Here is a 252,036-nt window from a genome sequence, read left to right as displayed (position 1 = left end):
TGACTGGTGGTTTGAAATCCCATGTCCACTTTTCTCTGAATCAACACACCCACCTTTCAAAGGGAGGGAAAGGTCCCCCTGCAGGTCAGGCAGTGAGTATTGATGTCTCTTTGCATCTGTGCCCTTATCTGTGCAAAGACAACAGATTCCCTCATTTACATGGGGCTGCACCCTCAAAGCAAATTAGGGAATGCCAGCTTGCGATCTCACTGGTGCAAATTTAACACTTGTGCTATCTCTATTAGGGACGGGCCAGTGCAGGCATCTGCTATCATTTCTGTAATACCAAAGTGTTCCAGGGGCACACAAACCAGGCACACACACATTGTACCCCAGGGGCACTTTTTATAATAGAGCCCCAGGTGTCTTGCTTGCACTACTCACTGTGCGAATCTTGCACGTCTTGTGGCCTGACTTCACCGTCCTCACAAGTGGCAGAAAAAATACTGTGCTAATGTTGATAGCACTAATTTCATGACAGAACTGTGGCATGTTCATTGAGGCACATATTTATGAGGGCTTTGCCTCATGCTTCTACCACGCAAAGTGGTACATGCACGACGCAAAGACCCAAGTCATATTTAAGAAGCCACGCAAAGCTACCTTAATTGGCTTTGAATAGCTTCACAAACACAGAGTAATGCAACGCAGCGCAAATCACGGTGTGACCTTACTCTGCGTTAGGGAGGTGTTCCATGTTCATTGCAGTGGGTGTTCCTAGGCACCTTCCATGGGCTTTAACGCTTTCCCAGATGTACAAGGACTTGTAAACCTGGGAATGCATCAAAATCTTACACCTCCCGAGGTGAGGTGTAACAAGGAGAGCTATCTCTTTCTCTCCTCATTTTTCATCTGTCTCTGTGTGCTGCTCACATAGAAAGAGGAAAACTCACCATGGATTGTTTTTGTGCAGGAAGGTGCACCTTCCTGCACAAAAACAATCTTGCCGATAACACAGGCACCTTTGCATTACGGTGCAAGGGTGCCTGCATTGGCACTAGAGTGCCAAACCTGCACCAGCGCAGGGGGAAAGGACAAGAATGCACCGTATTGGATAAATATGGTGCATTCCAACCCTTTCACTGTGGTGCAGCGCAGCAAGGTTACTTGCTGTGCTGCCCTGCACCACCAATCCCATAAATATGCCCCTTAGTTCTTTAAGAAGCATCTGTAATTGCACGTTTCTTTTGTTTCAGAACTCGATTTTTATTTGCTCAGTGATTATCCACCAGTAAGTTTCCAGTGATAAAAGTATCTTCATGAGGGTTTAAATACCTCTGGCAACAACAGCAATCATGGGCCTTTTGAGAACTTCCTTTGTGTATTTAGCCACCACAAACACAGTGGATAGCTTGAGCATGCTTGCAACACATTCCTCAAAATGACAATAGGCAGTGGTAGCCATGCACAATTTCATTGCACAAAGGTCAACTGCCAACAACAGTCATGTGACCCAGGAACAGGCAGCAGGCATTTAATTGTTTGGAGAAGAAAATGACAACTTTCTAAAAGTAGAGTTTTCTGAATAGTGACTTAAAATTTGACTTTAGCATCAAAGAGGTTTTAAATTACAATTCCTTGTGTACCAAACATGAACTTCCTATTTGCTCCCAATCAAAAGGTATTATGTTATGTTATGTTATGTTATAACAATTTATATAGCGCAGCAGCTGCCCCAACAAAGGGGCGTCCCGGCGCTCCTGACAAGGACTAAGCCCTCAAGACACCTTCCAACACAGATTAGACTTTGGGGAAGAGATGGGTCCTAAGGGCCTTCCTGAAAGGCAGATAATCCCTTAGACCACGAATAAATGCTGGGAGAGAATTCCACTACTAATATTACTAATATTACTAATTTATATTACTAATATTACTAATATTACTTATTAAACGTAAAAAGGTAACCCAATATTATCCTATGGGAGAGGTAGGACTTGCAATAATAAAAAAACAAATTTGAGAGTTTTTCACCAGGATATGTAAAACTTAAGAGTACATGCCCCACGTTTTAATATAACGTACCCTCCCTATGGGTTGTTTAGGGCCTACCATAGGGGTGTGTAGCGTTAAGGAAGGATCACGTGACACACCAGGTCGGTTTAGCTTAGGCTTTATTGAAGAAAGTCTCTTCTTTTGGGAAGCCACAGTCAGTTAACAAGGGATAATTCCTTCTTATCCCGTCCTGTTGTATTCCTAGGGTTCGGATCTCGTCTTCTTCCCTTCTGCTTCTGGTCTCGTCCTGGTACCTCAGGAGGCTCAGGAAGAGAAGAGAGAGTATAGGAGACCTGAGGGCCGGTTTTCAAGTTGTCAAATATGGGGAGGGGGAGTGAGGGACCACTGGTGCTCTGAAAACATTCTCGTGACGTGAGGGTCGGTGCTGGGAAACGGGTATGTTTAGAGGATAGCGGGGCGATTCTATCCGCTAGCGCTCGACTTCCTACCTACCCACCCTGAAACACGTTCCCGTACCTGTTTAAGCCACGCTTCTCCAGGAGTGTGGCTGGGCGCTGTGCTGGAACACTGGCCTCCTGGCTCTCCGAATCCGGTTTCTCCCTTCAGGGTCGGGGTTCGTAGAGGTCATCTCCCTCTCGGCATCTCCCTGCAGCTCTCCACCGACTCCTCGCGCGCCCCCTCACAGCGTCTTCCGGGTCCTTCTTCTACCTCGTCAGGAATGACGTTTTAGTCCTGGGCGAAGTCCTCGGGAGAACTGTTCCAGTCAAAGGAACAGGGACCAAAATACACAGAGTCCGTTTCCTGTGGGGCATTCCCTTCCGCATTCCACCAATCTGTCGGTAAAGAGAGGACAGGGCGGGTTTCAGGAGGCACAGTCCACCAGTCCCTAGAGTGCTCCTGCCCCTCCAGAGTCAAGATGGAATCGTGACAGGGTGACATATATTTTAACAAGGAAGGCTTAATCCTGACAAAAGGTTTACTTTGCCAGAACAAAATGCCATCTTAAAACTGCGCACAGGCTGTAATGATAGGCCTGGAGGGTTTTACAAAACGCCACTTAAGTGGGTGGCACAATCAGTGCTGCAGTCACACTAGTACTATTTAATTTACAGACCCTGGTCACCAGTAGTGCCACTTTACTAGGGGCTTGCAAGTAAATTAAATGTGTAAATTGGGTGTAACCCAATTTCAATATGTTTAAAGGAGAGAGCACAAGCACTTTAGCATTGGTTAGCAGTGGTAAAATGTGCAGACTCTTAAAGTCAACGAAAACAAATTCAGTAAAATAGGAGAAGGGAAGGCAAAACGTTTGAGCGAAGACTGTCAGGTTCAACCCCTTTGTCATTTTCTTGTCACCATAACCTCTCAGCCCTACTAAATTGAGCAGCAACCTTCCGAAAAGACAAAACCTGCAATCTTATTAAGGAAGCTCACATCTTCTGGCAAATTAAAAACTTATAGAGAGGAAGTTCAACGTGTTGGTGGAATAAAAGTCCCTCTCAGTAATGCTTCTTATAGTTCTTAAGGTCTAAGACCTAAAAAGAGATGGATGACTGTACCATATCATTAATCAGTGTACTGCAAAAGTCTTGCAATGTAACAACAAAAAAGCGCCGCTATGAGTGTATCCTAAAAGTATTTTAAAGACACACAGCCAAGGATACTGAGCATTGCAGAGTAGATCCGACAGACAGACAGTAGGGTGGGTGCATTTAATCGTTCCCTGATTCCTTAATTGAATGTTCTTGCAGGAAACATTGCACTATCTCAAATACTATAATGGCTTTTGACTGAGCTTTTCAGCCTTTTGGTCATGCACCAAATGAGAGCAATGTAGGAATATGTATAATATACAAGATACATCTCTTAATGTTCACCCTTGAAATGCAGGCAGATACTGTTTTATTTTAGTACAGAGATTTATAACAGAACCATCTCCTCTATCAACATTAGATGCTATATTCAAAAAAGGAAAACAGGCCAGCCAAGACTTTTCACCCCTTAGCCAGTGCTTTTTAAAGGCGATTGGTCCATTGTCAATTATGGGCAACGGGTAAGCTTGTTGCTGGTCTTGTATTCTACAATGTCACTCTCCACTGGACCGCAGCGACCTGCATATGAACTCCGATTAAGGAACAACCTGGGTCACTGGGACAATTTTATTGTTGGGCTAACTTCATACCGCTACGCCGGAATACCTGAGAGCTGAATTTCGCTCCCCCAAGAGAGGCTTATACCAACTAGAACACGAGAACCAGGCATTGCCTACAAGACCAGCAATACACTTGTGCCTACCAGTTACTGCTGAGGGCTCACAACAGTGCCCACAACAGCCTGCTTCCTGGAGACACCTGGGGTAGGTGGAGGAGAGGCATTGCGCTACATAGTGCCATCATGTTTCCCGCTGCATGAGAGTACGATGCAGCTGAGGGCTCACTACAGTGCTCACAGGAAACTTCTTCCTGGAGACAGCTGGAGGTGGTGGTGGAGGAGTCGCATAGCGCTACGCACCACTGTTGCATTTCCTGCTGCGCAGGATTAAGCTGTTGTTGAGGGCTCACTATAGTGTCCAAATGACCTGCTTCCTGGAGACAGGTGGAGGAGGAGCATAGAGATAGCGCCATCTTGTTTCCAACTGCGAGGGACGCGCCAAGGCTGTGCCTGGGCGAAGCCCGGGTCAAGGGGAGGCCATCTGCGTCCATCAGCGGCCAGAGGGGGCTGGGCTAGGCCATCCCTCTTTCTCCATACTAACAAGAAAGGGAAAACAGAAAGCAGCAGGGACTGTTAACGCACTTGGGAGCCTAAGGAGATGATAATTGAATGTTTTCTAAAGCGGGCTGTCAGGGTTCTTTGAAAAACAATTAAGCTCACTGAATGGCACCTATTAGTTGATTGCACTATTATTTCCTTCCCATCTTCACATCTGGCTGGTGCCCATGGTCTTGATTTTCCCACGTTTGTACCACTTTTGACTGAAGCCCTTCTAGTGCTATTTGGCAAAATGGCCCTGCTCAAAGTATAAAAAAGGTGTATGCATCTAGCCAGTCATTTGGACAAATGCACAAACACCAATGACTTAATATCATCAGATGTTTTGTTTGGGCAAGTCTACAAACTGAGCTTGGCCATTAAAGGTTTTCTAAATCCTTTTGTTGAGCGGAATGGGAGGATGAACAACACCTGGAGAAAGCATTAAATAAAGGCTCTTACGAACCTCCATGAACAAAGTACGTACTATGGATCACATCTTTAAACCTATATGCTCCACCAGAATAACTGTATCTAAATGTAATGCTCACTGTTACCTGTACTAGGCTGCTGTACTATGTAAGATCTGCCAATGTCATGTATCCTTGTGCCAACATACACACAGAAATACAAAAGCGTTGTTACAGGTAACCCAGCCGTTGCTCTTACTTCTCTTCTTTTCTCTTCTCTTCCCTATCCTTTTTCCTTTATTTTGCCTGTCCTTTCTTTTTCTTTCTGTCATTGATGTGATTGGTATCACGGTAGCCATTAAAGGCGCATTACCCTCTATCGTTGTATGCACCTGTAAAACTCAACCCAAGATACATTATGGTTACCCTGATATATGCTTCAGTATACCTTGTGAAAATCAATAAAGTATTTTGAAATGGAAAATTAAAAGATTTGTCTACTCCCTCGATCAATGAGCTATTGCCTGCCATGGGATCCAACTTGCAGGCTGCCTCACACTATCAAATTCAGTTAATACTGTTCCCGATCCTAGCCGTCCTCTCTACAAAGTCTGCACAAGCATCAGCAACCAACGCTGTTGGGGGGCAACACTGTGCCTTTCACTTAAGGTTTTTTTGTTTTTTTTTTTTAAACCGTTTATTACAAAGTTCAAAGAATATACAAAGATGGGCCTACAACCTTCAGGCCGGCCGCTAGCAAACAAGAGGAGCATATGATACACACAGTAGAACGCATGCTGCGGCAAAGGGAAACGTACAGGAGTTAGCAGCGTTGCTGGCCACACCATCCGGACCCCACATGACGGTTTCTTTTTAACATAAATAACAACAAACAAAATCAAACCACAAGGCAACCCACGCTCGAAAACAGCAGCATGTGCTCCCCTAGAAGGGGGACCCTACCAATCCATAGGAGTATCAAGGGGGGGGGGGGAAGGTCAGGACAGGGACTGGGTGGACTCAGTGCCCGGTACCGGAGAGCTAAACCGGCTAAGGGGACGGGGAAGGCGATGGGTCGGGCAATAACGGCGGGGCACAGATTCCCCCGCGGTAGGCGTTCCAGGGGCCCCATACTTTCACCCATGTCCCAGGCTTACCTCTCGCTACATACACCACCTTTTCCCGAAACATGCACCAGTCCATATTTTCCTTCCAGGCCGAAACAGTCGGGGACCTCTGGGAACCCCACAGTTGAGCAATATCGCGCTTGGCCACCATATATCCCAGAGTCACCCACCACGTCTGTGGCGCCGAATAGTCGGTTGGTTCCCACACGTTCAACAGGCATCTCCTCGCTTCGGGTAGCAGCGACACACGCGTAACCACCCGCAGGACCTCATGCACACCACGCCAGAATCGCTCCACCTCTGGGCATTCCCACAAAATATGAAGAAAGATCCCCAAAGAACCACACCCACTTTTACACAACCCGTCTACAGCATAGCCCATACGCAATAGCCTTGGCCCCGTTATGTAGACCCTATGGAGTATCTTGAGCTGGACGAAGCGAAGGCGGGCCGGTATGGCCACCTCTTTCGGGGAGGCCACCGCAGAGACCCAGTCCTCGTCGTCCAGCTCCAATCCATCGGCAACCCAAGCCTCGCGAAGATCAATCAGCAATCCCGAGCGGTCATTAATCAGTTTTTTATAGATTAACGAGATCGTGCTTTCCGGTACATGTCCATCCAGCACTCTATCCTCCAGAGGGGAGTACTCCGGGATGGAGGCGACGTCCGGGAAGGCGGAGCATAGTGCATGACGGATCTGCATATACCGAAAGTACTCCCTGTCTTGCAACTGGAATTCCGTCTGCAGCATCTCGAACGTTTTGAATCCCCCCCTCGTCCAGAGATCCCCCACCCTGCTGATGCCTATCATGTCCCACTTCTCGAAGCCCTTCGAGGTCCACAGGGAGCCCAACTGCTCAGATGCGTACAGTGGTGACGCCCGGGTCAAACGATCCTTCCAACCCATCGCTACATTAGCCGCGTGCCACACTCGTACCATGACACGCGTGGGGCCCGTCAGAGGTGCGTCGAGCGAGCTGGAGTAGAGCGCTCGATTATAGTCACCACCCGGCAGTAGCATCTTATCCATTTCAAAGGCCGGGTTTAGGGCGGGCCCGTATAGGCCGTGATTAATCGCAGCCAGCTGGGAGGCCCAATAATACCGTTTAATATCCGGGAGGGCAATCCCCCCGTCATACCACGGGAGCGTCAGCTTCGCCAGGGCGATACGCGGTCTCCCGTCCCAGAACAGGCGGCGTTGCAAACTCTCCACCTCGCGGAAGTAGCGCGCCGGGACGAGGTCCATTGTATTCTGCAGAGAGTACAGGAAACGCGGCAGCGACATCATCTTAAACAATGCCGCCCGGCCGAGCGGCGAGAGCGGCAAACGCCGCCAACGCGCGACATCCTCCTTCAGGCGCTGGAGGGGGGGAAGCAGGTTTCGATCATACCGGGCCTCCGCGTCCAGGGTGATGAAGATACCCAGGTACCTAAATCCCTGCGGGGCGATCTGGATAGGACAGCCCCGTGGAAGGATAGGAGCCTCCCCAGAGAGAACATACACGCACGATTTAGCCCAGTTGATGACAAGGCCGGAGTTACGACCAAATGAATGCAATACATCAACCAGTACTATCAGTGATTTACGTGGGGAAGCCAGGTACAGGAGAATATCGTCAGCGTATAGAGATACGCGGTCCTCATACTCGGGGGTCCAGCGGAGACCACGAATAGAAGGTTCCCACCGCAGCCACTCCGCCAGGGGCTCCAAGGCAAGCGCAAAAAGGAGCGGCGATAACGGGCAGCCCTGCCGCGTGCCCCTGCCCAACTCAAACGGAGCCGACACTCTACCGTTCACAACCACCTGCGCCAGTGGGCCAGAGTACAACAATTTAACCCAGCTGATAAACCCTGGGCCAAACCCAAATTTCGCGAGCGTCGCCCAAATATATGGCCATTCAAGTGTGTCAAACGCCATAGTGGCGTCCAAGGATGCCAAGATGGCCGGCTCCCGTATGAACGGGACACGTGCGAGCACCCCATGCAAACGCCGCAGGTTAAGCGCTGTGTTACGATGGGGAATAAAGCCGGACTGGTCCTGGTGGACCAAGTCACACACCACGCCGACCAGCCGATTGGCCAACACCTTGGCGAGAATTTTGGGCTCCGCATTCAATAACGAAATGGGTCGATAGGATGTGACCCGGTCCCGTGGCCTCCCCTCCTTGTGGATAACCACGATGGTAGCCAGATGCTGGTCTAGCGGGAGGGAACCCACCGAGTGGGCCGCAAGGAACATAGCACGGAGATGCGGCGCCAGCGTATCCGGTCGCAGTTTATACAACTCGATGGGAAGACCATTAGGACCCATGGCCTTGCCGGAAGCGACCGAGCGTATGGCGAGGGCAATTTCTTCGGAGGTTGGAGCGGCGTCCAACAACACTCTGTCCTCCTCCGAAAGGGAAGGCAGCGCGATATCTCTGAGCAGGGCATGGGAATCCTCTTCAGAGCGGGAAGACACTGGGGAATACACCCCACGGAAATAGTCCGCGAAGCAGGAGACAATTTCCTCCGGTTCAGTGACACACACACCATTCGTTTTCTCAATCAACGGGACAACTCGACTCGCTCTCTCTTTTTTATCCAGCCACGCAATCAATTTACCAGCCTTATCACCCACATCATACAGTCTCCCCTGTTGCTCTCTACTGAGGCCCCTGGCCGCCTCCGTGACGAGGGCCTTATAGGCCGCTTGCTTGAGTTGGAGAACGTGTAATTTGTCATCCGTCACCCCACATTCTAGATCACCCTCCAACTCGGTTATCTCAGCTTCAACACGGGTCACCTCCTCCCGCTCGCGCCTCCGGGAGTGGGAAATAAGGGACAGGGCCTCACCTCGGAGTACTGTCTTGAACGCCTCCCACAGTGAGACCGTCGATGACACAGACCCCACATTCTCGTCAAAATAGCGCTTAAGGGATTTAATCAGCTCTGCGCGAATGGTGGGGTCACGCAGGTACCAGGGATTGATCGGGACCACCCTACCCTCTCCCCTCGGCAAAATATCAAAGTGCAACAAGAGCGGGGAGTGGTCCGAAATACCCCGTGCCAAATGGCGCACCTCTCCCACCCTCCCCACATAAGCCGCTGGGACCAGGACATAATCTAGCCGTGAGAGACTACCATGAGCCCCTGAATGGAAGGTGTACTGTAGCTGCGTGGGATGTTTTAAACGCCAACAATCCACCAGCCCCAGGGTATCCAAGAGGCCAGATAACCACGCTTGGGCCCGGGGGAGATCCCTAGGGGGGTGACGATCCACAGTTCCGGAAACTACAGCATTAAAATCCCCCCCCCACCACTAGAATCCCCTCCGGAAGGCCAAGGAGGAGGCGCCCCAGGTCCGCAAAGGTGGTCGTCTGCAGCCCCGGCGGGACATATACTGACACAAAAACGACCACTCTGCCCTCTATTCTGCCCACCAAAACCGTGTAACGTCCCCTATCGTCATGGCGCACCTCATCAATCTACAACGGGAGCGAGTTTTTAACCATAATGCCCACACCCCTTGAACCAGACGTGAAGCCCGAATGGGCCACAAGGCGGTAGCCCCGTCGATTCATAGCGCAAAAGGAGTTGCCAATGAGGTGCGTCTCCTGCAGAAAAACTATATCGGGCGAAATTCGCTTCAAGAACTGCAGGACCACACCTCGTTTTATCCTGTCCCCCAGTCCATTAACATTCCAGGACAACAAACTCAGTCCCCTACCCCCCATCATAAACAGAAGTCATCACTCGTCCCCCAGAGAGCACTGTAGAGATAACACAATTATACGTTTGCCTTGTGGTGTAAACGAACAACACCCCACCCCAACCCACCCACTCCAACAAAACTCACCCCTCCCTGCACCCCTGCATGAGCCCGGACAGCCCCCCCAACTTGCAGTGTGCCTGTCGCCCCTATAGAATGAAACTAGCTAGACCCCCTAGAGGAGGAAAGAGTACCCCTTCTAGACCCCACACAACCTCCATGGGAGGGGAATGTACAAAGACAGACGCTTGATCGAAAGTAGCATCGTATTCGTCCAGAGTGAGGCCCAATATTGACCCCTCAGTCCCGATCCAGTGGGCCGTCTCCTCCAGCCGCCCCCCCCCCCCCCGCCATCTCGATCACGATCCCCAGACAGAGTGTCCAGCCAGTCCCCGGCCGCTTCGGGACGATCAAAAAAGTGTGTGCGACCATCCACCTCCACTCGCAGCTTGGCCGGGAAGAGCATGGCGTACTTTAAGTTCAGGTCCCGAAGTCGGCGTTTGACGCCCAGGAAGCTCAGTCTTTGCTTCTGGACCGCTTGGGTGAAATCAGGGTAAAAGTTCACCTCCATATTTCCCAGCTTAACCGGCCCATGTAGTCTGGAAGCTTGCAGGATCGCGTCTCTGTCCCGAAAGTTAAAAATCCGGGCAATGAGAGGTCGCGGAGGGGCTCCGACCTTCGGCCTTCCCCCGGGAACTCTGTGGGCCCTCTCCACGGCAAAAAATTTACTCAGTCCCCGAGGCTGGAGATGGGTAGCGATCAGGTCCTCCACAAATAGATCCGCCGCCGCTTCCTCCCGTCCCTCGGGTACTCCGATGATGCGGATGTTATTCCTCCGGGCCCGACTCTCGGAATCCTCAAGGCGCCGATCCATAAGTGCGCTCGCCTGACTAAGCCGGCGTACCTCCAGTTGTAGTGCCGCCACCTCAGTCGTGAGGCCCGATGCGGTTTGGGCCAAAGAATCAACTCGATCGTTGGTCTTGGAAAGATCGGCCCTCACCAGGCCAACATCTACAAGGACCGCGTCGATCTTCTGTGCCAGGGTGTCGAACCGCTGGCCCACCGAGGCCTTCATCTCGGAAATGGCGCCCATGACGTCGTGGAGAGTCAGATCCGTGGGCAAGTCCGGGGCATCAGAAGGGCCCTCAGGGGACTTGTGCGGTCCGACGGGAGATCCCCTCTGGAGGGTATAGCGGTCCATGCTGTTGGCCTGATGGACGGTGCCACGCCGGGTCGACTTGGTCTTTGACCGATCCCCATCTTGTTTCGTGGCCATCGCCGCTGGTCCCACAATCGCACCAGCAACGCCGTAGAGGGCAGGCAATCAGGGCCACGAGCTCCGGGGGGGCCAACCCAGATCGGCGGGGTGGGTCACAGCCGGCAGGCAGGCAGGGTCCCCCAGCGAGGCCGCACCAACACAAAAGGCTCCGCGATCTCACTTGCAGAGACGGTGCGAAAGCGAAAGTGCGGGGTACGCGACTCGCCAGGCCCGGCCCGCCGTTGTTGTTCACTTTGCCACTGGGTCAACCCCCAACGCAAATCCGGGGTTCGGCGAGAAGAAGGCCGCAAACTTCAATCGGTGCTCACTCCGGCACCCGAGGTCCGATTCGAGAACGGAAAACGGGTACCACCTCAGCTCAGGCTCACCAACACAGTCCCCTCAACCGAGGCAGGATGAATTCAGGATAGATGTAGGAGGTTGCGGAGGTCCTCGGGAGCCTCGCACCTACGCGGCCATCTTGGTTGCGCGCTAGGCTCCTCCTCCTCACTTAAGGTTTTTGAGTGGGATTGTGTGGTTGCTAATTTTTGGCAACTCGTTAGCAGAGGTCTTCAATCTGTGGGGCACGCCCCCAGGAGGGCTGTGGAGTCATGGGAAGGGGGGCGTGCATTCCCCAGCCTTAATGTCGGCACACACAGACATCCCGGCGCATGTGTCCTCTGTGACCTTGAGCAGTGCCCTTGAATCTTGGCGTGTCTACACGCGTATGGGACACGGAACCAGTTCTAAAATTCTTTTAATTGACCTTTTTATCTCTTCATGCAAAATTATTTTCCTTCAGATGTCTTTGCTTTCTACAGCTGCCTGTGACAGTGGGAAATATTTGTACACTGCCCACGCCTTGAGCACCAGTTTCACCGCCCTTCAGGCGGAAGTGTAGATGTCGACACAAGCGAGGGGATGCATTTAATGGTGTAGTGCCTACTTGCTTGTTTATGAACGGGGGCGTTCACCCCTGGCCCTCACGCGCACATGCATAAATTACTCACAGGTGACACCTTCACGTCTGTAACATAGGCATTTTTAGGTCTCGACCTAAGCGAGACTATTGTAAGGGGGTTTGAAAAGTGCTCCCAAAAAGCGGATTGCATGGCCAGCACGCGCACAATCACGCGCATCGTGCCGCCATGCAATCCGCCTTTTGGGAGCACTTCAAAGGGTCCGCTCCCCCGCCCCCAAGCACGCGAGCGCCACGCTCCGCCGGGCTTGTTTTATTTTCAGAGTCCCATGTGCGCTTTTACTTTCATTTTGTAAGCCCCAAGACTGCTACAGACAGGGACAGTAGGTATGGGGGTCTCCCACGCAGAGCCCTCCTTCAATCATCCAGCTGACAGCTCTGGTACACACCACTCATGGGCACTTCTTGTTTTTTTAAAAAAAATTCAGCACGCCAGTTGTGTTTTTACTTTTATTTTATAAGCGCTGAGACTGCCTCAGACATGGGCAGTGGGCTGAGGGTCTCCCATGCATGGCCCTCCTTCGATCATCTGGCTGACAACTATTGGCCACACATGCCGCAGGTCGGAGAGGATGTCCCAGGTAGTGCAGAAGCACTTTCTCGTTTGTCAGCAGGCTCAGGTGACCGGACAGAACGGGACTCAAGTGAGCCAACCCTCACACTTTGTGTACTGTCAACCGATGACCATATCAGTACATGGTTTCCCCTCTCACCCTCGTACTCAGACGGAGAACGTGCACAACAGGACCCGCCACCCTCACCAGGGGTCTGCCCAGCAGGCACACTCTAATGTCCTCCGCACCCCCGCCCCCAAGCGCGCGAGCGCCACGCTCCGCCGGGCTTGTTTTATTTTCAGAGTTCCATGTGAGCTTTTAATTTCATTTTGTAAGCCCCGAGACTGCTACAGACAGGGACAGTAGGTATGGGGGTCTCCCACGCAGATCCCTCCTTCAATCATCCAGCTGACAGCTCTGGTACACACCACTCATGGGCACGTCTTGTTTTTTTAAAAAATTTTCAGCACGCCAGTTGTGTTTTTACTTTTATTTTATAAGCGCAGAGACTGCCTCAGACATGGGCAGTGGGCAGAGGGTCTCCCATGCATGGCCCTCCTTCGATCATCTGGCTGAAAACTATTGGCCACACATGCCGCAGGTCGGAGAGGATGTCCCAGGTAGTGCAGAAGCACTTTCTCGTTTGTCGGCAGCCTCAGGTGACCGGACAGAACGGGACTCAAGTGAGCCAACCCTCACACTTTGTGTACTGTCAACCGATGACCATATCAGGACATGGTTTCCCCTCTCACCCTCGTACTCAGACGGAGTACGTGCACAACAGGACCCGCCACCCTCACCAGGGGTCTGCCCAGCAGGCACACTCTAATGTCCTCCGCACCCCCGCCCCCAAGCGCGCGAGCGCCACGCTCCGCCGAGCTTGTTTTATTTTCAGAGTTCCATGTGAGCTTTTAATTTCATTTTGTAAGCCCCGAGACTGCTACAGACAGGGACAGTAGGTATGGGGGTCTCCCACGCAGAGCCCTCCTTCAATCATCCAGCTGACAGCTCTGGTACACACCACTCATGGGCACGTCTTGTTTTTTTTTTTAATTTTCAGCACGACAGTTGTGTTTTTACTTTTATTTTATAAGCGCTGAGAATGCCTCAGACATGGGCAGTGGGCTGAGGGTCTCCCATGCATGGCCCTCCTTCGATCATCTGGCTGACAACTATTGGCCACACATGCCGCAGGTCGGAGAGGATGTCCCAGGCAGTGCAGAAGCACTTTCTCGTTTGTCAGCAGCCTCAGGTGACCGGACAGACCGGGACTCAAGTGAGCCAACCCTCACACTTTGTGTACTGTCAACCGATGACCATATCAGGACATGGTTTCCCCTCTCACCCTCGTACTCAGACGGAGTACGTGCACAACAGGACCCGCAACCCTCACCAGGGGTCTGCCCAGCAGGCACACTCTAATGTCCTCCGCTCCCCCGCCCCCAAGCGCGCGCACGCCACGCTCCGCCGGGCTTGTTTTATTTTCAGAGTTCCATGTGCGCTTTTAATTTCATTTTGTAAGCCCCGAGACTGCTACAGACAGGGACAGTAGGTATGGGGGTCTCCCACGCAGAGCCCTCCTTCAATCATCCAGCTGACAGCTCTGGTACACACCACTCATGGGCACGTCTTGTTTTTTTAAAAAAAAATTCAGCACGCCAGTTGTGTTTTTACTTTTATTTTATAAGCGCTGACACTGCCTCAGACATGGGCAGTGGGCTGAGGGTCTCCCATGCATGGCCCTCCTTCGATCATCTGGCTGACAACTATTGGCCACACATGCCGCAGGTGACCGGACAGAACGGGACTCAGCCACACCACCGGACTCCACTGGACGGACCACAGCTGCGTCCACTTCAGCTTCAGAAGGACCACGATCCACCACCACCAGCAACAGGTTGCACGCAGAAGCTGGAACAAGATCACAGCCGACCAGCTCGCGACCTCCCTGAGCATGAGCCCTCCCACCAGCGCAACAAATCCAAGCCAGGCGGCCACCAACCTCGCGAAGTGGATCAGCAACTGCGCAGACGACCTCGCCCCTCTGAAGACCCCGCCTAGCAGACCCGGCAGCAAGAAAGCCCCATGGTTCACCAACGAACTCAAGAGCTCCAAGAAGAACTGCCGAGCTCTCGAGAGAACATGGCGCAGAGACCCAACACCGGACAACATGACTGCCCTCAAGCTCACCACCCGAAAACACCACCAACTCATCCACGCCACCAAGAAAACCGCATTCAAGGAACGACTGGAAAACAACGCACACAACAGCAAGGAACTCTTCAACATCGTTAAAGAGCTCTCCAACCCCAACGCCGGAAACAACGACATCACCCCTTCACAAGACCTCTGCAACTCCCTCGCCTCCTACTTCCACAACAAGATCGCGGACATACACAACAGCTTCAGCACTCAACCGACGCATGCCACGACCGAACCACCGCCCCCCACCACCACCCTCCGCGCCTGGACCCTGATCAGCACCGAAGACACCGTCCGCACGATGAACTCCATCCACTCCGGATCTCCTACCGACCCCTGCCCTCACCACGTCTTCAACAAGGCCGACGCTGTCATCGCACCCCACCTGCGGGACATCATCAACACCTCCTTCGACACCGCTACCTTCCCGGAGAGCTGGAAGCACGCCGAACTCAGCGCTCTACTAAAGAAGCCATCAGCCGACCCCACCGACCTCAAGAACTACCGCCCCATCTCGCTGCTCCCGTTTCCTGCAAAAGTCATCGAGAAGACCGTCAACAAGCAGCTGGCCGCCTTCCTCGAGACGAACGGTTCCCTCGACCTCTCGCAGTCTGGCTTCCGGGCCAACCACAGCACCGAGACCGCCCTGATCGCAGCCACCGATGACATCCAAGCACTGCTTGACAACGGAGAAACAGCAGCCCTCATCCTCCTAGACCTCTCCGCGGCCTTCGACACTGTCTGCCACCGTACACTAGTGCAGCGTCTCAGCAACGTCGGAATCCAGGAGAAGGCACTGGAGTGGATCATCTCCTTCCTCGCCGGAAGGACACAGAGAGTCCGCCTCCCCCCGTTCAGATCTGAAGCCACCGAAGTCATCTGCGGCGTTCCTCAAGGCTCCTCGCTCAGTCCAACCCTCTTCAACGTCTACATGAGCCCCCTCGCAGACATCGCACGCCAGCACAACCTCAACATCATCTCCTACGCCGACGACACCCAGCTGATTCTCTCCCTCACCAACGACCCCGCCACCGCCAGAGCCAACCTTCACGAAGGGATGAAAGAAGTAGCCGAATGGATGAAGAACAGCCGTCTGAAACTGAACTCGGACAAGACGGAAGTCCTCATCCTGAGATCCTCACCCTCCGCCTGGGACGACTCCTGGTGGCCCCCCGCCCTAGGCAGCGCACCCAAACCAACAGACCACGCACGCAACCTGGGCTTCATCCTGGACTCCTCCCTCTCCATGACCAGACAAGTCAACGCCGTCTCCTCGTCGTGCTTCAACATCCTGCGCATGCTACGTAAGATCTTCCGGTGGATCCCCACCGAGACCAGGAAGACGGTCACCCAGGCCCTCGTCACCAGCCGTCTGGACTACGGCAACTCCCTCTACGCCGGAACCACCGCCAAACTCCATAAGAGACTCCAGCGAATCCAGAACGCCTCAGCACGACTCATCCTGGACATCCCCCGTCGCAGCCACATCTCCGGACACCTGAGAGACCTGCACTGGCTCCCGGTCAACAAGAGAATCACCTTCCGACTCCTCACCCACGCACACAAAGCCCTACACAACCAAGGCCCAGGATACCTCAACAGTCGCCTCAACTTCTACGCTCCCAAACGCCAGCTTCGATCAACCGGCCACGCCCTCGCCGCCGTCCCCCGCATCCGAAGAGCCACCACAGGGGAACGGTCCTTCTCCTACCTCGCCGCCAAGACATGGAACTCCCTCCCGACCCACCTCCGCCTGACCCAGAACCACCTCGCCTTCAGGAAGCAACTCAAGACCTGGCTGTTCGAGCAGTAGCTGACCCCCCTCCCCCAGCGCCTTGAGACCCTCTGGGTGAGTAGTGCGCTATATAAATGCTTTGATTGATTGATTGATTGATTGATTGACAGAACGGGACTCAAGTGAGCCAAACCTCACACTTTGTGTACTGTCAACCGATGACCATATCAGGACATGGTTTCCCCTCTCACCCTCGTACTCAGACGGAGTACGTGCACAACAGGACCCGCCACCCTCACCAGGGGTCTGCCCAGCAGGCACACTCTAATGTCCTCAGGTCTGCGGCTGCCAGTCTTCCCATGGGCCAGGACAATCACTCACCAGGGTGCGCGCAGGCCAGTGATTCAGCTGTCCAGGGATCCGGTCACAGTGTTCAAAGAACCAACACCTCCAAACCTGCCGCACTCGAGGTCCTTGTTAAGCACAAAGCTTCAAGCACTTTGATTTTTGTGAGACAGCGAGGCAGTGGGAGGCTCAGAGGCAAGAGTTTGTTTGGCACAAGCGGATTCGGGCAAAAACAAAGGCGGGTAAATACTTTCTCTTATTCTCCTTTATATTGTAATCAATCAATCACTCTCTCACTCTATAATCAATCAATCAATCTCTCACTCTATCTGTTTCTCCCTCTCTTTTTTTCAGACTATTTACTCTTTTACATCAGCTTACGCAGATATACTTATTTTATTCATTCTGACTACGTGCATCACCCTCTTGCAAGCGATGCAATTAACAAATCATGACGCTCACACTGAAACCATCGCACGATGAAGTGTGCATCTTCGAGTGTCCTGAGTTGTTCACGTGGGAAGGATGAGACCAGCAGTGCAAACTGTAGGCGTTAAACACAGGTGACTAATGCTTAAGTGTGCCTCCAATCATTGGAAAGAAGTGTGCTGGTTAATATTGAGATTGTGCTAAAAAAAGGAACACAATCGCACAATACACAGATCTAAGCTGCTAAACATGTTTAACATTCTCACTGCTGCCAGCGAACGCGGCATAAATGATCTACCACTTTGAGGGACTTGAAAAAGACATTAAGGACCATATTATCAAGGAACGGCGATAACATTATCGCCACTTTAGCAGCAGGAAACTGCCGCTAAAGCGGCGATGATGGGCTTGATAATATGACCTTGTGAATTCCCATAGAAGCCCAGGTTCTGGTGTGAACCTGGGCTTCTATTGGAATTCTCATGGGCATATCATCAAGCCCATTAGCGCCACTTTAGCGGCAGTTTCCTGCCGCTAAAGCAGTGATAATGTTAACGCTGATCTTGATAATATGGCCCTTAGTTCTTTCAAAAAAACTGAAAATAATCTAAATAAATGTGTCAGCTGCTGTCCCAAAACAACAGGCAACAGGTCAGGAAAGTGAAAGAGGGAGGCAGTGAGTTGCAGGGTCCTCTTAACACACCCCTAAGTCTTTTTTGAGCAATAAGCACGGGTGCAGCAATTGCTTAAAAAATAAATAAATAGAAGAAAAACACTTGCAATGCAATAGCTCTCGCATTACTGTAAGTGTGAGCTATTGCCGTTGCACTATTATTAGCAAAGCCAATAGGTCAAACTTTCAGTAATGCGAGACCTATTGCATTGCAAATGCTTGTTGCTTTTGTGGACTTACAGTGCCACGTTTGACCTGAGGCTTTTTTTCACACTGAAGGTACCTTGGGAGTCGAAACAGCAAGGAAGTGTTGTCAGACTCCGGTATCCTCTGGGCCAGGCAATGTCAAATGTGGACAGATTTCGCAAGTGGTGTGGTCTGGGCAAGCTTGATGTCATGTATATTTTTATATATTAATATCGTGGACTAAACTGCACCACATCTTGGTTTTGGAATACAAGAGCTGTGAAACCAGGCAGCCCCAGGCTGGTTACCCTATCAGCCGGGGGTTCACCCAGAGGTCGAAGAGGTCAGGATCAGAAGGGCACTGTTTGCCCATTCTTTTCTAATTTATGAAAAACCATGCCCCTGGTTTTTGTAAAAAGACAACACTCTCAGGACGGTAAATTTCAATAGTTTAAATACTTCAGCTGAAGGGTCATTCAGTGAGGCTCCTGTGCTGTGAAACCAAGGGGCATATTTATAAGTATTTAACGCTGCTGTAGCGTCATTTGTTTGACGCTACGGCAACTTTTTTTTTTTAATCGCCATATTTAGAAGTTGCCGCAAAACCACGTTATCGTCAGTTTTACTGATTTAGCGGCAATTTCCCACAGCACCATTTGGTTTGCGTGACTTACCGAAAATGAGATGCAAGGCAGGCGTTCCCGCGTAAAAACTCCCGCGAAAGACAGAACACAATATTTACAAGGATTTCCTTGTACGTCGCTAAAAAAGAAAAACTGCAGCTAAGTCACATTAGCGGCAGTTTCTTACCACTAGGATATACTTGGTCATAAAAATGACGCTAACACACTTGTATAATAGGGCCTCATTTATGAGGATTTAGCGCAGGGCAGCGCCGCAAGGAATCTTGCAGTCTGTCAAAAGAAAAGGGCAGGAATGCACTGTATCTTATAGATACGGTGCATTCCTGCTCTTTTCCCCAGTGCTTGCGCACAATGGGCTGCCATGCGCCAATGCAGGCACCCTTGCAATATTGTGCAAGGGTGCCTGTATTGCGGGGAAAGTTTCTCCTCGTTGCACCTCCCTAACGCCACCCCTGGCACGTGCGGATAGTTTGAGCATCTTGTATAGCCTAGTGGGGTGGAGGTGTGCTAACAATGTGTCGTCATCAATTAGGCCATGTGTAGGTTGTGTGGACACATGCCATGGTTGCGAATGCAACATGCTTAATGTCTTTCACGTAGCTAATGTTCCTCATGTATATAATCATTGTTGGACATATCCAAAGTGCACAAACATGTAATTGATGGAACAACCACTGCCACCAGGGATTACTCAGATCGGTTGCACACATGATACATTGGGACAGTTAAACTATCAACATGCGGGGCAGTTCCATAATACAAGCACTATTTACACTCCAGGTTGCACAAGCGTGAGTGTGCACAATGTGCAAGGACAGGGGGAAGCAGGGCCACAACAACCACCACCACGGCAGTGCAATAGAAGGGAGCGGATCTACCACCAGAGGATCACTCTCATTCACCTCTGGCAAGAGGAGGTCATATCCCTTTTCATAATTAAGAAGGGGTCCATTGTCTGCCTCCTGAACCAGATAGCGCCTGGCCTGCAGCCCACATACCAGCACTGCACCAACATCTCTCCACAGACCAAACTACTCGCTGTCCTCCACATGCTGGCGTTAGGAACTTTTCAACATACCACCGCCAGAGTGGCAGGAGTATCACAGGCATCCCTTTCCATCTTCCTCCCCACTGTCCTGGATGCCAACATAAGCAAAAAGAACTGTTGATGGACAGAATGCAGAACAATGTCATACATTCACCCCAGTACAGAGATCTGGGCCTAAATCCATCGTTATTTTTGCTCACCATGCCATTCCAGTTTGAACCCAGACATATGCAAATCAGTCTTGACCCTGTGCCCTATGGGAACAGTCCAGCCCGAACTGCCAGACCAGGTCCCCCTTGGACTGGAAACAAACATCCTAGGACCGGTTTCAGGGTTTCACCCCTCTTCAGCCAGGATAGCTTGATTCCAGTGGCATGGAGAGCACAGGACTCACGTCTGAGCATACCCGTCCCACTCGGGGTGACAAATGCAAAAAGAACTGTTGATGGACAGGATGCAGAACAATGTCATACATTCACCCCAGTACAGAGATCTGGGCCTAAATCCATCGTTTTTTTGCTCACCATGCCATTCCAGTTTGGACCCAGCCATATGCAAATCATTCTTGACCCTGTGCCCTATGGGAACAGTCCAGCCCGAACTGCCAGACCAGGTCCTCCTTGGACTGGAAACAAGCATCCTAGGACCGGTTTCGGGGTTTCACCCCTATTCAGCCAGGATAGCTTGATTCCAGTGGCATGGAGAGCACGGGACTCACGTCTGAGCATACCTGTCCCACTCGGGGTGACAAATGCAAAAAGAACTGTTGATGGACAGAATGCAGAACAATGTCATACATTCACCCCAGTACAGAGATCTGGGCCTAAATCCATCGTTTTTTTGCTCACCATGCCATTCCAGTTTGGACCCAGCCATATGCTAATCAGTCTTGACCCTGTACACTATGGGAACAGTCCAGCCCGAACTGCCAGATTAGGTCCTCCTTGAACTGGAAACAAGCATCCTAGGACCGGTTTCGGGGTTTCATCCCTCTTCAGCCAGGATAGCTTGATTCCAGTGGCACGGGACTCACGTCTTAACATACCCGTCCCACTCGGGGTGACAATTGGTTTTGCTTTGTTCACCCTAAGTTGGCTGGGTATGCCCAGACGTGGGTCCCTCGCTCACTTTGCCACTGGATTCAAGCTAGCCTGGCTGATGACGGCTGCTTAGCCAGAAACCGGTCCCAGGATGCTTTTTTCCGGTCCAGGTAAGACATGGCTTGGCAGTTCGGGCTGGACTGTTCCCATAAGGCACAGGGTCAGACTGATTTGCATATGGCCATGTCAGAACTAGGGTGGCGGAGTGAGCTAAATAATGATGATGGATTAAACCCAGATCAGTTGACTGGGGGGTGAGTGCTTGCAATGTTCAACACTCCGTCCATCATCCCCTTTGGTTTTGCTGGATGCCAACATAAGCCTGGCAGCTAACGACGACGTCCCCAGAGGCATATTAGAAGTGTGATAGAGGAAACCTGCACTGCTATTTCCAGTGCAGACACACAATGAATACATACCAAATACTGTCAAACCTATGGCCAACACTGGCTCCAGGGTGTCTTTTGTTGTAGTGTACGTAGGATACTTGTTCAATGGGTCTATGCAACCTCACAACACATCTACTAACGTCTGTATAGTGTCCCTACAGTGGACACTGTGCACCACCATGTGTTGTAAAACATCTCACAGGGTCACATACATTCACTTTCATGTCCATGCCTCACACATTGAAACAGCAAATTCCCAATCAGAATGGTTAGGGGTCCGGCTCCTAACTCGGCTTCCTTATGGTGACACAGACCCTGTTCCGGAATTCCTCCGTTCTTATTGGTGGTGGGACCTCTGTGACGCCGGATGGGGGCAGACCGTCCTCCCAGTGGTATCCCCAGTTAAAGGAGCCGTGTTCCTCTTCAGTTTCTGCGGGAGGTAATAAAGGGTCGGAAGTTCGCCAGTCACCCTGCTGAGAGGAAACAAGAGGGAGAGATGGAGGTATGGCCGACCACCATTCACTAGTGGACTCGGGTAGCGGGTCCGCTCTGTCACACACATACACAACATATGCCACATGCCATAGCCATAGACTGGTGCCAGGCATGCAACAGCTAAAAATAATCATACAAATACAGGTCAAAAATCATTTAGCATTAATTTATTAACCGCATTACACGTTAGCGTGAAGTTTTCATAGCTGAACTTGTTAAGTACATGATTTGTCAATGGAAATTCAACTCTTACCTGTTTGCAGCACAAAAATTCAAACTAACTGCACCGTACTGCCACCTCTAGTCTGTAAAGCTGCCTGTCGATTGCCCGCCAGTTCCTGCTTAGTTTTGCGCTTGGCATCATGCCAGCGCTTCTTGGAATCCGTCACTGTCCTCTTGACTTCTGGAATGGAGTTCACCTTGTTGACTGAATCTGCGTTTTCTCTTCTTCTCCTGGTACTCTGGCTAGACATCCTGGCTGTTGAGGGAGTGGGGGGGGGGGGGGGGGGGAGGTTGTTGTCCTGTGCTGAACTTGGCGATGGTTGCTCCATTCTGCATTCGGGTAATTAAAAAAATATGTATGTATTCCTAGCCGGCGTCTTGGTATGCTTTTACGTTGCTAGATGCTTAAAAGAGACGCTGGGATAACTAGTGTGAACTTTTTTACTGCTATTTGGCTGAATGTCACTTTTTTCACGCAAGCGCATTTTTTTTTTATCGCCTTGACGCTAGAATTAGTGTAATTTTTTGCGGCTACAAGCTGATCCTAACGCCACGTAGCGACATCTTGTAAATACGCCACAAACGTAGTGTTAGGATTTAGCGTTTAGCAGTGGTAAAAAAATTGCCACTTAACGTGAAAGCTGCTTAGTGGCAATTCTTGTAAATATGCCCCCAAACAGCTAAACAAGCCATAATGCCAGGGTGCCTGCTTGCCTGAAAGAAATGCAAATGTGCGCAAAGAGCAATTCGGCAAATGTAAAAGGGAATATGCAAATGTAAAGGATGCTTGGGAGCCGGCACTGGCTTTAATTGATCGAATCACTCAAAGCTTTGTGATGATAAAGATTTATTCTTTTTGAGTGGTAGTGTAAAGAGTTAACAACTGACTTGTGAAGTGCGGGCTTTTAATTGTAATTGTATTTGCATAGCACTTAATACTCCTGAAGAGATGTTGAAGGGACAGTTAGGTAAAGAAATTGCATTACATACAGTCTGGGTATTACTAAAGTCTATATTTTGGAAGCACCATTTTATCATGAAACTTTTTCCGCATTTTGTACCAGTCTAACTTCACTGTGTGTAAATCAAGTAATAAAAAATTACATATATTCACAGTGCATTCTGTCACAGGCTGTGACCTCATAGCTCTAAAAATACACGTCACTATTCTCCACTGCACCAACGAAGATTTAATTCTGTGGCTCTCTGGTTACACACAGACCTCTGAGGCGCATTAAATAATAAAGGTTTCATTATGTACTATTGTGCATTTCCCACTGAGTAATAACTTTTAAAACGTAATTTTCCTAAAAGCTTCCCGTTATTTTATATGTAGCTACCTGATAGTGAAATATATCAAAAAGGCTTACAGATTTCACTGTTTAATATTATTTCCCCACTGTAAAAATAATTCACAGTGATAATTGGGGACAATTATGGTTGTCGATGATGAGAAGTACCAGGTTCTAGAAATGTTTGTCAGGAGGGGGTCCTCACGCCTACAAACCTCTGACACTGCGGTCTCAGCATCAAAAAGTTTGAAGACCTCTGCATTACAGTGAGACACATTCTCTGTAGGAAACAGTGTGGCTTATTGATGACAAGTCAAATTGAAATTTTACTTTTGAGATATTTTTAATAGACCTAGATCTCTCCTCCTCTCCCTTGTCTGTGAATTCAGCTATTTCTTGGATGAAACGATTCCAAACTCTAGAAGGGATAGACTGATTCCCAGCGGATTCTTCTTTCATTGAACTGACTGTTACTCACGTATTCAATAGCGCCCTAGAGAACACTTTGTATTGTGAAAATTCCAAATCTCTGCGTATGGGTATTTAGAATATTGTTGGAGTTAAATGAAAATTAAGTTCAACAGAGCGTATTATGTAAATCAGTTTAACATGCTTTTAATCCTAGAGACTTGGGACACCAACTAATTATTCTTTGATGGTTACGTATGTTTTCCTAATTTCAAATTACTTTCTGTTCCTGGTAGAGCCATGGGAGGCTTTTTACATGGTGTAAGCAGTCCTTGAAAACCCAAATTTCCCCTATTCCCATAGAGCACCATAGTATCCTTTCATTTCTGATCCACTGGTCCAACAGATTTGCTTCTTATTTAATTAATTACTTTTTATACCATTGATTTTAGTAGTCAAGACAAATGTAATTTTAGATCTTTGTTCACTTTAATCAATCATTTGAGTGAGTTGTCAACATCTTATCTTAATGTTAAAATATTGGATATTTAATCTTTTTGTGATAAATATTTCATTTTTGGGGGCAAGGGTGGTGCCCCTTTCTGTCTTACGCCCGAAGTCAAGTGCTCCTAAATTGTGTCATGAAAAAATAATTGGGTTAATTTACTGACCATAATTTTAATGATGACAATTTTTGCCCTAATTATTTTGGTTGTGGGTGTTCCGCAGCTATTGATTATATATGTTTGTCCTATTATATGTATACAAGTTTTTCTTCCAGTACTGTTGTAGCTACCGATTTTGGGGTTCACAGCTCCCTGCTATTGTCTGTTACCATTTTGCATTCTCCACGGTTAGACAATGACATATTAATCAAACAAGAATGGTCTCATACTTGTGTGGAATTGAACTGATCCCCCTGCTTTTTTATCTATGGTGGTAAAGAATCACTTAGATTTGTTTGATATAGGTCTTTCAGAGGAACATGCACTTGTTGAAATTGTTACTTGTTTCAACAATATTAATACTGTGGTCAATAATGCCCTCATGAAAGCGGTTTGTAGCCTTAATGCCAACTCACCTAAAGGGTTAGATGCAGCCTGTCTAATTGACGACTTCGTGAGGCGCTGTCCTTTAAGTCAAGAAACAAGGAATTAGTTATCTTATGTAGATCTAATTACAAGTTTGAAATTATGCACATAAATGTTTAATCTATACGCTCCACTTGGGAAAACCCTCTTTGTGGCTTGTCATTGTAAAAATACACCGGCATTTTGGCAAAAAGTTAATTCTATTAAGGCGAGCAACTGAGCCAATTCTAGCCTGAAGACACATATCTCCAAAGAACAATTGGCATCACACTACCGTAGTGCTTATTGTCATCAGGAGGTAACACCAATAAATCCTTAGTAAATTTTAGGCCTAATCGTGTAACTTCTGGGCTTGTCTTTGGCTATTGTGAGGTTGCCCTTGCAATAACAAAAAATCCCTCTAGAAAGGTTCCTGCTCCAGATGGGGGGCCAATGGATTTATACAAAGGAAACATGGATCTCTGGTGGCTATTATTAACTAATGTTCTTAATAGTGTATGTAACACAGGGATACTTGCATCTTCAGCCACATTGGTTATAAACCCCATATTCAAAAAAAGGAACTGGGCGGAGCCTCGTTGTTACAGGCTGATTTATTTAATTAACACAGTGGTGAAAGTGGTGGGCAGAATTATTTATACCAAGATCCAGGGCTGGGCAGGCGAAAATCAAATTCTATGCGAGGTACAGTATGGCTTCAAGGAGGGCATGGGTACTTTAGAACAGTGGCTAAATATTTTGACCTCATCATTAGTAAATATAAAATCACTGAAGGTGGTGCTTTATTTAGCATTTATGGACCTCACAAGTGCATTAAACTGTGTTAATAGATCGAAATTATGGAGTTGCTTATTGCAGATGGGTGTGGATATTTTTAGCACTGATTTTCTAGCAGCAATTCACTCTAATTTATCAGTCAATGTCAGATATGGGAATACCGGCATTTATACAGACTCTTTTAATTTAGAAAGGGGTGTACGTCAGGGTTGCATCCTGGCCCCCATCTTATTTGTTTAATACACCAATAATCTTAATTCTGCCTTGATTTTAGTTAGACAGGATGTACCCATGATCGGTGTTAATCCTATATCCACGCTTTTATATGTAAAATTCAGCAATTCCCATATCGGAGGGTCGAATTTGACTCTAGGAATAACTGGTCCTTGCGTCTATCAATTAGGCACCGGAAATTCTGCCAGTCACTTGCATCAGTTTCTAACCTTGCCTCTAATGTTGGCTGTAAACCAATAGCTCTGCTACTGCAGGTGTTTAAAACTCAGAGCCTCATTTACAAGCCCATTGCGCCGCCGGTGCGTCACTTTTTTTGACGCAGCAGTGGTAAAATGGGCTTGTCCATATTTACAAGGCCACATAAAGTCACCCTGTGTGACTATTCATGAGCTTGTAAATATGGGCCTTTTTCTCACATTAGTCTGAGTGAAAAAGGCGTTCCATGGGTGTTGCTGTGGGTGTTCCCCTGCAACAACCATGGAACCAGACACAGTCCCAGATTTACAATGTTTTATAAAGCTAGGAATGTGTCCGAATCCTACTCCTCCCAGGGTAGGCATAGGAGTGGTGCAACGAGGAGAAGTACTTTTATTTCTCCTTGTTTTTTCCTCTTTCTATGCGTGCTTATAGAGAGGACGATGCCATCAATGACTGGTGTCCCTTCCTGCACAAAAACAATGACCCCGTAATGCAAGCACCCTTGAAAAATGACACAAGGGGGCCTGCACTGGTGCATGGCAGCCAATTCTGTGTGTTGTATTGTTGTTAATACGACTCATCCATGTGTTTTGAAAATGACGCAGCACTGCGTAGCGAAATGGCTTGCGTGCTGTGCCATTTTCTTAAAATTGAATGCCATGCAGATTGCTATGCATGGTGCAGGGGGTTGAGATATGAGAATCATAAGAATTTGCAGAAGAGTAGAATAGATTTTGTCACCGTCTTATGCCCCTTCTCCTGCACAGTCCTCATTTTCTTTTGCCATGAGGACTGGGTAAAGTTGTATTGAGGACATTATTATACTCTCTCTGCTGCTCTTTAGAGTGTCTGTTTGGAGCAACCCTAACACTGCCCTTAACCGCTCAATTGTGATATAGAACACATCCTTTGTGAGATTATCGCTGGATTTCCAGCGATAATCTCACATTTGGCAGTTAGCGCTTGGAATTTTATCGCTTTTGAGATAAGCGTTGCTAATAGCACGCTATCTCAGCGATAAAATTCCACGTTACCCGGCGATAATTATCCTAGCGCTAAGTGCGCTTAGCGATAATTATCGCTGGTCCTTGATGATATGCCCCGAAATGAGTAACCTGGGAAGGTTGGTCTTATTTCAAGATCCCCACTCTAAGAAAGATTCTGATAAGGCTTGAATTAAGAGGCCGTTCCTTGAAAAGATACCTCTCTCTAGAGAAATTACTGAATTTAGAAAAGTGTCAACTGAGACAATATGTTATTCTAAAAACTGGTGAAAGGATCGAACTGTACCTGCTGAATGTAACTCATATATGAGAAAGTGCGTTACACTCGAGGTTCAGATTTGGCACAGTTCGTCTACTTATTTCATATTGTTTCAATATTCCAGTGATTCTACTAGCAGGTGCCCCGGTTACAAGTTTTCTGATTTAACATTGCTGCTCTTTCTTTTTTTTTGTAAATTTTATTATGCCTACACAAATTCCTTTATATTGCCTTTGCTCAAAAAATATAATTTTAGAAGGTATAGACCTGCTTTTTGTAGATGTTAAAAGTGCAATATGTCTGTTTTGCAGTAGGGTCTTTCTTAAAATCTGCTGTGTGATGTTAAAATTCAATGTTATTTTAACCGTATTTGCATCTGTACCTGTGTCTAACTCTTAGGACTATGTTTGTTTAAATCGAATAAAGTTTGAGTTGAATTGAACCAGCATAATGTTGTTTTATAATTTTTATGACTTCTTTCTCTTCACAGTAACAGGTGTCCACAACTCAGCCTTTTATCCAACATTACGTTGCAGGGATGACCTAAGGGATGAACATGAAGTGTATATTGAATTTTGGGAAAATACCAGTGTAAAAGCCAATTGAATGTTTCCTAAATAATATATTCAAAACAGTCCTGCACCTTTGTTTAGAAATTATCAGAAGCCTGTAATGAGTCCAAAGTATTCTTTGTGTGGAAGAAAAACAATACTCTGAGAGGCCACTGTGGCCTAATACATGTTGAATGGCAAAATCAAGTAGCCAGACGGAAATATTTGCATTTGCAGTGCAATGGACCAGCGCGTTGCTGTCTGAGCCACTTGAGCATACAATACTAAATTTACTTCCATAAAAAAAAAAATTCTAATTAATATACATTGTCTACAATACAGCACGTTTGGGACAGAACAGGTGATACTACATGAAACTCTATAGCAGGTGCCGAGTCCTTCTCATGGAAGAATGCAAGGAGATACAGTGGAGCATGGTCTAAAGAAGTCCTCAAATCAGTAGTTCTCTCTTGTCTATGCCAATCTTAGAACAAGGATACGCTTCCTTAAGCAATCAAGCTAAATGTGCAATGTACAACACTGGAATACAAGCTGGTAGTGCATTTAAAATGCATGTTAACGATCAATAATGCAATAACTAGGGTATTACACTTATGATTTCACATTTGAAACACTGGAACCTGTGGGTAAATAAGAACAATCCCCTAAAGCAGACAAGAACGCTAAGGTGAGCAAAGTCCATTCATATAGTACCTGACCAGACATTGAATCGCACTCCATTCTTTTTGTAGAATAGGGGAAAAAGAAAGCAAAGGAAATTTGCTAATACCACATCACCTACACCTGCAGCTGACTACCTTCCAAATATTGCTAGATACGATTACATTCTTTACGGCAGTCAGTATTTTTTAAATCCCAATATCATAATTTTGTTTCTGTGTACTTGGTGTGTCAGGGCCAGAGCTGGGCTGGCCGTAGCGCGCACCGTTGGTTTCCACAGTGGGCCGCCAGGGTGGGGGCAGGTTTTGTTACCGGGGGCCGGTTTTGCATCACAGCTGTAATATCACGCCCCCTGTAACAAAAGCAGCTGCAGTGTTTTCCACATGCAAACCCCCCACCGCTCCACCCCCCACATGCGGCCCAACTTAATTGCCAGGACCGGTTTGCGTTCCCAGTCTGGCCCTGGTCAGAGCCACCTAGCGCAAATGTAAAATGACATGTTGGGTGTCCCAAAAGAAATTAATGGATAGAAATGTTTAAATCAATCTGACCTTCTGGTACGTACAGTAGGCAAGTTCCATTAATGTTACTAAGAAGAGAGTAACCCCTTAGTAGCAAAGGGGACGGAGTTCGAAATACAAACAAAATTATATTTCCCCTTTGTCAAAAAAACCCGCACACACCTTATACCAGTCCTCTGATTAGCCTAACTTTTCAATACATTCTGTGCATTCCAAATGACACATAAAATACTGTTTTTAGAAATATATTTATTAAATCATTATTTATTTTTCACATGATAATAAAAACATAAAATAACTCCATCATCCTCATATAAAATTCATCATAATCACAATTTTTCAAAGATACATGAGAATTTTGTATGAAAAGCTATATCAATTAAACATAAATAACAAAGTAAAAAACTGTTGACGCTGTGTTTTGGTGGAATTGTTGCTTCACACCTTCTTCAGGACAGCTTATTTTATACAGCTCTCAACATTAAATGTTTATTAAACACAAGATTCAATGGTTATCAATTATCATCAATCTTATTGCCCCCTTCTTCCAGTGGGTTCTTCCTGGTTGACTCTGTCATCTTTATGTGGGGGTACTTGATTTCTTCCACACAGTGCACTGCAACAACTAGTGATTGGCCAATAAGAACAAACAGTTTGTTCTGATATATTGTGAAACAACAGATGATATAATATGGGGAACTAATGAGCAGAGCCATGTTTGCTGTACTAAATGACATTGATAAATTAGTGTAAGCCAAAGTTTGGTTGTTGGCTTCGGCTATAGAGATATAGACTATTTCTGAACAAATTAGGAAATATATTTATCATTGTGACTGGAAGAGTCTGGGGAATGTAACAATAATGTTACTTTATTTTACTTTTAGAGAAAGGACTTCTATACAAAAAGTTAAAGATGCAATCCATGTCTTCAAGTTACCTTTTTGCACCATTCTCTTTCTATTATGTGAATTCAGATCTTATTTTGTTTGGGAAATCAATGACTAAGCTACGCAAATGACCCCTTCCCACGCCGCATTCATGATTTTAATTATTTTCCAATATTTGTAACATTCTGGGATACCCCATTGGTTTCACCCACATGTTCTCTACAAGCAACTAAAGATGGAAAAACTAGAAAATGCTGCCCTCCACTTAAAACCCCCAAATAATAAGGGTGAAAACAATGTTTTTTCTGTCTAGAGTGAACATTCAGTTGATGCCATTTAAGAAACATGCTTTTGAACAACACTTTTAACCCCCCTTTTCTATAAATGTGCAGTTTCTAAACATGTTGTTAAACCAAGCTGTATTATTTAAAATTATTATTTTGATAATTTGCCTGACTCTTACTTGTGGTGTTATTTATGTGTGTCAGTGTGTTTGTTCACTATTGTAAGGTTTGAATTTTTGTTTAGTATTACCTTCGATTTTAATAAGCATTTAATTAAAAAATATTAATTATCCTATACTTTAAAGTGAATAAAACCTGTTTCATTTATATATAGCAATACAGTGAATCCATTCCATTTATTGGGAACGACATGTATGCAAGTTTGCAATAAAGACTGTTGCCCAGGAGGATGAATCACTGAGATGGGTGGTCAAGAAAGTAATCGTGTCTACTACAGGGCACACATCGGGGGGTTAAATGGTAACTGACGTGGTGGAAGTAGGGGCACTGGTAGTATTAGGGTGGTAGATGCTGCAGCACCTTTTCAATTCTGTTACACACCCTAAAAAATAACAAGCATTGGAAATGCAATCCGTTTTGCTGTTGGTTGAGTTAGGGCTATTGGCATTGTGTATGGCAACATCTTTTATCTATGTTTTATAGAGTGTATGTATGTGGTGTGTAGTGAAATTATGTCGGTTGTACTGGATTAGTTCGTTGTGTGGCGTGGAATTGTGTGGTGTGGAGTAGATTTGTGTAGCGGAATTATGTGGCATGGTATGCTGTGGAATTATGTGGCTAGTAATTATGTGGTATTGAGTGTGCTGGAATTATGCTAAGTGGGATTGTGCGTTATGGGATTTGATTATGTGGAACGGTATTTTGTTTCGTGGAGTGGTATGTAGTAGAGTATGTGGTGTGCTGTTGAAGTTTGTGGTACGATGTTGAATAGTGTGGATTGAATGTCTGTGGTTTGTTGCATAATTGTCTTGTTGAGCTGTGTTATGTGGTTTGGTGTTGAATTATGTGGTTTGAATTGGAAATATGTGGAGTTGAATTGTGTGGCTTTGAATTGTGTGGAAAGCTTTGCATTTTTGGTGACGAAAAAGAACAGATAGGTAGGAGCTAATCTCCAGATCTGTATGTTGGGGCGTTAAAAAAAAAACCTGAAAGAGAGTTAGAGCTATTGGCATTGTAAATGTAAATGTCTCTTACCTATATGTTATGGATTGCAGTGGATGTATGAGGTGTGAAGTGGAATTATGTGTTTGTTGTGGAATTGTGTCATACAAATAACACGTTAGTACGATCTTCCACTTGCAGTAGCAAAAGCCCTTTGAGAAAATCCTGCAAGCGTTTTGTTGCTATTGGCCTCTAGTGCAGTGAAGTTGCTATCGAAAAGTCAGTTGAGACCGGCTGTGGCAGGCACAGCATTACGTTACCATTCTGCTAAGGAGACTGGTGCCCGAGACATTAATGTCAGTTCCACCATGTACAAAGCAGCCTTCACTGAAGACATCACGAAGAAGATCTGAGAGGCTACCATTTGGGCATCATTGCATATTTCTAGCAAGCACTATAGAGTGGCTATTGACACGAGGACTGAAGCGATCCTTGAAAAGCCATCCACAGCATGTTTTCTGTTAATTCCTTCTCAACTCACAAAGGCAGAGATTTTATGCTGCTCTAAGATAGGATTTGATGAGGGGCAACCTATGCACACCATATGGTGTAAAGCTACTTAGCCGTGGATGTTGAGCCCACTCTTTTGATATTATAACCACTTGACCACGGAGGAATAATGTGCAGTCCTAGACAGACTCTTCATGCTGACAGATAATCGTAAACTATAGGAATGTGCCATTCATTTACAATCGTTTCAAATAGCCTAAATATTCAACAAGTCAAACTACATATTCCAGTGGGTTTTGAACACACAGCAACGAGCGATAAACCTGGGTTGGATCAGAGTACAGTCTTATCTCCTCTACTTTTTTCTACTGACCCTCATAAAGGTATACCAGCCTCTGGCAATGGGATGAAAGAGAAGAGGAAAGGTGTAAGAAAGAAAGTGAATTGCACGTAAGCTGATCGGCAAGTATTCCAGTGCAGCACAAAGGGCTTTTGTTATACTACTCTGGCACAGCTGGCCCTCAGGTCGAGTTTGCGCTATATAACACTGCAAAAAAAAAAAATTGAATGAAAAAAAAGTAGTGTTGTGGTAGAGGTGGGGGTGGCACAGGGAGATTAAGTGGTGGCAAAGGTGCAAAGAACAAAACAAAAGCAGTGCTGTGGGGGTGTGGGTGAGCAACAATGGGCTCAGGATGAAGTGCCAACAAAGGCTGCATACACCGGCCCTACTGCTCAAGTGCATGCTGAGACTGCCGCTGCGCCTGTCGCAGGTCATCCCCTGACCCTCGGGATGAGCAAAAACCTGCACTTGCTGAAATGTGTCAGTGAAATCCAAAAGCATTTGTTATTTCAAACTGTTAAAACATAGTTGTGCTTAAACGTTCTGAGCCTGATGTTTTAGGGCTCCTAGCTGCATTGAATACTATATTACCGCTTTTTAGAAATATTGTGTGTATCAGCCGTGTACCAAATAACAACAAACATTGGCATATTATGAGCGAGGCGTACCTTAAAGGACTGACCACGTGAGGAAGAGGAAAGAGGGTGGAACAGGACAGGAGGGAGCAGTAGTCGGATGTGGCGTGACGGCATGAGCGGTCAACCTTGAAGCTGGGGAACCAGGTTCAAGTCTCGGTGTCGGCTTAAGCATCTGTGATTGTGCGCAAATCATTTAATCTTCCTGTGCCTGAAAAATGAATGTGACTGTCTGTAATGTAACTGGTGGTTATGTACAGCGCTCTGATCCCTTCGGGTCAAGTTTGCACTATATATCACTGCAAAGAAATAATATTTTAAAAAGCAGTGTTGTGGAAGGGGAGTGGGCGGCTGGGTGGGGGCAGCACAAGAAAATTAAGTGGCAGCAAAGGTGCAAAAAAACGAACAAAAAAGCAGTGATGGGTGAGGCGAGGTGGGTGAGGTGTCAGCACGAAATTAAGTGGCAGCCGTGCTTAATAAACACTGGCAAATGAAGCGTCAGACGCAAGCTTTTCATGAAGCCCGTGCAAGAATTAAACAGAACACTGAGCAGTGGTCAGATGTGGCGTAAAGGCAAGAGCAGCCGACCTTCAAGCTGCGGAGCTTCGAGTCTTTTGCGCTATATAACACTGCATAAAAATAACATTTTAAAGAGCAGTGTTGTTGGGAGGGGTGAGGGGTCAGCATGGGGAGATTAAATGGCAGTGGGAGATTAAGTGGCATTTGACGATTAAGTGGCAGAACCTTAATAAGCACAAAAACAAACAGCACAACAAATGAAGTGCAGCCACAAATGTTTCATGAAGCCCGTGCACAAAGTCAACAGAACACTTAACAGAAGCAGAGGCCGGCCAATAAAAAAAAAAAAAAGAGCGCTCTCGAAGTTTCCAAAATAACCTGAAGAGTAACAGCACATGTAACAGGGGCATTCCTCATGGGACGATACAAAAGTCCAAAAAGCAGGAACAGCTAAGTATATTCACGAAAAAAAGACAGCATTTACAAAAGACAGGTAGGGCTGAAGCAATAGTGCAATTGCACTAATCAGCCCCGCCCCCGGCCCTCGCGCTGTAATAGCAGGAGGCTGAGACACATTAATAAAATTTTACTTTTTACCATTTTATTAATGTGTGTGTCTGCTGCGCTTGCAGCAGGCAGGGCGGCCCTCCTCCGCCATAGCTGAGGCGTCACCACTGTGCAGTAAGCAGCAAGGATGGTTGCTTGGACAAATGTAGAAAGACTGAAAGGAAAGACTAACCTTTTATAAATTCCACTGCAAAGCCTTGCTGGACTAAAGACAAAACAAATAGAAGGATGTTTATAGCTTTGAAAGTAAGGGATCAGTGTTGCGAGCATGACTTTGTGTTCAACATAAAGGGATTTTGTGGAGGGCGGTCTGGCTGCGAAGAGGGAATCCACCACATCAGGCGGCAAATCGAATGCAGTCAATTGCCATCTCAAATCTCCATGCATGTAAGTGTAGATTACTTACATTTGGATGGAGGATCCTGCCCTGTTGCAGAGACACAAGGTCTAGCAAAATGGCAGCATATTTGGAAGATAAATGCTCATGCACAGGAGATCTGGGTACCATACTCTCTAGGCCCAATCAGGGGCCACTAGGATGACTTGGACCAAGTCTTCCTTTATCTATTTCAGAACTCTGGGCAAGCGAGGTAGAGGCAGGAAGGCATAAGACGGTCCCTTGTTCCATTGCACCCGATATGAATTACCTAATCAGGTGATACAAATGCCACAAGTGAACTCCCAGACGTCTGCTCAGTTTATCTACTCCGACACTCATGGTGAAAGTTACTCAGAAAGACACCTTTGGGCTCCAACCAGGAGATGCTAAGCCACCTGGCCCAGGAGATGAAGGCAAGCTACCACCACCAATAAGCATTTGGTGAATACTCTTGAGGTTATTGTGACCCCGGAAGGGATAACTTAGAACTGGTAGTGTTGCCCATTTACCACAAAATACACGCAGTGGTGAATCACCGGATAGATGGGGATGTGGAAGCAGGCATCTTTAAGGATGAGAGTCGCCATGCGGTCTCTTGTACAGAGCAGCGAAATTAGGTCCTGAGGGCGGTCATTTTGAAGTGCTGTTACAGGATGTGCCAGTTCAATGGTCTGAGATCTAGCATAGGCCACACTGTTAGTCCTTTTTAGAAATGAGGTGGGGACTTATTGGCACAGTTGGTGAGTGTGAACTTTCTCCTGCAATAGCCTCAGGTGTTTTTGACTCAGTAGGTGGTGATAAAGTAGTATGTTTGGTGCTATGGGAACTCTAGGTAGTACCACTGTCATACCACTGAGAGGACCTACTTGTTCGAGATTCTTTACTCCCATTATGGCAGGAAAACAAATATTTCCCCGTAGGCGGATTGGGGAGAATGGTGGGCAAGACAATGTTTGGAGATAAAGGTGCAAATGCTAAAGCTGCCTCTCTCCTCGACTCTGCAGCTTCCACAGCAGCCACTTCAGGCATAGGCTCTGGATTTCTGACCTTCCATAATAGGTTGGTGTTTTTGGCTGCCTTGGCACTTCCTCTTGCCTGCTGCTTGTGAAAGGCAGGCATAGGTGTTTGTGTCTGCAGAACACCCATGGCCTAAACAGTATTTGCTACCTTGTTGATCTTTTCAAGCGTACTGTCCATTTGAGGGCCAAACGGATGCTCCCTGTTGAATAGTAGGTTAAAGAGGTGCTGTTGTACCTCAGGCTTGAACCCAGATTGCCTAAGCGATGCATAACAGCGAACTATGAAGGAGGCAGAATCAATGGAACTCTGAGCGTGTTATAAGTTTGCATTAGAGGCTAGCGCCCCCTCTTCCACAAGTTCTTGCCCGCTTTTGCAATACATCTCTGATAGGTGCTTGACCAACTCTCTGGGAATTGTGGGAGACTAGTGGACTTGCTCATATACTTCTTGGAGATCGAACTTTAGTTCCACCAATATTTTCTCTTCAAAGATTAGCTTCCTCCACTTCCCTGGTGTTGGATGTTGTGCATGGTGTCCACCAGTGGGGCTGGGAAGGAAAGACTTTTTCCTGTTGAGAGGTGTATGAATATTCAGCTCTCCCTAACATCAGGAACCTGTAGGAGCTCTATGGCAATTGTGGGTTCACTCGACTCCAATTCTGGCATAAAGATTTTGAACCTAGCCTTGGGGATTAGCTTTGAAGAGCATTGGAGCCGATTTGGACTCCATGTGGCTTGTCAGAGACTTAGGGACGAGCTGGCGTCAATGGGCGCCAATCATTGGAGCCCTTTTCCAAAGGTTTTCTTGGAGCTGAGGGAGGACTTCTAGGGTCGAGAGGTCTCGCAGTCAGGAGCCAAACCTGAAGGCCAGCACCTCTCCTGGCTATTCTCGGGGCCCGATGGTCAACTCTCTCTGGAATGGCATTAAATATCAATGTGACAATTCTTTTGAGGTCACTCCCCAGGGGGGTTGATCCTCGAGTTAGTGTGGAGGAATAGTGGCTTTTGTTCTGGGGCATGTGCTGTGCTGCAATGGGGGGTCCTCTTCATCTACCTCTGATATGTCAGAGAACAGGACCTCTGGTTTTGCTCTCCCTGCACCCACAGGATACCCACAGGGGCGTCCTCCCTCGTACTCTGCACTGAAAATCACTGGTAAGGCAGATGGGTCTCACAACTGTATCTTATCTTATGGATGCCCTACACCATTCTTGGTGATACCGGATTCCTGGAGAGGATGCCCCTTCGGAGTGGTTTGGAGCCAAAGCAATGATGTTGTCAACACTGTTCCTTTGTTGCAGGGTTAAAATCCAAGACGAAATGCACTGAAAGCAGCAAAATAGTAGTAAACGATCTTGGAGGGTGAGCTTGAGCTGAAACGTTCAAACCGGATAGAGGAGGGGTGGAGGTGTGGGGGGGTCGGTCAAGCTGAGGTGGAATCTTTGTCCTGGCACATTGTGGTCTAAAGGAGGAGTCACGAGATGTTACAAGACAGACTACTTTTTTGATTAAAAGTAACTTGGAAATGTCTGTGCCTAACACTAGCTGACAGGAGAACGCAAAGCATATGTATCTACAGCAACCCATGCTACAGTTATCGGAAGGTACATTTTACTTCTGATAAGTGGATGGGAGAGTATTTAGAGGGGCTGGAAAAAAAAGCTGGTTGGTGGGGGTGGTAAAAGCAGCGCAAGAGGGAGAGAAGCACGAGATAGAGAGAGCAATAGGCAGTCTGGGGGAAGAAACACAATAAGGAGAAAGGAACATGAAGCGCGTTGGGTGGGGGAAGAAGCACACAAGCGAGAGAGCTTAAAGAAACGTGCTGTCATGGAGTGCTGAACCAAAAGGAAGAAAGTTCCCTGAAAGTGAGCAGTGAAAGGATAAAAGTCAACCAACTCAAAAGAATGGTAAAGAGACTATTTTCCAGGGAGAGATGAACACAAGAAGAAGGTAAGACAATGAATAAGATGACAAAGCCAATTAATGGTAACCAATGCGCGACAGTGAGACGCCCATTGTTCATTCTTGGCAAAACCCACAATAGGTCTTCTGCAACCAGGCAACTTGGTCTGTCTGGTAGACGACCTGAAAACATGGTAACTTCAAAATCAAAGGATCCCGTACACAGGCCTTATGAAGACTAACAATCAGTATGAAAACTGCATTTGCTCAGAACATCTGGCTGTGGTCTGTGTAAATAAGCATGTTATGCAAAACTCTAAGAGGCGGCTACTAAAAATAAAATAACAGCCAGAGATTGAAGAAATGCTACTGGGTTGCTGGCTGCTTTTTCTTTTGCATGTGACGTCTGGGCACATGGCATGCCATTCATCTGTTTAGGAAATCTGGTGTGGAGATCAGCCAGGGTCAATAATTCAAATGAAAACAGAGGCCAGGCAAGGAATTCAGGGGTCCTTGGCATATTTCTTTACAATACCAGCTGCAATTTGTTTGTACAATAGGGATTTAATAGACTGACATTTTCCACAGCAGCCTGGCTGAAGACTGAAATTGATAACAGCAGACAAGCGTTAGACATGCATGAGGTAATAGCCAGGATATACAAAGAGGTCTATGTTGTTGTCAAAGCATATATACGTACTGTTATGGTTAAATAGCAGTGCATTTAAAGTAGTGATTCCTCACAATGCGCTTGTATTTAAGAACCATGCTCATACATCACAGTGTTAGATCATGCAAGGAGGCCTTAAGGCCTATCTACACCACCACAGTCCCGATGGAGCTGGCAGTTTTATGCGGCTGCTGAAATGCTCATACGAACAGCCAGAGAAGAGTCAGCTGAATAAACTATGTCTCAGCACCACCGATATTTGAACTCTGCACACCCCCCATGTCAAACTCTGCATATGTTGCCACTAAATGGACTGTTTTTAGTCACTGTATTGCATTTTTGCTTTTTAAACATGCTGCTTTAATCAGATTTTATCTTTTTAACTTGCACTTTTGTCGTTTTTGTAAAAGATTTTAAATAATCATACAATAAAGGTCATTGAACAACATTGATTCCTCACAAGAATCACAATAACACAATTCAAAGCACAAATATACATTACTGAACACAATAAAATGGTTAACATTAAAATCCAATAAATGAGACAATGGCAAGAACTCACAATAGGGGAATTACAAAATATTTAAGCCATTCTCAATAAAAACTATTACGATTCATGAAACGACAACAGATATTCACAGAAGGTGAATTTAACATCAGTGATAGCGCTTCCTCACTAAGGTTCTACTTGATATTTTAAATAGATTTGACTAATACATTTTATTTGAGAGTACATCAGACTGGGACAAATAACACAGAACATGGATCATGTCCTGCATCTACATAATTATCAGCCAGGGTGAAAATGAAACAATTTAACTGCAATCTTTTCATCAGTGAATAGTGTTGCATATAATTCTAAAAGGTTTTTATCTGCAAGAATTTCTTTAATCAAAGTTTCAATGTGTTATTATTTTTGCGAGATAGCACTTCTTCACAGTAAAGGACCATCTGCTTTAAACAATGGGAATACATTTTACTAATCATGTAAAACGTATTCATATCAAGAGAACATTCTCCCTATAAAATTTTTCAATAAATTCTAGGACTATTAAATAATCAATATAAAAAACTAATAATCTGACAATAGTCCTGATAAATTATCCCCATTAACCTTGAATAAGACTTACCATTTCAACAGAACTAGAGTACCTAATATTAAAGTAATGCTTCCAAAATTGAGATTCAATAAGGGAAAATTTATTAAGAGGTGTTGTAGACCTAGTCTTGATTGCATTTAATGCCACAGGATGTATTTTTGAGACACTGAACTTTAGATGTGACTCCATATCTCTCACCTTTAGTATTAAAAATTGGAATAAACCAAAACCTATATACTTTGTTCTAGAAAGCTGGTCTATCATGAAATGCCCATGAGAGATAATTTGTGACATTAACTCCCAGGTATATGCAATATTTTATCACCTCCAAACCTTTTTCCTTTATAATACCAGGTCTGAGGAGATTTAAGACCTTGTGCATCCATCATCAAGATTTTGTTTTTCCTTTCATTAACAAAAAGGTTGTGAGTTACAGCAAACAAAGCCAGAATATCAATTTGTCTTGGCAAACCTATCGAGTTGAGGGACATTAGAACCCAGGACATCTGCATGCATCAGTGTTAATATTTCTTTCTATTCCCAATTTTGTCGTATGAGTAATTAGTTTTTTAATAAAGCCTGGAAAATCAGATAAATATAAGTAGGCTAATAATATACAGCCTTACTTTGAACCATTGTTAACTCTAAGTTGATCAGAGTACTCATTTCCTACCTCCAAAAGGGCTTTTAGGCAGTTTTCAGAATGAAGATTCATCAACTGACGCAGCAGTTCAATGGGGATACCTAGTTTAATCAGCTCGGGACATAAACTGGTTCTGTCTATAAAACAGAAGGCACTGCTAAAATGTAAATATGCCACATAGACCATCAATTTCTGGTATTTAATTCATTTCTCATTTGCCATGGTCTAGCACACAATATTATCTATGGTGGAGCAAGCCAGATTGTTCAAATGACAGAAGCTGCGGTGCATTGACCCAGGGCGCTAATCGATTTAATAGACACTTAAAGATCTTCCCAGTAACGTCTAAAATAGACATCAGACAATAGCTTTTGGGTAGGAAAACCATTTTTATGATGAGGGATGATGTTATTAACCTTCCCAGAACTGAGGAATGAAACAAGCTCCGCAACAAAAGTCAAATAACAGTTCAAGAATATCAGCCCATAAAGAAAGATTTACTTTAATAATACTAGCAAAAATACCATTAGGTCCGCTAGGTCTTGAGTTATTAAATTCAAGGATTGTGTCTATAATCTTGTCCTATGTAATCTCAGTTGGAATTGAAATAGGGAGGGCAGAAACTAAATTTCAGGAGGACTTTGAAGATTAGATAACAACAATGCAAAATTAGACATGGGAGAAAAATAAACAAGGCATTATTTGATCCGATAGAAGAACAACAAACGGCTATTTTAATAAATACATAACTCTACCCCCCTTTGGATGACCTGTTTTAGACTAAATCGTTGGACAGCAGAAAACTATGTTTTTATCTAAATTGAAATCCTTAACTAACCGGATTCCTAGTAAACAAATAATTAATGCATCATTAAAGTTAATACAAAATCTTTTTGAAGCCAAAAGATCCTGCAGCCCAGCCAAATTCCACCTGCATAACTTTCATGAAATACTAGAAAGAACAAGTATTTGTAAGCACATTTAGAAGCCAGGACCAAATCTTATCCTCCATTACTAATTCATCACTATAATTTTCCTTCATATCTCTGATGAATTACTGTGTATTCTGCAGCCAAGGACTTTAAATTCCAAAGTAATGAGTACTGTATTGACAGCCCATGAGCATTAGGTGTAGTTAAGGACTTTATGGCCGACTCATTTCCAGGAGGTGGGGAAACAACTATAGCCATTTTATAAAAACACAAACTGTGTTTCAATGCCAAGGAGGAGATTGCGTCAGAGTGAAAATGCACAATGGACTCATGAAATCCCTGCCCCACTTTAACACAAGAACTGAGCTCAACTAGATTAATATCCTCTGTCGAAATAAGCCTAAAATGATAAACATTAAAGAATATATTTAAAAAAAAGCTTGACGATTCAGGAATAAATACTCATTTGGTGTAGGAAAAAGCTCAGTACATGTTTTACAGAGAATATGAATAGATGGTTTCTATATTGTAAGAATTGATCATTTTGTTCTTCCTCATCAGCGGGTCAATTCTAGAGAGGTAAATATTAGCATTTGGATTTAAGTGAGAATTTTCCTCACTTGATAAAATGGTAATTTTTGGGAGTGGGATACTTTACACAGCCATTCCTACTCATGTTATCTGAAGGGGATTTGTGAGCTACAATGAACGTTTGATTACAGCTCTTCAAGTTAGGCGAGATAGATTTGGGCGAATTAATCAACCTAATCTTTCCTGGGACTGACTTATTTATTCTATGTAATTTAGCACATTTGCTCTTATTCTGTTTTTTTAACTAAATACTACAGAGAAAGTGTTTTTGTTTTCCCAGATTCCTTTCGGTTATATTTTTCCTATATCACTCGGAGTTGGAGGGTCTATTTTCTCACTCCCAATGCAGAAATAGTAACTTCAACAGTGAGTGTTATATTTAAAAGGTGCTCTTGATCAGAGAATCTATTATCCAAGACCTCAGTTATCGATGAATCCATAATTTCAGTTAGAACGCTTGATCTTCAAGACCGTAGATCCTCTTTTGGTTGCTTGTTGGACATAAGGCATTCCATTGATCTAGTGTGTGAAATATCTTTATGTTTACTTTGTGCTTGTACCCGAGTTAATGAGCTCAGGACTAATGAGCTCAGTCTTAATGTAAGAGTTGACAAAGAAATGTTTTGAAGCATTAGTTACTTATTTGTAAGCTTTAATAATAATTATATCACAGAGTAAATTGAAGACATCATACTAGATATAGGTGGGTCAATTATTTGAAGTTGTGGCACATTGTCTCCAGACCAGTGCTTAAGTTGAGCTGGTGGTTTCAGGTGCTCGGCACCTGCACTTATGACAGCAGCCACATGGTGGTGCAGTTTGTGTAATTTGAAGATGAGCTGAAAACTAGTTGTTTGATAATTCAATACACATTAAAAACAATTAATACCTGCCACCCAAGCCATTTTTAAGACTTTGGGGGCCTTGAACAGTCTGAATTGTCACACTTGTAGCAGTGCGATGGTTAGTAGTTGTGTAAGTACTGTCATTGGCAGAGCAGGCAGGGGCAATGTGTGGTGCAAACTGCGGTGGCCTCCTGATGTGGGCCCTGGCGCTTATTTATTTTTATTTTTTTACAAACTAAGCACTGTGTCAGACTGTGTAAATGAGTCCCTAAATTCTAAAATTGAGTTATACTTCATTAACAGTTGGTCTGAAGTAAGAAAATCCTCTAGTGATAATACCATGTTCTCTTGTTTTGCCTCAAACAATGAAATAAAGCTGAAGTCATTGATATAATTAAAAAACGAGAACAACCACTACTTTAATGATTTTATTTGAAGTTATACATTCATCAAAAAGATCATACAATAATTCCGCTTATCCCACGATTTTTTTAAAAGACTTTAGTTCGCTAACTGTCACATTTTTTCCCACTAAGTCTGATGAAATATAATCTATTTTTCTTTGCATTTTCATCCTCAAGCAATGAGAAATAGTCTGGGGTAGTTCTCTTTTTAGGAGTTGAGATGAGCATGGGAACAGAAACCTTACATGTTACTTGAGTGGTGTCCTGGACTTCCACATAGAGGAATTTGATAAATAATTGCACAATGACGGAACTTTGTATACGCGGCCATTCCCTGTTCCTTAAAGAGCTCTAACTGAGCACCAGTTCAACAATCTTTACTTTGGCCTCTAAATATGCTTAAATAAGTTTAACAATTTTCAATAACACCTACTAAGTACAATCACACCTATGCAGTGGGATATTAGTGGTTAATTGAGTTACCCGAACTATTCGCTTGCCCTCCTATAATATGTTGTGTTGGACTACAAGAAAGCAACTCACCTCCTTCACCAAGAAGTATAAGTGCCAGTTCAGTTGGCTCTAACAGACTGGACCATCACAGCATTGCAAGAATCCTGCAAGGACCATTAGGTACACTGGGGCGCCTTTACATAGGACGCAGTACCTTTTTTTGTTCCCTCAGACTTGACAAAACCTCCCACTCAGTGGTTCCCTTGTTGTGCTTACCTCCGGGCCAGTTCCCCTTTAGAGGCTTCAGCCAAAACCTAGAGCGTAGGTGGGACAGTGGAAGTGCAAGCTGGAAAACAGCTAATTAAGTCCCTGCCGCCCGCAGGGCACAAGGGCACCTAGCAGTTTCGGCGGTTCACACTCCAAAACATGCTTGTAGGAAAGTCCCCCTTTTGTATGGTCAGCCCCCATACTTTTTGCCCCAATGCTGATGGTTATGACTCTGAAAGTGTATTGGAGCCTACTGTCCAGGCCCCAGTGCCAGTGCTCTTCCCCCTAAAACTGATATGTGAATTGCTAACCCCAATTGGCAAATTACTTTTACTCCCTTAGAAGTCTGCGGTAACTGGTACAAGTGGTACCCAGAGCATGGGAGTTAAAGGGGTCATCAGTGCTGATGCACTTTTTGTGCCACCCTGAGTTACCCAAGTAAACAAATGGCAGCAATGCTGCCAATGCAGACTGCAGCAGTGCAAAATGCTCAAACTCCACTTTGCCCTCACCATGTGTGGCAAGGTCAAAGCACTATCTTTATTATATCCCAGTCACCCGTAGGATAGGCCTCCTGAGCCCAGGAGTCAGTATATTAAAGGTGAGGACATGCAAGTGTAAGCTTACATGTCCCTATAGTAGCCTTTTCCATTAGAGACCACTATAAATGATCAGTGGTCCATAGGTTAAGATGGTCTGGCATCTGGGAACCCCAGAGGAAGCCAGCTCAATTAGGGTACCACTGAAAAAGATGCATTATTTGGTATCAAAAAATGGGTCGAATCACCCCTGACATGATTCTCATACTAGGGTTGATGTGACATGCACGCAAGTGGCTACCTTAGAGGTTTCCCACATAGTTGCCCCAGCCTTTCCTGTGCTTTCGCTGGCAGCCTGCATGCAGCTGCTACAGCCAAGCTAGGGATCTGAACCCCTGCTAGGAGGTACGAACACTCCCGGAGTCAGAAACAAAAGCCTGGATGGGAAGGAGGTGACACTTCCTTCCCTGCCAGGATAGCTAGTGAAGTGGCACATAAGGGCGGTGAGGTTCAAAGCATTCACTGCCTCTGAAATGCATCCATGGTGCCTCCGAAAGGAGCAAACCGCTACCCCCAGGAATATCTGCTCCCAGGCAGGCAAGAAAATTATGTAGTCAACACCCCCAGAAGGCTAGCCACAGCCTTAGGATGGGCTACCTGGTCTATACAGCGGAGGAAAACACCTGTGATTTTTAAAAGTAGCAGATTTGTGGTTCTGGGTACAAAAGGTGACCCCCCCCCACCCTTGGATGTGGTAACCTCAAAGGCAAATTGGCCTCTGGGTTAGTAGCCCATAAGCCACCTGCACCACACCCCTAAATCTAGGATTTAAGGGGCACATCTGACACTAGAAACTCAGTCCTTATCTGACTTGCAACAAAAGACAAATAAGAGACCCGTGTCTGCGGCAACAGGATCTGCACAAAGCAAAGGTGTGATACTCTGTACCTGTGGAAACCTTCCTGGAACTGCACAACTGCGACTTGTCCCTGACCAAAGATCAGTTCCGCAGAAAGAGGGGCTCCTTTGGAGGGAAAAGCAACTCCAGACTCCCTTTGACTAATAGTACTAGTACCCTGCAATTCGCAGGCAAAACAACATACCAGAAACAAAGAATCGCTGGCCATCTGGCCTCTGAGGGATCAGACAAAAGTAAATGGTCCAGTGCATCATGGAAAAAGTAGTCCAGACCTCCAGCAACTTTCAGGTGGCTACTGCTTCCCCCTGGATGGTGAAGTACCTTTTAGCTGACCTTACCGTTGCCAAGGCTTGTTGGTTGCCAGTCCAGCAACCACCGCCTTTACAAGACTCTGCAACTCGAGGGAACTCCGCAACACCTTAATCCGATGTCAGCAGTGGCTTTGTTGTAGACGTTTTGCACCAGTTTCCTCATCAGCACAGTGTAAGCGGTAAAACCAGCTCTACGCAGCTCCCGCTTCAGCACCCAGGACATCCACGACAACTCTGCACCCGGGCTTCTAGAGCCAGGTAAAATGTAACTGACTGTCGTGGCTTGGTCCTGGGACCCGCATCACCTTTACCCTTCTTGAGTTTCACACGACTCGCCTGAAAGTGATTGATTTTCACAAGTGCTTTATACCTTTGAACGCAATGCTAAAGTTCTGCAGTATTGAATTGCTGGGATTTATTTTTCCTTCTAAATTCCATAACTCCGGTTATATGTATGTGAATGTATCTAAACTAATATAAAAATCTGCTTTAATTTTATAAATTGGAATCAGATTTCTATCAAGTCGTGTCATTACCTATCGTCCAGCTTGGTGCTCTACATGTTTCTCTAGTAAAAACCTTACTGCTCTTTACCACTCTAGCAGGACTGAGCTAAGGATTTATTATGATTCCAAGAACCATTTAGGGGTATTGTTAGAGTATTACATAGTGCAGCCTAACCAGCCACACCACATAATACTTCACTTTCCTACAGCGCTACCTCTCACCTAAAGCAGCGGTAGTCTAACCAATTGAGCAGCTGCAGCGGAGGTAGTTCGGATGGTGATCAGAGCCCATGCCAATGGACGCAACCTCAACTACTCCTGCACCTTCTCACTTCAACTGGCAAATGGGTCAACGAAGACCTCTGCTCTCCACTTCAATTTAGCATCTCCAACAGTGCAGAGCACCAGTGTTTCAAGCCAATCTCCGCTCCTGGAGGATCAGCAACCCGCACGGTCCATGTTCATGCCCATGAAAAAGGACTCTCAGCAGTGTATGCTTGTGCTATCAAAGTACAGACAGAACTGCACATGCTAAAAGAGAGTTTGAGCTGTGTGCGCGTGCAGTGAACATTCTTAGTTTTGTTTGTGTGGCTGTCGGGATAGTAAATACTACGCACTAAAGTGATGAAAGAGGTACCGTGTGTACTGATTGATGGAGAGGACTACCAGAGAAGGGTGTACTGGTTAGCATGAAAGCCAGAATTGCGTCTGTGTTGGGCAGAAACGTCACAGCAGTATGTGCTAGTCGTGTGTACTAATGGACAAGCTCGAGCAACCTGCTAATTGTAGAGATGCTTGCAGTTGTGTATCTGCTAAAAGGCATGGTAATAAAAGTGAAGTCTGAGCTGATGCGCAGGAACGACAGAGCAATATGTGAGCGTAATGGAGCATGGACTATTGCACACCTAATTAAAGCCTATATTTGAGTCAGTGCTGCAGGAGGGGGCCTCTTCACCTTGGATTTACAGTGCACTTCTACCACTGGCTGCTCTGTGGAAGTGGTTACTGAGCAGATGCTGAACAAGCTGCTATTCCCTGTGACAAACTGACTGACATGGTACTTGCCTCCGATAACGGCTTATCTGGTAGAGACATGATCTAGCTGCAGATTCCTTACCTTGGAACTTCGAGGCGTCAGGCTCGATCCGGAAGATTTTTCTTAGCAGTACCCCTGCGCGCAGGTAGGTGGCGTTGGTCGATACCCCGTAACGTCGTTGTGTTCGTCGTCATTATAACTCCGACGTACTGACATCAGTACTTTTTATGACTTCCCATGCCAGAAGAGCAAAGCCATGAAGTGACCGACCATGTGTGTTAAAAAAACAGAGACTAGGGCCCTGAAGGGGAACAGCCCTAACACTAAAAAGACAATTCTGCGGTGCAGGGAGGATGGGTGGGTCGGAAAGGAATCTGTGGCTAGATCATGTCTCTACCAGATAAGGCGTTACTGAAGTTAAGTAACTAGTCCATCTGATAGAGACATCTGGCCGCATATTCCTTACCTTTGCACAAATACACAAGCAAAACCTTCCCACGAGTAGAGCAAGGTGATCCTCTGTCAGCAGATTGTACACTGGAGGCATAGATTAAGGGGTAGTCTTGAAGGGGGGAAAGTAGCCCCATCAGACTATTTGCAACACCAACCTGTCTGAGGTGAAGTGGAAGCTTGAACCACCAAGTTTTGTGGGATGGAATGGGCTGTGAGGGAAACTGGGTCGCCAGGTTCGGGGAGGTGGCACTGAGAAATCATCCTATTCACAGGAGCCCCTGTGCTGGGCTTGGACCAGGTGCAGAGAAGGACATCCGTTAAGGTCTCATTGAAAGGCAGCAAGGGTTCCGAGCTGGAGACACCAGGCTGCCGGACCTCTGTCAAGACGTTAGTTTCGACTGGCACAGTAGGAAGCTGCAGGTCCAGGACCTCCGCAGCCCTACGCACCACCATAGCAAATTATGCTCACTCCTCCGTAGCGAGATTAGGTGGAGACAGCATTCCAGAATCTGGGGAGGTGTCCACTGGCATCACCCAGTTCCTCATACCAGTCCATGTCTTGTTGTTGCGGGATTTCTAAGGGATGCTGCTCTCCCTCCCAATCCTCCTCATCCATTTCTAACCCTTCAGAATAGTGCAGGGTAAATGGCTTGGCGCCGTACGGCTCCATCTGCGCTGGCCTCGGAGGACGCCGACCGGCTCCGTGTCGTCGGGAATGAGGATTGGGGAGGTGTCGCCAGAGGGCGCCGGCGAGAACCTGAACGGTGGACCTGGCACCGGGAAAGGTCATTGTGAAGGTCCGACCGGCGCTGGTCCGGACCCGGGAACGGGTCCAGTTGGAGGCCGTGGCTGGAGCCAAAGGCGCCGAACCCACGCGTAGTCCTCCATCATTTGAGCCTGCAGGGCCAGAAGGTGCACAGGCAGGATCAGGTCCTTCAAACATGGCGCACAAGGCATCATAAAAATCCTTAAGCTGGGCTTGGGTCGCTCCTGGACCCGGGAAGGCAGGGAAACGTGGAGCTGAGCCAGGCACCGCTCTGCAGAGCAGGGCTTCAAACGTAGAGGGTCCTTTGCCTCGTACAGAGATGGGCGGGGCAAAGTCGAATCACACTTGGACTTCTTGTGTTTTTTGTGGTGCCTCCTACCTGACTTTGATTGACCAGAGCGGTGCTCGGACCTTCCTCTCGACCAGTATCAACGAGGCGACCTCCATGGTGCCAGACGCTGGGCTGCAATCAGCTTTAGGGAATGCTCTCTCAAACCCTTCGGCGCCATGGCCCGGCAATCGGTACACGACTTTCTGTTGGGGTTGCACTCCAGACACCAGAGACAAACTAAGTGGGGGTCCGTGACCGACATGGCGCGATGACAGGTGCAGCATGGTTTGAACCAGAGGCATTCTTACTAAAGATCTTACACACCAAAAGGAGTCGACAAAAAGTCTAAAGTCTGTCAAAAAATGACAGGGTGTAGCTCTCTTGGACGGATCTGCGCTGGCTGGCGCGGAAAGAAAAGAACTGACGTCAGCACGCCAGAGTAGTGGTTATATTGACGACGCGGAAGTCACAATGACGACAAACATGACGCAGACGACATCACACAGTCGACCGATGCCACCTACTGGTGTGCAAGGGTATTGCTAAGAAAAATCGTATGGATCCATCCAGACGCCTGGAAGTTCAAAGGTAAGGAATCTGCGGCTAGATGTCGTTATCAGAACATGCTTTAAGTGCCATTGCACAGAAGGAAAAGTAAAGCAACAGCTAACATTGGATGACGGTAAATAGGTGAATGTCAAATAGCACTTATGGTGTGTGCTGATGCTTTGTTTAGCAGACACCCAAATCGTGTAGTTAGGAATAATTTGATAAATATAGAAAGAGTGCAAGCTTGGCAGGGATTCTAAGAAGTCAAGCTGGCATGAGGTGGACAGGAGCGAGGTTATACCAGTTCATGCAAACGAAACAAAAATCAGCTGGCACATTTTTTTGTATTAACTGATCAGAGATGGATCTGTAAATAAAAAATATTGAAGTAGCGCGAAAGCACTTTTTTTTAAAAGCAAAGGGGCCGGCAGCCGTTGGGTACTCCACTCTAGAAATCATAAATAACAAGCATTGGCATAGCCAATAGGTCTCACCTTTGGGACCTTATAAGTGTTTAGTTATCCTGCACAATATCGTTGGTGCAACATCAACTGTTGCATGGCTAAACACTTATAAAGTTCCAAAGGCGAGACCTATTGCCTATGCCAATGCTCGTTATTGACTGGGAAGAGGAAGATAGATGAAAAGGTAATGATTATTAGGATATCTGGGCAACGTTGTCGTCCCTTAAAGGCATGATTACGGCAATCAACAGTTTAAATGGCAACTTTTTTTATCCTGCCTTGTGTGAATGTAAGCTTTATCTGCAGTGATAAGAATTTTAAATCCATTTGAACAAGAGGCATTTTTTGTTCAAATATTTGACATATGCAGCAAATGGGGGAATGCGTGATTGGTGTGTCAAGATCAATGTTTATGTGGAAAACGCTGCGGGTGCCTGATGGTAAATTCAGCAGCGCAACATATGCCCCTAAGCTTGCATCCTTTTACCCTCTGGATGTTTTTGATGACTTCCAGCAGAACTCTCTCCCTAGCAAGTGTCGGGGGAGGTGGGTTACAGAAAGGGAAGTAGTACTCCTCCCCCAGAGTCATGAGACTTGTTCAAGTCACATGCTGTAAACGTTTTGGCTTGTTATCTTGTGGCTTCAGCCTTCTCAGCACTGGGGGAGTCTCCTATCTGCAGCAGGCTTATTACACACTGCCCCTTCGACTGAACGGCCTTGAGAAACAGATGATTCGCTTTGCGAGAGGAGAGAGGCCAGGGGAGTTACACTTCAATAACAAGCAATTGTTCTCAAGCTGAAACCAACTTGCCTTAAAGGCCAGAGCGAGACAAGATGAACCAAGAACTGCCTTTATGTCCGTTTCGATGTATGTCAAGTTCTGCCCTGAGAAGCGTAAAGAGTGGTAACATCAACCATGACTTACTGCCTGTGACGCTGATGATGACCTCTGTAATGGCGCGTGTTAGAGACAGCCAGCAGCAGGAAGCAAGGCTGATAACCACATCCCTTGGAAGGCATCGAACACGGGAAGGGAGGTGAGTCCTCAGCAAACACAAGAGGAATAGCAGGAAGACAGCAGGGAGGGTGAGGTCGGAGGATGAGCAAACACGGGCACGGGGGAATCAGAATGGGCCCGAGCCATGGGTGGATAAGCAAACACAGCCGAAGGTGGGAGGGGAGCCCGAAAGAGCACGTAGGAGGGGGAGATGCGAAAGACATCAGATGCCCTCACTAGGCACAGCAACAATTACATGCACGCTTTTGACTGAGGTGTCGATTACAGCTATTAGACCACCCTCTTCTGCCCCTGCCTACTCGTCGCCGCACCCCCATTTGAGGCGAGAATTAAAAATGAGCAGCCCTTCGTGATTAAACTGCTGGAATGTTTGATTACATTTTGTTGGCTGACATTACAAATGACACGGATGCTTCAGCGAGACTTGCTGCCGGGCGGAAAATGAGCCCATCCATCATGGCGAGCTGCCAACCACCCCTTTTAGTCAATAGCTGCCAGCGTAGGGTACTTCTGTCAAAACGTTTAGCAAACAGAAAGAGGAAAGAATGACAAGCACGCGTGTGCTGCGCGCGCGTCACAGCGAGACATTTGTTTTGCATGATCGTGCACGCATCTGTGCACGATAATTGTAAACAGATGTGGCCCATGCGGATAACCGCAAGCAATAGGCCGCGGACGGAGCAAAGGGGGGACATGCACCCGCCATTGCCCAATTGCATGCTGTCTTTCTTAGAAAGACACACGCAAAGCCCAATAGCCTGTGATAAAAAAAAAAAAAACGTGCACGAGCCTGTGGTGCGCTTGGTGAGCTTTCTGAAGCCCCTTACTAAAAGTCTCGCAAGCAGCGCATGCGCGCTGCTTAAGGCTCCAACTAAAAACAAGATATAAAAAGGATCCCAGGGGCAATGGAGAAGCAAGAGAGGGGAACATGCAAGGGGAATGAAACTCAACAGGAAGCCGGCTGGTGGTAGGAGATGGAAAGATGCACAGGAGGCCGAGACCAACATGGAGTACATGGAAAAAAGGCAATGAATGGCTCAGGGGAGAGACAAACACAAGTAGTACAAGGCAAGCCATCAAAAAAGAAACTAGCACACACGAATGGGTATAAAGCCAACTAATGCTAACCAATTGACGAGGCTGATAAGGGTTTCTCCCTAGTAGCCACAACGGGCCATCACTGAGAAGGAGGGGTGCAAGATCTGTTAAATTGTTACATTTCAGCTTCACAGAGGACAAATTCAGTTCAAAGGCTTCAGCTGCTTTTTGAACTACACAGTTGAAAATGAAAAAATGTCTGCCTGAAGCAGAACCAGAGAGATGCGGCATGTCTATTCTGATATATGTGCAAGCCACCTACATTTTACAACCCTAGATGTAAGCTGCCATTATTATTATTATTATAATGAGAGAAGGAGGTAATCGGCATGAAATAATCATACTCTATCTGGCCATAATCCTTATTAGGAATCGCAAGGCTATCAGGGCAAAACAACAACTCCATCCAGGCGCATTACTGGCCCGTATTGAGGTACTCTGACAGAAGATCATCCATGAAGTTCAATTTAACTTTCTATCTTGCTGCATGATCACTTTCCTCCAACAGGACATCTTTGAGAGCTTCAACAGCTCTGTGGTCAGCATCATTATGGGAGGCAAGTGTTGGAACCACCGGGTCAGCAAGCGACCAGGAATGTGCTCTCTCTTGGGAGGTGTTCTAGAAAATACAAGAGCCATACAGAACAGATCCAGCATAGCCAGCCAGTAAGCTTCGACCTGTGTATGGTCAGTCAACAGATTCGGAAACTCCGCTCTTTGTCAATGCCGGATCTTGTTCAATGATTAGGAAGAGTTTGGATTTGAAGAATGGACCAAGACTCCAAAAAGGGCTTGGATCTGAAACATTTGCACACTAAAGTGTGACTCATTGGAAGGCCATTCATTGACAGGTGACTTACCTGTGGCAGAAGGAGAGAGCTTGGGTGTCTTCCTACATGCCTTAACCAGAAACAAGCTTGGCATCCCACTTCCTGATAGCCTTCGGGTGCCAGGAGGCACAAGAATCGCAGGCACAGATGTGGTGGTTCAATCCCAGACACCACTAGCAGATGTCCCTTTCGAACTCACATGACATCTTCCTGCATCTGCAACAAGAATTAAACCCTGAAACTATTGCACACATGTGCCCTAGTTGCTTCTGAAGTTCTGAGCTATCCTAAAAAGTTCTGGGCCCTAGTTGATGAAGCAGATAAAAAAGAAACTGAAAGTAGCATGGCCACTGCTGCTGAAAAAAACCTCTGGCGTTGCGCTGAAGGCACAGTAGTTTTTCTGGCCCAGCCTGAAGCTTGGAGGGAAAATGAAGGTGAAGAATCTGCAGGAAGATGCACCCTTCACAATTTCTTTTCCATTAATAAATGTTATTGTCAAACACCTAGTTTTTCATTACTGTATTATTAAATATATTTTCAATTTTTAAAGGGAAAAACAAATTGATTTTCTCAAACAGGGCCATCAGATAGTCCATAGTGTATTTTTATAGTTAAACAATGCATCTTTAAAAAACATTAAGAATATATGTTGTGAATATTCTGGGATTCAGAACTACCTAAAACCGCCATGACGGTCAATAAAGATACCTCAACTGAAGATTACATTTATCACATGTTCCACCTCAGAAAATACTATTAGTATAGTTCAGAAAAAAAATAAACCTAACTGGAGGACACGAATCTAGGGACATCATATGTTCGGAGATACAGAATAACTTCCTATGTAAGGCTGCAAGGAGAGAGCTCATAACTGTGAAAACTATGGGCACCGGCTCTGACACTTTGCTTTAAGAAAAGCCAAACAAGGAATCTAATGAATAAAAAAATAAGCAGCATCACAGAAAACATTTATTTTATGTAAAACGGTGCATTTTTCAAGTAATACAAGTGATACATTCCAGTTTGCTCTCATTCGCCTCTCTCATTCATCAACTTTGAAATCTTGCCTGTAACCGTTTTGCCAAGAAAGGCAAACAGCCCAGATTAACAACAAAACACTGCAAGGACAATTCCATCTCACCTTTCACTTTATTCCAAAAAACAAAAGAACAACGTTCAGAATTACAAATTGTAAACTGAAAGACAATCCACCACTGTTCCTTATCCCTTGTTCAAAATATTACAAAAATTCACTTAATCACACAACCATCCTGGGTAGAGGTAAAGGAAACACAATTCAAAAATAATTTCACGTGGCTGAATCACGGGCAGCTTCTGGGCTAGACATCAGTGCAGCAACAAGTGTAAAAATGCAACCGCAAGCCACTTAAAAACAGACTTTCTTTGGGTCTTAGAAATGTCTTCTGGCACCTCTTCTTAGAAGATCAAATTAAATGTGTTTGCCATTTTGTTCCTCCTTCTTAGTTTCATTTTCCAGATCTGAAATAAATGAATAAGCAAACAGATAAATTCCTCTTTAATTCCAAACAGCCAGCTAAAAAGCCCTATATATGCAGAAAGGAAGACACATCTCTTCCTTCCTGGAGAGCTGTAGCTCACCCAAAATATTTTTACTAAATGACTTTCATTGGTTGCATTCCATTATGAGGTTGCACAGCATTTTAAACATGGTTTTAGGAATTCTGTTTGCAAAACATACATGAATATTAATCGGAAGAATGGCGTACACTCTTTTATCTGGTAGAATAAAGAGTCTTCTACCACTGATCAAGTGGTAATTTACATGATCGCAAACCAATATATTTAATCAGTAATGGTTTCATGTATATTTCCAAAACATGGATGTCACGATATCTGGGTAGGCAAATGTAGAGTAATGGGTGGCTGGAGCTTTAGAAGCCAGAAAATTCCCTTTTTAGCACCGTCAAGGAATAGCGGACACTACTTCCATATTTGTCCTCAACCATCAGTCCAATGTTAAACAGAGCACATGACCTTCCTAAAATTCCAAACAAGATTCAATAAGAAAGTTTCAAACTCTCAAACACAGTGGGGTAAAGCGTTTTGATAAGAAAAAATCTGTAGTGTGTTGATTGATTAAAATTATGGGTTATTCTAGTCCCTGTGACGAAATTGATTCTAAGTTCCAATGACAAAACTGGAGTATTTTTCATAAGAGCAGAGGTGGGAATGGTTGTTTTAGAATAGACTGTTTTGGTGGCGTAAGCGAGAGATGCATACTCTGCACGAACGTGCCAATCCTTTACATACCTGGTCTATTGGAAGCGATATCCACCAAGCATCTTTTATCGCAAAGATTGGCGACTGAACACAAACATGCTCTTTACTGAGCGGACAACACTATTCATTGATGACACATGCATGGACTAAAGTGTAAATACGGATGGTTTGTCTATTCACACTGTCAAAGGATGATTTAGACTATATTAAAATACAGACAATGCCTTATGGATAGCAAGAAAAAAGTAAATAGCCTTTTAGAGGAAGAATACTTCCGGTGTAAGGTAATATTATAATGCTGGTGTCTTTTGCATAAGCTATATTGTATCCATTAATTACAATGCAGAAAAAGTTACATTCCTGTAGCTACAGTTCGTAAGCATTGCCATCTTCCAAAAATTCACATGCTTAGGTTATTTCCTGCTGTCCGGCTTTGAACCCATTTGTAGTAAATGTTAAATAGTAGTGGCATTAAACATTTAACACTGCACTATTTGCAGTATAACAATCTTCACTGTATTGCCCAATCCAGAGCCAAAGGGGTGGAGAGGTCCTGAGCTGCAGTTCAATGTGCGATGTGAATAGGTAAACCTCTTTAAGGGGGGACACAAGATTGACAACAGCAGCAGGCAGGGAAAAGTTTCAATTAAAATGTTTATTCTGCTCTAAACAAAGAGCATTCTTAGTAATAATCTCATTCTGGCAATGGGACACTGGCTTTGACCGCAATCATGTTGACAGTAATATTTGGAGCGCTAGGCTTTCATCGGCCTAACACGCCTCCTTTCATAAAATGTGTTGGGCGGCAAATTTTAATTCAACTAAAATATTTGGAATTTACTTTCTATTATCCACTTCACACGATATTTTACAAGTTCATGAGTATGCCCCATTAGTAGGTTATCTGCCTGACAAATTAATACCAATAGATGGTTTATTCCACACAACAACTGAGTAGATGGACTGAGATACTGAACCGAGGAACTGCTAAGTAATGAGTATCGCACGCTCTTCCCAAGTCAGTGCTGCAGTGACAGTGCAACTATTCAAGATTTAAGGGCTGTGTGGGTGGAGTTTCCTGTAATCACTATTTCTTATTTACTGTACATACTTCTCAGTCTTGTATCTTGAAGCACTGATATCAACAGAAGATAAAACGAAATTATACTGTTTTGGCCAACATCTGGTCTAGGATATTTAGGGCGCCTGGGAAAGCACTCATAAAGGGACCACTAATGCAGACTTTACAGTTCAGGATCAGTCAAGCATCCCGTTGGATGGGCACACTGCTGTATAGTGCTCTTGTTGGGTTTATACCATTTAAAAAAAAAAAATATTTGATCTGTTTTAGTCTGTTGATATCATTGCTTGATCTCACCGGTAGAAACTGTTACCTTTGTGAAAAAGCAAATAAAACTCCTCGAAGAAGCCTGCTTGCCTGTTGATCTTTCCTGCAAAAATCCAAATTCATGAGACTAAAACCTCAAGCAGTAACTAAGGAGAGGCTCACACTAACTGTATTGTATAAAGCAGGGGCATTCTCCCAAGAAAATCAAAAATGTACTTAAGTGGTTCTATAATAAAACACAAAAAGCACTATTAGATCCTAAACTGCAAAGGCAAGCAAATTAATACTGACTGGTACAGAGTGGCAATTGGCTTAGTTGTCTTACAGCAGAATTATTGTCCATATGATCAGACAGTAAGAGTGCTTAACTCCATACACCTAGCAACTCTGGGGTGTGTTAAAGCACAGATTGGCTTCTCATAGGAAGGGGGGTTATGGTACGAAAATATGTTACACAATATAAGTGGAATAACACACACAAAGTGATCTGGTACTGCTTTGTCAACAGGCTCAAGTGTTTGATAAGAATATATGTACATTCATTTTCTCTGTGATGGAAACCATCAAACTAGTTATACGAGTAGTTCTACCCTGTAATGCAGATTTGCAGTATAATAATATAACAGTATGCAGAGTGTTACAACACACCAAAAATGAAGAGATCTGAAAGTTATGTAGTTAGCTGGCAAAAGTAGAGTTGTGTTTTCTCAATTTCCTTAATGTTCAATCAATCATTCAGCGGTTGGTAAAGCGCATTACTCACCCGTTAGGGTCTCAAGGCGCTAAGAGGGTGGGGGGTTACTGCAGCAATGTTGTAGCATCAAGAAAAGCGTGGTAGAGCATTGATAACTGGGGTGGAATAAGCCACCACCTTTCAACCCTATGTTTAAATAGCTTTATTTAACCCGAGAGATCAAACATGGAATGTCACATGTTTGCTGTAATGTAGTGCTAGATAGACAATGCTACAATGGATGCACACTACTCAGTGATAATTTCTTCACAGGTTTATTTTTCCCCAATATCATATTCTAGAGTTACTGACGGATTTGCAGATATATTCTGTCTACGAACATAGGCGCTTACAAACCATGCATATGATGAGCATAGGTGAAGCATATCAGAGAATTGAATATGCTACTTACCAGTATGCATCTGTTCTTGGCATGTAGGGCTGCTGACATTCATATCTGTGCATAGATCGCCGCCTAGTGTTGGGTCCGGATGTTTGCACGTTGTTGTCCTGGAAGAGTCTTCGAAGTATCCTTGGATAGGTGACTCCTCCCCTGGACTACAGTGCGCATGGGCATCCTCTCCATCCTCAGATTGTTTTTCGCCATTGTGGCAGTGATGGAGTAGATACAGAAAGTGATGACCATGCTTACAGTAATTCTGAGAGCTGCAGCTGCTACAGGCGCCGGGGAGGAGGGAGGGCGATATGAATGTCAGCAGCCCTACATGCCAAGAACAGATGCATACTGGCAAGTAGCATATTCAGTTCGAGGCATGTGGGCTGCTGAATTCATATCTGTGCATAGAATATATAGCAGTGCCCTCTATTAGCGGCGGCTACCAGTGCCAGCTGCAGCGGTCTGAAAAATGGTTTTGAGAACAGCCTGTCCTACAGCTGCCTGCTGTTTTGATTGCACATCTACACAATAGTGTTTGGTAAATGTGTGTGTAGTGGACCAGGTGGCTGCTCTACATATATCATGCAGGGGAATATTTCCTAGAAAAGCCATGGAGGCCCCTAACTTACGTGTTGAGTGGGCTCGTGGGGGAATAATTAATGTGCGTTTTGCCTTTTGATAACAAATTTGGATACACTTAACTATCCATCTGGCTGTCCCTGCTTTGGAGATGGCGTTACCTTTGTGGTGTGGGGCAAAGGCAACGAACAGTTGTTTTGTCTTCCTAAAGGGTTTAGTCCTGTCGATGTAATACATGAGGGCCCTTTTGAAATCTAGTGTGTGGAGTGCCCTTTCCGCGACAGTTTGTGGGTTTTGGAAGAAAACGGGCAGTTCAATGGTTTGATTCATGTGGAACTGCGATATTACCTTGGGCATGAATTTGGGGTTGGTACGTAGTACGACCCTGTTGGCGTGAACCTGTATAAATGGCTCTTGAACTGTTAGTGCCTGGAGTTCACTAACTCTTCTTAAAGAAGTGATCGCTACCAGGAAAGCTACTTTCCAGGTGAGGAATTGAATCTCGCATGAGTGGAGAGGTTCAAAGGGTGGACCCATCAGGCGTGTGAGGACCAGGTTGAGGTTCCACATTGGAGCCGTTGGGTGGCTTGGTGGAATGACTCGTTTGAGTCCTTCCAAGAATGCTTTGATGGCAGGCACTCTGAATAGTGAGAGGTGCTGCCTGGTTTGCAGATAGGCTGATATTGCGGTCAAATGGACACGTATAGAGGTGTACGCCAGATTGCATCGGTATAGGTGTAAGAGGTAACAAATGATGTTTTGGATGGATGCGTCCAGCGGGTTAATGTCATTATTACCGCAATAAATGACGAACCTTTTCCATTTGGCTGCATAGCAAGCTCTTGTAGTGGGTCTCCTGGCCTCCTTGATGATGTCCATACAGTCAGGTGGCAGGTTGAGGTAGCCAAACTCTAGGACTTCAGGAGCCAGATTGCCAGGTTCAGCTGTTGCGGATCTGGGTGCTGAATCTCTCCATGGTTCTGCGTCAAATGCGCGGGTTTGATCCGCAGCCTTTGATGCGGCACCACGGAAAGTTCGAGGAAGGTGGTGTACCATGGCTGGCGTGCCCACGTAGGAGCAACTAGGACGAGTGTCAGGGAGTGTTGTCTGAGTTTGCGAGCCACCAGCGGTATCAACGGCGCTGGGGGAAAAGCGTACGCAAATCTGCCGGACCAGTTCATCCATATCGCATTGCCCTGCGACTGCGGATGTGGGAACCTGGCGGCAAAGCTTTGGCATTTTGCGTTTTCGCTTGTGGCGAACAGGTCTATCTCTGGATGACCCCACTGCTGGAAGTACGGCTGGAGTACTGATGGGTGTAACTCCCACTCGTGCATCTGGTGGCTGTGTCTGCTGAGCAGATCCGCCATCTGGTTGTCCTTGCCGGGGAGGTGTTCCGCCATGAGGAACATGTTCCTCTGAATGGCCCACTTCCACATGCTCTGAGCCAGATGAGACAACTGTGGAGAGTGCGTTCCTCCCTGTTTCTGTATGTAGTACATTGCGGTCATGTTGTCCGTCCGGATCAACACGACCTTGTTGCACAGATGTACTTTGAATGCTTTCATAGCTAGGAAGATTGCCATCAGTTCCAGAAGGTTGATGTGCATCTTCTTCTGTTGTGTTGTCCATAGTCCCTGCACTGTGTAGTGGAGTACATGAGCTCCCCATCCCTGGAGAGACGCGTCCGCTGTCAGTATTATCTGTGGAACAGGCTCTTGGAACGGTCGGCCCTTGCAAAGGTTTTGTGGATTCCACCAATGCAGAGAGTTGTATGCCCGACCGCTCACCAACACTAGGTCTTTCAACTGTCCTTGAGCCTGATTCCACTGACGTGCTAAGCACTCCTGAAGCGGGCGCATATTAAATCTCGCGTGCGGGACTATGAAAATGCAGGAGGCCATCATGCCTATCAACTGCATGAACACTCGCGCAGGAAGGGAGTGTTGGGGTTTGAACTTGGAAATCAGCATTTGCATGCTGTTGATCCTCACTAAATTTGGCTGAGCTGTGGCCGCCAGAGTGTCTATAGTCGCACCCAGGTACTGTTGTACGTGTGCGGGCTGGAGATGGGATTTTGGGTAATTTAGTGAGAATCCCAGACTGTGAAGGAGGTGAATGGTGCGGGACATGTGGTTGGCACATTGCTGGGCTGACTTCGCTTGACGAGCCAGTCGTCCAGGTAGGGGTAGACGTGTATGTGCTGCCTCCGTAGATGTGCCGCCACAGTAGCTAGGCACTTTGTGAAAACCCTGGGTGCTGTCGTCACGCCGAAGGGCAGGACTTTGAATTGATAGTGCTGTCCCTGAACAGTGAACCTGAGGTATTTTTTGTGTGAGGGGTGAATGGGTATGTGGAAATACGCAGCCTTGAGGTCCAGTGTGGCCAGGAAGTCAACCTGCTTGAGAAGCGGAAGGACTTGCTGGAGAGTGAGCATGTGAAAGTGCTCGGAAAGAATGTACCGGTTCAGGGGTCTTAGGTCTAGTATAGGTCTGAGTGACCCGTCCTTTTTCGGTATTAAAAAGTAGAGGGAGTACACTCCCGTACCCTGCTCGTGGACGGGTACGACCTCTATAGCGCCTTTTAGAAGCATACTTTGCACCTCTTGCTGTAAGAGCGTTAAGTGCTCTGAGGACATAGGACGGTTTCTTGGAGGTATTGTGGGTGGAGTGGAGGTTAGCTCTAGACAGTAACCGTATTTGACAATATCTTTGACCCACCTGTCCGTGGTGATGGAGTTCCACGTGGACAGGAACCTTTGTAGCCTTCCCCCGACAGGTGTTATGTGGTCGGGAGGAAGGGAGAGGGCGTCACTGCTTGTTCTTGGGGGAGGACCTGGTGTTGCCGTAGCCGCGTCCTCTGCCCTTTGTACTGGAGCCACGATATCCACCCCGGGTGTTTTTATCGTAGGTGGTTTGGGTATTGCCTTTGTTGTATGTCTGCTGTGACCCCTGTCCTCTACCTGCTCCTCTGTTTCCGGGGCGACGAAAAGAGCTGCTCCGAAAGGACTGAGTCTGGAGAGCCCCCATGGACTTTGCAGTGTCCGTGTCCTTTTTTATTTTCTCAAGGGCGGTGTCAACCTCCGGCCCGAATAAATAGTCGGGGTTGACAGGTTGGTTGAGTATATTATTTTGCACCTCAGGTTTGAATCCGGAGATTCGCAACCAGGCATGTCGTCGCAGCATGACGCTTGTGTTTATGGCCCTGGCAGCTGTGTCTGCAGCATCTAGTGCACACTTGATGGAAGCATTTGTGAGTAGCTGTCCCTCTCTGATAAGAATTTCTGCACCTTCTTTGAACGGGTCAGGGAGATGTTGGAGTAGTTGCTCCAATGTGTCATAGTGCGCTCTATCGTAGCGAGCGAGGAGCGCTTGAGTGTTGGCTATGCGCCATATGTTGGCAGCCTGGGCGGCAACTCGCTTGCCAGAGGTCTCTAACACCTTGGACTCTTTGTCCGGGGGAGGAGCGTCACCTGTCGTTTGCGAGTGTGCCCTCTTGCGAGCATTCGCTACGACAATGGAGTCTAGTGGTAATTGGCCTCTGATGTAAGTAGGGTCCCCAGGCGCCGATCTGTATTTCTTATCGATCCTGGGGTTTAACACCCGTGCCCTGGTGGGTTCTTTGAAGATGTCCTTGGTTGGTTTGAGGACTCCTTTCAACATGGGCAGAGTTTTTACATGCCTTTCTGAGGATGCGAAGGTGTCTATAAGAAAGTCGTCCTCGACGGTGTCAGAGTGAAGCTGCACTCCATGATTATTCGCAGCACGTTCAATAAGAGCGTTGAACGCTGCAGTGTCCTCTGTGGGAGATGTTTTCGCCCCATAGAGTTGTGGGTCCTGTGCGTCAAGAGGTGCACCCGGGTCTACAGGGTCGCCCCAAGTGTGATCAGGGTCCTGTTGGTCATCAGGGTCTATGTCTCCGTGGTAGGGGACTTGGTCACCCATGTAGTCCTCCAACGCATCCGTGTAGGAGTGTGTGGGAGAGAATGATTGTGGATCCTGGTAGGGCGAGTTGAAAGATTCGCAAAGGACAGGTTCCGAGTCCACAGGCAGCTTTCTTTTTAGTGGGATCCGGAAAGGGTCCAAAAGGTGGCTCCGAAGTTATCCTCCTTTCGTGGATAACCATCCTGCCGGTGTTGGCGTCGATGAAATGTGACGGAGACGTCTCAGCAGGTGTAATTGTGGTGTGGGTGACCCGTGTCCTGAGTTGGAACATTTTCGGGGCCGTGGATGGAGGCAGGCCAAAAGTAATGTTGGCTGGCGCCGAAGAGGCTGCTGGAGCTTTTATTGGGCCGGAGCCCGACGTCTGGAGGACTGTTTTGGTTTTGCTGCTTTGTGCTGCAACGGGTCGCACTTGGAGCGCCCTTGAGGCTTAAGCGCCGACCAAGTGTGTAGAGGCGGCCGTGGACTTTTTCGGCGCCGGTGGGTCATCGAGTCGAGGGGCGGGAATGGCCGTCGACGTCTTCGATGCATGAGTCTTTGGTGTTGCCGTGGAAGCGATATGAGACGCAGCAGGCAGTGTGACCTTTGGTGTCGGAGTCGATGGCGTCGGCGCCGGGAGCCGAGCAGGTTTGTTGGCACCGAAGGCCTTTTTCCGTATGTCGACTCCGACGTCGGCCGCTTCAAGTTCGGCACCGAAGTCTCGCTTGGTGCGGTCGGTGCCGACGCGTTTCGCTGGCGTCGAAGGCGTGGAAGGCCTCGATCCGACCAGCGCCACTTTTGGTTTCGGTTTCAATTGAACCGGTGCAGCTTTCGGTTTCGGTTTGGTAGAAGGGAAACCAGCCGGTTTAGGTAATAATGGCTGCCGCTGAATGTCCGAGGCCGGGCCCGAGGGCGGGGCCGAAGAACTGCGGGATAGGTCTCGGGTAAGGCCCGAAGGCGATCCCTCGACCGGAGCCATAGACTGTGGCACTGGGCTTTCTTCGGTCTGAACGGGTAGGCCTTGCTCGTCATTGGAGCTACTCTCTTCGGCCCCTAAGGCCTCATCGTAGTCTCCTACCTCGGTGTCGTCTTCATCTCTGCGAAAGAGTGATTCGTCGACGTCGTCCGATCCGGAGTCGTGTTCGGAAACGGGACTGGAGGGTAGGGTCTCCAATTCTTCGACATCTTCGGTCTCGTTGAAGATGTCTGCCAGGGCCGGTGCCGCGTGCTGCGCTTCGAGTCTCGCCGCTCGTCGATTCCGTAGAGTCTTCTTGGAACGGAACCGGGCACAGGCCATGCATGTAGATTCGTCGTGATCCGGCGAAAGGCATTTGTTGCACACCGGATGGACGTCGATGTGGGGATATTTCGCATTGCATACCGGACACCTCTTGAATGGTGTCCTCGATTCCATCGTCGATGTCGTCGACGGGCAGGTAAGATGCGAAAAAAGTCGGCACTGAAAGTTAGTAAACTAACAAAGGTAGTATCGAAACCGATCGAGAAAACAGTACCGACGCGAACTAAAGGCCTTTTGGCCTCGACAAAGTGTTTCCTAACTTGAGCTAAGATAGCACATCCAAACCCAATGGCGGAAAAAAACAATCTGAGGATGGAGAGGATGCCCATGCGCACTGTAGTCCAGGGGAGGAGTCACCTATCCAAGGATACTTCGAAGACTCTTCCAGGACAACAACGTGCAAACATCCGGACCCAACACTAGGCGGCGATCTATGCACAGATATGAATTCAGCAGCCCACATGCCTCGAACACTTCAATAGTGAACCTGGGTATGAGGTTGGTGCATGGTTAATACTGAATGGGGTGTGTCTCAAAAGAGATTACCTAAAGGCTGATGATGAGCCGGTTTATAGCAGGGCTCAAGATCATTGCAATGGGTACTGGAAGGAAACAAGTGGAAGACTTAAAGAAAAAAAAAGAAAATACAAGGCGATAGTACCACGAGTGAAGAGAAAACAAGTGTTTAGTAATTCATGAAAAAGGCAAAGCAATTTATTTTTTCAAGTCAGAGGCATCTAAATGTCAAGTTCTCCTGAATACGTTTATCCATGGAAAATGTGAGCAATCTATTTTTGCATCTGACCCACCAATCAGCTTCAACATTTTAACAGCATGTTATGATGTGATGTGTTCCACCCGAGTCAAGAAACTTGCCCCAACACACTCCATATGAAGAGTAAACAAGGATGGAGTGCGATTGATTTCAGTCACTAAATCCCCACAGATAGGGCTTCACTATGATTTTGACGATACACAACAACTTCAGAGTACGTGAATGCATGTGAATGGGACTGATGCTAGTCCTAATATGGAACTGTACTTGATTGTGTCTCAGACACTTCAGAATTAAAACTAATTACACTAGTCTGACCAACACATTTAATGGAAATTCATTTACTGCAGCTTTTCATTAGCTTTTTCTTGAGCTATTTTTCTTGTGGTAGTGCTGGATAATGGTGTGGTGAAGGCTGCCATGTGCAAAGACAAGAGGTTCACAACTTAAAGAACTTGTTTGAGAGTAGTGAAAACCCTGCGGCCTGAGGAGATCTTTCTAGTGGGCGAAGAAGCCTTAGGAAAAAGTGCCATTGTTCTAAATTCATAAAACATGAACGTTTCAGGATTCCTTGGATCATGAAAGAAACACTTAATAAGGAAGACTACCGAAAGTTAGGCATATGAAATAAAACAAAATTTGCACATTAGTGTAAATTGATGTTACACCTTCACAAGGTTGTACGGACTTGGCGTATGCACCACTGCAATCAAAAAGCTTTCAGTTTTCAGCACGTTAACAGCATTTTTTGGGGGGGGGGGGGGTAGAATTGATGAGGGTGTAGATAACAAACATTGACAGAACTGTTGAAAACTCACACAGCACCAAGGCACTCCTGTGCGCTAAATTAAGCGTCGATACATAGTTAATCTTAGTATGGCTGAGGGGACTAGGCGACTGGAAATGGAACAGAGGAAACATGATGATGGCGGAAAAGGACATGGAAGGGATGAGGAGGGCATAATGGAGGGTCACTGCGGTGAGTGGTGACACGAAGTTGTGAAACATGCTCTTACTTTCCTGAAGAGCTTCTCACTCTATAGCAAACCCTGTTTACCGGAGGGTTCTATACTTTGCCAACCTACTGCTCTGTTCAGCTGCGATCCTGCCAAAAAGGAAAGGACGAGAGAAAAGCATCACATGACAGTGAGAAGCACAACAGGGCAAGTTCAGAAAAGGAAACAGGAAAGTCTCACCAGAACACTTAAGCAGAGGACAGAGCTCTCGATACATGCTTTTAAGCAACACACTGTTCATGCACGAGAAAAAAACGAATATGGATACGAGGAAGAACAAGGTTAGCGTGTAATCTGAGTGAGCGACAGAGAAGGTGGTCACAAAGCCTTACTCCTTCAAATTGTTTCTTTGGTCATGTACCCTGCTATCAGAGGTTTGCAGATCTCATATTGCAAGTAATAGTAACAAGTCCTGGTAATGCCAATAACTCTGGTTTATAAATGAAAGTGTCTATTAAGTCACTGATGGGCTTAGGTACTCAATAAGTCAATACACAATAACTCTGTCACTCATCTTTGCACTGGTAGACCTAGTCATCCACCTATTGATAATTCCTGCATTCATGCACTTACACAAGACAATAAAACATGCAAAATCAACATGTACAAGATACATGAAAATAATAAAAGTAGAGAAAAGAAAGCACGCTGCTGCCTAAACATGGGGGCATGTGGCTACTATGAAATGAAACGGAGCAGCGAGTAGCCTCTCTCAATGGTACTGCACATAGTGTATCATTGTTTTAAAGTTACAACATGGCCACCATGTTACAAACTCAAGTGTTGGCTTGGTAAAACAATGATACACTGAGAACAGTACCCAGTTCCATGATGGTTGCCAGAATAAGAGGCATTGGCGGAGCAGTAGCCAGCGTACTGAAGTTGAGAGGAATGGCAAGAAAGCGGCCTGTTATCACTAATCGGGGGAGCTGCAGTATGTTCTAAAAAAATAAAATGAATAGATAAGAGGGCAAGAAATTAAAGGGGATGTGTACAAAATACCATTGAAAATTAAAGGACTGGCCAACCAGCTGACAATGAACCACATCCATTTTCAGGCCGATGAACATGTGATCAGACAAATGTCACCACTCACAGGACAAGAAAGCCTGTGGCTAAAGTGGACTGACCCATTTTCCCATGTTGCCATGGATGGAAGTAGAATGTAAATGACTCATACAGACCAAAGGCAGTAGAGGGCTGACCAAAAATCCATCCATCCATCCTCGTCTCACACACCCGCCAACCCATCCATACATACAAAGCTTAAAGTGACGTTATAGTTGGGAATTGTAATAATATCTTTACATTAGAAAACGTTGGAAATTCACTGATAAAACACAAACTTTAAAGGGACGTTATAGTCAGGTGAAAATGTCAGTTAAAACATAACGTTTGCAACTAACAAAACCATTGAAATTCACCGAACGGTACAAGCAGTGCATGGCAAAGGGCGTCCGTTGGGGGGGAGGGGGTGGGGTGTTAGGGAAGGGAGAGGGAGTCACTGTTTTGCAGTGGAGGCCCTGCCCGCAGAGCCACTTCTGACCATCCCACATCCATATTACCCATAGGCTCCTATTTGTAAGGCATTAAGCTGCGAGACCATGAAAGGACAGTTGATGCGGTTGATACAGGGGTCTCCGATCCTACGAAAGGCAGATTTGAGACAGGGGGACTGTTGGGGGCCCATGATTTTAGTAATGGCACAGTGCCCTTTTTGTTTTCTTCGTGCACCTGGTCATCCTAATAGCTAAACAGATGCTCCCCATCACAAGGGTAGTTTAAGAAGTGCTGTTGCACCTCCGCTCTAAACCCCGACACCCGTAAGGCAGGCAGGCCTGCAAAGGAAGAGGATTGTTTTAACTAGATTGCTGGGAGCAAGCTCATATGACTTCTTTACTCGGGGAGTGATCACCCTGGCCTTCACCGCCTCCTTAATGTTGATGGTGGAGGACCTTCAGCATGGGGAGGTAATGCAGTGCACGCTCTGTCTTAGGCAGAATCTGGACTAGGAAGTAGTCCTTGTCCTGCACGGTGTGTAGTTTGACTTGACGGTTTAGAGCATCTATCGAGGACAATGGCAACTCAAAGTAGTTGTGTACCAAAGTTAAGCAGTCACCAACCATCGGATCCAAAGACCTAACGTCACAGACAGCGAGACACTTTGTTGCGGCAGCATTGTTTTGTTCAGGTCAAAGGATGAATTGCTGAAACAAAGAAGGAGAAGCAGAGTGTTAACATGCCAGTTTTTGAGCAACATTCCTGAATGCCCGAGCTTGATGGTGGATGAAAACAATCTGACATGGCGGTGGCCTGGGGTCCTGGCAGGGGACCATGTGGAGACTAGAGTTGCTGAGGAATCAGCTTTTGAAAAGTCTATATCACTTACTGCAGCATAGACATGAAGTGAAGGCAACCAGTACCTGCATTATTAGGGAATCACTATAGTGGCACATTGGTCAAAGCTTCTTCAGCGAACTCCAGGTACGATTATCTGGGCTGATAAGCATCATAGTCTTGTAGAAATTACCCCTCCTCGTTAACCCCTTCTTTGTGTTAAGGCACATAGCGCCGTCCTAGCTGGCAAAGACTAAAGGCAATGCCAGAGACCTGCTTTAGTTTGCAGACGTCAACTTCCAGCTTAGAGTCCAGGACATTATCTTCATGGGTGCATGAGAAGAGGGTAGTGCTGGAACAGGCAAATCAGTGTTGTGGTTGTCATCTATGTAGCTGTTAATAATGAGAGTGCTCCTGGAAACGTTGTTGAGGGTGATTTAGTTGGCGTTTCTGATACGGATGTGGCCATCAATGGTGTTTTTGAAAAAGGAGGCTCTTACCATCAAAGTGATTTCCTTGGATGTTGACAAAGTGACGCTCCAACAATGCTACACTTTTGAAGCGGTCATCAATGTTAATATCCTCATCAACAATGATTAAGTAGGACGTCTGTCAGGACATAAGAACAGCTGGATTCTCACACCATTTTATGTGCAGGCTATTTCTCGCCCTTTTTTAAAGCTCTGAGGAGCTGGTCTTTCCCATGTAGGAGGTGGAGCAGGCACTTAGGAGGTAAACTCCAGCTGAGGAAGCTTCACATGATTCCTGTTTTTAGTACTGCATTCAAGTAAGTGCTTGAAGGAGCACTTTTCAGAAATTCTCCACAGAGGGAGTATCTCATTTGGAAGAGGAAGCTTTATTTTTCTCCAGATGATAGAGCTAACTTTGGGAATAAAAGTCTTATAGATATCACAGCGCGATGCTTTATGACATGGATAAATGTGATAAATGCACAGATTGTGCAGGTCATCGTATAGATATTTTGTCCACAAACAGTTCACAAATTGGGGAGATCTTTTTCCTTTTCTGTCATAATGGCAGTTGATGACTGACAATGTTGCCCAGGGCCAGAGAGTGGAAAAAAATCTACAAGCCCCTAAAAACAAGTCAGTTTGTGGAAGCTGACTTTAGGGCTGGATAAGGTTCAGGAAAGATCCTCGAACCTCTTATCTGCGTCAGGTCATGGTCCCTTATGGCATCCCCTTGCGTGGAGTGATACACTCTGTATCACTATACGCTGATGATATGTTATTCTATTTCCGAGATCTGGATGCCAATAAACACACGATAGCCGCTGCCTTTTCTTGTTTTGGGGAAATATCTGGCTTATGTCTTAACGCCTCTAAATCAGTCGCCTTCTCCTTCTAGAATACTTATACTTCTCCCTATTTACAATTTGGTCAGATGCAATTCAGAGTCTAACCTGTTGCCTTTAAATATTTGGGAATTAACGTATATCGATCAAACGTCGATACCATAGATGGTAATGTAGTGTGCACCATTAATTCGCTACGTTCCTAGATCACCTTCTGGAATACGTTGCCATTGACGGTGGCGGGCCGCATGGCGTTGTCTAAAATGGTTATGTTGCCCCAACTCCTTTATTATTTTGTGAACCTCCTGGTTGTCCTACCGGCCTGGATTTTTAAAACACTTGACACTCTGTTGTCGTCCTTGATTTGGGGGGCGGGCAGACACAGATTAGCGTTGGCTAAGTTGCAACTACCTAGTGCTGCAAGGGGTATGGGGGCACCTAATTTTAAAACGTATTGTATAGTTGGACAATTACAGTGGATGGCATATTGGTTAGCGGGTAAGAATTTAATTGAAATTGGGCACTCCCCTGATGTTTTAAAACGAGGAACCCTTCAATCATGGTTATGCCCGGGTGCACAGAAGCTGCGTGACCCTCCTTATCTGCTGTATGTTGCACTACATTATTGGAAACAAGCTCATATATTAGCAAAACTGCCATTTCCGTATGCCCCGAACATCCCACTCTGTGGATTGCCAACCAGGCGTAAGATAATATCAATGAATCGAATAAGAGGGTGGATACAGGAGGGAGTGGGGACAGTTGGTGATTTCTTCTTGAAGGGCCACCTGATGCACCACGAAGAGTTTGTATGTACTTATTCGGTGCCTGGAACCTTGTTTCTCACTCATGCTGCAATTGTACACTTTATTCTGAACTATTGGTTTATAGACCAGCGAGAGCCTACAACTTTTCAATTGTTAAAATCGCTTCACTTTATGGGGCACGGCCGACACTTGGTGCGCTGGCTCTATCGAGGCTTGAGGGAACATTTACATATTCCATTATCACATCTCAGGCAGAAATGGGACATGATATTAGGACGGGAGTTAGACGACAGAGAATGGGCCCAAATGTTATAACACCCTCGGCTAGTCTCTCGTAATTGCCGTTTAAAAACGATTCAATTATTCATATTGCATAAAGCATACCTTGCCCCGACAACGATACGAAAGATGTTCCCAAATGAGTCCTCGGTATGTCCAAGGTGTAAGGCGCGAGAGGCTGATTTTATTCATATGCTATGGTATTGTCCGGTAGTGAGGGGGTTTTGGTCAGAGGTTGTCCAGAGTCTGGTAGTACTGACAGAGCGCACACCATGGGACACAGTTGAGGCCTGTCTCCTGGGGCTCTTCCCCCTCCCCAGGAAGGCGAAATTGTTGCGTCGATTTGCAGGCTTAGCTTTGATGCTAGCCAAACGTCTGATTACGCAGCGCTGGAAGTCTAATTCAGCGCCCCGTGCAGGCAATTGGCGTGAGGAGGTTGTCAGGTGGGCGGTTGCCGAGAGGGAGACTTTACAACGAGAAGAGTATAGGGGGCTGCGAAAACAGCCAATTTCTTTAGATTGGGCGCACCTAGTAGAGCTATTCAAGGCTGACGTTGGGGATGAGTTGGAGGACTCACAGATCACAGTGCAGGAACATGGTGCAGTTGTCTGATTGCTATTGGTATATTGCCTATACTCACTCTCCCCTCGTGCCTTCCTTTCCTTTCCTTCCCTGTCTCTCCTACTCCGCCCCTTTCATCCTTCTCTGCTCTTCCCCTTCTGAGGCCCTTTCCTCCCCTCCACCCCTGTGCTCCCTTCCCCGGTGGTATCAGACCTGACAATCACCAGGTACAAAATCATCTGCTGGGTCTATTGTCTTTGTAGCGGCACATAGGTTATTTGTTTAGTTTGGGTATTGTTGGGGGTGGGATCTCTTGGGTGGGGTTTAAAGGAATACTGCGACTTGTCGATTTTATTTGTGTCTTTATTCAGTATACAAGAATACAGACTGTACCTTGATGTTGATAATGATGGTGTACTAAATGTAGAGTGGATCAACTCAGTACATGCTTTGACCCAGGATACATGCATGTCTAATGCTATCTTGTCATTAAAAATGTAAACAAAATGATTGCTCTGGATTGTGTATACGCATATATCATCTGCAGTACTCAACAAAAATATTTTTTTTAAAAAGAAAAAAAGTTCAGAAAAGATGAAAGGGTGGGGCGGGAGGGGTCATGATGTATACAAAATAGAGGTGAGAGAAGAGCTCTCTTCTGGAAATTCCTGATGTGCAGTAGAAATCTGAGCTGTGGTGGCCTCTTGGGGAGTGAACACAGCACTTCCACAGCATGTCCTGAAATTTGGGTTGTTTCAAATGAGGTGGAAGTGCGACAAACCAAATATCGATGTTGAGCATATGGTCATTTCAACACTATTTACAGTAACAAGTAATTCCCAGCTTTACAACAGGGAACGATTCAAGTTTGTCAATCTATGGAAGATTCAATGTTGAAGTAACTCAATTTGTCACAAGTACACTAAGCAAGTTTAGTAACTCTACTGTCTAGCTTCCAAGTATTATAGTTTTCAACTTTATTCGTTTTATACATGAGTTATAAGAAAAGACTGATTTAATTTTATAATTTCAAAATCTAATTTAGCCTTTTTTATTAATGCCTTTAGACATCTTTTTCCACTGACACTCGTATTGGCCCCCGTAATTTAACAGGGCTAGAATTTTAGATATGATTTAACTTTGAAAGTAGTTTAATATTGTAACTCCTTTGGCAACACATTCACAGGAGGAGAGGCAGAGGAGCCCCTGCATCGCACGACTCAGATGTGGATATTCAAAATGCCCACGTAACTATCTCTGTCTGGGATATTCCCATTCTCCTGTGTAATTCTATTAAAGGACACCAATTCATGCTCTCCACTGACCCCCCAATTGGATATGGGAGACAGCAATGTATAAGCAACAGTACTGGCAGATATCTGTAAAACAAATATTTGGTTCAGATACCTAATGCATTATTCATTCTTCTGTATACATCCAATTAATTTACTCCCATTCATATGTATATCCAGTGAATCTGAACAATAAAATTAATGGACTTGCAAAGGTCTTCCGCGCAAAGTCTACATTTCTGCCAGAATGCTGCAGTGCGTTCAATCAAAACTCTGTGAGTATTGGCATATTTTCATGCAGAAAGGGAAGTTGAGCACAGTCTTACCTCTTGACTGCCTTCTGAGCTAGCATCCGATTGCCTGCCAGGAATGTGATTGTGCCTAGGATGGCAAGGTACTTCAGTGTCTGAAACATGTCTAGCTGCGTCCAGTAGACGTACATAAGTCCCAACATGGCTGCAAAAATAGATGAAGTAAATGGATGTTAATCAAACAGATCCTAAACATGAGTACTATTTCCATACATTCTCTTGGGTCGAAACAGGTCTCAAACCCCATGGAGATCTGCTTATTTACCCATACCCTCAAGGGCAGCATAGTCAGGCACAGTTTAGGTCTTACATTTTAGCAAGGGTTTAATGAGATTAAAACAGTGTCTAAAAAATCTGAGGGTTGGCTTACTTGTGAATCTATCATTTGCATGCAGTTGAAGTAATATGCAAACACATTCAGCTTTGTTTATAATTGAGGCACTATTCCTTCATCTGATAAAAACCATAAAAATTGAAAGGTACTACAAACTGCATGGTAGAGAAACAAAGTTTTTTTTTTTCACAAGGAGAGTACTTTACAGAAGGGAAAAACACAACCTCGGAGGACGTGAACCACAAACTTAGTGAGTCAAGATGGACATCTACGCACAAGATATTGCTTAATGAATCCGGACCAATTATGGTACCTGTACTGGAGCCACAACACAAGAAGAGCCACAGCACAAAAAAGTAATGATGAACAAATGTGTGAAATGATCTCCAGGCAACAGTCTGTCAAATATCCGTCTAGGAAGTTCCTTTTAAGGGCAGCACTGGCTGCCTTCCCTTGGTAGAATACGCCTGGTGAAGGTCAATTCACTTTTATTATACACAGGTTAATGATACTAATAACGGCCCATCGAGAAGTAGTATGTTTTGAAATCAAACCAGTGTAGATTGCTTCATGACTAACAAAAAACTATTTCGCTTACTTGTCTTAAAAAACTAAAAAGTTTAAAATAAATAAACAACTTAAGGGCTCTCTTAACATCCAAGCTGTGCACACACCTTCCAGCCCAATTGACTTGGGGAGAAAGTAGGCGACAAAACACCCTTGTTCATATGAAAGTGTTAAAGGCAGAAACAAGACTGTGCGTAGAGACACTAGTTCTATGGCACCCTCTATGATAATCTGTACAAAAAAGCTTTATTTTTGCTCAACCTCCTTGCTTCAAAGAAAAGCACCTACTATCACAAATGCTGAAGGTGTGATCTCTACATGGGCTGAAAGGGAGGTCCCGAATAGTTTGGGCAACAGAATATTTAACTCCCAGGACAAGGAAGGTTAACTAGGGTACAGATTTTTCGTGGACCTTTCAATAAAAGGATGTCATCGTTGGTCCAGGAGGGTTATAATCATGAAAAGATAACATCAGTTTGATAGAATATAAACTTTCTCTTAGTTGTACATCTGTAAAATCTGGGAGGAATTCAGCCGTCCCGAATCTACCTTGAATATCCAACCTTTAAGAAACTCCTTAAGAAAAGAATCGTGAAAACAGATGTTTAGAAGGGACATTTTTGGTAGGTCATGATAGAGGCCAAGCGTAATTCACTAGATAAAAAAATCAATGACACATTTTTCCAAATTTGTAATGTATTACCAATGCTTCATGACAAGTCCGCAGATTCACCTGCTCCTCTAAACACCAGATGCAAAATCTCTAACACTGGAAAGTAAAAGAAATTCCTGTGTGTAGGAAAGTAGCCCTTTTTGACATGGTCAACCCCATTCTTTGCCAGGTAACTGATGTGATTTCAACTGGAAGTGCACCGGGTTTCTGCTAACCAGGTCCCTAGTGCCAGATCTCTTCCCCAAAACTGTACAATTGTTTCCCCAATTGGCAAAACATTTAGTACCTTCGAGTCCCTAGTAAATAGTACCTCTGGTACATAGGGCCCTTACTTAAGGGGGTCCCTAAGTTAGCAGCACAAATTGTACCACCCTAAGGCACCCTTCACCAAGCATGTGCAAGGCTGACATTGCAGGCCGCATGTCTTGGTGCAGACAAAAGTGAAAACAACATGATATTTGTAAGTCACCCTCACAGCAAACCTAACAGCCTTAAGGCAGGGTGCTGCATATTTCATGTGAGGGCATACCTGCATGCGCAGATATGCCCCTGGGCTGGTCAGTCCCATTACTGCCAGTGCAAGTGGACAGGGAAATATGTAAGGGCACCAAGGGGTGTAACCACGATGGACTCTAGCTATGGAAGGCTGGGGAACCTTGTTGGCAAAAGTGCTTCACTCCAACTCGGGCCGGAGGCGACGGTTGCAGTGGTGGCTTTGGGTGTTGGGTTTTGGCAGTTCCGGGGAGCCTCAGACTCTTCTTTTCTAGAAATTATTTATAACAGGTCCACTCTTCACAGGAGGTCTTGAATCTTTTTCGTAGGCAGGCTGTCCTCCCAAGTTTCTGGAGTCACAGCTGCAGGACGAGTCAACTTTGGCGCCGTTTTTGACAAGGGATACAGACATGCCAGCAGGGTCGGTACCAGGTGAGCTGCTTCTTCTCTAGTCTCAGCTTTTGCAGCTCTTCAGTGTCCTTTCTTTTCTTAAGTAATCAAGATCTGCTTCTCTAGTGCCAGGGGCTTCCTTAAATACTTCAAATTTGTGGATTGCTTTGGTCTAAGAAGCAGCAGCAGAAAATGCCTTTGATGTTTTGGAACTTTTTCAACCTCATTTCTTTTATTGTTAAGAATGATTATACATTCTACTCCAGGTACTGCAGAAAAACACCTAGATTACCTATTGTTATTAAGTAGGGAGCAGGGCAGAGGAATCCAATCTTGCATTCATATACTCATCCGACTCTGTATCCTTTGATATGCTGAAACAAGACAAATTACTTCCTACATGTGGGGTTCTGGGAAGGGGACGCAACACAAAAAAGTCCTTGTTTTAGGGAAGCCCCCTTTCTTCAGTCTGCAGATGGGTCTTGGTCCTATCCTCCTCCTCCATGTGAGTTCCGTGCTCTCCATGCCACTGGAATCAAGCTATCCTGGCTGAAGAGGGGTGAAACCCCGAAACCGGTCCTAGGATGCTTGTTTCCAGTCCAGCGAGGACCTGGCATGTCAGTTCGGGCTGGACTGTACCCATGAGGCACAGGGTCAAGACTGATTTGCACATGGCTGGGTTCAAACTGGAACGGCATGGTGAGCAAAAAAACGATGGATTTAGGCCCAGATCTCTGTACTGGGGTGAATGTATGATATTGTTCTGCATTCTGTCCATCAACTGTTTTTGCATTTGTCCTTTTTAAAATGGCAGTAGAAGTTGAGACTAACATATTTTATTGCCTCTTTGCGAATGTCACATTCCACCTGAGAATCGAGTGGTGGAATGTTAAGCAATATTAAAGATTGTGATTGCAGAGCTTAATAATGCTTTATTTTCCTCTGCTCCAGTTTTAATGAAAAGGGAATGAATAGGATGTCTGATAAGTTTCTCAAGTAGGAGCTATATCCATAAACCCTAGCTTTTTTCCTCTTCAGCTGGTTACTTCTCCAGCTGAGGATATTTTCAAAGTTTGTGAAGACGACAGAGAATTCTGAATTTGTATAGAAAGGTCCGTTACCCTCCCTCAGCCTAACAATTTTTCCATTTGAGGTGTGCGTAGAAGTGTCATACCATCTATGTAATATCACATCAAGGACATTCATCTTGATTTCTGCTGAATTGAGCCTGTCTTTCTCAATGGTGTTCATTCACTAGCCTTTTTCCGTTGCCGCTATTTGGAAAGGCCACATCTACTTGACCTCTTCTACCTGTGACTTGACTTGTTATCCTTTTGAACTGGCATCCATACAGGTGATCTTGATACAGGGAATTGAAGCTCAGGACTGCACTGAGGTGGTAGCACCACTGCTGGCGTGCTTGGGTCAGTGTCTTATTTTAACTCAGGAAATGTAAGGAGCCCCTTATTACAGGGTCCAAAAGGACCTGGAGATGAAAAAAGCTGGTTTGCTCAGTGTCTGAGTGTGATGGGGAAAGATTAGTGAACTCAAAAACCCAGACACTAAGGAAGCTCTCAATGATGAATAGTGCCTGGATATCAAAAAAGTTAATTGAGATACCCTTGATGTGGAGGAAGAGACTGCAATGCCAAGATTCAGAAACCACTCTAGTATTGCCATCTGAGTCTTTTGAGAACTAGTCAGGTTAATTGCAGATGTATACGATTTGTTCTTCTCACTTCGATAGAAGAGATGGACCAAGAAGGTATTTTCCTACCACCCCCATTTTTTGCCCCGAATGGGATATAGTCTCTGCCCCTCTTTTTCAAATATAAGGCATGTACAAACAGATTTTACACATACTAATAGAGCGACAATCTGGAAAGCAGTTGACTGAAACATGTTAATTCTTTAATGACTTCATCCACACAAAGGGCACCTCTCAACAACAATTGGAGATCAAAGACAATATTGTAAGACTAATAAAGTTCAACTCCCTACCCAAGCACACAGGAATCCAGTCTCAAAATAACTGTGTCTACCAGGGATCTGAAGCAGTCTGCAGTAAAGCGGCCATGTATGACAGCTCCAGGGTTAAAAGGTGGCCCTAGGTTAAAAGATAGTTAGTGTATTGTGCATAAGTGATGATGGTTCTTCTGAATATTAGGGGATTAGGCAATGCTTAGTCCTGTGGTGAGTGCATTGTCCAAGTAACAATTGGCATCTGCCATGCGAAGAGAGGACGAAGCAGCATTGCATATCACCTACCAGCATGTCCTACGTGAAAAAGAATGGTGCTTGGGGCAAAGCTGAAACTGGAAATGTTGGCGCCGATCTTTATCCACTGGAAAAAAAGAAGAAATAAGTCAATAAAAAAAACAGAAGTCTCAAAGACCATTCTATCACTGACTAATGCTTTGCACAACTCCTCTCTGTAATTACCTTAGACCACTGCTGGCCTCTAGTCTACATAACAAATGACTTAATCATTGTACTATCCTTTCTTGACAATGTAAAAATCTGGACCAGACAAGCACAGGACACAGAGATACACTAATAAGGAGTATGTTACTTGCCCTGTAAGCATCTATTCGTAGTGTGTAGTGCTGCAGAGTCACATGCTATGCATACTCCTGCCATCTGGTGTTGGGCCTGGACTATGCAAGTTGTTTTTGATGAGATTTTATGATTGGCATCAACTCTTCTGCCCCCTCAAGGTATTGTGCATGTTCAATGGTTCCTTTGTAAGATGGTGTTTTTCCTCCCTTGCCAAATATGGAGTGAGAATATAGTCTGCTAAATTAGCTTTTGCTATTTAACATGCTGTATTTGTATGTATTTTTGCCACCATCTAATACCTGCCGGGGAGGCAGGACGGCGTATTTGAATCTGCAGTGCTACAAACTACGAATATTTGCTTACAGGGTCAGTAACATACTCTATTCATAGAATGTGTTCGCTGCAGATACACATGTTGAGCATAGACTGCAAAGCAGTACCGCTCGCGGTTTGGCTTTTGGCATGAGATAGTGCGTTTGTTTGAAATAATGTGCAAAGGACTGTTTGTCCAACCAAGAACTTGTTGTCTAGCTTGAACATCCACACAATACTGTTTAGTAAAAGTGTGTGGATTTACAAAGGTCATTGATGGGGCTATTCCCTAGAAAAGCAATGGTTGCTCCTTTGTTTTTTCAAACGTGTTGAATGAGCCCTTGGCATGGTTGGTACTGTTAGTTTTGCTTTGGCATAACATTCCATCTTGCTATTTCTCAAACAGGAATAGCATTTCCTTTCCGTGGATTTGAGAAACAAACAATTGTTGTTTTTTTCTGAAGGCGTTAGTGCATTTCAAATATTACCGAAGTGCTAGTTTAACATGAAGTGCATGTGAAGCACGTTCTGCAACAGTTTCAGGTTTTGGAAAGAAAACTGGTAACTCTAAAGTTTGATTTAAATGGAAAGATATCATCTTTGGTAGGAACTTTCAGTTTGCGCGTCAACGAACTTTATCAGGGAACACTTGGAAGTATGGTTCTTCAATAGCGAGCACATACATTTCGCTATCCCTTCGTAGAGATGTTATAGCTACAAATAAATCCACTTTCAATGTTAAAAAATTAATTCAACAGTTATTTAGAGGCTCAATTTGTGGCCCCACGAGCCTTGGTAGTAGAATGTGCCAAGATGCTCCTTGGAGTGGACGTAGCGCTTTATAAATAAAATCATTCATTCAATGTTTATGTTTCACGCTGGTATAGGATGTGTACGAGGTGGAATGTGTAGTGAGGCACAATAGTGCACAAAATGTTTCCTTTTTGCTGCATAGCAAGCTCTTGTGGTTTGTATTCTGGCCTCCTTTAGAAAATCCATACATTCTGGAGGTAGGCTCAGGTATCCCAACACTGGGACCTCAGAAGCCAGATTGCAAGATTGAGCTGTTGAACATTTGGATGTCTTACCTTGTCCCTGCTATGAGTGAGATTTGGGTAGTTGCGTAGTTTCTCATGAGGTACTAAGGAGAGCTCCAATAGGGTCGTGTACCATGGTTGCAGAGCCCATGTGGGAGCTAGGAGTATTAAGGTTAACGACATCTGTCTGAGTTTCCTGACCACGTGTGGAATGAGTGGGAAAGGCAGAAAAGCTTAAGCACATATCACTGACCAGTTCATCTATAGTGCATTCCCCTTGGATTGCGGGTGTGGGTGTCTAGATGGGAAGCTTTGGCAGTTTGAGTTTTCACCAGTGGCAAATAGATCGATTGTGAGAGTTCCCCACCGGTGGAAGTATCGTATTAACAGAGTGTATTTCCCACTCGTGGACTTGTTGGTGTGTCCTGCTCTGAAGGTCTGTAATGGAGTTGTCCTGTCTTGATATATTGTGCCAGGAGGGGTATTTGGTCACGGTTTACCCATTTCCAAATAGTCTGTGCCAGCTGTTAAAGTTAGATGGAATGGGTCCCTACTTGTTTCTCTATGCAATACATTGAAGTCATATTGTCTGTTCGGAGAAGGGCATTTTTCCCTGTTATGTTTGGTAGGAACGGTTTGAGAGCCATATAGATGGATAAGAGTTCCAACATGTTGTTGTGCAATGTCTTTTGTGGTGTGCATGCACATGCAAATTCACCCAATGCATTTCGGTCTATGACCTTCGTCAGGGGTATCTATGATGTAAAAAATATGTCAACCAAACATTTCATAATGTTCATAAGGAGTATATTACCTTGAGACGAAATGGGAATTAAACAAGTTTGCAAGACCAGTTTTGGACAGTAGAGTATGTTTTGAAGCAGAGGCAACTTTGAGGTTTACTTTGGTTGTGTTCGTGGTTACTATATTATGCTTCACACTGGTGTTACTCTGTATTTGAGGTTAATAGGGGCCATATTTTATTGGAGTCTGATCCAAAGAAAAGTTTGATAATTACAGCACAGGAGAGGAGGGTTAGACACGCACGTTTAGAAGGGGGATATGTTTTCAAATCAATGTTAATTTCTTGTGTTTAATTTGTGAGACTATGTTTATTTAAAGTCCTCGAGGTCTCAGGGTAATATACTCATTATGAACATTATGAAATGTTTGGTTGACATTTTTTACATCATAGATACCCCTGACGAAGGTCATAGACCGAAATGCATTGGGTGAATTTGCATGTGACGAAGGAATCGAGTGTTTCAACATGCTTGGGAATAGGCCTGGATGGGCAATTCTTGAGTGAAAAAAACGCATGAATTTAATGGAACAGGGCACCTTTGACGTGATGGATAAACTTTGAAAAATTATTTGGAATAAAGTGGATGAATTTTTGAACAAAGAAATGGTTTAGGTGAAATATTTTATCACATATGTACATAAAGCTGTGCAACTCTTCGCTGATTCGCAAACCACGCGCCACAACTTACTAGTGGCTGTAAAAGAGCCAGTTGGTACTGGAGATTGAGAACCCTTCGAGGATTGGGCTAAGCTGTCCCAGAGACTGAATCGAGTATCGTTCCTAGGTATTGTTGAACCTGGAGTGGTTGGAGATTGTGGCACTGATTGTGAAGCCCAATTGGTCTAGTAGGTTGATTGTGATTTGCATGATCAGCCAACTGTCTAGATATTGAATGACGTATGTTTTTTCTTATTAATTTTGCAGCTACAACTTCTAAACACTTTAACACCCTTGGTGCTGTTGTTACCCCAAATAATATAACTTTGAATTGATATTGACATCCACTTACCACAAACCTAAGGTATTTGCAATGAGCAGGGTGGATTAGAATATGGAAGTATGAGTCATTCAGGTCTAATGCAGTCATGAAGTCACACTTTTGTAGTAGGAGTATTACATCTAGCAATGTGTTTATATTGAAGTGTTCAGATAGTATGTATTGATTGAGGGGGCGTAAGTCCAGAATGGGCCTTAGTTAGACGTCTTTCTTTGGTATGATCAAATAAAGGGAGTAGGCTCCTTTGTTGTGATGTTTGCGTGGGACTAAATCTATGGCCCCCTTTTGCAGTAGTGCCTTTACTTCTTCCTTCAGCAGATGTAGTTTCTGTGGATGTAAGATGTGACGTTTTGGTGAGAAATTTGGTGGCTGTTGAATCAGTTCTAGACAATATCCCTGGTTGATTATTTGTAATACCCATTGGTATGATGTGATATCTGGCTACAACTGATGGAATTTCCGGTTGTGTTTCCTCTATACTGTAGGCTGTGTGGAGGTCAAATACTGAAGAGCTGTGACACAGTCTGTCCGAGCCCAATGCTGGGAAAACACTTTCTAACAAAGGAACCATTGAACATGTGCAATACTTTAAGGGGGAGTTGAGGCGACTCACAACGCTGATCCTAAAACTTCCTTGAGATAAACAACTTGCAAAGACTGGGCCCAGTACTAGATGGCAGGAGTGTGCATAGCAGGTGTATCTACAAACAACACATGCTACGAATCTAAAGATTGTGGTGTGACTCAAAGATGCGTGGGAGAAGTTTCCGGTCACCTCAATTCCTGGCTTATTTTGGGAGCAGTGCAGTTATTTACATATACATTAAACAATATTAAGGGTAGGGTTTAATAGGATTTACAACCTACAAAAATAATACAAATTTCACATTGTACTACATTCGTTGTGGGGAGGTCTTCTAAGTGTATGACAACCATAAGTTTTAGATCACAAAACATGTATTTGTCAGCAGTCATCTTATCGTGACTGGAAGGAGAGAAAGTTACCGGTGACCAGCGCACAGGATCAAACTGACAGCAATAAAAGTTAACAAGCATTTGCAATGCAATAGGTCTCGCATAATAAAAGTGTGAGCAGTTGGCATTGCTAATAATAATGCAACACTAGCTATTGTCATTGTAAATGATGCCATTTATTTATGTGTTTGTTTTTATAAAATAGATAAAAAAAGGCATGGTCATGAACAATGACAATAGCTGAAACTTTTGCAAATGCGAGACCTATTGCATTGCAAATGCTTGTTTCAGTACTGCAGGCTTTTTTAAAGTTTTAGTCACTACTCAAAATGAAATCCATTTTATCAGCGTTGCCAGTGCTCCTTTATGTTTAATGCCCTAAATGAAACACAATGTTCTAAGCAGATTGCTAAACAGCATCTCCAGCCCAGATCACAATGTCTCACTTCATGCTGGACAGTGGGCACCCTGTTTTTATGCAGCGCCAAGACGGGGTGAACTAATGCACAGACTGAGGTCTGTCAGCCTCCGAGGCTCAAAGCATTTCTTGCAGCAGTCTGCTGTGTCAAGGTATTGCCATGTGTATAGCACACACACTGCAACAGCAAGTGGTTTAAAAGTTATGGGTGACTTCCCAAACATTCCCGAGGTGTTCATCGTGTTTGGTGACAGCGTATTTATGCTGACAGCCAAAAAAACTGTTTGTGGTTGTGTGTGGGTGGTTGGTTGTGTGTGTGTGTGTGGTTGTGTGGGGGGGGGGTGGTTGTGTATGTGTGGTTGTGTGTGTGTGTGTGGTTGTGTGTGAATGTTTGTGGTTTTGTGTGTGTTTGTGGTTGTGTGTGTGGTTGTGTGTGAGTGGTTGTGGTTGTTTGTGGGTTTGTGTGTGGTTGTGTGTTGTGGTTGTGTGTTGTGGTTGTGTGTGTAGTTGTGGTTGTGTGTGTGTGGTTGTGTGTGTGGTTGTGGTTGGGGGGATTGGGGAGGGCAGAGGTAGGGAAGGAGAAGGTTAGCGAGGCCGGATGAGCTGTGAAGCATCCAGACTGTCCTGAAGGAAATAAGGTGCGAGGTCGGGTGAGGCCAGAAAGAGTTGAGAAGGGAGGATGGAGGGGGAGGGGGAGGGTGTGGGGGGGGGGGGAGTAGATGAATATGTGGCGGTGGGGACGGTAAACGTGCTAGAAGCGAGCAGGGAGAGAATAAAAGAGGTTTGGAGAAGAGAAGGGTTTACGCAGGTAGAAGGGTAGAAGGACGCTGCAAGGCAAGAAAAGAACATTGGAAGATGAGAAAGAGGGGTGAGGGAGAATAGAAGGAGATGAGGATGGATAAGCAGAGGGAGAGAAAATAAGGACAATGGGGCGAGAGTGGAGAAGATAACGAGATACAGATGAGACGATGGCGGTGGAGATGAAAACAATGAGATATGGATGAGACGGAGGCAGGAGAAGTGAAGGACGTGGAGGGCGGGAGAAGGGTGGGGGAGCGAGCATAGGAAAAGGGAAAGAAAAGGCTTCCAAGGGAATAGTGGAGAGGAGAAGAGGAAGGCCGTGAGGCACAGAGGGAAGAGGTGAAAGAATGAAATGTGGAAGAGTAATAAGGGAAGAAAAGAAAGTGAGGGAGGGGGCCCAAGGGTGGGATATTGTAAGAAATGGGTGGCAAAGAGAAGTGATGGGAAGGAAGAAAGTGGAGGAGAGAACATTAAAAGAGAGTGCTGCTCTAGAGGGGACACGAGGAAAGGGAGTACAGGGCATGAAAAGGGTGTGTGCACACTTAAGAGTGTGCACCTGAAGATGCGTAAAGGTGGTGAGAGGGAGCAAAGGGAGGGCTGGGGAAGTAATGATGTGGAAGAAGTGAGACGTAGGCTGAGATGGGGGGTAGAGGAGTAGGTGCAATGGCATGGGGGGAGTGACGTAGGAGAGAAGGAGCGTGAGAGAGAGGTTAAGAGAAGGACGTGTGGTGGTGTGCATCAGGAGGTACTGGGACAAAGGCAGTCAGAGAACGAGGGAAATGAGACAGACCACGTGCAGAAAGAGACAGCAAAGTGGGGAGGATGGTTATAGGATTAGAGGCGGCGCAGGTAGAAATGTGTGGAAAGTGGTGAGACGCGGAAGGACTGCATGGAGCATGCGGGAAGGAGGGGAGGAACAAGGGAGGGGAAGGAAGCACACTAGGTGGAAAGGGGGCAGGAGATATAACGAAAAAGGAAGAACAAAAACGGAGGCACGCGTGCTTGTTGCACGTTCTAGCAAGCTGGCTAAAAAAATGCTACCGCCGGCCACAGCTTGACCGCGCACATGCACTGCAAGCTGTAGCCGGCGGTAGCATTTTTCGCCAGAGCAGCACCGGGTCAGGCGAGACCTAAAAAGGGAACCTCCTTGCAATCATCAGATATATATATATATATATATATTTTCAGCAAATGTGGTCCGAACTGTGGCGCGCTCTTGCTGCTGGTGCGATATGTAGGGGTAAAGACCACACACCCCTTAGAAATTGTTTAGCAATGGAGAAAAAATATCGCACTCCCAGAAGTTAAGTAAAAGCAGTTCATTTATTAAAGACATCAGCTTCATTTCCGTTGTGTAACAGAGCCCCATGATGCATTTCGACTTCCGTCTTTTTCAAATGGTAATTGCTCACAGCTGTTGCACATATTGTGCTTTAATGTCTTTGAACAGGGCATTCTGGTAATTATAGTTTTTTGCTAAGTGCGTTTCAGAAAATGCCCATTTAGTGTCATTTAAACATGATAAGTTGCTTACTTCTAGGCCCGTTCTCCCCTCTCTTGTCCTGGGCCGCATCGGTGCTTTCCAACCAAAAGAAATGGCATCATCTGTGTGATGAGGCTGTCCTTTCAAAACAAAGACTCGCTAGGCAGAATTCAGGAGTCACAGACGCTCCGGTCCAAAAGTCTCCAGTGCTAAGTGCATTCCGCTGGAGATTTGTATCTCCTCGTCCACTTTGTAAGTATTCAGGCACCGGGCGCTGCCATCTGTCAAGTTTATTTTCAGCAAATGTGGTCCGAACTGTGGCGCGCTCTTGCTGCTGGTGCGATATGTAGGGGTAAAGACCACACACCCCTTAGAAATTGTTTAGCAATGGAGAAAAAATATCGCACTCCCAGAAGTTAAGTAAAAGCAGTTCATTTATTAAAGACATCAGCTTCATTTCCGTTGTGTAACAGAGCCCCATGATGCATTTCGACTTCCGTCTTTTTCAAATGGTAATTGCTCACAGCTGTTGCACATATTGTGCTTTAATGTCTTTGAACAGGGCATTCTGGTAATTATAGTTTTTTGCTAAGTGCGTTTCAGAAAATGCCCATTTAGTGTCATTTAAACATGATAAGTTGCTTACTTCTAGGCCCGTTCTCCCCTCTCTTGTCCTGGGCCGCATCGGTGCTTTCCAACCAAAAGAAATGGCATCATCTGTGTGATGAGGCTGTCCTTTCAAAACAAAGACTCGCTAGGCAGAATTCAGGAGTCACAGACGCTCCGGTCCAAAAGTCTCCAGTGCTAAGTGCATTCCGCTGGAGATTTGTATCTCCTCGTCCACTTTGTAAGTATTCAGGCACCGGGCGCTGCCATCTGTCAAGTTTATTTTCAGCAAATGTGGTCCGAACTGTGGCGCGCTCTTGCTGCTGGTGCGATATGTAGGGGTAAAGACCACACACCCCTTAGAAATTGTTTAGCAATGGAGAAAAAATATCGCACTCCCAGAAGTTAAGTAAAAGCAGTTCATTTATTAAAGACATCAGCTTCATTTCCGTTGTGTAACAGAGCCCCATGATGCATTTCGACTTCCGTCTTTTTCAAATGGTAATTGCTCACAGCTGTTGCACATATTGTGCTTTAATGTCTTTGAACAGGGCATTCTGGTAATTATAGTTTTTTGCTAAGTGCGTTTCAGAAAATGCCCATTTAGTGTCATTTAAACATGATAAGTTGCTTACTTCTAGGCCCGTTCTCCCCTCTCTTGTCCTGGGCCGCATCGGTGCTTTCCAACCAAAAGAAATGGCATCATCTGTGTGATGAGGCTGTCCTTTCAAAACAAAGACTCGCTAGGCAGAATTCAGGAGTCACAGACGCTCCGGTCCAAAAGTCTCCAGTGCTAAGTGCATTCCGCTGGAGATTTGTATCTCCTCGTCCACTTTGTAAGTATTCAGGCACCGGGCGCTGCCATCTGTCAAGTTTATTTTCAGCAAATGTGGTCCGAACTGTGGCGCGCTCTTGCTGCTGGTGCGATATGTAGGGGTAAAGACCACACACCCCTTAGAAATTGTTTAGCAATGGAGAAAAAATATCGCACTCCCAGAAGTTAAGTAAAAGCAGTTCATTTATTAAAGACATCAGCTTCATTTCCGTTGTGTAACAGAGCCCCATGATGCATTTCGACTTCCGTCTTTTTCAAATGGTAATTGCTCACAGCTGTTGCACATATTGTGCTTTAATGTCTTTGAACAGGGCATTCTGGTAATTATAGTTTTTTGCTAAGTGCGTTTCAGAAAATGCCCATTTAGTGTCATTTAAACATGATAAGTTGCTTACTTCTAGGCCCGTTCTCCCCTCTCTTGTCCTGGGCCGCATCGGTGCTTTCCAACCAAAAGAAATGGCATCATCTGTGTGATGAGGCTGTCCTTTCAAAACAAAGACTCGCTAGGCAGAATTCAGGAGTCACAGACGCTCCGGTCCAAAAGTCTCCAGTGCTAAGTGCATTCCGCTGGAGATTTGTATCTCCTCGTCCACTTTGTAAGTATTCAGGCACCGGGCGCTGCCATCTGTCAAGTTTATTTTCAGCAAATGTGGTCCGAACTGTGGCGCGCTCTTGCTGCTGGTGCGATATGTAGGGGTAAAGACCACACACCCCTTAGAAATTGTTTAGCAATGGAGAAAAAATATCGCACTCCCAGAAGTTAAGTAAAAGCAGTTCATTTATTAAAGACATCAGCTTCATTTCCGTTGTGTAACAGAGCCCCATGATGCATTTCGACTTCCGTCTTTTTCAAATGGTAATTGCTCACAGCTGTTGCACATATTGTGCTTTAATGTCTTTGAACAGGGCATTCTGGTAATTATAGTTTTTTGCTAAGTGCGTTTCAGAAAATGCCCATTTAGTGTCATTTAAACATGATAAGTTGCTTACTTCTAGGCCCGTTCTCCCCTCTCTTGTCCTGGGCCGCATCGGTGCTTTCCAACCAAAAGAAATGGCATCATCTGTGTGATGAGGCTGTCCTTTCAAAACAAAGACTCGCTAGGCAGAATTCAGGAGTCACAGACGCTCCGGTCCAAAAGTCTCCAGTGCTAAGTGCATTCCGCTGGAGATTTGTATCTCCTCGTCCACTTTGTAAGTATTCAGGCACCGGGCGCTGCCATCTGTCAAGTTTATTTTCAGCAAATGTGGTCCGAACTGTGGCGCGCTCTTGCTGCTGGTGCGATATGTAGGGGTAAAGACCACACACCCCTTAGAAATTGTTTAGCAATGGAGAAAAAATATCGCACTCCCAGAAGTTAAGTAAAAGCAGTTCATTTATTAAAGACATCAGCTTCATTTCCGTTGTGTAACAGAGCCCCATGATGCATTTCGACTTCCGTCTTTTTCAAATGGTAATTGCTCACAGCTGTTGCACATATTGTGCTTTAATGTCTTTGAACAGGGCATTCTGGTAATTATAGTTTTTTGCTTTTACTTAACTTCTGGGAGTGCGATATTTTTTCTCCATTGCTAAACAATATATATATATATATATATATATATATATATATATATATATATATATATATAAATATCAGTGGCCCGGTGACAAACTTTTATTTATTAAATAAATACTATGTAATGGGCGTAATAACTATGCTGTGCTTCAGTTTCTTTGTCTGCCACAACTAAACGTATTTATACGCTATGTGAGCTAAAGCATTAATTGTCATCTCACAAAGCAGTAATAGCCTCAATTACTTGACTGTGTGAGAAGGAGCCTCTTTTGACAGGGTTAGTCCCCACTTTTTGCCTGGAAATTGGTGTGATTTCAGTTATAGTGCACAGGGACCCTGCCAACTAGGTCCCGTGCTAGTGCTCCTTCCCTAAAACTATTCCACATTTGGCCCTTCAGGCCCCCTGTAAGTCCCTAGAAAATGGTACCTAGTGCATTGGCCTGGTGCAGACAAGACTACAAACTCGACATGGCACACTGCCTGTGTGCCATGCCAACTAACACGGCCTATGGTATAGGTAAGTTACCCCCTCTAGCTGGCCTTAGAGCCCTAAGGCAGGGTGCACTATACCACAGGTGTGGGCATATCTGCATGAGCAGATATGCACCTACAATATTTAAATTCATTCTTAGATAATGTAAATGCCAGGGAAGCATAGAGCATACATGGGCTGACCCCAGGAGTGTTTGGTACCAAATTACTCCTCTCAATAAACCCACCATAATGCCAGTGTGGGATTTACTGACAAATTTACTCAGACGGCACCTTAGGCGGCCCCCCTGCAACCTAGCAACACTGATGTGGTCACAGACTGGCTTTAGGCAGCCTGCCACCATCAGACATGTTTCTGAACCCTGGGTGGAGAGTCCCTGCTCTTTCCGACCAGAGGCAAAGCATATCTTTGGCGGAGGTGTTACACTTCCTTCCCCAGGATGGGCACAGTGCTTTTGAAGCAGCACCGGTTTTCACCCCCCTCACTTTGGGCGGGAAAACAAACAGGAAAACCTAGGAAGAATAGGAGGTGAGCCTACTTCTACCAACTCCATCCCAAAGGTAGGGGATGCGAGGTGAAGCACATCTTTCAGTCCCCGCCATCTTAAAGATGGGGAGACCCCTCCAATCATGGCTAGGACTATGCTCCCCTCCCAAAGGAGGGTGGCATAACTGTGGGTGTAGACACTCCAGGTAGGTGCCCATTTTTCCTACCCGTCTCTCCCCTTAAACCTAAATTTAGTATTTAGTTGGCCCCCTCAGACCTGGAAACTAATTCCTGCCGACATAAGGAGAGTTATGAAGAAGATGCTATGCAGAGAAGCCTGAAGACGGCAACAGACGCCAACTGATCTGATCCCAGCCCTAACGGCCTGTCTCCCGTTTCAAAGACCCTGCAAAGAAGACAACACCTGTCCTGCAGCCAGCGACCTCAACAACTCAGTGCAGCCCCCGGTTAGGCGTCTGTAGCCTGTTAGTCCAACCGAGTTTCTCCATTGAAAAGCATTGGGCACCCAATGCTGTATTTGCACTCGGCCACCCCTGTGCCACTGGTGGTGTATGTTTGGTGCTGCCTTGTGGCCTTCCCCCGGAGCTTGACCACTGCAACCGATTTACTTACCTGCAAGCAGCGTGGCTTCAAGCCCCCCTGTCTCAATTGAAATGCACTGGGCCTATCTCTGAATTTTGGGCCCTGCACCTGGCCATCCCTGTGCCACTGTTAGTGCAGCCTTGCTTACCTGAACCTTGCCCTCTGCTAACCTTAACCCCGAAAAGGCTGGAAACTGTGAATTGGGTACTTCCTCATGAAACTGCCTTATTGTTTTCCTCCATAGGTCAACATTGAACTTTTTAAAAATTGCACTAAGTGTCGACTTTTGAAAGACTAAAGTACTTTTCCTGAGGAACATACTTATCTTTTTGCGAAGGACTTGGTCTTCAAATAAAACTCAAACAAACCTCATTTTTATAAAATGGTTGTGGATCTCCTTTTTGAGTTGTGTGTCATTTATTGGTCATTGTGTGCACAACAAATGTCTTACACTCCTCTGTGTTAGGCCTAAGGCTGCTTGCCCACACTACCACAAATTGAGCACTTTGGGTTTGCAATGAGCCCTGTCCACTTCTGGGGGAATCTCTGGACTCTGTGCATGGTTTAACCACTTAGTGGTATACCATATACAGAGTCAGCTTCCTACAGACTGTCACATTGTACCGCTGAAATACAGAATCAGTGGTGCATTAGGAGCAATTTTACACCAAAAATGCCACGGGCAGAATGTGAAGCATTGCTTTAAATGGGACAATTACCATTATAAACCCACCACCAGTCCATTGGGATAGAGCTCAAGTTTACCTTCAAGATCGGTACTGATGTGAAACAGCATAAAAACAGGGACCATTACAAATGAATATTTCCGAATAAGTAAATACTCACCAGGATGAAGAGCAACAGCAAAGGAGACAGCACTAGTGCAGTGAAAGTGTTGGACACCACAGTGGGAGGTCTCTTCTCTGGCTCTCGGAACAGGTGCTGAAGATTGATAAAACAGACAGAAGTTATTCTAGTCCACAATTTCAGTGTTAGAATGACTCTAGTAAAATAAAGATGTAACTCACTGGATTACCAAACTAATAAATTCAAGCCTTTGCATTTTGTTTAAAAAAAAATCCAACCCTATCTGTAAATCTCAGGTAACCGTGATGATTTCTGGGCGGGCGGAGATTTTTAGCAGACCTACACAGGTAACCTCTTAATCCTACAACGTACAAAAATATCAATAATCAATAAATAATAAAGTCTATGTTTAGTTTGTTCTTTTACCGTGAACACTCTTAAGCACACGTGATCAACACAAGTGATAGGGAAAAACATTGATAGATTGATTGGCAGATAAGTTCTGCCACAAAACCCATCATGAATTCTCAGATTCTGGTTCAAACCATTCTGATAAAGGTAAAAAGGCAAGAACATGACAAAAAAGCCATATGAGATATTGTAAAAAAGATACAAATATTTAAAGAAATCGATTTTTCAGCGAGTGAAGACATCAAACTCTGTTCTGGGGCCAAAATCCAGGAACTAGCGCCTTTTATAGACTGGAAAGTTCCTGGGTGGGAGATCTTGCAAATACCATTGACTGAAATATTTCTTCTGAAATCAGCAGTAGTTGCCTTATTTTGTGTGGGACTGGGCTAGGCAACACCAAACACAACAACACTACCTGTTTGACTACGGACTGGACAAGGATAATTAACATTCCCCGAAAAAAAAAATCCACTTAACCTGAGATATGGTACATACACAAAATCACAGAAATTCGCCATTTATTTTATAACAACGCACACAAGTCACATCATAACTCTTTTCCATTCACGCCACAGGGCCTGACCTTATTCCTTACCCGCTCTAAGAAAGGTCTGGACCCATGTGCAGTGAGGTTGGCCGCAGCCAAATCTGCTGTGGGCAACCAACATCCGTCAGCCAGGCCCTGTGCCCAACAACCCATTACTACGCTGGGGTTCTGATGTGTTTTTTCACAAAATGGTAGCTTCGGGGTCACGATTTTACGTCTACAAACCGGTTACATGTTTTTTTCACCTTTCACGGGGCCCCATCTTCCCTCAACCATCACCCCTCCATTGATGAGGAAGATTGTTTCCACAGTGTGAAAACTGTGATTTTCACAAAAAGTTTGATTTTCAAGATGGCAGTAAAAAAAAAAAATGCCCTTCATCAGCCAATCACATATGAAAGAATTCAAACAAAAATGATAGGACTTGTGATACATGCAAAAGTGTTAAACCTTTCAGGCCCACCCTGTATGAAACAAGTTAAAGGATTTACACAAAACCAACAAAATACCGCATACTGACTAAAGTTCTACTTCCATGCCAAGTTTGGTGTAAATTCGTTCAGAGGTTTTGGTTGTGTGCACAAGCAAAGTCTCCTATGGAGCTAAAATGGGAAAACACTTTGTTTTATTCCTTATCCCCTAACTTTTCCTCTGCATGTATCTATATAAATACTAGCACAGCGCAGCTCAAATGTCTATGCCAAGCAACTGCCAAATCTGGAACAGATCTGTTCATGGGGTCAAAAGGTTTAAGCAAATAAAAAAATTACCTGTCCAATGGAAATATGTCCTGAACCATAACCATATAATGGGGACTTTGACTCTGCAATGTGTTGACACAGTTAATACATCAGATAGGCTAGAATTGCTTCCAGATGTCCCAAATAGGCATCAAAGCCTCAAGCAATGAAATCAATAGGTAGAGCTGAAAAAATCACGCCTTTACCTTTGATGGTAGCCTGCTCAAATCAATATTCAACGAGAAGTAATAATGTAGGGATTACATGAGAAAACTATCACAAAGCTACCAAGAGAGCCAAAAGGTACTACACTTCACCAAAAGCATCAACAAGGCACCAAACCAAACAAGGGAGACTTCCAAAATCTATCACGAAATAAGCAAGCATGACGGACTCAAAAACACCTTTGAAGTATAACCAGTAGCGCTGCAATGATTTGTGTTTCTTCGATTAAAAAATGGCAACACCATAAATTCAATGAACATTCAATCTCTCCACCTCTGAGTACACAACACAGTTCTGTCAAAACCTGCCAAGCACACAACCCATAAAACATGCCAGAATTGGAAGGTTTCCTCAAGAAACCAAATAATAACTCAATAGTCCTGTCTAACTACTGTCCTCACTTCAAAATACACTTCCTCAGGGTCCCACAAGAGGTCCTGAATCTACCTTGGCTGATATTAGAGTGGAACTCATAACAACAAGAAATCTTCGTCAGCACTTCTATTTCTATATTTGTTGCAGCCTACCACACAGTTCATAACATCTCAATAGAAAGGCTCCAGAAATGTGCTGGAATCTGTCGATCCACACTAGAATTGAACCATTCCGTCCCCTTAAGCGGTCATCAACGAGTATGTATCAGGTTACTAGAATTGTTGTTTCCCAAAATATTCTGTGGAGTACTTTAAGGGCCATCCTTATCCTATCTTTCTTCAGCAAATGTGTGTGTCCGCTATGGCCTAAATTCTATAGGGGTAACAGGTGACCCACACATTGGGATACAATGATACCAAATTCACTTGCTAATGAAAAATAAGTTTATATGTAGAACTGTGTTAAATGTTTTGATTTCATCAATGTTTTAGTAATCCTACTAAAAGTTCAAAGACTGACAAGGGGAATGATTCAAGCATGTGAATTTATGTAAGATACAATGCTGAAGAAGCCTTCCTTCCCAATACCTTCCTGCAAGCTCCACACGGGTCATCATATAACCCTCCAGGAAAGTTTCAAATCATGTGAAATCATTTTTAACACAACAATCAGAAATGAATGGAGTACTCTCCATGTGCCTTGCATATGCAAAAATAAACAGTATTTACAAAAGCTTTACAATTTCTCAATGAATATGTTTTCATGTGTCCTCCTAAAAGCTAGTTAATCAAGGTATTTATCTCACTCCTCCTATCTGCTGAATATTGCCAAACGATTTCAACTTCCTTTAAATAAGGTGATTGAAGGTCCAACTTAGACAGAATAAAAGCAACCAGAAGATGGCCTGCGACACTGATAGTTTTTAATCGATGTCACAGAAGAGTCTTAGCAGAGGTTTCTCAAATTCTATACAAAGTAATAAAATACATTTAAGAACCCATAAGATGGATACAATTTAAAATACATCATGTAAATCAAATAGCTTAACTTTGCAAAACTCTTGGTTTTAATCATTACTGCAATGATATCAGAAGACCTTATTGATCATGGAAGAGTAGATGAGGCAGAATAGACGAGCCAAAAAGAATTAACTTGAATACTAAGCAAAAGGTCAGTGGAAGGAAAATGACAGGATTTGAGTTTATGGAACATTAAGGATGATTCAAAAACAAAAAATAGGCGAGAGTAGTTGCTTTCCAACAAAATGCACAGTATGTCAACCAGAAGCACTAAGGCTAGCCCTGAGCAAGGTAGGTCTTTAACACCTAGTTCAAGAGACATGCTTCCCATATGGAAATGGTGAGGTAAGAATCACAGATGCATTCCTCTAGGGAAAACGTATGTCAGATCCCACTGAGTAAATTTCAAGAACCTCAAAAGCCTCAAACAAGCTCCAGAATTAGCCAATTTCCTATAGGTCACAAAGGCAGAAATGTCTACTTTACATTTATTTCTATCTCACACCACATGAGGTGTTCAGAAGCGTGTTCAGAAGCATATAAAAGGTGTACTTTACTTATACAATGACCCAATTAGTGTAACAGAAAAGGATAGGCAGCAACACGACCTCACAACCAAGCAGTCATGCTCCAACAAATAAGAGTAGTGTGTCGACTGACCAGGGATTTAGTGTTGCTAGAACATTATGCATGTTATCAGCTAAGAAATGAGTATGGCTGATTATCAAAACTGAACATTTCCTGCCCCCACACATACAGCTTAAATAAATACCAGAATCCCTTAGTACCATTGCTGCAAATGAGTCTGATTAGAGCATGGGAACTAGGGGCAAAGATTCTAATTGGAATTACCTGGATATCCGGTTTGGGAGCAAAAAGGGTTTTGGATTGCACAGTTGCTGGCGCATCTTCCTCTGGGAATTTGATTACAACATCAGCCTATAAACAAATACAGAAACATGGTTTTAGAAGCTGAACCAACTGTGATTATCGGGTGACCTCTAAAAAAAACACAGCTGAGGCAGCACAAAGCTTGCTGGGTTTAGGCACCAAAAAAGCAGAAATATACATCTGTTCCAGGTTGCCTACATATGTTTGAATTACAATGGTTATGTGTTTAAAAGCCCAATTGCTTGTTAGAACATGTGTCTGGGCACCAATGTCGTCACTGTAATATACATTTGTGAAATGTGAACCACCCATTTACTAAAGACACGTTGCAAGCTCCATGACCACGTAGGATTAGATTTGGTCCAAAAGGCCTTGTTGTGGGCAGTGTATTCACCTGTATGAGTTAACTAGCTCTGGCCACTTGGTCCAGACAATGATTTCAGCTACAACCACAGTTCACAGGTGTGAGCACGCATATATTTCATCTCAAATTGTCAATGACTCAGCTCACAAAATGTGTACATCACATGGAACATCAAACTGTTTCTGCTCTGTAATTGGCTTGATCAATCTAGATCAGTAAACATTGGCACTGTATGTACTTCGTCCCAATTCCATACAATAAGTGAGTACAGGAGTATATACCTTGTACTTAAAATTTGATTTGTAAATAGGCAGAGAATCCACATGTGACAATCTACAGTCTGTGAGCAATACATGTAGCTAGAGCATCTGCCAGAAGCTACTCACTTGCCAAGATCCAATGTATGGGGATAGCATAATCAACTTGGAAGGAGCAAACAGTCCATGGCCACTAGGTGTGCAAAGTCCTACTAACTGTGAAAGATCACAGTCTACAATCAATAGGTATAGAAAGGGCATTTATGTGTGACATATGGACCCATTAACTACATGTTACGGCATTTTCCTGTGTCGCTTGCTCATCACATGTACCCGACAGAACTGAATCGGTAAGTTTCAAAGTCAGTTAGCATCTGGGGTGCTTGCTTTTGATTTCTCAGTCCAGTTCCCATTGGATGTATTTGCTCCTCAACAGCTACTAAACACATATGCACCCTCGCTGGTTTTTTAGAAGAAGAGTAAAGATTGGTGCAGAGTTTAACCTATAATTTGCATAAAATACACTTGATAATGAAGACTGGTGGGCAGCGTGAAGAAGGTCGTACGCCAAAATGAGTTGGATCCACTGTGATTGTAACCGCTACCTGTTATGGTCACCAATCATAGGCATTTTCTTAGGGTCTTCGAGCAAGCATTTGATTACTGGTCAGTATTCAGCTTAGTTACTGTCCCAGGGCCACAATACTGAGGCACACTGTATGGATAATCACGGTGTTATTTCTGGACGCTTGACTGTTAAGGCTTTCTTCAGAACATGGATGGATTTAGAAACTCGAAAACAGTACGACAATATCAAGTCAGTGGTTCACCTTTGGAGGGAAAAAGCAAACCAATTTACTAGTACCTTCTGGGGCTGAGAAAAAGTTTTTTAAATGGTACTGCGGTTTAGATCGAAGTGTAGCTTATTAATAATATTGGTGTGATAGGAAATGTGTTCCTTTGCAGCTTAGTTTGGGTGAGCCTAGATCAGCATTGGGGACTACACGAGTAAAAAGGTCAAAATAAAAGGAGTCTCTACAGTAACCCAAAAATCTCCCATACAAACACCTGGTGCTTCACCTCGTAAAGTTAATGGTTTTAAAAATGATCGGAGGCGACCCTCTACTCACCAGGATGGACCCAGGGTGCCTTTTTCTTTAAAGGACTGTATCTTGGAAACATGTCTCACTTAATAATTTCTGGTGGAGGGACCAACATGATCCGGTTCTTTAGGGGTAGGTCCTGAGTGTGCAGATAAGAATTTATATCTTCAGAGCCAAGAATGGTAGAAATATAATTCCAAGAATGACTGGACCTTCTAGGGCAGAAGGTGGTGGATACTGGCACTACAGGGATGGGTAAGGAGATGCAGACAGGCTGACCACATTCAGCGTCAGCAAGTGATTGAGCATTTACATGATCTGATGGATTTGTTTCCCCTAGTTTAATTTTTTTTTTAAAGAAGCTACACTGTGGCTAACAGTTAGCTCATCAGTCACCTCCATTCACTGAGATGCTCTCATCCTGTCTGATGTGTCTAGTGCTGTTTTTTTTCATGCTTTAACTATTGTGACTCTACAGAGAACTGATGTCAAAGTCTAAATACTTATACTTTTTTTTAGCAGGATGTAAAAACTGTTAATTGTTGAATGTGTGCAATTTGAACAATAAGACTATTCCAGATACATAGAACACTTCTCTCATTTATAAACATTCCTCAAAGACCCTGACAAACAGCCCACAAATTAGCACTTAAGAGACCGAATAAACCAGACAGGCATACACCGGTTTCCCAAGCTATTTCTTTATTTGCTAAATATTCCCATTACTGGAATTAGCATGCCATTTCTAAGAAGTTTTCATTTAAGTTTGCTGCCGTGAAAATAGCCAATGCTTGGCAAAGGGCAACGCAGATTTCAGTAACAGAAGGCACACAAAGGATGTTTGAGCGACTTACCATGTTCCAAAGGATGGGATTTTCTAGAGTAGCATCTCCAATGATCAAATAAAGTGTGTACGTGCCAGAGGCTGAATCAAACTCAGTCTTCCTTTCCGTGGGATCCAGCTCAAACTTATAGACGTTCTTGTTGTCTGGCTCGGCGACAAATACAACCTCTTGCCCAGTCTTGTGATTGTGTAGGCGGACAAACGTCTAAGGCGACAATGTGAGGAATAAACAGAGGGCAGAAAAAATTACCACACACAAGACTTAGTGTCAATTTAATAGGATAAAGATTTTTTTTGTGCACGATAAATCTGTTGGAAATTTATAAACACTAAAGTTACATACTGGGTGTAGTAAGGATACACATGCAGACTCACTCAAACCGTTGATCACGAAATTAAACCCTTTGGATGCCTATTGGCAAACTCCACAATGAGGCAGCCTGGTGCTCATTTCTGGCCACATATTTAATAAGCATGCCACGCCACTAGTGATGACACCCACATATACATTGGATGGGTAATGAATGGATTTCCAAGCCCACTTTCAGTCAAAGAATCAAACTGGTGGTCATGGCTATTTGAAAGGCTATGGGCAGCTGCTATGGGTCCCAGCTACTTCCAATGCATGCCCACCAGCTCATGCCCTTTGTCCTGTTAGTGGGGGAAAGTTAGAGGAGCAGTCCTCCTCCTCCCACAATCCTTCCAATCAACCACTAAAAGAATAAACGAATAAGGAGGTAGAGATTGGAATGGGATGAACTAGATTGTTTCTACACCCTACCTTCTCAGTGCCCACTTTCTGATTCAATTTGTCAAGCATCTCCCAATGATTCTATGTCCAAGAGAAGCACTGGAAGAGTAAGGCGCTGTGTGACTGTGCACCAGCATGGAACCAGATGTGGTTTGGATTTTTTTTTAGCATTGGAAACAATCCACACTGCCAGGTTCTTAGTTGGAGGGCAGAAACATAAATCTGCGCACCATGAAGTAGCCAGAAGGTCTTTCGATGTTTTCTTAGTCTCCGAAAAATCTAAACAGACCACGGCTCCTTGTTGGAGCACATAAATAAGTTTGTGGGCCAGCCAGGAGTCCAGACATAATTAGGGTTTTTTTCTTATCTAAAGAAAAAATCGAAAACAGTGTACATCCCTTTATTAGGGTGCAGTGATATACATGTGGGTCTGAGGCTAATCTGGAAACTAGGGAAACCTACCAACCATAGACATTTACGAACAATAGACATCTGGAGTGGTCCTGGGCGGGGTGGCTTGCAAGAATGCCTCCTCTTTTTCTTACTTCAGAATTCCTTGCAAAAGTTAAACATATTTCCTCACAATTCTGTGATAGAATGTTCCAGAATGTGTTGCAAACAGCAAAACTACCACAACCAGTATTTCCACACTTCTACCAAAAGAAGCAGTACATCACATGTATAGGTGGGCCTATGGTAACTGACAGAACTGACCAAATAAAATGATTGTGTGAAGTCAATATAGTGTAAATTTGGCCTTAATATAGTCACAATTTTCTAATCCTTTGCCGTGCCACAGGTGCCTCACACATGCAGGGTTCCACTTCTTCAGGGAAGTGTTGGAACATAGGATAGTAGGACTTTTGCGATTTGCCTGGCATTCACAGTAACAGCAAAGCGATTTCTTTTTAACCTTTACTTTGACATTCGCAGGAGGTTCTGGGTAATAAAACAAGTTGGGATTTATACAAGCCACATCAGGCTGGAGTTCTCTGCCTCAGTAGCTTTCAGAAATGTCTAGGGTGTGCAGGTTTCCCTGGGAGACAACTGACCTGAGACTAAATACTGCCAACATCTCCACATGGAATCCTAGACCTCAGGAAATGCAGCTTAGGGCCAAGTCTTGGGTGGTTGTATGCATGGAAACCTGAAGGTAACTATTATGTTTTAGGGGGAAAAGTTGAAAATCTGACAAATGTCTTGTACAGAGCACTGGCCTGGCCAGCCAACCAGGGTGAGGCTATCTGACGGCAGATGATAGAAACCTTATGAAGTACAGACGTTGAAAATATAGGATTGTTGCATGTTTCCAGTAAGCCAAGCTGTGATACTTATGGCGAAAAGACAGCCACTTTGCTTTCCAAATTTTCAAAATGTTCTGCACCCGGTTTTTCACCCTTGGACACCCGAGCCATACGAAAAACCCATCTAGGTCTGGTACCTTTACGGTGATGAGACCCATAGTTACAAAGGAAGGGGTTGAATCAGATAGAGGTAACCGGGGAGGCGGGTGGGCGTATACAAATCTACAGCTCTACATACTTGTGCATAGACTGTTGGGATCAGATGTTTGCACTTTGTTTTTGTCTTGGAAGAAGTTCTTTGTAATCACGAGATAGGTGACTCCTTCTTGGGCTCATAGTGCGCATGGGCATCGACTCCACCCTCAGATTGTTTTTCGCCATAGAGGGTGATAGTGGAGTTTGTGAAAAAACAGAAAAGATGTCCATGTGTGATGTATCTAAGTAAGATAGTATTGGAACAGATAAAGGTATCCGGGGAGGCGGGTGGGCGTATACGAATCGACAGCTCTACATGCCAATAACAGATGCATACTGGTAAGTGGCATTTTTCGTTCGAGGCATATGAGCTGTAGATCATATACTTGTGCATAGACTATACAGCAGTTACCTCCTTTGCAGTGGCTACCTGTATCTGTTGCGTGGTTTGAAAAAGTGTTCTTAATACAGCCTGGCCCACACTAGCTTGTTGTTTTGCACAATAGTGTTTTGTGAAAGTGTGTGGTGTAGCCCAAGTTGCAGATGTCATCTAGGGGAATGTTCCCTAAGAATGCCATAGAAGCTCCTAGTTTGCGTGTAGAATGCGCTCTAGGGGGAACGGATAACGTACGCTTTACTTTTTGATAGCATATCTGAATGTATTTAACGATCCACCTGGCAATTCCAGCTTTTGATATGGGATTGCCTTTATGTGGTGGTGAGAAAGATACAAAAAGCTGTTTAGTTTTCCTAAAAGTTTTTATCCTTTCAATGTAGTAAAGGATAGCTCTTTTGACGTCTAGTGTATGAAGAGCCCGTTCTGCTACTGAGTCTGGTTGAGGGAAAAAGACTGGCAGCTCAACAGACTGGTTAAGGTGGAAAGCATAAACTACTTTTGGTGGGAATTTGGGGTTTGTCCTAAGAACCACTTTATTGTGATGTATTTGCAAAAATGGTTCTTGTATGGTTAATGCCTGGAGTTCACTAACTCTTCTGAGAGATGTGATCGCTATAAGAAAAGCTACTTTCCATGTGAGAAATTGTAATTCACATTTATGCAAAGGTTCAAATGGGGGACCCATGAGCCTGGTAAGGACAAAGTTGAGGTTCCATTGAGCAGAAGGTGGAACTCGGGGAGGAATTATCCTTTCAAGGCCTTCCATGAATGCTTTGATGGCAGGTACTCTAAAGAGTGACAAGTGTTGTCTGTTTTGTAGGTAAGCAGCTATGACGGCAAGATGTAATCGTATAGATGTATATGCCAGATTACATTTTTGTAGATGCAAGAGGTAACAAATAATGTTTTGGATAGAGGCATCTAGTGGATTGATCGCGTTATTATTGCAGTAAAAATGGTTCTTGTATGGTTAATGCCTGGAGTTCACTAACTCTTCTGAGAGATGTGATCGCTATAAGAAAAGCTACTTTCCATGTGAGAAATTGTAATTCACATTTATGCAAAGGTTCAAATGGGGGACCCATGAGCCTGGTAAGGACAAAGTTGAGGTTCCATTGAGCAGAAGGTGGAACTCGGGGAGGAATTATCCTTTCAAGGCCTTCCATGAATGCTTTGATGGCAGGTACTCTAAAGAGTGACAAGTGTTGTCTGTTTTGTAGGTAAGCAGCTATGACGGCAAGATGTAATCGTATAGATGTATATGCCAGATTACATTTTTGTAGATGCAAGAGGTAACAAATAATGTTTTGGATAGAGGCATCTAGTGGATTGATTGCGTTATTATTGCAGTAAATAACAAACCTTTTTCATTTAGCTGCATAGCACGCTCTAGTGGTAGGACGTCTAGCTTCTTTAATGATATTCATGCAGTCCGGCGGGAGGTTGAGGTAACCAAACTAACAGGAGCCAGATCGCTAGGTTCAGTTGAGCTGGATCTGGATGCCTTATTTCTCCATGGTTCAGTGTGAGAAGCTTTGGACAAAGGCGTAACTTTTGATGTGGAACTACTGAGAGTTCCAGCAGGGTTGTGAACCATGGTTGTCATGACCATGTGGGAGCAACTAGGATCATTGTGAGAGACTGTTTGAGCTTGCGCACCAGTAAGGGAATGAGCGGGAGAGGCGGAAAAGCCTACGCAAATCTGCCTGACCAGTTCATCCATATCGCATTGCCTTTGGACAATGGGTGTGGATACCTGGAGGCGAAGCTTGGGCATTTTGCTTTTAAATGTGTGGCTAACAGGTCTATATCTGGTTGGCCCGAAAGCTGAATAAACGGATGAAGAACTTGCGGATGAAGTTCCCATTCGTGGATCTGCTGTCTCTGATGACTGAGCAGATCCGCAATCTGATTGGGTTGTCCTGGAAGATGTTCTGATAGGAGGTATATCTTTTGAGGAACGGCCCATCTCCATATGCTTTGAGCTAGGCGTGAAAGCTGCAGAGTGTGTGTCCCCCGTTTTTGTATACAATACATTGCTGTCATATTGTCCGTGTGGACAAGGACAGCTTTGCGTACGAGGTATACTTGAAATTATTTTAGTGCAAGAAAAATTGCCAGTAATTAGAGGTGATTGATGTGGAGCATTTTTTGCTGATGGGGCCACATACCCTGAAGGGTGTGGTTTAGGAGAAGAGCTGCCCAGCCGGTGAGCCTGTTGTGAGCACTATCTGTGGAACCGGGACTAGGAACGGCCGCCCTCTGGAAAGGTTTTGTGTGTTCCACCACTGCAGAGAGCGATGTGTGTGGCTGTCTACCAACACCAGAACTGTAAGCTGACCTTGAGCCTGGTTCCACTGAAATGCTAGACACTCCTGTAAGGGAAGCATTTAGAGTCTTGCATGAGGTACGATTAATATGCAAGAGGACTTCATTCCTATTAGTTGCATAAACACTCGAGCTGGCAGTGAGTGTGGAGGTTGAAACCTTGTTATGAGAGTTTGCATGGTTGCCATCCTGATTGGATTGGGGTATGCAAGGGCTTTGGAAGTATCTATTGTGGTGCCTAGAAACTACTGGGTGTGGGACGGTTGAAGATGTGACTTGGTGAGGTGTATTGTGAACCCTAAGCGGTGCAGCAGCTGGATTGTTTGGTGTGTGTGGTGCACACAATTGCTGCATGACTTGGCTTTTATAAGCCAGTCGTCGAGGTAAGGAAAAACATTAATGTGTTGTCTTCGCAAGTGAGCTGCTACTACTGCAAGTCATTTTGTGAAGACCCTGGGTGCTGACCGTGTACTACAAACCGTAGATATTTCCTGTGAGCAGGGTGAATAGGAATGTGACAGTAGGCGTCCTTGAGATCTAGGGTGGCAAGGAAATCGCCTTGTTGGAGTAATGGGAGGACCTGTTGGAGAGTGACCATGTGAAAGTGGTCGGATTGCATGTACAGGTTCTACAGTCTGAGGTCTAATATTGGCCTGAGAGTACCATCCTTTTTTGGGATGAGAAAGTAAAGGGAGTAAGCCCGTGTGCCTTGATGTTGTATGGGAACAATAGAGAGAGAACCTCTTGTTTGAGATGCGTGAGATGTTCCGTGGACATGGGACGCTGTATGGGTGGTATGTGTGGAGGAGTAGAGTTGAGTTCCAGGCAGTAACCATACTGGATAATTTGTCTCACCCACCTGTCTGTGGTGATGGAATTTCCAGACAGGTAGGAACTGTGATATTCTTCCCCTGACTGGAGTGGAATGTTCGGGGGGGAAGTGGTGGGAAGTTACTGTTCTGTGGTAGGAGAGGAGCGGGTGTTATTACCGCGGCCTCTTCCTTTGGAGTCATTGCCTCTGTATCATCCTCTAAAATATCCTTTGCTAGAGGAAGTTTGAGTGGGGCTTTTGTATGATGAAGAGTTGTCTGCACCAACTGTTTTGGATGCGTCCCTATAAAAGGAGCAACAAAAGGAGCCTCTAGTTGTTGGTAACTATAGGGCCCCCATAGATTTAGCTGTCTCAGTGTCTTTCTTCATCTTTTCTAAAGATGTGTCTACAGTAGGGCCGAATAGGTGTTCTTGAACAAAAGGCTGATTAAGAATTTGAGACTGCACCTCCTGTTTAAAACTAGATATGCGTAGCCATGCGTGCCTGCGCAGTAAAATGCTTGTGATAACAGCCTGAAATGCCATGTCCACTGCATCAAGAGCACATTTAAAGGAGGTGTTGGTAATGAGCTTTCCCTCCTGTATGAGGTCGTTGGCTTTTGCCTTATATTGCTCTAGAAGATGTTGCATAAATGTCTCCAGTTCATCGTAATAAGCCCTAATGTACCAGGCTAGTAAAGCTTGGGTGTTAGCAATGCACCAGTAATTTGCCGCTTGTGACGCAACCCGTTTACCAGATGCGGCCAGTAATTTAGATTCTTTATCTGGCGGAGGGGCATCACCTGTTGCCTGGGAGTTTGACTGTGTACGGGCATTTGTAACTACTAGAGAATCTAGAGGGAGCTTCCCCTTGATATAAGCTACATCATTTGGGGCTGCTTTATATTTTTTCTATCAACCCTGGGGTTGAAAACTCTAGCCCTGACAGGGTCTTTAAATACATCAGGGACATGTTTAATCATATGCTTGAGCATAGGTAAAGTACTTGTTGCCCTTTGTGTCTGTGTGAAAGTCTCTAGCAGAAAATCTTCGTCCGAAGGAGGTGAGTGTAATTCTACCCCAGGGTATTTGGCTGCTCTGTCTATGAGTTGTGCAAAGCCTATGTTGTCGTCCAGAGGGGATGGCTTAGAAGGGTACGAGTCTGGCTCAGGTATATCTGGGGCCTCATCATAATACACCCATGGATCAGGTGGTGAAATACTCTTAATGTCATCAACGTCATTATCCCCTTGTGGGTCTCCCCCCCCCATCCCCATCACCCAAGGCATCCTCATCTTCCTGTGGTGGAGGTGAAGAAGGTAGTGGAGAGTGTGCTGGAGAAGATGGCACAGTTGGAAGTGCTGGAGGAGGTGAGGAGGGTCTAAAAGGTGAAGTTGCCATGTCCTTTCTTTTTAAGGGTGGCTCAGGTGCTTCTGAGGTATCCAATTTCCTCTTCCTAGGTGGCAATGCTGTCACCTGACCTGTAACAGGGTCAATATGTAGAGTCTTTTGTTTCGGACCTGGTGGATCTGGGTGAAACAGTTCTTCGGAGCCCTTGTCTTTCTTCGGCACTGAGGAATTTGTTTCTGAATGGTGCTTTGACTTAGTCTCTGTAGCTTTAGGAGGGGTCTTGGTCTCCTTATGCTTCGGTGGAGTTTTTGACTCCGAAATTTTCTTTGGTTCCGAATTTTTATGGGATTTCTTTGGGTTCGAGGGCTTGTTCTCGGCGTGTTTCGGTGCCGAAAGGTTCGGCGTCAAAGTCGTGTTCGGTGCCGATGTATCAGGGCATGACAACGTGTCTATTTTGGACCTGTGTTTCGGTGCCGGAGATTGTTTGTCAGTACCGGTAAGCAGCTGGCTTTGTTCCGAGCTGCTGGAAGGCTTTACATTAGGCTTCAGAGTCGGGCCCGAGGGTGGGGCATCAGAAGCTTTGTCCCGGTGTGAACCTGAGCCCAAAGGTGAAGGTGTTACCAGAGCCTTCTCTTGAATTTTTGTTGGGGCGGGGGCAGCAGCCTTTGGTCGAGACATTATGTGACGTCAAGCCCGGCGATCACGTAAGGTCTTTTTCGATCAGAAGAAAGCACACGCCTCGCAGTCTTTATCCTTGTGTTCTGGAGAGAGGCAGAGGTTACAGACCTCGTGGAGATCAGTGTGTGGGAATTTCGCACCACACAGAGGGCATTTTTTAAATGGAGTTCTTTCCATTGACTGCAGGGCCTGATGGTGTCGTCGATGGGCCCAACGGCCCGCGTGAACGACCGGAATCGAAGTTGTGATGAATACTTTGGATGCGCGTCGAAGGGGAACGCGATCAGAACAATACCGTCGAGCGGTGAAGGGCTGCGCGTCGAAGGGGTATCAAGTACGACACTGATCCGGAGCGCAGCAATTTACATCCGAACCCGATGGCGGAAAAAAACAGTCTGAGGGTGAAGTCGATGCCCATGCGCACTATGATCTCAAGGAGGAGTCACCTATCTCGAGACTACAAAGAACTTCTTCCAAGACAAAAAGTGCAAACATCTGAGCCCAACACCAGATGGCGATCTATGCACAAGTATGCGATCTACAGATCATATGCCTCAAACATATAATTTATTTAACAATGAGAAAACACTGAAGGCCTTTTTCTCTCTAATTACTTGCTTCTGAAAAGAAATTAGGAGTGTCTATGACTTACCTGATGAGGGGAGACTTCAGCTCCAGTGTTCACATCTGTCAACTGGAAAGACAAGGCAAGGTTCTGGTGACTGTCAGCGGTGAGCGATCCTTTGGCTTTGGATGGATAAGCCACCCTAAATGGCAAGAAGTAAAATAAGTGAAGCAAAGTAGAGTTTGATACAAGTTTCATGTCACATACTGATCAACAAGTCTTCAAAGAAGTACAAATTTCAAACATCCAGGACAAGTCAGTCAACTGCAGGAGTATGCAGAGCATGCACATTAGCAACACACTCTACGAACTTACATCCATCTATGGGTTCTGTCCATAATTTCTCTCCAACCTACATGTTTTCTAGTAATTTTTGGTTTTTTATCATATACCACGGTCCTGAGCCCAAGTCGCAGCGCAGCAACCCCCCTCCCGAACTGCAAGGTCTTTCGGCATATGCAGTGGGAGCTGACTGGAGGGGCTGCATCCAACCTTCTTTGCGCACCACTGTAGGTTGTGCACAGTGGTGGATGACCACATGCTGATGGGTGATTGTAGGGCCTTACGCCTGGTCCTGCACCGACACCGCTGAATTACCGTCATTTTCATTATTGCTTTTTCTCTCTTATCTTTATCCTTTAGATAAACGTATTCCTGGGATGAACATGTTTATCTAGTTTAGCTGAACGCAGCTGGGTTCATGGAAAGGGTAGTTGAATTACGCGCCTATGGAAAAGCTTTGACTGCAGAATGTTTTCATACCTGTTCGAAGATCACTACAGGAAAGGGCTTATCTCTCACTAGTCTTGTAAAATGTCCCAAGACCTGACAGCTAGTAAGGAAGCTGACGCTGCACAGATGTTCTGACAAGATTACTTAAAAATACTACAAACTCCCCATTGTCTTGTAAAGATCAGTTAATAATGGTTTGTTTATAGTGCAATCAGACATTGTGAGAAAGGAAGGAAACCAATCAACTGTTAATGATAAATGGCAAGCTGTCTGATATTTTCTAGCTACAGATGTATTTCTCAAGTGTATATAAGCAGAGTAATTTGTAAGCTGATGAAGACTCCAGCAAATGCTCAGACTCCACTGTTGCAGCAGAAGCAGAATAAATGGTACTGGAGATTCCCCAAGATGGACTCCTCAGTTATTTGAAGATGTCTTCATTTCAGCTTTAACATCATCAAAGAGGTTGGTTGGAGGACCTTAACTTCAGGTACGACCTGCAGCCTACCTGGAATGGCAGCCGTGCAGGACATTACAGTGAACAAATCACAAGCTCTTTGTTTGACTTTTATTAGTGGCTCTCAGTTTTTATGTCTTTTTTTAGAACCTTATTTTAACAACTGGTGTGACAAACAGCCACTGTGTAAAATTTTTGTTTTGTTTTACTGGTGGAACTTGGGGTAATAGTCTTCCATTTACTCCTCCTCAATGCACATGTTCTGGTTGCAACAGTATATGTGCACCTTTCAATCAATTTAGTAGAGCACAAAGACATTCCAGTGAACTTGCCTCCTGCTGCTCCTTTTCCAGCACTTCAACAGAAACACTTAGTAAAGTCCTGTCCTCCTGTGTCTCACCAGGCGCTCTCTCCTTCTGCCACCTCAAATACTCCTTCGCATACTTTGACTTCAATGTCGATGTGTGCTTGAAATCCTGAAGGCATAGAGGCCTCTTGTCCTTGAGGTGACTTATGTTATGTGGATTTGTATGGCACAGCTAATCACCCGTGAGAGTATCCAGGCACCGGAGCAGGACGTTAACGTAGGCCAGGTGATGCTCTTACAAGTCAGGTCTTCAGTTTTTGCTGCAGGATTTGCATGTAGTAACAGTGTGCATTTATTTTATTTTCCCTGACCTGATGAATGCAAACCTTTCCCATGCCAGATTGCTTCTGAGTTCAGTCTCTCCAAGACAGTGCACATCCTCTTGTGCAGAAGCAGTTAATGGTCCTGGAAGTTCTCCCTTACCATACTGTGCCAGAGTGAAATCAAATTAAGGTATAAATAATTTATTTGTAGATGTTCAGTTATTAAAAACCATTGCATACTAAAAATTTAAAAAATAGTTCAATAAGTCACATAAAAACTACTCTTATAAAACTGCATATTTTGCCAATAATTCATAAAATCGAGTCACTAAATTGAAAGCGTTGTAGATAAAAAAAACAACAGAGCTGATAAAGATCACACTGGAGATCGTGGGGATTGGTGAAATGACTGTCCGATAGCTGGCTTGAATTGGCACTCATCGTTACATGAAGGCTTAAAGGAGACAAAGCCGGTGGATTGTTAAGTTTCTTTGCTGCACAATTCAAGAAGTCAACAAACAGGCAGACTGTAATCAGTGACTTTCAGGGACTTGATCGCATCTCTTCTCCACGTTTGACTCCCTCTTGTTAACAAAATGGGTTTGAGCCAGTATCTCCATTCCGTCTGTAGGGCAAGTCAAGTGGATGTCTCCCATCGATGGTCACATAACTTGCATTTCTTTCTACCGTCATCATTACGCGAGCTCAGGGACAAATCTAAAGTGGGTAACTCACCAAGTCGATACATGATGAGCTGACGTTTAACTGGAAGAAAGGCCAGCTGCCAAGTAGTATTGAGGGTGCAGGGCCTTGTAGCTGTTGATGACCAGTTGGGCGTGGGATCGCCTTGCCAGAGCACTTTTGTCAATCGTGCAGGAGAGCCGCAGTGTGGCTTTATTGGCTGCAGCTTTGAAGACCTAAAACAAAGTTGCTGAGTTTCAAAGGTCCACTAATTGTATGTTTAAAATTGCCTGGTCAAGATATAACTGGGCCGATGATGATCCTTGAGTCTGCATTTCTGATGCTAGGAGTTAATTCAGAGTGTCAGGTTTCTAGCTGTGGAGTTTGTGACAAGGTTTTACATATGCTCCCTGATGCATTACTTTTTAGCAGATGAGTCCAAACTATAGCATTTATTTTGGACGACGATGCTCTCTGTGGTAATCTGAAGATCATCCTGTAAGTGCTTAAGACCAGGCTGTCAAAGAGCTGCACATCCCTACCACGCAGGACTTCAGAGCCAGACAAGATAGACGGGATCAAATGTGCCCTAATTACCTCTAGGACAGGCATCAAAGAGGGTCTAGACAAAAGCTTTGCTACTTTTCCAAAGGCATATTGAAGCGATCCTACCCTGTTCCGGATGTATTTCATGTGAGGCAGGAAGAATCCTCGGCTGCCAATGAAAACACCCAGATACATGTAGCTGTTGTATTTGGGATCTTGCTGCCATTTAGAAATCACCCAACTTTTTGATTTTGTTCCCTATGATCAATGTTTTGGTCTTTTGTAAGCTGACCACAAGGTGGTTCTTAACTGAATATATTTGAAGGGTGTTTAGCAGTCGTGCGAGGTCTATTTTTGTCTGACTCATAATGAATACATCATCTGCATAAAACAAACAGCCCAAATAATATTCCGCCTATTTTGGGTGGTTATTAAGGCATGAGTTGCAGCATCACTAAATTTGGTCTCCTGCTCCTCACATAATGGTGGATGTGCCTCCTGTTCCATGGAGAAGGCATTTTTTCCATGTAGCGGAAGGGTATCTAAGCTGATAGCTGCTCAGAATCTCCCTTTTAATTATAATCTAGTCAACTGACTAAGCAGAAAGTTTGGCCCCGGTTGCAATGTGTACGTGCTGGGTACACAATCTTGAAGGAGAAACTGAGGAGCAAATGCACCAAACACTTTGACTTCTGTATTACTGACCCCTTTGTAAGGTCGTTTGTAGTGCCACTGTAGACTAGACCACATACTTCCACCCCTCTCCCTCCAGCAAAGACACACTAAATCTGCAGCCTACAGTTCATCGCCTTTGTACTGAGTCCGCAGACAATAAAGGTGGTCCCAAACAACGATCCATATAGTCTGTGGTTTAGGTAATCTCACCTGTAAAATCAATTAAACATTTGCCAGTGTATCTGTATCATTAAGGGTGACATCATGAGTACTGGATTTGGTGTGCAAATGGGGTTCTGTGACTGTTGTGCAAGTTATGGATGGCAGTCCCAACCATAATTTACAGATTTCTGTGTTTTCGGTCTTGATTCTAAACAAAACTGCACTCTACTTCGCTTTTTAAAGTGAACTTTTGAAGTTTTTTTACACACATTTTGAGGTGCTATAACCATGACAACTTGAACTTTACTTTAATCTCGGGTGAATGTGTGTTTATGTAAGCTCAAAATCTTATGGCTTTGGTATTGCTGTACCTGTTAACATGCTAATAGTTCAAAGTGAAAACATATAAACATTTGATTTGTCCACTCTTTTTCCTTTTTTTTTTTTTAAATTAAATTCTTTGTATTCCGACCACCACCTTTCAGACACTGTAGCATTGTCCCTTTTTTCTCTCTATCGCTCTCTTTCTCTCTCGAAAAACGCAAGCAACAGACAGACTGGCAATTAAACTAATAAAGAAAAGTAATTTACTTGGCCATTTTTGGTGCGATACTCTGATCCTTGTCCACTATGGAGAGCTCCACATTACTGATGGCAACTTCAGTTGAGACCTTGACTTTCATCTGCAGGTCGAAAAAGAAGAGTAGACTTTAATGCAGCTGAACATTCACTCTTCTCTCAGTGAGAGGCATTTGAGAGGCCCAGCCAAATTACACTTTACAGTTGTCTCATACCTCCTTCAATGTTAAATTTATTGTATTTCTATACTAGTAAAATATATTTTCTTATTAATAAACCAATGCAAATTCCATATACCTACATTGGGAGCTCTGGGTCTTCTCTGAGGGATATTAATAATGTAATTCGTCTGGAGAGGAACATACTGTGAATTCATCGTAGGTGGCATACGTGTGCCGAAAGAGAGAAGAGTATTTTCCATCCAAGTATAAGGGGAATATAACCGTTTACAAGCAAATCCACATAATTCCAATGTCATTGTAAATCCCAAAAAAGAAATAAAAGCTACTACTGTAGAGCTCAGAAGAAACGAATACCAATGTCTAATTGAAAATTACAGCACAGAAGATCACAAATCGTGTTTTTTCTGTAGCATGCCAAGTTTAAAAATAAAAGAATGTTGCTTTAAAGTTGTATCCCTAGTCTATGTTCTGGGGATTTTCATCTGGTGTCTGCAAAAGTGTGCTTTCTACCTAGCATTATCTTGGTCAACCAGACTAGAGGTCTGTTGCCTAATTTCAAGTCATTTTGAATACAACTGCTAGCTCCAGGAACAGGGGAACAATGAGAACAAATAGAACAAGTGCATCACTTGTGTTTTAGCCTTCTTTTTTCTGCGCAAAATACTTTCTATAGTGTCAGTTTTTTCTGCCTAAACTGTGTTAGGGCCACTAAAGGAGAAGGTGGCGCATGTTTGGTGTTCTCAGCTTACTTGCCGCCATTGCATTTCATTTATTCATGTTAGCACAATTCTCAATTATAAATGTGTGTTTCCTTTAATATCTATTGCATATGTTTATCTGATAACGCTTATTGTATTACAGGTTGAGTGCTTTAGTGCTAAAACATGTTTAACTAGAGGTTAGAAAGGATTTTTAAGGAAAGGCTTGTTTTGTCATTACATTTTTAAATTTAATTAATACCATCTGATATCTTGTAGTTCTTTTTAAATTATTGTTTAATCGTCTGCTTAATTACAATTTTGTTTATTCATACAGTCATATCCATACATGTAATCCGCAGAAGATTAATTATTAATAAACTGTGAGTTTCTTGGGTGTGTCCACCCATGAAGAAAAGGCCTCTGGAGTTCACGAATAAAAAGAATGCTGTAGTTCACAGAACCTAAAGACAACTCTAGAAGCCCCATCCCCAAGTAGGTTGTGGGATATATATTAGCTACTGTTTGCCTAATGTCCTGGCTCGCGTTGGTAAATTGGCTTTGGTCTGCGATTTCCAGAGTGTTTTGGATGCCAAAAGCTGGTGGAATGTATTTGCTGGTGAACCTGCAAAAAAGTATCAAAATAATGCCTGGTAATAAGGATAATGATGGAGAGACATCTGAAGAGAGGTTAGCACACTGGAGCTAGGCTACGTGAAATTTGTGTTACCCTGAAATAATCTTTGAAATTTCGCATTATGCACAATTCCTCAAAATTACGCCATTATTCTATGTTGCCTAATTTCAAGTCATTTTGAATACAACTGCTAGCTCCAGGAACAGGGGAACAATGAGAACAAATAGAACAAGTGCATCACTTGTGTTTTAGCCTTCTTTTTTCTGCGCAAAATACTTTCTTGTGCCCAAAACTGACACAGAGATGCATTTTGCACTAAAAAATAGCACTAAATGCCAGATTTGAACTTTGCATAATTTCACATAGTTTTCCTGAATCTTCGCATAATTATGCTAAAAGAAATTATACGAATTTTGCAGTCTTCTAAACAGGCTATTTTCCACAAGGGACAAATTCAAACTGCTCAATTACTGTTTCAAAATCAAACTTAGACTATTCTACAGCGGTCTCATTTTTGGTCACACTCTTAACAGCCACATCACTAAAAGAAACAATGCAGGATCACGGAGTGTTAACATCAACTTCACCTGATCTACCAGATTTGAGACAGCTTGTCTGACAAAGAAACTCAAAAAGATCTTTAGTTTTTTTACACCGAAAATTGCCTTGAATATATTGGCCATCTTGCAGGAAAGTCTGCAGCACAGAGGTGCAAGTCTAGAACACTGGTGGTATTCCACAGTTTTTCCCTGCTTCTCGCATCTGATACTATCACATAATTCAACATTAATTGATGACTGTCTATACTAAGTGTCCAAATCCAATACTTATTGCCAATCTCCTAAAATATGGCTTAGAAGGACAGGTTAGTGTTATAAATCAGAAGAGGCACATGAACAAAACATTATAAATGAGCACCTCATCCGTTCAGAACTCTCTCTCAGGGCTACCTCCTAGGAGGAGACAAGTTAACTAATTGCTTCTGGAATATATGTGTGCTTCCATTCAAACTGTCAATCAAAATGTCATGCCTTATTTTGAATGACTGAGCATGGTGTTGGAAATGCCGTCTCACCTGCCTGAGTGGATTAACATGATGCCAACACCAACACCACGAGTTCTCAGAAGCATTGCTACGTTGCCACACTTTGAGCTATACAAGAAAATTCTGTCCCAAAATATCGCAAACTGCAGTCAGTTCTGCTCCAACTTCTTTTAAGCGGATTCCAACACAGCGATTAAACATAACCGGTACTGCCTGGGAACATGAATACCTCAGCGAGCAAAGGCTAAATACAGGAGACTTTTGCGCACACTACTTGCTCCTGCACAGTGCCGCAAGCATCTGACTGCCATTGAATAAAGCCTTTAGCAGCAATGAGCAATCCAGCTCCAGTAAGACTCATTACTGTCAAGTACTTTAGTGCATTAAGGCAAATTAATGTTAATGACTGTTTGAAAACCACAGCTCCGTTGACAGTCTTCCCCCTTCCTCGCCCCCCAGAAGAACCAGTCTTGCAAGCCCACTAGTGCGGATGTGTTCCCAACAGCTGCTGAAGTTTCTGAAGACGAGTATTGTCCCTTTGCTCTATCTGTGATGTGCTAAGTGAGAATATTTTAGCAATTACACTGCTGAATTTGAAGATTAGACAAGAGGTCATCTGGACAACTAATTACAATTCACTCAGCAGCTTCACAATCTGCATCACCGATGAGGCAAGCCAGGAATGTCTGCATCAACTAAGATGTAGTTAACCTCTAAGAACCACGCCACTGCGGCACACAGGTGAGATATTGCTTCATCCATACTGTGCTCTCAATATTTATCAGCCACATACAGACTTTTGTAAGTGGTTTTGGTAATCAAAATTAAATTTTATATTTCAGATATGCTTTAAATAAAAATGAACGAGTTCAATGCCACTAAAAATACAAGCATTAGAAAAAACACACTGCAATGCGCGGAAGAAATAGATTTCCCATGGGGTGTAGAATAATATAGTTTTTTTTTACTTCTTTTAAATCAAACATAATCACTTCTTTATCACCAGGTGAGCACAGATAGAGGAGTGAGTCCCTGGTTACTCGAGGAATATCAAGAAATATAACATTGTGTTTTGAAGCTGATAGATGTAGAATAGATCTCCATTTTTTCATGGCTGTAGTTTGGCCCTCCATGTGAAGGTTTAGCTCTGTGTACTGAAAAGCATGCAGCAATTTATTTTGCAATACAATCTTGAAGGCCTTCGCTCTGGTGAGGGGTGCAGTGTGAGGGAAAATAACCCTTGATTAAAAGATTTATGGGGGAAACGGTTTCACCAGCAGCCCTCTCACCTTAAACAATATAGTCTTTCTCAAGAACAGACCACAGATGGAACAAAGAAGAGGCTGAATAATTATGTACCAATACTTTATATAAAATGTGGGGCCCCTTAGGAAAGGCCACCCCTGGAATAAGAGTGAATGGTTACAAGCAACCCCACTTTCACCATGCGCAATCCATTTTCTGGGTTCTTATGTAGCATGGTCTAAAAAGGACGTTACTATATTTTACAAACCTAGTTTCAGATAGAAGCATAAACGTGCAGAGGTACAAAAGGACTTTACATAAATAATTCAACAAGTAGTACAAAAGTTAGCAAATAGGCTGATCTTTTCCGTGGATCAGACGATATTACATGTAATACTTTAGAGAGACTATCAAATATCTTTGAGAGTCTATTAAAGATCTCTGAGAGTCATACGTGAATTCAACTGAATTTTGAGGCTATCTGAGATTTATAAACTTTTCGGGACTTAATCACTACCATATATTTATCTTGCCAAGTCTGTGCGTTAAAAAAAAGTATTTGTTTCTTGCACTTTTGGAATGGCCGAATAGGAGTGAAACCACTCAAAAATTACCTTTTTAAGAGATATATACTGTACTATAAATTATACATATACATGTAGTATATACTATAAACAATAAATAAATACATGGTGTCTAAACCTCTTACTAGCTTTGTGTACACCAATCAACGTCTCCAAATATCGACTACAGATTCAAAAAGTTCACTCCCCAAACAGAAAAATAAGATTTGGTTCATGACTATCACTTTGGCGCAGGACAGCTTGGGAGGGGTACTGCTTTCACAAGCCTACATCTAACTGGAGGAAAACAGGTTCTTTGAGTAGACCTGGGTTAAGGGATCACTGGAGGGGATATCCTCTCTGACGGCATGCAGACTGTTAACTCAGCAAAGCACAATATTTAAGTATAGCCTAGCTAGCTAGCCATATTCAAAGAACTTATGTTTAGTTGAATGAGGAAACGGACCACTCAGTAATATTGCTACTATTGAACAGTCCGGTTCATCTGAGACGCTGACTCAAGAATCTCCCAGTTCTTCATCGCCAATGATACGATAACATCTGATTTTGAAGAAAAATCTTTTTAAAGTGTTGCCATTCTCAAAACGGGTGGCATTTTCAAAGCGGATTCTTTAATTAATGCAACGATCTGTTTTGTTAAGTATCCCCATTGGTATTTAATGTTTATTAAGGTGTCATTGTGATAAAAACATGTTTACATTTTAATGGCTTTTGCTATTTGTCTACCACACAGGTGCCTCCACACTGCAATCCTATTAAAAAGCGTAAGTGTCTCTTCTGGAGCAAATATTTAAACTATGCGCACGATTACTTCACTCGAATGTCGGGAAAGCTTGACCTAATGCTTGCTAGAAAGTGAGTCCTAGCATTGTCCGTGAGGGCCCAAGATATGACAAAAGCTTCAAGATACCCACAAACCTATTTTAAACAATCCTTTTTTTGTGCACATTAAAGATAATGCAGAGTTGATGTTGCTGACACCACCATTTCTGGTACTCATAAAGGCTACTGCAGGACAGTAGACAAGAACACTGGGAAACCGATGCTGGCGAAGAACTTGAAGTGCTAGCATGGTCTGGAACAATGTCAGCGCATCCTTGCATTACAAGAGTGACTCATTGAAATCTAGTACTAGAACATAAGAGGTGCTGCAGAAGAGATTAGTCACATCTATCTTTGCAGACATGGTACTGAATTCCTCAGGGTTTTGCAGGAGAAGACTTATACTTTGGTATAAAATGAGTCCTGGTGCAGTAGTGACATTTTTAGGAGACTCACCTGTAGAGCTTAACGCGTAGTGCACAGGCATGCTAACTCGAAACTAGTAGGGTGAAGTACTGCTGGTTAAAAGCACCATGGAAAAGCTGTGGCAGCATCCTTGTCAGATGAGCAAAGTGCATGGTCAGCCATTCCATAGAGCACAGGGACAGCATGTATTTGTGGCATTTGGACCGGCAGCAGCAGGAGATTAACCGTAGCAGCACCAAGAGACTCCATGGGGAAGGGTGCGTTTTATAAATGTTGTCACTCAATCAAACTTAATATAGATTTAGTATAGAGATGTGTCTGGGTATACTGTATCAGTAGTAGGAGTTAAACCTCTGCTTTAATGGAGGTGCTGGTGTAGGCTTTTCAACAAAAGTGCTGAATTTGACTTCCACCTCGTCAGATTAATTTGCAGTTAATTAAAACCATTACATACTGGGCAATAGCACAAATATAACATAACTAGAAGGCATGACAGTGCAAAAGTGTGAACAGCTTCTAGACGCTACAATAAGATATTAAAGAATTTTAAAACAAGACAAACTTAAAACACAGCAAAATGTATACCGGATCAGGCATGAAATATATTATTACTCAAAAGTGCAAAACGTTTAACGCTAAAGTGCTGCTAGTGTTTCAGCACTCGGATGTCATGGGCAGTAGGCATTTCAGACTGATTAGTTATATAAAGTGACAAAGTGATATACATTCTTAGAAATATTGTATATAAGAGATTTTGAAGAAGTTTATGAAGTGCTTTGTGCCAAAAAAGGCCTTATTGGCATTTGCAGCAAAATTTTCAGGTCACTGTTAATGCTCAGAATGTGTTAACTTTCCAAGAGGTTTAGGTGTTTTAAATGGCAGGAGCCAAACTGTTGATAATGCTAAAGAGGTCTCATGAACTCTTAAAATACTATTATAATCAATTTTGAAACAATAAAATCAAAATTGGCTTTGAGCAAAAGCAGACTACTTAAACCCTTGCTGCCTGTTTTTGAGGTCAATATTTCCAACACGAACGAGGCAAAGTGGGCTCATGCTCAATTTAACCTTAATAAGAGTGGATCAGCACGGTTCATGAATTTTTATAAACCTAGTCACCATGTGTGGATGGTCTCCTTTCAAACAGGAAGTGATAGTGTAGTGACAGGTCAAGATATTAAACCAGTTAAAAGGAAGACTCACACCACTATAGTTCAGTAGCACACTGTAATTGGAATACTGGAGTGAAGTGATGCGCCAAGAGCCGTCTTTGTTTAGATAGGATTCTGCAGCATCAAGTTGTGAACTGAGATCTGTAATATATACATTAAAAAGGTGCAGAACAAGTACGCATCCTTCTTTGAAGCATCTAGGTCTGAGGATCTTAGTGAAATGACACGGATTTGAGCCCAGATTAACCGCTAATTGTGGTATCCAAGTAAAGCAGCTGGATGGAGTGAAGGAGGTGTGAGAGGATATAAATAGAAGGCAAGTTTTTTCCATAGATGGTTTCCGTTGAAATGGTCAAAAGCCGTGCTAAAGTCAACAAGCAAGTGTGCAATACAGCTTTCTCGTTTATAGACTTCTCAGTCAGCTGGAAAGCGACAGACACCAAGTTATCTGTGGTACTTGCCGTGGCTTGAAAGCCGGATTGATAGAATGGTGTCAAATTGAACTTCCGAGCCCAATCATCCAAATCCTTAAGCAACAGGTTAGTGAAATACGTAAACTTCACATCCTGCCGAGTTATTAACCTATGGCTGCTTGCTTTCGAGGCAGAGCCTTGAATAAAGGCTGTAATGATAAGTGTCAGGAATCCGGGACGGTCACTGGAGTCTAGAAAATATGAGAATAGACAAAGGCAGTCTACAGCCCAGGGCTTAATGTCAGTTCCATCTGTTTTCTGCAGTATACAGACTAAAGACTCAAAGGCCACAGCCGAATAATAATAAAAACTAAATAATTGGATGTCACCAACAATGGGCAATAAGGTATCTGCAGGAGCTATATTATGATATTAAGAACGTTTTCTTTGTAATGGATACAAACGCGTAGATAACTAACATGAACCAGTCTCATAGCCCCTTTGATGATACAAGTGCTGCAAATTAAACCAAAAGGGATTGGAAGAATGCCCAGAAAAGATAGAAGTAAGATTGTTAATTTGGAGCCAGACAGTAAAGCTTTAACAAGAATTGGCATAGCCAATAGGTCTCGCCTTTGGGAACCCTATAAGTGTTTAGCCATGCAACAGTTAATGTTGTTGCAGTAAGGATATTGTGCTGCATGACTAAATACATATAAGGTCCCAAAGATGAGACCTACTGGCAATGCCAATGCTTGTTGTCTCCTATGTCGTAGTTGCGGCTGCGCCATATTGTGACTGGCCAGACCCTTTCAGCTGCGCTACACAAATGACGTGTAAATACCGCGCTGTAATTTTCCTCACTTTCGGTTCAGTGCTGGGAGAGTGTTCGCCATGTGGTCGGTAGCTGCCCGTTCCCACCCCTTTTTGCCCTATCTGGCAGCCACTTCGCATGCCGTAGCAGGTCCGCTGGTCACCGGGTTCCGGTGGGGGCTGAGAAGTTGCAGCTGCTTGAGGCGAAGAAGACCTTCCTGACCCACGATTCGCTTCTCGGGCGGGCCCCGGCGAGCGGGCCCAAGGCTATCGTAGGCATCAACGGTGAGAGGATTATACTGCTGGAGAGTGTACTACACATGGCGACCTGAAGCAATGGAGAGACGGTAGAGGAGTGGCAATGATAAAAAAAAAACAGTAAAATAAACGTATGGCTTGGAAGCGTCCCGCTTGCGCAGTGGCATGTCTCGCTGTTGGGGTTTGATTAGCTAGTAATGAGGAGGAGCGGGTGAGAGAGGGGGAGGAAAGCCTGCAGTAAAATAAACATATGGCTTGGAAGCGCCCCGCTTACGCAGTGGCATGTCTCGCTGTTGCGGTTTGATTAGCTAGTAATGGGGAGGAGCCGGTGAGAGAGGGGGAGGAAAGCCTGCCATGCGAAGGAGCGGGTGAGAGAGGGGGAGGAAAGCCTGCCAGCTGTGCGCGTGCACGACATCGCGAACGCAAGCTGGAGGCCTGAAAAAAGCCACTAGTTTGCACTGCCAAAACCCGCTAACTAAAACTCTCGCCAGGGCAGCGCTAAAGTGCTGGCTCAGGCGAGACCTAAAAATGACAATGATTTACTTGTAACTGGAGTTCTTGTGGAAGTGTTACTTTCACTTCAATAATAAACAAACTTGCCTCCTCTCGGACAGTGCCACTGAAATGTAAGGAGGTTCGTTAGTTTTAGATTGCAGGTTCCCTCAGTAATTTGCCATAAAACTACCACTGTGGGAAAAACATTCACTGTGTTTCATTCTGGTGTTGTGGAGCTCATTGGTTGGCTAAAAAGGGCAGCACAGATTTTCACAGGTGCTGCTGTGTGCCTATGGAAACAGATCCCGCTCGTGTTTTCCTTTTTCCAGTGGAGTAAACATGAAAATGCGCTGGCCAGCAATTCTGCTATATGTGCCTTGAACTGTTTCGAATTTTATAATCCACTATTTGACACGTATTTATGTATGTTTTTACTAAAATATAATAAAGAGAGAATTTACATTCAGCACTTTTTTCATGTAAAGTGCTTAGGCTGAAATATTAAACGCGTAAAAAATGAAAAACCCATGAAAGAAACCCATACTTTTGAGGCAGTTTATATGTTATGTAAATGAAAGGATAAGTTTCTCCCTAAAAGGCACGTGCATTCAAACGATGACACCAATAGTAGATTGTAGTATTATGACCCGAACCTTTATGTATAGTAGTGTAAGCAGGTGACAGACTCCCACGTGTGTTATTACCAATTTCTCTTTAACCCCTTCGGTGCTCATGACGGAACGGTTCCGTCATGAGCGTCGGTTGAGCTGTGCTCATGACGGAACCGTTCCGTCATGACCACGCCCGCGCAAGAAACGGTCAGCGCTCAGCGGGAATCGGCGCCGCATCGAAGGGGTTAATGGACAAATTGTTCAGAATTTAAGCATTTTAACAGGCTTTTAAGTCGCTGACATTGATCCTTTACTGGTAGGAATCTTTCAGACAAGGAGTGCTAGATGACCTATGAGAAAGCACATAATCTCGAAAAATGTAACGAGACGGCATGGAGCGCTATACAATGGAACAACATATGTGTGTGCCGGAGCCACATTGGGGATTGGTACCACACATGGACCTAAAATTCACTAAATAAGAGGATATCCTAGAATACCACCAAACCCTAGATCTGTACAAGCAGTTACTTTTTATACCTGAAGATATTTTTCAAACAATCATCGCTCCAACAGTCCCACCTACCTCCACTTGGCTTGCAATGTATCTGTTGTCACCCTCTACGCTCAGTGAAAAGTCGTAATATCCACTGGTAGGCTTGGCATCCATGAAGTTGATTTCAAAGACATCCCTGAAAGAATGAACAATGATGTGAGAATGATAAAAGTGTGCAGACATGCAAGACGTTTAAAGTTTAACGTTTCCCACACGAATTTTGGAAAGCGCTAAATATTTTGCATCTTCAAATACATTAAAGTGAATCAGGCAGCATATGAAAAGCTCTGTAATCACAGACACCAGTAGAAGCAAAATAGAAAAACTCAGCTTATTAAGTCGCAATGCTACTACCAAACTCTTGCGGAAGCGAATGGTTTGTCACACATAAGAGGTCTGAAAGGAACCCAACAACTGGCACTGTGCCTTCAAGTAGATGAGAACATTAAGGTAGGCTAGATGCCAACTTTTAAAGTAATAAGATTTTCTTCGGATCTTTTCAACATGCAATTGTCTAGCCGAATATTCTGCTGCAATGAAAATTAGCCACAATATCAATGATCACTGTGACAGCAGGTATACAGATACGGGTGAGTTCCATTGCTGCAATTTATTGCTGGTGAGTGGAGATCAAAGGCGAAACACAGTTTGAAGAATCATTTGACAAGGTTCACAACATGAAAAAAGTCTGCAGTTTGTGGAAGCATCCCGTCCAAGTGCTGTTCTGAAGAACCCTTGGTTGCTGGTCTGTGGTGGTTTGCAGAGCAATTACGTTTTTATTTTATTGTTATTTCAAGGAGGTTGCACTTTCATAAGATATCTATATGACGGATTCCATAAGGTGCAGAGTTGTTTTGCTAGCAGCGGAATCTGTGGGTGATTCAATCCGATTTGAGCTAGTTTTGACTGAAAATAGTAGCCAACAGAGGATGTACAAAGATGCTGTGTGACTAAATAGGCTTACTTGGGCTTGTGACAAAAGGCATTTATTTTCTCAAGAAAGTGGCAAACAAAAATTTGTTTCAAGAGCATCCAGTGACTCTACAAATGCAGAAATTACACATTTTCTGTGGTAAGGAAAAAAGGGCTTACAAACGCCCTGAAATGTTGTGTGATTCTCTCAGCACAAGCTGGAAAAAAGAACTACTGGGCTCCAGAAATTGGCAGTACCAAGCATTATGGGATAGGGAAGACTGATGGATTTATAAAGGGACAGTCTTTTAATTCCTTAAGTTGACAGATCTGCGGACTATCTGGCTACATGTTTTTCTGCTATTTTAGTACAGCAGGTAGAAGTTATGCCACAAAGAGGTGATCATTTCTACAAGTGTTATGTCCGTGTCTTTAGTATTCTAAATAAATGAGATAGGAAAACATTTTAAATGTGATAGACTGTAGTGATTACTACGTCACTGGTTGCACTTTTTCAGTTCAACAATCGGCGGTTAATGGTTCTATGTATTAGCAAATTGTATAATTATGTATGCATATTGTGGGAGTGAATCTTTTCGCATGTAAATATGCCTTACGAGAGACATGCCTACAAATCCATAATCGGTGTGGCTGCTGGCTGGAATGTTGGCTGTGGACCACTGCTCATGCACTGCTATGAATCAGCTGGCTGCGCTTGTGCCCTCCCCTCTTCGTGTGGCCTAAGATACATCCCTTGCCATTGTGCGATGAATCAAACTCCTGCCCACCAGGGAGCCAAATGGAGGAGGACTCCCAACCCACAACAGACCTGGGCTGTGCGATTTCGTGTTGCGATATTGCTCTGAGGCAAAGAGACGGTGGTACCGGTGTGGCAGGAAAGGTTGAACAGAGCCACAGGGTCCCAGGAGCCCTTTACTGGGCAATTAAGTGGATTTTTGAAACAGACTCTGAAATTTCACTATTGCTCCTTCAATTGAGGGCCTCATTGGGGGCCATTCGCTACAAGTGCTTGCAAGAGCGTACAACCTTGTGAACCAGCAAACTAGCGAACCAGCTAATGGAAAAGAGTAGGAACAACGTTTGAGTAATTCATCCACTCGAGCTGTTGGGAATTAATCACCAGTTATGCTAATCTGCAAGTAATATATGTAATTATTCAACTGCCTGCCACAATTTGTATTGGAAGATCATCCACAATCGAAATTGACACCCTCAAGTAAATATAAAGTTGCTTGCATGCACTAAACTGCCATCATAAATGTAATGTAGAAACCTTCAAAATGGCCGACAATATGTTATGGGGCATATCCCATGCAGAATAAAAGGGCATGACAAAATGAGTGAGCAGGGGAAACGTACAAGCAGAGGACAAGCTACGTAACACAAATGAGACATTGTGCAAAAAAACCTTGCTCAGCCCTTATTTAACCTGTACAAGCTATCCAAACTGTACAAGGCCATGCCCCCACATACCCAATCTCACAAGAGCCCAAGTATTGGTGCACCTAGCCTTCAAACGAAAAATGCGAGGTTATTTGACAGTCAATTTAAATGAAATCACAAGCACCAGTTAACCGAGATTTCATCTTCACCTCCTGCAAATCATAATGATGGAGTATGTTCAAGGGGACTCGAAGAAAATACTCATATTCAACTTTCTAACCAGAGTTTTGACCCCATGAACATATCGGGTAACAGATGAGGGCCTTCTAGAATCTAGTACTCTAGATTTTTTGCAAGCACTTAAAGACATTAATACAGAAAACGAGATAGTTCCAAATGAATCGTGGAATTGGTATGGGTTCTCTGCAGCAGTAAACACGATGATACCTGCACTTTCTAGACAAACCCTTATTTTCGAAAAACTAACAGTACACTGAAAGTGGAAACTTCACTGGCAGCCATAGATGGAAAGTACAAAATGTAATACATTTATAAATCGTGAGCAATATGAGTACAACATGGTCACTCACTGCCGTATGCCCATGCTCACTGACAGTAAGCTTGCAAACTGCAATTATTCTGCAAAGAATGGCACCCAACTGTAGGAGGAATTCTAAGATCAACCAATCCTTCTGCATCCAGTGAATCCGTATAAATCAACATTACTTTCATAGCAAAAAAATGCAGACATAAAAGACTAATCTTCAGTGGTGATTCACCAGCAGCCCGCACTGGGTGTTTAGCTCTGTAGGGAACTGGGATTTTGTTTCAGCCCCCCCCAAACACACATTTTGCCCCTTTTTTAGATGGTGATTTCCGACTCTGCCAGTGCACGGAGGCCTGCTAACCAGACCTCACTGCCAGTGCTCCTTCCCTAAAACAAGGTAAATTCTAATTTTTCTACAACTGGCTACAGATTTTAGCACCCCTGTACCTAGGAAATGGTACTCCAGGTACCTAGGGCATGGGTACCAAAGAGGGTCTCTAAAGGCTGCAGCATATCTTGTGCCACCCTAAGGGACCCACATACCCAATTCCACACAGACTGTCATTGCAGGGTGCGTGACATGGTGCAAACATGAAGTGAAAACACAACATGACTCTCCTGTGTGTCATCCCAAAGTCAATGCATTTAATATATGAAAGTCACCCTTACTGCAGGCCTTTGAGCCCTAAGGCAGGGTGCATTATATTTTATACAAGGACATTTCTGCATGATCAGGGAAGCTATTTTAAAAGCATGTGCTGGACACTGGTGAAAACCAGTTCCCTCAGTCACATGATGGCTTCACTGAAAGTAGGGCTGTTTCGTATCAAACATCTCATATTAATGAGTCCACACTGATGCCAGTGTTGGATTTATTAAAACATGCACACAGAGGGCACCTTAGAAGTGCCCTCTGAAAGCCTACCAGCTTCTGGTGTGTTGACTGACTTGTTCGTGCCAGTCTGCCGCCCGAGACGAGTTTCTGACCCCCCCCCCCCCCCCCCCCAAGTGTGAAGGCCTTTGTTCTCAGGCAGTCAGAAACAAAGCCTGCTCGCTTGGGAGGAAGATGTTCGCACCCCTCCTACAGGAAGACCTGCTGATTAGCATTCCAAGGCAGGGGAGCTTCAAAGAAGCCACTGCCTCTGAAATGAGAGTCTGGCTTCCCTCACAGGAGAGGAAACCGACCCCTTTTGTCCAGATCCCTTTGGCACCTTGACAGGTGGGAAAGTTACCATGTCAGGGAGCCGTGCCAACCTCCAGGCTATTACCACCCCTAAGGTGGTAATATCCTGGAGGTAAACACCATTTTTCGGAGTTGGCCATCTTGATGATTGCAAACTTAGGGAATCTGAGACAGGGTTTTCCCACTTCCCACCAAAAGTGGTCATTTAGGGGGCATAGTGACCCCAGGGGTAAATACCCAGTGGCTACTACACCTCACTCCCCTTAACACCCTAAAATTTAGTATTTAGGAGACCCCCTGATACCAGATTCATATTCTGATGGATCAAGAGAAGGTATGGACAAAGAAGAGTCCTGCCACAAGAAACGAGGAGCCGCAACTGACTTGGCACCAATCCGGCCAGCCTCACTGCTGCCCCCAACCTTCGTGGAAGAAGCAGACTCCTCCTGCCACTGTGCAGTCTTCAAAAAACCCAGAGGGATGATAGTGCTTTGCCAATTGCCTGAAGAAACTCCCTTGGAGTAGAGAAGCTACTCCCCTGCAGCTGCAGGCACCCAAGACGCAAGGTGCAGTCACCGAGTTGACGCACGCTGGCCAGCCCAAAGCAGGAGCTCCCCAGGACGAGGACCCTGTGCTCCTGAAGGTCAGATCTGGCTTTCCATCGAGTGGGAGGACACAGGACCAATCGGAGACGTACAGGACAAGTACCCGGGTACCTGACCCCTGGCAGCAACCAAGGCTTGTTGTGTCCAGTACAGACACCAACTCCGAAGAAGACCGACCTGCACGTCGGAGGACTTCAGGGATAGGGAGACCCACTTTGGTAGTGGCCCAGCTGTCCTGTTTGCCCCTCCTGCAAAACAAAGACCAAGACGCGAGTGTGGAACCGGCGCCACCTGAAGCCTCAAATCAACTATGCACCCGCACTCCAGAGCCCGAGTCCAAGGGAGGAGATGGTGCCAAAGGTGCCCCCAGACCCACAAGAGCTAAGCCCACGCTTGAGTTTGCCTAGACTGGGCTTCCAGTCGCCGCATACACCCTCTCTCTGCAGGACCCCTCAAACGGCAAGTGACTTCTGCACAGGGATCAGAAGTCAAAAGATACCACTGCACCGAAACCCACAGCCCGAGGAGAAGTGGACCACAGGCTTTCCCACGTGCCAAATGGTCTCAAGGGTCGAGCCCCCATGGATTCTCCTGGACTGCCACCCCAGTCCCTGTTTGAAGCCTCTTTGTAACCGGACAATCTCCCATTGAAGGGAATGAGACACCAGACGCCATGACACACCTCTGCACCTGGACGCCCCAGAGCCCCCGATGTCACCTGTTGGTGTAGCATTGGACCTAGCCCCATACTCGCCTCAAGTCCAGAAGAACAGTCTTGTAAGTCTCTGACAAGTGTTCAAATTAAATACATGTTTTTCCTCAATAGGATACCATTGCCAATCCAGAAAATGCAGTGTCCATTTGTGAAAAACGTAAAAATTCTTAACTCAAAACGTACTTACCCGATTCCGAATACCTTGGTATCTAAATTTATTTAAAAGTACGTGTTAGTTTTATAAACTGGTGTTCAATTTCTTTACTGAGTGTCTGTCTCATTTACTGCCTTTGTGTGTGTGATAAATGCTTAGCACGACCCTCTGATACACCCAATTGCTCACCCACAATATCACAAAGGAGAGCATCTGGGGTGTCATTTATGCCTCTGTAATTCCTTTGGTGTTTGCCTGGACTCCCTGCAGAGTGTACCTCATTGTGGTGCACTATATAGAGAGCCAGCTTCCTACAAGCTCCACTTGCTGAGTAGCAAGATCCAGCCCTGAGGACCAAAGCACTCCTGCAAAATCCAGCTAACAAGGTCACTGATACCTGAACAAATGACTTAGCTCCTCCGATGCTGAACTGTGCAAAGGCTCCAATCAACTCAAGGACAGAGCAGAATAAAGGTGGCTATGTATGCCTGGTGTGTAAACATCCATCAATTACATTGGGCAGTGATATCTATAACCAATTTCATAAACAAAACATCTCTACACTGTTTTCTCTTGTGGGGCCATTCTCGTTTGATGGCACAAGGACACATGGTTGGATATATAACACAGGTTTTAATAATCTAAGTGGTAATTGGGACCTATGGTTTTGCAGCCTTGAAAAAGTCCCGGTGGACAAAACATGTGTTGGCTGCTTCTTGTTAGAATATAACATATAAAGAACCGGTCTATGAATTAAAAAGGAAGAATTTATCATCATATACGACTAAATTGGACTTTCTTATCAAGGACCAGAAAGAAACTACAGTGTGTGCCCTTCTGTGCCATTGTTTGTATACAACTCAAGGATAGATGTGCCTCTACATGGTCTACCCCGCAAGTATACGATACCGGGAAAACAATTCAGCCTCCTAGGCACTAAAAAGCAATCAGGAGAGTGACACTTATGAAGAGTCTTGGACAAGAATCCCTTTAGGGAGATGGTACAAAATCAGAGGATGCAGCATCTCCAGGTGACAAGAAAGAGATTTCTTGCAAAGAGGCAAGAAAGATTTCACCATATATTAAAAAACAAATTTGTAAAATATTAAGAAAACTAAACAGAAAAGTGGGGTTTGAACGGAAAAACTAAAAGGGCTAAAAGACGACCCAATGCGAAATTATATTTACTTTTTTCCAGAAAATCTAATAAACGTACAAGAAAGGCCCAAACAAATCAGTAACCACAAGCAATCAAGTCAACAATGCCCCAAAACCTCTAATTCTATCATAATAACAATAAAGCACCACAAGTCGGATGGCTGCATGAGATGCGAAAAGGGAATCGATAAAGTACTACAACCAAATTCCAAATGACTTTGCAAAAAGGCACTACAAACAAGGTTGACTCAATAGCCCAACACCAAGGAGCAATCCAATAGCAAACTGACAAAATGGCGAACTCCGACTTCTTGGTGAAATGGAACTCTGGTCAAAACCCTCTGTAACAACTCACACTCTAGAAAATATGTTCAAATGATTCTGGTAAGGCTAAAAATCAATCAAATATTGGAATGACAGATAAGACCAAACACAATGTAATGGACTTCCCAAGAATTTCTGTAGAAAAAGCAAACAACCTGGAGTAAAATTACAAACCAAGTAGACGAGTGGAAAAATGGACAAACCGTTAAGCAACTAGAATAAAAAAAGAAACACAGAATTTGAATGCAGTACTTCCGAAGAAGAGTCCTGTTAAAAGGTCAAGTGTGAGGAAGACACATCAAACTATGTCATTGTATTTTATTAACACCCCAATACACAATCGAAGGGGCCATATGAATACTTACATCAAAGCAAAATTCTTATACTTATAGAAATCTCTTCCAAAACATATGCTTTTCTACTAATCAATAATAAATATACCACTTTTACCTCCTGTGCAAGGTGATATCAAAGAATCCACCAAAGCAGCTCTAAGATTCAAAAAATAATTTAAGTATGTAATGTCACAAAAACAAATCTTCGTTGATTGGGGCGTCTCAATTTTGGTACTAGAATGATCTATTATAGTCCTCAAGACAAACCACAGCAAACTTTCAAAGCATCAACAGCCCCAAAAGTCTGTTCTGTAAGATTATGCAGCAAAAATTCCACAGGAATGGGAAGAGTGTATACTCATTTAAGAGAGGGCTGCAAATTAGGAATCCTTAAAGTAGGACTTGGGCCCTCTTCACTTGATTAAAGTCAACAGTCGGGCAATAGACACCGCAGGCTAAAAAATAAAGAAACAAACAAGCAGGTCTGATCATGGTTGCCGGAAGACCTTTTGAAGAAAGACCACATCCCAAATAAGAACAGAAATCCTATTATTACTGAAAAACAACTTGAAAGAGATTTTCACTCATGTAGGCTCTGTAAAGTTAATAACCTAGAAATCTGGTCATGGAATATAGATAATTAGAATCAGCTTCACATCCAAGACAATACAACAGCATATAAATCAACATTTAGAATCATATGCCTGCATGAGAGATGGAAAATCAAAGCTCGTTATCTACCAGCCTAAGAAGCATTTCACAGCCCAGCAACAAAACTCACAATGGATACGCTGGCAGTGGGCCTGGGAATCCCGTGTGAGAATTAGTCTCAATATGGAAATCTACTAACTAGATTCTGGAAACTCCTGATTCTTAGGAGAAAGCTATAGTTGTAAAATGGAAAAGCCCAGAAACTGCTTTCATTACATTTCATTAGATGCATCCACAACACCGGTGTGGGTGAGTATCTTGAAAGTGACTCTCTTTTCAACGGGGAGCCAGTGGAAGTTACGTAGATGTTGGGTGGTGTGGTCGTGTCGAGGAATGTCGAGGATAGGTCTAGCTGAGGTGTTCTGTATGGTCTGGAGCTTGTTGATCCCGGCGTAAAGGGTGATTCCGTAGTCCAGTCTGCTGGTTATGAGTGCGTGAGTGACGGCCTTTCTTTATTCGGGGGGATCCACTTGAAGGTCTTTCGGAGGATTTGGAGGGTGTTGAAGCAGCTGGAGGCGACGGCATGGACCTGTTGGGTCATGGAGAGGGAGTATTCGAGTATGATGCAGTGGTTTTGGGCGTGGTTTGTGGGTGTGGGGGGGGCTACCGAGGGCGGTAGGCTACTGGGTGTTGTCCCATGCCGAGGGGGAGGGTCAGAGGATGTGGACTTCTGTCTTCTCCAAGCTGAGCTTAAGGCAGTTTCTGCTCTTTCAGGATGCGACGTCCTTCATTCCTTCCTGGAAATGGAGTCTCGTGGTGATGGGGTCCTTGGTGAGGGAGAGGATGAGCTGGGTGTCGTCGGCGTAGGATACTAAGCTGAGACCGTGCTGTCTGACGATGGCAACGAGGGGGGGGCATGTAGATGTTGAAGAGCGTGGAGCTGAGCGATGAACCTTGGGGCACTCCGCAGTTGATTTCCGTGGGTTAGGAGAGGAAAGGAGGTAGTCTGATTCTTTGGGTTCTGCCGGTGAGGAACGAGCGGATCCAGTCGAGGGTGGTTCCTTGTATGCCTGCGTCGTGGAGTCTGGCGGTGAGTGTGCGGTGGGAGACGTGTCGAACGTTGCAGAGAGGTCGAGTAGTATCAGAGCTGCGGTGTGTCCTTGACGAGGAGGGTGCGGATGTCATCTGTGGCGGCAAGTAGGGCGATTTCGGTCCTGTGGTTGCTGCTGAATTGGGAGGGGACCAGGATGGAGTTTTCTTCGATGAATTTGGTTAGTTATGTATTGACTGTCTTTTCTGTGACTTTGGCTGCGAACGGTGGAGGGAGATGGGTCGGTAGTTATTGAGGTTGGTGGGGTCTGCTGAGGGCTTCTTGAGCAGGGGTCTGACTTCGGCACGTTTCCAGTCGTCGGGAAAGACGCCGGTTTTGAAGGTGGTGTTGCTGGTGTGTCTTAGTTGGGGAGCAATGGCGGCTCTGTGGAAAATGTGCGGGGGCAGGGGTCCGTGGGGGCCCCCCCCCCCGAGTGGATGCCTTTCATGGTCGAGGTGGTGTCTTCGGTGGTAACAGGGGTCCAGGAGGAGATGGTGGGCTGGATGGCGTTTCTAGAGCAGAAAGTGTTTTCGGAGTTGGTTGTCTGGTCGTTGAAGTTGTTGTAGGGTGCCTTGATTTTTAGATGGAAGTAGGATTCGAGCTTCTCGCAGAGGTCCTGGGAAGGGTTGATGTCCGTTGTTTAGCTGGGGGCATGGTGAATTCCTGGATGGCGCTGAAGAGTTGCTTGGAGTTGCCGGTGTAGGCACGGATCTTGTTTTGGATTAAGGTCCTTTTGGTGGATCTGATGTGTTGGTGGTATTCCTTCATGGCGTTTTTGTAGGTGGTGCAATCTTCTGGCATTTTGCTGTTTCTCCAGTTCTTCTCAAGACGTCTGCAGGTGCGTCTGGATTCTTGGAGGTCGGCGGTGAACCAGGTGGCTTTCCTGGGGCATTGTCTGAAGGGGTTGCATAGTGGTGCAAGCTTGTCTGCGCAGCTGGAGATCCATCTGTGGAGTCCTATGGCTGCGAAGTTGGAGTCGGTTGATGTGGTGGGGGCGTCAAGGTTGAGGGTGGAGTTGTGTTGTTCTTCAGAGACTTTGCTCCAGTTCCTTCGTGGGGGGCGCAGTGCAGGTTTGGGTGGCGTTGGTTTGTCAACGTGGAAGTGTACGCAGTGGTGGTCTGTCCATAGGGGTTGCGTGGTGTGCCTGAAGTGGGTGTTGTTACCTCCTGCGAAGATGGAGTCGAGGGTGTGTCCTGCCTTGTGGGTGGGCGTGGTGACGAGTTGTTTCAGTCCGATGTTGTCGAGGTTGTCCAGGAGGGCGGCGGAGTTGGGCTCCCTGGGGTTGTCGAGGTGGAAGTGCAGGTCTCCGATGAGTATGTAGTCCGTGGAGGAGATGGCGTGGGGTGCGATGAGGTCGGCGACGGTAGTGGCGAACGAAGCGTGGGGTCCAGCGGGTGCCGCGGAGAGAAGTTCTGGGGCTGGTCTGTATCTGGAAGTGAAGGTGTGTAGTGGTGAGAAAGGAATCCTTCGTGGTAGAGGTGGAGAGTCCTCCTCCTGGGCGGTTGGGGCGGTCCTCCCTCTGGAGCTTGTATCTGTTGGGGATGGTGGTGGCGATGTTGGGGGCGGAGGAGGAATTGGTCCAGGTTTCTGTAAAGAAGGCGACGTCTGGCGAGAGGGTGTCGAGGAGGTCCCAGATCTCTACGGCGTGTCTGAGCAGGGAGCACACGTTGAGGAGGATGCACTTCAGGGCTTCGGTGTTGTTGGTGCTCAATGCGGGGGCCGCGGTCGGCGGTGAAGGATTGGTGGCAGTAACGGCAGGAGAACTGGCCGTGGGTGGTGTTCGACATTGATCGCTGGGAGTCGTTGTTCCTTCCGGGGTTGAGTGCGAGGAGGGCTTTGAAGTTGTAGCCGTGGGAGGTCGCAGATCCAGTGTTCCTGGCGCTGGCCGCGGTCGGATCACAGACGGGCTTCCCTTTGGCGCGCCAGCGGCGCAGCCACGCAGCAGCCGCCATTAATAGGAAGGGTAGGAGGGAGGAGCAGCTGGGAGGCGGGAATCAGCAGGGGGAGGGGCCGCGGGTGCAGCAGCAGCGGGAAGGGAGCGGACGAAAAAGGGGGCTGAACCACAATCGGTTACAAAGCACAACAATAAGGGACAGAGGAAAAGAAAAACGGGCACAAGACAGCAATGAGGGACACAGGAAAGAAAAAACTGACACAAAAAAGAATAACGGAAAAGCAAAAGCAAAGAACATGGGCAGAACACAACATTTATGACGCAGGGCCCAAACCCCTATCTGCACTGGGCACTATACAGGCAGCAGAAATAAATAAAGAATAACCCTTAAAGTCTCCTCATCATTCAGACCCTGGCAAAAATATCCCTGTTGCTGTGCTTTTTCAGAAAAGCTGGGAGGGGTGGGGAAGCAACATAGCATGGGGCGATAGATATTTGAGGTCCTTATGAGTCATTAATGCTGCAGCCGCAGACAGTGATTATTGTTTCTGCCACTGAGTCTTGTTACTGTATGCGGGCAGTGATCCTCATTAATGCTTTAGGCCATCAAGACTCAGTATAGGTCATGAATACTTAAGTTAGCAGACATTCAAGCCGGGGTTATGAAGGCTCTTTGCTAGTGGGCACATGGATCTCTAGGAGGGCCACATGTCTAGTGATGCTGTGGGAATGATTTGAGAGACATTATGAACACTGATGGAAGGTGAATAGTATCTTGAACACAAAACCTCAAAAGATATGTAAATATCTCCTTTAAAGTAGTAACCAAGTTATCCTCAGCCTCCACTCCTGCCATCACGGGCGAAAGGTGACAAGCATAAGGCATTAATGGAACGAGTGTGATGCTCGGTGTTCCCTTTCAATTAGATACTTCTTAAGATGTTAGAGTGACAAATAATTAAAATTGGCAACCGCAAATGGATTTTTCTTAGTATGTATTATGATTCAATCAAAAGTCACATTGACTTAATGTGAAGGTTTGTTTGATAAGGTTTCAGCCTACGTTTCCTGAAATAAGTCATTGAGAGGGTGAAGAAATGTGGGCACACAATATTCTATATACCAGGGGTCTTCATCCGGTCGATCACGAGCTACTGGTAGCTTGCAGACCGTCTGTCAGTAGCTTACAGCCCCATGCCTACTTTTGTACCCGTCATTATCACTTTGTTTATTTTTAGGCCATTTGGCATCTTATCCATTCTTGCCCGCTGTCACACAAAGCAACTGCTCCCATTGGCTTTTAAGCTTAGCTGGGGAAGGGCAGGCGAAGTAGATGAGGTTGGCCTGGCATGAGCAGTGTTAGACTACCCACAGGGAGCCCAGACACCTGCCTTCTGCTGCCTGGCACCGCGCTTTGCTCATGCGCGACTTCTGCTGCTGGAGCGGCAGCCTTGAAGGCCTGTTGTCTCTGCAAACAGCAGCACAGGAGGTGAAAATCTCAGCCCCTTACGCACAACCAGACTGCTAACATAATGTGTGTGGCAGAGACCTACTTGAAAGAAAAAAATGATGTCTGTGAAATTCTTTATTCAACTTATCAAATTGTGAGAAATTTATTTTTGGGAAAATCCATTTGAAACGCTGTTTTAATTTAATCATTAAAGGAAAGCTGCGTTTCACAGGGATCTTTTATTTTTATATAAATAAAGCACACCGAAAGTTGTTCCTGGCCACAAAGCGGAGCCAAGAACATAATTTTACATTTCTTTTAATTCAATTTTAATGAATTAAGAGAAATGTAAAATAGGTTTCTGCCTAGGGACAACTTGCAAGATGTACTTTATTTATTTAAAATCCCTGTAAAACGCTGCTTTAATTTAATAAAATTATGGGAGAATTTAAAATGTGTTAATTTTATGGTACAATGAACATAAGGCTTAACACCACTTTAATTTTATCCCATTTAAAAAAAGTACTTCACCCCTGTATTGGCTATATTTTTCTGTTATGAATGCAGCCTATTAACAGGGAAAGTAGAGACATGAACCAAGCTTAGATGTATGACTCCTTCCTTGCACCAACACAGATTTCAAAATATTGCAACTAGTGACCCAAAAGTCATACAAAAATCGTATTTTAAAAAAATCACAATGTTTATTTCTCCAACATGCAGAAGCATTCAATCGGAGCATCAAATTAGATCATCGCATTGACAGGCATCTTTAGAAGTGATAGTTATAAAACAGTCATGGGCTCCCACCTCCCCGGATGACAAATGCTATGTTAATAAACTAAGAGGCAAGTTGTGTACCAAACATGTGGCATAGCTTATTGCTACATGGAGCAACTATATAGTTTGTCAGGGAAGATTTTTGTACAGTGCACTCCCTGAGCTCAAGTATTTCAAGGTGCGGTCATAGGCAAAAAAAGTAAAAGAAGGCGTGATGTAATAAAACAATTGTATTACGGCCTTTCAATAGGGTTATTATCCTTTGTGGGGCACTGAAGAACTTAACTACATTGCCAGTAAGCTATGCCATGTAGGGTGTGTAGTTGGAATGGCGTTGCCATTGTATTGTGATCCCATGTGGGAGGTGTTTCTATGTCGTGTGTTATGATCACCGAAGTGCATTTACCGTGTTATAGGACGTAGCAGTGTGGTGTATGACAAGGTATAAGAAACAGATGTGCAGTTTATGGTTTTCAGTACGCTGGTAGATTTGCACAGCTCTGCAGGTCCCTATATTTTTTTTTATAATTGTAGTCCACTGGTGACTGCATAGGTCAGGATCACACATTTTGCTGGAAGAGTGAAGCGGGGACTAATGCCAGTATTTCTAGTTTCATGCTGTGCATTGCATACACTAAATGGTAGCTCTTTCTCTGTAGAGGCTCTTAAGTCAATGAAGCTGGATGTGGGGGGGGACTCTGGGAACAATTGGTGAGTTCCTCAGTCTTTAGTGGCTTACAATGATGTTCACTTATCAGAAGTAGCTTTCCCTACAGGAAAGGTTAGAGACCCCTGGCATAGTGTGTTGCAGAGTACAGCGGAGTAGAGTGCAGCAGCATAGAAATCAGAAGTGTACAATGCAGTGTCGTAGATTAGAATGGTGCATAGCAGAGTGCAGTGGTGTATAGTGCAGTGCTGAAGAGTAGAATGGCACAGAGTGCAGTGGAGTACAGTGCTGCAGTGTAGAGTGGTGCAGAGTAGTGTATAATGGCGTGGAGTGGTGTAGAGTACAGCCGCACAGAGTAGAATGAAGGAGAGTAAAGTGCAGAGGCCGACAGAGCAGTGTCTTAGAGTGGCACGGATTAAGATTGTTTCAGCGTAGATTGAAGTGGCGTAGAATGGTGCAGGGTAGAGTCAAGTGGCATAGAGTAATTGTGTACAGTGTTGCAGAGTGCAGTGACAGAAGGCAGTCGTGCAGAGTAGATTAGAGCAGCGTACAGTGGATTGGCATAGAGTGCAAGGGCGTAGAGTAGAGTACATTGGAGTAGACTGTATGGGCATAGAGTACAGTGGTGGACAGTATAGTGTTTCAGAGTGGCATACAGTGGAGTGGTATATAGTGGTCAGGCCTAGATTGTAGTGATGTGGCGTAGAGTGTAGTGTCATAGAGGGCATTGGCATAGACTAGAGCAGAGGCGTAGATTGCAGTGGCTTAGCGTGGAGTACGAGCGGCGTGGTAGCATACTGCCATCACAGACCACACATTTTCAATTGAAATGACAATTCAATTTGCACAGACATACAGTTTTATTAGTTAAACTAGAACAGAGCCCAAACAATGTGTGGAAATGGCATCTAGTGTACTGATTTGTTTTGATCATATTCAAGTATTTGTTTACAACACACTTCAGAATGATCAAAAAAGGTACTTAATTTGTTCTTTGTTAATTTTGATATAATCTGAAAAACGTGTACAGTTAATTTAAATGTTGTGTGCTAGAAATAAACCTCATCTCCCCCAGTGTCCAGCAAGATGGTCACATAAATCCTCTCACTTTAAAATCAGAGAAAGAAAAGTAAACACCAACCTCCCCTGAAGACAGAGCCTAACATGTGACCTCTGTCTTTGAATGCACAGCAAACGTGACAAAGTTAAGACAATATTTACTGGCCCGTTTACAGAAAGGAGCACTCGTGGAATACAAGGAGAGGTAGTGTGAAGAGGTAGTACGAAAAGGCTTTGCTCCTTGAGAGGGTGTAGGAAGTTGGCGCTGTATGTGTTATGCCACTAGGTGGTGATACATTGTACAGAGTCCAGAGATTCCTCAGACGTGTACAGGGCACAATGAAAGACCCAAAGTGCTCTAGCATCAGTGTGGGTTTACTGAGACGAGTAATTTGATACCAAACACTCCTGGTTTCAGGGAAGCCATCCTGGTGCTGCGAAAATCAAGTTGACAAGTTTCCAGCCCATGTACTCTCTATGGCTTCCCTGGCCCCTACAATATTCCAGAATGGACTTATGTATTGTAGGGGCATATCTGCTCTTGCAGATTTGCCCTACCTTGTGGTATAGTGCACCCTGCCTTAGGGCTGTAAGGCCTGCTAGAGCGGTGAATTACCTCTATCTTAGACAATGCTAGTTGGCATGGCACACAGGCAGTGTGCCAGCTTGTCTGCCATTTTTGCAATGCATCAAGGCATGCAAGCTGCAGCAGCGTGGCCTTGGTGAGGGGTCCCTCCAGTGCTATCTCTGATGAACAAACTAAATTAAAATTAACAAATAAGCAAAGAATAAGCTAATGAAGAGCTCAAGAGTTCCTTTGAAATACCCAATAAACAATTATCTTGGTAGAGCAATAAGCTATCATGTACTATGCTCATTTAATTGCTCACCCAATTTGACAAGAGCACAAATTCAGGCTGATGCTCAATTGTAAAACTCTGGCTAAGCAAATATGCCAAAATCCTATCAAAATAAAGAATCATCACTTGGAATGGCACATAATACTTTTAACTCGTGCAAACAATTACCCTTACCCTGATTGGGTGAGTGTTGTCTGTTGAAGGATTGTGGCTTTGGTGGCCACAGACTTTGCATGCTCCAGTTTGACTTGTGCTTGGGTCAGCGGCTGGGACAGAACATCGGTAACCCGCAGCTGGAAAAAGATAGGTGCCGCAGACAGTTACAAAATAACACAGGAGAAATTTAAAACATATAAGACAAAGTTTAAGCAAAACCATGGCTATTTACTGCTTCTTTCTACTGTGATGAAGGGATAAAAGGATACATTAGAAAATAAACACTAAAAAAGCCATGAGACCTGTGCCGTATTAATTTTTGAATATTTCTTCATTATTAGTTAAAAATATCTTTAAGTTTACAATGATAATCCCACCTTTGCTGTGGACCCCCAAGTGACCATAGAATTATTTTCATTACATTTCAGTAGATTAGTATTTACTGCTCACCACCAATGACACTGAAGGTCAACTTGATAAAAAGAATAGTTCTCCAACAGTGTAATATGCAATGTGTGAAAAGATCACCATGAATGATTCTGTATTCTAATTATTGAAGCAGACATCAAGTTCCACCAAGTCAATAAAAGTTAAGCCAAGAGGAAAACATTCTCCCTTGCTTTTCGAAGCTCGATGAAGAAAACATTTCTTCCATAATCCGAGGGGAAAGATGAAGGATCCTTCAAGGAAAATCACACTGAAACACCACTACTACAGGTAAACAAAATGTTTGTCTCCATTATGAAAACCTGCAATGTTAGGATGGACAACTGGGTGACACACCAATTCAAGGAAGGATAGAGTGAAATTAAAATGTTCCTGAAGATGTAACTGAAAATAGATGAACCTGCCCAGGTTATCTGTTCATTTATTCAACATACGTGCTTTGAGGAACTCCACAATAGGAGGCGGCAAAGCCCCCTGTAAGCCTGCTTGTTGAGTAATGTGCCGCCAATGAATATTAGCAACAGGAAATAGCCTAAGAACAAAGAGCATCATTGCTCCTATTGAAGGCCGCCTGCTTACAAAGTCAGACTCTTTATTTGTGAGGGGCGGCATACATTAGCAAACCAAAAATGTCTTTTGTTCAGTAAATGCATCACAGACTCTATAATTTACAAGGACAGTTTAAAAAAAGTCCAATTATAGTAAAAAAACAATACCAAAAAAAACACTGAAATGTGTCAACCCCTGGTTTGTAACCCCTTTGGCCATTTGGTTGGGAGCAGGCCCCAAACCCAGTTTCCCCTGGGAGTAGCACAAATGGATTGGCTTGTGGTAAGGGCCTTCTCCCAACCTGCTCTTCTTGGCAATCTGTCGCTATGCTTAATCCTCTCTCTCTTATAAGCGGATTCCAATATTTACTATTGAAAATTGGCACTCTAGATTTTCTTTTAACTTGAGTGCCATTTTTCATTTTTTAGGTCTCGCTGGCGTTGCAGCGCGAAGCGCTGCCGCCAACGAGTACTATTGTTGCCTAGTTGCCTCCCAAGGGAGACAGATCGGGGCACGCGCAGCGATCGGGGTCTGTGGACGCGCAGACGCACACACAGACACACGCGCACACACCCCGCCGCTGCCGACCCCGGCTGCCTAACGCGCACGCGCACACACCTCATTGCTGACTTGCTCCACGGAGACGGCTTGTCCTTTCTGTTGCCGTCATGTGTTACCGTCCAGTTCTCGCCCTCATCCCGATGTCTGCGTTCCTTCCGAGCGCGACTACACCACCTGGGGCAGACACATGCTGCACACAGGGTGCATTCACGCTACCCCCTTGCACCCAGCACGTAATGTACTGCAATTACAACAGCGCCTGTGCATACTCACTTCCTCCAGCGCCCCTTAGCACTGTATGCCCAGTAGGCACTTTACAGCACTGCGCGCTCTATCGCACTTTGCTCCAGCAGCACTCCCCGTACTGCACCCCCACTGTCACGAGACCATGGACGGACTTACCTAGGGTGTCAGCCAGCAGGCAATGCAGAGGCAGCATGCCCAGCACCAAGCAGGAGCCCCGGCCGGCTTCCTGGCTACCCGGTAGCTGAAGCATGTTCCTCAAGCGTCGGTCCATTCCTCCTCTCTCAGGCTCCTCCAGTGCTAACTTTCAGCCCGCCCTCCGCTCCTGCTCCCGTCAGTGTCCACACTTGCCCGCTGCTGCCTCCTTCCAAGTGAGACTGATGGGCAGACGAGGTGGCAGCGGGGCAGACCAGTCCTGCCTCGCACCGGGGGCTGCTGGAGTTCCTCTCTGGGCTCCCCGTTTGCGGTCACCCAGGAGTAGCGCAGACTTCCAGCACTTTCTGTGGCTCCTCCTATCGCACTGTGGGCGATAAACAGAAACACGGAGGCCGTCTCTTTTCATGGCGCACGCTCCTCGCAGGGATTTCACGGCCTTGTCACGTGCGCACCTCTCGTGGGCTTGTGTGTGCACCACTAGCGGGACGCTGCTTTGTGATGGCGCCCGCTCCTAACAGGCATCTCGCGAGCCAGGAGATGTGCACATCCGGACAGGAGATGTGCACGCGTACGGCGTCTAGTGCCAAGAGACAAGCGTGCAAGCCACAGCAACAAAGATAGCTCACGGGCACACATACCTGCTGCAGGACTGTGGCCACGCTGGGACATCCGGCGGTGAGTTTGTTTCAATTTTGTTAATTGATTTTTTTTGCAGAGCATGTGCGCAGTGTGCATCCCCACCCGGCTACCATGGCCATTAAAACAAGTATCTGCAATACAATAGGTCTCGCATTTGTGATAATTTAAGCTATTGGCACTATCAATGACAATACCTTTTATTTATGTGTTTAAGTGCATGTTTACGCACTGCTTACAGGTTTTCAAAACACATAAATAAAAGGCATTGTCGTTTACCGTGCCAATAGCTCAAACTCTTGCAAATGCGAGACCTATTGCATTGCAAATGCTTGTTTTTCCTGATGTGGTCCTACAAGATTATGCCTTTAGATATCCCTGTGCACTTCCTCCTAGGGTTGGTCACCTCTACTGGCGACTACCGAAGGGAGTTTACATTTTTTTCCACACAATGAAACTTGTAAGTCTGTGTTCTCTTCCGAGTTTCAAGATGGACTTAAAACCATATTATCAGAGTCCTAATCCAGCCAATAATGTTTCTTAAATTTAAATTGTGATTGACAGGGTTCCAGAGCAAAAACCTGCAAGTTAAAATGGCAGAGATGCATTGTAAAGATAATGTTTTTTTTGCTGATATTAAAAGAAAGAAAAAAGAAAGCGGCAAAGTGTGCACAAGAGTTTACACATCATGTAGCTGTGTCAAACAGTAAGTATGCTGATGCATCACAACACTTGGGCATGCCTACTGAACGACAGCCACCATTTTGCTTTTTTTAAATTTACTGATTCACTGCGCCACTTGAAGCAGTACAGTAAAAAACAAAAAATCACTTCTCTAAAAGCACATTTCTTAAAAGCAACTGGCCTGGGAGCCAATGGAAGCTGCTGAACATGCCCACAAAAAAACATGAGCAGTGTGGGAGCAATGGTGAGTGGGCAGAGGACTTGCTTTAGGCTGTAATGGGGGAGTAACTAAAAATAAAAAATAAAAAGCTTGTGTGGGGGAGACGTAAGGAAAACTAAGTGGGTTAAACTGGTGAAAAAAAAAAATTGAAGTATTAAAAAAAAAAAAATTATGAAGCTATTGCTCACTTCCTCCTGTTAAGTTTTACATAGAGGCCCTAATATAGGCATGACTCTAGATGTCCTAATATAGACATGATTCTAGATGCCCTTATATAGGCATGATCTTTCACCTACATTAGTTCCCTACACTACACAATAACGAGCTCTGAGGATTGAACCTTATCTAGTATCAGTTCTGGATACAGAAGGAGGGTTTTTCTCTGAACAAAGGCCTCCTATAACATCTCCTAGAACATCTCCGATGGGCTCATGCATTATGTATGAGCATTCATGAGGGTTCTTAGAAACGAATCAGAAACAACATCACCTGCATAATATCTATGTACAAGGTTCATCCCTTAAGTCTTCCTCAGTCCGACAATGACCCATACAAAACATACTTTCGGGTATAAATACACCACATCTTGCCAAGATAAGGCAGAGGGAACCGAGACTTCCAGGCTGACACACTGACCAGAGAAGCTGAGACTCCTGCATGCAGACACTCCAGCTGACAGCGGTCTTTACATCCCTTGCAGGGTGTCCAACTTGAGACCAAGAGGGGTTCCTACATTCTCACACTTCAGGTAATGGTGTTCGACTAAAACCTAGAGGGATTCTTGGCTACACACTTACTCACAAGCTAGGTACACTTAGGTACATCTAGATAGGCATCGTAGGAGTACACACACTTTTATCATGCATTTAATATTAATGTATTTATTCATGCTTATTGCAAAATGGTAGAACTGTACTATCCTTTAATATTCATAGTACTGCTAATCATATATCTCTGCTACTGTCTAATGGTCGGTGCAGCTCGTATATTTTACACGAGAATAATAACTGTTCAATAAATCCTTATTGAAACGCCCAGACTGTTAATTCTGTGTACCTCTGAGATAAACTAAATGAGCATGAGTGACTGAGCGAAAAGTAGTACATTGTTTCCACGATCTTGAGGGATCAGGGTTGTCATGATCTACGGCTGCCAAAAACTAATCTCTCCCCGATAAGAGGAGACACTAGTGGCACTGTGAGCTAGCTAATGCAAAAACCGGCTAACATACCTGGTGGGGGTGCTCAGAGTTAGTCTGCCACCAATCCCACAGTTTATGTTATCCGAATGCGCAGGTCCTGCATGGGTACTAAAGGAACTACACAACACTCCCACTGGCTCACCCAAAAAAGATAGGTGCAGTAACCCAAATTATTGTTAGAGATGCCAGGGAAGCCACTGGTGCACCCACCAGACAAAGTAAAGAAACCTTGCCACCCACTAGACACAGCCCTGACAACAATCAAAGATTGCAGAAAACACCCGATACCCACAAGAAACAATATATGCCCCCCGATAGCTAGAGGAAAGCAGAGGGTCACCAATGGTTCAGACAAAGAAAAGGGTATGTAATTACTGGATTTCCCACCCCAATGCAGTTTGTCAGTGAGTGGGGTGCAGTCCAGGTTAGTGTGGACAGATCACAGATATGCTAGAAGGCAATAAAGAAAACAAATGAAGTAAAAAAAACTCCATGTAGACGGATCGCTGTTAATCCTGAAGGGCACTTTTGCAGCAGAAAGTGACCTAGGTGGGACCACAAAAATGGAGGCACCAGTAATTAGGAACTGATCTGGACAGAGGGCCTGAGGCCATCACTGAAGAGTTCCCATGATCAAGTGTTGGTGGCACCCACCAAAAACCACTGGCACAAATAAAGTACTGGTGTCAAAAGCTGTACTCGCGGTAAAGAGTGAGTGGAGAAGGGGAGTTGAGCCCACGGCGGGGTGTATTTGAAGGGGAAGCAGCACATGTTAGAGGCTAGAAAACGTGCACTCTCATGGAGTCTTGAAAGACAAAGAATAAAGTTGTTTTCTAAATTTGAGCAGAGGAAGCACATTGGTCAGACAATCAAAGGACAGTAAAATTACTATGCAGCAGGGAGGGGCAAGTATAAGAAAAGGAAGGCCAGCCATCAAATAAACAAGCAAATTAGACTGTCAATAATGCCAACTATTGGTACACAATGGGTGACCTCTTAGCCCTCTCTAGGTTTTGGTGTGGTCGACAAGAGGCTTTTGCCTACCAGACAGTTAAAGGAGTCTAGTATTCTGAGACCTAAAAATTACTGAATAGGTGTACACCAATTCGACAAACGCACGCTTTCGGAGTAAACGTCCCAGTGCCCAGAAAATGTTAATTACAAATAGTAGCGAAACAGGAGGCAGGTTAGGGGCACCCTGACCTCCAGTCACTTGTGGGCTGGACCCAGGGGACCCCTACCATGAGCAAAAAAAAAAACAATAAATAAATAAAACAAAAACATTTTTGGGGCCGCTGGTACCGTGGTACAGCCAATGGACTCAGCGTGGCCCTCCTGGGAAGCATTGCAGTACTCCTGTGAATTCCCAGCAGGTCTTGCAGTTGTTGATGCTGTAGTCTCTTGGTAGGCAAAGGTTGCACACCTGATGATTGCCCTTCTGGGTAAACTTGTGGTGACACTCTGGGAAGAAGCGGTGTGTTCCCCACATCATTTGGAGCAGGGGGCTCTGTGCCCGTGCACTATCTGGTCTTCCTTCGATGTGTGATCTCATACTTCCCTTACTTCTCTGCTGGATGGAGAAACCCAACTGGATTATTCACAATCAGTTCACGGTATCGAAGGTTTCATTTCAGCACCATCTTCGACAAACCTTTGGTATAACCCTCTTCTTTTGGCGATTGGAGAGCTTTCAGACCTAACAGTGAAAAAAAGTATCTGAAGATGGTGACCACGCATGAAGCTTTCACGGAAGGGCATCTGACGTCAGGAGAGGTTGGACTAGGTACCAAATGGTGGGGACAGTAAACGGCCAACACCAAAAAAATAAAAGAAGAGGAAAGAGAAGGCCTAATATAATACAGAGGAGAGTTCCAGACCCAATCATTAGATGTAGGAATAATGCACAGCATATGAATCAAGAAAAGATAAATGCTGTAAAACTGAGAAACCACATTGCAGAAAACTAAATCATGTAAAACCAGTTTTAAGTAAAGACCATGTCAAAGAAATACTAAAAACCCAAACATTAAAGGCAACTTTTTAAAGGAAAGATGGTTTTAAGGAAAAATTAAAAATTATATTAAAATTGGGTCGATTTCGGGGTGGCATGGGGTGTTTGGTTCAGGGATAAGCAATGTTTAAGGGCGATGAGGGGATTTTGGGGGCGATGGATGAGTGGAGTTCAGGTGTAGAAAGAGGGTTTTAGAGCTCAGTTATGGCCGGAGTTTAGGGGTGGGGGGAAGGTTTTTTAGTGATCAGGAATGTGTGCAGTTTAGAGCTGGTGAGGGTTGTTTAGGGTTCACAGGTGAGTGGAGAATAGGGGTGGTAGGGCGCTTTTAAGGATCAAGGATGGAAGAGTAACAGAGTTTAGGGGTTTTTAGGGTTCACAGATTGGTGGAGTTTAGCACTGGTGAGGTGTTTTTAAGATTCAGGGTAGGTAGATTTAGAGGTGGCAAAGGGTTTTTTAGTGTACGGGAATGGGTGAAGTTTAGAGGTGGTAAGGGTTTAGGGATGAGAAGTCGAGATGTAGAAAGGGGCTTTTAGGGTTTAGGTATGGGTGGAGTTTAGGGATAGGAGGGTTTTTTAGGGTTCAGGGATGGGTGGGAACTTAGGGGCTAAAAGTTCTCGTAGGGTTCATGGATGGTCGGACTTTTAAGGATCTAGCATTGGTGTTGTTTAGAGAGTGGGGGGAGAGGGGTCAGTGTTGAATGGTTTTCAGGTGTGAATTTATCAGCGAATTGAAAGTAGCAAAAGTAATTATTTGACAATGTAGAAGATATAAAACTGAAGTAAATTCCCCTGAAGGAAAGCATTGAAATAAATACCTCAGACAGAAATGTTCCTGTATTGCATTTATATCTTTAAAAATGTCAATGAAAAAGCCAATTACGAAAAAAAAAAAAAAGACTTTATATGAATAGGTTCCTGTGAAATGGTAAATGTCATTCATTCTGCAAATTTCCATTAAACAGTTTATCTGAAATGGTTCTCAGTAATGGCATTTCCTGAAATTGTTTTTCTATGAAATCACATACAACTTTCTGTGACACCTGGTAATATACGTCATAGAAATGGAATCTGCAGGGAGAACTACCTATATTGTACCAGGCTGACCAAAAATCAATTCAATCAATACAATTTACATTCACTTTTCTCATTCAAGATTCCATTTTGGGCCATATTTACCCCAAACAAACTGAAAATGTTTCTTAGTATTCCTTAAGAGCTGTTTCTTAAGATTGGTGACCAACTTCACATGCAGTGTTATATCAAATGGCAATTAAAAAAACATAACATAATTTAAACAGGTCTAAACAACACTGATAGAGGACTAGGATAAGTAGTCACCCTATGCCTGGCTTGATCATTTCTAGGGAATTTAACACAAATTAGGATACATCTATAGAGTCCTAAACTTACCCGGAGGATGGGATGCTTATGAGACACAGCTGCAGGCCCATCAGAGACCACGATGAGAGGAAGGTGGTAGTTGTTTTGAGAAAGAGCCGCTGCGGCACAAGCAACACTAAATGCCTCGGACAGACTCTCAAAGTTCTTCTTGCTGAAAACTGCATTCACAAGTTGGACAATCTGATCCTGAAAAGCACCGTAAATGTGATAAACAATTAAATGGAAGGCTAGAAGTAAATAGGCACAATATTATCTACATTGAGTTAATGAAGGATGTCTAGGATACCCAGTAATGTATCATGAATGTCTGCAGCATATCAAAGAAAACAAAGCTTATTGAGATAATTGACTTACTTTCCTTTTCTACGCAGAATAGTATGTAAAAATGGTGAATGACGCATCGTAAATGTGGGTTTTCCTGTCTGTGAACATGGATTTAAGGTTGAGAGTTTGCTATGTTTTATTTATTGATATGATGCACATTTGCCACACTATATGCCTCATATCAGTGGGATTCAATAACTCCTTGTCCTAGTTAAAAAAATTCCATCACCAACTAGTCTGCTGTGACTTGTAAGGAGTAGTACCAAAATAGTTTATTTTTGCTACCGAAAAGGATGCGTATTGTAAGTTTGCTGGGTGTTGACAGATGTCAATGACTCAGCTTAATTTTCCTATCATGAAATTCATTCACCTCTACTCATGCATATGTGTAGACTCTAATTTCCTGAGGTTACTGGAAGAGTTCCTGGAGGCCCAGTCTGAAAGAGAAGCTCAGATAATACAAAAGGACATACCCCCATCACACCCAAGCACTGAAGGCAAAGCTATTAAGGATACACCTTAAAGATATTACCAAAAAACCCACTAGTGATACTGGGGATACTCATTCAAGCACATTCATAGATAATAATGGCGGTGTTACCAAAAATTGGCACAGATAATGAATAAAAAAAATATTTCACAAAAAAGGAGTTATTTCTGGCGTATGTTTCTTATAAATTTAAGGAAACACCAGTGAGAATATTTTTTCAAGTATGGGGGTAGGATAACATTTATCAAAAGATTTTGGAGTGCAGATTGATAGGTGGATAGAAATGTCAATTAATACATTTTATAAATCAACGTGGAAACTGAATTTAAAAGTTAAAGATACTAAATTGGAATAGGTTTATATACAGTGAACACAGAAATACACCAAACCTTTTGCAAAGTAAAACCACCCCATGTATATTACCGTTCATTATGCAAGTGTGCCACACCAGAATACACACAAACATATTTGTGAATAAAAAAAAGTAGAAAGGGACAAAATGATGAGCAAAGGAGACAAGGTCAAAACAACTTAGTTTAAGCTCTACGAAGTTCAGTTAAAACATGACCAGCAATCATTTTTCTTTCTCAGACATTGTATTTGTTCAAATAAGGAAAAAAGTGAGCCCAGTGGCACATAGACCAACACTAACCTATGCTCATCCCTTCCCCATACTCGCCCATTCTAGAAATTCACAAGAAACAAAAAGAAAGCCATGTAAAAAGAGATGACCAATCCACCACACCTGCTAGGATTGTCCTGATAACACACTCATAAAACGCTGTTATTTCTGTTTATTGATGTTCCTTTAAATACCTTTTTATTGCGGCATTCTCACTGGCCATTTAATTTACTTTTTCTTGCACTGGATAAAGTAATCGGGATTATGAGCTTGTGGGTTTGAAGTGAGATGGGTGGAATCAAGGGGCAGTTCACGCTATATGCATTACAAGCCAGACAAGACTTATTTGCTGTGTCTCTTTTGTTGCTGAAAATTGGGTCACTTGGAGAGCAATTTTGATGTAGCAGTTGTGTTTTTTTACAGCACAGTGCAGGCTAACAGAATGCTGAGCGTGTTGAACGTCAGAAATCAAGTGGCATTAGTCTAAATTGGTATAATTAGAGAAGATTGCCTTGCATTTACTGAATCATGGTGTCAAGAACAATGAAGTGCCTATTGTCAGGCTTTGATGTTTTTGTTGTGTAAAAGTAGAAAGGAATGCATTGCTTTTAGTTAATCTCTGAAGTAGAATAGAGTTTTAAGTATGCGTTTCGTTTCTTTCTCTGGGGATTTTCTGTGCCTGATACTTTGATGGAGTAAAACAAGAGAGCGGGTTCTACATTGGGGACGAGACCTGCAGTACACAGTGAAGTGCTATACCCACAGTTTGTCGCAAAGAGAAACTTGTGCTTGCCTCATTGTCGATCGATTATAAACAGATATTGGCAAGCATTTTGAACAATTCTGTGTAAGATTTTATTCAATGCCTGCTTCCTCAATTACAGTACTCCTTATTAGTTATCCTCTGTTTTTGCCTCTAAATAGCAGCCACCAGGATTGCACTTCCTCTATTTTACAAAATGTGGCAATATTTTAACATTTTAAAAATGTTTTCAGTTCTGAATTAGGTCAGCAAATAAACTTCCTGTATTATTTTAGAGAACGGGCACTTCCCTTGATTTTTAGGTCTCGCCTGACCCAGCGCATGCGCTGGTCTGGTTAGGTCTCGCCTGACCCAGCGCATGCGCTGGTCTGGCGAGACTTATTGAGAGGGCTCCATAAAGTGCTACCCGGCCAGCCTAGAGCTTCAGTGCATGTGCGCGGGCACGCGCGTCGCGCTTTACAGCGATTACTTTCACTTTCGCGGCCGCTTTGATGTTTGATCGCGATCACTTTCGGCCGCGTGAGGCTTCAATAGATTGCAGCAGTTAAAACAAGCATTGGCTTAGCCAATAGGTCTCGCTTTTGGGACCTTATAAGTGTTTAGTTATGCAACTGTTGCATGGCTAAACACTTATAAGGTCCCAAAGGCGAGACCTATTGGCTATGCCAATGCTTGTTTAATTTTATTAAAAGTGTCATTATAGAGCCCCGAGGACATAACCTAAATGCAGCAGCTGCTTGTAAGCGGTAACATGAAATGAGGATTCCTTTGATCCGGTTTTCTTGACACAGGCACAAGAAAGTATTTTGTTTCCTTTCTTGGGCTTGCAGCATCTCTTGTATGCTGGGTAATGTGCAGCTCAAAAAGTTCCAGCACCAGTCGTAATGTGCTTAACAGTTTAGTCTGACACCAGCTTTCAAACAACTGCTTGCAAGGAATAGTGATTAAATCTTTTTCAAAGGCCCTATCCAGAAAGACCATTTATCTATGGTATAACACATCAGGCAATGCTAAAGTCTAGGAGTGACGCACTCAGACTCCGGCTTTATTGGGAATGACCATGAGGTGCCAGAAGTGTCTTTACTCCTGGATTGTTTCCACTCCGCCAAAATATTAGTGTGTTTCAAACATTTATCTGCACTGTTTTCCAAGGTGCTTTTTGAGCCTTGTACATGTGACAAGCCAAAGCAATGCAAAAGTCAAGGCACCCAGTATACGCCTGGTCTAAGCTCGAAGGGTTAAATTGATGCCACATTGAGCATGCACTGACCTCAATCCAAACATGTTCAGAGCGAAGCACAAACACAAGCAGACTCCGGCATCTGCAGACCTGAGCCCTGCTTAAGAATTTTGGATTTTCTACGCCAGCATTCTCTCCATTTATTTGTGTTAATTATCAAATCTACTGTGAGTCCTCCAAGTCAGCAGTTCTTCAACTTGTGACTTCTGGGGACCCCTACTGAATCAATATTGGGAGCAGGGGACCCCAGCCTAAGCAATTTCTATGATGTTAACCTCAAAACAGTACACAAAATTAAAGAAACACGTATAGATAGAACTAATACACAAATTATGAAACATTTTAATTTAAATCACAAACAAAAATATACAAATATCATATTTTTAATTCTTAGGTTGGAGCTTTTCGTAATGTGGTTTCATTTTCAAAAGGTAAAGCGATATGCTAGACTCTAGCATATCACTTGGTCTTTTGTGCGCTTAATTCATACTCTTTTTGTTTATGCATCCCAGCGCTTCAATTAAAGTCACCAGTTTCCCATACTAGATTGTTTATTGTGCTTGCACTACCTCCACAAATCATAAGGATGCAACAATGTTTTTGCCTCAAATTTTGAAATCGTTCACTTTGACAGAAATGTAAAAAAAATTAAATTCTACATTTTGCTGGTTAATGTATATTTACTTTATTAACCTTTTATTTTATTTTTGTAAGCAGTAGTGGACCCCCCCCCCCCCTAAGAATGCTTTCCTGTTTGGATCTGCAGCCAACAGATTAAGAAACACTGCTCTGACAGTTTTAGGTATGGAGGTACAGTGCCAAGCCCCTCTCTTCCCATCCCACTCCGGTTAATAAGGCTACAGATCAGATGCTGTCATAAATATTGGAATAGGCCTTTGGATGAAGTTTCTTGCTAACTTGTAGAATGCATTAAAATGCACAAGTTTCGTCAATTAATATTTAATGAGTGGTCATTTGCTTTAAGATAAAGTTTATATTCCTGATTTCCTCAAGCCTTCTCCGCTTTCAATGAATGTTCAACGAGAGCAGTCACTCCATCTTAAATTGTACTTAGCCCTGATGAGGATGTGTTGGTCGCCAGTAAGTAGTTATAGCTAGGACAATTATTTCCATAGGAAAAGCGTTTTTTGACCTGACTATATCTTTGGCACAGTTTGTCGATTCTTCACGAAATTTTCCAACAAAAGTGTGCATGTGATTCTTGTTGCACATGTAAAGTTTCAAGGTGATCCGTCAAGTATGGGCCAAGAAAAAGGGGGGGCATAAAACATGTGTTTCCTATGTTAATTCCCATAGGAATTTTAGACACGGCTACAGCCCAAACTGCTGAACGGAATTACACCAAATTTGGCAGAAAGGTGGGTATTGGGACAGGGAAGTGCCTTTATGTGATTTGGTGTAAAGCCCTTCAGTAGTTGCAGAGTTATTAACCGAGAACCAAATCTGTATGTATAGGGACGCGGATCCTTCGAGGATCAGACAGTCCCCGTGCTCAAATCTGACTGGCTGCCAACATTTCAAACCAGGAAGTGTTGGCAGCTATCTTGGGACTTGGCTTGAGCAGAGGCACAGAGAAAATGTTAAAATAGAAAAGGGGGCAGGGTAGAAATAGCCTGACCCCCTAGGGCTCTTGGGGTGGGGTTTGTAGGATCCCACATGGCCCAAAAAGCATTTTTCTAAAGATTTTTAGCAGGAGTCCCGCTTCATCTGTGGCTCCCGCCGAAAAAAAGTACTTTGTTAGTAATAGGCCCCTTGTGGGCCAGGCCCCAGAGACATTTTTATAATAAAGTAGGGGGGCACAGAGGCCCCCATCCCCCTTCCTGGGGCATATTAATACCCCGGGGACCCCCACCTCGGGGCACATGCCGAAAAAAATAGGGGGCCTATTGGAACCTCCCCGTGCCCCAGGGACCACCAAACACCTAGGGCTAATTAATTGTTATTGGGGGGAGCATCTACGGCCCTCCCCATGGTCCGGGGACCACCACCTACCTGGGGCCATGATCAATTTGCATTGGGTTAGGGGCTGAGGGACCTTCCCTTAGGCCCCAGGAACCACCACCTCCCCAGGCCATCATATTTTTATAGATTTGAGAGGGGGGGCCCTCCCGGGCCATTCTCGGTCAGGCAGGCCCTACAAATTAGAAAGAGGTGCCACATTGCCCCCTTCCTGAAGCCATAGATGGCCCTGGGTACCGCCACCCCCAGGGCTGGCTCCTGCTATGTCCCCGGACATAGTTGTTGGGTGTGGCTTGGTGGGAGCTATACTGTCCCCGCCAAACCACAGCAAACGCTCCGCTTCCAGCAAGCAAGAACATTAAAAATGCTCTTGCTTGCTGGAAGCGGAGCAGAATTACTTTTAGGCAGGGGAGCGGATTGTTTTTAGACATAAGGAGCTGCTACACAATGTCAGCTCCCGCAGAAAGCTGGGAGCTGACAGGGAGGGGGATGCATTCAGGCTCCCCCGCAATCTCCAACAAAATTCACTGGGGTAAGACCAGGGCACCCAAATTAGAGGCCATATCCTGGGGTCCTGGAGGCCTAAACTGGACCAGTAAGAGGGTTGGTGGGGGAGGGCACATGGCACCCTCCCCAAATAAAAATAAAAACAACAAAAAAAGGCCTGGCCCCGGGGTCGAAATCGGCCCAGGGAGGGCCCCCCACCCTTCCCATTCCAAAAAGACCGGGGGATGGTGTCCCAGGGGCCAAAATCAGCCCAGGGAAGGGAGACCGTGCGGTCCCCCTTACCTAATAAAACAAAAAAATGTTTTTAAAGAAGCAGTCCCGGCAAGTTGCCGGAGGGCACACCCCCTTTCATCACCACTCTGCAAACGCACCTCTTGGCGCACTACTAGTTGGGGGATGGAGTCCACTTGCATGCTGAGGGTCCTTGGGAGCCACGAAAACCCCTCCTGTTCCCTCCAGTAAGTCCCACACCGCGGGATTGCTGAGATGTCTTCTGCGTCCTCGCCCCCTTTCTCCACCACTCTGCCAACACGTCCCCTAGTATACTACTGGTTGGGGGATGAAGTCCCCTTGGATGCTGAGGCTCCTTGGGGGCCAAGAAGCCTTCCGTTACCTCCAGTAAGTTCCACACAGCCGGATTCCTGAGAGCTGGTTGGAGGCCCCGCCCCCTTTCTCCATCACTCTGCAAACATGAGTACTAGTTAAACAAGCATTGGTATAGCCAATAGGTCTCGCCTTTGAGATCTTATAAGTGTTTGGTTATCCAGCACAATATCCTTGGTGCAACAACATCAACTGTTGCATGGCTAAACACTTATACGGTCCCAAAGGCGAGACCTATTGGCTATGCCAATGCTCGTTTGTGTTCTTGGCGGTCCCTGCGGTCGGCTGTGCGAGATTCTGTTTTAATATATGCACTAACTCCTACAAAATCATTTGAAAGTAACCGTCCCCTTATCTGCCCTCTTCGTGTTTAAATGATGTTGATTTTAGTGCCTTAATTCGGCCTCTTGGTGCTCTGTTCACTAGTGACTGCACTTCAGAATACTGGGGCTTAGTTGTAAAGGACGAACTCGATTGTCATATGGCACTCGTGGTGACCTTTGGCGTGTAGGATTCCTGCTGCTTTCAGCAGCGGGTGCATTAACCCACTTATACCTCTTTACAAATCTCGGCAAGCTATTATCGTGAAAAGAGGGTAGCCCCATTAATGAGGCTCTAAATTATTAAATTTTTTGGGCAGTAAGCTAATAAAATACACCGCGCCAAATTCTCTACGTATCCTGTGATGCTCAAATATAAATTTGTCTGCGTTTTTTGTGTTATGGTTTTGTTTTTCACGTTCTACAGAAAGCAGCCCAAACACCAGAAAATTTACTGTGGTACGTCACACACAAATGACCCAACAGAAAACATTGGACAGGTGTGGGACTCGCACAGTCCAGATTTCTTTATGCACCTCACATTTGTAGTTCTTTGGTTCCTATTCTTAATGAATACAAGTACCAGAATGCGAAAGGAAAAAAAAAAAAAAAACACCTGCGCTACCTATGATACAAGTTATCTGGTTCCCAGAAGTTGAAGTTAGCATCTGTTCTGAAAATTCTAAAGAGAGATTAAAAAAGCTACCCAATCGTTTTGAGATCGGAGGGGGAGGGGCTGGGCGAGCAAAAGGGGTAGAAGTTGACAGCCTGAGACACTGTCACCCCCGTCTGTCTCTTCACAAGGCACGGAGCACAACCCCTGCGGAGTGATGCGATAAAGATTTGTATTTCCTGTAGTTGGGGGTGGTTGAAGCGGGGGCGGGGCATCACAGCGGCCTTCTGTTTATTCACAAACATGTTTCTCGCCTGTAATGAAAATTATCAGCACGGGGTTATTAGGGGCTAGAGACATCCGAAGCTCCTCCTGCAAAAGTGTGAGGGCATGTTGTGTGAGAGGCATTCCAAGGGGTGCAATTATCCCTCCCCCACCCCGCGACGGGGGGGATTGAGGGAGGGCTGGTTGAACCAGGACCTCACAGCTTGTAATTACAAGGCACGGGGCAGCGGCCCGGGCCCTGGTGTCTGCGGAGCGCCAGGGACGGCAATAACCAGAGCGGCGAGAGGGAAGGCCGAGGGCTGATTAGAAAGTGCTGCTCGAGCCATTTGTGAGCGACAGGGTGCGGGGGGCAAATGGTGAGAAATGAGGGAAAGACACCACATTTAAGAGCGCTCGCCTTTATCCAGCCAATTATTGAATCTATATTTGATCAATTTTCAGGGCATGGAGGATTACTGGGCTCATAATTGCAGAAACCGCAGCGCTCTAATTACCGTTCTGTAAGTGCCTGCCCGTCCTTTGGCACGTTTCTAGCCTTCCCTCCTCACTCCCCTTTTAAATGGAGCTTCTTTTCACGCCGGCGGCCCATGTGTGAAGGCGAGACAGATAAAGCCGTTTCCGTACTAGATCTAAAAACGTATCATGCTGTCCTAGCATAGCCTGGCACAGCCAATAGGTCTCGCCTTTTGGCTGGCCTGTTACCTTCCAGTGTATTTTTGTCTGCACTCTGAGTGCTCTGAAGTAACCGAAAGCAAACACGTAGCGCTTTACAAACCTACTAATTAAATAAATGAAGGTTACTAATAGCAATACAGTTTAGCCAACAAATGATTTGCGTTTGCAATCAAGCCTGGATGCCATATGAAACTATGGCCCTAAAAGGCTGAATGCAGGTTGCCAAACTGCACAAAGTCTTGACAGCCGGAAACAAGACCCAGCCATGATCCATACAATCAGTCAGGTTTAGATCTCGGCATATGGTTTGTTAAAAAGGTGGCTCTATTTCAAGGCGAATGCGAGAAGACAAATCCTCAAAAGTCATTTTACCTGCATCCCAGTGAAGCAGCTTGCTCGGTTTGTTAGGCTTGTCGTCACTCAAATGCCCCCAGGGGCTGCAGTAATTACGAAAACCCATTCCTGAGCTCCCAGAGACCCTGTTCCAGCATGGCGTCAGAGAGTGGAACCCGGGAGATGACAGCTGGGGGGCACTGGCGTAACGAAAGTTGAGGGGGCCTCCCTGCACGGTCCGAAGAGGGGCCCCCTCCAGGCTCAATCAGGAGCTCTCTGGCCAGAGTGCAGTGCCGAGGTGGCCCCCTGGAGCTTGGGGCCCCCCGCACCAAGGGGGCTGCGGGGGCCTGTGTTACGCACCTGCTGGGGGGTGGCGGGCACGAGGGGCGCGCTCGAGGGACTTCAAAGTCTATGAATGAATCAAAAGCATATGGCGCGGCCCCTAGGCCGGGGTCTGCTGCCTACCTTTCTGTCTACCACCAGACACATTGTTCTGCGAGGCCGGCAGCGGCCTTTTCACTTGCGATAAGCGATCTGACCGTACTTGGATCACAAAGGTAGCAGATGGGGACCACGTGACCTACAGTTATTGTAGAGTAGTAAGCACAATTTCAAACTAAAACAAGCGCTGAAAGACCTACGCGGCCCCGTGGCCGCGAAAGTTAAAGCGAGGGCATGTACAGCGTTTACCTTGTGGGAGCGAGCAGCAGCAGGCGTGATAATTGCTAACAGATGGCGCCGCTGCTCGCTCCCGCAAGGTAAACGCCATACATGCACGAGTACTAATAGGAAACAGTGCAAAACATGCACGAGTTTCAACAAAAGCCTGGAGCGATTCCAAGAGGTCACTCCAAAGCAGCGCTTGCACACTGCATAGGCGAGACCTAAAAAACCCTTAGAAATTCACTGAAATAAAAACAAAGCTTACAAGGATGTTATAGGTAGGCTCAGATCTCACTCGTACAAAACCACAGAAATTCAGCAGTTCTAGTTACCCGAGCGAAGTATAAGTTACGACCCGCAATGCACTGCTTAAGACTTCACATATTACATCAATCATGATGTGATCAGTGAAATCACTGATGACATCACCAACAGAGTGTACATGTTTTTAAGAGTTTATGGGTGCTAAACATATATCCTAACCTACTACAAAAGTTAGATTAGAATACACGTTGTACTACTGAGTGATACTACCTCTAACATGTGTGATCTGAGTGAATGTGCATGTGTGTGTGTGACTATCTGTATGTGAGTGGCTGTATGGGTGTGTGAATGCATGCACGAGTGACTATAGGTGAGAGTGGATTTCTGACTAGGTCTGTAGGTGAGTGAATGCTTGTGTCAGTGGTTGTATGGGGTGTGTGTGTTTGGGTATCCCCGTGATTGTATGGGTGTGTGAGTGTACGAGTGGTTGTATGGGTGTGCGAGTGGCTGTATGGGTGTGCGATTGGCTGTATGGGTGTGCGAGTGGCTGTATGGGTGTGCGAGTGGCTGTATGGGTGTGCGAGTGGCTGTATGGGTGTATAAGTAGGTATGTGAGTAGCTGTATGGGTGAGTGAGTGGGCATCTGAACGACTATGTGTGAATGTCTGGGTGTGTAAACGTCAGTATGGGTGAGTGGCTGTTTCAGTGAGTGTTTGGTAAAGTGTTTTTGTTTGTGTATGGTTGTATTGGAGAGTGAGTGTGTGTGAATGATTATATGGGTGAGTAAACAGGTATGAGAGTGCTTGCAAGGATGTGTGAATGGGCACTAAATCGCCGGTTCCTTCCAGAACACCACCTTCCAACCTCCCAACTCTGAACAGCTGCCTTTCGCTCCCTCTCATGGGCTGCAACTGCCTCCTCCCTATGCCCACCCTTCGTATACAAAGACAAGCAACTGAAGCATGCCTTTAGAGCAGAGGACATAGATTGGACAATGACCCCAAGAGACCATAGCTCTATAGAAACCAAACTACTCAATGAAGAGCGTCAAACCAAGGTAGTTGCACACTTAACAATAAGTCAGACAGAGTGCTGAAAATCTGGAGAAGGGAAAAGGGGTGCAGGTCCGAAGTAAGATAGTGATTGGGGTGCCGCAGTAATGCCCCCCCAGAGAGGTGGCCATTAAACCCAGGCTGAGGCTAGTGCAACTTAAGGTCCTCCACAGAATTCACTAAAATAGAAGCTGGCTATTTAAAATGGGTTGGGTCCAAAGCCCTGTATGTTTTAAAAGTAAGGTAACTGAAGGCACTTTCCTAGACACACTATGGGATTATCCCCTCACTGCTAAAATACTGGGCCACAATTGCGAAAGAGCTAGAAACAGTGCTAAGCACAGCTATTCCAATAACACCACAGTACATCCTAGTGGAAATACCCTGCGAAGTGGACTTGATTAGCTGCAACCTGCCTGGGCTTCATTGTAGCAAAAAGGGACATAGCCAAGATGTGGGGATTGTCACAGCATCCGCCCAAAAAGCTGTGGAACTCTAGTATGGACATGTACATGGAAGCAAAAAGAGTGGTCTACACCAGCCAGGGATATCAGAGGAACTTTAAGAAGATTTGGGAGGAGGTGGAGGGAGCACTACGAATTGAATTGGGAATGACAGGGGACAAAGGATCCAGACTTACGGGTATTACAGGGTACAGAGGTAGAGTGAATCTGGTAACGAAGTAATTGTAGAGGTGGGAGCCTTCCCACAGATCACCCAGGAAGAAGAAGCAATCTGATGTGATGAGTTGAGCTACTGCAGGGGCGAGGGAATGTGCCCATTGATTTGAACAATAACTACTGCAACTGGCTATATCATGGCAGAAATCACTTGTTTCAGGTTTTCAAAAACAAAATTAAAATAGTTCAGTAAATGAAAATTTTTGAAAAAGAAATGTCAACCTGTACCTATCACACCAATTATGATATCTACATACAGTCTTTAGTGGTTCCTAGTCAAATCTGTTTTACAATCAGCCTGTGTATTGGAATCACTCTACCACTTGCTGGCAGACTCAAACTTACCCAGTGCTGAAACTATCCACACTTTGCTTAAGTTGGAGCATACCTTTCTTGCACTCATCAATTCAAAAGGGGTTTTCCCAGTGGCAACATGCAGAGTCATCCAAAATCTCCTCAACATTTTCTCCTCAGCATTCTCTACATCCAGCCTGCTCCTGCATGACCCTAAATACACTCTACTAAAACGCTGTTGAAGCTCTCAACCATACCATTATTCTACAGCCAATATAATGGTGTCAGCAAATAGTTAAGGCCACGTTTATTCAAAAACGTGTAACTGTACTTAAAACAAATTGTATGCCATTACGAGTTAAAATGGTATGCAGAACACCTTCTGTAACCATACCTCAAAAAAAAATTGCTATTCCCTATCATTTCCCAACAGTGTGATAGCCGAGAAAAAGGAATGTAGAGCGCAAAGGAACCATTCTTAAATATGTTGCTTCTACACCAAGGACACTTTATTAACAGTGAAGGCATGATGATTATGTGACAAGAAACAGCTGGAGACACAAAGTTTGACTTTTGGCCAGTGCACAGTAGATTTGGATGCAGAAAACTATCCATTGTGAGATGGTCCGCTTTTGCGCTGCCTTCCCTTTCTTTGCCTTGACAGACCCAAAGAAGAGTTGATCGTCCATCCGGAACTCACAAGTGCGATCAACGTAGAACGACAACGCACTTTTTGGGTCCAGTCGGTGATGTGTGTCCTCTTCTTTAGAAGGGTGAGATGGAGCGTAAAAGGTAGACATAGTGCTGGACTGGCCTACATGAAAAGGGGTAACTACTTTTGGGAAAAAAAGGATTCCCTAGTTCGCAGAACCATTTTGACGGAGAAGAATGTGAGGTATGGAGGTTGCGCAGAGCGTATACCCCGTGGTTTTACTGCTGTACGCAGACAACGATATAGGATAGCTGCATAAGTCACTAGCAACTTTTATATTTGAAGGAAGGAGTTGAGAGTAAGGCTAGCCTCCACAACTGTCTTTCATTCTCCACTGGAGCCTTGAGAGGATTGGATTCACCTAGTGTCTTCCACTGTAATTGGGTTTCTATCTACGAGGCTGTTGGAGATTCCTGTGGCGTTTGTGGGACAGGAGGTAAAGATACATCCCCTTCCTTTAATCAAGAAATGTTCCCATTGTGGATTATATATTCCTCTGGACAGACCAGGATTTGAATTTTGGGAGATATTGTCTTTTTCCTGAAGAAGGTGGCGGTTGAATAATAGTACCCACCGAAACGCGTTGATGCTCTGATGATAAAGCCCACCCTAGATCTCTGGGGACAACTGTTCTATGAGACAAATGAGAAGAGAATAAGTTATCTCTATATATAACAATTGATTTGTGTCAGATTGGTGTGGTGCTTTTATGACTAGAAATAACTTTCTTGCTTGTTCTCCCATACTGTATTGTTGGATTTTTGTTTAATCATTGTGGTTTTGTAATTTTGTGCTTGGTAAATTTGGACAATGTATTGATATCTGTATGATTCTTTAATTGCCTTTTTTAAACTGCAGAATTAATTCTGTTTTTACATATGTATGTGATTTTATGTGTTTTTAATAAATGGAAAAAAATATGTTCAATTGACCCATACTGAGTTTCTGGGATTTATGGGATTAACGTTGTTTATGTTTTGGTGGTAAAAAAATTCTCATTTGAGTGTGAATGTGATGGCATTGTAGTTACCCAAAGGGGACTATTTTTGTGCCTCTGGTTGCGCAGACAGCGCCCGTAGCACACCTACACTTCGAGCAAATGTTTTTGCCAGAGCCGGCTACAGCCCAGAGTCAGCCCTACTTGGCGTCACAGAACATCTAGTATCAGTTAGATAAAGGCGGTACAGCTGTTGGGATTCTTCTAAATCTTAGTGCTGCATTCGACACAGTAAACTAGAACACACTCATCCAAAGATTAGAGGAGATTGGTGTGCATGGCAAGGCCTTGACCTGGCTAAGCTCATTCCTGCAGGACAGCTCCTTTCAGGTCTTACCCACTATTATCTGGAGTGCCTCAGGGCTCTACTCTTTTAGTCCGACCCCGTTTATTATCTATGTATTATCTATGTACGGTCATCTGCGGATACTGTGGAGAGCTACAGTCTTACTGTCTTTTTATACGCTGATGACAACCAGATTGTTTTCTCCCTCTCACCTCAGCAGAATCGCAGTGTTGACGCTTTAAATATCTGCCTCAGGAAAGTAACTGCTTGGAAGAACTCCAACTACCTCAAATTGAATGGGGAGGAGACTGAGGTTCTTTTAGTGGGCAACCTACCTCATCTCTGGGGGCCCCATTTGTGGCCTGAGATTCTTGGTGCATCTCCAATTCCAGTAACCGTTGTTAAGAATCTTGGTTTCTGCTTTGGAAACAAGCTCTCAATGAACCATCAGATCACCAAGACTGCATCTACCTGCTTTGGAGTTTTAAGATGGTTAAGGAAAATACTTGGATGCCTACTTTTCTCTGCCCAAAGAACAGTGATACAGGGCTCTGATTATCTCCATGCTGGACTAGGGCAACATCCTCTATTTGGGTGTTCCCAAGGCTTCCATTAAGCAGCTTCAGAAGGGGCTGCAAGACTTCTTCAACACCCCCTCCCCCCCCAAAATATACTTCTACGGCCAGACTTCATGATCTCCACTGGCTTCTAATTGAGAATTTAATTAATTTTAAAGCCTTTTGTTATATGCATTAATTGATGTCAAACACTGGTCTTAATTATCTCAGATCTTTGGTGTCGCCGTACAAGCCAATCGTCCTATTCGCTCTGGTATTTCCAATCTTTTTTCCGTCCGCAGAGTAAGAAAAACCTATCAAGGGGGCATGCCTTCTCCTACCAGAGTCCCAAGTTGTGCAATGCATGACAACCGCTTTTGAGATCTTGTTGTTCTCTTTCAGTGTTTTGTAAGCTGTTAAAGACCTAGGTGTTCTGAATTGTGTGCGGTGTTAATTTTGCTGGATGTACTACGAGGTGGATTAGTGCTGGGAATTCCATTTAGCTATGAGCTCTATAGAACTTAAAAAATAATTAGGAAGGCTGTTTTGATGGTGAGAAATCTGAGTGGGCAGTTGTGGCGCAGCTCAAAGGGTGCACACATAAAAAAAATAAGAATCAGATTTAGGTCCCACTGAGGCATAATAAAAGGATCTGGTGGGAACATGTGTTGGAAGCCTTTTAATCACCTATGTGCAACAAGGGATTTGGAAAGGGATGGCTGATCTGGCAACCGCAGAAATTGCAGAATGGTACCCTCTTAACAAGCCCAGAGCAGAGGCTTGCTGGGTTAAAGAAAGAATAAATAAGAGAACCTGAGGATGGAGATAGAATGTCAACATGCTTATCTACACACCATGCCACAAACTTACTCCAACCGCAGTCATATGCCGTTTCGATGGAGGGGAACCTGTCTGCCAGGATAACATTGCAGACTTCGGGTGGAAGGTCAAAAGCTGTCAACTGTTGTCACTCAATCTCCATGCATGAAAAGAAAGCGTGTTCAGGTTCGGTGTATTGACCCTGCCCTGTTGCTGCGACAGAAGATCCTCCCGAAGAGGCAGCCTGATCAGAGGAACAACGCTCATGCTTAACAGCTCTGGATATCAGACTCTCCATGCCCAATCCGGCTCCACAAGAATAACTTGGGCCCGGTTGTTCTTGATCTTCTTGAGAACTCTGGGTAGGAGTGGTATCGTCAGAAACACACACAGGAGGCTGAAGCTCCACTCAAGACGAAAAGCATCCCTGAGCGAGAGCAGCCTTTGGAAATCTAGCACGCAAAACTGCTGACATAGCTTGTTCTTGGAGGGGGCAAACAGATCTAACCAAGGTTCTTCCCTATCTTGCAAGAGACCTTGTATCACCTCCAGGTAGAGATGTCATTCGTGATATGCTAGACTCCACTGATGAGTTTGCCCGCTCTGACGTTCAGAGAGCCCGCCAAGTGTTGAAACACTAGTGAAATCCCCTGCTGTTCCAGCTATGTCCAAAGGTGCAAAGCCTCTTGACAAAGGGTCCAAGACCCCACCCCGCCTTTCATGTTGCTGTACCACATGCCGGTGGTGATGTCCATAAACACCTGTTCTAGCCTTCCCCTGACTGAAGGAAGAAAGGCTTTCAATGCCAAAAGTATCACCCGAAGCTCCAATAGATTGATTTTGAGTCCGGATTCCACCGGCGGCCAGAGTCCTCTGATCTCCAATTCTCCTATATGGCTGCCTCAGCCCATGAGTGATGCATCCATCACACAGTCAGCTCTGGTTGGGGAAGGAAGGGGGGGTTGCCACTGACCCAATCGCAGTTTGTTAGCCACCACTGCAGATCTTTTGTAGGTCCCTTCGAGATCTGGACCATGTCGGAGAGATTCCCTCATGCTGTGCCCAAAGGGACTTTAGATCCCAGTACAGAGCCTGCATATGCCAGAATACATGTGTTACAAGCAGGATGCAGGAGGCCATAAGGCCAACAACCGCAGAGTCATTCTCACCAAAATCCAGAAAAAAGGCTGAAACATTGGAATCACAGCCTCAATAACCTGGACTCCTGGGGAGGAGAAGCCCGAAACTGCACTGTGCCCAGAACAGTTCAGATAAAAGTGAGCATCTGAGAGGGAGTCAAGTGCGACTTCGGCATGTTGATAGTAAAGCCCATTAAGTGCAGAATGTTCGCTGTAGACTTGAGGTGGCAGACTACTTCCTGGGTCGAACCAGTCTTCAACTGCCAATCCTCGAGGTAGGGAAAGACTGGAACCCCTGACCTTCAGAGGTGAGCTGCAACCAATGCCATCACTTTCCTGAACATCCGAGGGGCGCTAGTAAGGACAAAGGGGAACACAGCACAAAAAGTGCTCTTGGCCCACCGTGAACTGCAGGTAACGTCTGTGGGCAGGAAGGGCAGGGATGTAGGAATAGGCATCCTGCAAGTCCAACGCCACCATCTCGTCTCTCAGATCTGGGACAGACAGGACTTGTATGATCATCTTTAATTTCTCCTTTTTAGGTCTTGCCTGACCCAGCGCATGCGCTGGTCTGGCGAGACATTTTGTGAGGGCTCCAAAAAGTGCTACCAGGCCAGCCTAGAGCTACAGTGCATGTGCGCAGGCGCGCCCGTCGCACTTTACCGCGATTACTTTCACTTTCACGGCCTCTTTGATGTTCTCCGTGAGGCTTCAATAGATTGCAGCAGTTAAAACAAGCATTGGCATAGCCAATAGGTCTCGCTTTTGGGACCTGATTAGTGTTTAGTTATGCAACTGTTGCATGGCTAAACACTTATAAGGCGAGACCTATTGGCTATGCCAATGCTTGTTCTGGAAGTGGTTGAGACGATGCAGGCCTAGTATAGGACAAAGACCTCCGTCCTTCTTGGGCAACAGAAAGCAGCAGGAATAGCAACCACAACCTACTTCTGATGTGGGCAGCCTCTCTATAGCACCCTTGGCCAAGAGAGCTAGCACTTCCTGACAGAGCAAGGCAATGTGATCCGTCAGCTTGCCTTAAGTGGGAGGTGTGAGGGGGTGGTCACAAAGGGGAAGGAGAAGCCCCTTTGGACGAGCCGCAAAACCCAGCAGTTGGACCTCCAGTAGTGCAGGGGATGGCATATCCTGGACCCCTTGATACCCATGATGGTAAAAGGGCAAACTAAATTTGGAGGCTGCGACTGTAGGTGGGTGGGCATTGAATTTTGGACTGAACCTACTTCTTGTTGCCTGTCCCACGTAGTCTGTGGGAACAGCTTCCTCGGCTACGAAGTGCCACCTCCGAGCTGGGCCTCGAGTGCCGACGGCCTCACGACTTGGCTGAATACTTGAGCGGAGAAGTTGAAGATCTCTTTGACAACTTCTTTTTCTTGTGGGACTTTCCTGATGACTTGGAGTGGGACGACGATCTCCGACTTTGCAAATTATCTCAATACCTTCCTCATGACCGAGATCTGGAGCGCTGCAAAGTTGTTCAACGTTGGGCGATGGGGAGCGTGTGGGACCGCATCAACAGTGCCTTAACATGCATGGCACGGCAATCCTACCATGTTTTTCGTCATGGTCGTGCTCAACACACACGAGGCAAACCAAATGCAGGTCGATCACTGACATCTGCCGGTGACGGGCACCGCAAGGTTTAAAATCTTCTTTTCTAGTGCCCATCCAACACATCAGGAGACAAAGTCTTAAAAATTCTTTGACAAAAGGTCAAAAAAAGGTCAGCCAAAAAGTGACTGGGGGTAGCTCCATCCAGATCTGCTCTGACTGGAGCGGAAGGAAAAGAACCAATGACAGTGTGCTGGGGTCGTGCCTATGTAGGGTCACCGCACGTCACTTATGGTGTGGACGAAACCACTTAACAGCGCGCAGGGGTACTGCTCTCCAAAGGTTTCCGGATCCACTCTGACGCCTAGGGAATATTTTAAGGTACGGAATCTGCAGCTAGAAGTCTCTATCATATATACTCTTGAAAGCTGGCTCTTTATGTGCTATATCAGTAAGATGATATACCGCGTAAAGAGACCAGGGGTTTCCTTATGAGTGGACAGGGCTTGCTATGCAATCCCAAAGTACTCTGTAAGGGGGTGGCATGGTCGAGCAGCCTTAGGCTTAACACAGAAGAGTGCAAGACATCTGTAAATACATACAATGGTCAACAAATGAGGCAAGCGACTCAAGAAGGAGACCCACACCTATTTATCAAAATAGCAAGTATCTTTATATATGTGTAGGCATCAGAAGAAAATGTTCAGGTAAGTATATAAATGCAAACCTTTTTTCCCTCGTCTATCCCTCCACTATTGTTCTCAATCCAAATAACTGACTAACATATCCACCACTCAAATTACTTTCATATTTCACTATACTAATTCACCACTAATCCTTTATGGGTTCCGAAGTAGCGTGCCGTGCGCCTAAAAAAAGCGCTTGAATACCCCATCAAGGGTAGCAAGCGCTATATAAATGCAAACCTTTTTCCCCTCTTCTATACCTCCACTATCCTTCTCAATCCAAATAACTAACATATCCACCACTCAAATCCCTTTCATATTTCACTATACTAATTCCCCAATAATCCTTTATGGGTTCCGGAGAAGCGTACTACCCGCCGAAAAAGCGCTTCAACACATCGTCAGGGATAGTAAGCGCTATATAAATGCAATTACAATACAATATATAGGGCGTAGTGACCCCCTATGGGTCAGTAGCCCATTGGCTACTACCCTACACCCCCCCAATGCCCCATAATTCAGTATTTAGGGGAGTCCCTAGCACCAGAGAAGCAGATCCTGACGACCTAAGAAGAGACTTCACTGAAGAGCCGCAAAAGCCGAGAAGAGAGAAGCAGCCGCCGACCTGGTGCCAACCCTGACGGCCTGTCTGTATCCCTCGTCGAAAATGTCACCAAGACGACTCGTCCTGCAGCTGTCTCTCTCCAAAAAAAGAAGGAATGCCTGCCTCCTCCTGTGTGAAGTAGGCATAACCCTGTCCCAGAATTTTTAAGCATGACATCACAAAGACGGCTACTTCTAAAAAAATTGTGTCCACCACACAGCAGCCCACCTTAGGGGTGGTACTAGCCTGGAGGTGGCACGCCTACCTGACTAGCTAATTTTCCCTCCTGTCCAGGTGCCAAGGGGGTCCTGGACAAAGGGGTTGGCTTCCTGTCCTGTGAGGGGGAGCCAGATTTGCATTTCAAAGGCGTCAGCCCTTTGAGGCTTGCCCCTAAGGAAGACTAATCAGCCGATCATCCTGTGGGAAGGGGTGTTACCCCCTCTTTCCGGACAGGCTTTTGTTCTGGGTCTCGGGAGAGAGAAAGGCTCTCACCCTACAAACTCAGATCATCATCTTGGGTGGCTGGCTGGCAGAAACCAGTCAGCAAGGAAACCAGAGGGCACCTCTAAGGCGCCCTCTGAGTGCAGGTATTGGTAAATCCTTGAATCAGTGTGGGTTTACCAATACAAGATGTGTGATACCAAACATCTCTATTTTCAGTGAAGCCATCATGTAGCTGGGGAACTCGTTTTCACCAGTGTCCAGCACATGTTCCCTGGTTACTTGTACTGGCAGTAATTGGACTGACCAGCACTGGGGCATTCCTGCTCATGTAGGTATGCACTCAATTAGTACTAAGCACCCTGCCTTAGGGCTGTCAGGCCTGCAGTACGGGTGACTTACAAGAATCACATGCATTGGTAGGAGACATGGCACACACGGATATGTGACATGTTGTGTTTTTACTTTTGTTTGCACCAAGACATGCATCCTGCAATGGCAGTCTTGTATGTGCTTGGTGAGGGGTCCCTACGGGTGGTACAATTTGTGCTGCAGCCCTTCGAGAACCTTTTTAGTACCTCAGGCCCTAGGTACCAGGATACCATTTCCGAGAGACCTGGAGTGTGCTAAATGTTTTGCCAATTGGGGGGAACAATTGTACAGTTTTGGGAAAGAGCTCTGGCACTGGGGACCTAGTCAGCAGTAACCCAGTGCACTTTCAGGTAAATCCACATGATTTACCAAGCAAAAGGTGGCAGTGACACATGTTGATCATATACTGCTTTGTTTTATGAAAGGCTTTTAGGGCACCAAATGCTTACATATTATTTATGGTGGGTATGAATTAATGTGCAAAGGAATTTGTATGCCAATACTTGCATTTTACATTACTAATCGAGAGGTCTGCCCTTGTCTTAACAACAACAGAAGAGTAGTTAAGCCTGATGCAAAGGATCTTAATGGAGAGAAATCTCCAGATTTTCTAGGGAGTCTCAAGCAAGCTGCATGCCACAGTCTGGCAAAGCTCATTTTTAAGTGTGCTTTTCGCAGGTCAGAACACCATAAGAGAGCCAGACTATGACTTTCTCAAAGCACAGTAGCATATAAAAAAAATTATATCAAAGGAATGTGTGTCAGAGGCTATCTGAAAATCCCTTGTGGGTGCTTTGGTGCTAAGAAAGATTCAGCTAGAGACTAGAGAATGATTTTTTTTTTTTAACCATAGACTGGCTCAATCACTCAGTGCTTTGATTACTGAACACTATTTAAACACGGTCTAATATGTTGTCATTTTTTAAATCTATATTTGTGTCGTTTTAATTTATCATTTTACATATATTCATATAATTTTGCACCAGATAAGGATATTAATCAATATCAAAGTCTCCTAAATATATTTTTCATTACTTTCTTGTGCAGGTTTACCTATGAGGAAAAGCGACTCAAGAACTCATTAATAAATACTCCAAGCAGGTCTGATAGTTTGCCTTGATGCACCCTTCCTGAGTAGGTCATGGGGATACATAACTTTCAGTCTACCTGATTCCCTGGCTCAAGTCTGTGCCTGCCAGAGGCTTTTGCTGGGGAACCTGCAGAAACATTTTGTTATCAAGTCGTGCAACAGTAACACCTGTTATTAGGGAGCATGGAAGGCCAGAGTTTAAAAGGTATATAAAAGACAACCTAATAAGTTAAACTCTTACCTCCTTTAATGGTGGTTCCATTCCCACATGGTCCGACAATGTGTAGGTTGCAGTCACAAACAGAGCTGTGGTTTCCAGTCCTTCTTCAAATTGCAGAAAAACTCCCCCGACGTCATCCAAGCGGGCCACTAGGTCCTAAATAGAACAGAAGAAAAATATTATTTTATAAATGCATATAAAGATGAACATGCATTCAACATGTCTGGCAACAGAACAAATATCTGCAACTTACAACCCATGTTATTTTATGTGAAACTGTAATACGCAGATAATCACCTGTGAGGGTATCCAGGCGCTGAGTTGGGTAGGCCTAAGGCGGGAGGAGGAGATCATTCCTGTTTTATCTGGAAGAGCCAAGTCTTGAGGTGCCTTTGGAAGTCCATGAGGGCGGGGTAGGTTCCTAAGTGTTTTGGGAGGTTGGTCCAGGTCTTGGCTGCGAGGTATGAGAAGGAGCTTCCTCCGCTTCGGGTCATTTTGATGTGAGGGAATTGTGCTCTTGCCTGGGACGCAGATCCAAAGTGGCTGGTGCGTTGGTAGAAGTTGAGGTGGCGGTGAGGCAAGCTGGACTGGTGTTGTGAAGAACTTTGTAGGTGTGGGTGAGTAGCCTAAACTTACATCTTTCTGGACTGGGAGCCATTGGAGATTGTTGATCGGTGGAGAGATGTGGTTATTTTGTGTGATGTTCAGGATGAGCCTGGCTGCGGCATTCTGGGTAATTTGGAGTCGGCAAAGGACATGGGATGGGATGGGATTACAATGTAGAGGGCGTTTCCATATTCAAGTCTACTTGTGATATGAGCCTGGTTGACCGTTTGTCTGGTGGGCAGTGGGATCAAATTTAAAATCTTGCGTAGCATTTGCAGGAGGTGGAAGCATGATGCAGAGACGGCGCAGATCTGGCTGCTCATTGAGAGGTTGGTGTCCAGTATGATCCAGAGGTTCTTGGCATGGTCCGCAGGAGTGGGTGGGGGGTGAAGGTCGGAGGGCCACCAAGAGGTGTCCCGGGGAAAGTGGTTGTTGGCGAAGATTAAGACTTCGATTTTGTCTGTGTTGAGCTGGAGGCAGTTGTTTTTCATCCAAGCAGTGACGCTGCCCACGCAGTTGAGGAAGTTTGCTTTGGCTGTGCTGGTTGAGTCGGATATGGGAGAGGATGAGCTGTGTGTTGTTGGAGTAGGATACTATGTTGATGCCGTGAGCTCTTACGATATCCGTGAGCGGAGTCATGTAGATGTTTAAGAGTGTTCAGGTGAGCGATGATGCTTGAGGGACACCACAGAGGAGTTTCTTGGATTCGGAGGTGGAAAGGAGAAGTCTAGCTGTGAGTTCTGTCCATGAGGAGAAGAATATCCGCTTGAGGGTCGGTCTGCAGATACCCACGTACTAAAGCTTTCTGATGAGTGACTTGTGGGAGACCGTATCAAAAGCTGTGGAGAGGCTGAGGAGGATTAGTTCGGCCGTTTCTCCTCGGTCAAGAATGCTTCTGACATCATCAGTGGCCACTATGAAAGCGGTCTCTGAGCTGTGGTTTTTGCAAAAACCTGATTGAGCTTTCCAGGAGTTGGAACTCTAGATGGTCTGCAAGTTGGATATTGATGGCTTTCTCCATGACTTTCTCTGGAAAAGGCAGGCGTGAGATGGGTATGCAACTGCTGAGGGTGTTGGGGTCTGCTGTTGGTTTCTTCAATAGGGAGTTGACTTCTGCATTTTTCCAGCAAGAGAGGAAGGTGGTGCTGGTTATGGAGGTGCAGATTATTGCGGTTAGCATGGGGGAGATGATGGTTCTTCCAAGGTTGTATATGAAGTGGGGGCATGGATCTGAGGCCTGAGCGGATGGTATTCATCAGGGTGGTATTTTTTTTGTTCGAGAGGAGCTTCCAGTTGTTTAGCTGCTATTTGACGATGAAGGTGGTGTCCGGCTGGTTGGGGGAGTATCTATCAGTATGCTGTGTGTTGAATGTGTTAAGAGATCTTAGCAATCTTCTGTTCGAACAACTTTGCGAGGTCATTGCATAGTGCTTGGGATCTGATGATGTTGGCAGCTGCGGGATTAGTGAACTCCTTGACGACGGTGAAGAGTTCTTTGCCGTTGTTGGAGCTGGCCTCAAATCTGAGATTTCTGGCCTTTTTCCTTCATGTCTCGTAGTTGTTGGTGGTAGAGGTTGTGGGCGGCATCGTATGCGGATCTAGTGGTGTTTTTTTTGTTGAGTCTCTATTTTCTCTCAAGTCGTTTGCAGTGGCATTTGGACTCTCGAAAGTTTTGTGTGTACCAGCTGGGTAGTTTGTTGTTTTTGTAGGTCTTGTTTCTGGTGGGAGCGGTGTGGTTGGCGCAGTCGGGGAGCCATTTATTGAAGATCTTGGTGTCGGCACAGAGGTTCCTGTTGTGGTTGGGTGGATGTTCCTGTAGGGTCTTGGTACAGTTTTCTTCAGATATTTTGCACCAGTGTCTTGATGGTGCTTTGGGTTTTTCTGATGGAGAGGCTTGGTGGGCGGCTATCCTGAAATGTATGATGCAGTGGTCGGAACATGTAAGCAGGATATTGTGGGTGGTGGTAATCCTGTTGGAGGAAATAAAAGGGTCGAAGGTGTGGCGTGTGTGGGTTGGTCCTTGGATGAGCTGGGTGCGTCAGAGGTTGCGGAGGCTGTCTAGGAGGGCTGTGGGGTTAGGTTATGTGGTGTCTTCCAGGAGGAAGTCGAGGTCCCTGAGGAGGATGTAGTTGGTTGATCTGATGAAAAGGGGAGCAATTAAGTCTATGAAGTGGTTGCAAAATTCCGCTCTGTGGCCTGGGGAGGCAGTAGGCGAGGGTTCTCTTAAGGGTGGCGCTGTATTCCTTTAGTTTTTGAAGTGGAGCTGTTCCATAAGGTTGTTGTCCAAAGGTGGTGCAGTCAATCGCGTTTTTGTGGACGATCGCGAGTCCTCCGTCTGGGTTGCAGATTCGGTCCTGGTGTAAGATTCTGTAGGTCGGGCAGGGTGGCTGCGGCGATGTCTGTGTTGAGCCATGTTTCGGACAGGAAGAGAAGGTTAGGTGTGTTGCTACTGAGGCGGTCCCGATTAAGATTGAGTGTTTCCCGAGGGACTGGACATTGAGGAGCATGGCGGACAGTTGGTGTGCGGTGGTGGTGGTGGAGTGCGCCGGTTGTTTGGAGGTGGTGGTGTCAGCATCTGAGGTGTCGCAGGTGAAATCGCAATGGGTGCAGGAGAGAGGTCCTACCTTGGTGCTGGGGATGCGCAGCAGCAGCGTGTTTGCAGGTGTGTGTTGTCGAGGTCACAAAGGATGGTGGAGTAGTAGTGGCGGCGTTCGTTGGCTCCTGTGGCAGCTGGGGTATTGCGTTGGATGGTAGTTGGGCAAGGGTTTGTGGTGCTGAGTGCAGTTCAGGCGCGGACGAGCACAGACGAGCTTGCCTTTGGCGCACCAGCGGCACGCGCGCTGCGCAGTCACGCTGCAGCCTGCATTAAGTAGGACCTGGGGTGAACGGGGCTTCAGTAGGCATGAACGGTGACAAGAAAGAATCCAGGCAGGAAAACCCGGGCTGCAGTGGTGTCAATTGGAGGCCATTGTCAAGTGGCAAGCTAGGTGCCCAGGTGTTTACTTAGATCTAGAAACCTATCTGAGGAATGTATAAGACTATTGCAAGCATATGTAAGGAAGACTCTGGACTACAAGGCGAGTAAGCTGCTCTGGCAACACTTTGAACATGGTGATGGTTGTCTTTTCTAGATTCTAATGTATCAGTGGCAACAATAAAAGAAATGCCTTATGCACCGTATTTATCATGCTACATAATAAGTTGTTACTCATACAGATCTAAAAGACTTCAGATGTAAAAGGATAGCGCAGCAGAACTAGTAGAAATGTTGCCATCCATACACTCTTTCTGAATCACCACCTGTAGGGTGTCAATTTTGTGTACGTTCTAGAAGAACGCTTCAACAAATCCGTAATAGTTTAAAAATTAATTTTGTCTTGCTGTAAATCACATTACAAGACAAAGTTGTAGCTCTAGCTGGAAAAAGTATGTAAAAAGGAGGAATTAAAATATTCCCATATAATTTGATCTTACTAGTCAAAACACAGTGGAAAGGACGAACATGTCATCGAAACATCATGGGACATGTACTTGTACATTACAGAGCAAGAATTTGTGTTTAATGAATAGCGACTGCAACGAACAAAAACTATCTGCAAAGTGCTCTTTTGCTGCTTGTGCTGTTCCAAGTCTTGTCAAGCAGTTCCTCAAAAATATCAAAGGTTACTACCAGCAATGCAAAACTAATGCACTAATTTTGCATAAAACAAAAATGTATACTTTCAAAAGCAAAACCAATCTTTTATATCCAATACCGAGGACTTTGAATGGAGAATACAAACATTTCTCTTCAGGAGAAATACTTTACAAGCAAGGGCTCATCCAATGTGACCCGTGTGAATCTATATGGTTTGAAACTTTGCATCATTCTTTTTCAGATTACCTAAAGAGCATCCACCGCCCTCAGATACATGTCACCCTTGTCAAAATTCTCATTTAAATAATGTACTTCGACTTACGGACGGGGAGATCTGAATCCTGACAGATGAGATCAAGAGCTGCAATTTGTTCATCAAGCGTAAGCCATTACCTTTCGATTTATGTGAAAAACATACACGTCAGTTTACATTTAAATATCTCAATTTCGTAATGAATGCACTCAAAGAAAAGGTCTGAATAAAAACCACAAAATAAAAAAAGTCTATCAATTTTCTCATATCAGAAACAAAGTATAAAATTGAGTCGCCTGGTCAGAAGAAAATTCAATATACTTGTGGAGGTACTGATCATCTAGTCATCATCAGATACACTGTGTAGCTGGTAAAATCCTCTACACATCAACAGTCAGGTGAAGTAGTTGCAGTTACTTCTTAAACATAGTCTCTTGTCCTGCGTAGTTTTCTACAGCGAAGAAGAACATTTGACTTAAGAAAGATATCCTACCTCAATCTCTTCCACAATGCCGCTCAGGTCTGCCTGTTGCGATAAGAACGATGCAGTCATCAAAGCCTGGATGGTCCTAAAAAAGGAAGACACTTGTTTTTAAAACATAAGTACAAAGTTATCTTGGGTGCAGCAAAGAAATAACAAGCACTGGTAACGCCAACAGGTCTTGCATTGGCCACCAGCCTGAAGTAATACTGTGTCATGTTTTTGGAAAACTTTAAATTGTGGGGAAGCTGCAGAGTCCTCATCAATCTAAACAAAAAAATGACATTCCCCTAACAGCAAATATATTTTTGGGGCTCAACAAGCACTGGTGCAATAGCAGTCCCGGGGGCTTAGTGACATACTTTGTGTGTGGATATGTTTTTTTGTGAAAGGGCAGAATGCCTTCAAACGCAGTGAAGTCAGTCAATGGCTGAAGTGGCCAAAAAATTTGAATGATACAGTAAAAGACCATTGGATAAAGAGGGCTGTCTGAAAGCCACCAGTAATAGATCAATATAATTTTTGTAAAATCAAGAAGTCTTGGCTAACGCCACACCTAAAACCAAACCCTGGCCAACCAATAGGTAAAAAGCAAGACTGTTGTGCATTTGTTATGTACAATGTGTTCATTGTGTGTAGTATATTAGAAGAATGGGAATATGGTCTGAAGTAGAACTACCCACTGGCGAGATATATATATATATATATATAGACATATAGAGAGAGCCGTATACACATACATATACATTAGCGTTAAAATAAACAGGAATATACCAAAATGTTCTCCAAGACAAACAAAATGCATGAAGTAGAGTTTAATGCATTCGTAAGTGGTCGACATTCAACAGGTAATAGTTGTGAAAAAAATGGTTTTCTTTTTTATTTTTAGAACAAGGTCAAGAGAATTTCTCATCAGCCTGTCTATTGTGACATCCCCACAAGAAAAAACATAGAAAATAAAAGCATTTGACACACAAAAGGATACATTCTGAGAAAGCGGAGTTCCTTCACAAGCCTGGCACTGAAATATCACCCATGTGACAGCAATAAGGAATTGAAGGGAGAGAACTTCACACATGTACTTGCGCCCAGTCCGTGGACCAAGGAAAATTAATTTGGTTCCACAATCAAATTCTGCATATAATGAATGTTATACGCCACACAAAACATGCAGCAGGAGTGACTATGGAACAGTACATTGGTGTGTGCCAGTAATAAACCAATACACTATGAAAAGAGGGTTAAGAAATGCTATTAAAAAACAGAAGCCCTATGGTAACAAGAATGAAAACGGACAATATTGATAACGCAAAGTGTTTTATAAAATCATGTCATGACTGCCAGATGATAGCTGTACGTGTTCGTAACAAATGGACTACCTCTATGACACTGTCCTCTGTACGGAAAATTGTCAGCGATACCAAGAGCACAAGAAAGGATTAAGCAATGAGTAACTTCCTTACATCAACCTGCCTCTAAAAGGTGATGTGGCCTACCCAAAAGATACTGCAAGTCAAATCTAGAAGGATAACCCCCACATTCCAAAGTTTTCATTTAATGATTTAGCAGATAACAATTCTGCTTCCGTTCCAACAAACAGTCAGTTGAAAAGTGGAGAGTACAAGGAACCAGGTCAGCTGACCTCAAGCTCCCTCTTCGGACAATAATTTTTAAATGTCATTATGAAGTAGTCTGGGGATTTTTGCATCTAAGCCTAATGAGGCAGGCACCTGGTTTTAAAATGCACTCTAGCTGCCACATCAATGAAGCTCATAGACTGTAAAGCACATTCCTAATGGCATAAGCCTGGGCACATAGCCTCTATATAAAGAAAAAAACCTTAATCTGCAACTTATAGAAAATCAAGGAGCTCCAAAGCCCCACAATGCTGCAGTGGCAGGTGGTCAATCAGTTTATTTTGAGAATCTAATAAAGAATGTAGGAATCAAAGATAACAATTATGCTTTCATTTCAAAAGTTTTCTCAGGGAGGAGTGATAGTCATTTATCAATTAAACAGAGATATCCTATACATGATGACACACTGGCTTTACAGGCAAGTAGCTTTTTATTCTCCATTACGAGTTTGTTTGGACATTCGTGTATGACCTCGAAAAGAGTCAATTCTCAATATATATTGGCATCATGATTTCAATTATTGAAAAAGACATCTCAATATTTTATTATAATCTGAAGGGGACCCTGTATGGACCTGTTATAAAGATATCATGCATTGCATCCCCAACATTATGGCCATTCTTTGGACCTCAATGCCATGGATCCTCGTGTTAAGGAGTTTTAAGGACGTAATGCTCCCTCAGTGACACCATACCCTTTCTAGGTCTTGTCTCAAAGATGAAGGCCCACACCGACAGTCTTCACACCTTTTAACTACAATGGACCTTTGTCTTATTGGGCCTCACAACTTCATAGATACTCATTATATCATAGGCCCTAATGCAACAAATGCCTCTGTGGAAATATCTACCAACATGGACATTTAGGAGTCTAGCCTTGTCGTGTCCTTGCCACTTGGTCCCTAGTGACTGTCCTCATAGTTGAGTGAAGTGGCAGGCATTTGGCATACTGGCAACAGTGACGCCCGACTCCATCGCTTGTAACAAAATAACTGATGCAATGGTCAACGTTTTTTTCCTCAGACATCATAGTCCCAAAATGTAAAAAATGTATTCTATTCATGAACTGTCTGCCTGAGGTCAACATCATAGGCCTCTGTCAACACCAATGCCCTTTACTCCATGTGAAAGAAAAAGGGCAGGAACCACAGAAACCTCAAATGACATCAGTGAAGGTGGTCCAAAGGGAGTTAGAGGCAAATAGCCTCCATGGCCTTGTTGTTGAACTGGCCCTAAATATTGCCATTTATGAAGGCTTTCTGACCTTCTAATTGAGCAAGTCTCTCTTATACTATATCCAGCCACACAGAAAAAAAACGTTCTACATGCGAATTACCATCAAAAGCAAAATATCGTTAATGAAATCCCACAAATTCACAACTTGCTTCGACTTGGCCAGATTTATGCCAGAGAGCTGTTCTCTGGTGACTGGGAGAAAAAGGAGGAAAAAGAAAGCTTATCCATTTCAATGAGTTAATAATCAGAAAACATGAGTGACATGCCACATTTGCAAGCATTTTATTTACCGGCCTCTTACAAAGACAATAAAAAAACATACAAATCTGAAATCTAACATCTGGAGGAATCCAAAACACTGTCTCCCTACTGAAGAGAGTACACGTATTCGTCTAACTAAACACAAACCTTTCTTTCATTCTATACCTCTGAGCTAAAAAGAGCTCTAATGCACCAGGCCCATTAATTTCACTTTCTGCAACTATACCGTTCTAAATCAGGAAAAGCTTGGAACCATCTCATCTAACAGCAGGAATGCCCTACTCTCCGTTACCTATTGCTCAGCTCCCCGTAAACTAATTACTCCATTTTAAACCGCAGTCAAATGAACAACAATGGTCCACTGCCAACCTAAAAGACACTGCTAATCCTTTTCAGAAAAGTACAGAATGCATGGAAGTATGCAAATAGCTACTTACTGCTGACAGAAAGAACCCAAAACTGAAATAGCTGAATTAAAAAATTCATTCTGTGTCAAAAAACTACAAGTCTCAAAGCATCCACAAATTACTTTCAGACCTTGATGAAATGGAAAGCTATTCATTACTTTTCTGCCACAGCCACTTGGGCCTATTTCTGCTCGATTCATATCAACACTTTTTAGATACTGTTTTTAATTAGTAATTGATAAGTGAGAATGCAGTCAAAAGACTTTCTTTATTAAAGCTGCTGTTACGTGAGTGCTGCCCTGGGGCTATGGACAATGAAAGAGTAAAGAAGAGAGTCCTTGGACATCCAACAGCTTAATCTCTGATACTGAAGGTTAAGCTACTCTACATTACCACTGTGGAACCCCAACCAAACACTTGGAGACAAGAGTCTCCCCCTCTCCTGCTCTTCAAACCTGAATAAGATTTTAGTAAAGGTCGGTTCTTGGTTAAACAGGAATCTAAAATGGTACTTTAACGTATTTTATTTAACATATTTCGTATGGAACAATCCTGATAAAAAAAAGACTAGTGTAGCACTTTACCATAAATCATTTTACTCCATCATGTGCAGCTCCAGCGTGGGATGCTATACTAAAAATAAAGACTCATCGAGGTATTTGGCGTGCTTGTCTTTAGCAATTTCCAAAAGGCAGTATGAGATTATTAAGGCAAAGACGTGATATAAAATTATAGATTAATTTATACATTTATAGATGAACTTACACTGCCTTGGTCAAGCGAGGTGCACCAGGTGAAGCCTACAGCTTATTAGTGTGGTTATACACAGTTTAAGTCTGAAATTGTCTGTACCCGTGATGTACAGAAAGGCAGGTTTCAGACAAAGAAGCTAAGAAGCGTAGCTGATTATCATAAAGAGTAAAGGATTCGGGACGTCATTATGTAAGTTGCTCAAGAACATTGAAGAGGGCTGGAGAATGCTTTATGCAATTACAAATATTTTTAGTTCAAGTACAGAAGTGAAAGACAAATGAACTTGGAACAGAGTATAGCAGTAGCGCAGGAGGATCATTTTTTTACGTAAACTTACGCCAAGACATTCTCTTCTTTGCTAAGACGCGCTGTGAGTGCACTGACCACTTCCTGTGAAGCCAGCGGAAGCTTGAAGCCACTGAGAGCTGCAACAGCATGGTAGATCTGTGATACTGAAGAGTCCTCACTAACAGCCGCAAGTAGAAGGTCCCTGGTCTCATTGGAAATGTCAATCTGGGAAGCAAGAAAATGCGAGAGGATGAGCCTAAAAGATTGAATCACCTAGATATGGCTCAATACAGAATATGACATCATTTGGTAAAGTTTGTGGGCCTTCAGGTAGTGCTGGTTTCGAAGCACATCAAATTAGCCAAGCATTTCAAGCTAACATATAACCCAAATCAGAATTATTTAGCTTTACAGCAAACAGTACACGACATCAAAACAGTGTATAGTAACAGCGATATTAGACAAAAAGAGCATTCAGGAAAATATACATAAACTTTAGCACTTGATATTCCTTTACTGAAACACAAATGAAACCACGTTCAATGAAAATTTGATGGAAATTAAATTTAAATATCTTTCGCCAATTTCAAACACTCCACCTGTGATTTTTCAGTTCGGGCCTCCAGCGTCCAAAATGTGTGCAGAAATCGTTACCAATCCAGGGACGTCTCTACCATGGGTGCAACAGGTACAAGGCACCAGGTTGGCGGGGTCCACATGTGGGAGGGGGGCCTCATCTGTCCCGCACCAACTGGTGTTACAGAGGCTGCCTGTTGGAATTGTTTTTTTTTTTTGGCTGTGTTTACTTATCAGAGGAGTAGAGGATATGGGAACATTAAGGAGAGGTGAAAAGAGAAGAGGCCAGGAAAAAGTGACAGAATAGGAGAAGCAAACAAGATTGAGCAAAGAGCGGAAGAGAAAGGAACCAGATATAAGGAGAGGAGGAGATGAGAATGAGTGAGGGGCAGAAGAGGGGGAACAGAAAAGGCAAGGAGAGATCATTAAAGCAATCAAGCTGATTTGAGGGGGGCAGGGTGGAGGTAGGGAAGAGGAGTAGAATGAGGAACTTGCAGAGACCCATCAATGACATTACGTGTAGCAGGTGCAGAGACACTGGAGTTTGTGGATGTGATGGGCACACTGCACCTCATTAATTACAGTCTTAATACCACATGGGGGGCCTAGTTTAATTGCAGTAGTGCCCCATGCCGCAGATCCACCACCATCTACGCCAATATATCAAACTCCACTTAACGGCAGAAAGTAATTCACACGCAAAATTCCTTGGTTTTACAGCAATTCCCAAACAAGCATTGGCATAGCCAATAGGTCTCGCTTTTGGGACCTTTCAAGTATTTAGTTTTGCAGCACAATATCCTTGGTGCAACAACATCAGCTGTTGCATGGCTAAACCTTGTACCTTTTAAGTGTTTAGCCATGCAACAGTTGATGTTGTTGCACCAAGGATATAGTGCTGCATAACTAAATACTTGAAAGGTCCCAAAAGCGGGACCTATTGGCTATGACAATCTTAGTCTCCAAACTGAGCAGTAACACAGCATGGTACGTTATCTGCTAATGTACTATGGTCAAACACTGCGTTTTAATGAAATACATTTTGTTGAATTTTGACGACAGTTAATATTTTTGCACGTTTTTACAGTCTTTAAAAATGGACGTCTTTCTAAAGATAAGTGCTGCAGAACATCTCAATTGCTTCTGTCCGTTTACTTTAATGTGCTCAAAAGAAATACTTGCATATTTGACATCTTTCTAAATGTAAGTGTTCGCCGCAATCAAGTAAACAGCTGCCCAGGGAAGCGCTTCACCAAGGGGCTGCAGGTAAAGGCCAGGGCGCTGCAACCAGCCCCCGGTCAAACTATGAGTAACTCTGATCTGAATACTTTCAAGCTTTACGGGTGCTGCAGCACCTCACTCACCCAGAGGGCCAGCGCCACTGACAGGGAGACTGCCAGATTAGTAGTTCTCGCTACCTGTGTGTCTAACAAGGGATGCATGAGTGTACCCAGGCAGGATGGCTGAGCGATAAGAATACTCGCCGATTAGAAGTGCGATAATCTGGAGTCCTTGAGGTCGAATTTTAGCCGGGGTGGTTCAGACCTCCATCCTTCAGTGTCAGGAATTGAGTAGCATTAAGTTGCATGATGGTAACGCATACTATTTACAGTGCTTAAAAACGCAGATGTATAAAGTGCCTTATAAAACCAGTTCCGTGACTTTGGAAAAGATCAGCGCTTAATGTGCAGGTCCCGGTTCTGAACCCTGGCAGAAAAAGCTCAGCATTTCATCCCTTTGAGTTTTATTAAAAGAAAAATACTTAAATTGTTTGAATAACTTGGTTAATAATGCTACCTAATTTTCAACCCGCAAGGCGCAAGTCAGTTTTTGCCTGCGTTACCTAAATAAGCAATTTGGTAGATGAAACTTGAACCATCATCATTGAGAGAAGACAGCCAAAGCAATGTCCGTTTAATAAATCGTTGTAGGTCTGCCAGACAGAACATAAAACAGAAATCATATGATATTGAAATTAAACTGCTACCCATTCATAGCATTAAAAACAAGTGCACAGACTTGACCCAAGCGGGGCAGGAGCCGTGTTACACATGCACCGCAGTCATAGTTCAAGCAAGCGTCAAATGGACACATTTTATACAGGCAGACAGAGGCACCTTTCACTCTCGTGTGGCAGATTTACATATTGGGGGCGGGGGGTGAGGCAACGGTCCCGGAGATGTGACCTGGCATGAAGCGCTCCAGCAGATCAGGGGGCTGCGTAGAGGAAACCAGAGTGAGAGAACAGGGATTCAATGCGTGGACAGTGGTTGAGTTTAGGGATTGCAACAGTTGAGGGACCATGGTTATACACGAATAAGACTGTGCCCTTGTGTAATATACCTGGTGATCATGTAAGCGCTCCACTACCTTCAGGTCGACGTCAGGCTAAATAAAACTGCAAAAAATATAAAAGCATCTCTGAACTGCGAGGAATCCACGAGGATCTGTCGGACGGCTGAAGTACGAGAGGACTGACCACCACTGCATTCTACATAAAGGCACTTGGATTGGTTGACTTGGATTGGTTGAATAGGATTGGTTGAATTGCCGACAAACTGCAGTACTAGCCCGGTTTAACGCTAAGAGCTCTGCCTTCTTCCTGATGACACCTTGAGTGAGTAAAGCTATTTGATTGGCTGTCATACGACTCGGAAGTTATGAAAGACGGAAGTTTTGCCTCTCAAACAAAGGCTAACTGATAACTGTGGTCTGGCTAAATTTAAGGACAGACCATGTAATTAAAGAAAGGTGGTGTCTTTATCCCAACTCTGCTTGTTCCCTGGTGAGACTTTGTTGCCTACAGCATTAGCAAACATTGGCGAATAGTTAGCTGGCTCGATATCGGGAAGTATGTGCAGCGCGAAAGTGAAAGCGATCGCGACCAAATGGCGGCTGTGCGCGTGCATGCTCGCATGAACGCAAGCGCTAGGCCACCAAAAGCCTGTGGCAGCACCTTGAAATCCCACACACTAAAAGTCTCGCCAGACCAGCGCATGTGCTGGGTCAGGCGAGACCTAATCAAAAGTATTTATTTAGAAAGTTTTATAGAGCGCGAACAAGATCCTAAACGGATATCAGAGCGCTATACAGTCAATAAAGTTACTATACAACAAATAGATGTCAAACAAAGCACATATACAAAGCATCTTGTAGAAGCAAAGCAATCAGGAGAAATGCAAAAACGATCCGGTTGTGTTTGACAGCGGGAAGAAAAAATGTCTAGGTTGCTTAGATGGTCCATTTTCACAAAATAGATAGGGGCACGGATGTAATTGGACTCCAGATATCTATAGTCCATACTCAAGTGAATTTGGCCATGAGGATCGATTTTACCTCCTTTTTGAAAGAAGCAGTAGAGGGGTTAAGTCTGGTTTCTGGAGGTAAGGCATTCCAGATTCTGGGCGCCATCCCAGAGAAGGATCGATTATATGTTTTCTTCTTATGGAACCTTTGTGGTTTCAGTAGTAGGTTATCCGCAATTCTTGAAGATCTGATCCCACCAGAGATCGTCAGTTTCTGTGCCAGATAGGTGGGTGCATTTGGATGCATGGCTTTGTGCGTCATACACGCTATTTTCAGATGAATTCTGGCTGCCAGAGGTAGCCAGTTCAAGGATTGTAGATCCGGGGAGATGTGAGAACTTCTTTTAGAGCCACAGCAAATTGACATACAATCGAAAAAACAATGTAAAGAAAGCCACGCTTGTCTCCAAATACCCTCCCTTCCTTCCGGGTGACACGTCCTCCAACATACATATTTACATTCCAAGCTTTATACTCACCACACATGCAGACAATGCCTGGCTGGACTGCGCAGCATAGAAAAGGGAGTCCACGCTGTTTGGGTTGACATTTGCTTTGATAAATTCACAGGCAGCCTGTGTGGAAAGAGAACACAAAAAGTTTCAAAACACTGCGGAAAAATCTACTTTAACCTTGATAGTGTCTGACCCCCTAGGAGGTGGGTATACGGCAGGGAAAGGGTTAAACTTCTGATTTTATCGGTGGATTGGGGGGGGGGGTGGGGGAAGTGGTAACTGAAGACTCATTTAAATTCACATGTGCTTGGCCAATTAACGTTGACCTCTGGCCGAAATCCCTCCGTCATCTATTGGGAACATGGACTGCAGAATCCTTCAATGACAGCACGAAAGCAAATAAAGATTCCTTAGGAAACAGTGCCGTAACCAATCGATCATAACACAATCACTGTTAATTGTTCAAACGATAGTCTGGTGTGCACACACTGTAAAGTGGCGGTGACAGGGCGCAGAAATGAAGAAAGTAGCGGACTTCACTGGAGTGCGTCCCTCCCCATCGAAGTACAGAGTGCCGCTGTTATCAGTATTCGTACTTCGTTGAGGAGAGTACAAAGCACGAGCATGACCCTTTCAACATATATCTGTTTATTCCAGCGCGTGGCGCTCTGGAATCAAAGTACGTACATGCCCTGTGCAACAGAGCATGAACATGAATGAGATACAAAGAGAATGACTTCAAAAGCACCATTACACCCACCTTTAAGTGGAGAAAAAAAAAACACGTCAGCGCTGTTTTCTGGGACGGAGCAACTTGCAAGTGACTAAAACCTTGTCAAATGGAAGAGTCGCCATCTAGTAGTGGCAACTCTAAGAGGTCCAAAGCAATACTCGAAGAGGTGCAATGTAAATAAAGTGCGTCGTTGGTTGTATATCGCTTACTACGTACTAAATTAAAGATAAACTCACATGGCATGCGGGGCAACACAAGTTATGATTTCACAACATTTTTCTGACAAAAGAAAGGTGTTTAAAAACGTGTTTAAATTGTTTCTTAACTGCAGTGTATGGCTGCATGAAGACATGCTTTATTAAACTGGCCTCAGAATGTCAGCAAGTTGGGAACAAAAAGCAAAATGAAAACAAGGGGCTTTGGTAAATGGCAGAGAGGATGACGCTACATTGAAAAGCACCAATAACAATAAAAGATCATAAATCATTAAAGGCACAAGTCATGCAGCAAGGAGAGAGAGTCAGGGAATGTATTTATAAAATAAAAACAAATATACTACAAAGTGAGCACCTGTAATGAGTGTTCCCTTACCTTTTCATCCAACGGCGAGGCTCCTAAATGGCTGAATCCGACAATGTGGTAGTAGGCAGTTTCCAAATCTGAGACTGGCTGTTCAAGTGCTGCTTTCAAACGGTCCACATCAGGCCTGGTAAGATAGTGGCTGGGGGTCAGGGCTCTGATGTTTGCAACCAACAGTAATGCCAAGATGAAAGTGGTGTGTAATCCTGTGATAAAAGTGTATACAATTAGGCAAATATATTCTCCATGGCCAAACACAGTAATAAAAAAACATGTGCAATTGGACAAATACATTGAGTACCCGGTAATCAAATTAAAGGAACGGGGAAAGGTGGCTACAAATGAATCCTTCTTTGGAAGGAAACAACTTGTATGTTTTACTGCTTAACATTATTGAAGCTATTTCCTATCACAATGACAGCTGGCGCATTTATTTCATTTCAGTCAGGGGACTCCTTAAAAGTTCAGATACAGAACATTAAGCTGCAGTTTGATTTCTGAACTTCGTGAGATCAACATGTCACTACGCATCTGAGTAAAACAGCAAACACACTCCCAATATTAGGATAATGTGTAAAACATTTATGATAGTAGTAAAGACAGCAAATCATATGCAAGCATTCATAAAGCGCATCTGTCAGGGCACTGCAAAATTTTTCTAAGACCAAAGTCAATCAAAAGGATATGGGGGAAGCAGATAGATGAAAGAAAAGGGGCTGCTAAAAGTGGCTAAAGAGAAAACGTTTGCAGTAATATTTGAAAAGAAGGTGAAGAATGGCTAGCAGGGCAGAGAGAGTTCCACTTTTTATTGCCGTCATGGAATTATTACTTTAAGAAAGATGCGCCAATGAAATATATGTCATGAAAATAAACTAGATTTAAGGAAGAGCAATTAGATATCTTGCACACCAATGTAAGACTACTTCACTAAAGCAGCAATTCTGACCACAATTAAAATAACATCCAGTCGTTCACCACACACCAACTGTTCTGTATTTTAACTTCCTTACTTTCTGCGCCTTTCTGTTTTTGGTTGCTTTTATGCATCATACTCTTATTACCTGGAAGCTGTTTAGCTCTTTACAATTTAATTAGCACAAATTCCATTTGTTGGGCCAGAAAAGTCTTCTGCACGGCTAGGGACGTGTACCTCTGCCTTAAGTGCCCTACTGTGCCGTTGTCTGGCCCCCCTATGCTGATTTTTGTCGTCACAGGCAAACAAAATCATGTGTTTGATCCTTGACATAGGCCTAACTCACAGATTGCTGTATTCTTAGACTGGGAGGGGTGCACAAAACGCTACCCTCATAGTGGTGGAAGGCTATTGCCTTCACCAAGAGATAAGCAGCACAAGTGCGGTGGTGGCAGCATACCGTGTAGTTATCACTAGGAGAGAAGAAGTAGTTTTATTCATTTTTAATCGGTGTCAACTATTTAAAGTTGTGCGGCTGTGTGCTTAACTTACCCTTGGCCTCCAACATCAGTTGGACGTAGAGTGCTGCGCAGCGTAGGAGCAGTGACTTTGCACTCGATGTATGTGTGCCTGTGAAGGGTACAGTATAGAGGGATAGAGCAGTGCTGAGAAGTGGATGCCTGGTGAGTGTGAGTAGTGGATGGATATATACTGGAGACAAATACATTACATGAGAGATGTAGTAATATGCAGTGCGTACCAGTAAAAGCATGTGCTGTGCGTGCTTGTGAGAAGTACAATGCATGAAGTGTGCAGTGCGCACATGTGGAATGTGTGTACTGGCAGTGTGCATGTTTGCAAGTAGCACACCATAGCACAACACAGATGGGGGTAAAGTACTGAGCAGTGCACACAGAATTAATTTGCGGGCTCAATGTATGTGTGACTGTGATGGCACAATGCATGGAAGTAACATAGGCACAATGCATGGAAGTAACAGTGTATTTGCTATGTTCATACACTGAGAATAGGTGTGCCTGCAATGGAATATTACATTGAGGACACTGGGTTCCATTTTGGGAAGGCCAGGACTTGCGGTGCAGACATGAGGAGAAGAGGAATTCCCCTAGACAGATTTGTGTATTGGTGCATTCCTGTGAGCTGCATGTGACAGATTAGAAAAGGGAGAGGGAGACTCCCCCTGTACACTTAAAATGGGGATCTTTGAGTCAGTGAGAGATCAGAAGGAAATAAATTGGCCACATCACAGGGAGGAAACGGGGATGATAAGGGAATCCTAAACATCAGGGTTAGGAGCCTGGTATAAGCCTTTGTATACATATATCACTGTGGCTGACATCTAGGTGTGAACACTAGTCACTCTCATGGCCTGTGTTGTGGGACTATCAGCTTTGGAGTTTCTCCTGCTGAGAAACACTGCCTTTCAAGAGGAAGAAGAGTGAGGAAAGTGTGCACTGCAAGAGAAGCAGAACCTCAACATAAAACTTCAAAGACTCAGAACTTAAATTACATTTGGTGTCTGGAAATGGACTACAAGAAGGGGAGGTTGAGTCCCCAACATGTGTCACCTGCCAAGCAGCTTGACGGGCATTGTGAGGAGGGGAAGCTCTGCAAGACTTCTGCCTGTGACAAGGTCTGGGAGCCAAAGCCTGCTTGTTTCACTGCTGGGAGAGGGGACATCACCCAGGGAAACCAGGACCACCTGCTCTGGAGTCTGGAACACCAGCGCCTAACTGCTTGCCAAGACCAGTGTGCCCTGTGAGGATGAGAAGAGCATTGGGGAGAGCGAGGCCCAGTTGGGAGCCCAGCTGAGTGGACTCCTGGTGTGGGGAGGTGGCTGCTGTATTGATCGGCTCATTGCCCGTGTGGAGATTCCAGTCGCTGACCCCTGTAAGCAAGGAGGAGGCTGCTGTGAAAATAGCCCTGACCAGAGTTCTGTGTGGGAAGAGTGAAGCCGTGCAGCACCGACCTTTTATGCTAGGATGGGTCACTGTGAAAGTTATTGCCAGATCAGGGCCAAAGCCTGTGCGTAGCAGCAACCTGGGATGGAAGCAAGGATCACTGTAGTATGGACTAACGTCTGGGGAGTGCCGGCACCTTGGCCGGTAGTGTTAGGGCAACCTTGTACATCAGAAGTGGTTACCGATACCCAAGTGATTGCGAGGAGGCCTTCGCCCGAAAAATGTGAGCTGTGACAAGTAGGTCATAACAAAGCAACGAGGATTCAGGCGGAGCTGCACCTGTGAAACTGAGAAAGACGCCCTGTGTGCATCACTGAAACCCCTAGCTGGGAGCACAAAAATCCAAACCTCCACTTACCTTCTTGTGAGGAGCTCAAGAAGTACCAGGCAAGAGGAGCACCAAACACCTCTGATCGCTGCTGGAGTTTGCTGCTTATGTGCAGGAGTGCCACACGCTGTGGACGCTCTGAACAGGACCTGGGGCAGTGCGAGTGCCCACTGTCAGGGTGCTCGATGGGACAATGCAAGACTCCTCGCTGCTCGAGCAGGTAAGACTGGTTACCCGGGAAAGTCACTGCTGAGGGTGCTGCTGCACCAAAACACCTTAGACTATTTTACGAAGTGGACTATTGATTTAAAGCCTACTAGTGAGCATTCCCTGGATCTGGCCACCAGTGAATGGGATTAACCCAAACCACATTACCAAGAGCAGTAGGGCAGGAATTTGCCAGCGAAACACTGGTGCCCCTACTTCAAGGGGAAAAATGTTATTGTTTATATATGTCGTAACATCGCTTTGAACGCGTAGAGATAGAAATCAATTACTTTGAAAGGGGTTCTGACACCATTTCATGGAAACAGCTCTGGCACATCTCTACAATTTGTGTTTTTATTACCGCTGCTCGCCACCTTTTATGCTCATCATTCTTGAGGCTTTCACCTTTACTGGGCATTTCTGGCATCCTACTTCAGAGATTTCCCTACTCAGCTGTCCAATCACTGATTCGGTTTCTTGATACAGTTCTCTATCTCACCGACTACTTGCATCAAATTTCATGCCCTTTGTGTGGTCCTAGATATCCTCCCATTTTTCCTCTACATCATCTATTCCCTTGGGGGGGGGGGGGATCTCCTTTCAGTTCCATAATGGTAAAATAAATCTTCTCCAATCACCCCACCACAAAGGAGAACATTAAAGACTTTCTTTCCCTTTGGTCAGTGAATGGCATTCCGCTTCCTCGTGCTTGACTCATCTAAAACAGATTAAATATTTTCTCCTTCTGAACTGCTGTAACTACTTTGTTATCTCTTTTGGTCTTTCCATCAGATGGCAAGACTTCCCACCCGCTCTAGTTACCCCCCGGCAGGCAATTCTACTTCAGTGTGAGACTTCAGACCGTTATCTTCTCCACTGTACATGCAGGTACAATGTGAGTACAACTAACTTGTCTCACACTAGCGATACCAGACCATCTAGCTGCTCAACAGGACTGAATTAGACTTCTTGCCACTTTTCTCGAAAGCAGATATTTAGGCTTTGTATAGTGGCTAGAGTGCGTACCAACATTTGAGTCTCATGTTCCTAGGTATCTGCCCTGCTACTGTTCCCTGAATTTTTGTTAGCAGATGATTGTTTGGTTAAATGAACATGGATTTTGCTGGGGAGCATGGTGTCTTACTCACTTTTATTTTATATATTCAGGGTTCTTTTTACAGAATGATTTGTGCATGGTGCCCAGCAATTACAATGTACACTATTTATCACATGCGGTCAGTAGAGTGCTTATGAAAGTGTTTGGTGTGGTTCTCATTCTCCAAATTGAAAGATCTAATGCTTTAATAAATCACTGAACAATCTGACTCTGAAACTCCGCTGCCAGGGCAGAATCTATGAATCTGTCAAAGGCCAAATAAAAAAAATATTCCTCTTGCTTCTCAAAGGTCACCAGCAGAGCAGAACACGCCAAACCATCTTCCATTGTCTGAAACAACATCTTCCAAAGTTTGGGGTGGATTAAGTGATATTTATGGAACTGGTGTTTGCCCTCAGATAAAATTAATTCAAACACACTGCTTCTTGCGAACTGAGTCGAACTTCTCGTCCACTAGGCTTTTCAAAGGTGCTTCCTGTGGTGGCAGCCAAGCTACATAAAGGAAAATCAGTTCAGTTTCATAAAGTGGACAGACCTTTGACATCAAGTGAAGCACCAAGGTCTTGTCCTGCTTCCTCAATTCCATTTGTCCTGCTTCCTCCAATCTCCCAACAGTACACCCTGTACCATCCCCAAACAGGAGACCCATCGCATAAGAATGCTGAATTGACAGGGAAAGGGTCCCTGGAGAGCACAGGAATGCCAAGATCCAGAAATCCCATATCAACGCTAATGTGTTAGAGCAGTTGTCCCATCATTCACACCTCAAGATGATCCTAGACTATCTGAGGAAAGTTCTTCGCAACTAAACATACCCCACTCATCGTAGCAATTTGATATGGCTTCTTGCACATACGTGCTATGCCTTGAAATGGGAGAGGGGGTGCAGTACGAGGCATTCAGTATGTTCAATATATGTGTTTCCTGGCAGGAGGCAAGACAGAGGAGTTTGAAAAGGAAGGAGAGGCTCTTCTTGCTTTCTTTTGAAGTAATGCCTTCCCCATTCCAGGATGCCCACAGAAAGGTTATGATGAGCAGAAACGCTCACACAACCAACTGCCAGCAACACCATAATACCTGCACTGACAACAAAATATAGGAGAACCGGAGTTTCAAAGTCCAGTCTCTTCGACATTATTTAATGCAGAAAAATGGCCATTTACCACTACAGCTCTGGGCCAGAGCAGTCCACTGAATCCATAGCCATGCCACTTGAACTGTGCCCATTGCAGATCCCGAGCCACATAGATCAACATGGGAAGAAGTTATTAATTAATAACTCCCGCCAGGAAACACAGGAAAATATAATTCAAGGACTTACTAGAATGGTATTGATAAATCCAGCAATATGCTAGTGTTGAATATATCCTAAAATGTACAGACAAAAAGTTATAAGACTTTATTGTCTGTAAGCCACACTCCCGCCTTCCAGTGATCTGCCCTGATTGGTCAGAGTTAAGAGGATTAGTCAGGCTGCTTTGATGAGGTGATAAGGAGCCTTGGGGTGAAGAGCCTTTCTGGGAGGAAAGGGTTCTACTGCATAGGAATGTCAGAGCAGAGGTGGGGTGGGGGGGGGGGGGGGATTGTAAACCATGATCTTCAAAAGGAGGAGGAGACAGGCAAGAGAAGCTAGTTTCATTAACACCCCTACTCTTTGAACCCAGCCAGATGGCAGGCTTAGGGAAGGGATGTGCAGATGCCATGGGGAGGGAAAATATGGAGTTGAGCCATCCTGGAGGTTGGTTTAGCTAGCTCTTGTCTCTCTGCTGAGACTTCAGTTATATTGAATTTTGGAGAAATCATGCTTTCTGGGAGACCATCGTGCCACACTTTGGAGGAGATGGTTAGGCTCTGGGGTGTTGCCCTGCACCGCATTGGTCAGGAGAGCCCTCCTGTGTGACCATAGAGAACACTGAATAAGTATCTGAGAGGGGCAGTGCCGCTCAGCCCTGCTCCTTAAAGAAGAAGAAGAAAAGGGCTCCATGCTGAGAAGTTTGATTTGCACCAACCAGGCCCTGCACTCTGACTGACTGCGCCTGCTGCATAATCTGGAACTACAGCCCAGTGGAACCAACTTGCTTCAAAAGGACTAAAGAGTGGACTCCTTGCAAGTTACAGGTTAACAGAGCTCACCTGAACCATCACCACCAAGAATCCCCAGCCTGGAAAACTACCAGTGGATTTGTAAGGATTTTGTCCAAGTGGATTGTGGGAATTGAAGTCCCATACTTTCAAGGACCATCTTGGAGCTTCCAGACCCTTTGAGTACGTTTTAGACACTTAGGGACCAAGAAGAAGATCCAGAAGTTTGAAGAACTTTGAGGCAACTTTGGAATAAAGCTCCATAAGTGGGCCGAATCTACCTGGCCAGCCAAGCCAGTCACCCTCAACTGCGAGCCGGCCTGGCTCGTCCCGCTGAAAAGCTCTGGTGGTCCAACTTCCAGAGTTTGACCAGGAGCTGGTTGAAACCCAAGCTTGCGAACCCTCACTCTATCCGGCACGGTGAACAGTATTGAGGGACCCCAGGAGAAAAATCTCCGTAAAAGTTTCTAAGTCCTAATGTGGAAAAGGTAGGCGGGACCAACAGCGAGAGTCAAGCAGCCCACCTTCAACAATGAGCCGGCCTGGATCTCTGGTTCGTCCTGCTGGAAAGCTCTGGAAGTCTGATTTCCATCGATATGACCGGGAGCTCGTCGCAAGACAATCCGGTGAACCCTCAACAAATCCAGACTGGCTGAGAGCTTCGAGGGACCCCGGGAAGAAAAGCTCTTGGAATGTTTCTAAGCCAGAAAGTAAAAACTTTGAATGAGACATACAGAGATGGGTAGCCACACAGGGCTCCATCGCAGTCAGTCTGAAACTTTGACTCGGTGTAGAACAACCAGATGTCCCAATAAGCGCTATTGGTTTCTAGGTGCTATACAGTGCTAAATCTTTCAAAATGCATATCTCCGGTTCTCTACATTGGATTTAATTCATTGTGGTGCAATTTTAAAGATAAAAATGTTACCTATTTTTATGAATTGGTTTTGGATTTTTATTGTGATTTGTGTCTTAATAATTTGGTGAATTCGTGTTTTTAAATACTTCATATTCCTATCTCTGAAGTTAAGCCTGCCTGCTTGCAGCCAAGCTACCAATGGTTGAGCACAGGAATAATTTTACGAGACCTATTCTGAGCCCTAGACTGTGTTAGTGGCCTTATTGAGAGTGGCAGATGCATATTTGCCACTACTAATAACCCACTTTCGAATACCTCTACATAAGGGTGTGCCAGTGAACAGCTGGTCCATCGGAGCTCATAATGCAGCACAACAGCTGAGCACATAATTTCCCAACAGCAACAATGCCATTAAGTCCTACAGGAGTCTCCCCATGAAATTCCGACCAGATTCCTGAAGCACTGGACTACCTGGCACTATTTTGTGCTCCTAGCATTTGGTGGGTCTCCAAGCCGTTGAGCTTGCTGGGTTGCAATTATATCACCTGCTGAGCCCTTCAGCTCCCTCCCATCTCCCAAGGAAAGGAAAACAAAGGCTATGATGATCTATATCTAAACCAAGCAGAAGTCCTAGAAGCAGGTCTCCTCCTCTAGAGAGAGTGGGAAAACATGTGGGTTCTTGGTGATGAGCTTTTTATTTCAGCCCTGTGGGTGAAGCTACAGAGAAACCACATGTTTCCACCCAGGGACTTCAGATTGGCAGTAAATGTACAATTCAAAGAGGCAGGGCTACTTCAGGGCTACTTCTTGAATTTACAGACTGGGACGAGGAAAAGGAGACATTGCCATCATTGTAAGCCTTAACAACACTGACATGAAAAGTACCCAGAATTCATGATATACTTCGCCAGAGACAAATTTCAGCTTTGTGAATGGTCAGTGGCTTCACATTAATTTCCAAATTATGATCCTGAAACTTCAAGAAGCAGCACCCCATCAAAACAAGCATTGGCAAAGCAAACAGGTCTCACATATGCAAGATTTGCTGCAGTAGTGCAGTCGCTATGCAACATCCTGAAAATAAACAAAATAAAAAAAGCTATGAGTGTTTTTATTAAACTTTCAGGCATACTGTACAGCAGCTGAGTAACATGGCTAGAAAACATTTTGCCTAATCTGAATGGAGAAATGGGGGTGGGGGAAGGATGTGCTACAGTCGGTGATGCCGACGTTGGAACTGGGGAACCAGTTTAGAGTAATGGCGTTGCCTCGACATGCTGTGATTCACCCAAATCACTTACAACTCTCCAGCTTTTTGAAAAAATAAAAAGCTGAATGCGACCAGTGGAAGCAGCAGACAAACACTAATAACGTTAAACCAGTCTGTACTTGGTCCATGCTCCACACAAAGCCTAAGAAGTGACGCCTCACAACATGCTGCCGAAATAGAAGGCAGCAAAGAAGAGAAGTAATGCTTTCAATGAACGTAATGGACCGGATAAAAATCCCCTTTTATAGGTTTTGTTTTAAAAGATACATCAGATCGTCGCCAAGTGACAGCACATGCGCGCTGTATGCAAGAGGCTTAAAAACTTACATGGAGAAAGGCAATGAGGCCAGGCCCATTTAATGGATTACTTTTATGTGATCGACTTTCCTTTTGTATTTGCTCCTCGCCCACTTGTATGTGCTTGTGTTATAGAAAGGCCTGGTTAGAATGATCATGCTCAGTGCCTTTAAGGAGTCGTCAACAACCCAAGTATTCAAGGGACTAACATTCATCCTTAACAGAGCTACAATATTTACAATGTATTCAGTATATGAAACAGTTAATCACTCATTCCATCTCCCATAACCCACCTGTGATGTAACCCTATCACACAGGTGAGGATTTGAAGAATAATTAGTGCAAACATAAGATATAGTCAGCTACAAGTAATAGTGCCACTGGGCTGTACAACATAAAATGGTATCAATAAGTTTTCAAGATATGCATTGTTACCTGTCATCTGCAGATCTTCCCTCTTTATTAATTGTATTTAGGTTACATATCCAAAACTCTCTTTAAACTGGACAGATTAACGGAGTTGCTAGTGTGTTTTCCTGCGAATATACATTAATCATCCATGTGAGAAACTGGCCTGGTGTATGATATCCACTAATGTAAGTGAGCACCTTGCACCAGTCCAGACAACCCTTATGGGGATTTAAAAGGTCTTAGACAACCTTAGAACAGTGGTAGCTGTGGAAAGCAACCTTCAGGCTTAGTCCAGAGGGAGTACAAAACACAAAACAAGGGGTATAGGGTAATAGCAAATGCACCTATCTCAATGTCTAAAATTGTAATTTTTCTACAATATATGGGGGTGCAAAGAATCAGAGGCTCAATACCCCTTAAGCCTACAAGGATATGGATCCTATACATTTACAACAAAAACAATGATTCAGCTTTGACCGTAGCCAGCGACTTGGAATAGTTCACTAAGAAGCAATCCAAACCGGAAACACTTACCCTGTTGGTGCGCTTAACAAATAAGAGGTCCAACTGGCACTCCTAGATAGAGTGAGGGACCGAGTTGAATTACAGAAAAGGATCTTAATGAACTACAATAGAACATTTTTATTGTTATTGCCCTGAAGAAGACCTTTTGGGTCGAAACGCGTTGGGTACGGTCATTTTCAAGAAGAAATTTTTCAATAAAGAAACAAGAACCTGCTGAATTGATGTGTTTCTCTTCACCATGTCTATACTTGTGGAAAATATTAATCATTATACATGTTGGAGAGCTGAATCATTGCTTTTGTTCATCCAGAGGGAGTGTAAAGCAGCTTGTTTTACCAGAATGCAATATTATAGTATAGATTAAGTGAAAAAAAGAACCACACAAAGTATTTAAAAAAATACGTATTATAGAATACTCTAACACATTTAGATATCTCCTACACATAGATAAACACAATGTACACAAAACTTTGCAAATAAACACAGTAAATAGCACGAAATACACAGTGGACCCCAGGGGGTGGGGGACCAAACCATATACTAAGAAAGTGGTATAAGAACCACGACTCGGGTCAAGACAAGACCAAGAGGAAGTAGAAGTGCTGGGGACCCAAGGAATCACCCAAGGTGAGTAGATAGGGACCCCACAAGGAAGCCAGGTGCATACGTGTGAAGTGGTGTCAGAAACCGCCGTCCAACCCAATGGAGAACTTCAGAAAAGTGCCGCTGCTGAAGGAGAAAGTGTCAGGTGGAATCTGAAGGTGGATTCTAGATGAGAGGTACCTGCAAGCAGAGGGAACAGAGTCTATGTCCCCTCTATGACCAGGAGAATTGGAAGACGAATGCCCTCCAATATCGGGTGTTGCAGGATGGATGACGATGCCATTAACTCTGCAGCAGTGAGGACCAGACACACTGAGGAAGACCAGGAGCCGGTCACGAGCTGTCCCACGAAGAATGTCGAGTGCTGAGGGGTCAGTGTTCGGTGGGAGCACCAACAAGCCTTGGCAAATGCAACCAACACAGGAATTGAAGAAGGAGCAACGTCAGGTGCCTCACCACAAGCAGGGGAGTTAGGGCAGGCCACGAGCAATCAGGGGAGCCCAAAAGAAACAAAGGTGACCCTCAAATGGACCCACAGGCCGGAGGCACTGGAGTCGTGGGAGGACCTCAAACAGCTCACCAAAAGATGCAGGCCACGATGCACACAATGCAGTGTAGCTGAAGATTCTGGTCACTGGAGGTGCTCGAGGTTGGGGCTACTTGGAGCTTGACGATATTCTTGGAAGGAAGTAAACAAGCCTTTGCAACTGCAAATTGACGCGGTGCACAGGGGTTTGGTTATTGTAACCCCTATGAGTGATACTGGCCTCAACTTAGTGAGAGGGCAGGCCTCAGGAGCTGTGGAAAACCACCACCTGTGTTGCAGAACCTTACGGAGTCCGGGATCAGCAGACCGGTCCACTTAGTTGTGGTGCCTGTGAATGCAGGGGAGTGACTCCTTCACTCCAAGGGACATTTATTCAGGGGTCTTTGATGCCCACAGGCCTTGGATGGTTCCTGTATGGTGCACAGGCACAGATGATGCAGCAGACTGAAAGGGAGACGAAGTATAGCCCAAACGAAGTCCAGTGTGCCCAGGCCATATAAGTAGTGGCTGATCCGAATCTTTTCCCACGACGAATCTAGGGATCTACACCCAGGTAAGCCCTTAAGTACCCTAGGGAAAGGGTTGGGACTATTCAGGTGACCCTCCCAGGGGAGGGTCTGGACAGGGGGAGGTTACTCCCATGTCCTTTGTCCAGTTTCGCACCAGAGCTCCCAGGACTGGTTTGAACTGGACTTTGCATGGGGACACCAAATGTGCCCCTCATGCAAACTGAGTGGTGCTGGCAAGCGCACCCACCCTACCCCAATACACTAAATCCTGTGTTTTTAGGTGGTCACACCTCCCTGTGACAGGATGCCTATCCTCCTGCTCGAGCTTGGCTCAGCAGCAGGAGGGCAGAATCGTGTCTCGTCGACAGCAACCATTTTGTGCTGTCCGGGTCAAGAAGGCTGGTAGCGGGAAGACAGAGTCTAACGGAGGGCTCTTCCAGTGCTTGGAATCATATCTCCCACACAATTGGTGTGGGGGTACGATTCCAACATGTTGGATACCAAACATGATTGGAATCGTTGCAGCCAGTTTCGAGATGGTCATTGTGTAATTATGCAGTGCCCCTCTATATAGTATATGGCTACTTCACTGACAACCCGGGAGAATAGGCTCCGTAGGCTGTAGGGGTGTCCTGCTCATGCAGGGGCACCCTCTCACTTAGAACCAAGCACCCTGCCTTTAGGATTGATAAGGCCTGCTATAGGGATGACACAGGTTTTAAGTGCAGTGAACCAAATCACAAAAAGGAGCTGGAGGGGCAGAGAACAGGTCATCCCCCACTCAGAAATCTGTATACAATAAAGGACCTGTTCCCACAGTGAGCATTTGGTTCAAGTATCCCATGCAGTTGTCATCTAATTTTTAGACGAACTGTAGAGCAAGTGTTTCAATGTCATCTATGCTACTAGGTATGGCTCACTATTCAAAGGTGCAGTGACCCTAGATATAGGAAACCGATATCTTTTGTAAGTGGTGCTAGCACCAGCTTACACAGGCTGCAATGGAGAGCCTGTAGTTCCATTTTGAATGGTCTCCCATGGGTGGCATAATGCATGCTTCAGCCCCTGGGGGCCTCTAGGGTACCTATCCCCTGGGTACCTTAATACCATATATTAGGGACTGATAAGGGTACACCCCAGTATCCAATCTGGGATGTACCCAAGTACTAACCACAACAATTTAAGGGAGAACTCAGATAGACTGGGGTCCTGATTAGATGGACCCCGGTAAGACAAGTCAAAAAACAGCATTGCACCAGGCAGAAAGTGGGGGTAACCATGCAGAAGGATTCTACCTTCCAATAATCCATCTTGATTGCCAGTTCACCAACGAGACCAGTCTATTGTGCATTACCTAAATGTAGGCCCATAGCCCACACACCTGTCCATATACAACTTAACCTGCTCTCCAACAGAATGCAAAATGCACCACCAGGCAGCACACATCGCACCACCTAAATGTTCAATCATTTCAACACAGTGCTTATGGATCTACCGGACATCCTTTCGCCCAGCACCACCCTCCTGTCCACATGCTGAGCTCACCTCCCTACTCCTTGCACCACACTCCTGTACAGAAGTTGCACTATACTGCTGTCCATGAACTGCACGGATCTGCATGAACTGCACGGATCTGCTGTCTTCGTAAATTACATCCGCATACCGAGTCGTGCATTTTGCTATACCACTTTTAGCTCAGTGCATTACCCACTCTCCCCATTTTTCACTTAATTACCATGGCTCTCCAGTGAGATCACTGTTGCCATTCATTACGGACCTTGCACTTTTATCCCTTCACTTAAACCTTAAAGTTTCCTCACCAGGACTTTAAAAATAGAATAAATGTTTTAAATTAGGCTTGTTACGAAAGTTCGATAGCTCAGCATCAAGGGAAATTAATAAAATAAAATAAACCATTACCTTTCCAGGCCCCCATGATTCCAGCAGTCCCTCCTTCACACACACTGGTAGCGTCACCAAAGAGACTACAAAACACTTCCGGAGCACACCAGGGGCAGGCTTTTGAGTAGACTCTACCATCAGACTCGGAAGGGGGGGGGAGATCTTCAAATCCCCACCTTCGAGCTAATTTTCTTTTGTCGTTCGGTGGGATACAAACAAGAAAAAAACGATCGCTAGCGATTATTTTACAGTTTATGTGGCACACAATCGAGCAGCAGAAACTACAAACTCAGAAACATATCAAACATGGTATCGCCCTCAGGAGAAAACAGGGAGCCATCTTTTCCAAACATAGATAAGGGACAATATAAAAGTATATTCCAGATGAAGCGGCAAACGACAGCAAAGGACGTCTTTTTGAAGCATTTATTTAATGACAAGTGAAAAACACACTTCGAAAGTTTAAAAATATGCTACTGAAAGTATTACATTTGTACCCAATTAAATAAAAAACTTCACATTTAATTTTCCCGTTGACGCAATCATTTTCTTTCTTTCGTAACTCAAAGCATATTCTTATGATCAATATAGAAAAAAATACGTATTTGACTTTTATATTGTTTTCCGGTCTAATATAGCAGTGAAAACTCAACGAATCACTATTTTAAAATGGTTGGTTTATTTGTATTCACAGAGAGGGCAGCAAGTCCCGCCAATCTTTCTAGTAAACTTAGCAGGATGCAAAGCGGCTGCAGTCCGGACATGTGCAGGCACAGACATTTACGCTTCCTGTACACTATTTTCCGATTACACCACAGCTACTTTTTTTGGAGGGGCGGTCCATTCAAAAGATGTGGCTTTTCATGATTGGTCTACACCTCAGTCAGTTAAATGTCTCTTGGAATGGGCTGGTCACACGGCTGTCAACGAGCCTCGTAATAATTGGTGTAGAAAGAGGACAAACACAGGCTTCCTGCTATCTTGGGAACACTGTTACCTTTAACAGTAGACATCGATACACTTAAACAGAATAATCACTAAGAGGCCACTGCTGGGTAAGAGAAAACACAAAGGCTCCCAGTTCCACGCGGGATTATACCTTGTACCTGTCAGAAACCTTTTTTAATTTGTGGATTTGTAGCCCTGGTTTGAAAATGTGTTAAATAGGACCTCAAGTCCCAACATGCAACAAAAAAGAGGACTGCATGTGATTCTCGCGCATGAAACTGGGGAACTTGAGAACCGAGAAAACTCCACCTACCGTTATGGCAAACTCTTGTGTTTTTTGCAACTTTTTTATTAAAAGCTCAACCTTTTAGGAAAGTGTCATACTTCCACGTTCCCAAAAACCAGAACATTGGACTCAAATAGATTAAAAAGTGGAACAGTTGTGTTTTGTTACACAATTGAAAATTTGCAAACATTCGTGACAAGAATTTTTCATTCTATTAAGGACACGGAGGCGAGGATTATGCTTCTCATTTTTTTTACTGAAAATCTCAGCAGCCAATCAGAAAGTAAACAAGCATTGGCATAGCCAATAGGTCTCGCCTTTGGGACCTTATAAGTGTTTAGCCATGCAACAGTTGCATAACTAAATACTTATAAGGTCCCAAAAGCAAGACCTATTGGCTATGCCAAGCGGCCGTGCGGCCGCGAAAGGGATCCCGATCAAACATCAAAGCGGCCGTGGGGCCGCAAAAGTGAATGTAAGCTCGGTCAAGCGCGGCGCGCGTGCCCGCGCACATGCACTGTAGCTCTAGGCTGGCCTGGCAGCACTTTTTGGAGCCCTCACAAAATGTCTCGCCAGACCAGCGCATGCGCTGGGTCAGGCGAGACCTAAAAACACAAATATGTACTACAATATCCATAAACCCTAGTGGGTATGACATGACAACCATAGAGATGACCCCTATATAAGGAGCATAAGAGAATACTACATCCTCTTTCTTTGTGTGAAAACAGGTAAGTCAAAATATAGTCACAGTCTGGAATCCGAGAACAACTGGAAAGAATCCATTCAACTGAAGTAATCCAAAGGCCAACGTCAGCAACGAGAAAACTTGAAGTCAGCTTCAATGTAACAGTATGTCCTGGGAGACGATGAAAAAACCTTCTTTAAAGGTGAAAAGGCAGCAAACTTCACTTGAGATCAGAACCTGAAATAAAAAGATAAAGCCGTAATACCACACTCCCAGGAAGAGATATAGCAATAGGGAAGGGGGAAAAAACCTGCATAAATATACATTGCATTATAAAGCAATTAAAATCAGACAGTACAGTACTGATTATGGGTGGGATAATCCTCGCCTCCGTGTCCTTAATAGAATTGAAAATTCTTGTCATGAATGTTTGCAAATTTTTAATTCTATGTCAGGACCGGAGGCTCCGATTATGCTTGTTCAAAGCTGCGCCACCACAACAGATGCAACATTTACAATAGGTTTATAATAAAAAGTTTTAAATGTAGAGTCAGAGGACCAATCAGCTGCATTCATAATGTCCAATAAACTGACTCCCATAGAAAAAGCCTTGGATGCCATAGCACCACGAGCAGAATGAGCACCAAATTTGGAGACTTCGATACCAGCTTCGCTCATGAGCCAACGCACCCATTGTGCCAGTGTAGCTGGAGTCACTGGACGAAAAGGTTTCTGTAGAGCAATCAACAATTGACCTGCCATATCTTGACGAAAACCTGCAGTACTTACCTCATAATCCCGGATACATTGTACCACACACAGTTTTGGATTGTCAGGAAACGCAGTATAAGTGACAGAAGTGGTGTTACTTTTAGTAGTGCGTCTGGTGACCAAAAAAGTAACACCCTCAGGAGAGAATCTGCGACCCGCTAGATCGAGGGCGCGGATATCAGACACGCGTTTGCATGATACCAAACAAAGTAGCATAGTTAGCTTGGCAGAAAGCTGTTTGCGAGACAAACCTTGAATTACAGGCCATGAATCCAAGAAACGTAAGATAATGGAGACATCCCAGAGCTCGGAATATTTAAGACACAGTGGTTTTACCAACCGGATACCCCTAAGTAATTTACACACTAATGGATGGTCACCAAGTGGTTTGCCCTCAATGGCTACGTGACCTGCCGATATAGCTGATCGAAAATTATTGACAGTGCGATAAGCAAGACCTGAAGCGGCTAAGGACGCTAAAAAGTTCACTACCAAGGAGACATCTGCTGCAGCGGGATCCACCTCCCGTGGAGAGCACCAATCACACCATCGTTTCCATGCTGTAGCATAACGTTTGTGTGTGTTGGGCGACCAAGCCTCACTGATAAATCTGGTAGCGTCTCTCTAAAGGCCTGGGACTTTCCAACGATCCCCGAAATTCGCCAAGCGACCAGCCGTAGTTGACCTGATGTTATCAACGGATGTGGAGATTGGAGAGGGTCTAACAACAGATTCCACCGAAGGGGAAGAAGAACCGGAACCGCACATAACATTTCTAGAAGTACTGGGAACCACGCTTGAGCCCTCCAAAGAGGAGTGATCAGAATCAATTCCGAGCGATAACATTTGGTTCGGGTCAGGACCCTTGGAATCATTACAAACGGAGGGAACACATAACAAAGCACTGGAGGCCATATTTGCAGAAAAGCATCCGTGGCTAGAGCCTCCGGATCCGGACGCCAGCTGAAGAACTCCGGAATTTGTTTGTTCAGTCTGGAGGCAAACAGATCGATCTGACAAGGGCCCCACATCTTGTTCAACAATCGGAACATTCGAGGATGAAGCCGCCAATCGCTGAAATATCGGAGATGTCTGGAATTCCAATCCGCAACTTGGTTGCTGCATCCTGGAAGATACTCCGCCACTACTAAGAGACTGTTCTGAAGGCAAATGTGCCAAAAGTCTTTGGCAAGCTCTGCTAGAAGTCGGGACCGAGTCCCCCCCAGCTTGTTGACATACCGAACCGCCGACACGTTGCCCATGCGGAGAAGGATGCAACAATTTGTCTGACGGGGCGAGAGGCAACGAATCGCAAAGGAGCCCGCCAGAAGCTCCAGGCAATTGATGTGAAGATTCATGTCCTCTGGAGACCAACGGCCGGCAGTGGACACTTGACCGCAACGGGCTCCCAACCCCACCGACTGGCATCGGATTCGATCACTACCTCCGGGGTGGTGGCTCGACCGTTCCACGACTCCATATGTTCCAGCCACCACAACATCTCCCACCTCGCCACCTCTGAAAGAGGAATCTGATCGGAATACCTGAGGCCTTTCTGAAGATGGCGGATTTTGAGGCGTTGAAGCGCTCGGTAATGAAGGGGACCCGGAAAGATCGCTTGTATAGAAGAAGCTAACAACCCTACGACCCGGGCTACAGACCTCAAGGACACAGTCTGCTTGTTCAAAATCAACCTTAACTCTCTCTTGATCGATCTGATCTTCTGTTGGGGTAAGAGGAGTTGACAAGTGAGGGAGTTGACTAGAAAGCCCAGAAACTCCACCGACTGAGATGGAATCAACACTGATTTTTGAGGGTTGATCAAGAATCCCAGATTCTGGAAGAGATCTGTGGTCCAGGCAAGATGTTGCAAAACAAGCCGAGGACACTGACCCATGATGAGAATGTCGTCCAGATAAATGATGAGGCGAACGCCTCTGGCACGAAGAAACTCGACCACAGGCCTCAGAAGCTTCGTGAAGCACCAAGGTGCTGACGAGAGGCCGAAAGGAAGGACTTTGTACTCGTACCACATTCCCTGCCATTGGAATTGAAGAAAATGACAATGAGGTCCGTAAATGGGCACCGACAGATAAGCATCTTTCAGATCTAGGCGGACCATCCAGTCCCCTTCCTGAAGAAGATCGTAAAGAAGATGGATCCCCTCCATCTTGAAGTGACGATATACAACCCATCCATTGAACTCCTTGAGATTTAAAACAAGCCTGGATTCACCCCCCTTCTTCTGAACTAGGAAGACGTTGCTGACAAAGCCCTGAGGATGACGAACCGTCCGCTCTATGGCCTCTTTTTGGAGAAGTGAATCTGTCTCGCTGGAAATGAAAACCTGATCCAGATGGGAAAAACCATTGGTCGCGGGGAAAGACTCTGAGAGGGAGAATGAAGAAACTCTATTCTGTAACCCTGTACCGAATCCAGGATCCACGCATCCTGCAAGATCTCTTGCCATTTGTGGAGAAAATACTGGAGACGGCCCCCCAATTGAACCTCTGAAAAGGGAATTAAGCTCACCTGAAGGAGTGGCATCGCGTTGACCTCCTTGGTTGCCTCCATAGCGTCCCTTTTTGTTGTAATTACGAGATCCACGTGTGGGGTAGAAATTGGCAGAAGAAGTGGACTCCTGATATCTTCCACGTTGGGAATCATAGCATCGCTGGGTGCCTCTTTGGTAACCTCGGCCGAACGACCGCCCCTATGTCGTCCGGCCCGTCCAAAAAACGGGCAAAAAGCCCGCTTTAAGGAACCCTGTGCTTTATCAAGGCCACTGAAGGTTGCGACAAACGTAGTCAATTCCTTTAAAAAAGGTTGACCAAAGAGAAGACCCTGAGCCAAAGGGCCGGACTCCGAAGAAGACAACTCTGCTAACTTTGGATCGAGTTTTAAAAGAATAGAGCGGCGGCGCTCACTGGACATGGCACAGTTTGCATTGCCTAATAAACATATGGCACGTTGAGCCTAACCAATTAAATCATCTGGATTGATAATCTGCCCTGAGGCTTTGGATATGTAACCCGAGACAAATATTTGTGTAAGACAAATCAAGCGACTTATCCTGGCAGGACCTCCATGCACGATCTAGACCCTTCTTTGGATCCTTCGTATATTTTTTAAGATATGTGAACATGGAAGGATCTACATCGGGAGTATCCGCCACCTTGTCCGCGAGGTCTGGACGTGGGCATTCAGAACGCAAACGCGCTCTAACATCCTTATCAAAAGGTTGACGTAAGTGGGAATGGACATAGGTCACAACCTCAGTAGAGGGGAGCCATGAGGAAGAATTAGGATGGACAATTGTAGAAGGCTAAAAGGTCAATAAAGTGGGATGTGAGGGGGCGTCCACAAACCACTCTTTGCGTGATTTCTTTGCGGGAGGAGGTGAAGGCTCCAACTCCGACGTCGTACCAGAGGAGGTATTACCATCATCTCTGGGAGGAGAGCTGGAAGGAGCATCCTTGGACGTAGATCCATAAGAATGGTCCGACGCCAAGGTTTTTGCGAGTTTCTCAAAATCTGAAGAGTGTGGGTTTTTGGAACGCTTAACACCAGATGAAGTCCGGGACGTAGAGGCTGGAAGCCAGCCTTGCTGTAAGGCATAATTACATAAATGGCGCTTCAAGGGTTCAATAGCCCTGACCATAGCTTTGTTAACGGAGTGCTGAACTCCCACATCTAGAGCTTCGACGAGCTCATGCTCCAAAGACCCAGAGGGTTCCTCCTCAAAATAGTCAGCCTCATCATAATAAAAGTCAGACATTGTTGGCACTTAGAAGTGACAAATATACCCACTGGAGAAAAAAATTATTGGAGCTAATATGCACTTTCAGAGGTGTAATCAACTTGAAGGGTAATGACAGTGATAAATAAGGGGAGTGGCTAACCCCAGGCAAGCCAAGCAACACAGGAATGTAGAAATTCCAAGTGTATAAATATGCAAATATTTAAATGTGGAGGGAGGGCTTGCCTAACAATGCCACTCTAGGCAGAGCCTATGCCAATTATACAGTCCAAGCCCTACTGTAGACCTGGACGTCACTGGGGAGGCTGGCAAGCTTGTGGGTATAGAGCCAAGAAACAACGCTGCTCCTGCGTTCTCAAAATACTGGTGAAAGCTGAGGAGAAAAGCCGGTATGCAAATATGGCCGCCGCGCATGCGCGGAACGGCCGAAACAAGCCAGAAAGAGGACAGCGCTAGCAGACCGCGCGCGTCCTCACTCCCCGTCTCCCACTCCACCAAAAAAGGTATGCGGGCTGAAAGCGCCCGTAATCGGGAGGCGATACGCGCTCCCACAGAAGAGGTGGCCTGGAAACGGAGCGGCACCTGACGGGAAACAATGCGGCAAGCTCTGACGCTAGAAAGCAACAATGCGCGATAGAACACGAAGCCGAAATGAGCGGCAGCGCTGAAAGCGCGCACAGGGAAAAGACGGCAGCGCGAGCAGCGCGAGCAGCGCACACAACAGCCCTACAATCAAACAATGAAACTGTAAGTAAATATCAGCAAGCAAGCAAATAAACGAAGCATGCATATACTAGGAAAGGTGAAAAACACTTAACTAGCTGCGGAGCAGCAAAGAAAGAGGATGTAGTATTCTCTTATGCTCCTTATATAGGGGTCATCTCTATGGTTGTCATGTCATACCCACTAGGGTTTATGGGTATTGTAGTACATATTTGTGTTTTTTACTTTCTGATTGGCTGCTGAGATTTTCAGTAAAGAAAATGAGCAGCATAATCGGAGCCTCCGGTCCTGACATAGAATTACACAATTTTTCGTATGCAATGGTTTAAAACGGGCCTTAAAAGCCACAACAGCTGAAACCATTAGACACAAGTGATGTAGGCAGTGGTATATCAGACAGGATAATGTGAGGCATAGAATATTCATAGCTGAAACACAGCCTGCTCTCTTGCATCCTAGTTTGTCAAGAGTCAAGCTCAGGGTAAGAACTCAGAGGCAGCTTATAGCCGCAGTGCCATCAGTAAATAAACTCACAGTCTGATACTGAAAATACACGGGTGGCATCAAAACTGTGGTTTAGGAATTGTGTCGGCTCACAAATTGGTCTTAAATTCTAATTTATAGGGGGCCCTAGGACCGGGAGCGGTGTAGTCCCGATGCGGAGTTTGGTGCTCCCCGACTGGAACCGTCACTCTTTCTAGTTAAGGCAATCCATAGAACCAGACAGAAACATTCTTATAAGAGAGACAGACAAAGATTCTCGTTTCAGTGCTTTATATAGAGAATTAATAGACAGATTACAATAAATGTGCTATGAGCAAGTTTAGCAACAGAGCATATAAATCATAAGTACAAAGAACTCAGTACAGTCCCAAAATAAAACCCAGAATAGCTTTGATTTCTAAGGGGGAAAAAGTTGGTCTCTCTAGTCACAGAAATTCACGTACTTTTATAGGGCATATGTGAGAAGTTGGCCTGGCACATGCTGTCCACTAGGTATAGTGGGCACCTTGCATCAGTCCAAACAACCCTTATTGATGATTAGGTTTAAGACAACCTTTATTGAAAGCTATCCTAGTGGTAGCTATGGAGAGCAACCTTCAGGCTAAGTCTTGAAGGAGTGTAAAGCAGCTTGGTTTACCAGATTATAACCTCTTGAATAACTAAATTAAAGGAGAACCACACAAGGTATATATATAAAATATATGTATTTATTTCTAAACACTCTCTACTAACCTCTTTATCAATCAATCAATCAATCAATCAATCAATCAATCAATCAATCAATCATTTGTAAAGCGCACTACATACCCGCGAGGGTCTCAAGGCGCTGGGGGGGGGGAGCCGCTACTGATCGAACAGCCAGGTCTTGAGTATCCTCCTGAAGGTCAGCAGGTCTTGGGTCTGTCGTAGACTCAGTGGGAGGGTGTTCCATTGTTGCAGCGTGGAACATCAAATTCCCCCTTCGACACAGACCAAATACCTCAATAGTAGATTCACTCAAATACATTCATTGGTGGGGCCCATAACACTAACACTCACACTCCGTTGATCTGCTTCCCTAGAGGAATAAGTTTCCAAACGCTGACATGAAAGGAATATCTTTACCTAACTCTAAATGCGTTGACTCCAAACCTGAGCTATTCCCCTCATTAGGAGATGAATCATTTAGTTGTTATTAATGGGTTTAGTGAACACAATCATTTATCTATACTTTACTCATTAATCTAGATTTTCTTCTTCAAATAATCGACACAACACATTTGTCAATTAATCAAATATCATTTATCTAAGAAAATTGCAAATTGTTAGAAATCATCACTAGAACCGCAGAACATCATATTTACCTAATCTGGCTAAAAGTCGTCCTCTAAGTCAGTCAAGTCGTGGAAAAGCCTTTAATTTCATCAAAGTCAGGCCACAATTCAGTCTCTCAAAGATTCAGCTGTCCAGCAGTGTCACCGTCCTCCCCATCAGCATAACGTCAGGAAATCGAGTTCTTCAAGGAAGAAGAGTTTTTTTAGTTCAATTCCCTACCTACTTTTATAATGAAAATAATGTCAAAAAGTATAAAGATTGGGGTTTTAGAGACTCCTCATTGGTGGACATGGGGTCAAGTGGTAAAGTTCTCACATAGTCCGCAAAATGAAGTCATTGCACTTGCTGGTTCCGGTTTTAAGACAGTCCTTTGTTATATCGTTGGCGAAGTTCCCAGAGCAACCTTGACTAGGATATCGGCTCCTGGGGTCAGGACCAGGCCACTGTTGCTGGCGGTGACGCATGCGCACTTCACCCAGAACCTCGTGTTGTCAGGAGCAGTCACGTTCAACGTCTCGTTCAGCCATTTCGACTAGGGCAAAATGGGCAACTTAAGCAAAACAAACACAAAAACGTAATTAAATCATGGAAATGGCTAATAAAATGTTAATCCCTTGCCAATACCCTTATGTGTAAGTAATTATCTAGCAGAAAGCAACATCCAAAGCGTTTATACTCACTCAATAAAGCACAATTTACAATTACATCACAAAAGCAACATGTATCATGCAATATTCTACTTTTCTACTATTAGTATGCTTGCATATGTTAGTTTACAATTAGTTTAGTCATGCAAAGTGCAATTCCCACGTGTAACTCTTTTGTTAATATGATTGATAAGTCTTTCACTGCACACAAATTAATAAGATTACTATTAGTTAATTATTTAGATTAATATTAACATGCAGAATGGGGGGGTATACAAAATTTTGTACTACCCGCTCCAGCAATCCCACCTTTGGTGATTATATCACAACACCAACAAAAATTTTGTATCCCCTTTTACGGAATTTCAAATTGATTTCTTGTTTCATTCATATTCCAGTTTCTCCTGTTTCTTCTCTTTTCGCTGTTTTATACATACTCTCTTTGATTTCTTCTAATTCTATTTCTTCAAATTCTCTTTCTTGTTTCTTATCCCTTCTCCTTAAGTTTTCTCTTTTTAATCTTTTCTGATTTTTATTCTTTTTACTACAAATACATCCTAGTCTAATTATTAATACTAAGAAAATTACACATGTTAATGGAAATAATATCTTACCTATAAATGTACTACCTAATTTTACTACAAAATCTTTAATAGCTGATATTTTCTTACCAATCTTTTCCCAAACACTTCAACCTCCAGTGGTACAACTTCGTCATGCAATTCTGTAATATTCTTAATATAGATTTTCAAATCTCTACTTTCGTTAGGAATGTAAGTACAACAATGTTGAACTTTCAGCATTCCAGAGACTCCACCCTCTTTTGCCAATAAAATATCAAGGGCAAGTCGATTTTGCATTACCATAGCACGCATGGAAATCATTTCAGTATTTACCAATAAGAATCCTCCAGCGGTGCTTGTTGACAAGCGATCCACTACTGTTGAAAGTCTTCTAATTTTGTTTGCATTCAGAGATATTCCTACTGCGGGTATCAGTGCTCCAAAAATGTCACCCACAATTTCAGTCCAAGATTCTCTCTTACTACGTGCTAAATAACTACCTAAGCTATGTACACCATCTTCTCTACTATCCATATGAAAAATCTTTGGAAAAACCAGGCCAACATAACATGTGCCATACCAATGGTCTGGCAAACTATAATATGCCCTGTTCCCACAAATAAAATACAGTCCTGGAAAGACTGGATCTTTTCCACCTTTAAATCCCCATCCTCCCATGATTCGGTATGTATCATGGCACTCACTTTTCCCTACAAAATAATTATCATACGCTGTTTGATTCCTTCTTATACACAATTTCCCTTTCTGAGGCCAATCTAAAGCCATAGTTGGACTCGTTTCCCCTTTCAAGTGTTTCTCCATTTCTACATCCCAAACTGTTTTCTCCATATCTAAAAATGTCTTCTCCTCTTTCTTTAAACTGCAAGTCAAATTATTTCTAAATATGTATTCTAATGTTAGTTCTTTAGTCTCTAAGAAAAATTCACCTAATACCTTTGCAGGTTTTACCTTGTTTAGTTTATTAATTGCTGGTAGTTGTGAAAATATAGTATCTACATCTGAAAAATAATACTCTAATTTACCTGTTTGATAAAATAAACTAGCTATTACACTACACGTTATTCCATATGTTACTGGAAGGTGATGATAAGTCACTCCTTCAGATACAGATGCAGGTAACTGCATACATACTTAGCAATCCCTTACATCCATTGTTTTTACATATTCATACAACAATTTTGAAAACACATTATTAGAAAAATCTGTTATAGACCTGTCTTTATGCAAATAGTTTCTATCTATTCTAGTCGGAACTACCTTTTGAATCTTCCCTATATTAGTTATGTTATCATAATGTCCTTCTAATGTATCTATAGTAACTTTAAATGAAATTAGTAGCACCAGTATACTCCAAAGAAGCATTAATAATCCTGTACAACAACAACACATTTGGCACCATCTTCTAAACAAGCATTGGCATAGCCAATAGGTCTCGCCTTTGGGACCTTATAAGTGTTTAGCCATGCAACAGTTGCATAACTAAATACTTATAAGGGCCCAAAAGTGAGACCTATTGGCTATGCCAAGCGGCCGTGCGGCCGCGAAAGTGATCGCGATCAAACATCAAAGCGGCCGTGCGGGCCGCGAAAGTGAAAGTAATCGCGGTAAAGCATGGCACGCGCACCCGCGCACATGCACTGTAGCTCTAGGCTGGCCTGGTAGCACTTTTTGGAGCCCTCTCAATAAGTCTCGCCAGACCAGCACATGCTCTGGGTCAAGCGAGACCTAAAAAGGTACATCTACTTTTGCTACTTTCTATGTTTGCCATCTTAGCTAAAATGAGCCGTGTCTTTTGACTTGCCCTCTTCTACTTCACAACTAGTTTCTAACCCAAGGCTCTAAACAACTATGTGGTTCTACCAGTTCTTGTCTTTTTCAGTATTTTATTGTCTTTCCATCAGTAATTTTCTTGTCTCATTCAGTTTGGCATCTCATCATCTTTCACTTTCCCTTCGTTTTCAGCATAGAGATTGTCCTGAACATCCGCTTCTTCTCCAATATCGGACAAGATAACTCTCAGGATTTCTGATTCTTCGTCTTCCTCAACTACTTCCGGTACAATCACCTCTGGATTTCCTTGGCTATCCGCCTCTTCTTTTACTTCAGGCAGGGCCACATATGTCCATTCCGGTGATTTATAGTTCTGGTTAGGTTTCCTTGTTCTTTTGCTTTCTTTAACCACTGTTGTTTCTTCTCCTTTCGATATTTCCTGACTCGTCACTTCATTCACCTGTTCAGCCCTTGGCGAATTTACACGTGTCAGTCGATATCTCAGTCTTTTAATTTTATTTGGCCAAATCTCGTCCTTTGCGGCTCTTTTCAATTTTCTCTCTTTATCATTCTTTTCAGTCCTTCAAGCTCTCTTTCTCAGAACTCGGCCTTCTGGTATTTCATTTTCGCTTTCCTCTGACTCTGTTTCAACTTGCTTTTTACTCTCAACAGTTTCTTTTTCCACCACCTCTTTTGTTTTCCCTACTTCTGTCCCTCCTCGAATCTCCGGCACGCAATCTTCCTGCTGACTACTTGTCCCTGCTTCTAACTGGATGTTGGAGTTCCCTACACCTCCCCGGGGGTCTTCCGCAATAATCTTTCCCTCTCTCTCTGTATGCGGCACCTGTCCATCTATAGATGTTGTTTCAGGTGGAATTTCTCTCAATCTTTCATCTGGCACTTCCTTCTCATGAATTTCTTTTATTGTCTCTCCACTGTCCTTTTCTTTGTTCTTCCCTTGTTCTTTCCTGGAAGAGTGTGCTCTTTGTTCTGTCTCTGAGTCTGAACTGGTATCAGAAATCTGTAACCTTCTCCTCAGGGAATTACTTCTGGGGACCAAAGTTAAACTCGGCTCTGTTTCCCCCCTTTCAGGGTTTTCTTTTTCTTTGGACTCTCCGTCATCCGACTCAGTATTGGATTCTGATTCGTCAAAATACTCCTTCTCTTTGCTGTCAACTGGGTTTGGAATTCTCAAAGTATGACTTGCATGGATCCAGTTCTTCAGTCCAGCACACTTCACAGCTGTTGTTGTGGTCAAGATGACTTGTCTTGGTTTTCCCCACCTGGGAACCAAACAGTTTCTTCTTCTGTGGACTTTTATCCTTACCCAGTCCCCTGGGCTTCGATCATGGGCTGGCTTCTTTTCAAGAGTGGTGGCATCCGCTCCAACCTGATGAAACACAGAATGAACTGCGTCAGCCAGGCTTTTACAGTATTCCAACACCATGTCATCAGTTATAGTCATCAGCTTGTTGACTGGTATAAACACGTGGCGCATGGCTCGTCCCATGATAATTTCATGTGGACTCAAACCAGTAGTTCTGTCTGGAATTGATCTAATAGTCATGAGTACCAGAGGCAAGACATCAGGCCATTTCATACCTGTGGCTAAACACATTTTCCCCATTCATCTGTTCCACCACACCAGAAGCCTCTGGTCGGTAGGCACAATGTAGTTTTTGTCGTACATTCAATGCTTCACAAATCAGTTTTATGATTCCATTATGAAAATGTGCTCCTCTGTCTGATTCAATTGTTACTGGGAACCCAAATCTAGGGATAAATTCCCTCAAGAGTAATTTTGGCACTGTCATTCCATCATTTCTTCTTGTTGGGAACGCCTCTAGCCACCTGGAGAATAGACATACCAAAACATACCTCAACCTGTTGCAAGGAGGCATCTCAATGAAATCCACTTGCATTCTGGTAAAAGGCCCTCCTTCTCGACCTATTGTTCCTAGACTCACTACTGTCTTTCTTCCTGGATTGTATTGCTGACAAATTAGGCATCTCTGACAAAGACTTTCTGCTACAAGTCTGAATTTCGCATTATACCAGGTCTGCTTAAAGGACCTAATCATGGCGTCTCTCCCTATATGTCCCTGTCCATGATACATTCGTGCCATGGCTGACATCATGCTATCAGGCTTAACTGGTCTTCCATCTCGATAGACCCACACATGATCCTTCTCTCTTGGTGCACATCCTGCTTTTACCCACTGTTTTATTTCTTCCTCTCCTGCTTCTTCCTGCAATTGTCTTACTTCTTCCCATGTTCCCACAGTGTTAGTAAACATTGGGAAACAAGAAATCAGTTCCTTTTCCTTTGCCCGATTGATTGAATTCTGATTTCGTGCACAATATTGCACCATATCATTTGCGAATTTGTTACCAGTGGCAATGTAATCACCACTGCGACTATGAGCAGCAAATATTACCACAGCCAATTGCCTAGGCAGCTGTATCGCCTCAAGCAACTTTCCAACCACTTCAGCATTCTTAATGGGAGTTCCACTTGAGGTTAGGAAACCTCTCTGCAGCCATATTTGGCCGAAGTCGTGGACTACCCCATAGCCGTACTGGCTATCAGTTATCACAGTCACTCTCACACTTTTCCCAATCTTACATGCTCTGGTCAGGGCAACAAGTTCAGCTACTTGGGCCGATCCTACTCTTTTCAAATAGGATGCTTCCATCACTGCTGCAACTGTACATACCGCATACGCTGCACTCAGCACTCCATCGTCTGTCCTCAAACAAGATCCATCAACGAACATGACATAATCACTTTCTGGTAAGGGTTCATCTTTTATGTCAGGTCGTGGTTTTGTACAAAAATCAAGTACATCCAAACAGTCATGATCTGCTTCATTTCTTACTTCCACATGCTCTACATCTGGCAACAGCGTTGAAGGATTCACATTCACACATCTCACAAGACTCACATTTGTTGCACCCAAAATGACCTTTTCATACTTAGTCAGTCGACTGTGCGTCATATACTGGGTACGACTCCTTGTTAAAAGGATCGCCACATCATGAGGTACAAACACTTTCACAGGATATCCCATCACAATTCCCTCACTCTGTTCCAAACTTCGACATGTAGCAGCTACTGCTTTCAAACACCCTGGAAGGGCTACAGCTACTGGGTCCAACATGGATGAAAAATACGCAATTGGTTTCCTCAGTTTTCCATGCTTCTGTACTAGAACAGAGAGTGCACATCCATTTCTCTCACTGCAATACAACTCAAATACTTTGTCATAAACAGGCACTCCTAATGCAGGCGCTTCACACAATCCTTCTCTCAATCTTTTGAATGCTGTCAATTCCTCTTTATTCAAATCAATTGGATCTCTCCCATCACTTCTTGTCAATCGTACCAAAGGTTTTGCAATCAATGAAAAATTGCTTATCCACTGACGACAATATCCAACCATTCCCCGACACATTCTCACTTCTCTTTGGGTCATTGGTGGACTCATTCTTTTTATAATTCTGATTCTGTCTATAGTTATTTTCCTTTTTCCTTTCTCAATGTTATGTCCTAAAAATTGTACTTCCTTCTTACAAAATTGTAATTTCGATGGTGACACTTTTAGTCCTCCATCTGCCAAATGATTCAGCAAGGCTACTGTGTCTACCTCACAAGCTTCATGAGTTTTCGATGCCACAAGCAGGTCATCGATGTATTGAACCAATACAGAATTTTCAGGCATTTCTAGACTTTCCAAAGACTTCTTCAATAGCTGATTAAATATTGAGGGGCTTTCTGTATAACCCTGTGGAATTCGGCACCATGCCAAAATACGCTCACCGAAATGAAATGCAAAAATCTGCTGACTGTCATGATGCAATGGGATGGAAAAGAAAGCATGGCACAGATGGTAATGGTAATGGTAATGGTAAGAGTATTTCTAAAGCGCTAACATTCATCCCGAAGGATATCATGGCGCTAAGATTAAACAAAGTACAGAAAGCTGACAAGGATAAATAAGAGTATTAATGAGTGTTAGGGAACAACATGGTTTTAAGTTTTTTTCTAAAGGTGAGGTAATCGTCAGTGAGTCTTAAGTCTGTTGATAGATTGTTCCACAGGTTTGCGGCTAAATGTGAGAAGGCACGGCCTCCCGTCCTGACCTTCTTTATACGGGTGGATACCGCTCTTGCGGTGAATTGAGATCTGAGATTTCTATTTGGTACATACAAATTGATTCTATTTTTTAGGATAGTCGGGCCAGTATCGTGCAGTACTCTGTGAGTGATGCACAACATTTTGAAAGTGGCCCTTTCTCTCATTGGCAGCCAGTGTAAGGCTCTCAAGCAGCTTGTAGCGGAGTCATATTTTCGTTTGTTACATACGGCTTTTGCTGCCGCATTCTGAACAAGCTGTAGCTTTGAAAATAGGTAATCCGCCATGCCGACGAATAGGGAATTCCCGTAATCTAGTCTGCTAATTAATAGTGACTGGACTAGGATCTTTCTACATTCCAAGGGAATCCAGGGAAATACTCTTCGTAGCATTTTCAGAAGTGCGAAGCCTTTACCACAAGTGATTGATACGTGGTCTTTCATTGACAATGCATTGTCAATGTGGACTTCCAGATTCTTCGCCGTCTGAGTTGGTTTGGGGGGTGTGCCAAGACTATTGGGCCACCAAGTGTCATCCCAAAGCTGTTGGGAACCGCCGAACAATAGAATCTCTGATTTATCGGCATTTAACTTCAGGCAATGATTATGCATCCAACTGGATAGTTCAGAGAGGCAGTTGAGCAATCTGTTTTTAGAGCCTTCTTCACCATTTAATGCGATCATAAGTTGCGTATCATCTGCATATGAGCAGATGTTGACGCCCCACTTCTTCCCGATAGCGGCTAACGAGGAGACGTAAACATTAAATAGTGTTGGGCTTAATGATGCCCCCTGTGGTACACCGTACTTGATCTTTCGAGGAATGGAGGAATAGCTGCCAAGTCGAACAGATTGTAATCTGCCGAGTAGAAAGGAATTCAACCAAATCAGGGCCTTTCCCTGTATTCCTTTTGCAGCTAACATTCTTAGTAGGAGGTTGTGGGATACGGTATCAAAAGCCGCTGATAAGTCTAACAATATCAGGGCCACCGTTTTACCCATATCCACCTGGTTTCTGATGTCATCTAGTACTGCCAAAAGGGTTGTCTCAGTACTATTGTTAGACCTGAAGCCCGTCTGTGAAACATCAAGCAAGTTGTTAGTTTCCAGAAAATTTGACAGTTGCTTATTCACCAGTTTCTCCAAAACCTTTGAGAGGTATGGCAACTGTGATATGGGTCGGTAGTTCGCTGGATTATTTATGTCCGTACCTGCTTTTTTTAATAAGGGAGTCACTACTGCTGTTTTCCAAATAGTTGGGAATTCCGCATGGTCTAGAGACTTGTTTAAAACTTGCGTCACTATTGGACCAATTAGAGGAATTAATTGTAGGAATATGTGGTGTGGACACGGGTCCAGTGGAGAGCCTGATTTAATTTCAGACATGACCTTGGCTACTTGCTCCTCTGAGAAAGGGCCAAAGGCAGGACAGCTGGCCAATAAGCAAGGCTCTGCATCAGTGTGCTGCTCTGGCGTTATCTGGTCGTTACTTGAAAAAGATGAATACATTTTGTCAATTTTGTCGAAGAAAAAATTGCTGATTTCGTTGCATCTCTCCTGTGAGGGTGACAGGTTTGTTGTAAGGCTAGTGGGATTGCAAAGTTCTCTAACAATTTTAAAAAGTTCTTTAGAGGAATGTTTGTGTTCAAATATTTGCTGTGAAAAGTAATCTTTTTTTGCTTTCCGTATGGCTGCATTGTAAGCTTTCAATTCCTTTTTATAGATGTATCTGTCATTCGTGGTTTTACTTAACCTCCATTTATGTTCCAACGTAGTGCATTTTCTTTTAAGAGTTTTAAGATCTGGGCCATACCACTTTTCCGAGACCGTTCGTCTGGATTTAGTTTTGGTAGCATTCGTAGAGCAGTGTTCAAGTGCATCCCCAATACTTTTTTGTAGACAGTAAATTTCTTGTTCAGTTGAGGAGCCCAGATTAGTCTTAAAATGAAAGTGCTGTTGGAATTTCTCCAATGAGAATTTTTTCCAATTTCTAGCTGTAGCTGGGGCCTGTATTGTTGGTCTCGTATTTTTTGTAGGTAGGCTGATGTTGAAATCAACCCTGAAATGATCAGTCCATGTAAGAGGCACAATGTTATTGATAATTGTGGTCTCAATATTTGTAAATATCAGTTCCAACCTGTGTCCCGCTCTGTGTGTATCCTGGTTGACTATTTGTGTTAATTGCAGGATTCCCATGTTATCTGCAAGATTCTTAGTAAGTGAGTTGGTATGTAACTCAAAATGTACATTGAAGTCTCCTAATACTAAGATGTTTTTATGTTTTAAACAATTGGGAAGTATCTGAGAGAGAAGCTGCATACTAAATTCTACTGTGCTTCCTGGAGGGTTATAAATAATAGCTCCTCCCATCAGTAGATACGTGCCTAAAAAGACTGAGTAAATCATTACTTCGTGTTTACTATCCTGTGCAGGCACCTCTTGGGTGCAAGTGAACTTCTCTTTAAATAGCAGGGCTACCCCCCACCCTTTTTTTTGGGTCTATTTAGGTTAAGGATTTTGTAACCTGTGGGGAGCGCCATTGCAATGTCAGGAGTACTGTGCGTGTCAAGCCAGGTCTCCGTAAGGAACACTAAATCCAGTTGGATTTGATATAGAGTGTCCCAAAGTTCAATGGAGTGTTTAGGAAGAGATCGTGTGTTCAGATAGATACAGGACATTTCAAGGTTGGAAGGATTTCTTGGGATCGGGTCGTCTTTAGGTTTATTTTCCCATCTACATCTCCGGCAGACAAATGGGCCCATGATGTTAGTGGGCTCCACTTTGGCACATTGAGAGTGGCCCTGTAGGAGTTTCGTATCAAGTGACATTAACTTGTCTTTAGTGTAAGTCAATCGCAAAGTGTCTGACCTGTCACTGGACTGTGAGGCAGAGTTCGTAGCCCCCAGACCCATACAGGCGCGGACGGGCGCAGACGGGCTTGTCTTTGGCGCGTCTTTGACGCGCCGTCGACGTGCCCGCTGCGCTCGTCCGCTGCGCTTCCTGTAAGGGTGGTTCATTTATGTCCATAGAGGTGGGAGGGGCCGAGCACTGTGCCGCTCGCCTCGTCCTCACCAAAGATGGTGGCTTTCGTTCTAGTCCCCGGCAGCGCCTGGTTGGCTGCGATGGGGCGGGCAAAGTTCGTGGGGAAGGAACAGGAGGAGCAGAGTTCAATGCCCAGGTGAGCGGGCCCCAAAGTAGGCGATTACGTTTCTAAAATTGGATTTTCCAAAGCGGTTCGCATACAGTACACAATAACACTTTAAAAGTAAACCTTAAAAAGCTGTTAAAATTATTATTTAAAATACGTTGTCTCACTCAATCAATAGTCCCGGCTTGCGCCTCAGGACCTCAGCAATCACATCCACACTGTCGATCCTGTATACCATTCTGCGTCATGAGGGATCTGATATAAAATCACAGATGGATTCGGTACAATGGGACAACATGGTACAACAATTTTGTTTATCTTTCTCAGATCTTGCACTATCCTGAACTTCCCACTAGGCTTCTTCAGTCCCATTATTGGTGAATTACATGGGCTACTCATTATTTCTCTCAAAATTCCTTGTTTTATCATTTTCTCAATCACAGGAGTAACTCCTTCGATTATTTCAGGTGTCAATTTATATTGTGGGACATTTGGGTAACTTACTCCTTCTTTTACAGTTATTTTTACTGGATCTACATTTCTCATCAATCCTACATCTTCTCCAGTGAAATCCCAAACTTCTGCTTTAACAGATTGTTTTAATTCTTTTGGTAATTCGTCAGGGTTAAATACAGCATAGGTTCCTGTAACCTCTTTTTCCCTGTTTGCCATTGTCATTTTATACCGCACATCATCATCTGGTGTTTCAAAGGCTATTCCATCTGGAGTACAAAATATGGTGCAGTTCATCTTGCACAATAAATCTCTACCTAACAAGTTCACAGGACTGGTATCGCAGACGACAAACCGGTGCATTTCAGAAAATTTCCCTATACTAACTTTCACTGGTTCTGTAAGGTAAGTTTTAATCTGTCTGTTGGATACACCAACTACTTGGGTCGGTTCATCCGAGAGAGGAAGATTCTTGACATCAGCTGATCTAACAGTTGATCGAGTAGCACCACTATCAACTAGGAAAGTAATATTTTCATTATTAACTTTTCCATCTACAAATGGGCCTGTCTGGTCTACTTCTAGAGTTGCGCCAAGCACGCACTCTTCTTCCTCCCTTCGGCACCGTCAATAACCCTCTTCTGAATCGCTTTCATCGCGTTGCAGCCAATGCTGCGAAGCAGCGCTAGTGCGTGGCGGCTTATTTACCTGTTCTTCGTTGTAGAATCCATTCTCTTTACTATACTTCTGGCAATTTTTGTTCTGTGGAAAAGGTGGTTTTGGCACCTGATTCTGTTGTGTTACAACCTGCTGTTGTCGTTGCTGTTGACCACTCACCTCATTCTGCACCTGTGGATTCAATGATGCATTTTCATCGTTAGCACTCGGAGGAAATTTACACTCCGATTTCCAATGGCCTATCCTACCGCAATTATGACACAGAAATTTCTTTTTAGCTTCCTCGATATTCCCTTTATTTTTCCCAGGATTACATTTTTGTCTTGACCCAGCTTGTTCCGCTAATTGAGCTTCCTGTCTCTCTGCTACCTTTACTTGTGCCCACATAGCCTTTTCCTTTAATTTCCGCTGTTTTGCTTCAATTACATCACTGAAATATTTAGCATGTCTCAATGCTTCGTCTATTTTCTTATTTTGCCAATCTACGGTATGCTGTTTTATCATCTCACTAATTTCTGGACGAAGACCATATACAAATCTGTATACGAAATGACTCAAATCCTTGTCACTTAGATTTTCATCTCCACTGAATTGCTTAAAGGCTAAAATTAACCTCTCATAATAGGCATGTACTGACTCTTTGCTTTCCTGATGTGTTCTGTCAATTTTTACCCAGTCTGTCTCTTTAGGAGGTACCTTGTTTTTCAAAAATGCCATAACCTGTTGGTATTTCTTCATTACCTCGGGATCTGGAGCCCCTGTTTTTGGATCCCTTGGGTATTCCTGTGTCAGCCAATCTATCATAATTTTGCACTCTGTCCATAAATCTGCTGGTACTATTATGTCAAACAAGCTATTTAGATCAATCCACAATACTTTGGATAATTTTACAAATCTATCCACCTGTCTATACCACTCGACGGCTTTTTCACGCAGTCGAGGGAAATCATTAGTAAATGACAAAATATCCTATCTAGTCCATGGGACATGTACATATCCTCCTCCTGGAATCTCTTTCATAGGGCATTCTGTCACAACCTTCTCTTTCTCTCTCACAGGGAAAGCTGAAAAAGTTTTGTCTGAAACTTCATCTTGTTTACGATACCATCTGCTTTTCCATTTGTCCACATCTCCCCATTTTCTCAACAAAATAATTATCTCTTTAATCTGACCTATTCGTCCTGTGGTATTCATGTTTTCAATGTCTTTTTCAGTGAAATCTACTCGATAGGGTTTCTGTAGTGCTTTTACCTTTTCAATATCAATACCCATTTCATTTGCCACTTCTAATCTTTCATGGAGAATTTTTGCTCTCCATGTTACGCTTTTACACAGAAATAACAACTCCTCATCTTGGTAAGTTTTTAACTTTTCTGTCGGAATAGTTCCTACTATTAATTCTTCCAATACCATTCGTAGTTTGGCCACATCTATTGACTGTGATTCTTTGTCTTTCTTTTGCAAGCTTCTCAACCATTCACTTAATTCCTCTGTAGATGGTCCTACTGGCTTCTCTACATTTCCTTGTCCAAAATCCTTTTGTGTTTCTGACATTGACTCCACTATTGTCATCTGTTTTTCTGCACAGTTTTGACCTACAAACGGGTTATTTGAAAAATGTGGTTCAATCATACTCATTGTCAGTCTCCATGGATTCTCATTCTGACTCATTCTTGGTTGTTCAGCTGGTTTACTACTTTTATAAGGGACCGTTTGACCCTGTCACCAGGCAGGTCGCTCCCCCCATCCGCCACGCAGCCCCCTGTGGGTTAAACCTCCGTTGCCGCTTTTGCCGCCTGATTGCTTGCTCCCTTTTTTATTCTGTACCCCTGCGCTTGGCTTTCTGTGCCACTTTGTTTTTTCATTCTGTGCCCCTGTGTTTTGCTTTCTGTACCGCTGTGCTCTGTTGTCCCTCTCCCGCCGTCTTTTCCTGCCGTTTTTTCCCCGAGTTTTCCCCCGCCGCTGAGCCCCTGCGGCCCCGCCCCCTTCACTCCCATTGGCTGCCCCGCTCCCACCTGCTCCTCCCTCCCTCTGCCCTCATATGGAGGCCGCGAAGCGGTGGTAGAGAGCGACCTTTGACCCTGTCACCAGGCAGGTCGCTCCCCCATCCGCCACGCAGCCCCCTGTGGGTTGAACCTCCGTTGCTGCCTTTGCCGCCTGACTGCTCGCTCCCTTTTTTATTCTGTACCCCTGCGCTTGGCTTTCTGTGCCACTTTGTTTTTTCATTCTGTGCCCCTGTGTTTTGCTTTCTGTACCCCTGTGCTCTGTTGTCCCTCTCCCGCCGTCTTTTCCCGCCATTTTTTCCCCGGGTTTTCCCCCGCCGCTGAGCCCCTGTGGCCCCGCCCCCTTCACTCCCATTGGCCGCCCGCTCCCACCTCCCAGCTGCTCCTCCCTCCCTCTGCCCTCTTACGGAGGCCGCGAAGCGGTGGTAGAGAGCGACCCTTGACCCTGTCACCAGGCAGGTCGCTCCCCCATCCGCCACGCAGCCCCCTGTGGGTTGAACCTCCGTTGCCGCTTTTGCCGCCTGACTGCTCGCTCCCTTTTTTATTCTGTACCCCTGCGCTTGGCTTTCTGTGCCACATTGTTTTTTCATTCTGTGCCCCTGTGTTTTGCTTTCTGTACCCCTGTGCTCTGTTGTCCCTCTCCCACTGTCTTTTCCTGCCGTTTTTTCCCCGGGTTTTCCCTGGGTTTTCCCCCGCCGCTGAGCCCCTGCGGCCCCGCCCCTTCACTCTTATTGGCCACCCCGCTCCCACCTCCCAGCTGCTCCTCCCTCCCTCTGCCCTCATATGGAGGCCGCGAAGCGGGCGCGCCGCCGGCGCGGTGAAGGCGCGCCTCAGGCAAGCCCATCTGCGCCCGTCCACGCCTGGACCGCACCCAGCGCCAGAACCCCTCGACCCCGCACCTCCCGGAATGCCAGACTGCACTACGACGCAAGCACCCTCCACGCACTCAAAACCAGACGAGACCTCCCCTGCTACTGGGCCACCCCAAAACGCACCCAGGGGCCTTTCACCTGCCGGAACTGCAGATTCACCAGCTGTAACGCCCTGAACGTCTCAGGATCGTTTAACAGACACGACAATGAGGACGCAACCACTAGTGAAGGGTTAGTTGTTTTAATGAAGGCAAATATAATACAAAGAATAAACAAAAGTTATAGTCACTGGAATCCTCCAGGCTAAGTACGTTACCAGCCCACAGCACGGATGGTCCTAACCGTCCTCTGCATATACGCCGGTCCCGGCGTATGCCAACAGAGGGCAGAAATGAAATGGCCGACAATGCCAATCGGTAGGCTGTGAGGGGCACGAAGAGTGTTGGGGAGAATCGAGGAGTCAGGGAAACACCCAGCCGGGGTCTTTACCTGAAGGGAGCAGCCGCTCAACCTCTTCCTCAGACTGCACCGGGACGCGGAGTCACCTCCTGGTGATGCGTCACCGATACCCCAATCACAAGCAAGAAGACTGAACCGAGAGCAGCCGTTCGATCGATCCTGTGGACTTCCGAGTCTGTAACGCGGCAAACACCTCCTGGTGTGCGTTACAGCTGGCAGTCCCTGTGTCTCTGGTCGGGCTGGGAGTTACGACTCCAACCAGCAAAAGCGCCACGGCGCTTGGACTCAGCCGAGTCAAAAAGCGAAGCTCAATGGTTGACCGGTAGAGCTTCCGGGTCCTTCACAGGTGACGATGGGGCAAGACACGGCCCAGGGAGTAACGACTCGACCTACCTCCGTTCTTGCCTTACTGGAGCACCACTCCGGAACACTGCTCTTCACGAAGCAGGTACGTCGGTGTGAACACAATATCCGACAGCGTTGTACCTCCCGGTTCCTCCCTTTATAGGGAGTGTTTTCCTTGAGTTATGTAACAGCTCTCCTGTTTACATAAGGGCGTGTTTCCTTGAGTTATGTAACAGCTCTCCTGTTTACATAAGGGCGTGTTTCCCTTGAGTTATGTAACAGCTCTCCTGTTTACATAAGGGCGTGTTTTCCTTGAGTTATGTAACAGCTCTCCTGTTTACATAAGGGCGTGTTTCCCTTGAGTTATGTAACAGCTCTCCTGTTTACATAACCTCTCAACCGCTAAGCATCCTGGGAGATGTAGTCCGTTTTCGCCGGTTACCGTTTTCCTCCCCTCGTATGACAGGAATTCTTGACAGTACATCCTCCCTCTCAGCGGCTCCCCACGGGTCCAGCGCTGGCAGGAAAACGCCGATGGAACAAGGAGACCAAGCGCGGAGCATGAACCCCTTCAGCCGGTTCCCATGAATGCTCCTCCGGGCCATAGCCTTTCCACGCAACCAGGTACCACAGCTTCCCCCTGCGCCATTTGGACGCCCGTATGCCCGACACTTCATACTCCACCTCCGACTCCACGCATACCGGCCGAGGTGTCCCAGACGGCTTGGAGGGTGCTGGTTTGAGCAATGATACATGAAAGACAGGGTGTATCCGCAATGACTGGGGCAAGCACACCTTCACGTTCACGGGACCCATACACTTGGTAATTCGATAGGGGCCCATATACTTGGGATGGAACACACTGTTCTTTCGAAACCTCATGTTTCTTGTGGATATCCAGACGTAGTCTCCAGTGCGGTACAGTGGCCCGGGCCTTCTCTTCCTATCTGCCGCAGCCTTGTATCTTCTCTTGGCCTCTATTAGGACAGCCCTTGAGCGCATCAATGTGTCTTTTATGTGTGCCACCCTGTCCGCTGTGGCGGGAATCCTGTCCTCTCTGAACGGATGTAGAAATGGCAAGAACCTGGGATGTTGGCCATAGTTGCTATAGAACGGAGATGACTGTGTGGAGCTGTGAGTGGCGTTGTTATAGGCTATCTCTGCAACCCATAGCAAGTCGACCCATTCTTCCCTGCCCTGGTCCACAAAACATCGCAGATACTGTTTGAGCGTTTGGTTCAGGCGCTCGGTTTGGCCGTCCGTTTGAGGGTGGTAGCTGGTGGACAGGGCGGTCTTAACATGCAGCGCAGTGCACCAAGTCTTCCAGAATTGCGCAGTAAACTGCGACCCCCGGTCCGACACGATCACCCCAGGTAATCCATGCAGTCGTACCACATTCTTTAGGAGTAGTGACGCCAATTGCCCGGCCGTAGGGACTCTCTTGCAGGGGATGAAGTGCCCCATTTTCGTCAAGTAATCCACCACCACCAGTATTGCCGTCATCCCCTGGTCTACCGGTAGGCCCACCACGAAGTCCAGTGATATGCTATCCCATGGTCTATCCGGGGTTGGAAGTGGATGTAAGAGCCCTTGGGTTCGGCCATGGTCGGCCTTCATGGTAGCACACGTAGGACACTCCTGTCCCCACCACCTGACATCCACTCTCATGGTTGGCCACCAGAAATGCCGTCCCATGCTAGCCACCGTTTTTTCAAAGCCCAAATGACCTGCGCATGGAGAGTCATGGCACCAGATGAATGCTTGTTTCCTTAGCCTAGGCGTGGGTATCAATAGGCACCTGCCCTTCAGGGGTATCCCGTCCTTCAGCTGCCATTCTCTGTGACTGAGGAGCCACCTCCGCCATGCGAATGACCTGATCCCTCTCTTTATTCCCCTCAGGAAAGTATCCGGTTGAATAACCCCCAATACCATCCTCGGGGAAATGATGGAACGCTCGGTCGCAGGCAATGGTTCCTTAACTGCAGATTGACGGGACAGGGCGTCCGCCTTTCGGTTTTCCGTCCCCGGCCGATATGTGATGCGGAAGTTGAACCCCGCAAAGAAGATCATCCACCGCAGCTGCCTGGGAGAAAGGTGTCTAGTGGCCGTCATGAACTGTAGGTTCCGATGGTCCGTGTACACCGATACCACATGTCTTGCCCCCATCAACCAATGCCTCCATTCGGTGAAGGCGTCCTTGATTGCGAGAAGCTCCTTCTCCGCAATATGGTAGTTGCGTTCGGCGTCGTTGAGTTTGCGGGACATGTACGCAACGGGATGAAGCACCCCTGTGTCGTGGTTGCGTTGGGACAAGATAGCCCCCAGCGCCACATCCGATGCGTCCGCTTCCACCACGTAGGGGAGATCCGGATCGGGGTGAGCCAACACCGGCGCCTTACCAAAGGCGCTTTTCAGGGCCTCAAAGGCTTTGTTCGCTTCAGGGGACCAGACAAACTCCTTGGACTTCCTCAGTAGCTGTGTGATTGGGGCCACCACTCCTGAAAATCCATCTATGAACCGCCTGTAAAAGTTGGCGAAGCCAATGAAACTTTGGACGTCCTTCACGCTTTGGGGCACCGGCCATTCTTTCACCGCCTTGATCTTTCGTTCTGCCATCTCCTGTCCCTCTGGACTCAGCATCACTCCGAGGAATTCCACGGATGTGACGTGGAAGTCACACTTGCTGAGTTTACAAAACAGCATGTTTTCCCTCAGCTTTTGGAGCACAGCTTTGACGTGGTGTACGTGCTCCTCCACACTGGACGAATAGATGAGGATGTCGTCGATATATACGACCACGTAGATATCCAACTCCTCTCTGAATACCTCATTCAAAAAGTACTGAAAGGCTGCCGGGGCGTTGCACAGACCGAACGGCATGACGAGGTACTCAAAAAGGCCGAACCTGGTCTTAAAGGCGGTCTTCCACTCGTCTCCGTCCCTCATGCGCACCAGATGGTATGCCCCTTTCAAATCCAACTTGGTGTAGATACGAGCTTTCTTGACCTGTTCCAGAAGTACACTGATGAGAGGCAAGGGGTACCGATTTTTTATGGTTATCGCATTCAATGCCCTAAAGTCCACACAGGCTCTCAGCTCCCCATTAGCCTTCGGGATGAAGAAGAGTGGCGAGGCGGCCGGAGACTTGGACGGGCGGATGAATCCTAGCTTGAGGAGTTTATCCAGGTACCCCCGGAGATGCACGTTTTCAGGCTCCGTCAGGGCATACAGCCTGCCGCTGGGAACGCTGGCCCCTGGCACCAGGTCGATCTGGCAGTCAAACTGTCTATGTGGTGGTAGCACTTCCGCCTTCACCTCATCAAATACATCCTCAAAACTGTGATAAGCCTGGGGGAGAGCCACATCTTTTTCTGCCGCTGTAGCCACCGTCTGACTCCCGCTCTCATCTGCGTCAAGGGATTCCGTTCTTATTCCACAATGCAGGATGCAATACGGTGACGTCATTTCGATGCGATGTGTTGGCCAATCCACAAAGGGGTTGTGTTTCTGTAGCCACGGCAATCCCAATATGACGCCATATTGGGGCGCTCGGATGATGTTAAAATCGATTTGTTCCAAATGGTTCCACCCATATCTCATCGGAAGGACCCCCGTGTGCTGCCCGATGGGCCCCGTCACCAATCGCCTTCCGTCTACAGCATAGACGTCTTCGGGTACAGCTTTGGGAAGAAGCACTAGCCCTAGCCTGCATGCCTCGTTGTGGTCCATAAACATGCCACTGGCCCCTGAATCCACCATGGCCACAACGGGTATCCACTGGTCATGCACTCCCACGTGCACCGTGATAAACAGGTGTCGTTGTCCCTTAGTGACCGAGTTGGAAAGTGAAGGGATGGATGAGTGACTCCGAGATGCCCCTTCTCTGGTCTTGGAGTCCTCTAGTTTTCCGCCGGTATGTCCACCACGGCTGTTACCGACCGGTTGGCCCGATAACGTGACGTCTTCGGTTTGGCAGGGCATTCACGTACGTAGTGGCCTTTTTTGCCACAATATAGGCACAATCCTTGTTTACGGCGTGACTCTTTCTCCGTGGCTGTGAGGCTCGCTCGTATTGCGCCGATGTCCATGGGTTCTCCCTTGGATGCGGTGGAAGTTTCAGGACTTCCCACCGTCACATAGGATGGAAGGGATTTTCCTTTTCTCCCATGATCCCCCTTTCTTTCACTTAGCCTATGTTCCAGCCGTAATACCAGGTTGATAAGGCCCTCACATGTCTTGGGTTGAGGGTCAATATGAGCCACGGCGTCCTTGAGCTCATCGCACAGCCCTTGATGGAAGAGCGCCGTCTGTTTAGCAACAGGCCACTTGGTTTCCGCAACCAGCCTTCGGAACGCGTTGAGATACTGCACCAGGTCGTTGGATCCCTGTCTCAACTCAAGCATTTCACGGTCCGCCGTGTACGAGTCAGCCCTTCTGTCGAATACCTTCAGGAATTCCTCGCGAAAAGCACCCCAATCACATAAGAGGGGGTCGTCCCTGCTCACCAGAGGTACGGCCCATTGTGCCGCGTTTCCCGCCAAATAGGATATAAGGAAAGCCACACGAGCCTGACTCGTGGGGAACGCCTTTGGTTTGCACGATAAATGTAGCGCCACTTGTGTGAGGAATACCTGCACTGTGTTAGGATCCCCACTGTACCTCTCTGGTGTCGCCAAGGGGATGGCTACCGGCATTTCCACTACTACCGCAGGGGTCTGATTCGTGAGGGAGGTGCTGGGCGTGAGCGGGTCCAATTGGATAGCATCCAGTCTGGCTTTTACATCGGCTGTTTCTTGCCTAGAGGCAGCCACTTCAACTTGCATGGCCGCTAAAGCAGCCAGCACATCATCAAGTGTTGCCATGTCTGTTATCGACCGGGAGACAGTTAGTGTTATTAAGGTCGGATATTTTGTAACGCCCTGAACGTCTCAGGATCGTTTAACAGACACGACAATGAGGACGCAACCACTAGTGAAGGGTTAGTTGTTTTAATGAAGGCAAATATAATACAAAGAATAAACAAAAGTTATAGTCACTGGAATCCTCCAGGCTAAGTACGTTACCAGCCCACAGCACGGATGGTCCTAACCGTCCTCTGCATATACGCCGGTCCCGGCGTATGCCAACAGAGGGCAGAAATGAAATGGCCGACAATGCCAATCGGTAGGCTGTGAGGGGCACGAAGAGTGTTGGGGAGAATCGAGGAGTCAGGGAAACACCCAGCCGGGGTCTCTACCTGAAGGGAGCAGCCGCTCAACCTCTTCCTCAGACTGCACCGGGACGCGGAGTCACCTCCTGGTGATGCGTCACCGATACCCCAATCACAAGCAAGAAGACTGAACCGAGAGCAGCCGCTCGATCGATCCTGTGGACTTCCGAGTCTGTAACGCGGCAAACACCTCCTGGTGTGCGTTACAGCTGGCAGTCCCTGTGTCTCTGGTCGGGCTGGGAGTTACGACTCCAACCAGCAAAAGCGCCACGGCGCTTGGACTCAGCCGAGTCAAAAAGCGAAGCTCAATGGTTGACCGGTAGAGCTTCCGGGTCCTTCACAGGTGACGATGGGGCAAGACACGGCCCAGGGAGTAACGACTCGACCTACCTCCGTTCTTGCCTTACTGGAGCACCACTCCGGAACACTGCTCTTCACGAAGCAGGTACGTCGGTGTGAACACAATATCCGACAGCGTTGTACCTCCCGGTTCCTCCCTTTATAGGGAGTGTTTTCCTTGAGTTATGTAACAGCTCTCCTGTTTACATAAGGGCGTGTTTCCTTGAGTTATGTAACAGCTCTCCTGTTTACATAAGGGCGTGTTTCCCTTGAGTTATGTAACAGCTCTCCTGTTTACATAAGGGCGTGTTTTCCTTGAGTTATGTAACAGCTCTCCTGTTCACATAAGGGCGTGTTTCCCTTGAGTTATGTAACAGCTCTCCTGTTTACATAACCTCTCAACCGCTAAGCATCCTGGGAGATGTAGTCCGTTTTCGCCGGTTACCGTTTTCCTCCCCTCGTATGACAGGAATTCTTGACACCAGCATCCAACCCTCCACACCACCAGCCAGAGAACCCAACCACCTCTGCTTCATCCTCCTCAACACCCGCTCCGCTGGCAAGCACGCCATCGAACTCTGGGACCTCCTAGACTCCACCGCCCCCGACGTCGCCTTCCTGACGGAGACCTGGCTGAATGCCACCTCAGCACCAGACATCGCCATAGCCATCCCACAGGGCTACAAGATCTCCCGCAGAGACCGCACCAACGGAGTGGGAGGAGGAATCGCATTCATCCACAAAGACTCCATCAAAATCTCAACGAACACCGATGACACCCTCACCACCGCCGAGCACATGCACTTCCAGATCCACACCGACCCCAACACCACCCTCAGAGGAACTCTCATCTACAGACCTCCTGGACCCCGCCCACAGTTCAGTGACACCATCGCCGACCTCATCAGCACCCACGCCCTCGCTACCACGGACTACATCCTCCTCGGGGACCTGAACTTCCACCTCAAGAACAACAACGACGCCAACTCCACCACCCTGATCGACAACCTCGCCAACCTCAGACTCAAACAGCTCGTAGCGACACCTACTCACGCCGCTGGACACACGCTCGACCCCATCTTCTCCGCAAGCCCCCACGTCTCCTTCAACCACACCACGAACCACACTGGACCGACCACAGATGTGTCCACTTCACCTTCAGAAAACCCACCACACACCACCGCACCCAACAGCTACCACGCCGCTGCTGGGGCAAGGTCCCCGAGGACCAACTGACTACCGCCCTCGCCCTGAGACCACCCACCGACCCCACCGACCCAGACACCGCCGCGACCAACCTCACACAGTGGATCAATGACTGCGCCAACAACCTCGCCCCTCTCAAGACCTCTACAACCAACCACACCAACAAGAAAGCCGCCTGGTTCACCGAGGACCTCCGGATCTCCAAGCACACCTGTCGGAAGCTGGAGAAGAAATGGCTCCACGACCGAACACCAGACAACCACACAGCCCTCAAGAGCGCCACCCGCAGACACCACCAACTCATCAGGACCGCCAAGAAGACCGCCTTCAAGGATCGCCTAGACAACAACGCACACAACACCAAAGAGCTCTTCAGCATCGTGAAAGAACTCTCCAACCCCAGCTCCAACACCAACGACATCCCGCCATCTCAAGACCTGTGCGACTCCCTGGCCACCTTCTTCCACTGCAAGATCACTGACATCCACGACAGCTTCAACCCCGACCCCCCCGCACCCACCACCGAGTCCACCACCCCTGCGACTACCATTCGCACCAGTCACCTGACCGTCTGGTCCAGCGTCAGCGACGAAGACACCATCAAAACCATGAACTCCATCCACTCCGGATCCCCATCGGACCCCTGCCCTCACCACGTCTTCAACAAAGCCAGCGCAACCATCGCGCCCCACCTCCGGAAAACAATCAGCTGTTCCTTCGAGACAGCAACCTTCCCAGAAAGCTGGAAGCACGCCGAGATCAACGCCCTTCTGAAGAAGCCCAAGGCGGACCCCAAGGACCTCAAGAACTTCCGGCCCATCTCCCTGCTCCCTTTCCCAGCAAAAGTGACCGAGAAGATTGTCAACAAACAGCTGACCCGCTACCTCGAAGTTAACAACATCCTGGACCCTTCCCAATCCGGTTTTCGCAGCAAACACAGCACTGAGACTGCCCTCATCGCCGCCACTTACGACATCCGGACCCTGATGGACAAAGGAGAAACAGCCGCCCTCATCCTCCTGGACCTATCAGCAGCCTTTGACACGGTCTGCCACCGCACCGTATCAGCACGCCTCCATGACGCCGGTATCCAAGAGAAGGCCCTGGCCTGGACCACATCCTTTGTCTCTGGCAGAACCCAGAGCGTCCGCCTCCCACCCTTCCGCTCCAAAACCACCAAGATCATCTGCGGCGTCCCACAGGGATCCTCCCTCAGCCCGACGCTGTTCAATATCTACATGGCCCCCCTCGCCCACGTCGCATGACAACACAACCTCAACATCATCTCCTACGCCGACAACACCCAGCTGATCATATCCCTCACCGAAGATCCCCACACCGCCAAAGCTAACCTCCACAGAGGAATGAAGGCCGTAGCCGACTGGATGAAGGACAGCAGACTGAAGCTGAACTCAGACAAGACAGAGGTCCTCATTCTCGGACCCACCCCATCAGCCTGGGACGACTCTTGGTGGCCCACGTCCCTAGGCACAGCCCCGGAACCCACGGACCACGCACGCAACCTGGGGGTTATCCTTGACTCCACTCTCTCCATGACCAGGCAAGTCAACGCCGTCTCCGTGTCCTGCTTCAACACCCTCCGTATGCTCCGCAGGATCTTCAAATGGATCCCTCTCGATACGAGAAAAACCGTTACCCAGGCCCTCATCACCAACAGACTCGACTACGGGACCGCCCTCTACTCAGGAACTACAAACAAGCTCCTGAGACGACTCCAACGAATCCAGAACGCCTCGGCCCGACTCATCCTCGACATCCCCCACCGCAGCCACATCACACTCCACCTGAGAGGCCTGCACTGGCTCCCCGTCAACAAAAGGATCACCTTCAAGCTCCTGATCCACGCACACAAAGCACTGCACAACACTGGACCCACCTACCTCAACAACCGACTCAGCTTCCACACCCCCACCCGAAGCCTCCGCTCAGCCAACCTCGCCCTCGCCAAAGTCCCTCGCATCCGAAAAACCACCGCCGGCGGCAGATCCTTCTCCTACCTCGCCGCCAAGACCTGGAACACTCTCCCCACCATCCTATGACAGACCCAGGACCTGCTGGCCTTCAGAAGACTCCTCAAGACCTGGCTCTTCGACCAGTAGCACCCCCCCTCCCCAGCGCCTTGAGACCCTCTCGGGTATGTAGCGCGTTTTACAAATGCAGTGATTGATTGATTGATTGACCGTCAAACAATGTTCGCTATCTTTCTGTTTATCAAAAATAGGCATTACTGGACCTATCGTTACTGGAACGGTTACCGCTTCCAGATTCTTAGTCAATTCTCTTATTTTCTTGGTTAATTCTAGGGTCGTTTTCGCTAGTTCTGCTGAATTTTCATCGTTTACTTTACCTCCAGACTTCTTCTCTACCTCTCTAATGGAATTGTTTCTTCCCAAATCTTGGAACTCTGGTTCCGATTTTATGATTCGTACTGTTTCTTTCATTGGGGCACTTGGGGTTAATATTTCTGGTTCTGGTCGATATGGAGGTGGATTCTTATAGAACATATCATCAAGAACATCATCCTCTGATTCATTCATTCCATACCCTCTCGACTCCACATTATGCCTCTTTTCTACACACTTTCTTCCTTCATTCTCTCCTGTAGTTCTTACGGGAAACAAACCCTCAGTCTTACTCGCATTCCGCCACCTTCTCATTCGATCATCATGCGTCTCATGTCCGTATGATCTGCCAAACATGTACCTACATCCTCTACCATTTCTCTGTCTTTCTCGGTCATGCATCTCATCTTCCCACTCCGTCAATGCTTCGAATTGGGTAGGTCTAGGTCTTGGTTCTAAATTCATCATTTTCTCTCTCAAATTTCTCAAAACAGCCAAATTAAATGAACCATGTTCTGGAAAAGCCAACACTCCGTCCTTTTCAGTATACTTGACCCAGTTATCTAACCAAATACAAGTGTGATATCCATATTTCGCAACCATAAAGGATGCAGGGGTTTTTGGTGGAGGAAGTAACTGTCCTTCCCTAGTTACAATCGGTTTGTCCTTCTTAAACCACTTCTTAATTCTACCAAACCAAGACTTTTTCTCCTTTTCTGGTGGATCGTAATACATTTTCCTTTCTTTCGTGCATCACTAGTCTCTCCTTACAACTGTACCGCTATTCTGTCCAATCGTAGCGTGACTCACACTAAAGTACCAATCTGAAGCGTCTATGTCACTTTTGCAATTCTCCAATCCCAGCGCGACTCACACCAACGCACCAATATGGAACGTCTACGTCACCCTGTATTTCTCCACTCCTAGCGCGGCGCACACTAACGCACCAATCCGGAGCGTTTTACGTTTCTGACCGACAGTCCAATGCCAGCGCGGTCGTTCTGACATCAGCAGCCGCTGCGGCAGCTCCTGCTCCTGTCTACCCTTCCTTCACAAAATCCGCTCGGTAAGGTTTTGTTTCAAATTTACAATTCTGTTAGTAACAACATAAAAACACCACCATTGTCCGCTTCGCTAATCAAGGAATAGCAATAGACCTTTCTCATGAGAATTCTGTCTTTCCCGAGAGCAGCGCTTACCTCTGCCCTACTACGCAATCGTTACTTCCGTTGATAAAGTAGCACATCCCTCTACCTTACCCTTCTAACAAGCATTAGCTAACCGTTTCTCCAGAATTAAGACACATAGTTGGAGACCCAAAGCTCCTGTCTTGGTGGTGAGGTGGGAGAAGGATCTCCCGCCAGTGGTTGTTCTTCGGATGCGCGGGACGGTGGCGAGTCAGAGGTCGGCGGATCGTAGCTGGCGGTTGGGGATGTAGAAGGAGAGCCGTCTGTTGAGGTAGGCTGGGCCGGTCTTGTGGAGTGCTCTGTGTGCGTGGATGAGGAGCTTGAAAGCTATCCTCTTGTTGACGGGGAGCCAGTGCCGGTTTCTCAAGTGGGGGGTGATGTGGCCGTGTCGTGGTACGTCGAGGATCAGTCGCGCCGAGGCGTTTTGGATGCGTTGTAGTCGTTTGATGAGCTTGGTCGGGGCTCCTGCGTAGAGGGCATTTCTGTAGCCAAGTCTGCGGCTGACGAGGGCCTGGGTGACTGTCTTTCTTGTATTTGTCGGGATCCATCTGTAGATCTTGTGTAGCATGCGGAGGGTGTTGAAGCAGGAGGAGGAGACGGCGTTGACTTGCTTGGTCATTGAGAGCGTTGAGTCGAGGATGATTCCCAGGTTGCGTGCGTGGTCGGTGGGTGTCGGGGCTGCCCCCAGTGCCGTCGGCCACCAGGAGTCGTCCCAGGCCGAGGGGTTGGAGCCCAGGATGAGGACCTCCATCTTGTCAGAGTTCAGCTTCAGGCGGCTGATCTTCATCCAGTCGGCGACGGCCTTCATTCCTTCGTTGAGGTTGTCTTTGACGGTGATGGGGTCCTTGGTGAGGGAGAGGATCAGTTGAGTGTCATCTGCGTAAGAGATTATGTTGAGGTCGTGCTGTCGGGCGACATGTGCGAGCGGGGCCATGTAAATGTTGAACAGTGTTGGGTTGAGGGAGGATCCCTGGGGTACACCGCAGATGATCTCGGAGGCTTTGGAACGGATTGTGGGGAGGCGGACGCTCTGGGTTCTGCCGGAGAGGAAGGAGGTGGTCCATTCCAGAGCCTTGTCTCGGATCCCTACGGCGTGGAGGCGTGCGCGTAGTGTGCGGTGGCAGACGGTGTCGAAGGCGGCGGAGTGGTCTAGGAGGATGAGTGCTGCGGTCTCACCGTTGTCCAGCAGGGTCCTGATGTCGTCGGTGGCAGCAATGAGGGCAGTCTCGGTGCTGTGATTGTTGCAGAACCCTGACTGGGAAGGGTACAGGATTCTGTTTTCTTCGAGGTATCTAGTTAGCTGTTTGTTGACAATTTTCTCGATGACCTTGGCGGGAAGGGGAGCAGAGAGATGGGCCGGAAGTTCTTGAGGTCTCTTGGGTCTGCCTTAGGTTTTTTGAGCAGGGCATTTATCTTGGTGTGTTTCCAGCAATCTGGGAAGGTCACGGTGTCGAGGGAGAGGTTGATGACGTTGCGCAGGTGGGGTGCGATGGAGCTGCTTGCTTTGTTGAAGACGTGGTGCGGGAATGGGTCTTACGGAGAGCTGGAGTGGATTGTGCTCATGGTCTTGATGGTGTCATTGATGCTCACGCTAGCCCATGCTTGCAGGGGGTCGTGGTCGATGGTGTGCGGAGGGTCTGTTGTGTTGCTGTCTGTTGGGGCTGTCTGGGTGTTGAAGCTGTCGTGGATGTCTGCTATCTTGCGGTGGCGAGGGAGTCACACAGGGCTTGCGACGGTGGGATGTCGTTGGTGTTGGAGCTGGGGTTGGAGAGTTCCTTCACGATGTTGAAGAGCTCCTTGTTATTGTGTGCATTGTTGTCGAGGCGGTCTTTGAACGAGGTCTTCTTGGCCGCCCTGATGAGGTGGTGGTTGTTGCGGATGGCGTCCTTGTGTGCTGCGTGGCTGTCCGGAGTTTGTTCACGGTGCCATTCCTTCTCTAGTTTCCGGCAGGCTTGCTTGGAGGCAAGGAGTTCTGGGGTGAACCAGCTGGCCCTCTTGCTGGTGTCTCTGTGGGGGGGTTTCTTCAGCGGGGCAAGGGTGTTGGCGCAGTCCTCGATCCAGTGTCTGAGGCTGTGGGCAGCGTCGTCGGCGTTGTAGGGTTAGGTGGGTGGGCTGAGAGTGTGGTTTGCATGTAGTTGGTCTTCGGTGATTTTGCTCCAGCAGCGGCGGGGGATCTGTTGGGTGCGGTGGTGTGTGGTGGGTTTCTGGAAGGCGAAGTGGATGCAGCGGTGGTCGGTCCAGAGGAGTTCGGTGATGTGGCTGACGGACACGTGCAGGCTTGAGGAGAAGCGGGGTCGAGCGTGTGGCCAGCGGAGTGGGTGGGCATTGTGACGAGTTGCTTCAGTCCGAGGTTGGCGAGGTTATCGATCAGGGTTGTGGAGTTGTTGTCATTGTTGTTCTCAAGGTGAAAGTTCAGGTCTCCGAGGAGGATGTAGTCAGTGGAGGTCAGGGCGTACGTGAAGTTAGAGAGCAAGGCACACAATAATAGAGTTATTAAACGACAGTAAATAGCACAACATACAATGGGCCCCATGGGGAGACCAAACCATATATTAAGAAAGTGGTATAAGAGCCACGACTTGACTAGACACAGTGCCTAGAGCACGTAGAATCGCTGGGATCCCAAGGAACCACCCAAGGCAGTGACACAGGGGACCCACGGGGGATGTGTGCAGTGTGAGAACTCAGCCGCGGTTGGAATTTTAAAGAATAAGGACACTTAGGAGAGGACTTTGAGCAAAACCTTTCACACTTAGAGGGTTCTAGGGCCAGCACCCATGGGAGCACCAGAGTACTCGTGTTACCTCACCCAGGGAAGCCGGGTGCATAGGTGTCAAATGGTGTCGGGAATCGTCGTTGACTTCAATGGCGATGTGCTGCAAAGTGCTGCTGCCGTGGAAAGGAGAAGTGTCTGGTGTGATCCAAGCCTGGATCAAAGATGTGAAGAACCTGAAAGCAGAGGGGACAGAGTCTGGGTCACTTGCCAGTGACCAGGGGCACGATAGACGAATGTTCACTGATGTCGGGTGTTTCAGGTGCGAAGAGGTGAAGCTTGACTCCACTGCCAAGGGGACCAGGAGGCATTGACAATGACCACAGTCCGCAGGCGAGCTGTCCCACAAAGGATGTCGAGTGCTGGGGGTCAGTTCCCGGATTGGAGACCAACAAGCCTTGGCAACGGCAACCCAGGCGGTGAGAGAGAAAAATGGCTTCGGTGTGGACCAGCAAGGTCCTGTAGACTCCTGAAGCGATGGAGAGTCAGGGCATGTCTGGAGCAACCAGGTAAGCCCATTGAAAGTCAAAGTACCCTTCTCAGGGACCCACAAGTCGACGGACAAGGGATCGCGAAGGGACCTCGAGAGGAATCACTAGATACCAGCCCACGGGTCACTCGAGGAGTGTAGGCCAGCAATCTTTGGTGGAATCACTGCTCGGGGTCTGGACTACAAGTAGCCCAAAGCACAGCCTCAGGGATTGCCAAGAAGCATATGCTGCTGCAAATGTGCTCGGTGTCCAGGGGTTCGGGTTGCACGGTCCCCACGAGGGCTTTGGATCTCAGAGTTGCTGAGAGCACGGATCGGCCTTGGGGAAGCTTGCAAACCCACCTTCTATGTTGCAAAATCATCGAAGTCCTTCAGGAGCTGCGTCAATGCAAACCAGACAGATGCGTCTTTGGTGCCTGCCTTGCAGGGTAGTAACTCCTTTACTCCAAGGGAGATTCTTCGGTCATCCAACGTCATGTAGATAGTAGAAGATCTGGGATTCTGCAGCAGAGTTTCGTCCAGGTAAATCTATAGTCCTGTAGTCAGGGGTTCCTTATTTATACTCAAGGAAGGGGTGGGACAAACTCTAGGGACCCACCTATGGGAGGGTCAGGACAGAGGGGTGGCAACACCCATGTCCTTTGTCCAATTTCGCGCCAGAGCAGGGGCTGATTGCCCCTGCAACCGGTTTGAGCTGTACTATGCATAGGGACACCAAATGTGCCTCCAGTGCAGACATCAAGGCACTCCCGGAGGGTACCCACCCAGCCCCAATACACTAAAGCCTGTCTGGGAGGTGGTTTACACATCCCTGTGACAGGAAACCTATTGTCCAGGCCTCCCCTGCCGGAGTTTCGTCCAGCAGCAGGAGGGCAGACTCGTGTCTGTGGCTGGCAGCATCCATTTTGTGATGCCAGGGTCTGTAAAGCTGGTACCGGGTGTACCAGTGCTGTCATGTTTCTCCCTCTAGTAGGGTGGAATCATACCTCCACACCAGTTACTGTGTGGAGGTATGATTCCAAGGTGTTTGACACCAAACACAACATGTTTCTATGCAGCCATTCCAAAGTTAGCATTTACCGCAAGGTTCTAATGCACTTAAGAGTATATGGTTTGGCTGCATCACAAACAACCCCGGAATAAAGGTTTTGAACGCTGCAGAGGGGCTCTGCTCATGCATGGGCACGCTCTCACATAAAACCCAGCACCCTGCCTTCAGGATTGATAAAGCCTGCCATAGGGGTGACTGATACACCACCTTATACCGGCTGCTGTAGCAGACATGTTGTGTCATTTTAAATGTTTTCCCAGGGGTGGCACAATACATGCTGCAGCCCCTGGTAGGCCTCTGGGGTCCCTATGTCCTGGGTACATAGTATACCATATACTAGGTACTTATAAGGGTACCCCAGAATCCAATCTGGAGTGTACCTAAAGTACATGGAATCCATTTAGAGAGGAAGCAGCTAGACTGGGGCCCTGAATAGAAGGGTCCCAGCCAGACTAAAGTAAAAAAACAGTGAAACATCAGCAAAAAGTGGGGGTAACCATAAGAAGCAGATCCTACTCTCCTACAGCTTATGACAAAGATTTGCATACATTCTGTGGGAATACATAGTTCTCAGGGTTTGGACCAATAGAAAACAGGCTGAAAGATACATATTTACTACAGAATACATTCAAGGATTCTCTCAGGATAGAAATATATTGAGATTCAGTAATTCTCATAGTCCATGCTGTATAGATAAGCCGATACATTGTTTTAGCTTTAGCCTGGGATGATGAGAAGCTTGATTCAGCACACTGAGAAAACTTTCCTAAGAACACTGCTTAGTCATGTGCACAGTAGCAATACTTTGTGCAGCGCAGAAAATGGTATTAGTCATCACATGGCATATAGTGACGTCAAGGCAAGATGGAGGACAGTGTAAGCACAATCTAATGTTAGCATAAACTCAGTTTGTAATGCTCTTTGTTGACAGAAAATCAACTCCCACATATGTTTTGCCAGGATTATTCGTTAATCTTTATTACTCCTATTCCTATTCGTACTCATCTCAGTAATTACTTTTGAGATAGTTGGCACCCTCCCCAGACCAGAACAACCCAGGACATTCTGAAAATGAAAGCCCCACCCACCCTAAAGAGTGCACAGAATACTAAACGACAACAAAAACAAGGTCAGAAAACGAGGAGGAGGAAGGGGAAAAAGTATGGGGTAACCCGGTAGAAAGGGCAATTTCCAACACTTATGTTCATTACTTTTAGTCCTACTTGTCCTCATCACAGCCATTACAGCACCTTTCCCAATCACCCTCCCTCCTTCAGACCTTTAACTGAGCATGGAAATTACCAGAGAATTCTTAGAGTGCCTACCCCAAAGGTAATTTCCATACACAGTCAAAGAACTGAAGGAGGGATGGTGGGTGGGAAAGGACATTCTACCAGGAAGAAGGACTGCTAGGCTGCCGGGAGGGACTGCTACTTTGCTGAATTCCTTTGCTGTGTTTGCTTGCTGTCCGCTGATTCTTGCCTGGGAGTGAGAAGTACTGGACCTGCTCTCTACATCCTAGAACCTAAGTTTCCCCAAGGGCTTGTTGGCTTGCCTCCTGTTGCTGAAGTCTCAGGGATTTCAAAGACTTTACTTTCATCTTCAACCCGGCACCTGGACTTTACTTGCTGTAAGTATTGTTCTGCCAAGTGGTGCCAATCCAGGGCCTTTCAAAGTGAGTTTAAAGTGCTACATCTGCAAGAACTTGCGGATCGATGAAGCTGCGCCAGTTGGACCAGACACGTCGCCTGCTGTGAGATCGGGATTGACGCATCACCGAAGCATCACCCCACCAGCATGGATCGCTCTGCCTCATCGCATTCAGAGCCACCGCTCTCCTGAATCAGCACTCTGTCCATGGAACTGAGTCATTGCCAATGCTTCATATGTAAATCCGGCGCAACCTTTCAACTGCGTAGTGATCATCGACACATCGCTCGATTGTGCCTCGCATTTCGTACTGCAACAAGGATTAAGGTACTTTGCTCAGATGGCCCTGCGTGGGTCCTTTAGCCTCCCAACACTTCATCGAGGGTGGACTGAACTCTTGACTATGTTCCGGTCCAGCGCGACCATTTTTAATCCTTAAGTGCTATTTGCTTCTGAGCTCTATGTTGACACTTATTCTTTAAAAATTAATATCTTGACTTCTACTTATTGGATTTTTGTTGTTTTTGTCTTGATTTGTTTAGAATAAAATAATATATTTTTGTAAACTGGAATGGAATCTTTTTGTGGTGGTTTCACTGTGTTACTGTGTGTGTGTTTTGCACAAATACTTTACACATTGCCTCATAGATAAGCCTGTTTGCTCTGTGACAAACTACCAGATGGTGAGCACAGGTTAATTTATAGTGTTTTTCACTGATTTACCCTGACTAGGGCTGTGGTCCCTACTTGGACAGGGTGCATACTCTGCCAAGTAGAGGCACAATTTCTAACAATTAGCATTGAGTATCCAGGTATAGCCTTGTCTAAGACATTACATTTGAGGTATACAAGGCTAAAGCGGTTGACTAATCAAAACCTAGACTGTTAAGTATGCACACCCACAAACCATGTAATCATTAATCCATACTAGTAATGACCCTGAATCTGCACAAATAAAGTTTGTGAAAAACTAAAATTAACAGTTCAAGCAACAGCTAATTTCAGAACTCAACACCAAAATTAATTTCTCAGTCAATGACATTGTTCAAATTGAAATATTTTTATGGAAGAATAATCTGAAGCCCAAGTTGCAGCGCTCTATATTTCCTCAACAGAGACCTATTGCAATCCGACCCATGATGCAGTCATTCCTCTCGCATATTTTCCCTGGATCAAACCTTGAATGGAGTTGATGCTGATTTGAAAGAATGATAGATGCTTTATCCCCCTGAGTGTCATCTTTGCTGCTCTCTTACACATCCCTGCTTGTCCATAGTTCAAAAATACATTCCCTGTACTCACTTTACCTGCCAAGATGAATCAACAGTGTTGTTTTAACATTCAAAATGCGCAACAGTAATGTATGGAAAGAAGGAAGAACCACCGCTTGTGGCAAATAAAAAAGAGTATACCTTAGGAATAATAGATGGCTCAGGTTTTAAAACCACTCCAACCTGAAAAAATCACAAAAAGGGAGGACAACACATCTAAGCAGAAATCTCACACATTCTACAGCCAGATGTTATAGATAGCAAGCAAAAAGGAAACTTTGTGGGAAAGGACTTTTAAATCTACTGTTTCCAATGTTCAAAAGGATGTGCTTGTAAATGTCTTACAATAGAAGGAAAATTCCAAGAAGTAGGGAAAGGCTTAGACAGAGAGGGATATAAGAGGGTTGATGGTCTTAGGGGAGAAGAAAATAAAGGAAGTACCCAAGAAGGGTGAGATGCTAGAGCCTTCAGCACAGGGAATCATGACCCTCATGGTCAATACGGAAGCATCATGATCACTTCCTCTTTTTCTTCCTGTATTTTGAGCAGTCCCTTCAGAAGAAGCAGAAATTGAGGGAATGTTTCAGATAGTTTCTTGTGCTACCTTAACAGTAGAGCATCGACCAGCCAAGATCACTTCTCCTGGAATCTGAAGCAAAACGTGTGTAGCATGGCATAGTTTTTTGAAGTGAAAAGATCATGATAAGAAGTCCCGAACTTCCTGCAGATTTTCCTGAACATTACTTTTGATAATGATGGGTTCTTTGATAATGGAAACATACTGCTCAATAGAACCGCATGGGTGTTATAAGTTTCTTGTGATGTGTGTTGTTGACATGCTTAACAAGTTTTCTGCCCATAAACCCTGGAGTGCTGCAACCTGATTGAGGGATTTGGATCATGGGCTCTACTGATGGTTGATGTTAGTAACCAACACAATATTGTCTGTTCTGACAAGAACATTCGTCTGTAAGAGTATGCCTCTGAAGTTCTGTTGGTTAGCAGCCATGTCTCTCCAGTTCTCTGATCTCCCGCTCACCACCGTGAAGCACCTGAACTTGTATGACCTCTACATCAGTGTAGCTTCACAACTTAGTTGGCTGGCATCAGTAGTCAGAATGAATGGCAGTTGTGAATGCATAATTTCCCCTTAAAGGAGAATTATTACATCAAACCACAAATTCACTTATGATAGAGGATCTGAGTCCTATAAAGAGTGTGATGCTGGAGACCAGAGTTAGAGGAGGTGTCACAACAGTAGATAGAGGCATAATGTAGCCCACTGTAGATAGAGAGAACTCCTGAGGCGGAAAGCCGGGAGCAACGAGTACTTTAAAAAAATTGTTTTTGTGTTTCTTTTTTAACTCACCCTGTTGGCAACACCTTCGCTACTACCATCCCCGCACAGCCGATCGAAACGCTGTCGCGGGCCGCTACACTTGGCGATGTCATTCTGGGGAAGCCTGGTCAGGCCACGCCCCCTTTACAACAGGCCACGCCCCCTCCACCTTAAAACGCACCAAATCCCAAGCGCTGGCAGATAGAGAGAACTCCTGAGGCGGAAAGCCGGGAGCAACGAGTACTTTTAAAAATAGTTTTTGTGTTTCTTTTTTAACTCACCCTGTTGGCAACACCTTCGCTACTACCATCCCCGCACAGCCGATCGAAACGCTGTCGCGGGCCGCTACACTTGGCGACGTCATTCTGGGGAAGCCTGGTCAGGCCACGCCCCCTTTACAACAGACCACGCCCCCTCCGCCTTAAAACGCGCCAAATCCCAAGCGCTGGCAGATAGAGAGAACTCCTGAGGCGGAAAGCCGGGAGCAACGAGTACTTTTAAAAATTGTTTTTGTGTTTCTTTTTTAACTCACCCTGTTGGCAACACCTTCGCTACTACCATCCCCGCACAGCCGATCGAAACACTGTCGCGGGCCGCTACACTTGGCGATGTCATTCTGGGGAAGCCTGGTCAGGCCACGCCCCCTTTACATCAGGCCACGCCCCCTCCGCCTTAAAACGCGCCAAATCCCAAGCGCTGGCAGATAGAGAGAACTCCTGAGGCGGAAAGCCGGGAGCAACGAGTACTTTTAAAAATTGTTTTTGTGTTTCTTTTTTAACTCACCCTGTTGGCAACACCTTCGCTACTACCATCCCCGCACAGCCGACCGAAACGCTGTCGCGGGCCGCTACACTTGGCGACGTCATTCTGGGGAAGCCTGGTCAGGCCACGCCCCCTTTACAACAGGCCACGCCCCCTCCGCCTTAAAACGCGCCAAATCCCAAGCGCTGGCAGATAGAGAGAACTCCTGAGGCGGAAAGCCGGGAGCAACGAGTACTTTTAAAAATAGTTTTTGTGTTTCTTTTTTAACTCACCCTGTTGGCAACACCTTCTCTACTACCATCCCCGCACAGCCGATCGAAACGCTGTCGCGGGCCGCTACACTTGGCAACGTCATTCTGGGGAAGCCTGGTTAGGCCACGCCCCCTTTACAACAGGCTACGCCCTTTCCTGTTGTTTTTCCTCTACTTAAATCATGTGCCTTCCACGTCCGCGCAGCGGATGGGCGCAGCGGGCGCGCTAGCGGCGCGCCGAAGGCACGCCAAAGGCAAGCCCGTCTGCGCCCGTCCGCGCCAGGACGGGCCTGAGGGCATGCCACGCTGCCCACTCCATCAGTTACTCACCTCAGGCACTCAGAGATCTCGAGAACACTGCCATTGTACCATCTCCTTCGGCTCTGTGTTGCATCTCCTCTGCTGGCCTCATGCGCTTCGACCTACCCCCCATCGACGGTCGTCCTCCCCCAATCATGCCGACCAGGAACACCACGTCCATTCGGGTAACATATCTGAATACCCGCTCCTTAGTAAAGCATTCTGAGGACATTTTTATCTTGCTATCCACTTCTAGTCCCGATATGCTTCTCCTCACAGAGACGTGGCTCACTTCAGAATCCCTGCCAGATATTCTGGCGGCACTTCCCCCCGATTACTACATCCTCCACGCCGACCGCCCTGGCGACCGGCCTGGAGGCGGGGTAGCGGCCATCATTTCCAAACGCCTTAACTCCATCTCCTCCTACTCTCTCCCCCTCTCCGAGGTGGAGAATCTATTCATTAATGTGCAAACGGACACTGGTCCCCTCATTCTTCTCCTGCTATATCGTCCTCCACACTCTATGCCGCTTTTTCCTACCATCATGAGTGAACAACTGTCCTCCCTTCTTACACTGCACTCCCACCTCGCTATTTTTGGGGACCTAAATTACTGGTTCGGCGATACTAATGCCGGCCCCCATGCTACTGAGTTTTTTGAGACCCTTAAAAATCTGAATCTCGTCCAACATGTCTCTCAACCCACTCATATTGGGGGGCATGTTTTGGACCAGATCTGGTCCTGCAGCCTGAAGTTATCCCCACCAGACATATTCCCGTGTGCCTGGTCTGACCACCACCTGGTGGACACTACCATCACGGTCACCAGTCAGACCCCTCTTCCCCTGATGGCCGGAGGCCTTTCCCGCAAATGGAGCTCTTACGATTCCCAGGGCTTCCTTACTACCCTGGCCGACTCCTGCCCAGTCATTCTCGACCCCACGGACATCGACGGGTTAGATCGAGATTTGACTTTTTGGCTTGAGTCGGCTAGCAACCGGTTTGCCCCCCTAACTAAATTCCCCTGTACCAAACACCGGAACTCTCATAGGTGGTTCTCCGATGACCTCAAAGCCCGGAAACTAAAAACACGCCAGTTAGAACGCACCTGGAGACATCACTACTCTGATTCAGCCAGACAATCCTATTTGGCCGCTCGCACAGATTACAAAACAGCCATACGTTTAGCCAAAATCGAACATTTCTCCAATAGGATCTCCTTGGCAGCCGATAAATCTAAGGAGGTGTTCAGAGTTCTGAACGAACTAACTATTGACGACAGAACCCTCCCAGCCCAGACCCCCACCCAGGAAGCCTGCGACACCCTGAACACTTTCTTCTTAGAAAAAATCTCTATAATCAAAAAATCTATTCCTTCACTCCCTCAATTGTTACCTCCGGACATTTCTTTCAACAATCCCCTGACCTTCACCTCCTTTCCTATTCTAGATTCCATCTCCCTGGGTGAACTAGCCACTCGTGTAAAATCTGGCTCCCCGAAAGACTGCTGCCCGCCGTCCATCTTGCGGAACATATGTCTCAAATTACCCGATAGCATCTTACACCTACTCAATAGCTCTCTCAGTAGCGGCATCTGCCCCACCTCCTTTAAGGAGGCCATCTTGGTACCCCTCTTAAAAAAACCTGGTGCTGATGTGGCGGAGCCGTCGAACTATCGCCCCATTTCCCTCCTTCCCTATTTCTCTAAACTCATGGAGGCCCATGTCACCCGCTGCCTGTCAAGCTTTATAGAATCTTCCTGCTATCTTGAGCCGACCCAGGCCGGTTTCAGACCCGCCCACTCCACTGAAGCCGTTATCTTGGCAGTTCTTGACAAACTCAGGAGTAACGCAGACGCGGGTATCCCCCAAGCCCTCGTCCTACTGGATTTGTCTGCCGCGTTCGACACGGTGGATCATAACATCCTTCTCCACCGTGTCGAGCAGGCAGGCATCCAGGGCGTTGCTCTTGAGTGGGTCAAATCCTTCCTCACGGGAAGAACACAGGCGGTCCGCCTAGGTCCTTACACTGCAAATAAGTCCTACGCCTCTTGTGGTGTCCCCCAAGGCTCTTCTCTCTCCCCGCTCCTTTTCAATCTTTATCTTCGGCCCCTTATCAACTCACTTCTGAAATGGGATATCGTCACCTACAACTATGCTGACGACCTACAAATTATCTTCTCACTCAACTCTCCACACGCCATTAAAACCTTTCACGGAGCCATGACTCACATCCAACTCTGGATGAACCAGAACCAACTGAAGTTGAACCCCGGCAAAACTGAGCTCCTTCTCCCCGGACTCAGTCACATCTACTGGGGTCCTCAGTTCTGGCCTCTTGAGTTTGGCTCCCCCCCTACCCCAGCAAAAACAGTAAAGAGTCTGGGTGTCATCATTGATACCGAGCTCTCTCTCAGGGCTCAAGTTGGAGCGGTGGTCTCCTCCTGCATGTATCAACTCCGAAGGATCCGTAAAGTCCGTCACTTTCTGCCTCCAGCGGCACTCACCCAAACTATCACCTCGCTGGTACTCTCCCGCCTGGATTTTTCCAATGCCATCTACCACGGTCTGCCACAATTTTTGATTCAACGCCTCCAGGTTGTCCAGAATCAGGCTGCCCGCCTGATTCATGGAACTCCCAGATGGCAATCAGCCAAGCCTCTGCTCACGAGCTTTCATTGGCTCCCCATCGATCGAAGGGCCGCTTTTAAGGTGGCATGCCTCACTTTCAAAGCACTTCATTGTCTTAGCCCTGTCTTTTTAAAATCTCTCATTCGCCCTCACTGTCCCACACGCAATCTCCGATCTGCCCACCGCGATCTACTGACTATCCCAAGGAGTAAAACCAAGAGATTCGGCGCTCGTCGTTTCTCCTATCTAGTTCCTGTGCTCTGGAACCTCCTCCCTCTCCCAGTCAAATCCTGTTCCTCCCTCCTGAATTTCAGGAAAATGCTAAAAACCCATCTCTTTCCCATTCTCACTTAGAATCTGTCACTTACGTTCCCTCCTCATCTGTTCTGTTTATCAGCGCCAGGAAGCTTCGGTGTCAGTGCGCTTTATAAATTACATTTAACATAACATTTAACATAACTGTACTGTAAACATGCAAGCTGCTAAATGCCATTGCATTTCTATCCATAATCTCACAGGAGCTTTCTGCTTGCCAATTAATTTCTGGGTCAAAGCCTGAAGATGAAGAATTCAAGCCTCTGGAAGAAAAATCTAAACCAGGTCAGTTTGGAATGTTGCTCCGATAAATCTGAGATCTCTCCATGGTTGGATATTCAGCAGTAATCATAATCGATTGACAGTCAACACAGAGCGCGAAGGGTCTCTTCTTTGGAAGGTGCATGTAGTAAACAATGTGTCAGATAATGGAAGATTTGAATGCTCTACAGATGGAGGTAGGTCATCTCTGGGGCTATGACTCTTGTGAAAACCTGCAGACAAAATAAGAACCATGATTTCCCAATGGTGTTTGCCCACACACAACCTCAGATATTTCCAAAGGTATGTCCCAATAGGAATGTATGGGTAGGCATCCTTAAGGTGTAATTATGAAATGATTTAATGGGATCAAAAGAACTATCCTTAGAAGAGCATCCAATTTGAATTTGATATCTTTGACAAACATATTCAACGTCTTCAAGTCGATCACAAGGCGAAACCCTCCAGTTTCTTTCTGAACCCGAAACACAATGGAGTAAAGTTTCAGTCCTATTTCCCTCTTTAAAACTGGAAAAATGGTTCCTTTCTCCAGTAGGGCTGTGATCTCCTCCAGAAGTGCTTTCTTTTTGTAGTAATGTCTGGAAATGTGCACAGGAATGATTGCTAAACATGTCTGTAAGGTCTGAGACACTATCATATAGACTTTCTTGACCACCTGAAGTACCTGTGTTTATCGCCTCCCATTCTAATAGGAATCAATGTATTAATTCTCCTACATTTTATTGTTGGCCAACATTTCTCCTCTCACCGGCATATTCATGAGCACTGATTCTTATTGTTCACATCCAGTTTTTGTTTCTTACAGGAGTGAAAAAACGAAGATTTACCCTGAATCCTGGCGGGTTGATCATAATCTTGATGCCTTATAGAAGGATGCCTGAAGGAAAATCTCCACTTTGAGGATTGTGAAGACTTGAGTGATTCACGTCTTAAAAAGGAAGAATGCTTTCTTTCTTCGAAAATGAGCTGTAACTTATCCTCCAATTCCAACCAAAAAATCCTTGAACCTTCAAAGGGCAAACTTAATGCTATAGCTCTTTGAGCCATTGAGTGTTCCATTCCTTTAAATAACGATTGTGTCTGGGCGCAATAGAGGCTCCACTAGCCAGTGAAGCTGATCTGACAACATCCGAAGAAAAATATTTGATAATATTACAACCTGGTGTGCCATGTTTTCCAGTAGGTCATAACAATCCGTGCCTTCCTGGATGACTTTGAAAAGGGATTTCAAGTCCAGGCATGGAACATCAAAAAGTTTACAGTTGCCAAGTGCAGCATCAGAATCAGAATAATCTTTGTTCGGCTGTCAGTAGCCATAAAAGTAATACAAAACAAGTGCAAAATAGCAATAAAATACAAATAGCATCATATAAAAGCCAGCCGATAAGATACGTAAAATTGTGTAGCATATAAACTAAAAAACATCGATCTCCTGGACCAGACTATAGCTTGAAGAAATTGGGTCATATGACAACATGTTTCAAGTGCGGTAACTATTGCAGACCCACGAAGGCTAGGGAACTTATCTTAAAACTAATTCCCACTGCCTGCTGCTCCCTTGGTGCAGGGAATATCGCATACCCACCCAGAGGGAGAGAAAATAAACCCCTGGATAGGTCAAAGCCAACAGTCGCAGCTCAAATGACTCGTGGGTGGGAGGTCGCACGGGGGTTCGCGCGGGAGGGGTTAATTTTTTTTCTCCAAAATTTACCTGACCGGGTCCTGGGCCGCCTCCACTTGTGGCTGAGTCCCGCACTTGGCGTTTTCCTGCTGCTTTCCAGGAACGGGCATCCTCCCTCCTTTCCCCTAAGCCAAGCTCAATGCTGCAATGGCAGCGTTGTGATTGGTGTGGACAGCGCCTAGCACGGCGCCTGTAGGGAGGCCATTTTCTCTATGTAGGCTGCATGCATCCAGAGGGCCGACCAAACAGTCCGTGCCCACAACAGTGGGCAAGCCACTCCTCCCGACCCGTCCACTCGCCTGTCACCAAGCAGGCATACCCTCCCACCCGCCCCAAACAGGCATACCCTGCCTCCTGCTTTCTCGCAGCGAGAAGCAGAAACATACAATGGTATTTAAAATACCATTTTAAGTTTCTGCTTCTTGCACTACGAGAAAGCAGTGGGGCGACGCTCCTCCGCCCTAATGGAGGAGCCACCCCTGAAAGCCAAGCAGAGACCCCACCGCTCTTCCGCTTTTCTCTTCCCTGGAACAGAAACCGAAACAGGAGGATGCTGGGAGTGCCATCCCCTTTAAAGCACTTAGAAGGGTGTGTAGGGTTTTCATTTTTAGAATCTCCTTGGTTATTCCTGTCTCGGAGATGCGACCACATGAAAAGTAATGACTGAGCTAAGGGGTGTAGAGGTAATGCTGAATTGGATTAAGCCGGCAAACATACTTAAAAAACATGATTTGCATAAGTAAAAAAAAAGGGGGACGTCATTTCCCCACTAATATGCATAGAAGTGCACGCTTTATTCAGGAAGAAACTAAAATAAAATCACTTTTTGCTTAAAAAATGTAGAGTTTCTTTCCAAAATCGGGAGTATAGGCAATTATGTGACACACATTTTATACATTTGGACATTCATTTTATAACTCATTGTTTTCAATTGTGTCTGTTTGGGTTAATTTAATTTAATTTAACTAACACTACAACTCCAAGAATGCACGGATTTGTTAAATGAAAGCATAAAACTGAAAACGATGTTTTTTTGGTAACAGGGAATAGTGCGGTTATCCTAATGACAACTGCACAGTAGGTGAACATGAGGACTGCTAAAATGTGTGTCAGAGTTTGACAGAACAAACACCAGCACATGAACTTAAGCACAAGAGACGATTGATGTCAGTCTCAATATTTACTTTTCCTGCCGCCTTTTCTTGCTTCTGTTATTTAATACCATATAGGCCCTCATAACAAGTTGCACAGCATAAGGTGGGTGTGGAAAAGATGGTCTCACCCATTGTTTGATAATAAAATATATATTTATTCTCTTCAAGATATATTCGGTACAGGAAACGTCCCATTCACTCCAGAGAGCCTCACAGCCGCCAGGCCCGGACTGGCAATGCCGGGCACCGGGCAATCCCCCGGTAGGCTGCCAGGGGTGGGGGCCGTTTTTTTGGCAGGGGGCCGGTTTCATTGCTGGGGCCGGTTTTTTGGTCCGACGCGAGTCGCGCGACGACGGCGTTAGTAAGAAATCGTGCAAGCACCACTACTCTCTCTGTGTGTGTCTCTCTCCTAACTGCGTGTGGGTGCGGCACAGAAAAAGCACAATATCAAGTAAAAATCAGATTCATTCAGTTCACTGACATCACTCTCAGGCTCTGGACTGATGATTCTACACACTGCCTGTGCCTGGGCTGCGGCGCCGCCTTCGCCTGCTGCAATAATTTATTATTATCAGTATCACCTGCAAATAGGGGGAGGGTCGTCACTCGGGTCGCGCTCGCGCGCAGTCGCAGAAATCTCCGCCAGGCAGGCCCGGGCGTGTGCGCGGACCGCGGTCTCAGTTCATCCACCTTAGGGTGGGGCGGCCGTCCCGTGTGGTGACATGCGCATTGGGGTTACAACAATTAAAAGTGCGCGTGACCCCGACCGAGGAGCATTCGATTCCAGAACAACAACACAGCCAGCCACTAAGAAGACAGAGAGACTGAGGGAACGAGGCACGGGCACCCCGTAATTTATTTCTAATTCTAGCCTCTGCCTGCTGCCTGTCCCTCCCTCACTAGTACTACCGACTGTCCGTCCGTCGCCGCCCGCCGCCCGCAGAGGTGAGTCTGTGTCTTTAGCAAATAATTTATTATCAGGAAATATGATAAATTCAACATGGATGATGGCATGGCTTTGGTTGGCAATGGCATTTGTTTGGCACTACTGTGGGCTGGGCCGCGGGGCCGGGATTATACAAAGGGTATAGGCCTTTCCCCCGGCCCAGGGCCTTGGCCTATCGCTTATACCTTTTTGTTGATCCCCGGCCGGTTCTGCGCAGCGCACTAGCGCCCTGGGCCCCCCCTGAGTCTGGATTGTGGATTTAGAGCAGGGCCGGCTTTAGGGCGGTGCGACCGGTGCCACCGCACCGGGTGCTGGCTTCCTGGGGGCATCGGTTTGAAAGTTTATTATGCTTTTGAAGCACCTGTTGCAGCGTTTCTTTCCCCCGCAATTACCAGGCCGCCGCCTCACATAAATGTCAAGAGAACTGGTGTGATTAATTATCTTCCTGGAGAGAGATCAGCATTTTGTATAGTTGAGGTTTTGACTTAGGTGAAGTTAGTGCAGAGGGTTAATATGCCTGCTGCAAAGAACGTGTACCAAGTAGATTACAGAGTGCGTATGATGTAAAAAGATCAGCCGGTTACTACTTTCAAAAGAAGCATCCTTTTGTTACTTGCAATTTATAACTTAAAGTCCTAATATAGAATAGTGGGCTATTAACTTTCATCCTAGAACTGCATACACACTGCAAAGTATACATTATTAGAACATTTATTAATGTTGCAAAAAGGATTAATTTGGCTAGAAATTGATTCTTATTATTAAAGAGAACCCCCAACTATGCGGTTTCTTTTTAGACTCTGCGTTTGTGCTTCTCCACACCAAGCACTCTTACACTATACTGCCTAGCAGTATGGATGACATGTGACTCCTACACTTTTAGTCCTTTGGCTTATGTAACATTTCCTATACACTGATTTACACACGTATGATTGATTGTCTCTGTGTAATGTGTGTGATGCAAAGTGCTCGGACACCCTACACTGGTATGAGTGGTGCTATATAACTAATTCAATGCATCTGAGAGAGTGTGGTTATGGAGACTTGGTCACTGTTAAAGGGTGCTAGTGAGAGAATCCGTGGTGGAGGTGGTCATGACTCATGGGGGGGGGGGGGGGGGACGCGCCAACTAACAATGTCGCACAGGGCGCCAGCACTAAAGCCGGCCCGGATTTAGAGTCAGCCATTTAGATCACTGAGCAGGCCTCCTTGCTGTTCGTGAGCAGGGGCCAGGGGGGCAGACAACACAGCGGCGATGCCGACTGGTGCCGGAGCGAGGTGGTGGTGGTGGTGGCTGGCTCAGGCTGCCAGGCCTGCCTGTGCCTGCGAGCAAGACTCCGGCTATGCTAGCACTGCAGCACCACTACCTACCAGGCCTGGTTCTAGAGGGTGGGCCAGGCCCTCCCAAACCTGAGCCTCCTTGGCCCTCGCAGTGAATCTGCCACCGATGTACAACAACAATAACAACTGTTAACTTGTGATTTACGATCCTGCTGCAGAGCAACCATTTGTCTGTTGGTAGTTCGGTATGCAGATAAACTGAATTTTATGGGAATAGCTCAGTGGGTTACTACCTCGGTCACAGATATCCTTGTGTTACTTGCAGTTCAGAAGTTATTATCTGACCAATGAACTGTCATCAAAAAACTGCATACAATCTTCGCTTTTTTGTGTTGTGATGTAGTTAGAACTTCTCCATTCTTTCATTATTCTAATGTTACTAAAAAGAGTTTGTTTGGGCAGTTATACATTTTGATCAGTAAAGCCAACCCTGCCCACTGGAGTACTCTTTAAACCCTGACTTTGTGCTTCTCCCGACCAAACCCCCGTAAAATATACTGCCCACCATGGATGAAGTGATTTCTACTCCTTGTAATCCTCATTAGCTTATATGACATTTCGTGTAAACTGATTTATTGTCTCTTTATAATGTGTGCTGTTATGTAAAGTACTGTGACACCTTACACTGATATGAGTAGTGCTATACAACGAATGGAATTGGTATGAGAGAGGGGCAACGGAGAGATGAGGGGCACTAGTGGAGGGTGGCAGTGAGGGAATACCAGGAAGAGGTCATGGGGTGCTGGGAGCTACGGAGAGATGAAGGGTGTGGGTGGCAGTGAGGAAGTCAGAGGAGGAGGTCACGGGGTGGGGGGGAACTACAGAGAGCTGAGGGGCACTAGTGGAGAGTGGCAGTGAGGGAAGCCGAGGAGGAGGTCATGAGGTGGGGGAACTACAGGAGAGATGAGGGGCACCAATGAGGGTGGCAATGAGGGAAGCCAAGGAGGATGTCGGGCAGGGGGAACTACAGAGATGAGGGGCACTAGTGGAGGGTGGCAGTGAGGGAATCTGAGGAGCAAGTGGGTCACAGGCTGGAAGGGAACTACAGAGAGATGAAGGGCACTGTTGGGGGGAGCAGTGAGGGAATCCGAGGAGGAGGTCACGGGGTGGAGTGGAAACTACAGACAGATGAGGGGCGCTGGTGGAGGGAGCAGTGAGGGAATCCGAGGAGGAGGTCACGGGGTGGAGGGGCTACAGAGAAATGAGGGGATCTAGTGGAGGATGGCAGTGAGGGAATCTGAGGAGGAGGTCATGGGGTGGGGGGGCTACAGAGAAATGAGGGGCACTAGTCGAGGGTGGCAGTGAGGGAATCCGATGAGGGGGTCATGGGGTGGGGGAACTACGGAGCGATGAGGGGTGCTGGTGGAGGGTGGCAGTGAGGAAATCTGAGGAGGAGGTCATGGGGTGTGGGAGCTACGGAGAGATGAGGGGTACTGGTGGAGGGTGGTAGTTAGGGAGTCTGAGGAGGAGGCCATGAGGGGGAGTGGCTACGGAGAGATGAAGAGCACTGTTGGAGGGTGGTTGGTAAGTTATCTACAGAGAAAGAGGTCAAAAAGACATTTGTACCAGCACTAAAGCCGGCCCTGTCAGGGCCTTTCTGTTTTTGTTTATTTAACTAACAGTCATGTGATTAGGACAACTGTAGAGCATACTTTAACATGCATGCTGATTACATTTACTGCTATATTCAATGTTTCAAGTTTGAAGGTGATTTTACTGTTGTTTTTTACTGGGAATAAAGAAAGTGGAACTGAATGGTGGCTGATATGGGGCTGGGTCCCAAGGTCAGCTGTGAGATAAGGTGTAATGGAGAGGGGTGGTAGAAAAGTGGATAATCAAGCCTGTAAGGAAGTGCGCTGCACAGTCCTGGGTCAGGTGGAGGTAGTAATGAAGAGGGTTTCTCCCTGAAGGCTCGCACAGAGGGAGCCCGAGTAGAGTCACTTGCTAGATGCTCCCACCTTAGAAACCTCCTCTTCCCATCAAAGGGACATTACATGGAAGAAAAGCACTTTTTTAGAGTGATAACATTTAGAAAGAGTGTGTTTTACTGTACCTTGTAAGACTAAGGAGAGATAAAAGGAGGGCCCAGAAGCAGGCCTGGCTAGATATATAAGCGATAAATCTGGCCAGCAGTGGCCCACCCGAATGTATGTTTGGCCCACCCAAACAAAGATTCCTGGAGTCGGGCCTGCTACCTACACCCCCCCTTTTGCAGGCGGAGTCCACTGCTGCCGGAGCGAGGTGGTGGTGGGTGGGTGGCTGCCTGCCTGTGCCTGCGAGAGTCTGGCTATGCTAGTGCAGCACTGTGGATATGTGTGACTGTGCTCCCATTGGTGGCGCTGTTGTGCTGCTTGACTCTTGGGGGGCTGTAACTGGGGCGAAGGTTGGCGTCAGCAAGTCTGCTTAAAATATATCTTTCAGCACAAGCCCCATCTTGGGGCTTGTGCTGAAAAATATATTTGAAGCAGACAACAGGGCTTTCTAGAGTTTATTTATTTACATTTTTTTTTAACACGACTGAGTCCTTTTGTTTTGTTTTCCACTGGCCACTGCCTGGTGTTGCCACTGGGCTCTGGCACTTGCGCCGCTTAGGCTAACGTGGGGGGCCTTTTTTAGCTCATGTTCAGGACAAAGGCTTTGTCCTGAACATGAAAGATAAGTCTGTTTTTTGGGAAGGAGTCCGAGCCATGTGGATTACCGAGTTTAACAGAACATACTGCCAACACGTGGCAGTCAGCCTGGTCGGCGCCGCGTTCAATCCTTACATCAGGGTGGTTGTTTTAGTGTAGTCCGCATTGTTTCCTGAATTAGGTTAGATGTTTCAATTCGGTGTCAAATTATTGTGTGGTGCACATGGATTTTTCTTGTATCTAGATGTCATTGTGATTGTGCAGTCAGTATTCACACTAAATAACCGATGTAGTGTGCTGAGAGACAGCGCATCTTAACCGGCTGCTAACACGGTGCCTGATTTTGTATTCGCTGTAGGAAGTGTGCTTCGTATTCAAGGCACACAGCGACAAGATGATGAGCTGCGCACAATATTTACATGCCTTTACTTATCTCAGTAATTTCAGCATCGCATCGACAATATCGGCGAGTGACCTCAACATAGAAGAGGGCATTGCATTGAAACCTAGGCAAGTCAAAGGTGGCAGCTGCTTTTCTTTAAAGATGGTGTTTATTTTAGGGCCACACTCTTGCATTCTCCTCTCGCTACCATTATGGGGAAACATTAAATAAAAACAGTACTAGACAAATCACATCTCTCGGGAGAGCAGCATTTTATTAAAGCACTCCAAAGTGTGCCCCTCTTGCACGTTCTTATTAATAAAGTTTTCACCAACTAATGCGAACAGAATTTGAAGCTAGCCTACAAGAAGTGTCTTATGGGCTCCAGGATCATTCGCGATTCTGATATAGGATTGTAATTTAACATCTTATGGTGCAGGTTATAGAGTAAAAGGCTTAGTGCTGCTACTAACTTCTTCAATGTAACTTTTGACCTCTAATGGGCCTTTGTACCCTTGTATCAGTTCCATCTGTTGAAGGTCTCCCTCGGTGCGTTCCCTATGCGCTGGCTCAGTTGCTTCATGAATCATGACCTATATTTTGTTTAATTTTCCGGATTTCACAAGAAAGGAGTTTGCGCTGGTAAAATGCGCACTTGGGTGTTCAGTGCTAGTGTCTCTTTTGAAAGTCGCCTCCTGCTGCTAGGGCCTGCTCTTTTGCTGTGTGAGGAAACCGAAATGGCCCCAATCAGTTCCGCTTGGCTAGCGAGTTAGCACTTGGCAGCCATGTGCCAAACAACACTCTCCCTACTGACCCTGGCGCACATAAACAGACACACACTCAGGGAGGCGGTGACGTGCTGGTGGGTGCAGTGAGGGAGGTTTGGGGGGGGGGGGGGCAGGGCGTCACTATACCAGCAAGTTAAAGCCGAAATTGGTCGCTTCAGTGTTGAAGGGGAGTAAAGAAGTAATACCTTTCCAGGAAAGGTATTACTACTTTGTCATGATGAAACCAATTGCTATTGGACACTTCTCCAAGTAGCCGGGATCGCGCACTTCTATACGGTGCAGCTTCTTATGCGGTTGTACATTCTGAAGCAGCGCATTGATTCAACAAGATAATCTGCGACCTCCCCCAAAACAATGGCGTCTATTTCCGCGCTGTGTTCTTTATCTCGCAAGTACTGCTACCTCGCTGAGGTCCGCAATCAAATATGTAATCACCCAAATATGCGAAATCTATAGAAATTTTACACGGACTCACTTCATGTGGCCTGCCACTACAAAATGATATAAATAGAACATCATGCTGCAGTAAGGAGGAGAGCCTGAGGCCAGATCACATTCATCACTTAAGAGGCATTGATTGGCACAGGTACCGTACAGTAGCAGAAATCACGCAGTCTCGTAGAAATAACACCGGCCTTCTGCATTGTAGTTTCTACCTAACTTTTCAAAACATTCCCATTACAGTTTGCATTGCATTGCCTGCTCAACAATCTCGTTGCTATCTCTGAATAATTATAATACTGATCTGTTGAGAATGGGACCAGATTTACCATACCACACTAAATGTCCACCACTGTGACCCCCCCCCCCCCCCCATGGCACAAGATCACTAAATTGTACTGATAAAGGAGATAATTGTATGTTATGGTTACAAGGCCAGTGTCATATGTTGAAATTCCCCAGTGACGCAATTAAAGCCAGGAAATGCTGGAGAGGAGGGAAAGGAAAGGGGGAAGTAATGGAAATTTGGGGGGAGAAACTTGGAGGAGATAACGAGAAAGACGTCCTGTTCACTCATAAGCTTGATAAAGGATCCATTTTGCCCTTTAGGAGCAGGTCCATGTACACCATAGTACCCCCTAGTAGTGGTTGCTCACTGCGCTTGCTCGATCCACACCATGTGGGAGCTGGTCTCACTTTTACTTCTCTCTGATTTACTACTTGTGCCTATTTTTGGTGCTCTCTGAAAGAATGTCTATGGGTACATATGACTGGGTGGGTAACCTGGTGCTCTTGAAGGTCATCATCTACTATTTACTGTGGTTTGAAAGTTGATACAATTGAATATGTAATGAAAAATGTGCTGTAAAATTCACAATTTTGGTCGGTTGTTTTCCAAAATTTTCTTGGGGGGAGAACCCCCCCAAACCCCCCTAATAGCAGTCGGGCTCGCTCGCTGCGCTCGCTCGCTACGTGCTCGACGGGGGCTGGTCTGACAAATTTCACGGGGGCTGGTCTGACAAATTTTGCCAGGGCTGATTTCAGTTCCCAGTCCGGCCCTGACAGCCGCCTTCTCGCTCCTCCTTTCACGGGATGCACATTCTAGATCCCTCACCAGCTCTCACACGCAACATATAGAATCCTCAAGTAACCCAACATCTTACAGCTATACTAAAACTATACCCCACATAATGAAAAACAAAAGCCAAGGATAAAAACATAATCAAATCAGGATGACACGAAACATAAAGAACTATAAGTAAGATAATTGTAGGTTACACATAGTCTTTCATGTTACTGGGTTTCTGTGTTATCCTCTTACTTTTTTGAAACTTCTTTCCTTCACTAACTTTTTTTTTCCTCCATCCTTTTCAACATTTCTATCATCAACCCTACAACGTTGGAACACCATTTGTAGGAGGCTGGCTTAGTATATGGTGCACACGTATTTAAGTGTTGCACCCTACAGTAGTCCAGACAACCCTCATGGTGATTTTAGTGGTCTTAGACAACCTTAGAAAGCTCTCTAAGTGGTAGCTGTGCAGATCGGCCTTCAGGCTTAGTCCAGAAGGAGTGTGAAGCAGCGTGTTTTACCAGTACTAATCATATAGTGTAGGTTAAGTGAAAAAGAACCACACAGTGTAGTTATAAAAATATGTATTTATTATAAACACTCACTAACACATTGCAATATCTCCTCCATGGAGGTATAATCGCAATACACACAATACTTCAGTAATAGAACACGTTAGTTGCACAAATACACAGTGGTCTCAACACCATATTCTAATTAAGCGGAATGCGACCCATGACCTAAGTCTAGACTGGACCCAGAAGACATAGTAGAACCAGTGACCCAAGGAACCACCTGAGGTAAATACCCAGGGACCCCACGGAGGCAGTGTGCAGAGTGGAAACATGACCGCGTGCTCAATACAAGTCAATAGGGAAGTTGCGGTTGAAGTTTTCAAGAAGAAGGACCCTTCCCAGAGGACCCTGAAGAAACCCTGTGGAAGATGAAAGGTTAGAGAGTCACCCCACCCGTGGATACCCCGGGAACCAAGATACCTACACCAGAGAAGCCGGGTGCATAGGTGCGAAGTGACGTCAGAAACCGCCGTAGACCACAATGGAGGACTTCAGTAAAGATGCAGCCGGCGAAGAAGCTGAAAGAGTCCGGTGGAACCCAAGGGTAGATTCAGGATGAGAGGTACCTGTAAGCAGAGGGGACAGAGTCTATGACACTCAGGAGTGAATAGGAGGCACAGAAGACGAATGCCCACTGATGTCGGAAGATGCAGGAGAGTTGACGGTGACCTTGACACTGTAGCTGTGTGGAACAGGCGATGCTGTGGAAGACCAGAAGCCTTTCACGAGTTGTCCCACATCAGATGTCAAAAGCTAGGAGGTCAGTATTCGGCGGAAGCACCAACAAGCCGTGACAGTGGCAACCAACGTGGCAGCAGACGAAAAAGATGCAGTGTCGGGACCAGCAAGGTCCAAGGGACTCACTAAGTGCAGGTAAGTCAGAGCAGGCCTGAGCAAACAGGGGAGCCCACTGAAGCCAAAAAAAGACCCTCAAGAGGACCCAAGGGCTGAAGGCACAGGAGTCTCAAGAGGACCTCACGTAGCTCACCAAAGATGCAGGCCCATGGTGCAGAGGATGAGGTGAGGACAAAGATCTTGGTAGCAAGGGATGCTGGGGGCTGGAGCGTCTTGGAACCCGAAGATCTCTGGAGAAGAGAGTCAACAAGCTTGTCAATGGCAAGTCAACGCGGTGCACAGGGGTACTACTCCAGCAGTTCCGACGAGGGATACTGACTTCAAGAAGACAGTGCAGGCCTCTAGGGAGTGGCAGAACCACCAACTGTGTTGCTGAACCTTTCGGAGTCCATGCAAGCTAGGACTCAGCAGATCGGTCAGCTTCATTGCAGTGCCTGCAGATGCAGGGG

General features: G+C 45.3%; 1 protein-coding gene across 1 annotated transcript; it reads right to left on the bottom strand.

Moving 5' to 3' along the window:
* Window positions 1-53,283: 53,283 nt before the first annotated feature.
* Window positions 53,284-192,376, bottom strand: RPN2 (ribophorin II). Its single transcript, XM_085619188.1, has 17 exons — window positions 192,236-192,376; window positions 178,678-178,871; window positions 177,378-177,473; window positions 173,067-173,242; window positions 168,449-168,524; window positions 163,481-163,615; window positions 142,269-142,445; window positions 134,170-134,288; window positions 118,238-118,343; window positions 108,263-108,354; window positions 103,816-103,930; window positions 95,361-95,555; window positions 92,744-92,830; window positions 88,614-88,709; window positions 76,070-76,145; window positions 71,361-71,490; window positions 53,284-53,653 (listed from the first exon to the last, which is right to left on the bottom strand). Exons 1-17 carry the CDS (start codon window positions 192,249-192,251, stop codon window positions 53,641-53,643), a joined length of 1,899 nt encoding a protein of 632 aa, XP_085475314.1. The 5' UTR covers window positions 192,252-192,376; the 3' UTR covers window positions 53,284-53,640.
* Between the last annotated feature and the right edge of the window lie 59,660 nt (window positions 192,377-252,036).

This window comes from Triturus cristatus, chromosome 7 (assembly GCF_964204655.1).
Source record: "Triturus cristatus chromosome 7, aTriCri1.1, whole genome shotgun sequence".
NCBI classification, from domain to species: Eukaryota; Metazoa; Chordata; class Amphibia; order Caudata; family Salamandridae; genus Triturus; species Triturus cristatus.
The sequence above is the reverse complement of the archived record's forward strand: the minus strand, read 5'-3'. Positions and strand labels throughout refer to the sequence as shown.

Bases quoted from the DNA above. Each gene is read 5' to 3' on its own strand.
- RPN2 (XM_085619188.1), bottom strand. The intron at 173,243-177,377 runs GTGAGTATAAAG...CTTGCTTCCCAG, and splicing joins AGGCATTGTCTGCATGTGTG to ATTGACATTTCCAATGAGAC. The intron at 108,355-118,237 runs GTAGGTGGGACT...TTCGACCTGCAG, and splicing joins ACATTGCAAGCCAAGTGGAG to ATGAAAGTCAAGGTCTCAAC.